Source organism: Drosophila persimilis, unplaced genomic scaffold (assembly GCF_003286085.1).
Source record: "Drosophila persimilis strain 14011-0111.01,24,50 unplaced genomic scaffold, DperRS2 tig00000191-arrow-pilon, whole genome shotgun sequence".
NCBI lineage: Eukaryota > Metazoa > Arthropoda > Insecta > Diptera > Drosophilidae > Drosophila > Drosophila persimilis.
The window spans coordinates 12,245,369-12,477,479 of NW_020825298.1; the positions used below are offsets into that span (position 1 = coordinate 12,245,369).

Consider the following 232,111-nt stretch of genomic DNA (forward strand, 5'->3'; position numbering starts at 1 on the left):
TGGTGGGTAGTCAAGCCAGGTGGGTCCCTCAAGCCGAGTACCTCCTCCTCTTACCCAGAATTCAATGCAATGCAAAAAAAAAGATGCTATTTCTTATCGAGGTAATTTTCAATGGATTATATTAAATTCAGATAGTTTTGAGGGATACAAAGAGCTGGACCTAAACTGGAAATTCTTAGGTCGGACATACTTATAAGGACAATTTCGAATTGAAAGTATTACATGGGCTCAAAGGTGAGGGATTTAAAGGATATCGTTTAGAGTGTCCCAAGTGCTAATCATCAGACAATATTAAGTTCTTTTTGTTCTATGAAATAGGGACATTCATTGTCCTTACACCAATCAGCACTTTCGGATGAGCGAAATATTCAATATTTGGCTCGTACTTGAATGCCAAGGGAAGAATCGAAGTGGATGCATCAAATACTCCGTTATCGGGATGAAGTTATTGCTCAGCAGAACCTGAATTCCTAACTCCTAATTCCAATCCATTATTACCATTGTTTTCAATAGTATTCCCTCCAATTAGTTACCAATTCTTTTCATTCAACCTCTTCCCACTCTTCTGCTAATGTCACAAGTCCAACAATAACACAAAACCCAAAATACTTCCGTCTGTTGCACAGAAACTCCAGTCTCGATACTCCACATACTCCACAACTGCAACCCGTTTCCTTCAACGTCGCCATAATAAATTTCAACTTGTCTACACCTATTTTTACAAACATTTAAAAATTATTACACAGTCTTTTTCATTATGCCTCGTCTCTGCAACCCGGACATACCACCAGATCCGATCCGATCCACAGAAGACCCCATGATGCCATGAACCAATGGCTTGCCCATTGCCCATTGCCCGTTCCGGGGCCTGATGACCTTAAATTAAATGTGCAGCACATGAATTATGTAAGCTGTTTAATAAAGTGATTCCATTTGCATGCAAGAGCCCCGCACGCATACGCAGCGGGTAGTCTTCAGCCCCCCATTCCCCAGTTGCCCAGTTCCCAGTCCCGATTTAGAGCTGGAGCTGGAGCTGGAGATGCACCCCAACCCAACTTCAACAACTTACTCAGCAAGAAGTGGGCCCCGGAGCGGAGTTGGAAGATAGAGGATGGAGCTTCATCTTTAAGCAACAGCATGGAGGTGGACCTGGGTCTGGATCTGGAGTTGGAGTTTGAGTTGGAGAGTCACTGAGCTGGACTTCGCGCAGCGCGCGCTGATTGTCGCTTAATAAAAATGGTTATTGTGTTTTACTTTTTCTTTATTTTTTCCCCCGTCTTTGCTGCGCCTGAGAGGATCCTCCTCTGGAGATTGCCCAGTCGGCTATTTATGTGTGGCTTTTGTAAGAATTATTAATGTAAATCTTTCATAATTTTCATAAGATGTGCGCGTGCGCGTGCACGAGCGCGATGTCCAGGAAAGAGGAGACAAAGAGCAGGCATCCTTGTGTTTCGGAACTGCCTTTACAATGATTTATGATGCCATCTGGCAACGCTGTGTGGGCATCCTGTGCTTAAAGCTTCATCAGCAAAGCTCCGAAAGCTCGCTGGCGGGTTCATTCCGTGTTGGCTCCACCCACACACATCGCAGGGCGTTCATTTTGTCCGTAGTGGGAGCCTGGACCTGCGCAGTGGCTGGACCCACCAGAGGGTTGCGATGCATTCCGACATTCGCCGGGGCAAACAAAATGAAGTTCCCTTTCCAGGATGACGATGATGCTAAGAAAACAGAGCCCAGCAATGACTGACAGCAGCAAATCAAAGTCACAGAGCGAGTTCTGCCATATGGCCAAATGTTTCTTGTTTCTTCTCTTTTTTCTCTTTTTCTTCGAGGGGGCCTCCAATGAGAATGCATCCAACATCTGCAAATTCCTTATGCCTCTGCCGTGGTTCAGGTTCTGGCCAACTGTTGCTGCAACTTGTTGGGCTCTTTGCAGATGACGAATGCAGCGCCACATCAACGTCATAAAGCGGCACAACAATGCAGTGGCTGGACCTGGACCTGGACCCTGTCCCAGACCCAGCTCCAGCCCCAGCCCCAGCCCCGGGTGCTCATTCCAATCTCTCATCATCTCTTCTTAGGTGCCCCCCATTCCATGTGAAACTCTTCTTCTGGTTGGTTGGCAGCCACTAAAAAACCAAGATGGCCGCTTGAGCCAACGAGTGCTATGCACTTGAACTTTCATTTTGATGATGATGACGATGACCAGCGACGACGACGACGACGACCACTACTACGACTACGATGATGTGAATGAGCTGCTGGCTGGCTTGCCCCTGCCCCTGCCCCGGCAACGTACCATTGTCGTGCCACCGAAGGGGTGCAGAAAAGCTGTGATTTCAACGTTTAAAGTGATTTTGGCAGGAAGAGCACGACTGATGGTTGAACTTTTGAATGGGGAATAGATCGAAGGAGCTGGCAATGAATGAGCAAGTAAAGTCACGCTTAAATGGTTCGAATTTGAAGATCTGGAAACACGTATTCATTGCATTCGGAATGTGTTCACTGAAGAGAAGAGATGGTTTCAAATATTTAGAATGTTTATTCTAGAATATGTATTCAAAAATAAATAACGAACGATAACGAAAATGTGCGTGTGAGCATGTCGCAATTGCGTGGATCTCAATCAGAAGAGACACGAGATGAACGACAACTAAAACATGCAAATTTTATAACAATTTCCCAGTATTCACAATGTATATTGAAGAATATGTATTAAACATCAAGAGTCACGCTCTAAAGGGAACGTTAGCAATCAAAGGCAACCATTACTAATCCCTATGATTCGCTTTACTTGCTGTGCCTTATTTATAATATCCTTATTTAAGAAGTTACAGGATAGTAAATGCTCCAACCCTGGAAACTGCTCCTCCTCGCTGCCTTGTTTCTCGGGCTATGTGCGTGCTGCGGTTTGTAAACCACTTGAAACAATTTTTAATTGTAATTTGCGCAAAGCAACGCCTTCCTCCAACTCTCCAGCAGAACCCCTACCCCAAATCAGCCCGTTGACTGTTGCTAAAACTTGACATGACCGCCGCACAGAGACAGAGGCGGACTCCAAGGGGGACCGTGCCCAACCGTACACATAGATAGGAGATGGGCAGGGCAGGGCAGGTGGAATACAGAATACAAAATACAGACTTCGGAAGCAGCCTCAGCGCTTGCATAGTTCAGATGGGAACATTGCTGGGATGCCAGCCGCGGCTGCGACGATGCCTGATGGAAGGAATTTTCATAGAAAGGCGCTCCCGGTATGCAGACGCGCTAGCTAAGCGAACTTTGTGCACCACACCACCACACCACCCCATTCTCTGCCAGGGATGGGATGGGATGGGTTGGGATTTTGTAGGTGGGCCCTGGGATATCGAATGTTTAAATTTCGGGACGACAACGCAACGCAACGTGCAATTAAAATTGAAAAATTTTCCCACACATCTGCAGCCGAAAATTGTATGTCGTCCGGCGAGCCACCGCTCGAATGGAAGAGAGGCGAAGTATGAGGAGGATACAGTGAGGCCGTGGCCCTGCACTGATTTCTTTTTCATGTCAGAGCAATGCAAACTGTGTGCACTGATTGGAGGCCAGCGGAATTTTTCCCATACACACCGACCGACCGGTGTACGAAAGACTCCGGGACTCAGACCCAAAACCAAAACCGAAAATCGACAAACCCAAACCCTTTTTACCCAGTGCCACTTTGGCCCCTGGAATGCCTCGAGTTATGTTCGCTATGTCGCCGGACTTCGATAGGGGATTCGGCCAGGGGATGGGATGTGGCCGAAAGGTGAGTGGAGTAGCAGCAGAAGCTCCTCTCGAAATTACTTCGATTAATTTTCGCTTAATTTTTATTATTATTTCTTACTCCCCGAAAGATATTTCTTCGATGCGAAAATTTGTGTCGTTTTGTGAGATTTTTGTCAGGATTTATTAACGTTCCGTCGTTTCGCTTCGAGTTAATTAAACAACAACAAAAAATCAACAAAAATAACGAAAATCAAACGTAAATTAACTAAATTATGGGTCCGTCGGTGTAACCGTGGGCAACATCATTATAATGAATTTTTCATGAATTTTTCCTTTTAATGAGCGCAAATTGTTTTGAACTTTGGCGAGTGCACACCTGCGCCACGACAGAGAGGGAGAGATAGCGACAGAGATATCCAATCATTGGAAAATCTAGATACTGTTTTTGAGGGATTGGTTTTATTAGGGACTCTGTTTAAAGGCGGAGTAAAGGCTTAAAACAATGCAACCCTCAATTTCGTACTAATTGCGATTACAAGATAAGAATGGAAATGAATAAACAGGCTGAAAACCAGTCGAACTTTGGGTACTCTCTTGAAATATGGATGAAATAATCAAAAAATCCAAAGACACTTGTCGTTTAGATAGTTCCAGGCAAGAATTTCCAGGTTTTACTTCAAATTAATTGCATATGCCCATGAATAAATATATCACCATTAAATAGTAATTACATATTCTTGAACGCTGATGATAATACATGATAACTCATTACAATGACATTCAATCTCCTAAAGAACTCGTAAACAAAAATACCCTGCATATCAGTTCCCTTATGAAAATTCAATAACAAAAGCAACCCCTCGCTGACATTGGTATTCCATCAACACTTGCCCATGACCATGGCCGTGTCCCAAAAATATATCCATGTTAATATCTGTGAAATTGATCTGATTTTAATTTTAACATGATGCTTTCCGCAGGGTAACCCCTGGCACTTCCTACCCCTTTTCGTTCCGGAGGAATCCCTTTACAGTTCACTGAACATTTAACCAACAACAACAACAATCCTACCCTCTTTTAAGGGGTACCCGTACTCCCATACTCCCGTACTCCCGTACTCCCGTGTACTCGTGTACCCTTTCCCTGTCAGATGTCTGAGTCTGGTTGGTTAATCCTTTTGGTAATTTATGCGCTCTCCTCTTGCCCCCTGCCATCCTTAAAAAAACGAAGCGCTGCCACTTACCGAACTAATCATCATGCTGATTCGCCGCTCCTGCCCCAGATCTGGACGGACTCCTGGCTGCCGCCGCTGATCTCATCGCGTCACGTCACGTGTCCTCTCCGCTCATTGCCATCATTGTTCTGGCTGCTCTTGTTGTCGTCGTGGTTGTATTGTTTATTGTGACAATTCTTGTCAACGGTCCAAGGAAATGTCAACGGCACATTGATGGATGTTCCGCCAGACCTCAGACCCCGAACCAGAACCAGAACCAGTGCCCAGAGGCACAGCCAGGCAGTGGCAGAGGCAGTGGCACAGACTGTTAGCTGTAGCTGTGGATGAAGCCACCGCCAGGTGATGGTGATTCATGGCAACTGTATGCGGTAGATGAGATGGTCAAATGGTCGTTGTTTTTGTGGTTTTCTTTGTGGTTCGAGTGACTGAAAGTGGTAAAGGTAAAGAGTGGGGAGTGTGTGTGAGAGTTGCATTGCATCAAGCTGTTAACGGATAATTTTTAATGAGTTTAAACATTAACATTGTCCACAAGTAAGCCAAAAGGAATGCACACTATATTGGAGTACTTCAAGAGTTACCAAAACATGAAATTCAAGTGCCATCATTGAGTGATTTGACATTGCATTCATCTGAAATGTCATTGAGTCATTAAAGTCCGTACAATTATTGTATCTATATTTACATACATCAATTGCAAATATCAATCAATCAATCAGCGCATAGAACACTTTTCGAACCCGGCAATCGAATAGTTTGGGGATATATTAGTTTTGTGTAGGATTTGTATAGCAGCCAGAAGGAACCCCATAAAGTAAATATATGTATTCTGGATCAGCACCGGGTATAAAAGTCGAGCCGCGGCCCTTGCCGAGGCTCACAATTGATGTGGTCAAACTGATACAACTGAATAGATTGTATACCTAAAATATCTTTAAATACAGCTGCTTGTTTTAAATGCACAACATATTGCATTGCAACAGCCTCGAAGAACAGCTGGCAACAAGTGTGTGTTCGCGTAAATCCTTTGAAGTCTAACAAGTAGCAAAGGAAAAGTCAAAGAGGGTTAAGTTCACCCACACACACACACACAAAGCCAAATGGAAAATAAAAGAAAAACTGACAGCCTAAACGACCCATATTTTGAGATCCTTCTGGCATCTTCGTACCTCGTATCTCATACCCGGAACCCCCTGATGACACTGATGCTGCGACTGGTCCTAACTAAGGAAGCAGACGTGAATCAATTGCCCTAGCCTTTGTTTTTTTCCGCCTGCCTATATAGAAATTAGCATATTTCAAAGGCATACTCCCGCAAAAAATACCCCAACAACAAAGGAACGAAATTGCAATAATTGGAGTCCTTGAGAGGACAACAATGGGAAGAGAAAGAGTGAGACAGCTCGGAGGGGAAACGGAACGCCAGTGCACCAGTTTCACTTTTGTTGTGTTAACCCTTTGATGTTCACCAGAAGTGGCACTCGGTCGTATGTCCTTGCCACAAGAACAACAAAAACACGAACAGTGGCAACACCCCACATATCATGCAGCAGAGCTGCTTAATCAGTCTTTAAAGGGCACCGCAGACAGACACCAGGCAACAGGACAGGTGTCAAGCTCAAAGGTTAAATCTTTAATCAATGAAACGGAACATAAACATATCCTGTTCCTGATCCTGATCCTTTCCGCATAAGCATGACTATCCCAACGTGTTAATTGGACCAAACATGGAGGGTAATTCAACAGCAGGAAAGAAATGCTCTCGCATGCGATAAATGCAGAAGAATGAGCAGCCCTGCCTCAATATATCCGTGGGTATATGTACGTATAAAGGTGTGTCTATCCTTTGATGTCCTTGCACTTTGGCCAGCCAGTCGCTGAGCAGCCAGGAGACAAGCCAGGAGCCGGCCACAACCCGGCTAGGAATAACAATCACCCCAAACAAAGACACGCGCACGCATCCCCATCAACCATCACTCGTACCCCCCGTTCCATCATTCCCCGGTTCCGCAATTCCCAGCCGAAGCATGGACGATGCCGAGGACGAGGATAACGAGTACGACGACGAGGACGATGTCGATGCCGATAACAACGAAGCCTGCTTCTGTTTCAAATATTTCAAATTTAATTTGCATTTAGAGGCTGGATAGCTCGTCTCTCGTTTCATAGTCGCGCGACTCGTTTCCCGGACAGGACGTTCGTGTCCTGTGTCTTCCGTGCTAGGGAAATTGCATAAAACAAAAATCATTCAATAATTCCAAATTAAAATCTAATAAATTTGAACAAACTAAAAATTTTAATTAATTTAAATAAAAGAAAAAGAAAAAAATATATGATGCAATAAAAAATCGACGAAATATAATAAAATTAATTCGAATGGAGGAAATTTTAAAACGTTTGCAAAATGATAAATTTCTAGGTGCTGTGGACAAATTGTTTCTAATTTAATCTTTCAATGGAGTATTAAACAAAATAAATAAATTGGTTAATATATTCAAAATATATTTCAAGACTTCAATCATAACCAATAACGAGTTCTAGAAATTAAGTAAAAACATTATAACTAAAAAAAAAACGAGCTCTAAAATGTGGGCAACAAAAAAGAATTTCTAAAAATATTTCACTCAATAAAAGTAATGTTTTATTTATAGCAAATATAGACACATATAAAGGTTCAAATAATGAACATTCTCAAAAGTTTCTATTAATAAATCATCATTGAAATCATCACAAAATATAGCATACAAAAAAACTTAAATAATAACCCAAAATATTTCATAAAGCCAGTTTAAGGCAAAAGTTTGCCAAAGTCCACGAAAATTAAATATCAAAATTTATAAAGAATTCAAGTGAAGACTTGAACTTGTCTGAACTTTCAATTCCAAGTACCACCAAATTAAATTAATTTTTAGGTTTAATTTTTGACTTACTGATGGACAACCCCTCCAGCTAAATTCCAAAAACTAAAAAACCAATCAAATCAAAATAAAACCCGCCATTCGCGGGTCATGTGCCACACACCAAGAAATAACTTCTCTAACAAAAACCGCAACTCGAATCGACCTAAAGCAAACCACCCAGAAACAGAAGCGGATAAAAAAAGAAGTGGATGAGGGGCTATAAAACTATAAAGCAAAACCAACAAGAATCCAAAACTTGTATTACAGGCCAATCGGACAAGCCCAGTCTCCTCTCGTTACCCACGAGAAAACGATTGTAAATGAACAAAATAGAAAATAAACAAAAAAAAAAGAAAAATAACGAATGTAACGACAAAGATTACGAGAAAACGATTTTGCCAGCCGTCCAGTAGCCAGAGAGCGGAGCTCAAAGTTGAAAGCCAGAGCCAAAGGCAAAGGCAAGACCAAGCAGATCGGTGAATGGTCAGTCTCCAAAGGTCTATGGAGAAGTGCCAATTCACATGATCTGTTGAAAAAAGTGTGCTAAAAAAAAAATTAAATAAATTAAAAAAAGATTCATGAAACCCTCTAAAGAAGAATGTGTGTACTACTCGCCCATAGGGATATTTTGAAGCAAGTGAAAATAGTTTAAACTCTCAAACGATCGAAAACGCAGAAAACAAGAAAAAGTTTGATGAGACTTTTGATAAAATACATTTTCTGTAAATAACAAAATGATAAGTGAAAAATCCCTTAAACACAAAAAACAAAGAATTTTCAAATTAACTGATAATTCCAACTCTTTTTAATATTAATAAAAATTTAGTTTCCTACCGACTTCTCGCAGAAAATAAATGTCCAACAATTCCAAGCAAATAATTAAAATAAAAATGTAAAAACCCAATAGAAAAACGACATAAGGAAATTGTCAAGATAATTCAAATGTGCTCAACAAAATGTTTCCTGATGCCTGGCCTCAGCAAACGAATACATCAGCCGCCCCAACAGCAACCCGAAGAACGACAACAGCAACAGCAAAAACAGCAATTGAGAGCAGTGATAAATTGATTAACAAAAATGTTGTACAATTAAACATTTGGCTACAATTGTATGAAAATTTATGCAAATCAAAGCCGAGCGATGACTGTGTGGCAAGAAGCAACAATCAGAGGCCGCCACCACCACCAGAAGCAGCAGCAACAGCAGCAGCGACAAGAGCATCAAGAAGCAGGAAATACCAACAGCAGCAGCGGCAGCAGCACAAACACCATCGTGGTTGCCACACAACCCGCAACGCGTCATTGCAATTTGCATTTAATTGTTGTGATTATCTTGGCCTGCTGCACACGCTGGTAAGTACGAAGTATCTAGTATCTTGTAGATAGAGCAGCTCTCACCTAAGCCCGAATCCATCACAATTTACGAGTATGTAAAGCAAAGCTCCCGAGTGTAAATAGCCTGTCAACAAATTAACTTCAAGTCAAGCTCATTACCCTCATGTTATATCGTATGTTGCTGGAGCTGGTGCTGGCACTGGTGGTGGTGCTGCTGCTGGTGGTTTGGTTTGGTGGCGAGTTAATTAATTAAACGACAAGCTCCACCAACAGCAACAACAACAATCAGAGACTAGGGGTTAATGTTGCTGTTGCAGCGACAACAAATTAATCAATTGCTGAAGAGGCTGTCGCTGCGTCCGTCCGTAGGCTGAGGGCGAGAGAAACAGCTGTCAGTGTAAGGTGTTGGCATAATTAATATTGATCTAGTGATAGGTTTGGGAAATTAAGCTTACCTAATTGTACTTGATTAAAATGAGATTGTTGCGGTCATGGTGTCTGCGCCTTCACACATGATTCTCCGCTATGGGATGGGCAACAGTAGCAGAGTAAATGAGCAATTGTTTGGTATACAGCTCTTATAGGAACTGTAACAGTGTTTAAGCAAGCATTTACATCTCTAGAATCCATCACGAACAAAACATACACCATTAGAAATGAGGAGGATGGCCAATAATTGTGCAGGTATTAATATAAATACTTGCGAAATATCTCTACTAATTCTCATAATATACAAGAGCGACTATATAGATTTATTTGTTTAGGAATTAATTATCATAAATCTGCCCTAATCTATTACTTAGTGTCAACCAAATGCCTTTTGGAAATAGGTTTAAAGGCACTACTAATCGGTTTTCCAGAAACAAAATTAATTGAAACCTTGTAATCGCACATTCACGAGAAAGTAATCGCATACATTCGAATAAAATCGGTTGTAAAACTTACCATAAACATAACAAAAATGGCAACTTACGCGTTAGTCCGGACTCCCAGCAGCAAACGCCATTTTGGAACGCTCAAGCAGCGAACAATAAGATTGCCAAAGGCTCCCGTAGACTACTCAATCCGCAGTAGATGATTGGACTCTGGCTCTGGCTGTGGATCGTGTGCCCCCTCTGTACTTGCACTAGTATGGGGCCATGGGGGCCTACACACAATTGAGCTGATTTCAATTGCAGGGTGGTCCCTGGTACTCAAGTTTTATAATGCGCCTGGGCCGCTGTCAATCCGTGTCTCAGTCCTGGGCCTCAGCTCTATACTCAGTGCGCAGTCAGTCAGGCGAAGCGGAGCGGAGCAGGGCGATGTCTGTCGCTGGAGTCCGGACCGCCGCCTGCCTGCCTGCCTGCCTGACTGGTTGACTCGCCTAGTAGTTGCAGCTTGTTAATCTCGTTACTCGTGTTCTTCTTGTTGTTGCTGTTGTTGCATGGGGTTGTCAACATACTTTTTGCACTGCTTGTTGACAACGGCGCAGTGAACGTTGCAGCGCAGAGATGCAACGAAAGAACGTTGCAGCGCAGAGATGCAGTCAACTCGAGACAGTAAAAATGCACGCTGAAGCTGAAGTGCAGCCTGCAATTCGTTGGCATCGTCATCCACCTCCTTGTAGTTGCAACGTCATAATTGCAACGCATAATGAGGCGCAGACACACACACACACACACACAAAAAGCAGGGCAGCGCAGAGCACGAGTCAGGTGTTGGTGCACCGCAATTTGCCCGTTTGAAATGCAAATGAATTGTCAAGCTGCCACGCCTCTTGCCACCTCAGGCCACTGCAGTTGCAACTTAATTGGGTGCATGTGCATCCACACACAGCCGCATGCACCGGCTCATTCCACAGCCAGGATTTCACACGTTCAAGTGTCCTCCAGCCTCCATCCAACACGCTGCTGGCGTATGCGCAGCCCGAGCTGCTGCTACTTTCGCAGTCTCTTCAGCAACGAAAGAGCCATGTTCCTGCACAGCACACAGATTTATACACATTGTAGCACTAAAATATTAACAATAAGAAGTAATAATGCCCGTAATTAGAATGTAAACAAAGCGCGCGTTATCGATACACTGTGTGGGAGATATCAATAGTATATATCGCATAAGAAACATCGATAGGCTTGAGAGCCGATCGAATCGGCCCCCCTCTCCCGCACAAAAGCTAACCAATATTACACCATGCACTTTACCCTTGCCATTTTACCATATTTTGCCATGTTACACGTTTCATACAATTTATTGGGAAAAAAGCTTTTAAAAACGCGAACGATCATATTCGATTAATATCTAATAGCAAAGAAGTGTAATTTAAATTAAAAACAAATATTTGGAATAGAAAATCTTCATGCAGCTGCCTAATGAATCATTTGACTTTCGTTAGAAATACATTTTGTTGCTTAAAAAATGCGATAATTTTATTTAATTACTTTAAAGCTCTTTTTGGGGTGGGGAGGCATGGAGATGAAATATTTCGACTTTCAGCCTGCTGCCATGCCAGGTCACCCTGTTTAGTCGGATTGGATCAAAGACATTCCTAGCTGTTGCTGTGGTCGCCAGAAGCCCCTTCCCTGCTGCTCGCTCAACCCCTCTTCGAACGGACTGCTGAGGAATGTCTCCACAAAAGTTATCTACCCAGTCTGAAATGCTTCAATCTCTGTATCTGTCTGTATCTGCATCTTTCGCTGTGTGTGCGTGTGTGTGAATCTGTGTGTATTTGGGAAACATTGTTTTGCCTAAATGGGGCTTAGGTCTATGGCTATTGGCCATGTCTGTATATAGTTCGGTGAAGGCATAAACCGAAATAACAAAAATCCTTGATTTATGCATGGGCTACCGTTTGACAGACCAGACTCCGAAGTTCGAAGTCCGAGAGTGTAGAACCACAGACGAAAGAGTTAGGTCTACTCTGGCGGCGCCTATTAAAGCCTCAATCTTTTTATGGCATTTCAATAGAACTCGCGAGCGTGAGAAAGGACTGCAGCGGCAGCGGCAAAAGTTGTTCAAGTTATGAAAATCAAAATGAAATTTAAAGTTTGCCAATGCCGGCTTTTATCTTGGCCCCAACACTTTGGCCCTGATAACGTCTTTGGCGGGGAACAAGCTCAGCACAGATCGATAAATTTTATAAGCGAATCAATTGCATTGCTATCGCATCGCGTGAAATACGCAAACTCCAGACCGCTGGCTCACAGGATCTGTGGAACTCTGGGACTCTGGGAACTGGATTGTCGAATGGATGAAATGCATGACTCAGAGACGCTCTGGGTCTGACCGGCGGCTGGGTCGGCGGCTCGCTTCATTCACTTTGTGTTGCTGTGTTGCTTATCAGTTTTATTGAAGTCGGCAAATGGCATTGGCATTGGCATTGCCAATGGTAACTAAAAGCCATATGCTTTATAAAGCTGTTAACAAAATGTGCATCAGTTTAAATTCTTTATCGGGAGAGATGTCTGGCCGGTAGACGGGCGAATGCCAATGCCCAGCATTGCATACGAGTAGTATATTCGTATCTCAGAAACGTCAGCCAATTAAAATGCATTTTGCCTGTATTTCCTTTTTTTATCATCTCGTTTTTACCCTGTTGATATTTCTTTTACTCTTATAAATTGCAGTTTTGTTTGCTTGATTAGCAGATGATGATAATAGCATTGGCTGTGGAGAGAGGAAAGATAGGAGTGTGCAAATATATTGGAGAAATTGAAAGCAAGCCGTATATAAGCAGTGCAGCCTTAAAGCAGTTCAAAGTACTAAAGTGCCATAGCAAGCAGCTTGCAGTCATTGCAGTCATCTCCAAGGCTTACCCAAATTGCAAAAAATAAAAACAAAAAACTTTTTAGCGACAACATTTTCGTAAATTACAAATGAACCTGCTCTGCGAATCTTTGCCATCTGCTGGCCAGACAACGGCTGCAGCTACTCCCGCTCCCGGGCCGTGAATGGCATACAAATGATGCCCAATGCTGATGAGGATCTCTAAATCTTACTCTCCGGAGTCCGGACTGCTGGAGGACGTGTGTGAAAATGGCACGTTTCTACATTTGAGGCAGTGTTTCGGTCTTACATGCGACGTGCCACAATTAACCCCTGGTAGGAGTGTGGTGCGGGCAGGCGGACGAGGTAGTTTAGGCATTAAGAAAATACATACATTTACAAACGAAGAAGAAGGCAGACGCCATCGAGCATCACGTATACGCCCGGTATTCCTCCCCGACCAAAAAACAAAAAAAAAAGCTGCGTGTCGTAGATCAACGCGATGCGATGCGATGCAATGTGCGATGTGTGATGTGGCAATGGTCTGAGATCCCAGCCCAGTCATAGCCACAACCATAGTGACTGCCACAGACCCGATGAAGTTGTTCAACGTCAACTGGCACTCACTCAAACACAACACTCCACACCACACCACAAAAACCCGTATCTGTATCTCTGGCCCAAGATCTGAACACCTCAACTCAACCCAATCTGACCTTGAATGCCATGCCGCGCTCTTAAATGGGTTCAGACCCAGAGACCTGGGAATAAGTTCTTGGCAAACAGTACACCCCAACATCCCATCCCCTTGGTCTATTTCAGATCAAAGAACCTTAACCATTTTTGGAAACTTCTTCTCCACTGATGAGCCAGTGATTCATCGTCCAGCGATTTGACAAGATTTATGACAGCTTGCCAACAGTAACAGAAATTATATTTAGCTACTGTCTGTCTTTGTCTTTGGGTTCGGTTCGTGTTTCTCGATTAAATCTGCTTGCAAATAAAAGCAAATTTAATTTCAAATCTACAGAAACCAAAATGAAATAAAATTAAATTACTCTACTCTCGAGTATTGTGAGGTTTTTTCTTGTCTGCGGTTTATGTGCCAGAAACTCAAGGTTAATTACTGTTTCCGAAATTTCGTTGGTCTCAGTTTTTCGAGTTTAATTGCCAACTGCGGTGGCTGTAATTAAATTTTGATTGGAATTTAAATTCTCAGCGATTCCTTGGGCGATTTAAAGAGCTCAAAGTGTATCTAGAAAGGAAATGCTTGGGAGGCTAAAAGATATCTCATTATATCTAGAAAGAAAATTCTTTTGGCGATGAATTCCTGTGAGTCTGATAGAATTCTTACTCTTGAAAATATAATATCATTAAAGACTTAAACTCTTTTTGACATAACTTAATTTATATTGATCGATTGTGCTTGTAGGCTTTATGGCTTACCCGACGGTCGTGCCACCTGCCGTTCAGTGCCTGGTCTCACCAAGGATCAAGTGGAGCTCTGCTACAAGGCGAGTGATGTGACAGCAGCCGCACTCGAAGGACTCGATATGGCCATACGTGAATGTCAAATACAGGTACAGCAGATACAGATCTCGTCAAAATTCTCTGTAGCATACTTTCAAGATTCACTTAAGTAGAGTACCATTAAAATTCTCATATATTTTCCTTACAATCTCTCTCTTCCTCAACAGTTTCAATGGCATCGCTGGAACTGCTCATCGCTGAGCACAAAGAGCCGCAATCCGCATGCCTCCAATCTGCTGAAGAAAGGTAGGTTCCCAGGTTCAGGCTGCCCCGCCTACATTGGTACTAGTACAGTGGTACAGTGGTAGCCATGGCCACAAGCCATTAAGCTGACACTAAAATGTGCAGTAAGCGTGGCTCAGCTTTCACGCAAACAAAATCGCTTTATGGCCAAAGTCGACTCCGCCAACTGTCAACTGGTTTTGCGGTTGATTTTAGCCCAGAGTCGAGTGGAGGGTGGAGAGTGGAGGGTGGAGGACACATTGGCGGCCCACACGCAAACCGCCGCTAGGCAAAGAGTCTAATTAAAATTGCCCATAGCGGAGACGTTTGGTCAAGCAGACAATGTCCAAAGCTATTAACCGTCGCATTATTAGACACGACATGGCATAAAAGCCACAGCAGGAGCATCTATAGTTTCTAATGCCCCCCATCAGCGATACCGGACTAGATCAAATTTCTATGTTTTTCCAGTAGGAGTGTTGACTGCGACTGCAACGGCGACTGCAACTGGTACTGGTACTGGGACTGGGGTCCATCGTTTTGTCACAGCCCGGTGCATCTGAAACGGCGGCGATACGAACTTTGACTTTGATATCTTAATCTGTCCTCGAGGCATTGTGTTACAAGTGACTGGGCTGGCAACCTCTGAAGCCTTGAAGCCTTGATGCCTACGCGGCGTGTGCCTTATGACGGGTAGATCTCACACACTCACCAGTGTCGTGGCGACATCGTAGAGGCATCTACAAAGAGCTTGCCGCATTCTAAGCCTCTTTTGTTGGCCAAACAACAAGTAGCGGTAACTCTGATCACATGCGCCGATCCCTTGTTTTGTGTAAAGTTGCAAGATTTCTGCTTTTGCGCGCAACTTTTCTAACTGACTTCTGTTATGACTCATGCCAGAGTACTGTGCCGCTTGATATGACTAGCAAGGGGTACAGCTAAAGGTTTGTTATCCGGAATCTATCTGGAATTTGACCAGTTCTTCTGAAACTTAAACTGAAAGAAACATAATGCTTCACTTCATTTTTTTCTAAGGGAGAGAATCAAGCAAAGCTTCATAGAAATTCATATACAAAGTAAATAATAAACCCCAAACTGTATTATCAAAGCCTCTAAAACTTACAACAAATTCTAAGACTTAGTCCAGAACTTTATACCACTTCTATGGGAATGTTTTCCAGTCCGTAAGCAGAATGCTTCATTAGTTAAATTATGCATCATACGATTGCTGTAAAAATTCCACAAAAAAAAGAGGAGCAGAAGGAAAGGAAAACACAATGGAAATGCTCAAAATGGCGGCATTGCAATCCAGATGCAAACGATATACGAGTACGAGTGTATAGCCGACGTTGCTCAAGAGATTTCTCACAAATTTCAATGCGACATTCGGACAAGAGCAAACAGCAAACAGGAGCCTCGGAAGAGACTTCTGAAGTAAAAGGGAAAGGCTAGAGGACAGGCTCGGAACGGGAACGGGAACGGGTACGAGGACAAGCCGGTGCTCATCTCGTTTCGGTCTGGCAGTAAAGTCCGGCGTAATTTATTTGCATTCATCGTATAAATTATATTGTAAGCAAACCACTTCATTCAATTTCAATTTAAAAAATTGTTATCTCCGTTGACGGATGCTGCCGCAGCCGCTGACAACGTACAGGGGAACGAACGAGAGACAAACGAATGGGGGCTGGAAGACAGCCATGGGAGCGGATCGAATACGGATGCACAATCCCCAATCCCATTCGCAGTACCAGTCCCAGTCCCAGTCCCGGTCCCAACATTGTCATTGTCGTTGTTGGGCCAGGCCGGTGATGTGATTATGTTGGAGGCTCAGGAATCTTTTGCTTAGTGGTGCTTCATTTGTGGGCAAATACTTCCATTACAGCAAATTCTGTGCATATTATTTGCATTTGGGGCTGCTTGGGGCTGCTGTTGCCGTTGCCGTTGCCGCCGCCGCAATCTTGAGTGGGCCATCATGATCGGTCCAAATGCCAGACAGAATCGCGCAGGTTAAAGTTAACAACATTGCCACAAAACAATGCCAAACCATAAATCTCCAAATGCATGCCACACCAGCAGCACTTCCAAGTAACTCTCGACTAGCCTTCATCCAATATCGAATATGGTAAACCCAAGCTTATGTCACCGACATGTCTGAGGATCGTACGTCCCGTCTGTCCCACTGTCCAATGTCCAGTGTCCACTGTCTACTGTCCACTGTCCAGTGTCCAGTGTCCGTTTGTCAACCCGCCCGTTTCGTGCGTCCATTAAATAAGGAAGGAACTGCACATAACGAGAGTCAATATTGACAGGCAACAGCAACGCGTGCAACGACGACGACGACGACGACGAGGTACGACGGGAACGACTTATAAGGGCACAAAAGGCAGCCACAAAGTCAGGGATCGATGGACAGAGATCGGATCGGGCCAGCGATCGGTCGGTCGGGTCGGAGCAAACCAAGTGAAACGAAACAAATCAAGTCGCCGAGTCGCCAAGTCGAGTCGAGTCGCACAATGACTGACAATCGAAACGGCGCACGGACAGGTCAACTATTTTGCATACATATCTACTATAACTTATGGAACTCGTCGATCGTCGATCGTCGATCGTTGAGAGATCGTCGTTGCAGATCGCTGATCTTTTCTTTTTCGCTGCTGAGGCTGCTGCTGCTGCTGCTACCATGCATTATTGTCAATCAACTGAAGCTGGGGCCCCGGCACAAAAGTAGTAAAAGGATCGACGATCGACCTTTATCTTTGGGCTTCTCGCTCTCTCTCGATCTCCCTCTCTCTTTCGTTTTCCCTCTGCATGTGACAACAAGCGAGCGACGTATGTCGCAAACAATTACTTGGGATTGCAACACACGGGAGACAACGAGACATTGGAGACAGGGTACTCTGTAGACTGTAGACTTGAGCACAGAGACAGGTCGCCAAGCCAAGCCAAGCCAAGCCAGGCCAAGCCAAGCCACTCCATTCCAGTCCAGCGTCCAGTCAAGCCTCTCCTCGATCGGTTTGGGGGCCAATTTATGCGAGAGAAGAGAGACAGAGAGAGAGAGAGGGAGAGAGAGCCACAGACCCCAAGGCATTGTCAAATGTAACTGTTGGCAATGATGTGATTTGGATTTGCAAATGGCTCGACGAGGGGCAAGACAAAGCGTGCATAAATCAAGTCCGTGATCAGCGATCAGCGATCAGCAATCACAAGTTGGCTGAGATCCGCAGAGGAGAGATGAGAAGAGAAGAGTAGAGCTAAGGTGGGCTTTTGGAGAGGCTACTGTTTGCACTGATGCATTGATTGATGGCGTCTTAATCGTCAATCAAATGCGCGCTACACACACACACACAATTTCCCATTGCACTTGCACCTTCGATTGCAGTTTGGATCGATCGATGGATCGCTGGATCGATGGATCGCTGGATTCGTCTCCGGATGGGTATTGGTACGACAACTTGTCACAACATTGACATTTGCATTCGTGCGCATCCTGAGTGACGGACTGGCCGGCTTGACTGACTGATTGTTTGACAGCTGAGGAGCGGCGAAACAAGGAGAATGATGCAAGCCTGTCACATTGACATATGTACTGTCGCTCTCGTCGCTAGTGGCCGATCTGATCCCTGGTTTCTGTTTTCTGGTTTCTGATCTCGGATTGAATTGAGTTTGGTTTTATGCAAAGTGGCGCTGACAATTTGCATGTCAATCGCTTGACAAATGTTGCCAACTTTGGGGCCACTCATGGCCATGTCGGCCATGATTAACGTCAACTTTTTGACAGCCATTTGACAGCTGCTGTTGCTATTGCTGCATAAGGCATTTCAAATATCATATCTCCCTCCCTCTCTCTTGTGGGTGTGGCACACTGCACTGCCGTCCGATCATTAAAAAGATATTGTGTGGTGGTGTGATGGTGTGGCGGTGCTGTGGCCTGGTTGAACGCTTGTCCAGACCATGTCAAAGTCGAAATGCCGCTGAAATTCCCAGAGCGGCCACCGGAGCGCAGCACAGCGTTCGAATGTACTGCTTCGAAATGCAGCGTTAAAAATAACACCGCATAAATTGCAATAGTTCCCCCAATGATTCCCCAGGGGTAAAAGCACACCTCTACCAGCATCCTCTACCCATCTCAAGAAACATTTCTTTCCTTTTAGGCTACAGGGAGAGCGCGTTTGCCTTTGCCATTTCGGCTGCCGGGGTGGCACACAGCGTGGCGAGGGCCTGCAGTCAAGGCCGTTTGATGTCCTGCGGCTGTGATCCGACCATCAATAGGAAGACCCTCAACAAGAACCTCCGCCAGTCGCTGGACAAGGAGAAGAAGCAGTTCTTGCAGTACTTGGAAACCAATCAGATTCTAACGCCCGAGGAGGAGAAGAAGTACGAGCGCTCGAAGATCGCCAGCCGCTGGAAGTGGGGTGGTTGCTCCCACAACATGGATTTTGGTGTGGAGTACTCCAAGCTCTTCCTGGACTGTCGCGAGAAGGCAGGCGATATTCAGTCGAAGATCAATCTGCACAACAATCATGCGGGCAGAGTGGTGAGTGGCTGTCCGTCATCCAATTTCTGTTTCTCTAATAATTCTTCTTATGAACCGTATCTGCAGGCCGTTTCGAACAACATGGAATTCCGCTGCAAGTGCCATGGCATGTCCGGCAGCTGTCAGCTGAAGACCTGCTGGAAGTCCGCCCCCGACTTTCACGTCGTCGGCAAGGTCTTGAAGCATCAGTTCCGCAAGGCCATACTCGTGGATCAGTCGAATCTCGGCAACGGCGAACCCATTGTCGTCTTGAAGCGGGCCCGCAACAAAAAGTCAAATGGTGGCAGCAGTTCCGGCTCCTCATCCTCGGATATGGATGCCGTCGATGCGTCTGGCACGCTCGATGGCGGTGGTCTGGTGGGCGATCACGAGGCAAGGCGGCACGAGGATGGCTCGGAGCGTGGCACGCGCCAGCCGAACGCTGATAAAAATGCGGCGCGAATGGCACGCAAACTGGAGACATCGCTCTTCTACTATCAGCGCTCGCCCAACTTTTGTGAGCGCGATCTGGGCGCAGATATACAGGGTGAGTTTGTATGCCTACTTTATGTTTTGTTCACATTATACATTAATTCCCATGAGATTCCATATTAGAGAGTGGGAGTCGGGTCCCGCTTCCTTCGGTCAGTTAGAATCGGTTTTTATACTGTGCCAGATCCGAAAAATTCGGGTTTTCTTCTCGCTCACTCTGCTTTTTATTTTCTGGACGAGAGAACGAGAGAGAAACGAGGAATTTGCTTCGTACTGCGAAGCAGATATAGAAAGAGATCAAAAGTATTAAAGAGGCATGCGTATAACTATGATCTTGAGAATACTGTGGATTAATGCAGGGCTTTAATATGCATCTTCTGTTCTACTAATAGCCCTTTACCCGCACTCCCTGCATTGCTGCTGTACACCCCGGCATTACCTAATTGGTTAATTTGCAGTTTTCTTGTCGTGAAATTTGGTTCAACTAATTAAAAATGATTTATAGATACGACTCGAGCGATAAATTTGATTTGGCTCTAATAAATAAATCACAAATGCAAATTAACAGCAACCGCAGCAGCAGCAGCAGCAGCAAATGCAACAAAAAAGCAAAAACGATTTATAAACGGGCTACCAAAACATGCCACATAACTCAGCAACAACAAATGCTGCGACCCATGCGCACAGCAGCCCCAGCATCAGCTTCAGCTTCAGCTTTAGCTCCATCTCGGATCAACTCGGATCAGCGCTGATCTGTTGAGATCTGGCTCGGGTTTTGGGGCTCGGCACGGCACGTCCACATCGACATCTAACATCTAACTGCCACTTGCAATTTTTGTTGGCCATTTTTGCTGTTGACACATTTGCAAATTATCAAAGACCGAGCGAGATGTGGAGGCAGCACCGGGGGAACAGTTTAAAAGTGTTAATTACGACGCAAATTTATAATTAATCGTCGTCCGAGCTCTGGCTGTGGCTGTGGCTCTGGCTCCAGCCCATCGGGCGTTTTGATTCATGTGCCCCGTGTGCCACGTCGTGTCGTGTCTAGGCAAATGATGGCAATTAACGTTGGCAATTATCGTCCAACAATTATGATACTTTGTTTATAGGCCTTAGTTTAATAGTTTATTTATGGTTTTTTAATAGTCAGGCAACAGGCTGTCGGCGCAGCTGCCACTTAATCAAATCACAATGAAAGCTGTAACACCCATGTGATATCAACTTTTTCTTAATTAAAAACATATAGCATACCCAGATTTAAGTTCATTGTTTATTCAGGAAGAGTTCACTTCGAGGCAATGCGTTGCCAAGGTCTGCCCTGAACCCGTCCTGAACTCTCGCCGCACTTCAATTTACCTTCTAACGTGCTCTACTTTCATCCCATTCCAGGCACAGTGGGTCGCAAATGCAATCGGAATACGACAACCAGCGATGGGTGCGCCTCTCTCTGCTGTGGGCGTGGCCACAGTCAAATCATCGAGCGACGGGCCGAGCGCTGTCACTGTAAATTTCAATGGTGCTGTAGTGTGGAGTGCGAGGAATGCCACGTGGAGGAGTGGATTAGTATATGCAATTGAGAAGGAGATCGATCAGCTATCCCAGCGATCCCAGCGGTCAGCGAAGAGGCAGAGTAAGGGAATGCCTCCAGAGGGATCATCACACACATAAGAAAAGACTTTTCTTCAATCTAAACAAAAAACACTTAACACAAATCAGTATTAAACAATAAAAATATGTTATAGGGCCACCATAAAAAGCAGAAAACAGAAAACAAAAAACGATAATTGAAATGTGTAAATTCAATGATTAGTTTAGCAATCTCAAGACATATTGAAATATATATAAAATGATAAAATGAAATATAAATATATTTTGTAAATACAAATAATAAGATGCATAATTAGTCTGTCAATCAGCTGAGTTTCAATCGGTTTTCCATTCTACTTACATGCCTATCATTTTCACTCCCCAGGTTTTTCCTTTTTTCCCTTTTGTTTTGGTCTGCACGTGAATGTCGGCAATGCTAATTGAATTAGTCGACTAAATAGTTGCCCAAGGTGCTTTTGCCCACCACCGTACCGTGTTGGCTGTGGCTACTGCCCATTGATATTGAGGGGCTTCCTTCCTTGGGCTGGGAAGAGACCCCTAGTAAAAAACCAACGATTGCATTTGGCCAGCCTTTAGTTGGCTAACGGCAGCGGTACGTGCTGCATGCGTGCGGTCGGTTCGGAAATCAAATTGGAAACCATCATCAAAGTTCTGGAAACACTGGCAATATCAAAGGTCTGTCCTAAAGGATCAAGGATTATGTGATGAGTGTTGAAAAGTTGAAAAGTACTGAAAATGTTCTCTTAGGGAGAGTCGTTTGATGAAGTTAAACATTAACTAATTCCAAGTGAAGTGAAACGAAGAAGGACTCGATGAAAAAACTTTACAAAAACTCTTCAATTTTAATTCCTCTCTCATTTAAGGTCCTTCTCCTTTTAACAACATTTTTGGTGTCTTTTGGACACAGTTTTTGTAACTCCAATTAAACTGGAAGTCCTTAAGCCCAAACCATCAGATGTCCTTTCTCTACAGATACCTTCAAACCCATTAACAAACCCTTTTCCAACCCAGTTCATTCTTCAGTTCTTTCGCAACCAAACGAAGCCCTGCCAGTGCAGAAACGGAACCCCAAAACCTAATCTCTTTATGTACCTCCAAAGAATAAACCAATTAACACCCCCACAGAATACTTCTGCAACAATTTAAAGAACTGATAGGACGTTCAGGATGTATTTACCGTATTCGCAATTGCCGGATCCAACGGATAAGTTCGAGATCTATGAAGAAATAGCCCAGGGTGTCAATGCCAAAGTATTTCGGGCCAAGGAATTGGAGACCGATCGTCTGGTGGCATTAAAGATACAGCACTACGATGAAGAGCATCAGGTGTCCATCGAGGAGGAGTATCGTACTTTGCGAGACTATTGTGCCCACCCCAATCTCCCGGAGTTCTATGGCGTGTACAAGCTATCGAAGCCGAATGGTCCTGATGAGATTTGGTTCGTTTTGGAGGTAAGTCCGGCATAAGAAAACTGAACTAATCAAAACTCAAAAATCCCTACTAAATATGATCCTTACAGTACTGTGCTGGAGGAACAGCCGTAGATATGGTTAATAAGCTCCTCAAACTGGACCGTAGGATGAGAGAGGAGCACATCGCCTACATCATCCGGGAGACGTGTCGGGCAGCCATCGAGCTGAATCGCAATCATGTCCTGCATCGGGACATCCGTGGCGACAACATTTTGCTCACGAAAAATGGACGGGTGAAGCTCTGCGACTTCGGTCTGTCCCGTCAAGTGGATTCGACTTTGGGGAAGCGAGGCACCTGCATTGGTTCGCCGTGCTGGATGGCCCCCGAAGTGGTGGCTGCCATGGAGTCCCGCGAGCCCGATATCACCGTTCGGGCAGATGTCTGGGCCCTGGGTATCACCACCATTGAGTTGGCCGATGGAAAGCCCCCGTTTGCTGACATGCATCCCACTCGAGCCATGTTCCAGATCGTGCGGAATCCACCGCCGACACTGATGCGACCCACGAATTGGTCCCAGCAGATCAATGACTTTATTGCCGAGTGTCTGGAGAAGAGTGCCGAGAATCGCCCCATGATGGTCGAGATGGTAGAGCATCCATTCCTCACGGAGCTCATTGAGAACGAGCAGGAGATGCAGTCGGATCTTGCAGAGATGCTGGAGCTTTCGAGGGATGTGAAGAGCCTGTACAAGGAGCCGGAACTATTTGTGGATCGCGGCTATATCAAGCGCTTCGATGGGAAGCCGGAGCGCATGTATCCTGAAGATTTGGCAGCCCTGGAAAACCCCGTGGATGAGAGCATCATTGATTCGCTGCTAAATCGCATGATGACTGGTGAATCCTATAGTTTTATTGGAGATATCCTGCTGTCCCTGAATTCGAATGAGATCCAAAGCGAATTCCCTCCGGAGGTGAGTGCAAATCTCCTATATTTCACCTTCAAATTCTATGAATTCTGTGACCTCTGCAGTTCCATGCCAAATACCGATTCAAGTCTCGCTCGGAGAACCAACCCCATATCTTCTCCGTGGCCGATATTGCCTACCAGGATATGCTCCATCATCGCGAGCCCCAGCACATTGTCCTTTCTGGGGAGAGCTACTCGGGCAAGTCGACCAACGCCCGTCTGCTGATCAAGCATCTGTGCTATCTTGGGGCTGGCAATCGGGGTGCCACTGGGCGCGTGGAGACCTCCATTAAGGCCATCCTGATGATGGTCAATGCCGGCACTCCCGTCAACAATGACTCCACCCGCTGTGTCCTGCAGTATTGTCTGACTTTCGGCAAGACCGGAAAGATGAGTGGAGCGGTATTCAATATGTATATGCTGGAGAAGCTGCGAGTGGCCACGTGTGACGGCACCCAGCACAATTTCCACATTTTCTACTATTTCTATGACTTCATCAACCAGCAGAATCAGCTGAAGGACTACAATCTGAAAGCGGACCGCAACTATCGCTATCTGCGCGTGCCACCAGATGCTCCCCCAACCAAGATCAAGTATCGTCGCGACGATCCCGAGGGTAATGTGGAGCACTACCGTGAGTTTGAGAACATTCTCAGGGATCTGGACTTTAACCACAAGCAGCTGGAGACTGTGCGAAAGGTGCTGGCTGCCATCTTAAACATTGGAAACATTCGCTTCCGACAGTCCGGCAAGTACGCCGAAGTCGAGAACACGGATATAGTATCGCGTATTGCCGAGCTCTTGAGGGTGGATGAGAAGAAATTCATGTGGTCCTTAACAAACTTCATAATGGTCAAGGGAGGTGTGGCCGAAAGACGGCAGTACACCGCAGAGGAGGCTCGCGATGCACGCGATGCTGTGGCCAGCACCATCTACTCCCGATTTGTGGACTTTATTATCAACAGGATTAACATGAACATGTCGTTTCCAAGAGCTGTCTTGTAAGTCATACAGAACCCATAATTAACCCCCCAATACGAATAAAACTTGATCGAATCTCTTTCCCTAGTGGCGACACAAACGCCATCATTATCCATGATATGTTCGGCTTTGAGTGCTTCAATCGGAATGGCATGGAGCAGCTAATGATCAACACTCTGAACGAACAGATGCAATATCACTACAACCAACGCATTTTCATTAGCGAAATGCTCGAAATGGAGGCCGAGGATATAGACACCATTAACTTGAACTTCTACGATAACAAGACCGCTTTGGATAATCTGCTAACTAAGCCAGATGGTCTCTTCTACATCATTGATGATGCCTCACGCTCCTGCCAGGATCAGGACTTGATTATGGGTGAGTCCCCACGAGGTATTTCCATTACTTATATAAGCTCTGAATTCCTGAATAGATCGCGTTTCGGAGAAACACAGCCAGTTTGTGAAGAAGCACACTGCCACTGAGATATCCGTTGCTCATTATACGGGCCGCATCATCTATGATACTCGCTCCTTCACGGACATCAACCGCGACTTTGTCCCCCCGGAAATGATTGAGACGTTCCGCTCTTCGCTGGACGAGAGCATAATGCTCATGTTCACCAATCAACTGACGAAAGCTGGCAATCTGACAATGCCTTTTGAGGCTGTCCAGCATAAGGATGAAACTGAACGCAGGTCCTACGTGAGTCTTAAGCCCTGCAAACTTCAGTCCTTAAAGTCTATAAATCCCTCTCAATTAGGCCCTCAACACTTTGAGTGCTGGATGCATCTCCCAGGTGAACAATTTACGTACTCTGTCGGCCAATTTCCGCTTCACCTGCCTGACTCTGCTCAAAATGCTAAGCCAAAATGCCAGTCTCGGCGTGCACTTTGTCCGTTGCATACGAGCTGATTTGGAGTACAAGCCGCGTGCGTTCCACTCTGATGTGGTGCAGCAACAGATGAAGGCTCTGGGTGTCCTGGACACGGTCATTGCCCGGCAAAAGGGCTACAGCTCTCGACTGGGCTTCGATGAGTTCCTCAGACGGTGAGTAGAACCCTGAGTAGCTCTTCACTTACTTGATTCTATGATATATCCCTTTCAGCTATCAATTCCTAGCCTTTGACTTTGATGAGCCTGTGGAAATGACAAAAGAGAATTGTCGTCTCTTATTTTTACGTCTCAAGATGGAGGGTTGGGCCTTGGGCAAGTCCAAAGTCTTTTTGCGCTACTACAACGATGAGTTCTTAGCCAGGTAGGATCCTAACCTAAATCGTTATTCTGAGACATTGTTTAATCCTTGAAACGATCCTCAGAAATTACGAGCTTCAAGTGAAGAAAGTCATCAAAGTGCAGTCCATGATGCGGGCACTTTTAGCCCGAAAACGTGTCAAAGGTGGCAAGGTCTTTAAATGTAAGTTTTCGTCAAAAACTTCCTTGAAAACTTCCCTCTAAAACCTAATCATATCTCTCCCTTAAATAGTGGGCAAAAAGGGTCAGGAGCATTCCGATTTGGCAGCTGCCAAAATACAAAAAGGTAAAAAAACTCAAGTTGATAAACTTAAGGAATTCGATGAGGAGCATATCGACATAAGTGAGACGCCATCGGAGGCCGAGGAAATGTTCCTCGAGACGCGCATGGACGAGGCTCTGGCGGCAGTGCGAATATCAAAAATAGAGCAGGCATCGGCCGAAGAAGAGAATCCATAATAAGTACTACATATATACACGTACTCGTACTCGTACTCGTACCATTATATCACTATATTCGTATCGAAGTGTAGCACTCGATCAATAATACTACTACACATACTACTCGTACTACTACCAATAAAATCTCAAACTAAAAAGAAATAACAAAATTAATCAAGAATATACGTAGAAGTTCGAACTGGTGGTGGTAGATGGTGTTCGGTGGTCTCTCTACCGCAATACCTAAGCCGCTTAGTGGTGTCGTATGCTGCCACCCCATTCCGTGCCTGATGCAACCAATCGGCTTAAAGGTTTCTTTCTCCGAGACATAACACTTAGCAGCGACGCCGCGCCATGCCACGTAGAGATGAATTATAAGTGCTGCATAGAAAAGAAATGAAAATTTAATTAAATTAAGGTGACTTCTCCCTCTGACCCTCTTTTTGTTGCTGTTGTTGTTTAATGGGTTACTCTGTTTGTTCTGTGTATTCCTACAGCGTATCGCGGGTTCCGTGACCGGGTCCGTCTGCCGCCGCTGGTCAATGAGAAGACGGGCCAACGGAATGAGAACACCGCCGACTTTATTCGACCCTATGCCAAGAAATGGCGAGAGAAGTCCATCTTTCAGGTCCTGCTGCACTACAGAGCGGCCCGCTTCCAGGACTTTGTCAATCTCTCACAACAGGTAATGATCTGATTTACTTATTCCCCAACTACTGATCGATAGATTATCCTTGTTTATCCTTTTGCCTTTTAGGTACATATTTACAACCAACGGATGGTCGGTGGGCTGAACAAATGCACCCGGTCGGTGCCCTTCGAGCGCATTAATATGCGGGAGGTAAACTCCTCGCAGCTGGGACCCCTTCCTGTTCCGATGAAGAAGATGCCATTCCGCCTGGATCAGATACCCTTCTATGACACACAGTACATGGTGGATCCGGCCAATTCTATATCTCGTCAAACGTTTCCCAATCAGTTGCTGGTGCAAAATCTGGAAGATGATGAAGCCTGGGATAGTCCTCTACAGCGCAATCCTTCGATGACTTCGTGTGCCATGACCTACAATGCTTATAAGAAAGAACAGGCTTGCCAGACCAATTGGGATCGTATGGGCGAAAGCGATAATATATACAATCAGGGGTTCTTTAGAGATCCACAGCAGTTAAGAAGGTAAGATTCCGATATACATATGCCACGTACCACATCGTGTTATGTCCGTCTGTCCCTTGATTTAAAAATCATTTAAGCTTTTAATGACGGCATTTTAAGCACCTATGTGTTCTCGTTTTTTTAGAAACCAAGTGCAACAAAACATGAATGCTTACAACAATGCCTATAACAACTACAACAGCAGCAACAATCCCAACTGGGGCCGCTCAGGATCCCGTCGTAATTCCCTCAAGGGCTACGCGGCGCCACCGCCGCCGCCACCGATGCCTTCATCCAACAACTACTATCGAAATAATCCCAGTCAACAGCCTCAAAGGAACTATCAGCAACGCTCCTCGTATCCACCTTCAGATCCCATAAGAGAGCTCCAGAACATGGCACGCAACGACGGAGACGTAAGTGTGTCCCACACTTATATTATCTTTGACTTAAACTCCACGCATATGCACTTTGCAGAACTCCGAGGATCCTCCATTCAACTTCAAGGCCATGCTGCGCAAGACAAACTATCCAAGGGGCTCAGAGACCAGCACCTATGACTTTAACAATCGCCGGGGGTCGGACGCCGGGGATCAGCAGCACACATTCCAGGCACCCAAACTACGCTCCACTGGACGCCGCTTCGAAGATGAGGGGGGCTATAAAACCTCGGCGGGCAACTATGGGGCTGCCCGCAACTTTGGCCAGCAGCGGGCTCCTCCTTTGAACCAGAGCTCCTCCAGTGTGGGTCGCAGCTTTGAGAACAGCAATGCAAGGTCCTTCGAGCAGGCGGGCTCCTATGTTGAAGAGGAGATTGCACCAGGGGTGACCCTATCCGGATATGCGGTGGACATATAAACATAGTACTACTTCAAGAACCGGCTCCAAGTCCCACCAGATAGCAGACATGCAGACTTTACACATTGAGTGGAGTGCTCTCACAGTGGATTTCATGTAGAACTTAAATGTAACTTAAAACATAACTAAAACATAGTTTTCTTAACATTGTTAACTCCCAAGAGTATCCCTTGGCATGTGTCTTAATGGTTTAATCCGTTTACATTACCATGTTTGGTTTTGTTTCAAATCTCAGAAAATACCATTTTTGTCCATTTTGTCGAAAATATATTCTAGTTTGAAGGTTTTTAGCAATAAATTGAATTCAGCAAACACATTTGCATTTTATTGACGCAGGATAAAAGAATAATTCGACAAACTAACATTGCTTATGAATTTTTGTTGTAAATGATTTCGTATTCTCACTTTTAAGGTCTAAAACGCAACAACAATACTCTCAGTATTACATACATAAACTATATCCATTATACATTGTATATATAGCTAAACAAAACGTTTATAGGAATGGATTGAACAAATACTCTTTTGTTCGCAGGACTCTTTTGTTTTGTGTGATCGATTTTTGTTTTTTTTTTTTTTTTTTTGATAGGGGACATTCGATAATGCTAAAGTAAATTGAATTAAAAATTTTAACATCACACCCAAAACGGGTATGGTCTCATAAATTCTTGAACATGATAAAACCAAGCTTGGATTTGGTTAATTTTCAGATAATATCAATCATCCATACCGGGTTCACGTAGACCATCTGAATGCATTGTCTTGCCGGCAATTTCCAGCATAGCACGATCTTCCAGATTGCTATCTAAGATTGAGCGTTTCTGTAAAGGATTCACCATATATCAATCATTAATTCAGATAATATTTGAGTATTTCATATGACTAACCTGACCATCACCGCCTCCTTCTCCATCCTCGCCTTTGACGGGTAAATCGCCCACGGCCCATACCTCCATATTGCGTATTTTAAATTGCTTTCGTTTGCTTTAAATACAAGAGTATTTGGTGATTTATAGACACTCTCCTTTTTACGGTATATCCTTACCTCAACTGCACATAATCTCGATATGTGGAACAGCTTTCCACACTTTGTCCATCGCCAAACATGCAGTCAATCCACAGTCCCCAGAATTCGAACTGTCCACCCATTCCCTGCTCACGCAAAAAAACACAAAAAAAACCGGTAATTAGAAGGGCAATCAATCAATTATATATAGGCATGACTCACCAAGCCATTGGGCATTGTCTGCTGATTCAAATTCAGATACTGATAATGATCATTGTACCCAGTGGCCGAAAAGCACCGCATGGCGGGGCTTAATGTAAAAAGCAATGAGCTATCGTCGCCACAGAATTGTGGCTTCAGAGACCAAGATTGGGACGCATAGCCCCCAAAGATGTATTGATCCTCGTCTTCGATGAAAAACAACGTGGGTCCCTGGTCGACGATTTTCCCCAGCATGGTGGAAAAGCTCTCGCCATGGATTTTCGATGAGAATAGAAAACGCCATTTGTGGCGCAGCTCGCGGGTTAATTGAGCGTTAATGTACAAGACGTGCGGCAGTTCGATGATGGGGCGATACTGACTATGGGCAGGGGCATCTACAAATTGGGAGAATAATTAAAGTTAAAGAGATAACAGGAGGATTTTTCGTGTTGCCATACCACATAGCTCTGGGAGAATAGGAATTTCCACTTCCTTGATAATATGACGCTTGCTGCCGCCATGACGAGAATACAGTTGAACAAAAACCTCACGCCACATCAGCAGGAACTGCGGTGTGACATGCAGCCAACGTTCGAGTGCTTCACTATGCATACTATGCTCGAGCTCTTTGCCCATATTCCTCATCAGACCCTTCGCTAGAGAGCAAGCTGAACGCTCTGTGGTAAGGAAGCCCAGATCCTGCCAGTCCTTGATGCTGGAACCCTTTGCAGTGGTCTCCAAATGCACGTAGCTCTTTATAACCGAGTACAAATACTGAAAGAAGAATCAAGAGTTTACATAGTTCGAGCTCTATTGAGTTTCCAATTCAGTTCTTACCTGCTCCAATTGCTTGACATTGAAGGTGTCGGCTCCATTTCGTGCCAGTGAGCATAATAACATGTGCATTTTCTGATCCATGGTACCACGCTCCATGATGTAGTAGGGTTCGGCGAACTTTTTCAGCGGTATATTGACGGTTTGCTGGCCTGGCTTCGTCGGTATAAACAAAAACTGAGCCGTACTCTCGGCCAATGATCGTTCGATAGTCTGAGACCATGTTTCCTGTTTTCATAATAAACAATATTCATGAATAACCACTATAAACAAAGGAAGTGCGCATTGGGGATACTCTTTATAAACATAATTTTAGTGCTGCTGTCAGCACATTCTTTCAAGGTCTGAGAAACGCTGAGTCGCCAAGTGCTTGAGCTCTCGCAAGAGAAGGGCAATTTTTGATTCTGTTGGGGCCCACGAAATGGGTTAATATTGTTTATTTTTAATTCAATTTTCATGCCGCCCTAATTGGGGGACCCCTTCCATCAAAATCACGATTAGTTCGTGATTCGTTAGCAAGCAAATTCAACAAAGCAAAAAGCAAACACACAGCACCGAGCGTCAAGCGCTCAGCAAACAAATTAGACAAATTATGAGGCTCGTTCACGTTCGGTTTGATAGTAGTGGAATTATCAATTGAAAACTGCTGATAAGCACTAACCGCACACATTTTCCTTTGTCATGCAGCGGGGCAGGTGGTGCATCCTCATGACTCCGAGGCTCAAAAGAAGTGCACTCTGCTTGAAAACCTTGACCCTTTGACCGTGACCACAGCTGCAGCATGCAGTTCCGCATCTGCTTCGAATTTACATTGATTTTTTTGACCCCGGACACGTGTCACACGGCACACAAACACACATTGATCATATAGTATATCCTTCAACTTACAACAAGTCGGTCTGATGTCAGCCTCTCCAGGGCGCCGCCAGATGCATTCTTGTAAGCAGACTCCAGCATCCGCATCTCCTCGGAGGTGTACATATTGTCCGACTCCCGTTTACCGCTCGCATTACCCATGGCGAAGGCGATTCAATTTCCAAATTAACTCGTTTAGCAGCTGCTGCTATTTATTGCGTTGGCGATCGGGCGATTTTTAGAAAACGAAAACAAACGCTAGCAGTGTGACCGCGGATTTATCGTTAAAATATACCTTCAAACCATCAGAAATATACCAAAATATACCGTCTCATGTTCAGAATATACCGTCAAAATATACCAATGAAAAACATTTTTTTATTAATAAAAAAACGTAACAAAACCCTTTTTTCTTTATTTGAGATCGTTATTTTATTTTTTGCTTAGTCTTCATAATATTAAATAGTGTTTTCTTTTATATGAGATCTTAATAATGTAATACTATCGGTGGTGTGGAAACCCTACTTGTCATGCAGTGTGACCGTATAAAATATAAAATAAAAAGAATATCCCACCACAAAAAAGAGAGAAATCCCACCACACTTATCGGAACTAAAATTGCAGTGCTGCAATAAATTTGAATTTTATAGTTCAAGTTATGAAAAGTAAATTGCTATAGAAATGATCTCTTTTCTTAGAAAACCCAGTTTTATGGTCAACAACAAAATTTAAGTATTTATTCTTGTGATGCGAAGAGTAGATTCCGATACATTTTATAAATGTAAAAGAATCCTTAAACAAACACAATCAAACAGGTTTGATTGAGTGGCGCGGCTCGCACGAGTAGCCATGGGTATTTTCCAGAAGCTCCTTGGGATCCACATAAATTGTACCTTCCTTGCCCCTGGCAAAAGGTGTTTGTCCATTCGTTTGTAAGTAAAAGTTGCCTTGAATCCTGCAAAGCGATAAAAATAACAAAAATCAATGTTTTTTGTACTCCCTAGCAGCTCCATTATCTTCCGAGATTCTTACGATGTGGGACAGTGATGACCCATCACCACGGGGGGACAAGTTTCCACTGTTTTGTTTTGCTTGAAATCCGACCAGCTCCTACACGGCACGGCATCGAATCTTATCGGAAAGCGATCCGAGACGCTTTCGGCCCAGAACCACCAGCTACGCCGATGGCTAGACAGATCATTATCGCTGAGCATTTTGTAGTTCCGCTTGGGACAGCCGGGCTGTAGGCTATTGCCGCCATTGGGCCAGAAATCCGCCGTACCCGTGCTCGTAGGGGCGCCATAAAGCCAAGCATCTGTGTGTATCACATCCACGAATTCGGCATCATTGGAAGTTAAGTGTGCCCCCAAAGGATAGTACAATGGGAAGGCAGGATCCAGGGCGGAAATTCTAAAGTAAAACGGTTGAAATTTGTAAAAGATTTTTCATAGTTATATAAGTTACACTACCTTTTTATCTTTCGAACACCTTTGGTGCGTTTATATATCTCCCGACCGATATTTCCGGCTAGCTGTCCACCCATCGAGTGGCCGACTATATGCAATTTTTCAATATCCAATCCGTGGTCAAACATCTCTAGCAGGACCTTGGCCAGTTCGGGTGCCAGTTGTTTGGCATTCACCATGGCATCGAATATATAATTGCCATCGGCCAGCTCTCCCCAATCGAGGACAATCAGATTTGTGTCCTTGCGTTCCAGATATGCTTCGGCTATGACATGTATGCTCTCCACATCCGGATCTTCCAGATAGCCGTGCAAATAGAGTACGGTGTTCCTGCTCAAGTCCAAGTTCTCGTCCTCCAATAGACTCTTATGGTCTTTCAGATCATAGATATCGCTATCTGCCACCGTGGGTCTGTGGAATACAGACAGATAAAGCTATGCATGACATATTTATCGTATCCGTTACGTACCCGTAATAGAGTATAAACTTTGCCGTTGTCAGATCTGCCTTCGCGTTCTTGAGGCCACAGAGCAGCCCTGAAAACCAATTAATCGAAAGTTAAGCAAAGGAATTTTCCATTTTCCAAGACTCTCAGCAGAGCACTTACTGGATTTATTTTTAATGGCCTTGTGCATTGTGGTGTGGTGTGTCCATAAAATGATTGATTACGAAAGTACGTGTCCAAGTGGGTTATCCGGATATCCTCCGCTTCCAGGCAGTGATTAACCAAGACTGAAGTGGCGGCCACTCGAAATGTTGCCAAAGCTCTGCCGTGGCGTGGCCGAAACTAAACCGCATTCGAATTGATAACTCTAATTAAATTTGAATCGTTTGGATAAGATAAAACGGCGGCTAATACAGTTATACGACACACTGCCATTGTGATTCATTCCTTTGCCGAAACGAAACACACACCAGTGGAAGCAAAGTCCTGTCCTGTCCTGTCTGATAACTTTGCCTGTTCATGCATCATTCATGTGGACATTACCTATTTATATACCCCTGGCAGAGGGTATTAACTATAGAGTACTCATAAAAAAAATACATTGCCCACAATTGAATGACCAGATCTAAATCCCATAATTTTGCTGTAAACGATATTCAAAAGTATCTCAGATCTTAGCGCAAAAAATACTTTTAAAAAAATATAATATATTTTACCGACCTGGAACACAAAAAATGAGAAGATATAATGGCAGAAAAATCAGAGCTAATCTTGCACACACCTTCCGAGTGGAATAAGAGCACGACTCCATCGGATTCAATCATCCATATTATTTCATAAGAATTGTCTTAGCCAATCTTCAAATCTAATTAAATCAAGCCTTTCCTTTTCGATCTATCTCTTTCTAACGTACGCTTAAATTGCAGCTCTTTGAAGCGCAATACTGCTTTTGCATTCATTACAATTTGAATCGAGTAAACCGAATGCAAGAGATCGAAGTGCAACTTTGCACATGCGCCGTTTGAAATCGATCTCACAAGCGCCAAAGAAGACACGCTATGCTCGATCGTAATTCAGGGCTTGCTAACCCATTAATTTCCACATAATGTTGGGTTCACTGTCGGCCTAATGGCTTGGATTACCTTAACCCCGAGGAGGCAGGCGCAATGTGTATGAACAAACAATAATGCTTAAATATGCACACTCTTGGAAATTACAGCAATTCCACAACACACATTTCTACATAGTTTTATACAAATTTGTGTGTGTAGTTGTGTGACGAAATCAAAGCGCGGCACGGCCCTCCAGCGCTCGAGCCATTGTAATTTGAGTACCGGTCTTTTATTTTCGTTTTGTTGTAAATGCGGCTTTATAAATAAAGAGCCACTTCAATTTAGATTCACGCTTATCGGGGGGAAATTAGCCCATTGATAGTACTGATACGTATGGTAAGGGGAGGGGCAGCGTAGGGGGACAGAGCGGAGCGCCAAGCTCGTTCCATGAAACACGCCACTTTAGGCACAGGCCACAAAAGTGTAATATTAAAAGTACAGCAGTATAGCAGATTTTTGACATATTCGCGTAATTAATGTACGACGAGGCGGCGGACTACGGACACTTGTTGCGCCGTCGGTAGATGGTTGGGGGATCGGTTGAGTGCACGAAAAGCGGACGCGGAGATTGCGACAGTAGTAGGAAATTGATTATAATGACCAGCTGGTGGAGGTGTCTATGTATTTACTATATATGTAGGCAGTGGATTGGTTCCACCCGATTAGCAAAACCAATTTGCGTGTGTTTTCTGCCTATTTGACTTTCCGTTCCGGGTAATATTCCAAGTCTCAACGATTAGATTATCGATGCGAATGACACTTACGAAGGCACTCTGCGTGGTAAATTGCCAGTAAATATTTACAGACGCTATTCGTCTCTTCTCTTCGAATGGACGACTTTTGGACCGCGACGATGGCGAGAGCAGAGGGAGCGACCGAAACAGAAAAAGCGTCGAACCACGCCGTCGCAAAAGTTCGACTGATCTCTCGCCAAAACAAAACCTGAAAACAGACAAAAACTATCGCACAGGTACGACTATGATATCACTTTCAAAACTATCGATATCGGACGGGCGCTAATTGTTTTTGAATGGTTTCTTACGAGTGTGTGGTAGGATTCAATTAAAAGCTTTTAAAGCAGATACAAAGCATAGCTGCAGAGTTTTCTATCTAGTATACAACTTTTTAAGATCTGTCCATGCGGACTCTAAACGTCTTGAATTTTCATACTGTTTTACTACAATTTGTGTGTTTATTTTATTTTTTATTTTGCATTCAGATGCGCTCAAATGTTTCAACTCTACAATGCGTTTTAATAATGATCTTTATGCTTATGTGGTAAGGTTGTTTATCATATAATATAAGTATGTAATTAATTTTGTTTTCTGTGTTGCGATTTTTGTGGCTCTTCCTCCCATGCTGGCATTGACGGCTCCTCTCCGCTCTGCGATTATCCGACGATTCCTCCTCCTCCTCCATGAACTGCAAAACTCAAACTCAATTCGATTCGATTCGAACTTCTCTCCTCCATCGCCAGCCAGCATCTGCTGCAGGCGTTAAACACCTCCTCGCGGGGGATGGGGATCCACTACAAGTTTCCATTTTTAAGTGTGGTTGCTACATATAATATGTGTGTGTTTGTTGCCGGCGTTAAATACATACAGTTTAAAAATAGAATAAAAAAGATGCAAGAAGATTGATTACGCTGTAACCAAACGAAAATCAAAACAAAAGTACACAAAACAACACGACAGCCACGTGGATGAAATACCGGGAAAGAGACAAGAAAAACGCATATATGGTTCAACATTAGTGTTAAATTCATGAATTTTTGAAATTAAATTTTAATTTAGCAAACAATTTTACTCGTGTAATCTTGGGAAAAAACACGATGGTAGGGATGTTAAGAACGGCATCACTGGCATTGGCATTGGTAGACACATTTCTTGATTGTTTGGCTACTCATCCTCTAACATTCCAATTCAATTCTCGACTCGCGATCCTGGTTGATCAATGCTCCATCATCTCCTCCTCCTAAAATGCCACCATCGGTAGGGCCCGTCGTCAATGTCGCCGGGGCTTCCACAATAAGCTTCGAGTCCATGGCCGCTTCAATTTTAGCACCCATGCACGGCGGCACCGCCGTTCTAAACACATTCAATTCCATTTCTAATGACAATGGATAGCAGTTTTAGATAAAGCTTCAGACGGACAATGTTTTTCTTGATAGATGTACGAGTTTTGGATATTCGCCGGGAATTGAACGCCAGAGACCAATTTTTATATTGTTTTTTTTTTAAAACGCTCGAAACTTAGTCTCCAAATCGCTTGATATGATCTTGACTTGCATAGTTTTGGTTCATCTGATGGATAGTAGGCATAATTAGGAGGGAGGTTCTCATAAGGCAGCAGTTCAATCCTCAACGCTGTACACCCATTCTCTCACTACAGGACTCTCGGGGTGGGGCTTACCTGCTGCTATTCCGGCTATAGCCTGCGCAGCAAAATGCTTAACATCGACATCGGAATCCACATTTAGTTTGTCGAGTGTGGGCTTGACTTGGGCATCGATGACGCTGGCCTCCAGGAAGGGGGAAATCTTCTGCAATGTCTTGGCCACATTGAAGCGTACATTGGCCACCGGATCGGCGGCAAGCAACAGGACCGTGGGCAGCAACAGTTTGGTGGTGATATCCGTGCCGCAAACCTCAGCCAAAACATTCAGGCAGAACAAACAGGTCATTCCTTAAAGGAAAAATATTTAAGATATCTGTAGATTCCCACGGCTTCCCCCACACTCACTGTGCAAATAGTTCTTGTTGCGTGACATGACCAGGATCATGGGGATGATGGCCTGTTCGGCCCAGGGGGCACCGAACTGCTCCACAAGCTTCTTCATGTTGAGAGTGGCCGCCTCGCGAATGGCATAGACATGGTCGTTCAACCAGCCCATGCAGAGGCCGCGCAGCTTCTGATCGAAGAACTCCTGCCCCAATTGACCGGCCAGGGCGGGCATGTACTCAATGATAGCCAACCGAACGCGCCACTTGGAATCCTCGGCCAGCTCGACAATGGCGGGCAGAAGGGACTGCGATAGCTGCTGAATGCCGATGACATCGTTGACGCAGTCCAGGTTCGAGATGATATTGAGACGCACTTCGGGGCACTCGTCCTTGAGCTGGATTAGGAAAAGGGGCAGCAGCTGTTCGACGGTCTGATAGGCGCCCAGCATTGGACTCAAACCCATAATGACCGAGGCCAGAGCCGACTTGACATGTGGATTCGGATCGGAGACCAAATCGCGGACATACGGTAAGATGGAGCTCAAGATGATTTGAACCTGATTGGCCTTGTCCAGATTGGCGCAAAAGTCCTTGACTTTGGTGGCCACGGCAGCGCGCACCTCGGCCTCGGCATCCTTAAGCAAGTACTGGAATGCCGAGACCAAATCCACGCGAGTGATTTCCGGTCCCACAGCCTTTTGCAAATCAACAAACTTCTCGGCCACCATATAGCGGACGCGCCACGACGAATCGTTGGAACACTGACGCAGTGTGGGAAGAACCAGCTATACAAATGCATTGGAGTTAATTCAGAAACCATTTCCAACTGTTGCCACTAATTCGACTTACGTGCTCGACATCATCCTGGGGCAGCAGCTGGGCAATACTAACGCAAGCCTCCACAGCCAGCAGACGAACAGAGTCCTGAAGGAGGGATGAGATGATAATGATCAATTTCTTCTACTATCTATAAATGTGTTGCAGACGCACCTGATCGTCCTGTGCCAATTGGACAAAGTTTGGTATCAAGTCAGACTTAAGATATTCCGTCTCCACGACTTTGGCAAATTCGCCCAGCTTGTTGGCCGCTGCACGCCGTACCATTGGGGTCTCATCCTGGCAGAGCTTACGGAAATTGGCACGCAGCTCCGCCTTGACAGGCTGTGTGACGCGTGGATAGCAGACCGAGAAGAGGCCGCAGGCGGAGGTGCGGGAGGTGAACCAGTCACCAGAGACGAGACGCTGCAGCGTTGGCACCACATGAATCTCCAGATCCTGGGCACTGTGCTCGGCCGCCACCGTGCGCAGAGATTCAACAGCCTTGTCTCGCACCACAGTCTCCTCGACAGTCGCCAAACTCTCGAGGGGTGGTATTAAATACATGGCAAATTCGGGACCGCCAACAAGGCCTATCAGCAGAAGTATTAATAGAACACAAATTGTTGGGTAAATTTGCCATTTGCTTACTTGTAAAGTTTCCCAGTTGGTCGGCCAGTGCCAAAAGAACCTCATCCTCATCGTATATGGTCTCGGTTAGGAACGGTATCAACTCGGAACGTGTGCGCTCTTCGCCCAAGGCCAAAGCAATGGTCGACAGCTTCTTTATGGAGTTGAGGCGCAGCTGCGAAAATCACGGGTTGGGTTGGGGGTGAAATAGGGGAATTTCATTTAGTTGCTCATTAAAAAAGTACACAAAAATACTCGGTGAAAATGCGAGCGACACGCACACATACACATGCAAGGGCACAAGGCACGGCATACACCCACACACATTTCTATGCATACAAATGACGCATTTTTTTGCACAAACACACACACACACGGTGAGCAGGACACAGCCATGCCTCTCCCTGTGGCTTTTTATTGGAACGCTAACTTAAGTTTGTGGATTTTCGAGACATGCAATAGTTTTTGCACACTGTTACTAACCTGCACATCCTCGTTTTTTAACTCGTCAATTAAAACCGCAATGGGATAAAGAGAATCGTCGACTGATTTGTCGCTTGCTGCCATTTTTTCTTCTCACACACACGCACTGAAAATCGGTTTTTCTATTCTGCAAGTAACCAACTTGATTTAGCTGCCTTGCCGCTAACAAAGTGCAATGTATTGGGTAATAAGTTAATTCCGCTAGCTTGTTGAGTTTGTATTCTCAATTTTCCACATATGTTACAAAATATTCTTCGATTAGAAAATGCGACGACGTTTGCTGCAAATTTTTTCTATAAGTGTGGCCGTCAGAAATATACGGTCTGACCCTCAGAAATATACCGTCCATTTTAAAAATATACCGCAAATATACTGATGAATTCAAATACTGATGAATATACGTATTCCCCGTTTTTTGATGTTCCGTCGAATATAACTAGCTAGATAGATCTTTCAGCACTGCCCACATAATTTTATCTGATTAATGAATACATTTTCTACTTGACTGGCTTATTTTAAATACTTGCTTTTATTGGAAATTGTCTAAAAAAAGGTTTTAGCGAAAAAGGTCACACAAATAAAACGTAACAAAAAATATATTTAGCAGTGAATTTATTCAAGCTTTAATTCTCTAAGAATGTTACAAACTCGGTTAATTTGAGCAACTGATCATCGTTCCTGCCAGTGGGCGGAGTTTCTTTGGCTTTGGGCAGCCAGATAACCTCATCGCCATCCTGTTCCCGAGTCCAATCTAAGGCCGCGACGGCATTTTTCAGCTCATCCTCAGTCATTTGAGCCATTTGTAGCAGATTGTTCTGGTAGATGGAAACATAGGCGCTGCCCGTGAGGGTGAAGAGCTCCTCCCTCTGTTTCACTGTACAAATATGCTGTTAAATTAACGCTTTTAACTCTCTTGCTTTCACTCCTTACCCAAGAGATCTTCCATTGTTGGCTTGACACACTCGGACCAATCGTATCTGATCTTTTGAAAGAATTCGGCAAAGTTGTTGTTCTGCAAGGCAAGATTTAGCTGATTTAAATGTAGCAATTCTTTGTCCTCCTTCAGTTTATCTGGTATACGCATCCACAATAATTTGGCATTGGCTCTAAAAAGAGATTGAATGTTGTTTATATTCGGCGTTAAACACTCATTTCACATACAGTTTGTTTTGGTAGAGATAAATTGCCATTAATTGCTGATAGACTTCTGCTCCCAGCTCGACTTGCTGTGGAAATGAATATATAGATAAAGTTACTAGTTTAATCATGTAATCTTTTGCAACTTACCTCCAATTCCTCATTTTCTAGCCGGTCTAGCAAATCGTTGTATTTGTTTGACTGCATTTTTATTATTTTCCTCGGATAAGTTATCGGAAATACTAGCCAGAGCAACTCTGCAAAGCTGTCAAAGTGCCTAAAGTCTCCACTTTCCAGGGTGACCGTTTTCGATCAAAAAATTTAATCGACGGTATATTCTCGGTATATTTTTTAATGAGACTGTATATTTTGGTATATTTCTAAAGGTCGGACGGTATATTTTATCGATAAATCCGCGGTCACACTGACTGTCCCTTTCTTTTCGGAAAAAAAACTCTATCAAGATGGGTCGTATGCACGCTCCTGGGTAAAATTTATAGTTTAAAATGCAGCTGTGTGAACAAATAGATTTGCAAAATGTGCCTGCCCACGGGGGGAATCCATTGATTATGTTAACTTTACAGTGCGGGCCCTGCTCTTAGCCTAAAATTGTTCACGAAGGCAAGCACATGGTGCAGACGTATTCACACACACACACACTGACAGCAGCCGCCTGAACTGAACATGAACTAACAAAATTATTTTCTTCGCAGCAAGGGTATTTCCCAATCAGCTCTGCCCTACAGACGCACAGTGCCATCTTGGCTGAAGCTGAATGCTGAGGATGTCAAGGATCAGATCAAGAAGCTCGGCAAGAAGGGTTTGACCCCATCGAAAATCGGTAATATGATTGTGTGTGTGTGTTTGTTGTTTGAGGTTATGTTAACGCCACTTTTGTATTGCTTCCAGGTATCATCTTGCGTGACTCCCATGGAGTTGCCCAGGTGCGATTCGTCAATGGAAACAAGATCCTGCGTATCATGAAGTCGGTGGGTCTGAAGCCCGACATTCCTGAGGATCTGTACCACATGATCAAGAAGGCCGTTGCCATCCGCAAGCATTTGGAGCGCAACCGTAAGGACAAGGACGGCAAGTTCCGTCTGATTCTGGTCGAGTCCAGAATCCACCGCTTGGCCCGCTACTACAAGACAAAGAGCGTTCTGCCACCTAACTGGAAATACGAATCGAGCACCGCCTCTGCCCTGGTTGCCTAAGTGTCCCCGATTCGCGCGTTAGTTGGTAATTTCTTTTTCAATTTTGTGGGAGCATACATTTTACCAATGTACAACCAATAAACCCAACATAAATAAACTGGAAATCAACTATTTTATAGAATACTAGAAGAAATGGAGAAGTTTTTGATAAAGCTGCCCAAAGGCGGGGGAGTTGAAGCTTTTAAAAGTTTACAGGAAAGCAGGATTGGTGGAATATATTGCACATGCGATATACATTTGCACACATTTTAATGTATGTATGTATGCATTTAATGAACATTGATTACACTTGTTGATTCCTCTCGTATGCAATCGGAATAAGTCGATTCGGTATTGTACATTCCCCCGCACACAAACACACTCGCAGAAAAGCTTATGTACATGGCGGCGCGCATGCATTAAAAGCGCTGATAGTCGCCAGCTGCTCGTCACTAGCGGCCCTTTTTTCAGCGCGGACGGTTCTGTTCTTCTGTTTATTTGGTTTTTTATATTTTTGCGTTGCCAACGCCGCACAACGACAGGCCAACGTTGGACAGGCCGTGTGTGTGTGCCGTGCCGTTCCGGCTCTACAAAATCTCTTGTTTCCCACGTTCCACGGGAGTAATTCGCCAGTTTTTGTTATTGTTAAATGTAAACAATATTTAAAACAAATGTACGTACACCGTTTAGCTAGCCTAGCGCATATTCATGCCAATTATTATAATTGTGTTGTGTTTAAAGATGATTTGGTAATTTGTGTACGTGAAAAATCCATGTGATTAGATAATTTACAGGCAAGCAAATGCGCAAACCTCATCGAATTGGCCTTTATCTGAAATGAATTTTAGTTTATTCTGCGATTAAGCGATTTTCGGCGTTATATGCTTTGTACATACATATGCTAATTTTTTCGTTCAGTTACAACGTGGTACGGTATGCTGTACGCACCCACACAGTTGTACTGAAGAAGAAACGGTAAAGGCATGCCTATTTTCGGTCAAATGAATGAAACAAACGACAGGGGAAAGGAAAGGAAAGGAGAGAGAGAAGCAACAAGGCGCAATGGCGCCCGCTTGCATGTCAATAACTGTTCCCTTCCAGAAAGTTGTGCGGGAAAGTTCCCGGGAAGGAAATTAATTAAATATCATCCTAATGACGCATCGTGATGAGGCCCTCGGCGACGACCCCCACATACATAAATAAGTAGATACATACATCATAAACAGTCGTCAAGACAACACGAATTCGATTCGCTTTCCTGATAAGTAAAACAAAAAAAGGCATGTTTGGATAAGTCAATTCGCGGTTGTTTTCAAGGGAAAAGGGGCGATGCCGATTACGAATTCATCCACTCACCAGAATTGGTTTTATATCTATACAATGACTGGTTGCGTGGTTTTCCTTTTAAAAATGCAAGTGTGGCTTATACCGATGCATCTTTTGACCCTGAATATTCATATTCGGAGCTTTTTGCAAACAGGGAATCGTTGCACACACCTTATACCTTATGATAACAAGATATCTTATACACACATTACATTACCATCTTGAAACCTTGACCTTAGCCTGAAATATATATATTTGTATTTATTTTAGAGTTCCTTTAGCTAGAAAAACAAAATGCAGTCGATTAAGACAGCAGATTTGCCGGAAAATCCGCGAGAGAGTTCCAATTTTGTATCAGCAGCATGCTTCTGGTAAGTAGAAACATTCCCCGGAATGTTAAGGATCAAATAGTATTAAATCCGTACATTTTCTTAGGTATACCATGCCCATATTTATCAAGGGGCGCAAGAACACGTTGGACACTACGGATCTGTATAGAGCCCTAAGAGAGCACAAGTCTGGTATGTTAAATAATATGATGAAATAGTACGCCACACCACATGATGGAATGGTTGGTGATGTTTAACATTTTAAATTATTTTCAAATTCCATTATCAACGATCCATATCGATTCGAGAACATATCAGTTTTACGGCTTAAGACAATGAGTTGTCGTCACATAAGATAGCAAATGGGGAAATTAGATATTCCTACTGTTCACTGTTTTGTTCGTCAGTTCCTAGATTATAAAATCTTGTCTACTCATGGTAACTGCCTTATAGTTTCGCCTCGTACTGTATGTAATCACGAGAACCAATCATTTGACGGATCGATGTACATAGTACATACATACATACATACATATGTTCGTTGACCGCGTAAATTGATGTGTGCTCTTTATTTTTTGTTGGTTTTAATTGTTCCGTGAGCTGTGCATTTTTTTTTTTCATTTTCTCAAATTGATAGCCGTGTCTGTCCTGGGGCATTGATTGTTTTCGTAATCCGAATAAATAGAGCCGATCCGTACCGTAGCCCCAATCAATTCCGTATCTTTGATTAATTTGCATTACTCTTTGCAGAGACCCTGGGCAACAAATTGTGCGCTTCCTGGGAACGAGAGCAGCTGCAGGGCGCCAAAAGGCGTCCCAATCTGCTCCGGGCACTGCTACGCGTCTTTGGCTGGTACTTTGGGCTGCTTGGACTGGTGCTGTTCATCCTGGAGCTGGGTCTGCGCACGCTGCAACCGCTTTTCCTGCTCAAACTTATATCATACTATTCTCATGGCTCGGAGTCGGAGTCGATCGAGGCGGCGTACTACTATGCGGGCGGTGTAATCCTGTGCAGTGCTTTCAATGTAATCATCATGCATCCGTATATGCTGGGCACCATGCACGTAGGTCAGTAATCAATGGTTTGACTCCTTAAAAATATAAATAATTCCGGTTTGAATCCCTTTTAGGTTTAAAAATGCGTGTGGGAATGTGCAGCATGATCTATCGCAAAGCCTTGCGGCTGAGTAAAACCGCACTGGGAGACACCACAGCTGGTCATGTGGTTAATCTGATGTCCAACGATGTGGGACGCCTGGATTTGGCAACCATATTTGTGCATTACTTGTGGGTGGGACCACTGGAGACGGTTTTTATAACATTTCTCATGTACCAGGAGGTGAGCAGAGACGGCGAGCGATAATCTTTTGACCTAGCATTTATTCACCTAATTTTTTGTCAGATTGGGATTGCCGCCGTGTTTGGTGTGGCCTTTATGCTGCTGTTCATCCCGCTGCAGGCCTATCTGGGCAAGAAGACCTCTGTGCTGCGTCTGCGAACCGCACTGCGGACGGACGAGCGGGTGCGGATGATGAATGAGATCATATCGGGTATACAGGTGATCAAGATGTATGCCTGGGAGCTGCCGTTCGAGACGATGGTGGCGTATGCCCGCAAAAAGGAGATCAATGCCATACGACACGTGTCCTACATACGCGGCATCCTGCTCTCGTTCATCATCTTCTTAACGCGCGTCTCCATATTCCTCAGTCTGGTGGGATACGTGCTGCTGGGCACATTCCTCACGCCCGAGATTGCCTTCCTGATCACCGCCTACTACAATATCCTGCGCACAACGATGACTGTTTTCTTTCCCCAAGGCATCTCCCAGATGGCCGAGACTCTGGTCTCCATCAAACGCGTGGAGAAATATATGCTGTCCGACGAGACGGACGTATCGGACAAGAGTGTGGATTGGCCGCTGGACACGCCGGGCAGCAATCAGGCGACTGTTCACGCTGAAACAGAGGAGGACCACGACGAAGTCGAGGATAAGCTATTACCCTCACCCCTGCCGATGCCCGTACCTGTGCCGCTGGGCAAGATCAATGAGAATGCCGTTCTATCCGAAGCGGGTATTATTATCAACGGGCTGAAGGCCAAGTGGGATGTCCACTCGCCCGACTACACTCTTAATGGCGTAAACCTGCGCGTCCAGCCAGGCACCATGTTGGGCATTGTGGGACGCACTGGCTCTGGCAAATCCAGTCTCATACAGGCGATACTCGGTGAACTGCGTTCCGAGTCGGGAGAGATCAAGGTGAATGGCTCAATGTCGTATGCTTCCCAGGAGCCGTGGCTCTTCTCCGGCACCGTGCGACAGAATATACTCTTTGGCCAGCCCATGGACCGGCGTCGCTACACGAAGGTGGTAAAGAAGTGCGCCCTGGAACGTGACTTTGAGCTGCTGCCGTTCAAAGACAAGACAATTGTAGGTGAACGCGGTGCCTCGCTGTCCGGCGGCCAGAAGGCGAGAATTAGTCTGGCGCGAGCCGTTTATCGAGAGACCTCCATATACCTGCTCGATGATCCCCTCAGCGCCGTCGACACCCATGTGGCCCGCCATCTCTTCGAGCAGTGTATGCGCGGCTATCTGAGAGAGCGCATAGTCATTTTGGCCACCCATCAGCTGCAGTTTCTGCAGCAAGCCGACCAGATCGTCATCATGGACAAGGGCCAGGTGAGCGCCGTGGGAACGTACGAGTCGTTGCGCGATTCCGGTGTGGACTTTGCCTCAATGCTGAACGAAGAGGCACGCGAAGAACAGACGGAGGAACGCTCGCGCTCTCGGTCTGGCAGTCAGGTCGATCATCGACGCAACAGCGAGATATCTCTCGTATCTGTAACCGATTCCGTGCTAGATGCCGGCGCAGATCAAATGGTCCAGCAGGAGCGGCAGACGGAGGGTCGCATAGGCTTGGGCCTGTACAATAAGTACTTCAAAGCTGGCGGCGGTTTCTTTGCCTTCTTCGTGATGATGGCTTTCTGTGTGTTCTCGCAGATCTTGGCATCGATGGGGGATTACTTTCTATCATATTGGTAAGGGGTCAAGTATGGGCTGTAGAGAACCGCATGAGTAATGTCCAACCATCTTTTTTATAGGGTCACCAAGAAAGGAAACGATGCTGTGCTTTCCAGCAATGCAAAGAATGATACAGTGAGCTCTTCTCCCATGCTAGAGAACCGTCTCTCCCACTGGCTGAATGAGCAGGGCTTGCCTGTGGACGCTGAAATGCTGGACACCTACATATTCACGCTGATTACGATTCTGACCATTGTCGTAACGGTGGCACGTTCATTTCTGTTCTTCAATCTGGCCATGAAGGCCTCCATAAGTCTGCACAATTCCATGTTTCACGGCATTAGCCGTGCTGCCATGTATTTCTTTAACACGAATCCGTCCGGACGCATTTTGAATCGTTTCTCCAAGGACATGGGCCAGGTGGATGAGATACTGCCCGCCGTCATGATGGATGTCATACAGATCTTTCTCGCACTGGCCGGCATTGTCATTGTCATAGCGATTGTCAATCCGCTGTTTCTCATACCCACGGTTGTGCTGGGAATTATTTTCTATCAATTGCGGACTTTCTATCTGAAAACCTCACGTGATGTCAAGCGCTTGGAGGCCATCAGTAAGTGCTAAACCATTTATTTTGGGGGTTTTCATTGTTTTTTCACACCTTTTTTGCTGCAGCTCGCTCGCCGGTGTACTCGCATTTGGCTGCCTCGCTGACGGGCCTCTCCACCATTCGTGCCTTTGGAGCACAGCGTGTGCTGGAAGCAGAGTTCGACAATTATCAGGATATGCACAGCTCCGCCTTCTACATGTTTATAAGCACATCGCGCGCCTTTGGCTACTGGCTGGACTGTTTCTGTGTTATTTATATAGCGATAATCACACTCAGTTTCTTTGTCTATCCGCCGGCCAATGGCGGCGATGTGGGTCTGGCCATTACACAGGTGCGCTCCGGACAATACCTTATCGCCCAAAGCCATGTCTTACTTATCTTACCAACTCTTTACAGGCCATGGGCATGACGGGAATGGTCCAGTGGGGCATGCGTCAGTCTGCCGAGCTGGAGAACACAATGACTGCCGTGGAGCGAGTGGTTGAATACGAGGACATTGAGCCAGAGGGAGAACTGGAAGCATCCACGCCGGAGAAGAAACCACCCAAGTCATGGCCCGCTGAGGGAAAGATTATGTTCGACGAGCTGAGCTTGCGCTATGTACCAGATCCCAAGGCAGAGTACGTGCTCAAGTCGCTGAATTTCGTTATCCAACCGCGTGAAAAGGTTGGAATCGTGGGACGCACGGGAGCGGGCAAGTCCTCCCTGATCAATGCCCTGTTTCGATTGTCCTACAACGATGGATCCATACTGATTGATAAGCGGGACACGAATGCGATGGGATTGCACGATCTGCGCAGCAAGATATCAATCATTCCACAGGAACCGGTGCTATTCTCAGGAACAATGCGCTACAATTTGGATCCTTTCGATGAGTACAAAGATGAGAAACTGTGGCGCTCCTTGGAGGAGGTGAAGCTTAAGGAAGTTGTGGCCGATCTGCCCAGTGGACTGCAGAGCAAAATAACCGAAGGTGGCACAAACTTCAGCGTGGGTCAGCGTCAGTTGGTGTGCCTGGCCCGTGCCATTCTGCGCGAGAATCGCATTCTGGTAATGGACGAGGCCACGGCCAATGTGGATCCCCAGACGGATGGTCTCATCCAGACTACCATTCGCAACAAGTTCAAGGACTGCACTGTCCTGACGATTGCCCATCGGCTTCACACTATCATGGACTCGGACAAGGTGCTGGTCATGGATGCCGGCAGAGTGGTGGAGTTTGGTGCGCCATACGAGCTGTTGACAGTCGCAGATACCAAGGTGTTCCACGGCATGGTCAAGCAGACGGGTCAGGCCACATACGATGGCCTACTGAAGGTCGCACAAAAGGTAAGCCCATGTTATATTTACTCGGTAAATAACTGAATTTACATTCAACATTTATTTGTTCAGGCCTTTGAAGACGCCCAGAAGCAAAGTCGGCGTCTGCCCTCTTGAGACTCGGCGAATACATAACAAAGAAAACTAGGAATTGTCAAGGAATTGAGCCGAGGTGCTAGTAACCCAATCCGTCGTCGGCATTATATATGTAGCTTAAATGTAGTTTTAATGTTTTTGAATCTGTGAGTTTTTTGTATGAATGTTTCGTATTTTGTGTGAATTAATATATGTATGTATGTATGTATATATGTATGGATGGATATGGATCTATCCACTTTATTGAGCCCGAAGTTATAGATCAATTCTTCGAGTTGCTTTGGAATCTGTTGCTATATTTAATATTTGTATTTATTTAAATGTATATAAGTGCAAAGAATAAGTGCCTTCATAAAGAAATAAAGTTTATACATTATATACCCGAATGTGATTTAGTTTTGATTTAAAGTAGAAGCACCTTAAAAAATATATAAAATGTTTGTATTTACGTTTGATAGCACTTACCGTAGCTTTATCAATTTATATTGTTTACTTTTCAAAAGCCACTCAATCAGCCTTTAATTTGATTGTGTATTGATGTTATCGATTGGCTGGATGGGACTTTTGAAATGGTTAAATCTTTTGGCGCCGCGTCATAAAAGTCCACCCCAAAGAGCACACTATACAAATAAGATACTAAAAATGCCGAAAAAACATTCATACTCTTGCACTAAAAATGCCCCCACACAAACACACATGTAGAAGCACATAGATATGATCGTATGACACTACACTTAACTATCACTCTTATCTGAAGGACAGAAAAAGACTGATACATAAATCTAAATTACGCTTTATTATTATCCCGGCTATTTCAAGAGTAGATCGAATAAAAATCTACATATATATATCTCCCTCGCGTTGAACGCTTTTTTCGCGTATGTAGTGTCATACGGCCATAATCCAAATGGCGAGCAGCTGATTTCAGCTTATATTGATTTTTTTGTTTTGGTAGCTTTTGGTGCGGCGGAGCGACATGAACGAACAGAATGATTGGAAAAGCGGGGCGTCGTGGTTGGCTTAAGTGCTCGGTTTTTTGATTTCAACTTGTTGAATGGAAAGTTTTTTGGGTGTTTAATTTGATATCACGTGGCCGCGCTTGAATAAATATATATTTCAACAACATTATCCTAACATCCTAATGCTGGAACTGTAGAGAGCGCTGCAACGGTATCAGCGACAGCTACAGCATAGCCTGTGATGAAATTCTCCCTTTTTGTGTGGTGATGAAATAGCATCTCGCCGGAAGTGATTCCCAAGCATATTTTTGTGTTAAAATAGTTAAAAAAAGCATGCAGGCCAACAAATTGCCAACTAATCCCCGCGAGTCGGCAGGTATTTTGTCCTCGCTAATGTTCTGGTATGCACAGGTTTTTCAGTTACCGTTAAGAATGAAATTATATATATGTGTGTGTGTTTATCTGTACGCGCACTGTATATGTTATCACATATGGGAATATGTGATAAAAAATACGTTTAAATTACAACAGAAGCGAAGCTGAAAAACAGACACCTGAGAAGACAACCAGCTCTTATCGATACGATATTGTTCGTAGCATATTTTTGTAATTATTCTCGATTGCGAAATAGATTTACATAAGATTCTCTCCGTTTCAGCTATGCCCTCCCCATACTGTTCAAGGGGCGGAAAAAGACCCTGCAGCCAACGGATCTGTACAATCCACTCGAAGAGCATAAAGCAGAAAGCCTGGGCGATCGCTTCTTTCGAGCCTGGGAGGATGAAGTGGAGGCATGTCGCCGCAAGGACTCGCGCAGGGAGCCCAGTGTCCTGCGGGTCGTTTTCCGCGTCTTTCGCTGGGAACTCTTGCGTTCTGCCGTGATGCTTGGCGCTCTAGAGCTGGGAACAAGGTGAGTGGACTTCACAGTTTATTTGATGGGAAATAATTATTTTAATTGCCTCGTTCCTCTAGGGCCACTGTTCCTCTGATCCTGGCTGGACTTATATCCGAGTTTAGCAAGCATGGCGAAGGCAGCAGCTTAGCCGCACAGCTCTATGCTGTCGCTTTGATCCTATGTGTGCTGTCCTGCGTGCTCCTCACGCATCCCTATATGATGGGCATGATGGTAAGATACTATAAAACGAATCCGAATGCATACTTTCATTAACTCGAGTAATTAACATTTCAGCATCTGGCCATGAAGATGAGGGTGGCCGTCAGTTGTGCCATCTACCGTAAAGCTCTCCGCCTTAGCCGCACTGCCATGGGCGATACCACCATCGGTCAGGTGGTCAATCTGTTGTCCAACGATCTGAATCGCTTCGATCGCGCGCTCATCCATTTGCACTTCCTGTGGCTGGCTCCGGTGGAGCTGATGATTGCCGCCTACTTTCTGTATCAGCAAATCGGACCGGCCTCCTTCTTGGGCATTGGCATCCTGGTTCTCTACTTGCCCCTGCAAACGTATCTGAGCAAAATCACCTCCATGCTGCGCATGCAGACCGCCCTGCGGACGGACCAGCGTGTTCGAATGATGAATGAGATCATTTCGGGGATACAGGTGATCAAGATGTACACCTGGGAGCGGCCGTTCGGCAGGCTTATCGAACAGTTGCGCCGCAGCGAGATGAGCTCCATTCGTCAGGTGAATTTGCTACGTGGCGTTCTGCTGTCCTTTGAGATCACCCTGGGACGCATTGCCATCTTTGTCAGCCTCATGGGGTTTGTCCTTATGGGAGGTGAACTCACAGCGGAGCGAGCCTTCTGTGTGACGGCCTTCTACAACATTCTGCGGCGGACAGTGGCCAAGTTCTTCCCCTCTGGAATGTCACAGTTTTCCGAACTATTGGTCTCGCTGCGCCGCATCAAGGCCTTTATGCTGCGCGACGAGCCCGATGTGGATCATATGCCGTATCAAGCGGAAGAAGAACCCGCCGAAAGCCAACATTTGCTGACAGAGAAGGAGCAGAAATCAGATCAAATCGCAGATGGATATAAGCCCGATGTTCTAGTGGATATCAAGGATTTAAGAGCACGCTGGAGTCCAGAGCCCCATGAGCCAGTCCTGGACAACATCAACATGACACTGAGACGCCGGCAATTGGTGGCCGTCATAGGACCAGTGGGTGCTGGCAAATCCAGCCTAATCCAAGCCATTCTAGGAGAACTGTCTCCCGAAGCGGGAGGTGTCCATGTGCATGGCAGATTCTCTTATGCCTCCCAAGAGCCGTGGCTTTTCAACGCGTCCGTGCGGGACAATATTCTGTTCGGTTTGCCCATGGATAAGCAACGCTACCGCACGGTTGTGAAGAAGTGCGCCCTGGAGCGAGACCTGGAGCTGCTGCATGGCGATGGAACTATTGTGGGCGAGCGTGGAGCATCGCTGTCGGGTGGCCAGAGGGCGAGGATCAGCCTGGCCAGGGCTGTGTATCGCCAGGCGGATGTATACCTGCTGGACGATCCCCTCAGCGCTGTGGACACCCATGTGGGTCGGCATCTGTTCGATGAATGCATGCGGGGATTCCTGCGCCAAAAACTAGTAATTCTGGTCACCCATCAGCTGCAGTTCCTGGAGCAGGCCGATCTGATTGTGATCATGGACAAAGGAAAAATCACGGCCATCGGTAGCTATGCGGAAATGCTACAGAGTGGCCAGGATTTTGCTCAACTCTTGGCAGAGAGCACCCAAAATGAGGAGAGCGGAGCTGGCGATGTTGAGGAGAACAATAAGTCACTCTCCCGCCAGAGCAGCACTCAAAGCACGGGCAGTGCCTCCTCCCAGGATTCGTTGGTGCCACAGGAAAAGGAGAAACCGAAGCCGAGTTCGGTGCAGGTGCAGGAGTCGCGAAGTGGTGGCACGATCGGCCTGGCAATGTACAAGAAATATTTTGCAGCGGGCTGCGGGCTGATAACGTTTGCCCTGCTGGTGGTCCTGTGCGCTGGCACACAACTCCTTGCCTCTGGCGGGGATTACTTTCTGTCCTATTGGTGAGCAATGGAATATATGATCAAAGCAAACTTTAATAAGTACAATTATTCTTCTTACAGGGTAAAGAACAATGCCACGTCTTCTTCTTCGTTGGACATTTACTACTTTGCTGCCATCAACGTTTCGCTGGTGATTTTTGCTATGCTGCGCACGCTGCTGTTCTTCAGCATGACCATGCACTCGTCCACAGAGCTCCACAACACCATGTTCCGGGGTGTGTCGCGAACGGCATTGTATTTCTTTCACACAAATCCCTCCGGAAGGATCCTCAACCGGTTCGCCATGGACCTTGGGCAGGTGGATGAGATATTGCCCGCCGTGATGCTGGACTGCATTCAGATATTTCTAACGCTGACGGGCATCATCTGTGTTCTGTGCCTCACCAATCCCTGGTACCTAGTCAACACCATCGCCATGGTGCTGGCTTTCTACTATTGGCGGGAGTTCTACCTCAAGACGTCGCGAGATGTGAAGCGCCTCGAGGCGGTGGCACGCTCGCCCATGTACTCGCACTTTAGTGCCACGCTCAACGGCCTGCCCACGATCCGGGCCTTGGGCGCCCAAAGGACACTGATTCGGGAATACGACAACTATCAGGATCTGCACAGCTCCGGCTACTACACGTTCATCTCGACCAGTCGTGCCTTTGGCTACTACTTGGATCTGTTCTGCGTGGCCTATGTGGTTTCGGTGATTCTCAATAGTTTCTTCAATCCGCCAGTCGGCAATCCCGGCCAGATTGGCCTGGCCATCACCCAGGCCTTGGGCATGACGGGAATGGTTCAGTGGGGCATGCGACAGTCGGCCGAGCTGGAAAATTCAATGACATCGGTGGAGCGTGTCCTCGAGTATAAGAATTTGGACGCAGAAGGCGATTTCTCATCGACAAATGACAAACAGCCTCCTAAGAGTTGGCCAGAAGAGGGTCAAGTGGTGGCCAAGGATTTGAGTCTGAGATATGCGCCCGATCCCGAAACGGACACCGTGCTCAAGTCTCTGAATTTTGTCATCAAACCGCGCGAAAAGGTGGGCATCGTCGGACGCACGGGAGCGGGAAAGTCCTCCCTGATCAATGCCCTGTTCCGACTGTCCTACAACGACGGATCCATTCTGATCGATAAGCGAAACACGAAGGAGATGGGTTTGCACGATCTGCGCAGCAAGATCTCAATCATTCCACAGGAACCGGTGCTATTCTCAGGAACAATGCGCTACAATTTGGATCCCTTTGAGCAGTACCCGGATGATAAGCTGTGGCAGGCCTTGGAAGAGGTATGATTTGGAATTACTCTCATAATATTTGAAGGAGACACTCATGCTTTCATCTTTTTTCAGGTGCATCTCAAAGAGGAAATCTCCGAGCTGCCCACGGGCTTACAGAGTAGCATCTCCGAAGGGGGAACAAACTTCAGCGTGGGTCAGCGTCAGTTGGTGTGCCTGGCCCGTGCCATTCTGCGCGAGAATCGCATTCTGGTGATGGACGAGGCCACGGCCAATGTGGATCCCCAGACGGATGGCCTCATCCAGACCACCATTCGCAACAAGTTCAAGGACTGCACTGTCCTGACGATAGCCCATCGCCTGAACACAATTATGGACTCGGACAAGGTTATGGTTCTGGATGCTGGCAGAGTTGTGGAGTTCGGATCCCCCTACGAGCTCTTGACCGAGTCCGAGAGTAAAGTGTTCCATGGCATGGTTATGCAGACGGGAAAATCCAGTTTCGAGCATTTACTTAAGGTGGCACAGGATGTAAGTACTACTAAATATTCATTTATAAGAAAGTGTTCATTTTTACATCATTTCAGGCCCAGAAAAGCATCGTCTAACATCCGCAGTCGAATACCTCTACAAAACTATAGCAGATACGTGCTAACATGACAATATTTGTGTTCTATATGGAAACAGTTACTTAAGTGTTACATAGTGTACTTAAACGTTTAAAAAGAAATTAAAGAACAAATATAATTTTCGACCAGCTGTAGTTTGGATCCAACTTTGCTGAAATCACATAGTATGGTGAACTTCATTTTATTTTCAGTTTTTTACAATTATTTAAATGGATTTTATTTGTTGCTTTTTTTAAATTGGTTTTCAAAAATATTTACCGCTTTTACAGCACTGAAAAGTGCGAACAATACCAAATTTGGTATATTTTGAACAGCTGATTTCTTGCACAGATTGGCAGTCCTCATGTCACTTATTTCTGGCGCCAATTTCATTTGCCAAAAGTTGGCAGCCACTGCATATTATTTACCGTTCCTTTTGCTTATTTTTAAGTCGGCTTTGTTCTAATAATTGTGCTAATAATGAGTGTTTTTAGTTTAATACTCGGTTAGGAATAGTGTTCCGAGCGTGCGCGATGTGCGGGTTGTTAGAAGGGCATGCTGAATGGATATTCTGGCTTAAAAAAAAGCCGCCAACAAGAGTTGGACAAAAGGCGCCATTTATGCTGATCACGTTTCAGTGTGAATTTACGATGGAAAAACACCTGAAATCATTGGGTAAGTAATATATATATAAGTAATATATAAATATGGGCACACATGCCACAAACATTTTGACTAAAGTTAGGAATTTCTAACAGTTGAGGGTCCTCCGGCGCCGCTGTGCCAGATCCGTGGTCTCACCGCATGGCATGGCGTTCCTCCGTGTTAACCTTTTACGACGAATTATTGAATAAATAGTTCTGCACACCGAAAGGGGTTCACTACAGCAAATGAATTATACAACATGCAAGCCCGGACCCGGACCCAGACCCGCACGTGACACCCAACGACCCACAGTCATAAAGTTATATTTTTGTTGTTGTTGCCGTCCTGAGCTCATCATCGGCTTGGTGGCGTGCGTGCGCACTCGACTCGACCCGTCGTCGCCGCTGCCGTTGCCGCCGAGACAATCTGTGGCCTAGCCGGGCTTATAAATGATGCACACAGCGGCACTGGAGTGGGCGTGGGGCGGCCACGGCTGTGTGGGTGTGGGCCGTGTGCTCTGCGGTGGTGGTGGCGCAGACGTAACTCTTAAGTTCGAGACTTCAACGCTTCGATTGTCGGGCTGTAATTCAACGCCATTTACGTGACCCCCAACCTTCGCAGCCGCCGTCGACAGTCGTCGTCTGTGCTGGCTGCCGCCGCCAGGCAACGCAGCATGCTGCCAGAAATGATTGCTCTGCAGCATGGGGAGTGGCGCCTCGTCTCGTCACGGCTCGCCCCCTCCTTCCTTTTCCTCGATGCGTTTTTGGGGTTGTGCAGGCAATGCCGTGCCGCGTGCTGTGACGCCGGATAAGGTCCAACCTTTGACAAGGACTCCAGCGAATGGCTTCTGCAAGGCTTGCATAATGTGTCCATGCCTATAGCCGTAGTCAAGGGGTTGAGCGGGACTCCCTGCAACGCTAGTCAAATGGAGTGGCAACTTCCTCATGGACTCGGAAATCTAAGAGTTAATTGGACAACTGATTGGATTAATAATCAACTGCGATTCTGGGATTGTGGTGATTGAAACAGATTCAAATTCAATATGTTCTTAGGGATCGTTTTATAACATCTAGGCAGGCTTTGATAAAAATGCCTCAGATAAGTCCCCATACAAATTTTACTGAAACTAACAAAATTTTCCAATGGCTTAAAGATTTGGTTTTCCTATTCAAAAGATCAACAAATTCAGAAAAAAATCTCGCTCTGACTACCATCGCCATGTCAGACGTTGAGACGACGTTCGATCGCCTGTTGAAACTGCCGGGCGTCATGGGGGCTATACTGGTCAATGGCGAAGGCGAAGCCGTTCGCACATCCATGGATTCTACGTCTAGCAGCATATTTGCCGGAAAAATGCGACCGATGGTGAAGATGGCACGGGCGCTAGTGCACGAGGTCGAACCTACGGATGAGCTTACGTATCTGCGTATGCGAACCCTCAAGAGTGAGATTCTGGTGGCCGCTGAGAACGAGCACATGATCATACTCGTACAGGATACGAATATTTTGGATGAGGCGCGTAGGAATAGCTCATCGTCGTCCAAGAAGAGTGAATGAATTCTGTATGCAATGTGACCATCTTTCCGCCACTCCTCTCCACGCAGCCCCTCCAGCTCCCCCCAGCTCCAGCTCCCCCTCCCACTCCATCCATCAGGTGGAAGAACTAAAAAATAACAAAATGAACAAAAAGTGCGCAGTGCACGTCATGTGGGCAGCATAAACAAAATGGCATAAACAAGCTGCGCCAGCGGGGGGTGGGGGTATGAAGAGTCTTTGCACGAACTCCCGCTTCCCTCTTCCCTTCCCCGCCGCCGCAAATCCCAAGCACAGAGCAATACAACAAAAGTAAAATTGTGAGAGCAGAGAAAAAGAAAGCACGCAAAAATAAAATTCACATCCAGGCGAGGCAAATTGTATTTGCTTTTTTTTTTCGTTCATCGGAGTCGTAGTCGGCGGCGGCGGTGGCGGCGTCGTCCTCGTCCTCGTTGCCTCCTTTGGCCTGTGTCCTGTGGCCCCCCACCCTCCCCCCTTGCCGCGTTCGTTCCAATTGCTGGCAACAACCGGCTGCCGTCACGCCATCAAGCATTCATGCCAGCAACAACAACAGCAGCACAAAACCGAGGGCCAGGAGCAGGGCAGCCTGTCGCCTGCACACTCGCACACACCCACACATACGCACGCACACCGAGGCAAAAGCTTTACACGCCTCCGCACGCGTCACACGAAAGCACGAAACCAATTTAAGCACCCACATTCTCTCACCCAATTAGTCGCACACAGCACAGCAGCAGCAGCAGGAGCAGGAGCAGGAGCAGCACATCGTCCCCTGCTCCCAGCCCGCTTCATCGTGCGCTTCGCCTGTCGCTGTCCCCATCCCCTGTTTTCGTCCCACGCACACACACATACACTCTGTGGGGCTTGTTGTCCTCCTCCGCCGAGTCGTTATCCTCGCGTGCGCACGCTGCATACTTTCTGGCAGGGACACGCTGCTGGATGCGATGTCTATATTGGGCTTTGGGGCAAAATATGTCCTCTTTAAATCCTTAAATATTTATTTCTTCTTTTTTTTAAAGCAAACCCTTTCACCGATCGTTTACCAAGTCATCCCCAAACTAGTTTACAATACTTTGAAACCTGTTAGAAAATACAGCCATGTTTAGTTTTAGAACATGATCTAGATTGAGAACACACTTAATCCTCGTGCCGTTTTGCAACACTCTTTCAAAGCCCTAATCGAATGGATCCGTCTTCAGTTTTAGAACATGATCTAGGTATCATTTAGTCCACACTTCAACCGAAGAATTACTTGTTGTTGTCATTGTGCCATCATCAACGCCATAAGTAGCAGTCAGCAGTTGCCTCCGTCAGCGCCAGTAAGTTGTCGAAGAGATGGTGGGATGGGGGCCAGGATACAGTGGCACTGGCAGAGTGGGTGGAGAGTTTGTGCGCAGCCACAAAAACACCAACAACAAAGGGATGGGGTGTCTGTGTGTGTACGTATGTACGGGTGTTGGTGTACGGATGGGGACGACCAACAAGCGACACGATAATCTCGCACGTCGCATTTTTAGTTGCCGCTGCCGTTGCCGTTGCCGCACCCACCGCACTGCCGGCTCAGCCAGCACGAGTCCTGGAGTCTGGCTCTGGCAGAAAGCCAAATGTGGCAAGTGGCTGCTCCTGCTCAGTTGTGTGCCGCCACGGGGGGAGAGAGTGGGGCACGGGACCGAGTTTCCTGGAGTGGGTCCGTGTGGTTGGGTGTGAGATTTTGTGTCTGCGCGGGGCGAGCGACCGACAAATGCTTTCGAATTGCCATGACAATCAAACCGCTTACAAGTACAGTGGGATAATATGCTAGGATCTTCGCCATTTTCTCACCCAATAATGTATGATCACATTTTCCAACACTGTTTTGGCCTGCATTACAATACAATCAGTGGTTTATAAGATTTACTTTTAGCTAAAATTTCGATTATTTCCTATTCCAGGATAAAGAGCAATCATGAGTGTTGTAGCATACTTGTTGGGGTATTTTTCGTATTTCTCTTCCAGCTGATTAAGGGACCAGAGCACGTTCTGTGCCCCACAACGCCACGCTTCAGTTTCAGTGTGCGCGCCTTTTTCATGCCGTTTCGCCGCAGGCTCTCGTCTTGAGTGGTGCGGTGGTGACGGTACGGATGTGTGTGTCCCGCGCTCGCGCTCGGTCTGGGTCTGTTTATTATCGCCAGCACCCATCAACGACCTCAACTCAACTCGCACCCGCCGGTGCCAGCCACCCTCCCCACCCCCCCCCTGCAACGCGGGTGCAGAACTTTGTCGTTGTCGCCGCCACCGCCACCCCCGTCGCTCCCGTCGCTCCCGTCACCCCCGTCGCCGTCGTGTTGTCAGGCGAATTCCGTTGCCGCCAACGATGACGATGACAAATAAAAAACTTTGGCACGGCACGGAAGCATGCTGGCGGCATTCGCATAACGATGTCGGTGACTGCGACGATGACTCCTTCTCGGCGGAGGCCTGGAGAGGTCCTCCAACTCCTCCTGCCCCACATCCACCCAATCGCTGCCCATGCTCAAATCCTACTTATAGCCGTAGCCCAAGCCCCGGGACCAGAGCCCCAGACTGGCGCACTTTTGAAGTTTGAGCTAAGTGACATGCTGTTTATTGTTGAGAGTGTTAAAATGTGCGCCCTGAATCTACACGGTGGCGTTGTGTGAGTATGTGTGTGAGCTTCTATGCGGAGCAAGAAATTATAATGCCAAGCTTGAACACCGCACGCGCAGGCCGCAACGCCTTAGCCCGAGGTGCACAGGACAAAAAAAATACCTACTAGATAGATATTTGAATTCGAGGCTTGTGGCAGCTATGTACATAGTATATAGATAATAGGATTAAAGGACAGGTACTGATTGGGAGAGGAAGATCGCGAAGAGAGCAAAACAGGCAGATATGCTCTCTCGCAGAGTCTATCAAGCTAGCCCAAGCTTTTTTTCTCATTACCAAAACTACTCCTGTTAAATTCGAATTCGAATTACACCAAAGAGAAGAAAAGAGATGCAGGTCGATAGCGAGTTTTTCTTTTAGTGTATCTTTTCACTAAAGGTTCTGCATGTTACGGTTCACGTTCTCGCCGCCATGCCGCCATGCCGCCAAATATACAAACAGACAAGCGACGACGGAATAGGAATGGCTGCTGGTACGACTAGTAGCTATGTAATCCATGAATGTGCCACAGCACAGCACAGCACAGCAGAGCAGAGCACGGCACAGCGCCAAAGTTGCCTGGCGGTTGTGGCAGAAGATGGCAATGGCGATGGCGATGGCTGCCGTCCATTTGTCCGTGGCACGTACTTTAGAAATTCCATGCAGATGTGCGCCGCACGCCGAGACGTGTGTTTTGATTTTCAGGCAAAAAAGGACGATGGCAAATAGCATGGTGCAGGGGAGAAGGAGGCAGAGGGAGGGAGAGGGCGTGGAGAGCAGCCAAGGCAAAGCTCAACGAACGACTGAGCGCGAACCCCAAAGAAAAACAAGCAGCAGGAGGGATTGGGTTGGGGATGGGGATGCGGTTGAAATTGTTGATGGTTGGAGCTGGAGGAATAAGGCTTTGGCTCTGGGACTGCCACTGGCACTGGCACTGGCACTGGCAACGCACGAAAGAGCAGCCAAGCGAGCAAGCCGTGAAAAAAGTGTCGACAAAAACAGCAAAGGCAACCGGCAACAGGACGACGACTCGCAGAGGATGAGTGGAAGGCCCAAAGGAAAACAGCAGCTGCACTTGTTGGTGTGAGTAACGAGCGATGCGGACGCGCCTTTTCTCCTCTGCTTTGTTGTGTGTGTGTGTGTGTGTGGATGGATGTAGTGGGGTTGTGGGGAAGGAGAGTGGAGTGGAGTGGATTGGTGAGTGGGAGGGGTGACCCAACACTAACGGAATAATTGCAGGCAACTCTCCGACAACACATACACATGCACACACACTCAACGGAAGCCAGACGAACAGGCGGCACCGGCTGATTTCGCACACTCTCACACCCGCACAACGCACACACCCGCACACACAGACAGACAGCCAGCCAGAGGTCGGGTGGCGGGGCGAAGGGTCGAGATGGAGCTTACTCCTTATTGTTGTGGCTGTGGGTGTGCGGATGGATGTGGGGATAGATGGTAGAGGTGGGAGTGTGAGTGGAACAGCAGCAGTTGCTCTCCATTTCCATGGTGTTTGGCGAGTGTCGTCTGAAGCGTGGATGTTGCTCTAGTAGTACACCCTGCTATTGGTCAATGTGTGGGGTATATTGTATCTCCGATAAAACGATTTCAATCTAAATCAATTTGTTAAAAGCGGAAGAAATTACCCAAATGCTGACTAAACTCCAATAAAGAGAGGAAAATACAGTTAAAACTGTTCGAATTTTAAATTCGAATTTTCGAAGAATGTGAACTGTTTCGATCGTGTACCTCTGATCGATAAAGCGATATTTCGACCATTTCCAACACTTTCGTGTTTGAATTCAAATTTGAATTTGAAAAGTTTTAGCCTAAGGATTTCAGTAGGTATTCCTATAGCCCAAAGACAACCCAATCCGCTTGTTGTTGTTGCCGTATTTAGGCATTCCATGACTGTGCTGTGGCTGCTTCTGGTTGCCTTGAAGCATTGGCATGGCATGGCATGGCATAGTATGGCTTTTTAGCCGCAATGCCGCTGCAGTGGTGTGAGTGTGAGTGTGAGTATGAGTATGAGTGGTGTGGTGTGGTGCTCCACGTCCGCCCATTCATCCGTTACGTGCGACCGTCTGCTGGTTGTGTCGCCCCTTGGCATGCCCTGATCCCTGCTGCCCGTTACGGACGCTTCCTCCCGTGGCTGGTTACATGAGAAAACTTTGAAACTGGAGACATGATAACGGGATCGGAATGGTGAGACGCAGCACACAAAACAGTTGGACGTTGGACAGCATGGGACGGACATGGACACGGAACACGGACAAGGGACACTGGACACCGACATGGACATGGACACGGGACACGGACATTGGCGACCGACTGGCCCCGGCCTGCAGCAGCCAGCCCCAACGAGTGGCGGTGGCAATGTCTGATTGTTAGTTGGATTTGGACTTGGCTTGGGGTTGGAGGTGGCTTGAACCCCAAGAGCTCGAGGGACGGAAAGCAGAAGCAAGGAGCAGCAGTCGCTGAGCAGTTGCCACTTGCCAGCTATAGAAAATTGTCATAGGAATCATCATCGGCTTCGTTAGATGTGGATGTGGCCTCAGTGGTAATTGTGGGACATTTTGTTGCCAAAGTGGTGGAGCAATGTGGTTGCTGTTGTTGGCGCTACGGGTGAAGTGTGGCGGAAATGATGGTGGTGGCAGGAAGATGGTGTCTGTGTGCTGTGCGCTGTGTGCTATGTGCTATGTGAGTGCGCCACACGGCCATGACTGGCTCTGATTGCCGCCGCCGCCGCCGCCGACACTGCCACCACCACCTCAACGCAGATAAACGTTGAAAGCCTCGTCTCGTCCCTTGCTTTGGCAGGTGGCTTATAAAGGCTAGGTCGTGTTGGGGGAGTGAAGGAGTCCGTGCGTAACTTTTTATGCCAGTCCCTTGGTAGTATCCCATCCCCCAAGCTGTCTGTCGTCTGGCCGCCTGACTGTCACAGGTGCCGCTGTGTGTGCGGGGGGACTGAAAGTGGAGCTGAGCAAGGGCCTGGCACTGACGCTGGAGGAGGATGGGCGGCTGCTCGGTTGGTTGGGTATCCGTAATAGCTAAAGAATTACACACTCACACCAAATTGGCTGAGGCAGGAAACGCAGTCGTTGCTTCATTAAGCAGAATATTTCAAGGGAACTCTCGGGCCGGCCCCCTTAGGCCATCGGCACCAGCAAAAATCTGTTAAAGAGAGCCACTGATTGTGACCAGAACACGGAATACAAACATACTCGTACACCAGGCACTCCAAGTATCATGTGGGGTTGAAAATCCAATTGAAATTTCAATTTGATGGGGGTTCTACTTCAGTTAAATGGTTTTTGGATTCATCAAGGGTTAGGAGGATCATTTCCGTGACCTAAAGCAAGGTCTTTGAATTCTAAAGCTAGGACATTTCATAGTTGAATTTGAATTCAAACACGAAAGTGCTGGAAATGCATGAAATATTAGCGATCGAATCGGTTTTTATTCTTCGAAAATTCGAATTTGAAAGCTCAAAACCCTTTTGCATTGTCAACACTGTTTTAAGCGGTCAACGGAGGGAGAATGAAGCTTTTTTAATCGAAAAGGTGTTTCTAGATGTGTTTTTTTGAGGACTGTGTTCAAGCCATCTCCGTTTCTTACAGTATTAAATGAAATCGCAACATGCAAATTGGCAATCAGCCTTCCTGGATTTATATATGTATATCTCACTTGAAATTATAGGAATTTTTCTGCTCGATAAATCCATTTCCTCGCTCTACCACCTCTCACGGAGACATCCTACATGCAGGACCTCCCAATATGGGCCCGCTGCTATAGCAACGATCTTTTCGCCAGGATAATTGGCCTTCCTTCTCTTTGAAGTTATTGTTGTTTTCTTACTTTTCTTTTTCTTTCTCTCTTTTTTGTGCTGCATTTCATTGACGTTTGCGCCACTGTGCCCCAGCATTGTGTGTTGTGCTTGTGTGCGCATGTATTTAAGTGGCGTCACGGACAGACAGCTGAACGTACACTTGGATTGCCCCCCTCCCCCCTCTTGTCCTCGGCCATCGGAGGATGGGGTGTGGATGTGTTTGCTAACGTATTACTTGCCACGCTCCCACATCGAGGAGTAGCTCCAGGGGTAATGACAGTACTTGGGGCAGGAGCACAAGGCAGCAGCACCAGCAGGAGCTTAACTTTCTAACACGCCACCAATTAATGGGCACAAGAAGGGGGACCAGCAGCCGAGGGGCAGGGCATCCAGGGCAGGGCGCCTTCGAATGTTTGCGGATTTGTGTTTGAACTTGAAGTCAACAACTTAAAGAAGATGCCACGCCCTGTTCCCCCGTGTCCCCGTGCCCCCGCCACATCGTCAAAAGAGAGAGGAGACAACTTTCTCAACTCTCGGCGATTATCTAGCAATTAGCGTAGAAGGCGTCGTCTGCCTGCCTGTCGCTCGCCTTGCCTCCATCGCCTCGCCAACGCCATCGTGGAAGGTTTTTTCGGTAGCTATTTTGCTGGAAATTGTAAATGTGGCAAATCAATATGGATAAGCGGGCGGTAGAATCAAGAGAGGGGCCACTGAGTGGCAGAACAATCGGGGGAACGCGTGGCAGAGAGGGGCGGTGGAGTGGGATAGAGTGGCAGAGAGGGCGGTGGAATCGAGGGACCTAGGTGGCAGAGCGAGGTGCCAGAGCGAAACCATAAAATATTTCTGACGCTCGTCAATCGTAGCTTTTTTTTTTTTTTGCTGGTTTCCAACGTCTACCAAAGCTATACAAATCTACAAATATACAAAGCCTGAATCTGAAATATATACATATACAGATATCTAGATGGATAGGTAGAGACATTCAAAGACAGATGTACAGTAGATGATGCCCTGAGGGACAGGTTGCTGAAGAAGAGCAATCGCTTGCACGATTAAATAGCCATGAAGTATATGGATGAAGTACTCTTTTTGTGGACCGTTTCCTTGAGCAGATCAATCGATTCCTTGTTCTCTTCCAAGGGAAGATTCTTAAGGACCTCAAACTTGAGAGTTTTCCCAACTTTAAATATATGTGGCTTTATCAGCCACATTGTCCTCCAGCCAATCCTTTATCTGTGCCACATTTGATTAGCATATACGCTACTCATTAGTTCACTCTTTGGATGGAGACTTCTCCCGTATCAGGGCTGTCCGCCCCAGGGCAACTTTCACTGTATATAATCCCAGACACATACAGCAGACAGCGCCCCCAAAAGCAGACCGCAAACAGCCTTGATGACTGACGAACCGACGCCCTGGGGCCCGAACCTGAATCGAACACCACCGTGGACCCACCCCCACCTTCCCCATGAGTAGAGGTCCCCAAACGGCAAACGGGTCTCGCTTTGCCCCGGTGCGTAGGCAACGGCAGCAGCATTTTGAGCGTCAAAGTCGGTCGGTCGGTCGGTCTGTTGCGTGGCAGGTCACGCTTGTTTGGCAGCAGACGGCAGGCAGCAGGCCTCAAAGCGGTGATGGGTGATGATGTGGCACGTGTGACGGGCGGGCAGGGGTAGGTGGCAGACAACGACTTTAGTCGACTGTGGGTCCAAAGCTTCTGCGAGGGAAAATGCACTGAGGAAAAGGGTGCCTTTAAATAATAAATTCCGATTTTTCATCTCTTGACAAACAACCGAAAATCCATCTTTTCGCTATTCAAAACCTGATTATAATTTCTTTCCTCCTAACATTTTCCTCAAAATACTTCTGAACTTTGAACCTTTTTCTTTCAGTGTGATCCTGCTGCTCGTTTCATCATTTTTTTGGCCGCCAGCACGCGTGCTTTTTGCGTCAAATTTAATGCGGCAAAAGTTGTGTGCAAAATGTGGCTGAATGGCAGAATGACGGGGGCGGGGGGAGTGGAGGCTAGAGGGGTCATCTGTAGGTGGGTTTGACATGTGGCAGCCGGCGGCGGCAGCAGCAGCAGCGGCAAAGGCAAAGGCAAGTCATTGACGCGCAAAAGGGCGCCATGGCAAAACACGGCTCGGATCCGACAACGACCCAGGCAGGGCCTCGGATCAGGCGCAGCATTTAAAACACACACACACCCACATACACTGACGACCCTCACACATAGGAGGCAAACTTTTGCCACTTGTCGGCAGTGCAAAAAATAAAAATAAAAAGTAGAAATAACCTCTGTGGAACCTTTTTTTTTAAGTTTAATTTTGTTGCCTTCAAGTTTTATAACAGAATTTTCTGCTGCAGGATGGGGCAGCATTGTTGTATTTTCGGGTAGCAGAATGGACGTGTGTGGGACGTGGGTGTTGGTTAACGTCATTAGGGATTAGGCTCGGGTCGAATGTTTGGTCACTCTATTCCTTTTTTTGTTTTTTTTTTTGGTGCATGACACTTTCCATGCAGAAATTTGATTGGAAAAAAAACGTTGCCTACATTTGCGCGCCGCTGTGCTGAGTTCCATTGTTGTTTCGTTGACAAGGCACACACCTCCTCCCACGCACACACATGGCTCACTCCTGGCGCTGTCGCCCGCCCACTGCCAATCCCAAAAAATGCCCAAAACGAACAAGCGACACGCGTCGTCCTGGCCATGGCCTGTCCCTGTGCCAGTCCGCAGTCCCCTGGTCCGTAGTCCGTATTCCGTAGTCCGCAGTCCCACGCCCTTACCCTTGCTGCAACCCGGCCTTTCCCCCATCCACACGGAGAAAATGTCGACGACAGACGTCGCTGCCAAGCCAACATTAGCATTGAAGTGCAAACGACGCCCACACACACACAGACATTTGCCCGCACCCCGCCGCCACCCCGCACACACTGGAGACTAGAGGATTGGAAGGCAGCCAAAGCGCTGCTCGAGGCTGCCGGGGGGAATGACGGGCAGGGGGGACAGCTGCCACGCCATGCCGCAGTTGGAGCACTCACGCAAATTTCAATTTTTTTCACACCACTGCTCCGCTTCTGTTTGCGTTTGCCGTCTGCCTCTGCCATATTGCGGCCATGCCAGTGCACACCCGACAAAAGGGCTCGAAGAAGGGTTAAAATTTGAAACTGAAAGAAAGAACTGACTAGTAAGGGCATTCCAAAGATTTACCTATATCTTCTTTCACAAATTTATTCATCGATATTCTCACCTCTTGATTCACGCTTCTATAGCATTCACCCTCATTCTTCTACTGATTCATCCTTCTGTAGATTCAATCATTTATTGTAAATCTTCTTAGTGGTTTATTCTTTGCTTCAGCCTGTGATCCACTCATTCTTTCTGATCATAGTCCATCATAGTCATCCCTTGCTTTGCTCTCCACTGCCTTTTTCTGCTGATAGTTCATCCTTCTAATGGTCTTCAATCTCCTGGTAGTTCACTCTTCCGATAGCTCTTCCATAGCTTAATTTCTCTAAGTATCAGTATTATCTATCTTTCCGCTTTCTTTCCTTTTGTGAGGTGCGCCAAGCCGTCATGCTGTCGGTCTTCGAAGCACGCGCCAGCACACACAGACACACCCGCACTCATACACACACCAACAGTCATGCACACTCGAGCACACACCGATACACCAGAACACACAAATACACCGACACAGGCACTGGAGCTCCATGGAGCTCTGCTCTGGCGTATTGTACGTGCTCTTACACCGCACAGTGTGGCGCACTTCCTTTTGATTTAGTCATTTTTCTCTCTTTAGCCGACAGAACCAGCAGCAGCATAAGCAGAAAGAACGCAAGGAGCAAGAGGAGCAAGGGGAGCAGAAGGAGCAGGAGCAGCAGGTCGTGTCATGGCCCCACCCGTGTGGCACCCGTGGCACCCTCTACACCGCAACGCACCGCACCGCACCGCACACAGCACTTCTTCTCCCCTCTCTGCCGCCACTTGACAAACTGCCTTTCTCGTGCCGCACTCGCCCCTTTGTTCCCGTCCTGTCCTGTCCGTGCCGTGCCGTGCCATGCCTCGTCCTCGCTCTGCCTCTGCCTCTGCCTTTGCCTTTGCCTCTGGTCCTGTCCTGCCTGTCCTGTCCGACCGTCCTGCTTCCGTTGCCATTGCGGCAGTGAGCGCACTTCCGAAGCTTTTCCTGTGGGTGTTTTTCCTCCCCTTTTTGTTCCGTGTGTGTGGGGTTTTTCCCTCAGTTTGATTTTCATTTCTGTTTTGCCACCAATACCTTTTTGCCAGTCTCTCCAGGATCTCCGGGCTTTTTCCATACCTTTGACTCTGCATTCCGGACTCTGACTGGTCCTTCATCCTTTGGCTATTGTGTGTGTGCCTGGCCATCAGGTGGGCTCGCCATCGATTGCGAGGATTGCAGGGTATTTACCACAGTCCACACTTTCCTGAGCTCTGGCCAAAAGGTTGCATGTTGCCGGCTGTTACAGGGCTACTGCCACTGCCACTGCCAGTGCTACTGCCTCCTCTTCTCTGGCCTGGGGGGTGGGGGGTGGCATGGCATACAGTGTGGACTGCTCTGGAGTGGCAGCCAGTGGGGCCTGTCAAGTCGACCAGAAACATTGGCAGCATTGTTGGTGTTGGTGTTTGGGTTCGGGTTCGGGGGCTTAGCAGAACCGTAGCCATAGCCATAGCCATAGCCCAGGCCAGAGATGTGTGGCAGAAGCAGTAGCAGTAGCAGTCGCAGGCGGTGTGGCAGGAGACTGCAGACCCAGTCAGAGTCATGGACGTGGCAGAGCTTTTAGCGCCGACAACAACGAGGACGGCGACGATGACGGTCATGACGATGATGGCGCTGGCGGCCTGGCCTGCCTGGCCTGCCTTCTGCCCCGGCCTCGATCTCGGGTCTCGGTGTGGCTATAAACGATTTATGTGTGTGCCAGCACCACATGACTGCCCCCAACCCATGCCGCATGCCACACAGGCTACAGGCCACCCCCCTGTGACCCCCGTCCGCATTCAAGTCATCGTTCAGTTCAGTAATTTGGCTGACGGCGACGGCAGCTGGCAAACGCGCTGGCTGGCTGGCAACATGCGCCAAGTGGATTGGGGGTGCTCCGACTCCTACTCTCTTCCTGCCTCCTGCCTCCTACCTCCTGCCACATGCCACATGCCACGTGCAACTGTGGGTGAATGCGTAGCTCTCTGTGTTTCTGTCTGTGTGTGCGCTCGACTATGATTACACCTGGCTAAGCCGCATAAAAAAAGAGCCAACGACCCAAGCGGCTCGCACTTACGCGGATCCGTGTGACCATCATTGGAGGCGGAGGAGGAGGCTCCGATTCCCCAGTCCCCAATCCCCAATGCCCAATGCCCGGTCCCTAACGAAAGGCTGTGCACTCGGACACATGGTGTGTGGATGCTAATTGCTCATTACGCCTCGAAGAATTCGCAGACGAGGTTCTCGCACCGTTGGTAGAGGAGGTGGCTGTTCCATGAGGGGTTTGCTATTTATTTAAATATGCCTGTGGCCAAAAATAGAGTGGGTAAAGTCTCTAATAGATGCTTTAACGAGACATCTCTGGGAGCCCATAAAATGAATATATGATTTGCATTCTCTATCGAGAAGACATGATTAGTAGATCTCTTTGGTTCTTTCTGTCGATATGTCCCCTTGTTCAGTGGGAATAAGTGTCTGAAAGTCCCAGGTAATCTCCCGCATATCACAAAAACAATGCTTATCGGCGAGACTCGAGTCGAGCATCAATGTATCTCCTCAAGCACACGACATGTATGTTGTTTCTACTTTCTCGAGGGCCTACTTCCGGTTTCGAATCTCGGCGTAGCAGTTTTCGCCTGTGCGTCTGCCTGTCGTCCGTTATCAAGGAATAAATCTCTGGGCAATGGGACCCATAGAAGCCATAAACTCAATGCTACTTTCGTGTGGTTTATCTGGATAAGAAAATGAAGGAATTCAGCAGCTCTTCCTTTGGTTTGGTTATCTGCAGACACCATTTGAAGGACCCCCCTGTGGGTACAATATGTTACCCCATGAACATTCTCGTATGGGCATATGCGGGCTGTCACCTCTGCCCAAGTGATAGATGTTACGGCTTAGTCTTTTGGCTTATCCTTGCCACCGTCTGATGCATTATGCTTTATACAAATTCGATTGGCTTTGGACTGAGATTTGCTTGGGATTTGAATAATTCCCCCGCAAACGGCAGAGCCACTGCAGCAGTAGCAGCACCACCAGCACCAGCACCAGCAGCGGGAATAGCAAATGGAAAGTTTGCATAGCATACAGTTTTGGGGGCACTTGTTGTCGGAACGCGTTGCGCACCTTGTTAAGCTTCGTCTGATGTGTGCGGCACGGCACCATCCACTGCAATTTGTTGCCATCAACCTTGTTACCCCACCGCACCCCTCCTGCCATCGGTGCTTTCCTGCCAACGTATTTATCTAATAGTCCCTGCCACTGCCACTGCCCTGCCCTACCCGCTGTGTCACAGTTGTCTTCGTCTGGCTGCTGCCCCCACATCCCATCCGGTTCTCCTATGGCCATGGCACCTCCATCCGGTCCTGCACGCGTCTCCTGCTCCAGCTCCAGCTCCTGCCCCACAGCCAGTTCTGTCGCCTGCTGCCTGGCTTATTATTTGCCACGACTGCTGCTGCTGGCTGCGGCGCAGAAGTTTCGCCTCGTTGGTGTTATGATTTCGATGCGGGCAGCCGAATGGCAAAGTCAGCGACTCCCCGCCACCCATAGCAGCCCATCAGCCACCCCCTGCTACCCCCCACTGACCCTGGCGACCCCGCAACATTCAGAGGTTCTGCTGCGTCGCCACCCGCAGGCCACAACTAAGACTAACCCGACTGCTGACAGAGCGCTGTGACGCAGTGTCCACCCAATGAACAAAATTCTCGAGGGGAAAGTTGAATTCTGGTGTAAATATAATGGGTAGAAGGTGTGAATAAAACTCTGATTTTAGAGGTCCTAGATCGATTGTGCCCAAAAGTTCGATCGTTTCCTGATCCGAACTTGAAGTCCCCGCAACCTTTTCTTCGTAAATCCATTCTTAGTGCGATCCTCCACATTAAGAAAGTGCAAGTTTCTAGGAATATTCCTCTCGGCAAAGCCTCAATAATCTATCACACTTGCCACTCCTTGCTCCCAACTGATCGTATTTCCTCCGACAACCGACGCCTGCCAGAGGCATAAGCGAAAGAATCCAAAGGCAAAATTCAACCCGCAGCTGGTGATCGCTTTTGGGACCGAGAAACCAATAACAAAATACCCACCAGTTGTGGCCTGAGCTCACACGTTAAGACCCAAGAATCGGCCCACCCTAGAGCTAGATCTAAAGATCCACCTACATATGTTTATCCCACCAGAGATCCATTACATTCCACTCCTAGATTCTGCGACTCCCCCTTCAAAATGTCTGCTTGGATGCTTCCTATTTGCGCCTAAACGAATTGATTTGTATGCCTGTGTGTGGGGGGTATCTGTGTGTGGGCTGGGTATCTGTGTGAGAGTGTCTGTATCTGCATCTGTGTGTGTCTGTGTGAACTTTTGTGTGCGCGCTAAAGCCAGACATGGTCACGCCGTCCGTCTGTCCGGCGTGGCGGCACGTCGGCCTGTCGCTTGCGCTGCCTGACATTTGCCGCAGCCAACGCCCGCCCACTGGCAACATGCCTCTGCTGCTGCCACTGCTGCTGCTGCGTCGTTAAGCTCTGTGTCCCCCTGTCTGTGTGTCCCCGTGTGTGTGTCTGTGTGTTGTGTGGCAACCATTACCACAACCACCATTAACGTGGCAGGCAGCAGGCAGGCAGGCAGGCAGGCGGGCGGGCAGGCAGCCAGTCGTTGCTGTTGCTATTGCTTTTATTGTCGGTTGACTCCATTCTGCTTTGGTTGCTGCGCCACACGATGACGGCTGGCAAACTTTGTGCCTCGTGGCCGACGGCTCGTGCCACTGCCACTGCCACTGCTACCACACCGAGTAGCAAGCAGCAGAACCAGCAGCAGCACCATTCAGTCGGGAAATTTTGCACAAACGGAGCGCACGCGACAGCGGAAAGAGCCAACCGGCGGCAAACAGTTGAAAAACGTTGAAAAATTCGCAGCTACGCTTTGGCTTTGCTTTTACCGTCAGTTAGCCGTGAACCGTCGACCCATACGGACGTCGTCTGCTTCCTTTGGCATACGGAAATTCCTCTGAAGAAATCACAAGCGGAACGGAACCCCAAAAGACGTAACATTTCTGTCTGTGGCGTGCAATCCGACGAGAAATAATCTTGAAAATTTCCAAGGAAAAACGGATTTTACTGAAAGGAAAATTTATAGTGAAAACCTCTCTGAAAACTAATCTCTGGCGCAAAGAAGAATTCATGTGAATTCCGTAAAAATGAGAAAATGACAGCAAAACGTGATAAGGATTATTCGAAAAATAAATCGGCAACTGGTAAACACACACTTTTAAAGGATCTTTAGAGCAAAGGAAGACTTTGAAAGCGGATTTTAAAATAATAATACTTAAAAAAATAGAAAAGAAACCCTTATAAAAAAGTTTAAACGCTTCAAGATCCCTCTCTTCAATAACTTATTTTATGGATATTTTATTTAAAGTAAACGATTATCCTTTAATCACGGATAAACGTTTTAGTTCAAGGCCTCTTATCTAAGAATATTCAATCAGCTTATCATTATTTTAAAAACATCGGAAAATATAGCCAATATTCAGCTTTATTCTACAATAAATTCACATTTAGTTGTTCCAAAGATATGCAATCCATTTGCCAAATAATTCATCCAAGGGAAAATACAGTGCGTTTCACAGAAATAAACACCTGTAGACGCCTTAACACCTGGAGCTTCCTGGCTTATGTTTGAAGAGCTGATTCTGTTTTTCGATTTTCCGTTTTGATGCCAAAAAATAGCTGCAGAATATTGGGATAATCTGAAGTTTTGCATATATTTTGGTTTGCAAAATGTGATTGGATTATATTAGGTATACGTTAACTATTTATCAAGATTTTCAATGGGTATCTTCGTAGTTCTCGGCTAAACTAAAAAGAAAATGAAGTCCTGGACTTATACCCCTAGAAAGAAGAAAGAGATTTAATGAAAATTCAAATTTCAAAACTATTTTCAATCTCTTTTCAATGACCATTGAACAGGGAACAGACTCTTAATATCCCCAAAGGTCTGATAGTCTCGTCCAATTGAAGTTTACAAAGTTTATACTTCCCTATTTTAAAGTGGATCTATTCCATTAAAAATTCTTTAGAGAACGATCCTTAAAGAAATGAGAAATGGTAGAGCCGTATTAGCACTATTATGCACTCCGTTTCGGGGGTCGTTCTCCAGATTAAACGGCCTTCACCAAGAAAAAGGATTAATACAAATTTAATTTCCGATATGTTCAAAGTATGTTTGTCCTGGTCTATGTCATGGCTAGAGCTCCCCACCTAATCATTGGCTTTCGTTTTCTTTTTGTTTTCTAGGCATCGGATTCACCGCCGCCGGCTCGACCGCCAATGGCAGCGGCATAAAGTCCATTGGGCTGGTGAGCTCCACGCAGAATGTAACCTCCTCGCAGGACATCAGCAAGCGTACAAATAAACCACTCATGGAGAAGCGACGAAGGGCGCGAATCAACCAGAGCCTGGCCATCCTGAAGGCCCTCATTCTCGAGTCCACAAAGAGTCAGAGTGCGAAGAACGGCGAGGGCCAGGCCAAGCACACGAAGCTGGAGAAGGCGGACATCCTAGAGCTGACAGTGCGACACTTCCAGAGGCATCGCAACCTCGATGATCCTTGTGAGTGTTTCGGCATGATGCCATTCACTCATGTAACACGTAGCTTATTGAATGAATTTTCTATCCCTGCAGCTGTCAACAAGTATCGAGCGGGATATACGGACTGTGCTCGAGAGGTGGCTCGTTATTTGGCCACGCCAGAGCCCCCGCCAATGGGCAGCATGCCAACGTTGGGGGAGCCAGGTTCCAAGGCGCGCTTGCTGCGGCACCTGGATCAGTGCATAGCGGAGATCGATGTGGAAATTTGTCCCCATTCGACGGCCAATTTTGTGGAGAGTCCGAGCAGCAGCAGCTGCTTCGATCTGAACAACTCGAAGAAATCGCAGCCGGACGAGCATTCGCTGGACTACAGCAGCCAGGACTCGAATCCCCTCGACTACAGCAAGGGCCTAAAGCTGGGGGCCGATCAGCGACTCATGCAGGCCACGACGCCAGCGCCACAGGACGAGAACAACAATCGTGGCCAGCAGATTCCACAGATTCCCCCACAGATCCAATCGCAGGTGGACCCTGGAGTAGCGACCAGCAGCGTCGTCTCGGAGCTGAGCTACGAAGACGATCGTAGTAAAGTATGTGCCAATGTCCTCGAGCAGTACAAGCAGCAGCTGAAGCAGGCCCAGCAGATCCAGCAGCCCGACAGCGCCAACGGTGTGCTCGTCCTCCCTCCCCACTACGTGCAACTGGCGGCGGCTCTGGGCCTCAGTGCCCAGCCCCTGGTCGATCCGATTGCCACGCGCACGGACTTTGAGCGCCTGATCGAGCTGCAGCGTGTCCAGCCGCATTTGGCGGGCAAACTGAGTCCCAACTTTCCCGGCGGACTGGAGGCGGCTCATGTGGCTGCTGCCGCTGCGGCTGCGTATGCCAACAGCATGGCAGTGGCCGCTTCCGCGGGAGCCACCGTCTCGGCCATGACAGTCGCGGCAGAACGGCCCGCCTCAGTGGCCGCTTCGGTTAGCTCTGGAGTCTCCGTGTCGGAGCTTAAGTCGATGCCTGCAACGCAGCAGTCATCGCCGCGATCAGAGAGTGGCATCGGCTCCAATGAGAACGAGGCATTGGAGGCCAGTCCGCGGCCGCAGACGAGCAGTGCAGCGCGCCAGGCGCTGAGGCAGCGTCAGGAGGAGGAGTACCACTATATGGCGCAAGCTGGAGCAGCCGGACAGCCCGGTCCTGGCCAGGATGAGAGCATGTGGCGGCCATGGTGAATGGAAGATGAAGCTAGATTTTATGTACCAAGTATGTATGTAGACTGCACAAGTTTGTTGCTTATATGGTGATGGTAAATGGTGTCGCCGGCAACCGGCGGACCGCCCCCCAAACGCAAAAAGAATGGATGGCTGGATCAGAAACCTATTGTTATAACTGCTCGTCTATGAAACTCCTTTTCTGAATTGCATTTTTTACGTGTGCCAATGCCCAAGGAAGAGATTCTTTGGATAGATTTATATGGATCGAGAGAACATGGAGAGCCGACCATATGATTTACCTATGAATATGTATGTTTTTTGCCCTGAACTATGCGTTAAATGTATTTAATTCTATACTAAAACTAAGATATTTACAAAAACAATGATGGTGGTTTTTTGAATTATTTTCATTTCAATTTCGACTATGATCGTTGATCGTTCCAAGGACGGCACTGCCAGATCGAAGTCTTGCAGAACTTTTTTGGCGGTTGATTCAAAACACGTCGTTTGCTTAATTTGGATAATTGTCTTTCTTTGTAACTTTATTAACGTATTTCCTACAAAAATACTATACGATCAGATCAGATCCATGCGGATATCGAATAAATACTTGCGTTATATATATATATTATTTATATAAATGTTCAAACAAACCCCTGGCGATGAAATATGTCCTTAACTTAATCCAACCGAATCGAATGCTCGTGCTAGAATTCATGCAGCCCCCTACTTCGATTTCATTGCACTCAGTGACTTGCGCGGCGCCGACTGTCGCTGGCGTGCCAGAAATGTCTGTCCCGAGCCCATTAATATTGCCAATTTAGAATCAACAGCATCGCGCTGGGCATTGACACCCAATCGGTAGAAGGCCGAGGTCATCAATTGCTCTTCCATAACGCTCATTTTTGGCTTTGGCTCCTCCTCAACGACATCGAAATACTTCTCCAAGGCACTTGCATCGATTGCTGCAAATTAAATGAATGTTTTAATGCATTTTCTTAGGTATTTTTGAGGCTATAAATACCACTGGCTATACGCGGATCGAAGCTCTTGATAACCTCCTTGGCCTTTTCCAAACATTTTCGGTATTTCGCATCGTACGCCATTACTTCCTGCTCGCGAGCAGTCAGATTAGTTTCCAGCTGCGTGACCTTGCATTGCAGCGAGGAGCTCTGCGTCACCGACTCCTCCAATTGAAGGGCTGCAAGAAAGTTTAAACTAAAGTTGATTCCCTGTTTATTAAGTACTTCTAGAAGTCTCACTCTTTTGTTCATTGAGCTCCATCAGCTGTTTGATTTGCTTGCCAAATTCGCTTCTGCAATCCAAAGAAATGTTTGTTTCACATATTTAATGGCATATTGAATGTTTAGTTACTCTTTCAGTATGGGATCGTCGCTCTGGGAGGCATGGGACAGGGAGAGTATGCGCTCATTGGCCGTCTTTAGCTGCTCGCGTAGATTCTCGCAGCGTTTGTTGGCATCATCCAGAAGTTGCTGCATTGCAAAATAATGAAATGTATAGAGAAAGCGTTACAGGATCTTCTAAAACTCACCGCCAAAGCCGTTTGACCGCCCTGCCCTTCGCGCAAAGCTTTGTTTTCCGCCTCGAGGCGCTGCATCTTCTCCACTGTGGCTGGGGGTTGCAGCTCCCGGGAAACTGTGGTGCCAGTGAGGCCCGAATTGGAAGACAGATGCCCGCACTTGAGCTCGTCGACGGTCTCGCGAAGATTGTCACGTTCTTTTAGCAAGCTATCTTTGGCCCGCTGCAGGGCCAGATTCTTGCCCTCCAGATTCTTGTTGTCAAACTCCAACTTCACATTCTTGCTGCTCTCGCTGTCCAGCTTTGTGTGCAGATCCTGGATCTCCTTCTTGAACAGCTCTATCTGCCCCTTGGTGTTGGCATATCGCTTGGCATCCTCCTCGAACTGGGCGTTCTGCTGCACATAGTCCGCGCTGCGCTCCTCTAGGATTTTCACCTGCTTTTTCAAGTCATTGTAGTCCTCCAGCTTCTTTTTGTACGTGTCCAGCTGTCCTTCGCAAATCTTCAGCTTGTCATTCGATTCCCGCAGCACGTCTACTTCATCCTTGAGAGTTGTCACCTCAGCAGTGCTTTTCTGTGGAAAATAGAATTACACCAAACTCAAGTTTTACTTAAATTTACTGATCCCTACCAAAAGTTCATCTATCCGCATTTGCATGTGCAACAGGTCGGTCTCCTGCTGCTGGGCCTTCAGCTTTAAATCCTCGCGAGCACCCTCCGACTGCAAGAGCTCTTCTTTAAGCAGATCGAGCTGTCGCCGCAGCTCGTTGTAGCGCACAGAGCCCGTTTGCACGGGCCCCAACGAAACACCATCATCGCCAATGACTGTGGAGCTGTGCTCCAGACGCGCAAACTCCTTCTGAACCCTCTGCAGTTCCTGCTGTAGGTTTGTCTTCTCGTCGATCAGCAGCAGCATTTTCTTCTCGGTTTCGAAACATTTCTGGGCCATGGCATCGCGCTCTTCTTGCAGGACCTTGCCATCCAGCATTCCACTGATGGAACTGCGCGAAAGTGACGTGACGATACCTCCCTCCGCGGCATTTCGAGAGGACTCCAGCTCCTGGAGTGCTCTCATGATATTCGCCTGTAGCTCCTCTTCCAAGCACATGATCTCGGTTATGTACGATTGCTTTTTGGCACAGTTGACCGCACAGCCCAAGACCAGCTGGAGCAAACGCTCCAGCTCGACCAGGTCGCATTTCTCGGCAATGCGCTGCACATCGGGCTTCACAAAGTCGCTGAGGGTGTAGTTAAGGACCTCGCTGTAGTAGTCGTAGAGCGATTGTGTGACTTTCTTTAGATTACTCATACGCAAACGCCAGTTGATGCCCACGGCACTGGCTTTGATTTTCGCCAGCCACGAGTCTGTGAAAGATTCGGGGGCGAATTGATTCAGCGCCTGGGCCACGGCTACACCGTCTGCCAGTGATTCAGCATCTGCGTGGGGTGCATTCAAATTGAGGGTTTTAAACCACTCGAGCAGGCTGTAATACATTTCGTTCTTTGCAGCGGACATATTACGTGTCTGAAATCGACGTCCAACGGAACAAAACAAACGAAAATAAATATAGAAAATTTCACAAAAACCACAGCTGTTGCAGTGAAAACAAAACAGAAATAGAGATGTACTAACCCTATCGATAGCTTTTACGCCCCTATCGATGCAGCTAGTTGTCAATCGTATGCGATAGTTGTAGATATCGATTTATACGATATTTAAATTTATTCAAATTAAACTATTTTATTCATTGTTAATATTAAAGTCAATAGCCATAGCCGAGCGTCCACTGTCCAATGCCTTCTCCATGCATTCCTCCGCCCATTTGAGCCTTTCGTCTTGCTGTTTTATCTTGTCCAGCGGTGTCCAACTTAAATCAAATTCGAGTCTATAGCTACCTTTGTACGTCTGGTCTACCGAATGATTCCATTCCTGAAAATGTATCACTGGTATGGTTAAATCTGCTGTACATGCATTGTGGATTGGCAGACTTACTTCCGGCGAGAGCATGCTGAAATACGTTTGACCTGATGCCCTTTGATAAAGATGATAGATTTGTCCAGGTTTTTTGGTAAAGTTGCAAGCGGCATTGTGCAGGTCACGGCTCACATTGGACTCTTTCAATATTTCCATGGCCTGTGCTTGCAGCATCTTGATCTAGGATTACAATTTATATAATTCATATTCATTTGAGTTGGAAAACAATCTTACTTGATCCATTATTACTCCAAGTTTGTGACAAGTGGTGTGTTTGAGTTGCTTGTCCGCATTCTGGATTTGTTGAGCCAAAGCAATGATGTCCTCCTGGTCATGCATAGAAACTCGCAAGGGATCTAAAAGAGACTGTGGATTTCTCTCCACCAGTTGTGCTGAAAGAAATGTGAAATGCTTGAACATTTTATTGTTCACTGTTCATTGCTTTATTTACCCTTTTTAACGGCTGTGGTGTATGTCAACTGATCCATTGTGGTAGCCCTTTTCATCACCCGCTCGAGCAAATGAATAGGAATATAATTAAATGACTTAATTTAGTGTTTGCTTTGGCCAAAATTTACACAAACATTGAACATGTGTTTGCGATTGTTGTGTGGGGCATTGACGTACTGGCGTGGGCTTTCGATACCAAGGATGCATATCGAATACATCGATAGACGCCAGTAATTTGCACTGCCATCTTTAGGCCAGACCTAAAAAAAGAAGAAGAAAGCCAAATTTTAGTTGTAGTAGCTAGCAAAATTGTAAATTTTTTTGGAAATATAAACTAAATTGAAGTGTTTGGTTTACAGTGAACGGCGGACTAGTGCGATGCTGGTGTGTGCTAATACTCAAAAGAGCATCAAGTGAAAGAGACAGTAAACGAGAATGCCTTAAACTGTGGGCCGTAGCAACGGTTTCAAGTGAGGAAACATTAGGGAAACATTAAATGCCAATTAAAAAAGCGCACGCGCGCATAAAAATGCAACATTAGAGCCAAGACGAAAACTTGAGCCTTAAATTAAGCGGAAACAGCTGGGGGAAAAGTGATTATACGTGACACAGTGTCTAGAAATTGCATTCGGTAAGCAATTGGCCCCCAAAATAATAATCTTTTTTCATGGTATATACATATATACTGTATATACTTTTTGTGTGCGTCCGTGCGTGTGTGTGTGTGTTCGTAAACAACATGCGGGTCAATTATATATTTGCTTTTTGTATTATCCCAAAGTGCTGAGTGTCCCATTCACTTATTATTATCATTCAGAGAGAGAGACCACAAGAAATATACACTCGTATATACATACATATGTACAAATGTATCCCCTCCATATGTCTTATCGCCATGCGTCATATGCCCGTCCGTCCGAAAACTCCCGCACCATGATGTGGTGTTAGTTCCATACACAATGATGGTCATGAGACCTTCTAATTCCATATCCGTTGAACAGTCAGTCGGTCCATCCCATCCATTTGCAATATGCAACCGATTGGATGGCATTGCATTGCAGTTTCCTCAGGTACTACCATGTACATTTCCATATACAGAATATACAGAATATGTGCTTTGCTGTGCTGTGCTGGTTGTGTTGTGCCTTTTAGTCATGCGCTGACTTTGTACCAGTTATCTGACCCAAATATTAACCAGGTCCCCATCCAAAGAGAACTCTCAACTCCCATCCAGCACCTCGGCCACCGAAATCTAATGTCAAATGTCATATCTGGGTGTATTCTCCTTCTTGCAGTAGCCGCACAAACCGAATCGAAGTATTTCCGAATAACGAAACGCAGCAGACAGCCCCGCCAGAAGAAATTATATAAAATTTTAATTAGGAAACGAGCCATGCGAGCCTCCATTCCGCCCGGCATACGTGTAGTTCGCGGACCCAATTGGATATGGTCGAATCAAGGTAAGAATATGGAATATGGAGAAAATATGGAATGGAGAATTTGTATATCCTAAAAAACTCTGACGCTCTGGCGCCCTGTGTATCGTACATGGGAGCACACGGGGACGGTACGGTGTACGGTGTGGCATGATGCCTTGCGTTGCGTTTCGTTGCTCAGGGCGTTGTTGTGTGTAAAAAGAGGACGCGCCTCTCTATTTATAGCAACACTCAATGCGCCAGCGAAATTCTTTTCGCTTACCAATTGCTTTTTGCTTTCCCTCGCTTCATTCTATATATACCTATGGTAGATATAGATATGTACATATACATATATGTATTTTCGGTAATATACATATGTATACAGATATGGCAGTGAAATTCATTCGCTGGAAATAAGATTACATTATTCCGTAGTTATTAATTCAATTAATGCTTTTAACCATTCATATCTGTTGTACTTTTTGTTGTGTGAACAATTATCACATACTCGTACATGAATGTGTTTCAGTGGTGCTATATTCGTTTTGAATACCCTTCAATTACGGGGGCGATTAGTTGAAGAGGTCTGAAATATGTAAGTAGGATAGAGCTTTTATAGAGTGTTAATTATAGGCCAAAGAATAATACTTTGGGACAAGAGGAATATTTATAGATTAGAAGGTATAAAACTGCTCTGAAACAGGTCTTTTGCAACGTCTTCTTATAGAATAAGAGTCTTAAAGTGTTATGCAAATCATGTATATAGGCACAAGGTAGTCATAACTGTAGCTATTCCATTTACTATTCATAATAATAAATATATCACATAAACAGGACTTAAATGTACTAGTTCAAAAATGATCCACAACTTAAGGAAATCTCCTATATTCTATCTAATCATCAAGAGAAACTCAATATAAGAATGGCTATAGGGCCACTTATTTACTTCATTCCTGGGTTTTCCATTTTCTCTGTATATTTCTGGACTTCTCTGTCCTTGAGGGAGCTCTTTTATGATCGACCACACAGAAAATATGGAAAAAAGCGTTAAAAAACGTTTAGAGACAACTTGCGAAAAGTTTTCTTTGGGATTGAGAATTGGAAATGTTCTCAAAGTGTCTGCTTCGCGAAGAAAGTCGCTTCGGGTTTAGAAAAAGCATTGTAAGAAGTGCTATATAGATTGTTCCAATTGTACTTCCATACAATTTTCTTGTCCCTTTGGTAGGACTTTAATCTGCCATTGTCAATTCCTATCTTTAACTGCAAGAGAAATATGCCTTCCTCTAGAAATTCTCGTGACTAATAGTTCTATAGAGCGTATAGTGGGCTCCCATTTGCAGCTGCAGCTGCACATCTGTGGAGTTTCTACCCATAAATACTTACAATATATGCACATTCGTCGGAACCGTCCGTATAAACAGATTAGGTCATGGTATGTGTCTTTCGGCTCCGTCTTTCCCTGAAAAAGCCAAATACTGCCGTGCCGCCTGCGGGCATAAACGTCTGGCGGCTGTCATGTCAGACGGCGGCATCGGAGCCGCGCAAGGGCGCGTGCCATTTTGTCTCCAACATTTTTGTGGAGTGTTTATTTATAGAAGCGGACGGGGGGATCGTGTGCAACAGCTCCAGGGGCTGCACTGTGGCAGGCAGGCAGGCAGAGACACGAGTGTTTGGAGAGTTTTATTTTTGGGGCATATACAAATCCGCTTCTGAGGCGGCCCCCAATCCTGCTGCTTGCCATGTCACCCTCTCTAGACCCAAGACAGGACTAGAAGCGTGTCTGTCTGTTTGTGTGTGTATATAATTATAAGAGGCAGCTGCTGCTGCTGTTGCTGTTTCATTTTGAGTGCATAGCCGAATCGGGGGATTGGAGCTCCCCAGAGTCAATGATTAAATGTATTTATAGCGTGTTGTTTATAGAGGGGAAGCATAGAAGCCTCAAGGGGAGGAAGTCTTGCCACCGGATGCGCCACAGAACGTTCTTTATATCCCGGAAGGGAGGGAGGAAGCCAGAACCAAAACCTCTACTCTCTAACAAATCGTGTTCTCCCTGCACTCTCTCTCTCATTGCTTTTCATTGCTTGCGCAACAGACGACGGAGAAGGTCACGTTGGGACCGTTTGCGAAATTGGCCGTTGCGGATCCTCACATTCACCAGAGAACACCGTTGTCGTCAACTGGGATTCGGGACATCGCACCAACTACCGTGTGGGCTATCAGAGTCAATACGATTTGATAATTGTGGATAACGCTCAAGTTGGTAAGTGTGCCTCCATCCCTCAGATATCATCAGAAATCATTATGAATATGGCATTCCTGGCAGGCGTTCGTCATTCAAACGTCGTCTGCGATGGCTGCTCGAAGGCCGGCATAGCGGGCATTGTCTTCAAGTGTGCGCAGTGTGCCAATTATCATCTGTGTGCCTTTTGCTACGCCGAGGATCTGCACGATCTGGAGCATCCCTTTATCAGATATACCACGCCCAATTCCCTGGGCGTACGTGTGCCAACGCGCAAGGGGTCGAAGCGCATTCAATTGCGTGGAATTTTCGTTGGCTCGAAGGTTGTGCGCGGCCCGGACTGGGAGTGGAACGACCAGGACGGCGGCGAGGGCAGGACGGGTCGTGTTATGGAAATCCGTGGCTGGGACAACGAATCCTGTCGCAGTGTAGCCAACGTTTCGTGGGTAACGGGCTCAACGAACGTCTATCGTCTGGGGCACAAGGGCAACGTCGACCTCAAGTACATATCGGCCACTGGCGGCGGCCACTACTACAAGGATCACATGCCAGTGCTGGGCCAGCCGGAGGAGCAGCAACCGGTGGCGCCGATGGTGAAGCCAAGCTTCTCTGTGGGCGATCGGGTCAAGGTTTGCCTGGAGGTAGATGCCCTCATGAAACTACAGCAGGGCCACGGCGGTTGGAATCCGCGAATGGTCGAGCATCTGGCCAAGCTGGGAACAGTCCATAGGATCACCGATAAAGGAGATATACGGTAAGAAGTACAGCTTTGTTCCTCTGAGAGGATTCTTGTTATGATTTATTCTTCTGACAGGGTGCAATATGAAAACTGTCCCAATCGATGGACCTTCCATCCCGCTGCACTCGTAAAAGTTGTCTCCTTTCGTGTGGGGGATCTGGTGACCATCATCAACGATGCCAACAAGGTCCAACAGCTGCAGAAAGGTCATGGCGAATGGATTGATATTATGCGATATGTAAGCGGAGGCCAGGAGATTCGTAATCCGTAGATTTCCAATAAGAATTGTCTCTTTGTTTCCCTTTTCAGGCTTTAGGTAAAATCTGCAAAGTGGTGAAAGTCTACTCGGATGGGGATCTGCGCATTCAGCAGCTGGATGATGGCTTCAGCTCCTGGAGTGCTCTCATGATATTCGCCTGTAGCTCCTCTTCCAAGCACATGATCTCGGTTATGTACGATTGCTTTTTGGCACAGTTGACCGCACAGCCCAAGACCAGCTGGAGCAAACGCTCCAGCTCGACCAGGTCGCATTTCTCGGCAATGCGCTGCACATCGGGCTTCACAAAGTCGCTGAGGGTGTAGTTAAGGACCTCGCTGTAGTAGTCGTAGAGCGATTGTGTGACTTTCTTTAGATTACTCATACGCAAACGCCAGTTGATGCCCACGGCACTGGCTTTGATTTTCGCCAGCCACGAGTCTGTGAAAGATTCGGGGGCGAATTGATTCAGCGCCTGGGCCACGGCTACACCGTCTGCCAGTGATTCAGCATCTGCGTGGGGTGCATTCAAATTGAGGGTTTTAAACCACTCGAGCAGGCTGTAATACATTTCGTTCTTTGCAGCGGACATATTACGTGTCTGAAATCGACGTCCAACGGAACAAAACAAACGAAAATAAATATAGAAAATTTCACAAAAACCACAGCTGTTGCAGTGAAAACAAAACAGAAATAGAGATGTACTAACCCTATCGATAGCTTTTACGCCCCTATCGATGCAGCTAGTTGTCAATCGTATGCGATAGTTGTAGATATCGATTTATACGATATTTAAATTTATTCAAATTAAACTATTTTATTCATTGTTAATATTAAAGTCAATAGCCATAGCCGAGCGTCCACTGTCCAATGCCTTCTCCATGCATTCCTCCGCCCATTTGAGCCTTTCGTCTTGCTGTTTTATCTTGTCCAGCGGTGTCCAACTTAAATCAAATTCGAGTCTATAGCTACCTTTGTACGTCTGGTCTACCGAATGATTCCATTCCTGAAAATGTATCACTGGTATGGTTAAATCTGCTGTACATGCATTGTGGATTGGCAGACTTACTTCCGGCGAGAGCATGCTGAAATACGTTTGACCTGATGCCCTTTGATAAAGATGATAGATTTGTCCAGGTTTTTTGGTAAAGTTGCAAGCGGCATTGTGCAGGTCACGGCTCACATTGGACTCTTTCAATATTTCCATGGCCTGTGCTTGCAGCATCTTGATCTAGGATTACAATTTATATAATTCATATTCATTTGAGTTGGAAAACAATCTTACTTGATCCATTATTACTCCAAGTTTGTGACAAGTGGTGTGTTTGAGTTGCTTGTCCGCATTCTGGATTTGTTGAGCCAAAGCAATGATGTCCTCCTGGTCATGCATAGAAACTCGCAAGGGATCTAAAAGAGACTGTGGATTTCTCTCCACCAGTTGTGCTGAAAGAAATGTGAAATGCTTGAACATTTTATTGTTCACTGTTCATTGCTTTATTTACCCTTTTTAACGGCTGTGGTGTATGTCAACTGATCCATTGTGGTAGCCCTTTTCATCACCCGCTCGAGCAAATGAATAGGAATATAATTAAATGACTTAATTTAGTGTTTGCTTTGGCCAAAATTTACACAAACATTGAACATGTGTTTGCGATTGTTGTGTGGGGCATTGACGTACTGGCGTGGGCTTTCGATACCAAGGATGCATATCGAATACATCGATAGACGCCAGTAATTTGCACTGCCATCTTTAGGCCAGACCTAAAAAAAGAAGAAGAAAGCCAAATTTTAGTTGTAGTAGCTAGCAAAATTGTAAATTTTTTTGGAAATATAAACTAAATTGAAGTGTTTGGTTTACAGTGAACGGCGGACTAGTGCGATGCTGGTGTGTGCTAATACTCAAAAGAGCATCAAGTGAAAGAGACAGTAAACGAGAATGCCTTAAACTGTGGGCCGTAGCAACGGTTTCAAGTGAGGAAACATTAGGGAAACATTAAATGCCAATTAAAAAAGCGCACGCGCGCATAAAAATGCAACATTAGAGCCAAGACGAAAACTTGAGCCTTAAATTAAGCGGAAACAGCTGGGGGAAAAGTGATTATACGTGACACAGTGTCTAGAAATTGCATTCGGTAAGCAATTGGCCCCCAAAATAATAATCTTTTTTCATGGTATATACATATATACTGTATATACTTTTTGTGTGCGTCCGTGCGTGTGTGTGTGTGTTCGTAAACAACATGCGGGTCAATTATATATTTGCTTTTTGTATTATCCCAAAGTGCTGAGTGTCCCATTCACTTATTATTATCATTCAGAGAGAGAGACCACAAGAAATATACACTCGTATATACATACATATGTACAAATGTATCCCCTCCATATGTCTTATCGCCATGCGTCATATGCCCGTCCGTCCGAAAACTCCCGCACCATGATGTGGTGTTAGTTCCATACACAATGATGGTCATGAGACCTTCTAATTCCATATCCGTTGAACAGTCAGTCGGTCCATCCCATCCATTTGCAATATGCAACCGATTGGATGGCATTGCATTGCAGTTTCCTCAGGTACTACCATGTACATTTCCATATACAGAATATACAGAATATGTGCTTTGCTGTGCTGTGCTGGTTGTGTTGTGCCTTTTAGTCATGCGCTGACTTTGTACCAGTTATCTGACCCAAATATTAACCAGGTCCCCATCCAAAGAGAACTCTCAACTCCCATCCAGCACCTCGGCCACCGAAATCTAATGTCAAATGTCATATCTGGGTGTATTCTCCTTCTTGCAGTAGCCGCACAAACCGAATCGAAGTATTTCCGAATAACGAAACGCAGCAGACAGCCCCGCCAGAAGAAATTATATAAAATTTTAATTAGGAAACGAGCCATGCGAGCCTCCATTCCGCCCGGCATACGTGTAGTTCGCGGACCCAATTGGATATGGTCGAATCAAGGTAAGAATATGGAATATGGAGAAAATATGGAATGGAGAATTTGTATATCCTAAAAAACTCTGACGCTCTGGCGCCCTGTGTATCGTACATGGGAGCACACGGGGACGGTACGGTGTACGGTGTGGCATGATGCCTTGCGTTGCGTTTCGTTGCTCAGGGCGTTGTTGTGTGTAAAAAGAGGACGCGCCTCTCTATTTATAGCAACACTCAATGCGCCAGCGAAATTCTTTTCGCTTACCAATTGCTTTTTGCTTTCCCTCGCTTCATTCTATATATACCTATGGTAGATATAGATATGTACATATACATATATGTATTTTCGGTAATATACATATGTATACAGATATGGCAGTGAAATTCATTCGCTGGAAATAAGATTACATTATTCCGTAGTTATTAATTCAATTAATGCTTTTAACCATTCATATCTGTTGTACTTTTTGTTGTGTGAACAATTATCACATACTCGTACATGAATGTGTTTCAGTGGTGCTATATTCGTTTTGAATACCCTTCAATTACGGGGGCGATTAGTTGAAGAGGTCTGAAATATGTAAGTAGGATAGAGCTTTTATAGAGTGTTAATTATAGGCCAAAGAATAATACTTTGGGACAAGAGGAATATTTATAGATTAGAAGGTATAAAACTGCTCTGAAACAGGTCTTTTGCAACGTCTTCTTATAGAATAAGAGTCTTAAAGTGTTATGCAAATCATGTATATAGGCACAAGGTAGTCATAACTGTAGCTATTCCATTTACTATTCATAATAATAAATATATCACATAAACAGGACTTAAATGTACTAGTTCAAAAATGATCCACAACTTAAGGAAATCTCCTATATTCTATCTAATCATCAAGAGAAACTCAATATAAGAATGGCTATAGGGCCACTTATTTACTTCATTCCTGGGTTTTCCATTTTCTCTGTATATTTCTGGACTTCTCTGTCCTTGAGGGAGCTCTTTTATGATCGACCACACAGAAAATATGGAAAAAAGCGTTAAAAAACGTTTAGAGACAACTTGCGAAAAGTTTTCTTTGGGATTGAGAATTGGAAATGTTCTCAAAGTGTCTGCTTCGCGAAGAAAGTCGCTTCGGGTTTAGAAAAAGCATTGTAAGAAGTGCTATATAGATTGTTCCAATTGTACTTCCATACAATTTTCTTGTCCCTTTGGTAGGACTTTAATCTGCCATTGTCAATTCCTATCTTTAACTGCAAGAGAAATATGCCTTCCTCTAGAAATTCTCGTGACTAATAGTTCTATAGAGCGTATAGTGGGCTCCCATTTGCAGCTGCAGCTGCACATCTGTGGAGTTTCTACCCATAAATACTTACAATATATGCACATTCGTCGGAACCGTCCGTATAAACAGATTAGGTCATGGTATGTGTCTTTCGGCTCCGTCTTTCCCTGAAAAAGCCAAATACTGCCGTGCCGCCTGCGGGCATAAACGTCTGGCGGCTGTCATGTCAGACGGCGGCATCGGAGCCGCGCAAGGGCGCGTGCCATTTTGTCTCCAACATTTTTGTGGAGTGTTTATTTATAGAAGCGGACGGGGGGATCGTGTGCAACAGCTCCAGGGGCTGCACTGTGGCAGGCAGGCAGGCAGAGACACGAGTGTTTGGAGAGTTTTATTTTTGGGGCATATACAAATCCGCTTCTGAGGCGGCCCCCAATCCTGCTGCTTGCCATGTCACCCTCTCTAGACCCAAGACAGGACTAGAAGCGTGTCTGTCTGTTTGTGTGTGTATATAATTATAAGAGGCAGCTGCTGCTGTTGCTGTTTCATTTTGAGTGCATAACCGAATCGGGGGATTGGAGCTCCCCAGAGTCAATGATTAAATGTATTTATAGCGTGTTGTTTATAGAGGGGAAGCATAGAAGCCTCAAGGGGAGGAAGTCTTGCCACCGGATGCGCCACAGAACGTTCTTTATATCCCGGAAGGGAGGGAGGAAGCCAGAACCAAAACCTCTACTCTCTAACAAATCGTGTTCTCCCTGCACTCTCTCTCTCATTGCTTTTCATTGCTTGCGCAACAGACGACGGAGAAGGTCACGTTGGGACCGTTTGCGAAATTGGCCGTTGCGGATCCTCACATTCACCAGAGAACACCGTTGTCGTCAACTGGGATTCGGGACATCGCACCAACTACCGTGTGGGCTATCAGAGTCAATACGATTTGATAATTGTGGATAACGCTCAAGTTGGTAAGTGTGCCTCCATCCCTCAGATATCATCAGAAATCATTATGAATATGGCATTCCTGGCAGGCGTTCGTCATTCAAACGTCGTCTGCGATGGCTGCTCGAAGGCCGGCATAGCGGGCATTGTCTTCAAGTGTGCGCAGTGTGCCAATTATCATCTGTGTGCCTTTTGCTACGCCGAGGATCTGCACGATCTGGAGCATCCCTTTATCAGATATACCACGCCCAATTCCCTGGGCGTACGTGTGCCAACGCGCAAGGGGTCGAAGCGCATTCAATTGCGTGGAATTTTCGTTGGCTCGAAGGTTGTGCGCGGCCCGGACTGGGAGTGGAACGACCAGGACGGCGGCGAGGGCAGGACGGGTCGTGTTATGGAAATCCGTGGCTGGGACAACGAATCCTGTCGCAGTGTAGCCAACGTTTCGTGGGTAACGGGCTCAACGAACGTCTATCGTCTGGGGCACAAGGGCAACGTCGACCTCAAGTACATATCGGCCACTGGCGGCGGCCACTACTACAAGGATCACATGCCAGTGCTGGGCCAGCCGGAGGAGCAGCAACCGGTGGCGCCGATGGTGAAGCCAAGCTTCTCTGTGGGCGATCGGGTCAAGGTTTGCCTGGAGGTAGATGCCCTCATGAAACTACAGCAGGGCCACGGCGGTTGGAATCCGCGAATGGTCGAGCATCTGGCCAAGCTGGGAACAGTCCATAGGATCACCGATAAAGGAGATATACGGTAAGAAGTACAGCTTTGTTCCTCTGAGAGGATTCTTGTTATGATTTATTCTTCTGACAGGGTGCAATATGAAAACTGTCCCAATCGATGGACCTTCCATCCCGCTGCACTCGTAAAAGTTGTCTCCTTTCGTGTGGGGGATCTGGTGACCATCATCAACGATGCCAACAAGGTCCAACAGCTGCAGAAAGGTCATGGCGAATGGATTGATATTATGCGATATGTAAGCGGAGGCCAGGAGATTCGTAATCCGTAGATTTCCAATAAGAATTGTCTCTTTGTTTCCCTTTTCAGGCTTTAGGTAAAATCTGCAAAGTGGTGAAAGTCTACTCGGATGGGGATCTGCGCATTCAGCAGCTGGATGATGGCTTCGAGTGGACCCTGAATCCCAAATGTGTCAAACTGGAGCGTTCGCCTTTGGCCACGGCTGCAGAACGCTCCAACAGCATGATGGATCTGAGCCATCGGCGTGCCGATCATGTAATGACACCCCTCTCCGGCCTCTCGGGCAGCTCTGTGGCGGATAAACTAGTGCGCGAAGCGGCCCAGGGGCATCTAGAATTTGTGCGCCAATATCTGGACATGAATCCCACCCAAGTGGATGTCATGAGCGGGGGCAAGGCGTGCATACAGGTGGCCTCTCATCAGGGCTACGTCGAGCTGGTCAGCTACCTCATCTCCAAAGGCGCCAATGTGAATGCGGTGGACAAGGAGGGCGACTCGGCGCTCCATTATGCCGCCTTTGGCAATCAGCCGGCCACAATGCGTGTCCTGCTGCAGCACGGGGCCGAAGTAAATTTCCTTAACTCGAGCCACTGCTCTGCGCTGCACATTTGTGCGCACAAGAAGACGCCACACTGTGTGCGAGAGCTGCTGCAGCACCAGGCCAATGTGAACATTCAGGACTCGTACGGCGATACGGCACTGCACGATGCCATCGGCAAAGAGAACACCGAGGTGGTGGAGCTGCTGTGCAACGCCCCAAATCTGGATTTTACGGTGAAGAACAATCGCGGCTTTAATGTGCTGCACCATGCGGCGCTCAAGGGGAATGTGGTGGCCGCACGGCGTATACTGCAGCTCTCTCGGCAGTTGGTGAATGTGCGAAAGGACGATGGATTCGCAGCCCTGCATTTAGCCGCCCTCAATGGACATGCACAGGTAGTCGAGACGCTCGTCACGGAGGGCCAGGCCGAGCTGGACATCAGCAACAATCGACGTCAGACGCCGTTCTTGCTGGCCGTCTCGCAGGGTCATGCCGGCGTGATCGAGCGCCTCGTGCGGCTATCATGTGATGTGAATGCCAAGGACGAGGACGGGGACAATGCCATGCATGTGTGCGTGATCAAAAAGTCCAATCTGCAGTCGGCAGCTGAACCGAATCCCGAGGAGGCGCCCGAGATACACAAATTCTACATGAGTCTCGTGCAGACGAGTGTGCGCGCAGAGGATCGTCTGATGTACAGCATACTCATCTATCTGTCGCGGGCCGGGTGCCGCGTGGAGCTGAACAATGCCAATGCCAGCATATTCGAGTGGATCACCGACCGCAACATCAGGCAGATGATCTTTGGACAGCAGCAGCCAGAGGCGGAATCCTCGAGTGCCGCAGCCTTGCTGCGCTTGCAGGCCCTCGATATGTCTGAAGACGAAATGCCAACGGGAGGTGGATCTGGGGCCGCGGAAACAAACGGAGCGGCGCCCGTTCCTCCGCCACCTCAACGCCAACATCTAGATGTAATGCCAAAGCCCAACGATATGGCCGGAGCAACGCCGTCGCCATCAGTAGCCGTAGCAACAGCAACACCATCTGCATCACCGGGAGTCAAGAAACTAAATTCGGATACCCCTCCATTGACGGCACCCCCAAATGTTTCGCCACAGGTTGCGCCTCGCAAGAAGGCACCCAAGCCGCCAGCTACCTCAAGCAGCAGCACAGCCACAGCCAATGCCACAGGAGAGAAGCCATTTGTGGCCGGGGCTGTGGCTGCCGCCCTGCCAGGTCCGGCTCCTAGTCCGGCCATGGTCGCGGGTCCACTGGAGTGCATCGTGTGCAATGAGATCCTTTCCCTGGTGCGCTTCGAGCCGTGCCAACATCAAATCGCCTGCGAGGAGTGCGGCATACGCATGAAGAAATGTCTAAAATGTGGTGTGCTCATAGAACGCCGTGTGACCTCCAACGGGCGGGTAGTCCCCCTGCAACCGTCCACATCATCGCCCAGTGATCCGGCCCGTCAGCCATCGGGGGATCTCCTGCGGTACTTGGAGAACAAAGTGCAGGAGTTCGAGGAATCGCACTATTGTGGCATTTGCATGGAGCGCAAAAGGGATGTCGCCTTTTTGTGCGGCCATGGGGCTTGCTCCCACTGCGCCGAGACGTTGCGCACGTGTCACATGTGCCGCAAAACGATACTCAAGAAGATCAATCTGTACTGAGGCGTGTCCAGCTGGAGCAGCAGGAGCATGAGCAATTCGCAACCAAAGTGGCTTGTAAATAAATACACATACATAGAGAGCATTTAAAATTATACTTAGTGTACGGCCCCCGATTTAAGTACATGCGGATATGCAGGCAATGGTAGGCCTTTATTTGCAGTAATGCTACGTGTGTAACTCAAAGTTATTATTTATTGAACTCCGACCGAATTTTAATCGTTCTTATTTTGTAACGGATTATCTAATGGCATCGTATACATAAAATATTATGCACCCTTCACGTGTCTAGTTATTAGCATCGTTTAACTATGTCTGGCAACGAAAAAACCAACTAAAAGCGAAAGATATTTAATAGTCATTAAATTGCAAAATATACAAATTAAAAACAAAAAACAGTTGAAACAAATCGTCGCGCTTTATATTCCAGTCGACAGGAGACACCAAATACTGTAGTGAATACTTTCTGCACTTGACCACTAACTATACATATATGTACATAAATACTTTATACAATACTGTATAATGTGTGCAATGTCACCCGAGTTAATGGGTGAATTGCATAAATTGCAATTGCATTTATAAAGGTATATATTAAAGAACCCAGGTATAGCAACTTCAATGCGCGGGTTTCTTTTTCCAGCTTCCCTGCACCATTTACTCCATTCATTTCCTTGTCGCTCACTTTCAAACAATTACAATTTGGCGCGCAGATTAACCAATCGGTGCTGAGGTAGCTGGTGCACTCCACTATTAGGAATTTTGAAGAATTTTAGCGTTGTTCAATTGAAAGATATCGTGCTCATTTAAGGAAAAAGGAAAGAATAGATCTCAAGAAGAATTTGCAAACAGTATTATTTTCCGCGGCTTAATTCAAGTTAAAATAGAGGGGGGTTAAGTGGGTTATATCTTTTTATATATTTTATCGATAAGTCCGATTTGCACTGATGCTCTCTCCTGTGACGAAAAAATGAGTCGTAATTTTGAATGGGCTATGCTATAAAAAGGGTATGGACAACAGGCAAAAACATCCAAGGCAAATTGCAAGATTCGTACGAACCTCACCTCGCTTGTGACCGATTTTGCCTTCACGGTATATTCGGCAAATTGGGTGCATTTTACCTTGCATGCGTTGCATTTTCTGAGCCGTGTTGCGTGCTGTCCATACCCTCTTTATCCTCTCATTACGTAGCAAATGTGTAGTTACCGTGTAGTTGCTATGTAATAAATTGAGCAAATGTAAACAGAAGAAAACACGTCACAACGAGAAAAAGTCCGACGCGTATATTTAAAATGGCCAAGCACTTGGCCGATTTCCAGAGCAGCAAGCTTCTATTTTACCAGAAGCTAGCACTAGGCGTTATACTCAGTGGCATTCTACTTTCCCTACCGTCATTATGCGGGGGCCAGGGAAACCCCAGTTTTAAATACTCGCGCGAAGCGAATGAAAATTTCGATGCGAAGAAGGCTCCGCCGGCAGTTCACCATCACGATCATGATGATGATGATCATCACCATCATCATCATCATCATCATGACGATCACCACGCTCATGATCATCACGATGAGCACCACGAGCATGGGCATCATCACCACGGGCATGAAGACGTCGACATCCACAGCAAAACGAAGCCGGCACTTGGTAAGCTCTCGCATTGTCTCTAATTATTTACATATGTGACTTTATATTATTCTCTATAGATATGAGCACCATATGGTTGCATTCAATTGGGTCCACGTTGCTTATCAGTGCCGCGCCTTTTGTATTGCTCTACATCATACCGCTTGATAACAGCGATGCCATGAAACCCCGTTTGAAAGTTCTACTGGCATTTGCATCCGGCGGCCTATTAGGCGATGCATTTCTGCACTTGATACCGCATGCAACGCATCCGCATAGTCACGGAGAGCACGACCACGGGCATGGTCACAGCCACGGCCACGGACACGACCATCATCATCTTGAAGGCGAGGCCCATGGACACAGTCACGACATGAGCGTTGGTCTGTGGGTTCTGGGCGGAATTATCGCCTTCCTTTCAGTGGAGAAACTTGTGCGCATACTGAAAGGTGGCGGCGGCGGCGGTGGACACGGGCACAGCCACGGTGCACCAAAGCCCAAACCCAAACCTGTTGCCGAGAAGAAAGCACCGATAAGAGAAGGCAGCGGAGATGGCGATAAACAAGGTAAATCATCGAAAGCCAAGGCAAAGAAACCAGAGCCCGAGCCAGAGCCGGAGGGCGAGGTGGAGATCTCAGGTTACTTGAATTTGGCGGCAGATTTTGCCCACAACTTCACCGATGGACTGGCAATTGGTGCTTCCTATTTGGCTGGCAACAGCATCGGCATAATCACAACCATCACCATTCTGCTGCACGAGGTGCCGCATGAGATTGGTGATTTTGCCATACTTATCAAGTCGGGATGCTCCCGCAGAAAGGCGATGATGCTGCAGCTCGTGACGGCGCTGGGAGCCGTGGCAGGCACAGCGTTGGCCCTGATTGGTGCCGGCAGCGGTGAGGATAACTCTGCTCCCTGGGTTTTACCCTTCACAGCCGGCGGATTCATTTACATCGCCACAGTAAGCGTGCTTCCAGAGCTGCTAGAGGAGTCGACCAAACTGAAGCAATCCTTGAAGGAGATCCTAGCCCTACTCACCGGCGTGGCGCTGATGATTGTTATAGCCAAGTTGGAATAGTTTCTTGGAACGTTACTTAAACATCCACATAATTTCAGAGATAGAGTTTTTTATTTGCATTCAAAAATTATGCTTTTCTACACGAACGGTTTAAATTAGTCAAAAAATACACTTTTACAGGAAAAAATCAACTTCATTTCCCTTTCGTCCCATTAATGGTTGCCTTGATCTCGTTGAGGCAATACTCGGCCTGCTCGATGGCATCGGGATTCTTGTGCTGTTGCCCCATTTTCCAAGCCAACTTGCAGGACTGCTCAGCCTGCTGCATCAGACCCTCACGTAGGTAAACCAGACCCAGATTAGCCAGCAGCACTCCCTCTTGACTGACGTCCTTCAGCTCTTTGGCCAGGGCCATGGCTTGCATTAGAGTTTCCTTCGCTTCTGTGTAGTTTTCAAGCTAAAATAATTAACTTGAGGTTATTGTACAAGTGAATGCCTTATGGAAGGAGGACAGGACTTACGTTCACATATGCCACACTGATGTTGTTCAAAATGGTCACCGAAGCATCGTTGACGGCGCCATACACATCGCAGAGGGTGTCGAAGGCTTCTTTAAAAAGGTTCTTGGCCTCTGTGTATTTTCCTTGCTTCATCAGCAGCTGGCCAAACCTGGAAAATACACATCGTTAGGGATACGGTTTGATGAGGAGGGTTCGGGGGTTACGAGCTTGGAAATCAATATGGAAACACCTTCAATACCAATTTTTTGTCAAGCCATACAGCTCTTGGATGTCCTTGTCTTCGGGCACCTTCTCAAGTAGCTTGGCCAGCTGCTGCAGGGTCCAGACAAAGCCTTGGTAGCTCTTCTCCAGATCGCCTTGCAACTGGGACATGTGCGCTATCTTGGAACTAATGTGCAGTATCTGAAAGCATTCAAACCAAGCGGTTTAATGTGGTTAGACCTCAGTACAGATAAGTGACGGACAAACCTTTGGGCTCTCTTCCGTGTGGCCATCAGCAAAGAGACGCTTCATCACATCCGTGAATATCTTCTCTGCCTTTTTGAACTGCTCGCGCTCCATGGCCAGGTTGGCCATTACATCGTACACATACGTAATGCCATCTTTGCTCTGCAAGTCTTGAGCCATCCGCAGTGCCAGGTGGAGCATCTGCTCCGCCTTGTCATACTGTTCCCGTTGTACGCATAGAATGGATCGCTTGATCTGGTTGATCAATTTCTCTTCAGGAGTCTCCTCCTTGTCATTATCGCTGTTTCCAAACAGATTGAAAGTGAAGGCTGCTGTAAAAGCCAAGGCCGTGCCTCTGTATGCATTCCCCGAGGCTGAACCGGTACCATGGTGCTGATGTCGACCCACATTAGGGCAGGGCGACGAGAATCCCGATTCTGACCGTTGCTGGTTGATGGTTCTTCGAAATTTTGACATCTGGCCATATTCCCTTGGACTTGGGCCTACCCGAAGTCTGGCCATTACTTGGGTTAATTTGGAAATATTCGTAACAATCATTTTAATAATATATTAACGCATTTTATGCCTAAAATCAAAGTTGGAAGTTTTGGGTTGCCGACTTATGAAATGCGCCCTAGTGCTGCAAAGTGTGGAAATACGCACCAAACTTAAATAGAGTTTAGTCAAGAAAAGACAAAGTTGACAATTACTATTAAAAGTATTCTTGCGAAATGCAGTTTTAAAAATAAATGGAAATAAATGCTGTGGAAAAGTGTATATTGCAACGACGCCGCATTTGATCGAATAATAATATCGAGAAATATAAAGAAAAAGATTAACCCATTGTTGACCAGGGGGGTAGTTTTATATCCCAATGAAAATGATAAGACTTGAAGAATAATAGTGCAGTTCAGGTGAATGATGTCGGGTTTTTTTAAAGTGTCGAGGCATGGATCTACAAGAAAAATTGACAATCAGTAGTATTTGCCGCCATTTGCCTCAAGTCGTTCAACTGTTTAAATAGAGGGGGGTTCAGTGGGCTAAGTTCGATTTCTTATCGATATACGAGATGCTAATATTTTTGCTGAGCAACCAAAATTTAAGCAAAAACAATCAAAACGATCGCCATAGCAGGAATACAATTGAAGTATTTAAAACAAGTCAGTCCAGTTGAAAATTGATTCATTAATCGAATAAAATTATGTGGGCAGGGCTGGGTGTTCTATCTAGCTAATAATATTCGACGGAATATCAAAAACGAGGAATATGTATGATAGAACTTGAATTCGCCCGTAAATTTACGGTATATTTTAAAAATGTGGCGGTATATTTCGGTATATTTCTGAGTTCGGACGGTATATTGTATCGGTCGGCGGTCACACTGAACCCTACATATTGATGGCGGATTGACGCTGGCAGGCAAAATTTTTCTCAAAGAAAAAAGGTGCATATCGCTAAATTTGGGAATTAAACGTTCATCAGTGCATTAAATATCAGACGTGTCGACATATAGAAGTTCACGCGCATTTTATTTCAGATTTTTTGCAGTGCTGTGAGCCGAGGGCGCTTTTTTACAGCTATGAGGCGGCGCAGCGAGCGAAAAAAATCTACATCGCCCGCACCGTTGCCGGCACGACGTAGTCGACGCTCCCGCAAAGTGTCCGAAAATGAAAGAAATGAGGAAGATAGCGTCGTAGTGCAAAAAGATGCTGAAAATCAGGAAACGCCACAGGCCGCCGCATCGCGCGAAGAAATCAATGAGGCTCAAGATCGCGAGCGTGCCTCCAGCGAGGAGCGTGCGGCATCGCCATCACCAGTGCGCAAGAGCCGCAGCAGCCGCACGACGCCTAAAAAGCGCGTGGAAAGTAAAAGCAGCGATAAAAAGGTGGAAACCATACCGGAGGAGGGAGAAAACGGCGCCGATTCGGATAAATGCGAATCGAGCAGAAACAACGTGGATGTGGTCAAACCCGATAAGAGCGAGAAGAGGACTCCTCCGGCTGCAGACAGCGTAGATGAGTCTAAGAGCGATGCTGCACCTGTAGCGGACCCGGAGCCGAAGGAGGAATCAGAACTTGAGGTCGAGAAGCCGCAACCAGAGCCAGGTAATGCCAAGAAGGACGTGAAGAACGATGACAAATCGGATGATAAAAAGCCAATTGAAGACGATGACGCTGACGACGACGGCAGGCAGAGCATTCACATTCAAGAGGTAAAAGTTCCTTCTCCTTCGATTAGCCTAACAGCAAGTAAGGAGGAGGAACATCTAAAAACATCCAGTGATGTATTAGACATTCAAACAGAGGACGTTGAAGAAAGGGATGATGAGGCCGCAGCCGAGGACACCCCAAAGTCGGAGCGCAGGGAGGAGAGAAAGAGGAAGCATAAGGAGCAGCTACCGGAGCGGAACCCCATCAAGACGAAGGACGAGCAAAAGGAGAATCGCAAAAAGTCAGTAGAAAAGCAGCCAGAACCAGCTCAGGACGAGGCCAATGATCTTCCGAAAAATAAGCACGAGACGTCAGTCACCGCGACACCACCCACTGCGCCAGCACCCACTGTTCTGCAGAGTCAGCGCTCAGTGCGCAAGCGCAAGTGGCTGACGAACAAAAAATCATCAGATCGCGCACCGCCCGTGCTGGCCATTTCGACGGATTCGCTGAAGAACATCATATCCGATGTGGTGCCAGTGCCGCTCAGCGATGTCCAGCTGGACTCGTCCTCGGAGGAGGAGGGTCTTGTCACTAGCGACCATGAATCGGACCGTTCTGTGTCTCCCGTGGCACCAGTACTGCGCAAGGAGCGTGAATGCGACGAGAGTGGCACGGTCACTGTCGTCACTGCCACTGACAACAGTGTTGCCGAGTCGAGTGCGACAAAGGAAACCGCCGCCGCAGGCGCTGGGCGAACCACACCGGCGCTCGCCACAGACATTGTGCAGGTGCATGTCGGCGGGGGGTTGAGTAAATCAACAGTTCCGTCTGCGAAACCCAATATAGTCCGCTCACCGAGTCCAGCCCGCAATCGTTCCAGTCACGTGCTCTACATAACCAATTTGGTGCGTCCCTTCACTGTGCTCCAGCTGAAGGGGCTGCTGGCACGGACGGGCAAGATAGTCGAAGATGGTTTCTGGATAGATCGCATCAAGTCCAAGTGCTTTGTTGCCTATTCCAATGAAGAGTTAGTATCCTATTACTAAATAAACATATCTCCTTTATATTCATATGATCCCTTCTTTACAGCGAGGCTATTGAAACACGCCACGCCCTGCATGGAGTACGCTGGCCAGTCTCGAATCCAAAGTGCTTGAATGTGGATTTCGGCAGTCGTACAGACATGGATCGTGCGATCCAATTGACAAAGGACGAGCCGCCACGTTATGGCCAGGAAAATACCAGAGATAATCAGCAATCAGGCAATGCTTGGTCTCGTTTGGAGGCGACTGATAAAAAGGTACAAGAATCTAATCTTAATTTTTTTCGTAACTAAAATCGAATCTAATCGTTATGCTCTGAGCAGCCTGCCCGCCCGGTACGGGAATGGGATGTGGGCAAAAAGGAGCCTAATGACCGCGAGAAAATCAGCAACGACAGACGTCGAGGGAGCAAGGAGCGTGCAGTGGATTCCCGATCGCGCGATGTTGAGCGACCTGGTCAGGATCGCAAGCGCTCCAAGGAAGGAGATGGTGTCAGAGGACGCGAACGTGATCGCAATGAACGCAATAACGATCGCAATACACACGGACGTAGCCGCTCTGGATCACCAAGTAAGCCTTCATCTGCTCTTTGTATTGCTTTGTGATTACAAAATCTATTTTATAACAGTGCCCAAGACAAAAAGAAAGGAGAACGAGCCACCAATTAGGCTATTGGATGATCTGTTTCGTAAAACTAAGATCACACCCTGCATCTACTGGCTGCCACTTACGCCGGAAGCGGTAAGCATTGCATTTCTACTCCTATAGGGGGTATGTAATACGTTTCTCTCCACACATAGATTGCAGAGAAGGAGGCATTCCGCCAGAAACGCATCGAGGAGCATAAGCTACGCATTAAGGAACGGGAGGAGCGCCAGAAGGAGCGTGACAAGGATCGTGACCACCGTCAACGTGACACGCGTCGCAATCGTTCAAACGAGCGACGCCATTCGCGGAGCCGCGAGAGGGAGCGACGACGTTACTAGGTGGCGAAGGAGGCGGCTGCTTCTTGAGATTGAACAAATAAACAATGAAATATATCTCAATAATTATCATCAACATGCACTCCACCACCAAACCAAGCAACCATCACCCACAACAACAAAAGTGAAAAATAGCAACTAAAAACAAACAAACTTCTATGTGGTCTCACATTACCCGCAAAATGTTCAATTTCTTCGAACGTTATCGCACGTTCCATTAAATATATTGACGTTCTTATTAAATATTCAACTTGAAGTTCAAATCGACTTCAAATTGAATGTTTTTGCCTACGTTTTCACAAAACTTAACTTGAAGATTTTCCACTTCTCTTCCACTTTTTTTCACCTCTCCATTCTATTTCTCTTTGTTGTTGTTCTATTTGCCCACATATATATTGACATATATATTTATATATATACATATATAACCTGATATGATTTCTTTCCTCAAATGTAGCAATTTTTACAGCGCCTAACGTCCATCACCTCACCTCCAAAAAATAAACTACACAGCCCTCAACATCCAACGTCAATAGAACGCGACAGCGGCAGCGGCATCAACACAAGGATATTCGTCTGTATCGTCGGAATCTAAAAAAAAATATATACTAAATGAGCAAAAAAATTAATTATTAAACAAATGTAAAATTAATATTTCTTGAAATTTTAATGAACTTAGAAATACAATTTAATAACAGACGGCAAGCTTGTGACCATGCCAATAAAAGAAAGTGTTTTTAAATCTTAAAGAGACAGTTGAGGCTTCCTGATTGTGTTGAATCTGTATGGCTTCGCCGGCGAGGTCTATCTGTTCAAGGACTTTGGCTTCCACTTCTGCGCCTTGCAGCTGGTCGTCTTGAGCATCGTAAGTGAGTATGAAATGTCACGTCAACCGGAGTTTGGCCATAGGTATACCCTATTACGTTAATATAATATGAAGAAACTGTTTTTCCAAGCTGTTTTAAAGGTAATTAATAAATGAATTATATCAGATTGTTATGTTTTAGACATATTACTGCATATGATTAGGGTCTTGTATTAGGGCAGCAGCACGCCCACGACACCACTGCCATGGTGTTATTTCGTTAATATATGAAGAAACCTCAAAAATTCAACTGAGGCGATAGTTCCGTTGTGGCGCCACTTGGTGTCGCTTAGCCAAGACATCAACCAAACAAAACTGTACAATACCAAATACCGTTTTTCCAGGGCTGCAACATCCAGCTATAGAAAAAACATTTTATTTAATTATAATTAATTCAATTTAAAAAGCTTTTAACATTAAGTTATATTTTGTAAAAAGCACTCTTGTTTTCGGATTAATTTATATTTATTTCCTTTAAGGTCTCAACGACTAGCGGCGACAACCCCGCAGTCATCAATACTGATATCTTATCTTTATTGTTTTCAGATCCACTAAGCGACGACCGACCAAGTGGCTGAGTAATTGTTACAGGGAACGACGCACTTTAGAATCACAACCAAATGGAAAAACCATCCTCGTCCACTATGCAGGGGCTCTATGCGGAGCTGGCTTCCGGTTCGTATACTTCATCTCAAGGTAGTATGCCACATTTAACAGGATATTCCTTGGGCGTGTCTTTGCAGCAAAGGCACGAAGTCTCCAACTGGAGGAGGAGAATGTTCTACTGCGCCATCGCCTCAATCGAATGTCCTCAGACCACCAGACAAACGCAGCCGTGGACGTGCAGGCCAGGATCGTCGCATTTCAGATGGAGGAGGAGCGCGATCAGCTGGTCGAGACAGTGCAGCAGCACAAGAAGAAGTACAATAAACTGCACGATGCCTACCTGGAGAAGGTGAAGCGCTGCAAGGCACTCGAGGAAATGTTCAAGCGGCAGAAGACTCTCACGGGTCTGGTAATGAAGTCGGCCGTGGATCAGCGTCACACAGAACAGCGAATGATGAAAGAGAAGCGGATGTCGGCACAGAACGAGCGCAATGAGGTCGAGCAGCTGAAGGCTCAGGTGGAGAAGCTCCAAAGAGCTCTAGATGAGTCCTATGACATCATCGACGAAATGGACTTTGAGCTGGACAGCGTAGGATTCCCACAGGTCCCATAACGAAATTGAATTTCTAATCATTTAATTCCCTTACAGGTGGACTTGCTGGAGACGCAGAACCAAACCTTGCGCGAGGAGGTGACTGCCTTGAAGGCGATGCTAGGAGCAGCAGATGGCGCAGTCTCTGCCTCCGCTCCCATCGAAGATGATGATCCTCCGCCCAAGTATCAGCCGGAGGATCCGACTGGCCGACACGAGTGTCGCAACTATCGACAGCATGTGGTCTCCTCCTGCTGTGAGTCCTGTTTGGGGGATGATGATGCCGACGCCGAGACCATGGAACGAGCAGCTCTGACCAATAGCGTAAGTGGAAACACCCGTTCTAAGGATCTTTTCACAAGTAGTTTAATAATCCCCGAACCCAGCTTATCAAAACTGTCGAGACGGAGAGCAACAGTCTCCGACGGGAGCTGCTCAGATCTCGTTGCCAGCTGAAAGTCCGCGCCAAGCTGGAGAAGGAGAGAGATGAAGACACTGAAGAATAGCAGGGGGACGATTCATCATCCGACAAACAAGACCAATCGAAAGATGACAACCCATGACCACAACAACTGATATGATAAACTACACAGTGAAAACCAGGGGACGGGTCGGCCCACAACTGGCAGATCGGAGACCGAAGACCAAAGACCGACCCCACAAAGTGCAAGTCTAACCCAGATTCGGAGCAAGTTACGCCTAACAAGTGCACATACCAGAGATTGCTTTTAAGGTTCGACAAACACGATCTGCAGCTAGACACCCAATCCACATACACATCCAAAAACTTGGAGATAAGAGTAACCTGAATTTTGGCAAAAGGAAACCCGTCTGTCCAATGGCGATTAATTAAAATATTTGTTAATGGCATCCAACGTGTTGTGTGTCCCAATCAGTTGGTCGTTCAACTGATCCAAAGGATCCCGCCTGTCCTGTAATCCATGAAGGTTCCACACCACACCGCCACTAACATCGCCCCCAACCCGCTCTCCAATCAAACAAACATGACAATTATTTTTTATGACTTAATGCAGTCTCGCATAGTCGCAGGCCTCGTTGCCCAATGTCTGGTCTGTCTTTGAGTTGCAAATTATTGACAAAATAAATTAATCTGCACATTTGTTGGACCGACTAGCGGACCTGGTCGCGCACTAACTAACGCACCGACACCTCTAATATTACGTCTCCCCCTCCGGGACGGGCATATTGGTTCTGTGGCCAGCTCTTGGCTACATGTCCATGTAGATCACTCGCTGGGTCGCTGTGGGACGGTCCAAGCTCTGCACTTTGCATACTTCATGTTTAATTATAATTTTTTCGGGGCTTACTTAATGAGCGCGCTCCACTTGGAGGCGCGTGCCACACCAACCATTTGGGTGGATTGCCACATCGGAGTTGCAGTCGGACTGGATGGAGTGCTGGTGTAATGAGCGGAGTATAAAACCACCCGAGGACTCGGTAGATTAATTACTTCGATTCCGATCTCCGTCGCGTGCATTACATTACCCCAGAGTTCTCAGAACCCGACTGACCAAAAACCAAATGATGGGAAAAGTGAGTTGCGCTCCGAACGGAGATTTCCTTGGATTGGGGCCCAACTAATGCGTGTCCTTTCGTTCTAGGTGAGCTTTCTGTTCTGTCTGGGCCTGGCACTGACTTTGAGCAGCGCCCTTGAACTGCAGCCGGAGCCGGACTACGGACCAGTGGCCTACGAGTTCCATTGGTCAGTCAACGATCCGCACACCGGGGACATCAAGAGTCAGAAAGAGGTGCGCAAGGACGACAAGGTCGAGGGCGTCTACGAGCTGATCGATTCCGATGGTTACCGTCGCATCGTCCAGTACAAGGCGGACGATCACAACGGCTTCGAGGCGATTGTCCACCGGGAGCCCACCGACATCAAGATCCCCCTGCCCGAGCCATCCAAAAAGCTGATCGCCGCCAAGCTCGTGGCGGCACCACTCGTGCACTACGCCGCCCCCAAGGCCCTCATCAAACAAGAGCTGTCGCCAGGTAACTATGTCTCTGTTTCCGGACCCACAGCTCAGTACAAGTACTGAAGGCCCCGACTGACCACCTCACCATTAGCACCTCTCCATGAGCCATGAGCGCCATAAGAAAAGCAATCTCCACTGCACACGTCATAATTAAATTATATATACGCCATAATCCTGTACCCTAGTACATACTCGTACATACATACATACAGCAGTCTACATATAAAGATGCATCACATTCATTCTGTTCGCCAGAAGAACACAAAAATGCTCGACTTGTTCTCGATGATTAACAGAGAAGAGACAGCCAGTTGGGAATGGGAAATTAGAAGTTTAGAAGAATTAAGTATTCTACGAGTATTAGGCTTGGATTTAGTCGAGGGGGAACTTCGCTTCTCAGTGTGGAGCACCCACAGTGAGTGATGTCTCATAAGCAGATATCACGATGTGTCACGGCTTGCTTTGGTTTGGGTTTGGTTTGGCTCTGGCTTTGGGGCATGATAAGCAGAAACTAATGCAATCGCTGGCAGACGAGACACGGCCCCATGACGCCTCTAATCTCACGTACCTGCCCCCAGTTGTAGGCGTCCAATTACAGTCGTCGAAGACTCTGCTAACGGCTAACGGTCTTGCCAAAGATCAATGGAGCATCAGTGCGAAAATGGTCAACCACCTGCCGACACGACTTCTTCTGATCACACTGCTGATGGCTCTCGGCTCCTGCCACGGCACGCAGGCTTCAGATGAGGCAGATGCCAAATGGATGGCTCCGCTCAAACAGTACGGATGGAGTGCCAGCCAGCTGAAAAACAGAGTGGAGCACGGCGACTTTACCACCTTCGAGCTGGGCACACCCAACTACCAGATACTCAATCCGGAGGATGAGCCCGAGTACATCACGGCGGATCAGCCCCACTACCAGGAGATGCTGCGACGGCTGACCAGCGCCCAGAGCGGTACGGACACCATCGATGTGGCTGTGGCTGGCGGCCCTCGAATCCCCCAACCTACGCCCAATCCTCCAATATACGCACAAGCGCGATTTAAGGACCATTTGAATGTTCCGTCGCCGCGTAAGCTCCAGGCCGGAATCAGAATCAGTCACTGGGAGAAGTTAAAGAAGAAGCGCAGCTTCTATGATGGAGAGGAAGACGAGGATGCTGTGGAGGCCGAGCCATTGGATGAACAGAGTTTGCATCCGAAAATACAGGTCTATGCCGGGGCCAGACCTTTCCAAAATCGTGTGACGAATCTGAGTTGAAGTTCCCTCTGTGACCCATTCAGTCTTTCTCTCATATTTATTCTTTATTTTGTTTTAAGATCTAAAATGATACGCGTTTAAATGAATAAATTACAGTCTGAATTCGTAGTTATATTTGCAATCATTAGGAATGTATACGTATAGCTATGATAGTCTCCCTGAGTGATAGATAGATTTTCCATTGAAATAGTTCTTGAAAAATTGTAATCTAAAAAAAGTTTGCATTCTCTTAACCGACTCTTAAAGATCACTTTCATAGATGCCTCTTCAATGGAAAATATTTGATGATATTCAGAGCATTCCAGTTACGAGATAAAGTTGAAAGATTGCTTTGACTATCTATGTCCAAAAAGCAGCGAACGTGGCCTGACAAAGAGCCACGAAAATGTGCCCTAAAGTTGATAAGATTTTCGACCACTGAAGATGATACTAGTACCCGTATCAAGTGAGGCCGAAAATCCAGAAATTATAAATCCCCCAAACAGATGGCATCGATTCGGCAGAACCAAAAAAATGGTCAGCGAGTGCGGTATGTGTGGAGCCAAGTGGATGGATCGATGCGGATGGTAGATGGTAACAGGTGAGAGGCATTTCTTGGAGTGCTGAGACCTCTTGTTGCTATCGACGAGTGCGGGTAGAAATGCTTGAATGTGTATTACGGAAGCAGCGACCACTGGCGATTATAATGTCGATATGTGGACCGGTCCGGCAGCCCCCGCTGCCACCCAACGGTTCCGATCCGTCAAGCGTTTGGAACGTGATGCGATCAACGCTTCCGCGACCCATTTGCATGGCGTTGTAATAGTGGCTTCCAATGAAGAAGAAGCAGCTCAGGTCGCCGATCTAGTCTCGGCCAGCGAAGCGTATTTAAGAGCTATTCAGCAAATTGCATGAAAGAATTTCGCACGCGACCGACAAGCAGCCAACAAGTGCCAACCCAACACCGATCCGGGACCGAACGAAAGCAAGCGGGGGAGATAAATACTGCTGAAAGGTAAGAATTGAGTCCGATCAATTGGGAGCGCTCGAAGCGATCTGACCCATAAAGCGCCCTACCTTTCACAGTGCCCCATTTTCATTTTCATTTCCCTTTCCCATTTCCCTTTCAGATGTACGGACGCTGCAGTTTGCTGTTTGTGGTGCTGTTGTGCGCCTCGGGTCTGGCCCACGCCCACTTTCCGGAGTACTGTGCAGAGTGTGAGCAGGAGGTGTGGGAGCAGGTGCCATGCAGCCATGTGCCCACTACTGCACGCCCAACCACGGCGCGGCCAGATTCTGGATCGACAGCCAGACCTCCTACAACCACCACAACCGTCGCCAGCACCACCCAGGTCTCTTACCCGACCACAACTGGTACATCAGCGGAGGAGATTACCACCCAGCCCACGGCCTACAAGAAGTGCTACTGCGAGTGCAAGCTCGGCTGCAAGGAGTTCTGTCGCAAGGTGGCCACCTCCGGACCCAAACAGCAGCTCACCCAGATCTCATCCACCGGCGACTACGCGCCGGGGGGCCAGATAGAGTACACGCATGTGCATCAGCGCAAGTATTTCCCCAAGTACGGAGGAGGAGCAGGCTATGCAGGACTGGTGGGCCCAGTGGACGGTCCCAAGGCCTATAAGCCCTACCCTCTGGTCTACAGTGAACACGCTGCCGCCGCCTCCTCGCCAGCTGCCAACAACATTAATGCTCCCAATTACACCCTGGAGGAGCTGGCCCAGCTTCTGAGCACAGCCTATGGCGGCAAGAAGGAATATCCAGCCCCACCACCGCCCAGACCTCAGCCACGAGCTCAGCTGCAGCCAGCGCCTCCTTCTGTCTACTACTCTCCGGTGTACAAGCAGCAGTCCGCAGGCCCTTCCATTCCCCTTGTGAGTAGGGTTGAACCGACCCCTAAGCGTTACCCCAGTATCAAGGTATCAGCCGCAGCAGTGGCCTCTTCATCCGGAGTGGCTGTGGCCAAGGTTAAAACGCCCTATGAGGAGAAGATAGCCGTTGCCACACCGCCACCATCCAACATCTACGACAGAACCACATCCTATCCCATTGTCGAGGAGCACACGGCGTACGCTTTGCCACAAACTGAGTCGTATCCAATTGCCCCCAGCCAAACGGAGTCATATCCAAGCATTACCGAGGCGTATTCGAGGCAGACGGAGTCCTATCCCAGCCAAACCGAGTCGTATCCCAGCAGGTCAGAGGAGCACCCCCTGCAAGAGCCCGAACCTAACAAGCCGTCGTCATCCTTCGACCTGGCTATCGACAACTATCTCAAGGACTTTGGATATGGCAACCAAGGAAGGGGCTACGCGGACTACTAGGCTCTAGATAGATCTCGTTGTTGTTAGGTTTAAGGATACACGTCTATACATTTAGATAGTAGATATTAATGTTTTCCACTTGTTTATTTATTTGTACTAAGTTAAGTTATGATGAATAAAACTGTTGTAAAATCATCCTTGCTGTATCCTGTATCGGGGAAGCTATCCCGATTGTAAAAAGGCGTGGCACGTCCAGATCGGTTCACAAATGGAGGAGAAAACTAAATATTTTTTATTGGGGAAAATGTCCTTGATCCTTGATAAGGACTCCATAAAATCAGGGACATTTGTCCGATCACAGGAAGCCATCGCACGCATAGATCGACCCACAAATAGCCGAGAAAACAGAATATGTATGGATGGGGTTATTGGAGTCCTTACCGAAGGATCAAGGATATTTTTGTGATCACGTGGGCCATGGCACGGCCCAATCGGGCCAGAAATAAGGAAGAAAAGAAGATATATATGTCTGGAGAAAATGTCCTTGATCCTTGGTCCTTGATAAGGACTTTAAAAAATCAGGGACACTTTTCCGAGCACAGGAAGCCGTCGCACGCCCAAATCGGCCCACAAATAACGGACAAAACAAAACTGGTTTGTAATTTGTTATTTTTGAAAATGTAGTTCAAGAAATCGCCTATAGGGGCGCCACCGTACAAAAGAAAAAATCTCACGTCAAAAGGCCAAAATCTGGATGGGACACCAGGCGAACATAAATCAGCAGCAAGCAACTGTGGGAATTGCAAAAATATTTCGCAGCATACTTTAGGGGGCAACAAATTTTTTTAAAAAAAAATCATCGACCTTCTGCTGATTTCTGTTTGCCTGGTGTTTTGTACGGTGGCGCCCCTATAGGCGATTTCTTGAACTACATTTTCAAAAATAACAAATTACAAACCAGTTTTGTTTTGTCCGTTATTTGTGGGCCGATTTGGGCGTGCGACGGCTTCCTGTGCTCGGAAAAGTGTCCCTGATTTTTTAAAGTCCTTATCAAGGACCAAGGATCAAGGACATTTTCTCCAGACATATATATCTTCTTTTCTTCCTTATTTCTGGCCCGATTGGGCCGTGCCATGGCCCACGTGATCACAAAAATATCCTTGATCCTTCGGTAAGGACTCCAATAACCCCATCCATACATATTCTGTTTTCTCGGCTATTTGTGGGTCGATCTATGCGTGCGATGGCTTCCTGTGATCGGACAAATGTCCCTGATTTTATGGAGTCCTTATCAAGGATCAAGGACATTTTCCCCAATAAAAAATATTTAGTTTTCTCCTCCATTTGTGAACCGATCTGGACGTGCCACGCCTTTTTACAATCGGGATAGCTTCCCCGATACAGGATACAGCAAGGATGATTTTACAACAGTTTTATTCATCATAACTTAACTTAGTACAAATAAATAAACAAGTGGAAAACATTAATATCTACTATCTAAATGTATAGACGTGTATCCTTAAACCTAACAACAACGAGATCTATCTAGAGCCTAGTAGTCCGCGTAGCCCCTGCCTTGGTTGCCATAGCCAAAGTCCTTGAGAAAGTTGTCGATAGCAGGGTCGAAGGATGACGACGGCTTGTTAGGTTCGGGATATTGTATATCAGATCGTTTGGCCTCAAGGACAATAAGGATATTGCCGGTATAGATCGCTAAAACTCCGCCATTCCTGACAAATCTGGGCGTGCCACGCATTCTCGTGATTGGGAGAAAATCCTTGAGTTGATCGATTACTTACCAAGGATCAAGGATATTGTCCCCAATCATATATACTTACTTTTTACCTCCATTTCTTGTTCGATCTGGGCCACGCCTTCTCGCGAGAATATCCTCGACCGTTTGAAATACTTTAGCTTCGAGGGCAAAAAGGATATTGCCTTTCCGATTTGGACATTTCTGGATTCCCCTGATCGTTTACGATCCCTACATGTCCTGAGCGATGCCAATATCGTGAGGATTCAGACTTTCGACCGCCATCAAAATCTCGGCTAGGAGAATTTAATTTATGTGTTTTATTATAGTATTTCAAAAATGTCCTTCATTATCATGCTATCATTTTGATATATTTTCTTGATGTTGATAACTTTTAATAAGATTTAATCTTATGCGTTTTCCAGCTTTATCTTTGAGTATGCTTGCAAATCTGATAAACATAGATACATATATACATAAATAACTCGATTTGCTTGGTTGTTTCATTCAGTTTTGCATGCAAATATAATGCAATATAAATACTTGAATCAAGTTCGCATAGCCCTTGCACCGCGCGAGTCCTACTACATTTTCATTTCAAACTGTTTTTATTTTAAATTTTCACAAATCAGCCAACAATTTTCAGTTTCAAGTCTTTCAATTCGTAAGTTTTCTGCATGTCATGTCATGTCAGAAAATTTCCAATTTCTCTTTCCTTACATGTGAATGAAAAAGGGCCTTACAAAATATAGGACCAAAGTGAGTTACGTTATGATCGCTCTCCATTTACGAGTACAGTTCTTCTATCGACGCACATCAAATAGCTGAAGAAAGCAGAAAGTTTTACAGTTTACTATAATTGCACTTGAGAGTTTCATTTTCGATATAAATATAAATAGTAAATGGTAAGTGGTAAGTGATAAGTGGTAGAGTTATCAAATAAAAGATTACCGAATACACTTGCTAAGATGCGAATGTGCGGTTTTATTTCATTTCAATATTTTAATGCATAAAAATCTCTATAACAAATGAAAAAGTTCAAATAATAACGTTGAAAACATGTTCGTATATCATAAATTAAATGAAACTAAAAACGATATGTTCCAACACATTGAAATGAAAGTATGAAATTAAACATAAATTATGGAGAAGAAAATAAATATAGTTATACGATATTTTAAAATGTATATATACAGCTTCATTCGTCAACAATCTCAATCCGATGTTTTTAAACATATATATTTTATAGATTTTGTTTTGTTTGGATTTGTTTTCTTTACTATTCTGTTTACCTTACTTCTTTCAAAAATTTTCAACTGGTTAACCCAAAACAAAGCGCGAAAAGCGCCCTAGATTTTTGATTTCTTGGAGCTGCTGCTGCTGCTGCGGCTGCTGCTCGTGTTCTTGTTCTTGTTATTTTCGGTCCCATAAAATTTTGCTAATTATACAAATATAGGTGTCACATCGTTACGATTTGTAATATATAAATATGAGTACATACATATATTATTTGGTTGCCTTTTGTTTTGATTAAGTTTGCTGACTAATGTAGATTCAATTGCAAATAGGAAATAGTTTCTGCTTCTGTTTCTGTTTTCTTTTTTTGGTTTCTTTGCATTTGTCTAAGATTTGCTTTCGTATTACATATGTACGATATTATGTAGCCACAGTTCGAATACATCCATATATATGTACATATAAGAGTATTACGTGTGTTCGTTCTGCTCAAACATTGATTATGCTTCTGTGTTTTTGTTTCTTTCATTCTGCTTTACCATTACCTTTACCTTTAGCTTTACATTAAATGTGTAGAAAAATTCGTTAAATTGATTTGCATATAGTTATTTGATCTCGTACTACTGCTGCTGCTGCTGCTGCTGCTACCTCCTCTCCTATCTGGTTAGCCACAAATATAAATTGTTTAATTGGCTTGACAAATTAATCGAATGGCCGCACAGCCACCCGGTTCGGTTCAAGTATTTTACTAGTAGTTTACTACGATTTGTGCATTGCAGTTCTGCGCTAGTTAATTAGTTAATTATATTATTCTTTAGTTGGCTGCAGTCTAGAATTGTAATTCGATTTTGTGTGTTGGTTCTCTTCGCTTCTCTTCTCTTCTCTTTGTTACTCTCATATTATATATATGATAAACATACGAGTATTCGCGACGAGTGTGTGTAGTACGTTGGATACTTATTTTGGTTCATAATTTGTTACTGCAAATGCTAAAAAGTAATTAGCTTCGCCCCCACAAAAGTGTGGGGAGGAGTGGAGTACACAGAGCACACGAAACAGCGCGGGCTGCGCTCTTGCCCAACTGAGCATCTGAGTGACAGTGGCTCCAAAAACGCCGAGCCGTGCGGAGGCGAGTCGCAAGCACATCTGCTCCTGCCTCGTGTCGTCTTTCGTATCCTTCGGCGCTAGGTGAGCATGTAGACAAACAGTAGTGCCAACGCCGCATTGAAAAACAGTACAAGCAGCACCAGCTGCTGGCGCACAAACCAATCCTGGAAAGAAGAACAGACGAAATAGAATGCAGCCCACTATCAAGTGCTCGGGAACACTCACCTTAACCTGTGGACTGACCAGGTACAGCAAGGGATTCGCTTTGAGGCGCTCGTTGACTTCGATCTGTCGACGCACTGCCTCGCGGCGGGCCGAGCCCAGTGCAGATACCTCCTCGCGACTCATGGCCTCGGTGGCACGCGGCAGCTCCTGGAAGTCTGGCATGGACTTCTTTCGCTGCAGCGACACATTGATGGGCACCGTCTAAAAGAAATAAGCAAAATTCATGTATTCATATGTCGGACGCGGAATCAAGCAAAGAGAGATTCTCCACCTCGACTGGCGGCTCAACGATCCAGCTCTCGCTGGCACGACGCGCCAACAGAGCGGGCGAGAACATTAGGTCCTCCTCATCCTCCTCGGGATACCAGTCCATTGTGTGCTTTCGATTTCACAGTGTCAGCAAGAGTTCTACTTCTGCGGCTGCAGCCAGAGCGATGCTTGCATAACGTTGGAAAATTTGTGTAGTGTAGTCCCCCCTACAGGCGGTTCCAACATGTAAACGAGTTGGACATGGCGCTTCGGTATCGGTTTTACTTAGTACAGACAATGGTGACTCGGACGCGAACACGGACACGGACACGGACACGTAGACGGAGACGCAGAGAGTCGAGAGTCGCGATTCGTCAGCCAAAAATAGTCGGAACAGAACAACCCACGGCACGGTATGGCACGGCAATGAGCCAAAACAACAACAGATATTGCCGTCCTCTGCCTCCACTTCTGCTTTTTAAATTTTTATGTATTTATCTTGTTTTGAATGGGACACATATGTATATTTATATGGCTACTGCTACTGCTACTGCTGCTGATCCGAAGTGGCATTCAAAGTGGACCGGACCGCAATCGGAGGCGAAACCTCAATCTGCTGTGGCCGACGCGTCGTTTGCTACTAGCGCAGACATTTCGAAAACTGTCGACGGTCGCCAGTCGCTGGCAGGCTACAAATGAGCAGAGTGGCGACAGAGGACAGGCGACACTCTTGACGAATGCTTATTCTCACTGGCCTTTCCAATGGCCACTTGTGGAGTGTTCATCCGAGAGATTCAGCAAGATTCAGGCAGGAGAGCCGTAGAGCCGTAGAGCCGGAGAGCAGAGCACGGGACGTGCATTCCAATCTCTAGCCTCTAGCTGGCTGATCCGCCTGGCGTGCATTCGCACCCAACTAAAAATAGCCCAGAATGGGCACATGTTAGCCCCGCCGCCAGAGAGCTGGCCGAGAAATGTTTGAAAATGAATACAAGCCTTCGGGCTGCTCTGTGCCCCGTACTGGCACTCTCTTAGCCCCACTCGCACTCGCACTCGCACTCACACTCACGCACTCCAATGGGATGGGATGGGACACAGACATACCAAAGTAGATGCTAGCCGCCATACAAATAAAGTTCATCCCGCGGATTAACTGTGTTATGAAATATACGATATCTGTACATACTTATAGTACATATACATATAGTTCGATTCGATTCGGAAGGAGAAAGAACAATAAATAGATAGAGATGCTGCCACTCACCTTCATCTTCTTTCCGCCACCTTTGCCGCCCATGGCCATGCCCACCGGTGTGGCCGGCTTGGCTGGCAAGTAGAGGCTCTCCGTGCGCTTGGGCTGCAAGGGCGAGGGAATGATATCCTGTCCGAGCGTCCGCTGACGCAGCAGAACGTCCTCGAACGGCTGGTTGGGCGAGGAGAAGAGCGGCTCCGCCGTGTTGCTCTGGCTGGGCGCCCGTGCTGCAGCTCCCAGGCTGGGGGTGCCGGCACGCGACAGTCTGCCACCAGTTCCGGAGGGCAGAGATCCGTTGCCGGTCATGTTTGAGGTGCCGGCGGCTGCTCCCGGCACCGGGGTGGATCCTCGGAATACTGAGCCGGCACGCGGACGCCCGTCGGGTGTGGTGGTTCCGCCGTTGGTCAGCGTGGGGTCGGCGATTCCGGACCGATCGAGCGAGGTCTGGCGGGAGCCGGCAAAGGCGCCGCTCATGCGACTGGCGGCTCGCGCGTACCTGTCGATGGAGGAGTCGCGGCTGGGCGGTCGCTTGTAGTGGTCGAAATGGTCGATGGACGACTGCTGGCCCATCTGGCCCAGCATGGGCGGGCGTCCGCTCCTCTGCTGCTGCTGGGCGGCTGCCATGGCAGCGGCATTGGCAGCGACAGCCTCCTGCAGCTGTTGCTGCTGCATCTGCGAGGCGCGACGCAGCAGATTGGAGGCATTGTGGCTGGGCGAGGCATGCATCGCGGATTGTTGCTGATGGAGTTGCTGTTGCAGCTGCTGGAGTTGCTGGTTTTGTTGTAGGTGCTGCTGCTGCTGCTGCTGCGGCGACATGTTCGCAAGATTGGTGCCAGCCCCGAACGGAAGCTGCTGCACTTGAGCCTGTGTCTGCGTCTGTGTCTGGTTCTGGTTCAGGTTCATTTTGGCCTGGCCGGGCGGCTGCTGCTGCTGGAACTGATATGCAGGATTCATTTGTGGGTTGCTCTGTTGCTGTTGCTGCTGCTGCTGCTGGGTCTGGTGCTGCTGCTGGTGGTACATCTGATTGATGGCACTGATCACCTGGGCGTGGCTCGGCTGCGCCTGGCTGACCATTCCCGAGAGATCCGTCTGCGGCGAGACGGGCAGCTGCTGCGAGTACATCGACGACGGCACGGGGCACTCGGACTCCAGCTGCTGTTGCTGGGACATGCGCCGCTGCTGCTGCTGCATGTTCAGATACTGCTGCTGGCGCTGTGCTTGCGTGGCATAGGCATCCGATCCGCTGCTGCTCGCCGGCGAGAACTGTCCCGTCTGCTGTTGCTGTTGCTGCTGCAGCGTTGATCCCGCTCCCGATATCGCTCCCGATACCGCTCCCGATCCCGCTCCCATGCCCATTCCCGTTGTCGCAGTCGGTTTCATCCCAGCCTCGGTGGGGGCCGGCGGTGCGCCGCGGAAACGTTCCCGCTCGCGGTAGCGGAGCTTCTCGAAGCGCTCCAGCACCGAGGGCTTAAAGTCCGGGGCAAAGTCCCGGGCCATGCGCACGGCGTTCTCACAGTCGATTCTCGCCTGCTCTGCGGACGTGTCCGCGTTCTGGGCCTTGGATGCGGCGGTGGCCATGCGGGAGATGGCCATGTCGGATCGCTGCATCGCCATTTTGAGGGCGCGCTGGGCGGAGTTGACGGCGGCCGTGATGCGGTCGCGGAACTTGCGCGAGCGCGCCAGGAACAAATGCTTCTTCTTCTGGCTGGTGATCAGGATGTTGTTCTTGTACTTGCCCTCCTCGACGGTGCCGTCGCGGAAGGTGGTCACACCGTAGCCATGCTTCCGGTTGTTGTACCACTCGCCCTCGTACCTTAAAGCAGAAGGATTGGCATTCAGTGGAAAAGATTGTGGCTTATGAAGACTAGACTCACTTGAGGCCGTCGCTGCGCTCTGCCACGCCGTGACCACAGCGCTTGTCCTTCTTCCACTCGCCCATGTAGGTCTCCACGACAGTGGGGTCCAGCTGCTCGTCCTCCAAGGTGAAGCTGGCATTGGACTCCGTGTGCGTTGATCTAGATTCAAGGGGATTCGAATTCAATCAGTGGACACTCCGGATGGGCTCTCCGCTTTCCACTTACTTTTGCGTCAGGTTTGACTGCTCGGAGCCGGTGCTGATCCAGGAAGCCGAGGACATGGTGGAGCGTATGCTGCCGGACGCGATCGTGCCACGCTTCTCCAGATCTCCCGTGCTGCGCTGCTTGCGCATCTTGAGGCCCTGCAGAGAGTGGAGAGAAATCAGTTGAAGGCTCCTTCGAAGAGAAGAGAGATCCCAGATGAAGACCCACCATGAGGAATCCCTTCTTGGTCTTCTCCGTCAGACTGTTGCGGCGCACCGGCAGCTTGTCCGACTTGGCCGTCAGCACGAAGCCCCCGCGGATCTCCTCCGACTTCTCCGCGGCCATCTTGGCCGCATTCCCGTTCTCCCCGCTCCGCAGGGAGCTCAGCGAGGCGTGCAGGTTCTTGCGGCGGTGGTGCGAGGCCAGGCCGAAGGGAGCCGAGGTGCGGATGCCGTATCCATGGCGCTTCCCCTCCTGCCACTGTCCCTGGTACTTGCCTGCAATCAGAGCGAATGGTCGAATGAATACTCGTATGCATCAGTCACCTCTGAACTTCTGAATCACAATAAATTGATATGCAAACGATAAGTGCAGCCGCATTGTGTTCTATCCTATTCCCCTGCCCTGCTGCTCTTCCACAGGATGTCCCTAAGTGAAGTGTATTTCTATTAACGGCCCCCCACGTGCCTTCCGCCTGAAGGAGTCCCGTCCCGCCATTTACAGGCCTTTCCTTTGCCATTGCCATTGCCATTTCCTTTGCCTGCGGCAGTGGCAGTGGAGTGGGTTGATTGGGAAATGCTACTTAGCCCTCGACTAATGCTAATTAATAGAGTTATGCGCCATTCCGCTCATTCCCTTGGGCGTAAAGGTCGCATTTGCATATTGGGGAACCTTTCCAATTAGGGGGACGCGACACACTTTGGATGGACGGACATTCGGGGAGTGCAATGAGGCAGCCACCAATAGACGACGCCACTCGGCCAGGGCAGAGCCATGTGTTTTCCCCAACACGAATTTCCCCAGAAAAACCCCACTCACGGTGCAAAAATGTACAAATGGAAACCAACAAACGAAAAGCGGCAGGCAACAGAGCAAAATATCATTGAACCGCGGATGAGAAATAAAAATATGACGTCAGGGTGGGTCACTCTTCCTCCCCGTGTGGCACAAACACATACATACACACGGACACACGGACACTCGGACATTCGGACGCCTACAAATGATTACAGAAACGTCAAAAAGTAAAACAGAAGCAGAGGCAGAGCAGAAGCAAGCATTCATTTTTGCCGCGTTTTGAAACCGAGCCAAAAACCAAACGCAAAATGATCTCATGCACGTATTACGTATACGTATAACGTATACGCAACGCGCAGTGGGTGCCCGGTGCCCGATGCCCTCTTACCTCCATCGGCGTAGGTCTCGCAGCCGGAGCCATCCTGGTAGCCCTCGTTCCAGGTGCCCTCGTACTTGGCCGTCGACACGGTGCTCTCCCGGACGCCGTAGCGTCCCTTATGGCCGTCCTTCGACCACTCCCCGCGGTAGATCTGCCGCCCGATCTGCTCCACGCCCAGGCCATGGCGACGACCGTTCTGCCACTGGCCCTCGTAGTGGGATCCGCTGCAAGCACACAACAACCAAAGGTCAATCCCTGCACAAGGTTTTCTTTTCCGTTGGCAGTACTTACCTGGGCCAGATGTACGAGCCGGAGACCTCAAAGCCATAGTTCCAGGCTCCGGCATAGGCGCCCTGGTGCTTGGGTCCCGTGCAGACGCCGTGTCCGTGGGCCTTGCCCTCGTCCCAGCCGCCGCAGTAGGTGCCGCCATCCTCAAAGTCGAAGCGGCCGCCGCTTATCGCGGCACGCCTCCCGCCTTGGCCTGCAGCCTGGCCAGCAGAGGCGGCGGCATAGGCGGCCGCGTCGCCGCCATTCTGCTGCAGCTGCTGCTGCTGGAGCTGCTGCTGTTGGAGCTGTAGCTGGAGTTGTTGCTGCTGCGTGAGTTGGCCAGCCTGTTGCATGCTTCAAAGCTTCGTTCTCTCCCTTCCCGTTCCCGTTCGCGTTCCCTTGCCCGTTCCCGTGCGCTGTCTACAGGTTGCCTCCTCCTCCTCTACAGTTGAGTGTCGTTGTTGGCTTGAGCTTTTTATGCTTTCGTTTGCTGCTCATTGATTTTCCGCTCGATTGTTGCACTTCTCCTTCTCCTTGTTGTTGCTTCTGCCTCATCTGCATTTAGTGTGGCTGCTGTTGCTGTATCTCCTCTTAGCTCCTCTTAGCTTGGGTTTAGTGTTTAGTTTAGTTTAGTTTAGTGTTTGGTGTTTAGTTCGTTTCGCTTAGTTCGTTAGCTGCTCTGCTTAGTGCTTAAATGTTCTTAATTGTTGTAGTTGTAGTTGTAGTTGTAGTTGTATTTGTAGTTTAGTTAGGGGCTAAAACTATGTTCCGTAGTTGTTAAATTGTTGGGTTTTTTCACTGAAACGCGAAAGTTACAATTTGTCGGCTCTCTCCTGCCCTTCTTCTGCCGTTCTGCCTTCTCCTGTACTCCTGTTCTCTGTTCTCCTGTTCTCTGCTTGTCTTGGTCTTGGTCTTGGCTCTGCCTCGGATGCTACAGTTGCATGCCCCAAGAGTCTATCGATAATGGCGTCTGACAATTGTTGTGCTCTATGCTGATGTCGTAGGCCATTCTTGTCCTGTCACCAGAAAGAAGTCTGAGAGCGATCTGAAAAAAGGCGACAAAACGAGAGATTCATGAATGTTCTATAGAACTATAGATTATGCAATTTTAGTAAACAGCCGGCGAATGGAATACCAGAAGCATTTACGGAACCCTCCGGATCGGAGCCCTGTATTTGTATGCGAATCTTTTTGCATATTCCGAATGATTTATTGATTTCCATCTGTCGAAAGAACTGAGCGATTCCCTCCGATTGCCCCTTCCCAGCAGTTCCCCCTTTGTTCGAGTAGTGCCACGCACGTAACGGGATTTTTACGATCTGAGCGGGAGGATTGTTGAGGGTTGGCGGAGGAGGAGACAGCGGGAGACAGTGGGGAAATGGAAAATACCTTGGAGAAAGTCGAGGACGAGCGGATGATGTGATGCGGTGACGAAGCATAATGGATTCGATGTAATTGCATTCGATTTGATGCGATTGCAGTGTGCTCTTCTCAATGCGATTCATAGTTTTATTCTTTTCTCAGGCGCTGGCACTGGCACTGGCGCTGGCACTGGCCAAAACCAAATCTATCTGCCCCGCACACAGAGCACCCCCACACCTATCCACACATATATCTATCTATCGAGTATATACTGTAGGTGTGTGTCTGTGTGCACGAGCCACGTCAAATGCCACAGAATTCTCAATGGCAGGCGGCAGCCGCCGCCTCTCGAGTGGATTTTCTCTGTGCTCAGCTGTTCTCGGGGCAGGGCCAGCAGATGGATCGATGCCTGTTCGATTCAAATGTACGCCCGATAGCAGTAATAGAATATAACGAAGAGTGCATAGTAGAAGGCGAAGGCCACGCACAGTACCTGCAGGGTTCTCTTCATAGTCTCTCAGTTGCACTTGCACTTCTCCTGCATTCGATGCCCTGCTCCGATCAGGGACTGGAGGCCATGTGTGCTCTGCCTCTGGAGAGCGAGGAACCAGTGGAATTTTTCGAATGCTTTACGATGACGACGATGAGTAATCCCAGACTCTGCCCCGTAGTTGTATAATATAGATTTTATTATAAGTATTTTGCGCTCAAATTGTTTGTAGGATTATTTCGAATATTCTACCCCCCTCCCGCTGCCCCACGGAGCATGGAGTGGGGGAGAATATTTGTGTATTACTTCGACAAGTTTTTGGCTTTGCTTTTCTGGAATCGAATTCCGCTTCCTGCCGCCACACAACCCATCAAGTGACACACACATTCTCAATCGACAAATTCCCGAATACCCGAGGAGCCTGCTCCATGGAGAACGTGGAGCGGCAGGAGGTACAGGGGGAAAGCCCTGCCGGAAATGGTTTTATTTGTGAATGGAGGTTTGAAGATTGCTTCAGGTTATGCAAACAGTTCAGAGTTCAAATGCACTCACTCACAGGAAGCGGAGAACGGGAGACAGTGGGAGAGTGCTTTCTGGTCGGGGCATGCCCCCCATCATTCTGTTCGGACCCTGCCCCCCGGCCCTTGTTTACTTTAACCGTCTTGCAACATTGCGTATTCCGCAAACATTTTGCTTGGCCGCTTCTTTGGTTCTTCGGTTTGGATTTTTTCCTGCTTCTGCCTCTGGTTTCTGGTTTGCCTCTCGCTTTTTATTGTTCTTCTGCGGTCGCCGCCAAAACGATTTTGGTTTAGACGCGACGAGAGGCGAATTCTTCAGAGGCTTTGTTATTAATAGACAACATCCACACACCGAGCAACGAATCACCGTTTGCGGGGCATGGGACTGCTCGAGGGATTGCTAGTAGGATTGGCAGAGGCAGTGGCAGTGGCAGTGGCAGAACAAAGGAGTGTTGCTCCACTGTCCCGGCATCGCCAGACTCCAGACTGTGGGGGCAATGTTGTTTTGTTTAAACATTAATGATGATGAAAACAAACGCAACTACCGCTGCTCGTAGGAGCCACTGGCTCTGTCTCTGGCTGGGCTCCTCTCGGCTCTTGGGCAACGTTTGCCCCTTCTGTTGCTCTAAAAACATGGATATTCCAGCAACAGCCACAGCAACAGCAACAGGCGGAATATGGCCAAAAGCAATTGCTGTTGCCGAGCAGAGGGGCAGGTTGGTTGACCATAAATCGAAGCAGCAGCAATTATTATCTGGCAGACAAATGGAGCAATCAATCCAGTCCAATCCCATCCCATCCAATCCAATCCATTCGGAAGCAAGTGGCTGCCTGCCTGCCCAGGGCATTCTATTATCACTCTCGCTGCTCTCCTCCTCCTCCTCCTCCTCTGTGATAAAGAACATCATCCTACGTATGAGCATTTATTTATAAACAAGACAGCGGCCAGTGGCCAGTGGCCAGCAGCTAGTGGCTAGTGGCCAAAGGAGAGCGGACAACGGAGAGCGGTATGTATCATTGTTATTTTAAAAGATTTTCTTTCGAACAAAGAGAGGCGACGGCGTCGGCGTCGGCGTCAGCGTTGGCGGCACATACTCGTAAAATGGGATACAACTGAACCGAAAACTGAAAACTGAATTTCGCTCGACGAGCAACCGAAAATATTCGTAATATTCACTGTACGAGTGTACGAGTATTCAACTGTATTTTAGTGCTTGTCTCCGTCTCATTTTCTGTCTTTTGATTTTATTTTCTTTTTGGCAAATCTGTCCCCGCCCCTCCCGCTCTCTCTGCTTGCCTCAGATTTAGATGAACATTAAATAATAGTCCACTGACTGACTGACGTCGCACAGTGGGGTTGTCGATGCTGCTCTCCTCTGGCCTCCTCCGCCGATAGAACCCAAACAACAATCATCCCATCTGCCATCCTCCTGTGGCCTACTGCCTGTGACTGTCTGTGTGTGTGTGTGAGTGTGTGTTTGTTTGTTTTTTTTTGTTGGTTTCAGGCGTTTCACGCTTCAGTTTTTGGTTTCTTTAGAGATGGATCACTCTGTTTTTCGTTGCGGACTTGCCTGCACTTCAATCAATTCGCACTGCACTCTCACTCTCACTCTCTCTCTCTATCTCCTTCTCTCTTATAGACACACACACACACTCACACACATACACTGTAAAAAGAACACGCAGCGTTCAATTTTTGGTATTTTTAGCATATTTTTTCGTACAACTCGCACTATATTATAGTATACTCGTAGTATAGTATAGGAACGAAAGGAAAGGCAAGGAGAAGACGCTGCCAGAGGCGGAGAGGCTAAGACTGGGACTGGGACTGATACTGGTACTGGGACTGAGAGGCACTGTGGCAGTCAACAGCATTCGGATTCTCTAAATTGAAATTATTTATAGGTTCACATAAATTAAGTATTAACACCCGAAAAGCCAGACCAGACCAGACAGAAGACGCCACCGAGCACGACTACTGACTGTGGCAGTAGTTATTGTTGTATGCCTATGCCTTTGCCTGTGCCTTTGCCTCACTTTAGAGGCAGGAAGGAAGGTCTTTTACTTGACACGCCTTCCTCAGACCCGCTCAGATGCATCCCAGCCAAAAGAGACGGCAAGTAGCAAGTGGCAAGTGGCAGGGAGAGAGAGCAGAGCGAGAGAGAGAGCGACAGAGCGGAATGTGGCAAATGGAAAATGGCGAATGACAGCTTGACTCTTTGCCCCAATCGATCCGATGCACACAGCAGACACGCACACACACACACACCGATTGGATTCTTTATCCAATCTTAATTGGATTCATAATCTGATTATTATTCAGAGAGGATTACGCGTGGCACAGTGGATCGATCGGGCGGCATCCCGGTAATCCCTTGATTGCTTTCGAATTTATCGATTTTTTTCGATTGCAGTCATTCCGTTTATCAATGTGTTGTTTTATAACTTATTTAATGCCATGAAAATTAAATTTTCCACACATTCATACACGCACACACGCACACGCCCAACACATGCATAGATGTGGAGCAGAGAAGAGGAAACTCGGGCAAATTTGTTAAGAAAAAAATATGTGAGATTTGAAAATGTTGTATTGTCGAAGTATGTGTGTGTGCCACACCGCACAGCAGCACACACACACGGTAAAAATAGCTATAGAGAGGCACAAAGGCAGAAAGGCAGAAAGAAAAGCTGAAAATCCCGTGCCTTTCAAATGCTTCTAGTTCCAAACGGTTCTGCACATCGTCCGCTCCGCTGACAGCTGGCAGTGTACGGGGCAGTGGGCCGTAGTAGACTCGATTCGATTCGATCTCCGATCCGATCTAAACCGTCACGGGATGCGGATACCGATAACCGGTTACGGATACACGGATACGGGTAACGAGCGACAGTCGCTCGGCAGTGGTGCGCGTGGAACGACGACTCGTCGGTCGGGTGGCAGAGCGACACAGAGCGACAGAGCGAACGGAACGCACGAGCGGCGGGCGACGACTGGCTGCCGCTGGGGAATGCGATTTGCGGATCGAGATTGGGATCTCTCTCGATCTCGATTTCGATCTCGGGGAACGCGGCCACGCAGTAACGACGACACGGCAGCGCGGAGACGGATGCGACGGTACCACGGGGCGGATGGCTAATGGCTGATTGCTGGCAGGCAGTAGGCAGTAGGTTCGAGGCGCGTTGCGTTACGTTGCGTTGCGTATACGCCCAGTTAAACTAACTTTGCTCTGAGGACGGGCCAGTAGGTCGACGCGACATCCAAGCGACACGTCCAAACGCCAAACGCTTGCAAAGCGAAAAGAAATCCCCGCCGTGGTCCACGGGAGATTCAAGCCAATTTACTCTCGCCGAATGTTCATTTCAGGGATGTGTCTCGCTGAATTCATCCGAGAACGAGAACAGATCGAGAGAGAGCGACTGGAAAGCGACAGACGAGAGTGAGAGAGAGGAGAGACTACAAAATATGTCGCTTCTCTCTTTGCATCTTCAGTTCTTCTTCTAGCAAACAGCTGTTACATGCTGCCCCCACAGATGCGCAGATACAAAGATACACAGATACATCTATATGCTGTACACACAGATACATACACCCATCCATCTTTATGAGCAATATTTGGGCATAAATGAATCGCCTCAAAGAAATATGAATGAATGAATGAACGAACGATCATCGTTTGCCATGCATCCACCCATCGCCCCACCGCTCCTCCGCTTCTCTCTTTCTAGTGTATGGATTCCCTCTGTATTGGTATTCCGTAGTCCGTATATTCGCAATCTTGCTCGGGGCGCTGCTTTGTTTGCTTTTGGGGCCCAGGTAATTGGCTGAATGACAGGCGGCGGGTAATGGACGCTCGCTGGCTGCTGACTCATTCACCTGATGGACAACAGCACCCAATGCCCGATGCCCGATGCCCAATGCCCGATGCCTGACCCAGTCATTGGAGGCAGTTTACGCGTGGGCGGAGAACGGGGGCGAACGTTCATGGAAAAATTGTCTGTGGTGTTGGTGATAATTGACTGGAGAATGTCCCTCCCTCCCTGCCTCCCTACGATCGACATAGCAGGGATAATAGCAGGGCTAGCACTTTACAAGCTGCTCAGTGCACACCCCCTGTGTCCACTTAATAATGCAACGGTCCGTCAAATATGCTCCACTTTACAGGAAATGCAATTACCCCACATAAGCCCGGAGTCGCAGAAGGAGCATCGGGGAAACCCGCTGATGGGGAGGCCAGTGGCTCCCTCCGTATGGATCCCTCTGCCACTTTTGTGCCCTTCTGTACACATCACAGGCCATTAACCGGAGTACACACGCACCCAGGAGTAATCCAGAGTCCCGAGTGCCCAGGGAGAAGGAGGCAGGGAGCAAAGTGCTCCCAAGCAAACAGGCTATACAATACAATTTCCAAATTAAAAGACAAACAAGTAAATACAAAACGCGGGCAAACACACGGGCAGGCACGCATACCCTTCCGAAGGAGCCCTCCCACTCCTACCGGCGACTCGTTCGGTTTTTACGCCGGGAAATCCCAGGAAAAGTGAAAGGGGAAGAGTATTCCCCCATTTCTACCTTCCATTTCCATTCCTATTGTTTCATACACACGCAACGGGACGGGGGCCCACGCAATCGCGCCGCTCGCTTCTAGCCCGGTCAACACGCACTCGGCCACGAGTCGAGACATCGCCCATCGTCCCAGTTCTGTCCCTGTCCCATCGATGCTTTGGCGGCCCGGCCAATGCAGGCCGTGCACCACATTATTGTAGAATAGAAGACGTGCGGGTGGCACCATGGGGCACCCTGGGACACGACACCCGTCTCCCATCGGACATCCGTCGGTCAGAGTGTTGGGTGCTCGGTGCTCGGTGCTCGGGGTTCGGGCTCTATAATAAATACAAATAAATCTGCAGGCCTCTTTCTGACCGCAAAAACAATAAATACACAAGAAAGGCAATCTGATTCATTTGTCAAAAATGTTTGCTGTTTGCCATCACAGAGTACAGAGGAGTATCTTTTCCCTTTGCTGCCGGATTTGTGAATTTTAATGCTCTTTTAATTCGTTTTTGATTGCCTTTATGGTGGTCTTGTTTTTCCGAATTCCATTATTTACGATATCTTCTCCTTTGCGTGGACTTTTAATTTGTTTCCTTCTCGGAATTTTATGGAAGACAGCGCCTGATGTCCGATGTCCAGAGATCATCAGACGGGAGGAAGGCGGAAGTCGCCTCAGAAATACTACACCCATGAATCACTCATCCCCCTCCCACACCCCTTCTCCCGCATGCTTCATGCCTCATGCCCCATACAAAGTTTTGACAAACGACGGAAATCGAAACTCGGGAAACATTTCCTTGAGTCGAAAACAATCGACAGGCACTGTGCCTCCTCCGGTGGCAAATTGCTCGCACACTCTCGGACACAGATACGCAAATGATGCACACGCACAGCCCCACCCGCTCGACCGAGGGGGTCCCTTGATTGATGACCCCTTGATGATGGAATCGAGACGGAGACGGAGACGGAGGATCCTGTCGTTCTAATGGGTGGAATAATTATGATGCATTAGAGCGGAGGGGGAGCGCAGGAGATCAAATCGGGGCTCGAACAAACGTTGTTCTATGACACGTAATCATCTTTCATGGAAATGAAACCCCTGCCCCTCCCACAAAGCCCCTCCCCGTAATTACCGCACAATCGTGAAGTACTCCAATACCGATTCCACTCGAAATCGGGGCAAACTGCAGACACTTGCAGAGGAGGGGAGAGGAGGGGAGAGGACCTGCTGCCGCAGCAGCAACGACACGGGGCAACAAAACAGGCAAAGCTCTGAGAAATCCGATATATATAATGAAATATTCATGCACACACACACATGCGTCTCTCACTCCCTCTCTCCCTCTCTCTCTCGCCTTCTCTTTGTCTGTGAGTATTTTATTGTTGTTTCAAATACAAAAGGATTGAGAGCCCCATACACACACACACACACACACACGCACACGCATGTACATGTACATGTACATGCATTTACACTTACACTTATGCAAATAAAAGTTATGGGTGGCATGTGTGGAAGGGAGGAGGTGGCAGAGGGGGAGCATAATAAGAATAACGAGAACATCGAGCGACAACAACTTGAGGCAGCGTCAAGTGAGACCAAAGACCCCTCCACACACACACACACACAGGACACATACAGGACACACACAGGACACCAAGATGGATATTTAGTAGTGGGTTGGGGGTGGGAGAAGGCCATCATGCCACACGCCACACCCCACATGCCTCATCCTCTCGTCCGGATGGGTGCGATAAGCCCGAAAGCCGACAAAGACAATGCTCAAGCCAAAGCCAAGCGAAATCGACATCAGCATCGACGTTAAGTGTTTATGGGATAATACATGCATGTGGCATGTGGCATGTGGTGTGCGGCATGTAGAGTGCGTGTGTGCCACACGATTACAACAATAACAATAAAAGCCAAGGGGACAAAGGCAGCAGGCAGGCAGGAGGCAGGCAGACAGTCAGCCGGCAGTTAGGCCAACACTTTGGCACAGATACGCGCTCTCAAAGATACTTTTCGGCCGTGCATCTCATCGTCTGATCTCATCGGGAAGGGGTCGAGTGGCAGTGCTCTGGCTGCTGCTGCTGCTTCTGCTACTTGGCCTCCTGCTGCGCGGCGACACCGATTCCGTTCTCCGCAATCCCCAGTCGGAGGGCTCCAATCCAATCGAGGCCAGCGGCGGATGTGCAACGGGAGGCCATTGCTTCAATTTGTTTAAGCAGCAGAGGAGGAAATTGGGTTACTCCTGGGAGCTGTTACATAAGCCACGTTCTGCGTGTGTCGGCACAGAGGCCCATAAATCTAGGGGTAAGTATGCATGTTGTGCCACGTAGTGGCAAATGAATGGGAAACCGGGAACCGAACGAGTCACAGCGTGGAAAGTACGATGGCAATGCAACAGGAATTGGGGAGCAACTGTAGTGTCTCCCTCCCTTCCGGCCGTCTTCCTGCTGTCCACAAAATGTGCCATTTACTAACTAATGCCCACCCCCTCATCCGCCCTCCCCTTGCAACTGACACACACCAATCTCTGGACACTCTGGCAGCTCTAAGCCAACAAATCTCGCCCAGCGACCAAGCAAATGGAGGCAAACAGAACAGAGTAGATCGGGCATGAGACAGGGGACAGCACACAGGAGACAGGGCACAGGACACTGGACACAGGACACAGGACACAAGACGCAGTGCAGAAGAAGGAAGAACAAACAACAGCGCAACAGCTAGAACTAGAGCCCTGGAGCTGGAGCTGGAGCCAAAGGCAAACACAGCAAAACAGACAGCGAGACGCAGAGCGACAATCGGAAGGGGAGGGGAGGGGAGGGGGGCTGGACGGGGAGTTGCACATTCAATTTAAAATTTCCTGTGTTCCAAATGCAAGGACATGGGGGGGCAGGACATGCTTCTGCTTCTGCTGCTGACGAAGTGGAATGACAAACAGGAGGCGCGCTCAGAGGCGAAGGGCGGACTAGGCAAAGAGCACACGGGATATCCGTTTCCGCTCTGACAAGTGCCATCGCTCTGCTCTGCTCTGCTCCGCTCTGCTTCGGTCTCTTTCTTGTCTTCGAGTACTCCTTGGTGGCACATTCACATTCCGCCACAAGCTGCCACAAGCCGCACACAAAGTTGCAATGAAGCGCAGTTTGCGCCGTCTTCCGCTTCCCACACACACACATCCGCAGGCACTTTCGCACACAGTCACACAAACACATTCAGCGTTTAGCGGCCGCATGCAAAATTCAAATTGACATAAACACTGTCGGTCGACTGGGACACACACTGGGACAGAAGGGGACGAGAGGGGACACTGGGAGGAGGAGACGGGCGCTTCATTTGTGTGGCTTGTGTCCGGGTGTGTGACTGTTGCTGGCTATAAAAAGTGAACACCACTCATCCATCTACCCATCCACCCATCCATCCATCCATCCACCCATCTACTCATCCATCCGCTAGCCGCCATTCGCCGTGTGGTACGTGAGGTACCAACAACAGTAACAACACGGAAAATGACGAATTAGTGTGTGCGACGGCGGCGGGCACAGAGACACCAGCAAGGCAAGGCAAGGGCACACGCCACACGACACACGACTCGACACTCCACTCCATGCCACACCACAACACTCTCTCTCTCTCTCTCTCGCTCGCTCTCGCTCTCCTGCCACTCTCTGAATGTGACGCACAGGCTAGAAGTTAAGTTTGTTATTTCGATTTTTCCCTAATCCGATCAAGATGGGTCAAGGACAGACAGACAGCAGGGCTCTACTCACACGGATCCTCAGGGCTCCAAGGGCAGGTGGCTCTTCTCCGACTACTTCCTGGGGAAACTGGGGAAACTGGGAAAACTACTCGTCTGCAGAGGGCGGAACAGTGATGCAGTAGTTGTAGTTGTCTCCGAGAATTGTTCGAGAGTTTATTTTTAGAGCGAGAACTAGCATTAGCCGCCCCAAAGAGCAATTATCCGATCTGTTTGACTATTTATCTTTCCGCCTGGGCCTGCCCCGCGTTGCGTCGCCAGCTACTTGTGGATTCTTTGTCTTTGTCTCTGTTTCGGTCTGTTCTGTTCTGCTCTGTCATTCGCTCGATTTCAATCTCAATCTTGGTGCAATCAGTGCAATCCTCAGTCCAATTGCCACAATAATAATTGCCACAGATACGTACAAATATCTACATACTCGTGCAATATGTATCTGTGGATATAAGTATCTCGGTTCGCGTTCAGTCTCTGTTGTTTCGTCGATTCGATTGTTTATTTTATAGTTAAGATTTTAGTTATGCCCCGCTCCTCTCGATATTCTCCTTTTGCTCTTGCTGCGGACAGGTGGCAGGTGGCAGGGGGTTGGCTGGGGAGGTTAATTTTATGTGCGCCCGCTTTGAAAATATTTCTATTTTGTGCGATGCGCGCGCGTTCGTTTCGTTTTAGTTGTTGGTTCGTTTCACACTGAGCGGAAAATCATTGAACATTTTTCCTGCTCAGGCGAAAATGTTCTTCGGCGAAAGAATCGAGCAAGAAGAAAGCAGCCGCTGCCGCTGCCGCTGCTGCAGGCCCAATGGCGGGAGAGACTGCGAGAGGCGGAGAGAGGAAAGAGGCAGGCGCCCAACGGTCAGCAGTGGGAAGCTTTTGCCGTTGTTTGCCCCCGAAAGTTGCCAGACCACGTCACAGGGCCAACGTGGCGTATGCGTAACGCGGTTTATCCTTCTGCACCAATTCTTCGCCCCCATCCGCTCCATTTCGCTGACTTATCGCTATCTCTTTAATCCCCCATCAAACAACAGCAACAACAGGATTACCGATTGCAAAATCAGCCAAAAGCCAAAGAACGTAATCGGCCAGAACTTGGACGAAACTCGACTCCAGGAATCACGGCCCTGCCGCCAAATTCTTGGGACAACTTTGTCGTTGCGTGGCCAAGAAATTCCTTCAATTATCTCTGCCAGATGGCGGGAGTGGGGTTGTGGTTGGGGTTGGGGTTGAGACGAGCAATTTCAAACTTTTTAGCGTGCCACCACTCCCCCGCCCCCCTCGCCCGCCTGTATGTGTATATGCGAGAGTATTCTGGAAGTATCCTGAACCAGAAAATCCCAATCCCAATCAAACGAAACATAAGCCTGTTCCTCATATTTAACCTTCAGCGGAGGCTCAGTGGACCTTGAATTATAAATTAATTAGAGTCGGAAACGGGCAGTCGAGAGTCGGATGCGGGGAGACGGAGGTGGAGGTGAGGTGGAGGTGGAGGACACAGAGACGGATACGGGAGCAGCGAATGGTGAAACGACAATAAACCGTGTTCAAGGACTCCCCACTCACATGAACTGGCAGGAGGATACAATTGTGTGCGTGTGTGAGTGTTTTGTTTGAGTGTATCGTGTACGTGTGTGTGTGTGTGAGTGGCATCTACAGGTAGCCGCAGCACCGACACCCACAATCCTCGAGCCCTTGCCAGTTTTTGTTTCGATTTTCTAACGAAATCGAAACTCTACACACGCTAACATAGAGAGACAGAGAGAGAGAGAGCCACTCAGAGAGAGAGAGAGAGAGAGAAGGAGGGTTGCTGAAAACAGAGAAAGAGAGAGCGACGAAGAACAACAAAGAAAGAGAAAGAGAGGCACCTACTGCGCTTCAGAAAATGCATCCAACGGAGTCTGCATCCTCCTCTGGCATCCTTGATTCCTGCACTGCAAGCTGCCCCAGTCCCCTAGCTCCGGGTCCGAGTCCGCGTCCGCGTCAGAGTTTCGTTTTGCTTATTCAACTCCACTTTTCGCACGAGTACGAGTACGATCCTGTGTTCCATTTAAAAGTTTGTAGGCCCCGTTTTGGGTAAATAATTCATGGCAAATATTTTTAAGCGCACACACAGGGCATAGGACACAGGACAGAGGGCACACACACGCGCGCACGACGAGGAGGACTCGTTCACCAACACTACGGTAACCACTACGGTAACCAAAACAAGCCTCTAGCTGTACGGTGCACGGGCGGCTGCCTTCAAGGATAAACAACAACTCGTCTCGACTGTCCTGTGGCAACTGGCGACTGAGGCAAGCTTGTGCCAATATGGCAGTGTGGCAATGTGGCAATGTGGCAGCGCAGCGCTACTGCAGTTGGAAGCTCTCCGCTGTTGACCAAGTTTCCATCGGCTGTGGTTCGGCTTTGGGTTCGGACTCCGATTCGGGGCTGGACGCGCTGTGTGGCATGTGGCATGTAGGCCAAAACAGAAACGAGCCTCCTTTTTATCGAATTTTTGAGCGCAACGCATGACACAGCCAGCCCCCGAAAGCTCCCCTTGGAAAAGGGACGAGAGAGAGAAGAGAGAGAGAGAGGGCTGCCAGGCAGAGCGGAGCCGTGTGCTTGCGGTAAATTGCAGGGCAACAAAGTTGTAAACAAATCATTAAAGTGCCCGGAATGCCCACCCCATACCCCCAGCTGCAGGGTTGGTGGCAGAGTGACCTACTCGTGTGAGTGTGGTGTGCCCTGAGCTTTCCCAGAGCTTTCTTTGATTCAATTCCTAAAGATGGTAGTATAAATAATCGAAACGATTTGTGATACAGTTTACTCTGGAGGTAAAGTAAACGCACCTCTTTCAGATTATTAATCTTTTCTAGATATCAAAATAGATATCTTTGTTCTAATCAATATAAGGTCGACCGATCTTCATCGAGATTAATTCCCTGAGAAGCCGCTGAGCCGGAAGTTACAGTCGCCATCTGGCGGCAACGCTTTCCAATGTTCAAATTTCCACAATTTCAAATGTAAACAACAATTGGCTAGAAAACTTGCGAGAGAGAGGCAGAAACGTGCGAGAGAGAACAGCAAAGGAATAGGAGCTTTTTGTGCAACAACAAATGGTTTTTGTTTGCTAGCTTTTATTGTTGATTCTGAGAGCGAGCAGCAGCAGCAGCAGCAGCTGTATCTCTGTCTGTGTCTGTGCCTGAGTAAGCAACTGTCGCTGTTTCGGTTTCAATGTTCGCTGAGAGTTAGAGAGAGAAAACAAGGTGCACGCACACTGGGCCTGGTTCGCAGGTAAATGGCTAAAAATCCCACAATTCTGACAGGGATTAAGGGGTGATTGAAATACAGTAAACTCACCGGAAACAATGTGCGGATCAAATCCTCTCCGAGATCCCTCTCTTTGTCCATTCCGACACGACGTCGCTGTTCCACTGTGCAACAATTTTTGTTAGTCTTTGCTGTTTTTCACCTCCTCTCCTCCGCTCACCCTGTTGCTCTCCTGCCGCGCTGCCTTGCTGCCTTGCTGTCTCACTGTTTCTTTGCATTTTGTATCGCGCAGTTGCCGTTTCTCTGCCTTGGTCTGAGTGTGTGTGTGTGTGTGGGCCTCTCTCACTGTTTTTGTGTGCGTCTGTGTGCATTGTTTGTATTATTTGTTGTTCGTCAGCAACAAAAGCAACAATAAAAACAGTTGCCTGCTCCTCTGCGTGTGCAGTTGTGTTCGTGTATGTGTGTGTTGGTTCGTGTGGCAGTGTGTGTGCGACAGAGAGCAGGGTTTTTGTGCGTTGTTGTTCTCTGTTTGCTCGCCGCTCGTTGGACGTTGGTTTTGTTGTTGCCTCTGTGTGTTCTACGTTGCCGATAGATACTTTTCGCCCATGGCCCCGCCGCTCGCGTATCTGTGTGTTTTAGTCGCTTTTGGACGTGAAACATACGACATCGACACAACCGACTACTGCCACCGTTGCCGCCGTGGAGCAGCGCGCCCGAGCGCACAAATTTCAAACTCAACATTTTTGTACGTTACGTCAGTCGAATTGACTTGAATCCGTTCCCGTTCCCGTTCCCGCTGTTGTTTTTGCGGTCCGGTCGCATTCGCATTCGCGGGAGGAGCAACAAAATAGTTTTTGGCGCCGTTTTTTCTTGTGTCTGGCGCCATTCGAAAACTGATTTTGGAAAACGTTCTGCACATCAAGTCTCTGCAAAGAGACAACAACACCAAAAGGTATAACAAACGTTAGTAACATCCAAGTGAAATCTCCTTCTTCTCCAAGAAACTGTTTCAATGAGCATCATTCCCCCGATAAGCCATATTGTTGCTGCTCCCTGTCTATATCTACGTGTGTGTGTGTGTGTGGCTTCGTATATATGTATGTGTCTGTGTGTTTCTTTTGTTGCTCCCTCTGCTAGTGCTGCTACTGCTGCTCTTGTTGTTGCTGTTGTTCTATCTAACAAAAGTTATTGCTTGCTGTTGCTGTCACTGGGCCATGGAGCCAAGAAAGAGCGAGAGAGAGAGCGAGCGCGAGATGGAGAAGAGCTGTGAAGGGGACCGCCGGGGATTTCTGCAAGTTTTGTTAGCTTTAGAAATATGTATTTTTTGTGTGTGCGATATTATTCCGCTGTTGTTGTTTGCATTTCGATTTCTGTTTCGGTCTTCTTCTTGTTTTTTGTACGTTCTATAGCTGTAGCTGTACTTTTTCGAGGCACTGCCTGGGCTCTCCGCTTCCCGCTGCTTCTACTTTTGTTTTTGTTGTTAATATATAAACATTTCTCAGAGTTTACAAACACACACACACACACAAATGCTCGTGCACATGTATGTTTATGTTAAATATACGTAATAGTACAATAAATATTGCTAAAGCACTGTTAGTTTTCTGCTGTTTACGCTCTCCCCCCAATCCTCCAGCCATTCCCCACCCCCCTCCGACATTCTATCACCTCGCTGGTTAAACACATAACATTTCAAGCAACGACAAGAACAACAAGTAGAACCAAACACGCGCGCAACGTTCGCAATGATGATGATGATGTTCGTTGATAATAATTATGACGGCAAAACAACACAACAATACCCCACACCAATCGCACAGTGGAATGAAAGTGTTTCATATGGCAACACTTACCTCTGATTCAGCGCAGAGAGAACGTTTGCTTTTCACCCCACTGTACTGCTCTCATCACTTTCATTTTAATCAGCTCCATAGCCAAATCATCCCATTGTGCGCACGTTGTTTCTGGACTAAACTGGTGGTCGCGCTTAGGCGCCGCAAGGTGCTGAAAGTGGCGGGAAAACGGTTAGTCAATCACTCAGAGCGGGGGAGAGCGAGAAAGAGAGACAGAGAGTGAGAGAGAGAGGCGCTTAAAACCTCAGCCGAATGAGCGGGCTTTGATTAGAATCGAAACAGGTAGTCGCTCTCTGCGAATCACTTTCTGAGTGCATTGCGAATAACGATACGGCCAAGCAAATGGGAATCGTATTCGCACACAGCTGGGTGCAGCATTTGCTTAACATGTTTTTTCTTTACGGCATTACAACAGAAAATGTGTTTGCTGTTGTTGTTGTTTCTTCTTCTGCTGCTCCTGCTGCTGCTCTTATCAGTGAAACTGGCAAAGCTTTCAAGTCGACAGAGCTGGCAAAGCGGAAAGAACTTGGAGAAGCAATAACAAGAAGAATAATAATATTCATATGAAGAGTAAACAATGTTGCCAGCGCCGTCATCGTTGTTGTTCTCTCTCGCTGTTTTCCAGCATGCAAAAACAAAACTGTACTGAAAATACTAGCAACTACTAAAACAACAACAACAAAAGCAACACCAACCATAATGTTTTATTAAGTTTCACAAAAAAATACTTACTCATACATACACTCCCCGACACTTGAATATGACACACTAAAATGTACACTAAAATGATTTTTGAGAATTTATTCGATGTCCGGTCGCGACCACATCTAAAATAATAAATTTTGCAATGTGAATGTCGTATTCAAGTGTCGCATTTTTTGAGAACGGAAATTTGAGTTGTCAATTCAATTTTTTTCCTCAATCTACTTTATTGAATATTGCTATTATTTTTAATTTATGCTAAATTGAATCGAGATTTGAGGAAAATTCAAATTCAAATATTGGTGCCTAAAGTGTACATTTTAGTGTGTCGTATTCAAGTGTCGGGGAGTGTATGTACGTATGACAAGAAAGAAGGGCTAGCGTTGGTTGACGACGCATTTTATACCCTTCCCCTATTATTCACATGAGTAGAGTGTTAGACACGGAGAGACGGCTGGACATGGCCTGCTCAGGGAAACTTATGGCATATGGTACTGTAATGCTCTCTGAGAGGGTAGCAGCAGAAAGCTCTATCGCTTGAAAGCTGCTGAGACAGCAGCCACAGAGCAGATGAGGGTGAGGGAGAGGCAGCGCCCAGCAGCAGCAGGAGAGACGAAAACAACACAAACATATGACACGAACAAAACGAATCGAAACGACACGAAACGGAACGAGGCAAAAAGACGAGAATTCTCTCTCTTTGTTTGCCTTCGGTTGTTTGTTTGCCATTGGCTTAACGTACATTCCGTCTGCGAATATATATGTCTTATAGGATGTCTTCCCAGATGTCTAATATCTTTTCCCATTTTACATCTTTCCTGCACAGGATAGTATCCCACCAGAACATCGAATATGACAACCACAACGCGCAGCAGCAGCAGCACCAACAATAACAACAACAGCAGCAACCACAACGACAGCGAGGAGAGGGCACAGGAAGGAGCCTCTGTCTACAGCAGCCACAACGGTAATAGTCCAGCGAACATTGGATCCACGAATCGCGTCATGCAGGCGGACGAGGACTTTAACATAAGGTTCGTCAATCTGGTGCGCACCCACAAGTGCCTCTACGACAAGAAGGTGCCCGAGTACCGCAACAGGTGAGTGAGAGGAGGAGGTGGAGATCTCCCATATCCCACTGTGGAAAACACTGTAACGATCCTCTGATATTCTAGGGACAACCAGGAAAAGTCGTGGGTGCTGATCTCGAAGGAAACCCGTGAAAGTGGTGAGTGGCTAGCAAAAAAGCATCCGAGCTCTATGGAAACTAATTGGAAACACTCCCCTCTCCCTCCGCCAGTCATTCACTGCAAGGAGCGGTGGCGCAATCTGCGCGCCTGCCTCTCGCGCTACATCAAACAGCAGAGCGGATCGGAGCCACAGCACAAGCCCTACTACCTTACAGAGCATATGGCCTTCCTGCTGCCCTTCCTCAAGTCTACGCGCAATACGTTGGACGGCAACAGCAGCCTGGCCACGCTCTTCCATCTCTCCCAGCAGCAGCACCTGAGCCACCTGAACCAGCAACAGCCGCAGCGTCCCCATCATACGCTGCCCCTGACGCATCCCCACGAGGAGCACATGTACTGCTCGACCGCCAGCAATAATAACAACAACAACAATGGAGAGGTCATGGAGCTGAAGCACTCGATGTCGGAGAACGACGATGAGGAGACCATCGACGCCTTCGACCCCGCCGTTGCCAGCACCCTTAACCTGCAGCGGGGTGCCCCAGCCACGCCCACGAGTCATCATCAACCGCGCGGAAGTTCGCCCGCCCGGAGCGATACGGCTAGTGCTGACAGCATGCAGAATTTCATTCCGGACGTGCAGCTGGCGGAGTCGGGCCCAAACTTGATTTACAACGATGGAGGTCGCGGCACGCCGCCACCGCTGCACTACCACCCGCACTCGCTGCCACATCCGATGGACGGCCACCACCACCAACACCACAGCCACCAGCACCAGCACCAGTTCGAGCCGGGCAGCGCCAAGCGGATCAAGACGGAGTGCGAGGCCACCAGCACGATGCCGAACGGCGGGGCAAATTTCTATGGGGGACTGAGCGTCGCGGAGCTGGCAGACATGGAGTTCTTCCGCAGCATTCTGCCGGACATTGCGGCACTGACGCCGCAGCAGCGTCGCAAATTCAAGATCGGGATCCTGGAGCTCATCGACGATGTCGTGGCTCGCTATCCCGGACCGGAGCGCTACAACGGAGGAGGATGCGTGGTCAACGGCAGTGGCGGGAGCAGCACTAACGGCGGGGGATCCCTAAACAGCACGGCGGGCAGGCAGCAGCGCCGGAGCTCAGGGCGGGACTGGCGCAAGTAGAACGTCACTAGTCACTAACTAGATGTAGGCCAATTTGTTTAGTTAGTAGCTAATAATTGGACTGGAGTGGAGGAAGAGACGACCGCTCCAGTCCGCTCACTGTCCATGTGTTGTGTGCGCTCAATGAGTAAGGATTAGGATATAGGATATATGTAGTTCTAAGAAGGGGAAGCCGTGCCCCACCTGTATAGCCTCTGTATATAGCGTGTGTATATGCGGCAAGAACACGTCGTCGCATAGTACAGCATATACATATATATAGAGTTCTAGCATCGATGTACAAAGTGTTCCGTGTTGAGTCAGAGATAAAGTAACCACTGCTGTGTCAAATAAATCGTCAAATGTGAGTATGAAAAAAGTACACGATATTAATCTTTAATTGAAACTTCAACAATGGCCATGCCCTCGGGGCGACTGGGACTGAGAGTCCACATGCTACTCGTACAAGAAGTTCCTTGCGTAGGGAAATGCAAAAAGAAGCCCGCCATCCTCCTTTTTGGTGGCGGTGGCTCCCAATGTTAGCTAAAACCTAATCTAATTTTCGTTGGCCTTCGTGGGCCTGGGGCTGGGGGCTGGGTCGGGGATCGTTTACAACTTTGAGGAACCAGTCTTTGGGTAGAACTTCTTTGAAGTATCCTTGGCCATGTCGAGCAGGGTTTGGGCGGGCTTGAAGGGGGCTCCGTACAGGTCGGCGTACGACTGCATCTTGCCGACCAGCTTGCCGGCTCCGTACTGGTCCACCCAGCGGAAGGGACCGCCGGAGAATGGGGGGAAGCCCAGGCCAAAGACAGCGCCCACATCGCCCTCCAGCGGACTGTCAAGGATCTTCTCCTCCAGGCAGAGCACAGCCTCGTTGATGAAGCGTGAGACCATGCGCAGGGTCAGATCCTCGGGGGTGTTGGCGCCCTTCGAGACCAGCGTATACTTCTGCTTGATTATCTCCAGAGCATCGTTGTTCACTGGACGGCTGCCCTTCCGCTGGTCACCGTACAGGAAGATGCCCTTGCCCGATTTGCGGCCCAGGAAGCCGGCCAGCACCAGGTCTGACATCACCTCCAGATTGCCGCCAGAAATGCGATCGCCGAAGGCCTTGGCCAGATCCACGGCAATGTGGGAGCCCACATCGATGCCGACCTCGTCGGCCAACGTGGCAGCGCCCACCGGGAATCCGAACTTCTTCGTGTACTGGTCCAGATCCTTGGGGTCCACCCCCTCCTGCAGAAGTCTGAAAACGGGACGTGAGAGTTGTCTCAAGGAATCACACGGCAGACTAACCTTATGGCCTCCGACAGCATGGTGGCGAGGATGCGGGTGGTGTAGAAGCCGGGACCGTCGCCCACGGTGATGACAACCTTGCCCTGCTTGAGGCCAACGGCCACGGCCTGGGCCACGGTGTCCTTGGAGGTGCCCGGGTGCGTGATGATCTCAAGCAGCTGCATCTTGTCAACGGGCGAGAAATAGTGCATGCCCACAACCTTCTCGGGCCTGGAGCTGCCGGCGGCAATCTTGGTGATGGGAATGGCGCTGGTGTTGGTCGCGATCACGCAGTGGGCGGGCACGACGGCCTCCAGCTCCTTGATCACACGGTGCTTGATGTTGATGTCCTCGAAGACGGCCTCGATCACGATGTCGGCGTTCTTAAACTCGTTGTAGTCGAGGGTGGGACGCAGATTGGCCAGCGTCTGGTCACGATCCAGGGCAGAGATGCGCTTCCGCTTTACGGCCGTCTCCAGGCCTTTCTGCACTTGGCCAATGCCGCGTGCCAGGCCTGCATCGGTGGCATCCTTCATCACCACCTGGTAGCCCTTGTCGACGGACACCTGTACAATGCCAGCGCCCATTAGTCCAGCTCCCAGCACGCCGACAGTCTTAGCCTGACGCTCTGGCTTGCCAAAGCGGTTCTTCTTGCACTCGGTCTGGCCGCGGAAGAGGGAGATGAGACCTTTGGACTCCGGTGTGGCCGAGAGCTCGCCGAAGCCCTTGCGCTCCGCTTCGTAGCCTGCATCGGAACCCTTGTCCACGCCGGCACGAATCACATCGAGGATCTAATGAAGCGGATGAATCAACAGTTAGCCATGCGAAATAGGAAGATTAGGAAGATGTGTTTCACCTTCAGGGGAGCGGGATAGAGACCGTTTGAGGCTCTCATCACCTGCTTCCGGGCAGTGTCGAAGATCTTGTTCTTCACAAACTCCGTATCCATGACCAGGGATTGCAGTTTGTTGACCAGACCAGTCTTCTCGCGATTCACCTACACGCGGATTCGATTATACATATAATGAATTTCGACTGGATAAGGCCGGGCATATCTTACGCGAAGTTTACCGCTGGCCAAATCCTTGGCCACCTCCACAGCAGTCTTCTCCAGGTATTCCATGGTGTTCTGTTCGGCGGGCTGCAGGCCAGGACCAAGGGGATCCACCAGCAAATCGACGATGCCCAGGCGCTTGGCCCGGTCGGCGCGCACCTGCTTGCCCGTCAGCTCCATGTCCAGGGCAGTGGGCACCGACGTGAGCTTGGGCAGACGCACAGTGCCGCCGCCGCCGGGCAGGAGACCCAGCATCACCTCGGGCAGTCCCAGCTTGGTCTTGCTGTCCTTTGTGGCGATGCGGTAGTGGCAGGCGAGGGCTAGCTCCAGACCTCCGCCCAGGCACACACCGTTGATGGCGGCCACGATTGGCTTGCGGCTGCGTTCCATGCGGTCGAACATCAGCTGGGCGCCGTGCGAGATGAGTGTCGCCTCCTCCGCCGTCTGGCAGGCTTCGAGCATCCCAATATCAGCGCCAGCCACAAAGCATCCCGGTTTGCCGGAGATGAGGACGGCCGAGTTGACAGCAGGATTCGTCTCGAGGTCCTTGATCACACGCTCGAATTCGTCGCTTACTTCGCTGCCCAGGGAGTTGACCTTCACGTTGGGGGAGTCGAACCTGATGACCAGCACTCCATTGACCACCTTCGTGTGCAGATGCTTGTTGGCCCCCGCCGTGGCTACAGCCGGAGCGGGATTTGTGGACATTAGACGGAGGCGCTGGAGTTGGGACGCGGCGGGGAGGGCTGCAAAGGGGTGAACAGGGCAGAGAATCAAATCGCTGTTGGCAGATTATCGTCACACAGCTCTCATAAGAGGCCCCCGCAACAAGCAGACAGATACACACACACGCAAAATCAGCTACGTCAAGGGAGACCGAGTACAAAGTTCAAAGTCCAGTTATGCGGCTCATCTGCGGGGCAGCAGATCTCTCCTCTCCCCTCCCGTCCTGGTGGGTGTGTTTATCTCCAATTGGGGCTCCACTTCTTGCATTATTACACATTCATTCGATCTGGAAACGGTATTGCCTACCTCTGCTGCATCTATTCTGCAACAATTGCTGCCTCGAAATTTGGCCAACGGCACTCAGGATTCTCGTTGCCGACATTGCACAACCTCTTCTCGTATATTACTAGGATCGGAGCTCTTTCTCTCGATTGCTTCACTTTATGCTTAATTATTTCGAGGTGGCACTGCACTTTACACTTGCCCCGTTATTTAGAAAACTTATTTAACAAACTTGTTGCATATAGTCGAAAAGGCGCCACTATCGGTGGTTTGACAGCTGTGACCGCGGCTATCGCGGATTATCGTTGAAATATACCGTCCGACATTCACAAACATACCAAAATATATCGTCTAATTGGAAAAATATACCGTAAATATACCGACAAATTCACGTTCTTTTTTACATATTCCTCGTTTTTGATATTCCGTCGAATATTACTAGCTATATAGAACAAATATATAGAATACATTTTCTACAAGATTAGCTGTGTTTAAGCCAAAATGGTCAAGAAAATACAGTGGTAACGTAAGTGAGTATGGAATGGCTTGAAGGCCGAACCCGCGCTAAGTTTGAAAACTATCGAATGACACTCTGACAAAAGATCGTCGCCATGTAACATATAAATTTGTCATTGAACAAAAGCTGAAATGTATGTAGTTTGTAAACGACACCTATGACAATAGGTGGCTGCTATGGCTTTATCAAAGCTGTCTTGTATGACACTTGTTTATTTTATAATTATTTATTATTAGTTTTTCACAGCATTCAGCTTATGGTTATGGAGAGCAATAGATTGCGATCCCTCCTCGCATGGTCTCCACTTATCTAAGAAGATCCTACTTGAATGCTTTCAGTTGATATCCTTGCTGCTGCTGCTGCTGCTCTCATTGTTTGCAGGGACATTTTTCACGGTGACCCACCCCAACGACGATTACACCGAAAGTGCAATCAACAGACAGACAGATCAGACCGACCGACCGCACAATTTGCTGTGTTTGCGGGACACGCATGTCGCTCGCATTTTTCAGGTCGTTTACTCGGAGGCGAGGGCCAGGCCAGGCCAAGGAGTCATTGAAGCCGCATTAAACGCGCCTCATTTGTTGCGATGAGAGGCGTTGGGTGAGCGCTCGCTCCCTTTGTGTGACGTGTCCTTTGAAGTGGACACTCCTAAATAGGTTCGGATGAGATTTTGCCACATTGTCGGGTACGCTTTATTGTGGCAACACTCGGGGCAAGGCCTTTGACGTTGACGTTTTATGTGGCACATATTGCTCGTATAAAATAAATAGTTAATCGTTTTTCCCCACAACTGCAGCTGCGGCTCCTGCAGATCCTCTGATCTAATCTACCGATGAAGTGTGAAGAGTCACCCGAAAAGTCACACTCTTGAAGATCAACTGTCATTCGATTTCAATTTCAATTGCAATGCTGGTAGCAAAGCGATTGACGGACTGAAGGACCGATTGACTAACTGAAGGACCTCCGAAGACCTCAAACTATCAATCAGCGGGAGTGAGCCAATGCCAGCGGATAAAGAACGTTCATTGAACCAATATACTACAAATTCTGCCTACTCTTGCCTCCCCTTCAATCAGAGGTTAAAACATTCGAATAAAATTATGTATATTTAAAATTGAATTTCCAATTTCCCGATTTGCCATTTTCCACCAGCAATCAAGGGTCACGGGTCGCGACTCGCGACAAAAGGCTGAGCTCCTGTCAAGCGCCACTCCATTATTTAGATTTCTATTCTATGATTTTGTTTCTTTTTTTTTTAAACCGATTATAAATAATTAAAATTATAAAAAAAGGTCGATTGCCAGGCGATTGAAGAGGGTAGGGGAAGGGGTTGTGCTCTCGAGAGCTCAACCCTAATGGGGGTTTGAGAGCGACCATAAACAAAACGCCCATTACTCGTGGCTGTCATGTTTGGGAAAAAGCGTGTGCCACAGCTACTGTCGCTGCCACTGGCAGACTGGCGGACGCGTGCGACCTTCAAGGATATTCGCACACTCGCACTCGCACTCACAGATACCGAGCAGCATCGAGTGGAATGACTTTGTTTCAAATTGTATTTGCATATGAAGCGTATGGATAGCGTAATGAACCCTCCGACGAGGCCCTTTGCCAAATGAAAACATTTAAAATGTTTTGATTTCATTTATGGTAATTTCCAGCCATAAATCAGGAGAGACACAGAGAGCGTGTGCTTCCTGTCGAGGCAGCCTCCGTGTGCTCTCCTTTCTCCGCCTCCTCCTCCGTGGAGTGTTTGATTAGCCCTGAATGCTAATGAAGTCGGGGAGTCGTCGTCGTCGTCGTCGTCGTCGTCGCTGACTCTGACTCTGCCGTTGCACATTTCGTGTTATCCTGCAGAGGGGGGGAGGGGGATTGGGTGCAGGGGAAGGGCGCAAAGGTACGAGCGATGAGTATTATGCAAATTTATTGACGCTGATCCCATTGTCCGTCGGGTGTAATTCAATATGCGCGTGAATGAAGGAATGACTGACTGAATGAACCCATTGCCAAATTCCGACTTTTGCCAGGGTTGAGGTTTCACTCGCAAAAGGATTCGCAAACTCATTTCGAATGCAGGATTCGCGGATACGAGGATACGGATACGGTGCCAATTTGTTAATGCTGATTGTTGTTTCTGCACACTAATGGAGATCTCTCCTCTCTCTTCAGTTTGGGATTAGATGCGATTACATGCAAATATTAGCACTCTTCAGATGCAAAGGAAGTGGCAGAGGGGGAACCCAAACAAAGAGTTATCTGTCGATATATCTGCCTCTTTCTCTCCACAACATTCTGATCTACGATTTTTGATCATTCTCAGTGAGTTTTTAACCCAGAAAGTAAGCCTTGAAATCCATCGTCTGTCTTCGTTACATTCGGAGAACATCATTCTGTTACAAAACTATAGTTTGCACAAAAAACATCAAATGCATTAACGAACATTACAGAACTATGCACCGGAAAGTGGTCTTCTCGAGGACTCCGCCATGTCGTTGGATTCCGATGATGTCCGACGCCCCCCCAGGCGTGCAGGACTACATAGTTCAGTCATTTGGCTACAGGAGCAGGCACGAATCCAGCGCGAAGCTTCGACCTTTAAGGCGGCCCGCGAAAGAGAAGGCCGCAAGAGGGCACACCTCAAGAGGTTCGTCCACGATGTCTGCCGCGCGGCCAGGGACAGCCACAGGACAATGCAGGCCGTTCTCCGCGAGATCCTGCAAGATCTGCGCGACGTCATCAGCTACGTGATTGAGGAGTTGCGCAGAGCTCCTCGAGGTCTCTCAATGGAGGAGTTTGCGTCGAGGCTTCCACTGTTCCCCTTTCGGAATCCTCTGACGTACCAAAGTCTGCTGGGATTCCTCCTGTCCTCGGTCTCTGAAGCCATGAGGCAGAGGCCAATAGACATTGGGTCCGCTGGCGACGGAGAGCGCTTGGTCGTCAGCGTTGATCTTGTCGATGTGGATGTTCCGCCAGAGGCGTTGGATCCCGACGAAGCGGCTGGAATTCCGCAAGATGAATACAGGCGGATCAGATTCGTCTCTTTCGTGACACTGAGTCTGCGGGCTACCGTCCGCTTCAACCAGTCGATAGAGCGCGTATTCCGCAACCAATATACATATTACAGCTTCCTCTTTGCGAACATCCACAGGTTCGCGGAGGTGCCGCCGATCACACACCAATAGCAGGGCCAGCCGAACCGACACAGAATGATGTTCTAGAATAGTACGGATAACCGCAAAATACCAATAAATTCTCCGTTTAACTTTTCTTCAACCTAGCCAGTCAGTTGATCGATGGGGTTTCCTCAAAAATTGTTTTATTACTACGCAAAGGCTCATACGAGAGTAAAAATACAATAAATAGGTGGGCGATGTCGCTGGATAATCCTTAATGTCCTACGATAGTATTTACGGGTATATCTACGAGATACTTGTGCACGGAATGCAGATACTTAGAGATGCAGATACTTAGGCCTAAACTTTGGAGTAGCTCTGGGGGGAGGGGAGGAAACAAGTGACTAAGTGACTAAGAAAACATTCAATCTTCATAGAATAATAATAATAGAACCAACAAACAGAACCGAATGGTGGATAGAAATCAATTACAGACTAGAACAAGGACAACACTTGAGTGGGTGGGGGGTGGGTGATCCAGTGGGAGATGTATCCATGGATCCCCTAGCAATAGATGGGATCCGTTGGCGCTGCTCCCGCTCCTGCTGTGCTCGGATGGTACGCACTCGCGGCGTCCATCTGGATGTTCCACACGTTGTCCACTCCCGTGTTGCTGTAGTAGTAGTCCGCTGCTGCGTCCTGCTGCTGGTGCTGCTGCTGCTGTTGTTGCTGCTGGTGGTAGCTCGTCTGCTGGTAGGCGGCTGCCTCGTCGTAGAACACTCCCGCATCGTTCAGCGTCGACTCGAAGACACTGAAGATCTCGGAGCTGGTCGTGTAGAAGCTATCCTGGGCGGAGGGATTGTGGCCGCTGACTGCTCCTCCGCTGACATCCAGGGATCCAGATCCCAGTCCCGATCCCGATCCAGGCAGATTATACCCATTCAAGTAGCTGTAGTCCTCGGAGCTGTAGCCGCTGCTGCTCGTGAGGCTGGAGGTGTCGTCGCAGCTCTCGTACAGGGGCATGCCACACGGATAGCTGGCGGGCATCGCGGGCTCGTAGTTGACATTCATCGTCTCCTGGACGGAGGGAAGCTGCAACTGCACTTGATGCTGCTGCTGATGCTGGTGCTGGTGCTGCTGGAGGTTCTCCTGGTAGTAGCTGCCGGTGGAGCTGTGCGAGGAGAGCGGGGAGTGCAGCATGCTGTAGCCGTTGTACATCCCATTGTCGTAGGCGCCTGCTCCGGCCTCCTGCTTTCCTGCGTAGGTGGTGTACAGATCCCCTCCACACCACTGGCTGCCATTGCCCGCCGGATAGCCGCTCTGCTGGTCGAACTTCAAGCTGGGAATGGGAGTGGATGTGGACAGATAGGCGGCGGCGGTGGTGGCTGTGGCTCCCTGGAGCTCCTGACTGGGCGCCTGCGGCACCTCCATCCTCTTCCGCTTGCTGGCTGTCTCCTGGAGGAGCTGTGTCTTGGCCTGTCGCTTGCTGGGCCTCAGGCTGCAGAGCTTGTCGCTGAGGGCCGCATCCCGGGCCAGCATCACGGCCAGGCTGCGGACGCGTCTGCCGCCGGCGAGCAGGCGGCGCGCCTCCGTGGAGCCCTTGGCCTCGGGCCGCGGATGGTCGTGGGTGCCCTTCGCCTGGAAGTATATCCCGTTGCCGTCCCGCCGCCAGAAGTGCGTGACGGGGTAGCCGCAGTGGCCGCGGCAGGCCTGGATCTCCAGCCGTCCGTTGCAGTTTCTGCACAGCCCAAAAAAAAAGACGAAGCAGTTAGCGACTGGGATTCACAGTGGGGTGGGATTCTCCGATCCACGACTTACCTATTGGGGCACTGTTTGCCCTGCTGCTTGCGGCGCGCCTTGTCGCAGATGGCGGGCCGCAGGTGGACGCTGGCGCCGTTGGGGAGCTTGCACTTGGCGCTGCAGAGGAGCACCCCGAGGCAGCTCTTCTTCAGGATGTTCACGTTGTGGTTGTTGGTGTTGCGCATGGCCCAGCCGCTGGCGTGCTTCCGGGCCTCGTCGCTCTGGTGGCCGTAGATGAGGCGACAGTGGCCATTCGCCCAGTCGTTGAACTCGTCAAACTCCGCTACCGTCGGCATCTTTGAGTCATTGATGTCCCAGTCGATCTGGACACGGGATTTGGTGGCCGGAGGACTGGGCACTGGCACTGGCACGGGCACGGGCATGGACATAGGAATGGTCATTCCGTTCAACACCATTTTGCTGTGTTTTTAAGTTCTTTATTTTCTTTCACTTTTTCTATTTATTCTTCACTTTTATTCGCGTCTCAGCGATCACGAATCGAATCGAATCGAATCTCTCCTTCTCTTCACTTCTCTGCGGTTCTCTTTTCTGTAGAGCGGCGCGACGTGGACGTCCGTTCGCAACGACTGCGCAAGATTGACTGCTGGAACCTGGTCCGCGCACTGGAGTTAAGTTCCCTTTGGCCGAAGCAGCGAGGGCTCGGGTTGCATGCAGCATGTAGCAGGCACCAGGCAGCAGGCAGCAGGGTGGTTTCTTGTTTTGGCTTCTCTTCTGTGCAGCTCGTGTGCTGCCATTGGCTGCCCCTTCCAGTCGGCGCTCGTCAGTCGTTTATCCATTTCTATCCGCAATTATCCGACACACACATGCACGGGGACACATGGATACACACACTCGCGGAAAACTGGAATGATTATGTGGGTACTCGGAGTGCCTTTGATTGGGCGACGGTAGCCAGCAAGCAGCTGGCGATGGAGAATGGAGCTGAGGCTGTAGCTGGAGCTGGAGCAGGGGATTGGTTCTGGCCTGCTCTCGCACCTGCGGTGTGGTGTGGTGTGGTGTGCCCCATCCGCACGGAGTGCAGCAGCACGCGCTCGTTCCCTGGAAGCGTGCGCTCCACTGGATAATTTCACGATACCGAGTCCCCACTGCCCCCCACTGCTCCCCATTCTCCAGGCCGAAGCCAAAGCCAGAGTCAAAGCTAATTAAGTTTCAGTTCAACAAAAACACAAAACAGAAAAATAAAAAAGAGTTCAACAATGACTGGCGGGGTGTAGAGGGGGGAGGGCAGCTATTTGTATTGTTGGATGGGGCAGGGAGGGGAGGGTAGGGGGCCGTGCACCTGGCTACACAATGGATGGCAGGATGCCAGGATGACAGATGCCACAGCCAGAGGTTTGGGGCAATAGAGAGAGGGAGAGAAATGAGAGTTGGAGAATTGGAGGCACACCAAAATGGAGTTCTGGAGTCCTCGGTAGTCCTCGCGACTAACGGCACTACTTCTCACGATCTCCAACCAACGATAACGGTACAAAATTAAACGCTTGCAAAATACAAGCATAAAAAACGCACACAAAAAAAGAAAAGAAAAGGAAAAACCGAAACAGAAACAGCAATCACCGTATGGGGACGCTATCTCCAAGAGGAGATCGGTGGAAGATCGTAAAACACACAATTTAGCACGCAAAAAACCGAAAGGACTCGACAAGCCACCCCTAGGACTAGGACTCCCGGGATACGAGTGTGAATGAAGCCTTAAAGGAAGCAAGGAAGGAGTTGGCTGGCAGCGCACAAATTCCTTCAGCTACGATCTCGAGTCAAAGATAAAGCAAACAAACACAATCATTAAGCGACTGTCCCCGGAAGGGTAACTCCGTCACTAAGGAAACTCCGTAATTTTCACACTTCCGACAGCCGACAGCCATGCAATTATGACACGAACGACAACGAGAGAAGAATGAGCAGCCATCCCGCAGTGCGATGCGGCACTCTTTCTTGCAAGGAGATCCCCGAGGAGATCGGACGCCTCGTAGCACGCGATAGCGGCAGCAGCACCGAAAAGGATTACATCCTTGCCGATACGATGCCAAAAGGGTGCGCCCGAGGGGCGTTGACACGGAAGAAAGTCATGACGTTGCATAAATACTCGTATGAGATCTGAGAGCGAGCGGGAGAGGGAGGGCTCTACCTGGCCTTGGCCTATGCGGTGGGTGTGGCCCCTTAATGATGCCCGATAATTAACTGTTCTTCCGTTTCAATTACGAGATCACTTTCCAATCAAATTTATTTGACACTCTCCCCGCGGGGGCCACATCCACATTCCGCAGAGAGAACTCTTTTCCCCATTTCACTTTCACGCGCGATTGCTGTGGCCATAAAATCTAACCAAAATTTACGCATAAATGTCATCGTAAATTCAATGATTACTTACCCCATCATTCTGCAGCAGAGTATCTGCCGCGTCTGCGGTTTCGTGGGAAGGTTACGCCCATAGAACCAGGCTCTGGCTCTGGCTCTGGCACTGGTTTCTGGCTCTGGATCTAAAGCAATTTCGAAAACGGATTAGAGAGAGTGTCAGAGTGATGGGCATATGGTATTGAAGGGTCACAACTTGTGAGAGAATACTCTGGAAGACTTGTACTGCCGCTCAGAGATCTATCGACTCTAGTACCTCCATTGGAAACTGTCCTTCTGTGGCTTTCGTAATAAAAGATACCTACATATTTCACAATTCCTTAATAAGTGAATCGTTCTTACAGTTCATTGCATTATTAAGTGGCTTCCACCTCTCTCTCCCTCTCCCTCTCCACCTCTTATGACAATAGAAAGTTGCATGCTTTCACCAGCTTCCTCCCCGGAGAGGAAGCTTATCGGGTATTGCACATCTCGGACAACAATTCGCAGCTAATTAACTGGAACTTCCTGCATGTAATCGCTACAAGTCAGTTCTCTGTTGGCCGCAATTACAACCGCATATATGGAATCATTCGAAGGACTAACGAGGAGCGGACTGGCAGAGGCACAGGGAAATCCTTGATCCCAAAGCCATGGAGATCCCTACATTCCGATAAGGCCAATGAGCAGCGCAGGATCGGATCATAGCAGGATGGATGGTAAATGATTTAAAGCAAGAGCCTCATAATTTCTCATTGTTCATCGGTCGATCGTTGGACATTTCCACAAACTGATAAATGAAACAGAAAACAACATAAACGACACAAGAGAGAGAGTGAGAGAGAGAGAGAGAGACCCAAAGAGAGATCGAGTCAAAGCGATAATACGATTCACACTCCGCATGGGTCCCGTCCTCCGTCCGCCGTCCGACGACGTCCGAGGAGCGCCGCGAGTGGAGTGTCCTGCGGCGAGGGAGATCGTGGGCCCGCGATAGTGGAGTGGACCCGGAAAATGGGAAAATTGAAATGTTGCCAGCAGAATGGCGGGGGGAATAGCTCTCAACTCACTCGGACATTTGGGAACTCAATTCCCTGGACTGATCCCCGCACAGACAAGTGATCGTCCGCTAAGTAGCTCTGTGTCCCTCTCTCTCTCTCTAATCTGTCCAAACAAACGGAGGTCGGGGGTCAGGTTCTAGTCGCAGGTCAGGTGTGGGCTCTTCTTTTCGGACTCTCTTGTCTCTTGTCTCCTGTCTCTTGTTAACGTTAATGTTCATGTTAATGGGCTTACATCAACAAAATATTTATCTTCACACTGCATTGTCCATTGTCTAGGGTCCTTTCCATCCTTTGTGCGGTCGCCTGCTTACGAGAGTGAAGGATTACAAGCCACCAAGAAATATTTTCATATTTTTCCCACGTTTCCATCATTTTTTCGGCATTATATTTGCATTTGTTTTGTGTTTGTGGAAATTTGTGGAAATTATGGCATTGGCATTGGATTACATGAGATATTTAGAGAGTAATCTCCTCCCTCCTCCCACACTCCAGCGATAGATCCGTGAGATACCCGCATCGCATCGCATTCCATGCCACAGCAGCAGCAGCAGCAGATTGTTCCACAGCGCGTGGCATTTCGTGTGGCATTCTGGAACGCGATTCTGGAGTAATATTCCTCTTCCAAGAATCCTGACCCAAATAGATCTTGGATGTTCGCCCAATCAAGGCTCTGGCAAATGGAAAATGGATCGATCGATCGTTGGACATATTTTTCACACCGTAAAAAAGCGCAGATTATTCACACTTGCCACACGGATCCCGACAAAGCGATTCGTGCCACGCAATAAAATGTAATTAGTCGACTCTCGAGGAAACCAGGAATAAAAAAAAAACCCAAACTCAGGTACTTTGCAGCTTAAAAATACAAAAAAGAGAAAAAACAGACGACAATCCGACACGGCGACGACACTTTAGACCAAACAAAGACGCCCCTTGACAAAGGACACACGACGCACACCCCTCTTTGGTGCAACGAAAGGCATTCCACCCGATGCAGGGTCCCAGCGCGGTCCCGGTGTCCATCCACTGGAGAACGATCCTCGAAGATCTAATGCTGTTTATTCAAGCGCAAGGGCGCGGGACTTCGCTGAACAATTGAGAAGTTGAAAATTTTGCAATTTTAAAAAATCAAATGGCAACAAAAAGCGGCAAGAGCTGGTTCCTGTTCCCTGTTCCTGGTCGTGCGCCGCGTGTCGAATGCTGTCAATATTTCCGGTGTGTCTAATGACAAACGCATGTTTACACGAGTGCGAACACATCCGGAGGATTGCCTCTGATTGCGGAGGCTGGGGCGGGCGACCAGGAGAGCATTTCATGGCCATCAAAGGATTCACAGCCATCGCACCCGTCCACCACCCATCGAAGCGGCAATTAAATGGATTTGCTCAAGCGTTTGCCTTTATTTGATACGGCAATTTATAAATGATGGGCACGGCACGGCACTGCACTGCACCCTTGCCAGGATTGGGACGGGATGGGGTTGCCAGATGATGAACGATCCTTTAAAATCCTTCATTGAATTAACAGAAGAGCCACTGAATGTTTAATCGGCAGTTTAGAGTCCCAATAACATATCTCTCGGTCTAGTCATTCCATTGCTTCGCTTCTCTTCTCTTCTGGGAGTGGAGTGGAGTGGAGTGTCTGCCCCTCAAAAAGTTTATTCAACTGCATTTGAATGTCAATTAGCTTAAATTGTCTAGTTTTGACTTTTACCAGAGCACGAGCGAGAGAGAGAGAACTATTAACACGAACACCACACACAAAGTGCACCATAAACACCATTCCATTACCAATTAGAGGGGCAGCCAGGAGATGGAAATGGAAACGAAGATCCATAACATTAGAAGCAGCAGCAGCAGCGGTGGCAGTGGCAGTGGCAATGGCAGAGTGCATTCACCTCGTGTGGCATGCTGGCTTGCATTTGATTTGCATGGCCATGCAGCCAGTCGATGTATCTATATGATACGCCGCATTCTGGGACTGCTGAATGGCCGGCTTCCGGCTGGCATTGGGTTTTGGGATTGGGACTGGGACTGGGCCTTCGATTGAAGCGACACAGAAACTCCGTCGCACTCAATTTAATTTAATAAAATTTCATCTCTGCCTCAGGCTTTGGCTTTGGGTTGGGGTTTGGGTTTGAGTTTGGGTTCTACAACTATTTTCGGGGTGCCTCCTCCGACTCTGTGTAATTATTAATAATACAATATTTCCCTGCCACGACGATTGTTGTTGCTGTTTTGTGTGCACATAAAACGCAGTCATAAACAAAATGGCTGCAAACTTGTGTTTGTTCAGATACGAGGAGGCAGTGGCAGTGGCTGTGGCAGGCGGCACATAACTTCAATTAATCTCAATTAAGTGGCAAATACGAGTAGTATTCATCGGGAGACCAGTCCACGTCTAAGCTGATGGAAACATACATTTCATTCCGTTTCGGGGGTTCCCTTAGCCCTTTTTTATTTATTGAAATTTTTGGGGTAGACCTACCGCCAATTGAGGGAGGGTTCGCCCTGGGCCTTGGGCACATCAATTCTTATTGTAGAAGTAGGAGGGAGTGGGGAGGAGGGAGGAGGAGTTTTATGCATTTATTGGCATGTTAGAGCCATAAAATATGAACATTGTTAATACACTGTGGAGCTACCATTAACAGAAAGGGATCGTCGTAAATTCATTGATTGGATCACTCTCTACTCTCTGGATGGGAGATGGAACAAGGGGGAATGCACAGAGAACTCTTTATCGATCCTTAACCCTCGTCTTGTACAGCAAATAAGACATCGCACGCTCTCCTTACAATGCCACACAATGTCCTGAGAGAAGGAGGCACTCTGTAGGGTAAGAAATACTCTCAACGAAGAGTATTCTTATAGTAGCACTCTTGAAGGCTTTTGTGTTAGTTTTGTTTCACATTCGTGGCATTTGCTCACTTGAGCAGCGGAGGGAAGCGATCTTCACAAGCCGAGGAGAGGCCTCTCCTCTGCCGCTCCTCTGGAACTTCCATTTCCATATTGATTACAAGAAATATTTTGTATAAGGTCTCTCCTCCGAGTGGAGATTAGACCCGAACAAGGGATCGGATCGGGCACTTTTGTGCTCAAATTATCGCATTATATTTAGTACTTTCGGGGGTTCGGCGGTTCGGTGGTTCGGGGCTTCGGGGGCAAAGGGTGTGCAAAGCCTCGAGATATTGGTCTATTGTTCCGGCTATCATTTATGCAAAGTCCCACCCCCTTTCTGTCCCTTGAATTGCGATAATTTCCATCTTTAAATATTCATTACAAGACGAGGTCGAGGTCCCATGGGCTGCCTATCGCTTTGATTGATTACTCAAGTGGTTTATCGTGCGGCAAAGGCAGAGAGGCAGAGGCAGGCAATTGTTGCACGAGTTCTTGCTGTTGTTCTTGGGTTTCCTTCGGGCATTCAGGCATTGTTCTGCGAATAGGATTTGGAATTGGATTTGGGCTCAGCTCAGCTCAGCACGGGGCGTGGCGTGGTGTTTCTTTCACTTCATTCCTTCGTTCCTTCGTTCATTCAACGACAGAAAAACCCACAAGAAGGAGCCCGCCAGGCCTGCATATTGGTCACTTGAGAGACTGCGACTGTTTCTGATTCATTCATCTCGATTCAGTTGCCATTCGATTTCCATTTCCATTCCCGTGTGGATGTCAAATATGAAAATGTCTTTAAAATTTGCATGGCTGGGCATTCTATGGGTTTTCTAGTGGCAGAAGGACTGAAGCTGCAGCTGCAAGCCAAATTTGCCTCGCAATGTAATCGATCTCTTAATTTCCTTTTGTTTGTGGGGCGGGGGCCGACCTCCAAGGGCGTGACCTTAGAACTAAAGTAGCCGGAAAGGTCACAGAGGAGAAGAAGGCTAATACGGAAGGAATTGGGAGGATTCCTTTACTGTGGATCAGCTCTCCCCCAGAATCCAGTGCCAGAATCCCATCCCACAGCCCATTCCTGCCCCACTTGCAACAACAACATCTGGAAAGGGAATACTGATGATGCGTGAGAATATTTTGCATGTCTGCTGCAAGCTGTTGTTCGGCCCCGGCGACGTCATCAAGCCACAGGAAGCTTGAGGCGGCAGCCTGCCACACAAACAGCCGCACACAAAGAACCCTCAAGTGGCAGACACAGTTTGAGCTTCCATCCACAGCCACAGCCACAGTCACGGCCGTGGCCACGACGATGTCTGTCAAGAGGCCACTCATATATTTGCAACAACTCGAGTGGTCTCCGGTTGAGGATCGCCGTTCGGGGATCGGGAAAGGGGGGGCATGGCTGTCGTAGGGTGGTTCTGAAGCTTCTGCTTCTGCTTCTGCGGAGGCTTCTCTGCGGCTCCTGCGGTGCTGCGGTGTGCATATGAGCACTCAAGTGTCCGGAATACCGTGCAACAGCAGCAGCCACAGAGGCAGCAGCAGATTGTCGCAAATTGTTTCAATTTTCAACGTTTTCGGTCCCTGATTGAATTGAGGCTACTCCGCGATGTGTGAAAATGTTTTTCCTTGTGATCTCTGGGGGAATATATGAATATGAATATGAATCTGCGGTGGCATCAATACTCCAGCCATTTCCTGCTTTCGGCTGCCGCAATTAGAGCCCAAAAGCAGTGCCACAATTAAGAGAGAAAGAGACCATCATTGCCGCCGACTGGGGAGAAGGAGATCCCATAGATCCCAGAGTAATTACCACTCTCCGGAGAGCACAGTGTATCAATCAACGACGGCACTGAATGACTGAATGTGCCATCGTGGGTTCCGTTTTAATTGAATATTACAAGAGGGATGGCTGTACTCTGTGCATTAATAAGGAAATCAATTTAAATCTCAGTCCGCATGAGAAAAACTAAACTCTAAAAAATCTGCGGGCGTAGGATCTGCGATCCCCCCCTCCACCCGTCCTCTCGACCACGGATCCCTGCAAATCAGGGTGATGTGTGCCGTCTAACGGCTGCCAAACCCCTGCCACTGTCACATGCAACAACAGAACAGAACTCTCAAATCACTCGATGAATGGAATGAAGCAATAAGTTTCAATTGAGAATTGGAGTTCAGGCGGCAATTAAGGGCCTAAAGAGAGAGAGACAGAAAGAGAGGGAAAGAGAGTGCCTGAAGGTCAGGGAATGCGAATGAAAATACTCGTCGAATAAAGAGAGTTTTCCTAATCGATGAACTATTCTTAGACCACAAACGAAGGCTAATCTCGGTTCTAGTTCTAATCGATCCGATTTCGAATAAACTTATCTGTGAACAAACTCTTTTCTCTCCCTCCCTCTCGCTCTCCCGAAAGCAAAGGCAGAGGCCGTGCGAATCTTTCGGCAGTTCCGCGCTCGCAGATCTCCCATGCGGGTGTTTCGACATTTCCCACAGTGAAAACCGATTCGGAAAATGCCTTGCCCACTCCTACTCCACCTCCTACTCCTGCTGGCCATCGGGTCCTCCTTCGCCCAAGATCCGCCTGTGGTAGAGCTCTCCCTGGGGCGCGTTCAGGGCTCTACGATGCAGAGCTTCCAGGGAAAGACGATCTACGCCTTCCGCGGCATACCCTACGCCCAGCCCCCAGTGGGGCAGCTGCGCTTCGCCGCTCCCCAGGCAGCCACTGGCTGGGGGCAGGAGGAGGTCCTCAAGGCCACCTCTGATTCTCTCGTGTGCCCACAGCCCGGGATTTCGCTGCTGATGAGCGAGGACTGCCTCAAGGTGAATGTTTTCACGAGGAACCTGGACCCCGAGGAGGATCCTCTGCTGCTGCTGCCCGTGATCGTGTACATCCATGGGGGGGCCAATGTCCTGGGCAGCGGCCACAGCCTGTACGAGGCGGGGCCGCAGTATCTGCTGGACCACGAGGTGGTCTTCGTGGCCTTCAACTATCGCCTGGGGGCCCTGGGCTTCCTGCGCCCTCTGGGCAGCACTGTAACCGGGAACTTCGGATACTTGGACCAAGTGATGGCCCTGCAGTGGGTGCGGGACCACATCGCCCGCTTCGGGGGAGACCCGGAGAACGTCACGCTCTTCGGGATGAGTGCCGGATCCATGGCGGTGAGCCTCCACCTGGCATCGCCCCTCTCCCGCGGCCTCTTCCATCGGGCCATCCTCATGAGTGGCTCCGCCACGAATCACTTTGCCATCGACAATGTCTACTGGACGCAGAAACTGGCCCGAGAAGTCGGCTGTCCCATGTACGAGGCCGCGGATGTGGTCCAGTGTCTGCGCGACGTGGCCTGGACTCGGATCGTGGAGGTCTGCAAGGCCTGGGAGTCCTTCCAGTTCGTGAATATGAAGTGGAACTACGAGATCGATGGCCACTTCCTGCCCAGACATCCCACGGAGCTCCTGGCGGAGGGAAACTTCAGCCAAGTGCCGCTCCTCGTGAGTTTTACGGCCAACGAATTGGACTACACGGCAAATGGTGAGGGCATCCTTCTGTGTAGATCCCTTACTGACTTTCCCTTTTAGTTCATTTGGAGAACGATCCTCTGCTGCACGATCTTGGGTCCAGTTTCGAGGAGTACGCTCCCGAGTTGTTCCTCTACCAGCCCGACTCCTCCGTCAGTCGCCGCCTCAAGGACTTCTATCTGGGGAGCAACGTCTCGGAGATCTCCGCGCACAACATCGAGCGATTCGGAAGCATCTTCTCGGATGGCATCATTGGCCATGGCATCCACCGGTTGGTCCAGCTGGCCAGGCGCTTCACCCCCGTCTACTACATGCGAACGGATTACGTGGGAAAGCGCAGCCTCTCGGCTCCGACGGACGACCAGGAGCTGCCCCTGGGCGTGGGGCATGCGGACGATCTGCAGTACGTGATGCCCAGCCTCTGGTACGGCACCATCATGGCTGAGAATCACACGGATCTCTTCATGATGAAGCGTTTGACCAATTGGTTTGCGCACTTTGCACGGACAGGGTATGCGGGGGATATCCTCTATGAAAAAGAGCACCCTCTATCCTCATGCCTTCCTCTGTTGCAGCACACCTCTATCCCCCAAGGAGGAGCACGATTACTGGCCGCCCTGCAATGCCACCGACACGGCTATGCTCTACAACGATGTGGCCACAGAGGTGGGTCCGCCTGGCTATCCCGAACGATATGCCGTCTGGGACGAGCTCTTTCCCACGCCCGCCCTGGGCGGGGGCGTGGCCCGGAGGCAGCAGCAGCTAAACATCGTCGCCCTCGTGGCCATCGCCTGGGCCACTGGTGTGGCCTCCGGGCTGTGGCTCTTCGGCTCCGCGGCTCTCGATGGAAATTAATGTAGCAATTAGGTGTGGAAAAAGCTTATCAATAGGCCGTTTAGATTACGCTTAATGATGGTCTCTCTCGGTTCGGGTCGCCCCTCCACTCTCCTCCCTCCCCTGTTCGAGGGGGAGCATTGCAACTATTTACTTTGATTAATTAATCAACAAAGGCGTGAGATTTTCCGTGTTTCCAGCTCGACGAGTTCCGTGGCTCTGCCTTCCCTTGGGGCAATTAGTCTCCGCTTTTTCAGGGGGGGCAGGGGCAGGCGCAGGGGCAGGAGGCAGCAGCTTAAATACACATTAATTTGTCTTTAAATGTTTCTGGCTTTGGCTCCGAGGGGGGGTTGTGGGGCGAACTCTGACCTTTGTGAGCTTTGAATTAATGTAATTGTCAGGTTGGAGGAGGACACACACACATCCTCCCATCCTCCTGGCATCCTGGAGCAGATTACACACTGGGAAAGGACCCTGCTATTGACATTTACGATTTGCTCTTGCGTGAAACATCCCAAACAATGCGAATGCGAATGCGGATACAAAAGGATTATCAGCCAGGCCCTGCCTCGCCCACCCCCAACGGAGGGAGGGGGTTGAATGGGGGATACACGCTCATTACGAGGGGGAGTGGCGTGGAGCTTCGTCTGTGCTTTATTTCTGTTTAAAGCCCTACCAGATATCCATCAGAAAGAGACGAGACGAGACGAGACTCCACTCATTAGCAGGGACTCATCTCTGGGTCAAGTCGTAAATTTAGCCACAAAGGACACACCACACACGGGACACACACAGAGGATGACTCTTGGCGAAAGTTGGGCCAAAGAAAATATGGAAAATTAACTTGTTAGCTTGGGAAAACCCCAGGAAAAGCATCCAGACATCCAGGCATCCAGCAAAATGCGGCAAAGGGCAAACATGTGCCGCAAATTCCCTTTTGGGATGCCACACACCAAAAAAAAAAAAGAAGAAGTCAAAACTTGACAAAATGCATGACATGACATATGCCACATGACGGGGCACAAAGGAAGGAGACAGGAGGACAAAGGAAAAAATGGGCAAAACATTTGCACAAATTTTAATTAAATTTTCATTCAAAATGTACGCAAAATTGCATTCAAAATAATCAAGAGATCATCAGAGAGGGGAGGGGAAGAGGGCTAGCACCTTTCCACAAAATGTGGCAGCTGGAATTTCGAGGGAAAAAGAGTTGAAGAGTTGAAGGGCGAATGGAAATGGATATCCACAGCCCACAGATCGACAGACATCGAGTGGCTTTTGTGACTCAATTACAATAAGTCTATTAAAAGTTGTGTCTGTATCTGTATCTGTGTCTGCATCTGTATCTGTATCTGTGTCTGTGTCTGCGGCTTGTCTAGACAGCAGAACCCACAAAGAGAGATAGAGGGAGATCTGTGAGGATCAGAGCATACCACACCACACACACGGAACACGGAACCCGCCGATCAGTCAGTCACATTGTCTCCTCCGCTGCCTCTCCTGGCTGTCTAGGCAGAGGCTGGCCGGAGAGCAGCCAGCGCGTGCCCCTTTTGACTTCGGCTGTGCCCCTTCCTTTTGTGTGTGCGAGAGAGCGTCTAACACAACAGAGCCTGCCTCTCGAGCGTTGATCCTGGAGGAGGCTGAAGGATGGGCATGATGATGATGATGATGCGAAGGTGTTCCAGCTGCCGATCCGATCTACATGCTGCTGCGGCGTCTCGATTTCACTTTCGCTACGCCCCTCCCTGCATCACGGAGTGCGTTTCGATGGAAAACCTGGTTCCGAGTCCTTTGCTCTTTTTTTTTTGTGTTTTGTGACGCATCATCCATGGTCCTGGGCCTCGTCCTTCTCTTCGCTTCTCTCCTCTTTGGCTGCGGGTTTGATTACGTTTTTATTGAGTTCACAAAAGGAGTAAACATTTTGAAGTAGCGCCAAGGATTTTGAATGCTTTATAGGCTTGTCAGCCGTCCGTCCTCTGTCTGTTCCCATCTCCTGGGATCCCCTCCTCCTCCTCCTCCTGCTCCTTGTCTCTCTCTCTTTTCGTGTGTGTTTATGCGTTCTGTCAACATATCGGATTACGCCCCACGGCCCGACTGATGCGACCGATTCGAGGGGCTCATAATCGCTAATGACAATACAAATTGAGAGAGTGGCATGCCCCGTGTGCACGAAGGGGGGAGGATTCACAGCCCAAAGAGAGAGCAAAGAGCGGAGCAGGAGCGCTTTGTTATGCGTAATTTCTGGGAAGGAAGACCACGAACCGAGGGCCACTTTTGTCCGGCAGGATCCCAGGGAAAGAGTATTTTTATTTGGGTTTCAATTGAGGTTCGGATTGAGTTCCATTATCGCATTATCGTTCCCCAATCGATGATCGATGCGAGTTCGTGGAAACGAAAGGATCTGCCACTCGGACAGGCATCGTCGAGGGGACAGAGAGATTCTCCATCTTGGATCCCAAAAACAACTTCATTAATTTTCCCATTCCTTGCTTTTGGTGGCGCCTATCCCGTGGACACACAGACAGCAGCATCCCGAGGAGCAAAACAATCTCTGGGATACTTTTCCTTGATCAAATATTTGGACAAATGTAAATTGCTTTGATTAATGATTGCCCCGCACTTGCTGCATGCCTCACAAACCCCCTCCCCTCTGCGCCCTCCTTCAGGCTCAGCAAACATCAAAGCGACTGGGAAAAAGCGGTCCTTTCTCCGCTTTCTGTGTGTGTGTGTGTGTTTTTTATGGGTGAAAGTGTTCTCACATCAAAAGGCCACAGAATTAATTGTTTTCCACGTTTTAGTTGTTGTTTTCTGTCGTGCACTGATATGCCCATTCGATTACATATTCGATAAGCAAATGAACAATCCACATGTGTAAGTATTCCATTGTCTCTGGCTCTGTCTCTGGCTCTGACTGTCTATCGCAGGGCCACGCAGGCTACTCCTCCAAAGGGTTCCATTCTGGCTGTGGCTGTGTGTGGGTGGTCCGAGTGAGTGTGTCTTTTGTTGTCTCCTCTCACTCCTTCTGTCCTCGATGTCGCTTTGGTTTGAAGAATGACCCAAAGAACGAAAAGGGGAAGATGGGGACCCTGGAGATGCTGTCCCTTAAAGCCTACACCTAATTATGCACAAGAGACCACCCATCGGAATCCACAAGTCTCTCCGCCACAAACCAATAATCAACTGCAACACCCTCCGCCCACTATCCACTCCCCGCCCTGAGGAATAGATTGCCATCTGTTTTTGCACCCAATTCGATGGCCATAAAAAGCGCAGCCACCGAGAATTGGTTCGAACGAAACCGCCCCCCCCCCCTCCCCGGCTGGCATCATCATTACAAGCGCGTTAAGTGCCATGCCACACAGGAATCGGCACTCGTCCTTTGCAAATATTTGTTTGCAGTTTTCCGATATGCGACTCCTGCCACCGCCACTGGCAGTGCCACTGCCACCGCTTCTGCTGTTGTCAAATGTGATTATTAATGTGCTTTAAATAATGAAAATGAAACAACAAACATCGTCCATGGGCACCCTCAATGGCACCCTCAAACACCAAACGGAAATCAAATCAGTTTACCCCCTGGAACTGGGTCTGGGCCTGGGCCTGGAACCGAGAGGAAGGAAGCGTATGCTAGTTGTCACGAGAGAGAGGGTGTGAGACCCAGGACCCAGGCAGAGGACACAGAGGACAGGCAGAGGACCGACTGAAGGACCAACTAATGAGTGTAAACAACGGATGGATCTGTGTGGCAGTGGAAAAAATCCAATGCAAGAGTACGAGGCACTACGAGAGAGTACGAGAGTACAACAACAAACAGAAACTGCCACAAACTGTTTGATTTGTCGCTTAGGACTAATGAAACCAAACATTAGAGGAGAGAGCACCCCTCCCCTCCCTTCACTCCCCGTCCCTCCACTCCTCAGAGAGGCAAGACACAGCCTCGAGGAGGAGGAGAGGCCCGGTTCGGGGGATGGATTGTTGCAATTTCTGTTCTGTTTTTTTGTGGCTGTTGCAGGAATAGAAAGGGATGATGATGATGATGGGTTTCCCCCGTGCCGTAAGTTGATTACGTGGTTGACGTTGACACTGGAACTACGACAATATGAGGGCATAGAATGCTGCCCTCTGCCTCTGTCTCTGGCTCTGCCTCTGCTTCTGTGGCTGCCACTGCCACTGCTACTGGGGCATCTGTGTGGCAGCTGTAATTCGGTGAATTTCGCGTGAACTGCAGCAGCGTAACTCTTTCTGGTTCCACCTTTCGACGGCTGTCCACGGGGATCTACGTGCTCGCACTGGCTAATGCTCTGCGCCCCCCCTTCTGCCCCTTCGGGGGGCACCTGAGAGACCTGGTTAATGTACTAGCGCCACATCCCATGGTCAGTGGCAGGGGCGGGGGCAGGGGCAGAGGCATGCTCTTGGACAAACAGCAACTGGAACAGTTCGTATTCGGTGCCTCGGTGCCTCGGTGCTTCGTGGGAAACTCTCTCGAGTGGCATGCGGGTGTGTGGTGTGGTGTGTGGATGTTGTTCTTCTTCCTTCTTTGCTGCCACACTGCCACTCTGCCACTGCGTCGTACGACGCTGTTTCCCTGCCACAATTAATGAAATTGTATGAAGCGTATTCCTCGAGTGTGCGTTGATTAATGGAGTCTCCAAAGGGGAGCTCTGGGAAAGGGGAATGCTCTGCGCGGCCTGGCCCCAGGCTGGGATGCATGCCCCACGAAGGGATGGATGCTGCACTTGTTCTAATGGATCCTAGAGATATTTAGGGCTCGGGAGACAGGTACAGATGGCAGATGGATCCCCCATTATTGAGCAATTAGTTAAGCGATCAACTAAACTGTTGACAGTCGAAGAGGCGACTGAGCGACTGATCGACTGAGCGACTGATCGACTGATTGATCATCCATTAATCAATCAAGGCTGGGCTTTCGACTGTTCGAGTGCAACTTTCTTATACTTCAAATTTGTCATCAATCAGGTGTATCTTTAAGGTAGAGATACATTTGTATCGTTTGACCCACCAGTAGAATTTCTGACAGGAAAAACCTTAAAAAACGTATAAAAAACAAATAACTCGAGGGCTGTGGAATGCGAGGGCTTCTTTTTTGGCCAGAGAATGAATCTGCTGCTGCCTCAGCGTCAGAGTTTATCCGAAAGATACTCGAGAGTCGAGAGTGGAATCTCTCGGGTTTTCCATTAGAGAACACCCTCCTGCAGGGAGGCACAGGGGGAGGAGGGCGCCGTTGCATGTCAGTCAGTTAGTCAATAACCGTGCAACACGATCCATCATCCATGGCCAGTCGAAAGCTGCAGGAACAACAAGGATGCTGCGGATCGCTGATACAGGAGATACAGGGGATACAGGAGATGAAACTATTATTGAAACCCGATGCCGCGCGATGACAACAGACAAAACACACGGGGAGAGAGCGCTCCTGCTGCTCCTACTCCTCGTTGCTGCTTGACATCCTTTCCGCAGGAGGAGGCTGACAGACAGGACATCCCCTCCCCTCCCAGCCATTCCACAGCATGAGATGCGAGACGCAGCTTGCGATCGACTCGTGGCACGCGACACTCGTCGGCCCAAAGCTGCCACTTGAACGGTTTTCCAATATGCAGCGCCACAGGATCGAGGAAATTATTAAAAATGATTCCACCCTCCTGTTACCTCCCCCCTCCCCTCCCCCTCTCCATTTGCTAATGGTTTTCTCGCCAGCTTATCAGCATATTTCCATTTTCCATCTGATGGATCGCCCACGCGCCTCATGCCCCATGCGGCACGCTGCACGCAATTGTCTGTTAAATGCTTTTCACTCTCACTCTCTCTCTCTCTCTTTCGCTCTCTATGCTAATTGCTCGGTGGTCAGAAGTGGGTGATAATAGGGTATACGATGTACCATGGGGCATGACATGCACCATAAACTGGGATAATACCCGAGCAGCAGCACCACCAACACTTCTCTCCCCCTCTCTCTTTTAGATTTGGGGCACATGCCACCGCAATGCAGATTACTCCTGCCAGAGGAAGACTTTCCCCTGAGGAGTTCTAACCCACTTCCTAGAACATTTCCCACACCCACACCCACACCCATGCAGGTCCCTCCTTGCCGCTGCTGCTACGGCTGCCCCTCTTTTGTGCCCCTCTTTTCTGCTGAACTTCCACCCAATAAATACCTGGCATTGCTGCGACCCAAGTGACTCATAAATTGTGATGTGTGCAATGCACATTATCCATCGCAAACCGAGGAGTCGGAGTCGGAGTCGGAGTCAAGGAGTCTGTGTCTGCGTCTGCGTCTGTTTGTCCCTCCAGGCGGTGGAGACACTATTTCTCTGGCTGTTGCAAGTGTTGCGGCTTCGGCCTCAGCTGCGACTGCGACTGCGGCTGCTGTCGTTGTCGTTGTTGTTGTTATTTATGAGTTTTGTGATGTTTGTGCAAATTTTTCTATGTAAGAGCGACATCCGACGACCGAGAGGATGCAGTGGAGAAGAGATCGCCTTTGTTTTGCGCCTGAAACTTGCCTCCTCAAACGGTGCCTCTGGCATGGGGCATGGGTCTCTTGGGGCTTATCGCGCGTCAATTGCCAGACAACTTCATTGCTGCCACAGCCCCGGCGAGAAGAGCAGCGAAGAGATTCCTGCGCATTGATGTTGACAGCAGGAGTTCCAAGCACGCGTTGCATTGCACCCAACCACAGAAGGAGGTGCCACAGTCGCCGCAGAGGTTTGTGGTGCGATTGGGAGGACTCCTCAGAGTCAGAGCTGTAGCTGGAGCTACAGATGGAGCTGGAGCTGCAATCTAATTACATTTTGTGGCCAAGAGAGCTGCAGTGAAATTTCAACTGCTTTTTGAGCGATTTCCATCAGTCAATAAAAAGCAGCCAAAGCCAAAGCCAAAACCGAAAACCAACAAATGCCAAATGCCAGGCAAGACACTCGTGTGTGCGTCTCTGTGGCACAGCCAGGCACTCTGTTGTGTGCAGCACAGTTGCAGTCCCCAGGTCTCAGCATGAAATGCAGCCGTAGCCTGGGGCCTCGGGCCTCGGGACTCCTCCACGCCTCCATCTGATATCGAGGAGAGACCCTGGGGGCATAGACGTCGCCTGGTGGATCGCTCTCACAACTTTATTTGCGCTTCGATTCGCGGAAATGGAAATCGAAATCTACTGCAAGGCGATGCGACTCGATGCGAGGCGACTCTCTGGCCTCTTGTCCAAATATTTCGCTGGAAATTGGAATGCCAATTCCCAGTGAAACTCCGCCAGCCACCCCTCCCTCCCTGCCCTGCTCTACTTTTGCATCTAACAAATTATGGCAACATGCAACATTCAGTGCAACATATGCTCCCATTCGGAGGCCGCTGCTCTGCCGCTCTGCCGCGCTGCTGACAAGCGAAACAATTAAAGCCTAAAGTGGAAACGATCAAAAAGAGCAACCCCGACATACATCGGATCCATTTGGATCGCAGATACGGTATCTGTGGCAGTGGCCTGCAACAATTTGCATAAATTAATATATTAGGCAGTCCAACTTGCAACAACAGGCGGCACCCCCGCAGGATGCAATGATGCAACGATCCCATAGCGTGACTCATGATTGGATTGCCTTCCAATTGGAGGGATAGCTGGCTGGGTGGCGGTGGCGGTGGCAAGCGTCATATGTTGCAAGTATGCTAATGAGCAGCAGGACATCAGCCACGAGCCACGGGCCACGGGCTCGAGTTGGAAGCCTCTCCTCCTTTGACATAGTCATGCTCTGGAGCGTAACCAAAACTCGAAAACTCCGATAAGAAGAGCGGCAATAAAATTACAAATACAAAATAGTGGCAGCAACACAGATGTGTCGTGCGGTGGCACCAATCATCATCACAGAGGTGCTGTGTGTGTGTGTGTGTGTGTGTGGCATGTGCGGAGGTGGCCTCTGCACTGAGAGAAACTAATAGTCCGAGATACATGCAAAAGAATTCAAAAGAGACTGCCCGAAGACCCTGAGACTCGATAGCTCAAGTTTGGCTCTAATAAATCCAAAAACCACATACATGTCGTGTGCATGATTTGGCATATTGATGATCAATGCATATTGAAGGAAGAGGGACCGCACATAAGGCATAATTTCCGACTCCATATAGCATATATGCGCGTATTCGACATCTCCATCTGTCCAACAGAAGGAATTTTCAATAAAAAATTGCACCTCCTCTTAGAAATTATTTCCGTAAACTTGGAATCAGCCCCAAAGGATTACATATATGTTCCCAAACTTGATCCACAACTTTGCTGTAATTTCTCTCAGTGCAGGCAAGCACTGGCACGCGATCAACGACTACCGACAACCGACAACGAGAACCCATAATGCACGGCACGACACGTACTACGAGTGCGAGTCGTAGGGCTGTTATCTGGTGCCCTGTCGACTGTCGTATAATATATGCACCCACACAGACGATGACACACCCCACCCCCCCCCTAAAAACAGACCCTAAAAACCCATCGAATTGGAGGAAAACACAACAATAAATATGCCAATTGGCTTCGTCACTTCGTCACTTGGCAACTGAATGGAAAAGAGGATCAAGTCAAGCAACAGCAGCGGCAGTAAAACAAAGTCGAATGAAGGCCAAGTGGCGTATATTTCAAGTACAGTAGGGCCCAAAACATAGCCCCTTCCCACAGAGCTAGACGTCCTTCGTTTGGCGACGCCAATTCAAGGGAAAGAGACGCTTCCATATCTCGTAGCGCTCGGAGTTGAGATTCTCGTGGAGGACGAGCTCATCGCCAATGTCCAGATAGTAGCGCTTCTTGAAGCTGAAGGGACGCCAGCGGACGTCCCGCAGGGCAGCGTCCGTGGGTTTATTGGGATCCCTGGAAAGATGGAGATCCTTTGGTGGAAAAGAGACGCAAGAGGATCGGCCACTGCTATGGTTACCCCTTGTATGCGAAGGCCGAGAAAATCCTGACCATTATGTCCACCATTCGGAACTCGTCGTCATCCTCCGTGAACATGCGGCTGATCGATGGCTCCACAAACAGATACATGAGGTCGTCGTGGTGCACCACCCCGTAGGGGGCATCCTCCGGATAGTAGATGTGGCTTCTACCCCCCTGATACGCGAATCGGTAGCAGTACACCTTGGTGGACCTCGCAGCCAGATGCACGAACCGATGGATCCCGAACCCGGTGAGGGCATCCGAGTAGAGCGAGGAGAGGGCCGCCAGGGAGCGGTTGGCATCGATGGGCTCCTGCTGGAAGTAGTACTCCCGCAGCTCCTGGCTGATGTTCGCCGCCCGAGGATTGCTCTCGTTGAACATGAAGAATATGGGGGCCAGGGTCTCGAAGTTCGCGTTGAGAGTGCTCAGCAGGGAGGGACTCTGGAGGATAGCTGGGAATAGGAAGAATCTCTACAGTTTGAGGAGGAGATCTTCGAGGGACACTCACATAGGGCGGGACCCACAAACTCATCCTTGGTCATGCCCGTGATGATGGGCACCTTCATGAAGTCGTCGTTCTGGAAGCTCTGCACAGGACTCTCCACGAGGAAGCGCTCCTGCCCGAAGTCCGGCTCCACCACGGGCTTCCACAGAATCAGGGGATTGTTCCGCCCAAAGTCGAACATTTGCGGCAGGGTATTTGCGTACTCCAGATAGTGTTTCTGTCGGCGGGTAAAGGATAAGAAAGGACTAGATCCTGGTCCATTGGCTTACCCCTCGCATGCAGTCAATCATCTCCGTGGTGTTGTCCGTGTGGCAGCTGAGGAGCGTCGCCTGCCGCATGGCCACCTCCATCTGGTGCTCGGGCAGCGTCCACTGCCCCGTGGCGGCGCCACTCATCACGATCGCCCGGTGGAAGAGGCCCCGCGACATGGGCGAGACCATGTGCAGCGTCACAGCCATGGCTCCGGCCCCGTAGCCCAAGAGGGTGACCGCATTGGGGTCCCCTCCGAAGCGCGAGATGTGCAGCTTGATCCAGCGCAGCAGCTGCACCTGGTCCTTGAGACCCATGTTGCCGGTGGCCTCCTTGGTGCCAGTGGCCAGGAATCCCAGCGATCCCAGGCGGTAGTTGAACGTGACGAGGACGAGGCTGCGGTCCATGAAGTACTGGGGACCCGCGAAGTTCTTGCTCTGCCCCGAGAGGGAGTAGAAGCCGCCAGGGTGGATGAAGACGATCACCGGTCGCCGGACATTCAGCTGCGATTCGTTGGGCAGCTCCTTCGTGTACACGTTCAGCCGGAGGCAGTCCTCGCTCACGTCCTCGCTGACGAGTCCCGGCTGCGGGCACTTGGGTCCGTCGAAGGTGGCGTCGAAGACGTCGTACCACTGCTCCACGGGCTCTGGGGGTCGGAATCGGAGTCGTTCCACGGGCGCCTTGGCATAGGGTATCCCCCGGAAGGCAAAGAAGTTGCGCCCCGACTGGGAGGGCAGGATGGTGCCTCTGATCTTGCCCAGTGCCGTGGTGATGACCAGATCGGAGAGTTCTTTGTTCAATCCAATGGGATCGTCGGGGTCCGGTTCCTCCTCCTCCGGCTCGGAATCAATGGAATGGCTCCTTCCGCAGAGGAGCAGCAGCAGCAGCAGGTTGAATCCACAGAGACGCCACATTCTGACTGAAGGCTGGAGCCGCAGATCCCTGGCTTTTATAGGACTCCCCACTGGAGTGGAGTCTGGGGAATCGGGGATTATGTCACCATAAAGTGCTGGAAATTGATGCGATTCTGTCCGTGGAGTGACACTGGGCGTTGGCTTCCATGTTCTTGGCGATCATCTCTGCCCCCCGATCCTCCCTGGGAGAGAACGAGAACTCTTCCCATATCCAATTGCATGCAACATTCGCAGTAGTCCATAAATAACACGCGTCAGCAGCCACTTCCCACACACACCCATCTACAGTCGCGAGTTCCTGTAGCAGGGGCATGCCACATTGCTGCGCCTACGCAGGAGATACTCCTGGAGTGGCAGGAGGCGGGCGGCAGGCGGCAGGGGCAGACGCAGGAGGCAGAGTGATTCTTGCTCCAGTTTTGTTGCGCAACGTGAGAACTTGTTTGCGTGCTTGCGGCTTATTAGAGATTAGGTGTGGTGCCCCCAGCACTCGCCTCTCCCTCTCGAGGGCTAACCTTTGTGACCTCTTCCCATCAAGCACTAAACACCAGATACAGATACGGCGATACGGCGATACGGAGATACAAAGACACAAAGAAGATCCTTAAATGCCCGCTAATAGCGTTTAATGGCGAGCACAAAAGGTGCGCAAGTCATAAACTTTCGGGGCGAGGACACCACCAAGCAGCACACACCACACACCCCTCCACCACAGTCCGCTCTTTTGTGGCTGGTTCCTCGAGAGATCACCAGAGAGAAAGATCCCCTGAGAGCGAGCCGATGAAGTGTGTTAAGTGCTCCTTCCATTGTGTGTATTCCTTCCTCCTTCCTCTTCATTTGTTTCCTTTCTTTTCCTTTCCGTACCGCTCCTTCCATTCCTTCCTTCCTTTTCCTGTGAGTTCCGTGGCAGACAAAGGCGTGCTAATTGGATTTATATTGGTCGCTTCTCGTCTCTTCTCTCCAGCAGAAGGAAGGAAGGGTCGTCTCTGGTCGGTAGTTCCCAGTGTGAAAACGTTTTGTTTCCCAAAGTAATCCAATAAATATCCCCAGATATTCCTCCCTTTTTCTTTCGAAGGGTAAATCGTATAAATTGAATGATTGAAAGTGTATCTAAAACTTCTATTGCGATACATTATAGGGGAACTCTTAAAGAAGATCTAAACTCTCATTTTCTTTATGATTGTTCCTGCATTTGGGATTGCTGAAGTAGCAATCCCTATGCCAAACATATACATATAGTAGTTTAAGTTGCAACTTCAAACTGATGACTTCTTTAAGATGCAGTTGCAGTGGCAGCTCTTCAGCTGCATCTTCCTCTGTGGCCGGGGGACATCTTCTACGTCTCGCATCTCCTGTGCCTCTCCTGTGTTTGGTAATTCTGTGGTCGTCGTCTACTCGCATTACCAGGTAATTGTAGCATCAACGTGTGGCAAAGGTAAAGACCCGTGTACGAGCCCGGCAGGTGGCAGGCCCAAGAGACGCCTTCGAGTGACACGACGACGATCTCTTGCCATGCGCCACAGGATGTGTCTGTGTCTGTGTCTGGCCGAATCTTGTGTCTGTTGCAAGGTGTGAGATGCGGTGTTCGTTCGAGGTTCGGGGAGGTGTGAAGTGTGTGGTGTGGTGTGTGTGATTTGCCCTCGGGGCGACGCGACGTCCAAGCGAGTCTTGAGCTCTTGAGATCCCGTGGAGATTTTGTGGGATTTTCCTTATAAAAGTGTTTGGCATTTAATGTTCACTCACGATTTAATTAGTTGGCAAATGTTGACATATTGGGAACCCCATAGGAACCCGCCAAGAGTGCCGTTGTGTGGTCTTCTAGGATCGATCCTTGGAAAACACTGATAGCAATCGAAATGGAAAACACCGATAGCCATCTCTTTTGATGGACGTTTGTGGATCCTCTACTTCGATCCGTATCCCATATTTGGCACGACTGTCAAAGGAACATAATTTATATTCTGAAAATTAGCATCGAATGCGAATACCATCCCTCCCTGCCTCCCTCCCCTCCTCCCTCTCTCTCTCTCAGCATAAATGTCCTTTGACTAATGAAATGTTTACGCTCCTCAAAAAGATAGCTCCCCCCCGCCTTCCCCGTTGCATATTCGAGTGGTGGCCCTTTGGCCGGTGACGAGGTCGTTCTGGGCCAAATGATTCGAGTAATTTATGGCCCATGGCCCACAAAATCGTGGTGGCTTTCCCCCCACCTCCCCTTTCCTCTCTTTTGTTGTTTTTCGTTATTCGATTTGTTGTTTACCTTCGAGGGCCCAAAAGGGCGTACAAATTCCACATAAAAATGCCAATTTTCGCCATGGTTTTTCGGGTTTTTCGGGTTTTCTATTCCCAATTTTATTTCTATTATTTGCCCGGTGTTTCGTCCTGTTTTGGGTCCTTTGCTAATTTGAATTTCGATGATAGTACGCCCGCGATTCTGTTGCGGATTCGAGTTCCCGTTGTTAATTAGTGGGTTTGTTGTTTCGCGTGGTTTTTGTACGGTTTCACGGGGCACGCTGCCACCTTTTGGGCACGCGACAAAAAGATACAATATCGGGATATGCGGGAATCGGGGGAATCGCAATTTAATTGCATTTATTGATGCAAAGACAGAGAGAGCGGAAGAGAGATTTATGGATGCAAAGTCTGCGACTCTTTTGGCTCACTTCTTGGCTCAAACTTCTCCTCCTCCTCCTCTTCCGAATGGCACTTTAAATATCCATTAGACCAATGGATCTCGTCTGCTGCCAAAACAGCTGCTGCTGCTCCTGCCTTGTCCCGAAATATCAATCACTCTCCTCTCTCGCCTTCGATCTCTCCCATGGAATCAGGAATCAGCATATGCAAAAAATAAACAGCATCCGAAAGATGCGAGTACCACGGCAAAAACTGTCAAAGGCAATTGTCAGTGGCTTTGTTTGGACTGTTTCCATGGGGCGGGAATCACAGACAGACAGCCACACAGAACAGAACAACAGATCTCTGGAGTGAAGAGCAAAGTGATTGATCATATTAGGAGAGGGAGGGATCACCAATCTATCACTCTCGAGTGGGGAGTGCGGAGTGGGGAGGAGGAGGCTTCCCATCTCCGAATAAATGAACGTGGGAGTTTTTTCTGTTATTTGCAATGTTTGCACCTTTACCGAACGCGACTGTCGGCATTGAATGCGAGGCACGTGCTAGCCCTGGCTCGGGGCATGCACCAGGCATGTAAATCTTGCCTCCTCTAGCCTCATGCCTCATGCAGCAGCAGTGGCAGTGGCAGCAAAAGGAGCCAATAGGCCGTCCGCCAGCATAAGTTGTGTCCAAAGGAGCGCTGCGGCTGTGGCTGTTGCAGCTGTTGGGTTGGCGGCTTGCCGCAGTCTACCGTCTTCCGTCTGCTGCTTGCCACTTCCTCTGGCACTTCGTGGTCTGCTTGCAACCCGTGCCGTCTACGTGCCCTGCATCCATCCACAGAATCCCCAGCCAACCCATTGCCATGGCCATAATTTTGTTGGAACTAAATTAATTGTTGTTATTATTTACTTTGGTTCTTATTCACTCTTTTCTCCGTGGCCTCTCCTCTCCTTAGCACCTGTTCTCGGGTTTCCCTTCGCCTCTTCCCTGCTCATTGATATTCCGATTCCATCCTCCTCCGATGCCTCCGATGCCTCCGATTCCTCCGATTCCACTGTAGATCTGCGGATCTGTAATCCCCTCCGTTTTGATGGGCGGCTGATAAGTTAAGCTCTCATGAGAGAGCATAATCATAATCATAATCGTGATCGTAATTAACTTTAAACGGTTATGCCAACCATTCACTTATTGGCGTCTGCCTACCCCCTGCCCCGCTCTTGAGGCAGGTCCAGTCGTGCGTGCCACTGGATCTTGGATTGACTCTTGATTGTGTGTGCCCTGCCCTGCCCTGCCCTGCCACATGCGGGATGTGGGATGGGGGATGGGGGATTTCACTCGGTCTCAGACGACAATTGAAAGTGCTATTCGCGGATGAAAATGAAATCTGAAATCCAGTTTTAATTCTGGTTTATCCTCCAGATAGTTCTCGTTCTCTGTATCTTATCGTGATATCTGGGACACAGGAGCATTGGCTTTTGAATAAATTAATTGAGAAAGGACAAGGACACACCGTGGAGTATCTATAGACGAAAAACCTCCCAGGAGAGGGTCAACAGATAGCCCCCGAAGCGACGTCTAACTGCATCTGGAGGTAGGTGCCTCCATTCGATCGGTTGCAGCCTGCCTTCGATTATGAGGGCCTCTTTGGTGTCTCTGGAGTTCCTTGTCCCCAATCAAACTGCTCATGAAACCAAGGAACATTAGGTCGCTCGATTGGGGGCACCGCCCAGCTGCCACACCCCCATATCCATCCGCAAATTGAGTCTGCGGCTCCAAGTGGCTCTCATTCTGCAAACAATCGAAGGATGGATGGAAGGATGGCTCCGGGAGCTGCCTGCCACTGCCAGAAGGTGATTACGCTGCCAATTGCCGAATTTTCAACAGTCCATTTAGCTGATTAAAGAGTGTGGCAGCCACCACAGCGACACGGGGCCGACGATTTCGGGCAATTTCAGTGATGAAGAAATGGCAGGGTCTTTAAGCACCTTCGGTGCGAAAATTACAGTCCACGTTGCACATAATTTTGGCACCTTCTGCGCCTTCATTACAACACAACAACACGGCACATCACATCCTCTGGATGCACTCTTTTTTCGGGGCAGGAGTCTGCTTTGTTTTGTTTTGTTTTTTTGCGGCCCAAAGAAGTCATAAAATTAAATTTATGAGTCATAATTTGATGACTAAAAGTAATTCCCCCCGCGGGAAAATGGCTTTTCTTGGGGCTAGTGGGGGCCATCAGAGCATTCCACCCTTGTAATTGGGTTCTAATCGAACTCATTTATAAGACGAGCTGCAAGAAGAACGGGGCTCGGTCCTCCACCGAAAACGAGGGCCATTAGCATGCCCCTCCCTCCGCGATCGGCGATCCGCGATCCCCGATCCAAAGACATTTGTCAAAATTTCATATGGTTTTTTGTGGGTGATGCTCGATGTTGGGGAGTATCAATCATTCAATCAGTCAATAGACAAAATGTTAATCCACGAGGCCCTAGAGAGCTCTGCTTTGGATCTGCTTTGGGCTTTGGGTTTTGGGGTTTTCGTGGATCTATTAGTGGACCTCCCAGCGTGACGACCAATTAATTGCGTAAATGGAAAGAAGTGCCTTTTGCCTTTGGTGTTTTGGTTTTTTGGTGTTTTGGGTTTATGGTTTTGGGTGCCACATATCACACTTCCAGCCACAGATTGCAGAAAGAACGAATATCTTTGGCTCTCTTATAGGGGCCCGCTTTTCTCTCAGTGTAGCCTCCTAGCAAATTAGTTATTCACATACCTACCACTCGTATTTTTGAGGTCGAAAGCTCTGCGTCGAAATCCATTTCAGAGTACACCAATTCCAATTTTTATTGATTTTTACAGATCGATGATTAATCTCATGCGCCAAAAGGTGCCCCACAATGACAGGCCCTTCTTTGGGGTTTGGGGGCGGGGACGGGGAAGGGGGAAGGGGGGAGCACGCGCTCATTAGGCACTTCCCAGCGGGACTCATTCTCGGAGAGGTCTACGAATGGATGTGTCCATCGGTGTGGGGGGGCTGGCTGTTGCTCTTTACCTACATTAAACGAGACGCAATGATTATAAAATAATGTTGAGCAATTAAATGCGAAAATACCCCCCGCCCCTACCCCAAGGAGTGAGTGTTGCAGCTGCACCATGAACCGTGAACCCCCAGGTGAACCGCAGAGATACTCCCAGTCCCAGTCGAGCACATTTCAGCTGTAAAATTGTGAATAAGTATTTCTCTATCATTTCTGGCTCTTTCTCTGCGTCCTCCTCCTCGTCTCCTCTCTCGATGTTGTTGAAATATGTATTTGTCACCCGTATCATTTGCTGTGTTGCTGTGTTTGGAGGAGCGTTAAAGCGACAACAAACGGCAGAGAAACGGAGAGGTAGAGGGGTGCAGAGGTAGTGGGGGGTATTGGTAACACAGGGGGCTAGCAAATGGCCAACAGCAACAGCAGCCATTCATTTCAGCCATTTCCGCGCGCAGTTACACGGCGGCATGTACCCCTCCCCCTCCCCCGCTCTCCCTTTCACTCTTGAGGGCCCAATCCCGTATCTTCGAGTGCGTTCAGGGGCACTCACTCCCACTCCCTGCACTCCTTTTGCCACTGCCACACATTTTAATTACGGGTCACAGTCGATGAGCAGCAGCAGCAGCAACAGTTGCCACAGTTGCCACTGCCACTGGCCCCCGGTCTCGCTTTGCATTTCCTGTCAACGGAATTTCCCCCACTTTTCACTTGAACGACGCCGCCTGCCTATTGGCGGCTCCTCCATTTCTTTTTCCGTCAGGGGACTCTTTCCTCTGATGACACGGCTTCTGCCTCTGCCGTTGGTTAATTGTTCCCATTGTATCTGGTGTATCTCCGATGTATCTGTGGCTGTAGTTGTGCGTCTGTGTGTGCCACCAAGTGGACGCATAAATTGTGTGTGTTTTTATTGTTGTTGCCTGTGTTTTAACAGTGCCCCAAATGGCGAATGCGGGCGATGCGATCAGGTGAAAACACACACGGCCAGAGCATTAGCCCCCCCACCCCCCAGTCGCCGCACTTTTTCTTGGCCCTCAGGGGGATCTCTGGCCCTGATATTGTTGCCACTTTAAGCTAGGCTTAAAGCCACATTCATCCATTATGGAGTACATACTCAAGGGAGAGAAGAAACAATCTTTGTTCTAGAAATTTCAGTGGAAACGATTCAGTGGATTCAGAGTAGATATAGAGGAAGATACGTATGGTATATAGAGTACAGATTCGGAGACGTAATATCTTCATTTAGGATCCATTAAAACGTGTATCTTTCGATGATTTTTATTAAGAATCATAAATCATGAAAATACGAATGATTTACCAAACATTTCAGAGATGATTAAATCTATCCCCCCCTCTCTCTATTGCCCTTCTCCTGATTGCTCTCTCCCGGTCTCCATCCTTCGCCTGCGACGGCGGAACAATGGGCGCCTGATAAGCCTGATAAGGCTGTTGCACATGGAAGCCCCTCGCCCCTCCACTCCCAATAGGCAGAACTTTAAAAACTCTCAAAGACACACACACACACAAGCACAGAGAAAAGAGAAGTACTCCAGAGCGAGCGAGAGAGAGAGAGAGATGCAGTGTGTCTGCGTGTGCGTGTGCGTGTGCGCGTGTTTATCCGACCAATCAGAGGCGAGAAGTGCCGCTGCCGCTGCTGCTGCTGCTGCTGCCTGGAAGAAGCCGCTGCCTGGAAGGGAGCTCAGCTCTGGGCTCTGGGCTCTGAGTATCTGTAACTGACGGATACATTTCGGCACTCTGGGCAGCTGCGGCTCCTCTTCGCCCTGTTGGCTGTTCGTGGCCGTTGATTATGCGCCGACGTCGGCTGTCTGTGTGTGTGGAGAGTGGAGTTTTCGCCAAATTATGCGGGTGGTTCCGTCTTTCCATCCATCTGTCCACCCGCACCCCCTCTCTGTCCCCCTTTTGCCACTTGCTTTTTTGTTGGTTTTTGTAGGTGGAGCCAGAGACAGAGCCAGAGCCCAGTGCCAGAGCTCGCGCGTATCCATTCATTCCCTTGTTGACAAAACTTGGCATCGCTCGCACTCCGTGGCTCCGTGTATCTGTGGCTCCGTGTATCCGTGTATCTGTGTATCTTTAGCGCTGAAGTTTGCTTTTGTCTGCTGCCGCTGCTGGGCCGTGGCGCTGCTTTTGTTTTTGTCTCTTGCACGAGGAGGAGTATCTGCCAGATACACAGTACGCAGAGTATACAAAGCGCTCGCTCCTCTCACAGGTTGCCACACAGTGAAAGGTCGTCCGTTAGCATCCGCTACGCCTCTTGTCGTCGTCGTCGTCGTCGCGTGCGTTGAAATTCGTGAAATTAGCGACGGCTTACAGTGCGGTATCCGTGAGATACTACTCAGAGTATCTTCAGAGTCTATACTCGCCCTATTTTAATTGGATTACAATGATTATCCATCCATCGAGTGCTGTGGCAATAGTGAAGTGAACAAGATACAAGATACATCCGTTGGATACAATCCGCTATCAAAAGTATCTCTGCAACACTGGGATTACAGCAGCTGATCGTTCATTTGGATTCACTTGGAATATGGTTGTAATGTAAGTGAAAAAGTATCTTCCGGATGAACAAAGTACAGAAAAGATACACCAAAGTATCTCCTGAAGAAATCAAAGAGGGATATCCGATGGAATAGGTATCTTAGATAGAAGTATCTTCCACTAGAGTCTCCGAGTCTCCACTCTCTGTATCTGTATCTGTATCTGTACCTGCACCTATAGAGACATGTATCTGTAAAGTTTCCCCCAATTCGCGACCTTTTGACACACATCCATCTGCATTTTCCAATCCGTTGCATGCCTCCGATGAGGCATAGCTCTCCCACACCCCCAAAAGATGGTGCCACAAATCAAACGATCAATGAGAGCGTGGGGCAGGGGCAGCGGCAGGGGCCACAAAATGTAAATGATTTCCAACGCTTTATTATCACACGCTGTGGCCTGTGGCATGGAGGGGTGGGGGGGGCATGCCGTGTGCACCACAACTTAGTTAATGTGGCACTCCAATCGCGACCGATCCACAGAGATGCCGCCGCGGGAGGGAGACCACACACACACACACAGGTCGCCCCCTCCCTCCCCAAAGGCGGGGGCGCATAGCAAGAGGCAGGGGCCACGAGTGAAAGGGTCACCACATCTCTCGAACATAGGAGGAATATAGAGACATATTTTCTAGGTGACAAACTTATTATGAGATTCCCGAACCCCCCGCGAGTGGGACCCCGAGCCAGAGCCAGAACGAAGTGAGATGCAATCAACATCTGAGATAAGCGAGCGACTAACGAGCGCCCAAAGAGACACCCAAGAGACACCAAGTGTCAGGCAGTCAATTTACGGGCCCAAAACAAAGCGCTAAGAACACACCGATAGCCGACGCACAAGCGACTTGCCACACGACGAACGACGGAGCAGAACAGAAAAGAACAACAGGTTCATCGAGAGATCTTAGGAGGGGGACCACCAAGTGATTGAAACGACACGACCGACACGGGTATCGGAATCGGAATCAGAAACAGAATCAGAGCCAGTGTTAGGGCCAGAGTTATTAGCCAAGAGCCAAGAGCCAAGAGCGTTCTCATTCGTGCAACCTGCTGTGGCTTCCAAGTACACATAAAAACAAAAACGCTCGAGGGAGCGCGAGGCTGGGGCCTGAATCGAAACAAATTTATGGCTAATTGCAGACCGCGAGCCGCACTAAACGATCGGCCACACATTCTCCCTCCCACACAGGGCGCGTCGCCTCGCGAGATCTGCCCCTTCAATCAAGTCGATCAAGTCTCAATCTCCGAGTCTCGTGCCTGACTCAGCCGCCGGCGCTCCACGTTCCACGCTCCAAACTGGCGCTCATTCGGATTGGATTACAAGCCAAAGAACGGAGCTTGGAGACGGAGTTTGGGCCGGGGCCGGGGCTGGTGGCGGAGGCAACGGTAGATTTATGCGTTTCATGGGGCAGGCCGCATCGTAAATGCTGCAAGCATTTCATTTGATTGACAGACAGACTCCCCGCCAGAGCGGGCTTCACAGTTTAGGATGCAATTAAGATGGAAATTCCTTAAACGAGGCACTAAAACAAAGGGGAACATCCCCATCCCCATCCCCATTCCCACCAGAGTGGTGGTGGGGGATCTAAGTAGATCATCCGAGACTGAGGGATTACTCATCCAAACTGGATCTTCCCTTCACAGAAATGGCTACAGCTTCAAGTCGCAGCAAATCCTCAGCAATCAGCAGCACCCAGATCCCCAACAGCAGCAGCAACAGAATCTTTGCCTCTCTGCCGGAATGACGGTCAAGACAAAGCGGGACTGGGACATCAATGACGCCATCGTGCCGCATGTGGCAGACCTGGAGTTCGACGAGTTCAGCGAGTGGAGCGACGGGCATGTGCGGCACATCTACGCGCTGCACAACGAGGAGGCCAAGAAGCACATCTCCGGCTGGGCGATGCGCAACACCAACAACCACAACGTGAACATCCTCAAGAAGAGCTGCCTGGGGGTCCTGGTGTGCTCGCAGCACTGCGTCCTGCCCAACGGGTCGAGGATCAACCTGCGGCCCGCGATCTGCGACAAGGCGCGCCGCAAGCAGGAGGGCAAGCAGTGCCCCAACAAGAGCTGCCGGGGCGGCAGGCTGGAGATCAAGCCCTGCCGCGGCCACTGCGGCTACCCCGTGACCCACTTCTGGCGCCACTCGGGGAACGCCATCTTCTTCCAGGCCAAGGGCGTCCACGATCACCTGCGGCCAGACCCCAAGAACTCGAGTGTCTCGAAGCGAGCCTTCGGCAGGATTCCGCTCGGAGGGAAGGCCTCTGTGGGGACCGCGAATCCCAAGAAGTCCGTCATCGCCGGACTGGTGAAGCAAGTGAAGCAGCAGGTGAGTCCGAGCCACAGTCTCCTCCTCCTCCTCCGATCCTAAAACTGTTCCTTCCAGCAGAATCTCATGGGAAAGGGCATCAAGGGGCATCGTCCGGCGGTGGCCAGCAATCCCTTGAGCCATTCTGCCGCCTCTGCTCTGGACATTTATCCGTTCAATGGCTGCGGCAAGTGCCACACCACCTACAGCCACTGCACCTGCCACAGCTACCTGGAGGGGGGCCAATCCTCGAGCTACGCGAGCAACGGCGTGGCGGGGGGCTGGCCGCTGAACGGGGCGGAGGCCACGATGGGCAATCACTGCGAGAGCTCCGCGAATGTGTTCACGGTGAACCACCAGCACATCACCTACAACTATCCCACCATCTACCATGCCACGCCGGCGGCCGCCACTGCCCCCAGCAAGTCCCCGGGCCTCCCGTACGCCTGCATCTCGGAGCTGGCGGCAGCCTCCTACCAGCAGCAGCAGCAGCAATCCTCCAGCGGCGGCTACAGCAACGCCATGTGCCACCAGGGGCCAGCTGCCACGGGGTGTGGCATCCCCTACGAGTCGAGTCCCCAGTTGGCGACGCCGGAGCCCGAGTTCATCAACTACTCGCAGATCAAGCAGCACCTCGGGGGCAGCATCCAGGAGGAGCTTTGCAAGGGGGAGGGACAGGGGCAGGGGCAGGGGCAGCCAACCGTCAAGTATAACGCCACCGTGGAGACGCAGCCGCTGGCGTACGCGGAGGAGAACTACGACTACTACTACAGCAGCCATCGGGAGGCGAAGGGACTCGTCCAGGACTACGATCTGCAGCAGCACCATCCCCACGGGCATCCGCACCAGCAGCAGTTCCCCGGAGGCGTCTCCGCTGCCGCTGGACACTTCTACGAGAGCGCCAACGGCTACAACGGCGTCAGCTACTTCGATACGGGAACCACCGTGCCACCCGCCTCAGTGTCCGCCTCCACGGGGGCTGCATCGAATCCCGGCATCGATCCCGGCAGCGCTTCCGGCTATGGATCCTACTACGATCACTATTCCTCGTACGAACAGCAGATGGCACAGGCCCAGATCGCACAGCCGTCGATCGGGGTGATGCCCACAGTGGCAGTGGCGCCGCCGCCTCCGCCCCCACCGCCCACGCTCACGTACCATCACCATCATCATCACCATTTGCACCATTCAGCGGCGGCAGCTGCCACACATGCGGCCCATTGACAGATTTGTACTTAAAGGGAGGGAGGAATCACTCACTAGCTAGTAGCGTTTAGTTTAGTTTAGTGATAGTGATTAGTGGCGAAATCTTAATTTCCAAAAACGTATTTGTAGTGTTAAAGAATTGTTTTCTTTTAAAATAAATTATGAAATATGTGTTGATTCTCTGCGCAGTTTGAATTTCCGTTACAAGGAGCGCCCTCTGGAGAGTAGGGGCGTTAGCACCTCGTTAGCAGTTATACCATGCGGCTGAATGCACACAAAAGCGGAACAGCATGTTAGAAGAACCGCTGTTCAGGCAATGTTAAACACAGCACATGTTACGTTAACATGAAAGCTCTCGAAAAACTCAAAACTCATACATGAAACGCAAAAATGAGCTCTCTCGCTGCAACTCGAATCTGCTTTGAGCTTAAAGGTATGCTAACAGAGCACTGTTAACGAAGAAGTTCAAGAAATGGCCGCGGCTAGGGGCGCCAGCCAACAGCTTGCTAACAGCAAAGATTACATTTAACAGCGCTGGGCATTCGATTCGGCATCATTCATTCGAATTCCAACACCGAAACGAGCTTGCGTCGTGGCGAAGAGTGCTCTCTCTGCTCTGCTCCTCTGCTCCACTCCACTGCTGCTAATTAAGTAACTTTTTGTACATTTTCTACCGCCGGCTCCACCGCAACACAACACAACCTCCAACCTCCCGAGCTACATAATGGTTTACCAAGTGAAAGACAAGGTGAGTGAATCATCTGTGAATAAATCGTGAATAGTCTGGGGGCGACAAGTTCCGGCTTCAATTGAGTGCTGTGTGGAATATCCCCAATTAATAGCCTTCCTCCCCGTGCCATAGAAAACTAAGTGCAAATGGAAATGAAATTGGAATTGGAATTCCTCTTTCTTTTTATCCCTTTCTATTTCTTCGTTTCATTTCATTCTCCACGCTTTTGCCATACGTTCGCTTACGACGAATATAGTGGGGAAGAGGGGGCCGATGGAGGTGGCTGTGTCTGTGGCCCTCAAGCAGTGTTGTTGTCGCTTTGGCGGCCCCAACGAATGTCAGGGGGAAAGGGAGACACCAAACAGCGAAAACAATCAAGAAAGAAAGCCAAAAACCAGTATGAGAATAGCATAGAGAAGCAGAGAGAGAGAGAGAAACAGAGCGAAGAGAAGGTTATGATATCATCTCTCAAAGATGACCATTCCGTCTGTGGTCTGGCCAAAATGTCATGGGAACCCGGGCAGTGGAAAGACATAGGAAAGTGGAATTTAATGGTCTTTCATTCGGAATTATTATTGAGTAATCTCCTCCACAGATATAGTCCACATGAATATGTGAATGCGAGTGTATTCAGAGCATGAGCTAGCAATAAATCGCTATCGGGTCTCGGGGCCTAATTCTGAGGGTTACGAATACTACTGTGTACAGGGTGTACTGTTTTTTACGCGCCATTCAGCGACAGCAGCAGCGACAGCGACGGAGACGGAGATGGAGACGCAGAGCGTCCCCTCGGAACGGGGTGGAAACCGGTTGAATGATTGCCCTGCACATCTCATTGCCATTCCCCCTCCCCTGCCCCTCTCGTAAACACAAATGAAATACCAAATATTGCGTCAGAGAGTGAATATTTCGCGTTCTCCAGAGTACAGTGTGGATTTCCTCCACTCAAGTAAATATTTAATGCACAAGCACAAGCCACCTCCTAACCATTGACCCCCCCCAACCCCGTCCGTTGTTCCATTTGCGGTCTAACCATGTTCCTGCTTATCGGAAGAAACCACTTGCTGGAACATTCCTAAACACAATTTCGACATTATAATTGAATCCATTCAAAAGTGATTTGATCATGGAATGAATCATCTGTAGAATAGAGCTCATCTTTGGATGGATCTCTTACTCATCTTGGAACGCGTTTCCCAGAACGTGTTCCGTTTATGTTAATTCTCCACCGAAAGCCGGATTCCCATTCCACCACCCCCCCTGGGGAGTCATTCCCCACCTGCCGAAAGCTACAGGCCCCCCGACCCATGCCCACAGTAATTCCATTAGAGCCATTTCTTTGACTCTGTTTCTGCGATTACCATCGCACATACCAGCAAATTAATTAGAGGTCACCGCCGCGGAAAACGTGACAGAGGCGGGGCCCCAACAACCAACAACCAACACAAAACACCCAACAACCAACCTCTAATTTCATTGCATTCCACTCTTCTGTTCGTGTCGCTGGAGGGGTGCTCCCATTCATTTGGAATTTATAAGTGCATGCCCCACTCGTTTATTATTTAGAAACAATTCTTGTGGCATATTCATTGGGGTCTTGGCCAGAAAACATTTCAATCAAATGGAAAACTGTGCGCCGTGCCATGGGATACAGATCGGATGGAATATATAGAACAGCGGACTGGAAACTCATTAACATCTGATTAGCACCTATGGGAAAAGGCAGAGGAAGGGGACTGGCGAGTTTTGGGGTTGCCAGGCAACAGTTTGCGGCTTCAGCAGCGCCCTTATCGCGCACATGTCAGCGATAAGGAGAGGGAGTGCTGGGAGCTACGGTGGATCCACGGGGAACGAGAGACGGGGGGAAAAGTGGGTCAATCGGGGATGGAAAAGGCACACGCACACATGATAACCACTCCATCTCTCTCTCTCTGTATCCCTCCCCCAGGCCGACCTCGATGCCCAGCTGCAGCAGGCGGGAAGCAAGCTGGTGGTCCTGGACTTCTATGCCACCTGGTGCGGCCCCTGCAAGATGATCGCCCCCAAGCTGGCGGAGCTGGCCACGCAGTACGCCGACAACATTGTCATCCTCAAGGTGAGAATCCACTGCTTTGGAGAGCCCATACATATCTATCAATCTGTAACCGTATCTGTGTCTGTCTCTGCAGGTCGATGTCGATGAATCCGAGGATATTGCCATGGACTACAACATCTGCAGCATGCCCACGTTTGTGTTCATCAAGAACACCAACAAGGTGGAGGAGTTCGCTGGGGCCAATGCCCAGCGGCTGGAGGATGTCATCAAGGCCAACATCTAGGATGGATCCGGAATGGACCGCCACACCGCTACGAGTTCTACATAAAACATTTAGTTAATTATTCCATAAGTGCAGGGAGGATCGGGAGCGATCAGGATCAAGGAGTGTTGTTTGTTTGTTGTCCGCCAATCGATTTCCCCCCCCCCCCTCAAAGGGAGCTGCAGTGCAGCTACCGAAAGAGTGCAGCAATCAAATCAGTGAGATACTAGTGGCTTTTAATCGTTTAAACATTTGCTTAATTAACAATCAAAGAAAACACACACACACACACACACACACACACACTAAACGAATTGTAAACACATTTGTACCGCCCCACAGCCCGCAAGCGTAAAAAACTTTATAAGAAATAAATGTAACACCCGTTCTATCCGTTTGTAAATCATTCGCTTTCATTCAGTGGTTCCGTGGGATTCGGGGAAAGAAATACAGAATATTGCGAAATGGTAGCCAAGTCAAATATCAGTAAAAGGCCCAAAGAGCCTCGTAATCATCCAGACAATTGCAGCGATTAAATGTGTAGATTAGATAAGATACAATGTTTACGGATTGGCCATGGAGTCTACGAGTGTTTCGGGTTTCTCTGGCTAGACAGCTGCTGCTACCGTTTAAAGGGAAACATTTCAATCGCAAGATTTAGGGTTCCTTTCCTTTCGCTTTTGAAAAATACTTTCCCGCTTTACCCTTGAATTTCCAATTTGAAATTTAGCCAAGACATGAACCCAAAAGAGTGTCTGCTACTATCCAATACAACCCTGGGCCAGCTGTGGCGGTGGTTGAAAAGAGAGCCAAGGTACAAGCTTTATAAGGTAAGGTAAGGTAAACTTTTGCAAAGGTGTTCCACAGGTAAGGGACATACATTGCTAGCAACCAATGAACCACCTTTATGGAGCCCTAGCGGCACTTGTCAGAACCTAACCTAGTTATACCCTGCGCTCGCATGCACCTAGAAAGCATTCGAACAACAAAGGGTAGAGAGAGCGAGAGAGAGAGCAAAACAACAAAAGCAACACGGGAGAGAGAGCGAGCGAGCGAGGCAGCAGGCGGTGCAAAAGTTTATTCCGATTATTCAGATTTTTTGTCAAAGCTAGCGGCGGCGTCTTCGCGTGTTCGTTCGTCGATTCTGTGGCTCTGGCGAATATTTTGATTTGGTTTTTTATAGACCCACCGCTGCCGCCCTGTGCCCCCGCGTGTGTGACAGCCACAGAAACACAGAAACCCAGAAGAAGAAACAGAAATAACAATAACTGAAAAGAAGAGGAAAAGAGAGCAGAGCAGAGCAGAGCGGCCGCCAAATGTGTTTGGAATTTGCATAATTTTCGGGTCTTTCGTTCTGTTCTCGGAATTGTATAACAGAAGGGAGGAGAGAGGAGAGGAGAGAGGGAGGAGGACGGCTTCTAGTCCTCCCCTCCACCCCACAAATGGCAAACGCAGCCCCGCGCTGCCACCGTCGCCCTCTGCATCACAGTCGTCGTCTGCGTCGTCGTGGGGTCCGGGGATGCAGCAGCAGCAACGCCACTGCCAGCCCCAGATCTGCAGCAGCTGACGCCTGAAACCGCACCTGAATCTGAGCCCCATCCGCGGAGAACCGTGCCCCGAGCCGCATAATGCCAAGTGCCTATTACGCGGCACTCGACCAGCCACTGACATCGTCCGACGACGACGAGGAGGAGGACATCGAGAGGCATCAACAGCAGCACCGTCAGCGACAGCAGCGGCGCCCCAAGGGGGCCGCACCCCGTATACCGTTTCTGGCAACCCATTCCCTGCCACCCCCCATGGCCCTCCTTCGCGGCTCCAGTGGCGTCGTCGGGAGCAGGCGCCGCTGCCTGCGGACAGCAGGCCTCTTTGGGGGGGCCCTTATCTTCCTCATCGCCCTCTGCTACTTCACCCTCAACACGGACACGCGACTCGCCCTGGGACTGGGCGGCGGCGGCGCCACCGATGACTCCGATGAGGGAATCCACCTGGGTAAGCACTCCCAATCCCTCGGCCTGTCCCGCTTCCGGGAGTTGGCCAGACAACGCCAGACAATTCCCGCCTTCGATGGTCAAGACCTGCTCAAGTTCGCATCCAAAAACCGAAAAGATTCAAGTATTCGCAATCCATATAGATCATGTGAGTGAGTCCTTCCTTCTCCTCAGCCCTTCCCTTCCCTATTGCACGTTGCACCTGTCCCTCCCCTCCCCTCCCCTCCCCTACCAACCCACGATGGACTGGAAAGTGATTTACGAGAGAGAAAGAGACCCCACTTTCACTTTCGGTTTTTCCGTTTTTGTTTTGGCTTTGGGCCAACGAAACGAATCAAACTGACCGACACCCTGATACCCTACACGAGGCCGGGGCATATGGGTTTGGCTCCGAAAAGGGGCCACTACTTTTCCACCCCCCGCGCGTTTTTCGCCGCTTCGATGAGTTATGGGCCGCGGTTATTATCGCGTGTGGCTGGTCGATCCACTTCGCTTCGCTGTTTTCTGTTTGCTGTTTCTGTCGCTTCGGCTGTCAGTTTCTGGTTTCAGTTTCATGCTGCTGTTTGTTGTATTATTCATCCCCCCCCTTCCCCCCCTCGCGGTAATTGGTCTAATTTAATAGCATTGTCTTGCAGCGTCTCATACACTCCATTGACTGGCAGCACCCCACCCCTCCCCCCTTTTGTGTGCCTTCTTTGGCCTCTGTGTATTTTTATTGCACGCCGCGAAAGCCGCGCCGTGGACAAGGTCAAATATTCCATCTAACTGGGGCTTTCCACTTCACACGGCCCTCCCCGAATGACACGAGAGGGTATATCGACTAGGGGGAGAGGAATGCGACAGACAGCTATGGATCTATGGGGGGCATAGCCACGTATTCATGTGGGGGGCAAGTCTTTGCAGATCTATTGGGAATCCCAATCTTTCGGGCAGGGCATTCCCGTCTTCTGATATCCCCCTCCTTGCTGGCCTTCTGTCGGCTATCCGTAATTTATTACCCAATTTCGCACGGGCTTTCTTCGCTGTTCCGGGAATGGTAGCCACGGTTGCATGCCCCAATGTCCATTTTGGGGGGGTGCGGGGAGACACTATATCGATTGATTTCCTTGGCGAAAGAAAGCTTCAATTAAGGGGCCCCCTTCTTCCCCCTTTCGTTACACAACTCGCCCCACCCATGACACATGGGCTTTTCGGATTCGTAATCGTGTAGACACAAAATCCCATATCTGAATGGCATACCACACGAATGCGACTCCGACTGCGACTGCGACTACGACTCAGTTTTAATCAGTTTTGTTGAGTTCTGAATGGCACACCCCTTCTTTAATTGCACTTTTCCCATCCCCCCCATTCCCCCCTTTCCACCAGCCGGCGCCGCCTTTCGAGTAGAAGCGCCTGAAAACGAGTCCAGAGTTCGGATTCGCTTTAATTTCCATGAGAAAACAACAACAAACAGTACAAAAGTACTCAAGAGGGGGGAGGGGGGAGGTGGGAGGTGGGAGGTGTTACCACTTGTTGCCCCCAAAATCTGTGCTCTTATTGTGGGGATCATCTGTTTGTTTCGTTCCGCCTCGAGTCGAGTCGATTTCAATTTCAATTTCTTTCAATTGCGCGTGTCGAGACGATGCCCCTCCCCCTCCCCCTCCCCCTCCCCCACTCTCTTCGTGTGTGTGTGTATATTTTCGGAAACACACAACAGTGCAACTCAAATTGCCATCAAAATGTCTAAGCAAATGTTAACAATTTGTAAATTTCCGCCTCTCCAGTGAATGGCATGAATGCCATGAATCACATTCATGAATCGAGAGATTAAGGAGACGCATTCATGAATGAACTCGCTACAGGCCCCGCAGAAACATTCAGCTATCGAATGTTCCGTCTCCAGCTATGACTCATAGATCTTCCAAATGGTGCCCCGATGTCTGGGTACAAGATTTCGTATCGCTGCCTAGACTCTGCTTCTTCAAGGAGCTCTGGGGACAGATATGGCTCTACTTCTGGGCCTTGGATCGTAGTATCTCCAGCCTTTCGTTATTGAATCTACAAAAAAGTCCCGCAGGGAGGGTCCCAAGCCGCCAGTCACCAATCACGAATCAATCATATGCTTGGGGAATTCAGAATGAGTCTCCTAATCAATCCCCCGATTGCCCCATCGAGACTACGGGTCTGCCGTCCGGGGCTTCTATGCACTTGACTCTTATTTACGTTCGTATTCATAATCGTATTCACAGGCGTATAAACAGGCATCATTAAAATGGGGTACGTGCGTGGAGGTGCCTCCCTCCGTACATATCTACGGTTTGCTGTTACTTCCCTTCTCATTGTTAAGTGTTTGGTTTATCAGCCGCCGCAGAGGGGGAGGGGGGAGGTGGGGGCAAACATACGCACATGTGACGGGGCGGGGGGACAGCCCCACCATAAACAGTTTTTACGACTCTGATGATGATGATGGCAGAGGCAGACCCTGTGATATCGGCAAACAAACAAACAAACGAGCGGCCGCCCGGCCGGAGGGGCTGAATGTGTCCATTGTTCGATTCCACCTGGAATAATCATCATTCGCGTGCTCTCCCCCCAACCCCCAACCCCCCCCCTTGGGTGGGTCTCTATTTTCGTGGCGTCAATATTTAATAACTTATTAGTGCATTCGCCCTGGGGCTGGGAATACGAGAGAGGGAGAGGGTTCCCCCTTTTGTTATCCGGAGCATTATGTGTTGCATATCGTTTTATCGTTAGTTGGGGAGTATTCCATTCCGCTCTCGAATTCCATTAACGGGAACCGCAGTTGCAATTACACTTGCACATGTTTTCCGGTCTACCGAGACGCCTCACGCATTGGAAGATCTCTGGATAACAACTCCATTATTCCATGGCGTATAATTAGCCCGTGACTGGGATTCCATCTCCTCCCCCCGGGGGTGACTGGGAATGCTTACGTGATGCCACACGAGGGATCGTGGGGGTCAATGGAGGTGCTCACCCCTCGGCAAATAGTTGAATAATTACAAATACTGATTCATTCCCCCGCTCTCTGCTCTCCGCTCTCTGCTCCCACAGATGGCATCCTCTCGCGGGCCCTCAACGAGTCGCTGCATCTGTGCAGCGAGGGCCACCTGGATCAGCGGCTGTACGTGCAGGACAAGCCGGTGGCCCAGTACGGACACCTGCCCATCATTTACTTCGTGACGCCCACGTATCCGCGGCGGGAGCAGATCCCGGAGCTGACGCGCCTCGCCCACACCCTGCTGCACGTGCCGCGCCTGCATTGGCTGGTGGCCAACGATCAGGAGGGATGCAACACGTTCATGGATGGGATGCTCAAGAGATTCGGTAATTGCATCTGTCCTTCTGTGCAGAGGAGTGCATCAGTCTAATCGTCCCTCTCCAGGCATCCCCTACACCCATCTGGCGAGTCCGATGCCCAGCAATTTCCGCAAGGTGAAGCCTGCCCCGCGGGGCGTGGCCAATCGGAGGGCCGCCCTGCAGTGGCTGCGGCAGCGGAACCTCACGGACGGCGTCCTCTACTTCGGGGACGATGACAACACCTACGACCTGGGGCTCTTCTCCGAGATCCGGCAGACGCAGCGCGTGTCCATGTTCCCCGTGGGATTCATCGCGGACTACGGCGTCAGCGGTCCGGTGGTGCGGAAGGTGCGTCTTGTCCTCCTCCCTCCCCTTGTCCTTCTCTAATCCTCCTCCCTCCCTCCGTTTCAGGGCAAGGTGGTGGCCTTCCTGGACTCGTGGCTCGCGGGCAGACGCTGGCCCGTGGACATGGCCGGCTTCGCGGTGAATCTCGAGTACATGGCCCAGTTCCCGAACGTCAATATGCCGTACAAGCCGGGCTTCGAGGAGGACCGCTTCCTGCGGAGCATCGGCCTGCGGCTCGACCTGATCGAGCCGCGTGGCAGCAACTGCTCGCAGATCCTGGTGTGGCACACGCAAACGAAGAGCAAGAAGGCGGCGGTGGTGCGGCTGGAGAGCGAGTATCTCGACGGGCGCTCCAATCTGGGGGCGCTCTTTCGTTCGCTGAAGATCATGGGCGTGGCCAGTGCCTCGGACACGGAGGGTACGTGTGCGCCCCTTGGAGGGATCCCCCCTGCTTTGGAGCTTTTACTGATGCACTTCCTTCCCCTTCCGCAGGTCCCAAGGCGCTGATCAGCAAGAATGGCAAGGCCTCGGATCACGCGACGATCCTGAGCTGAGGATCCCCTTCCCCCCACAGCATCCTACGTACGAATGGTACTCATTATTCAGAGGCAAACGAAGCTCGAATGAAGGAGATGCTGCCGGTGCTGATGCTCCTCCAAGGATCTCTCTCTCGAGATCTTCCTCCCCCTCCCCCGATTGTTAATTAGTGTTGTAGATACTCTCTCTGTCTCTCTCTCTCTCGTCTGTGTGTGTGTGCTCTCTCTCTCCCCCTTTCTCAAGTGATAATCAAATAAGAATGAAAGACAGGCAGGATCGTCCTCCTCTCTCTCTCTCGTTTCTCTCTTAAGTTAGTCGCATGCTAGTGCATGTATTAGCGCTTTAGTTAGTGGCTTCTCGTAGGTTGTATCCCCCCACGAAAAAGATCTGCCACACATATCAAAGAAGAAGAGTTCGTTCATCTCCCTGTCATCCGATCGAATCATTCATACATCGTGCGGAGAAGGCCCTGGGGTCTACTCCAAGAGTCGGATCCTATATAGAATATAGAATATAGAATATATAAGCATACCCTGTAAGCCCGCACCCCTCGTGGCTGAGGGGGGATGGGGCAAACCCCAAACACAATAAATGCTACGTTTTTGTATGGCTTTCTCCAACAAGCAATTTGCGCTTTTTTCCTCCCATCCGCCGCTCCAAGAGCCAAAGTAAAAGGTAAGTGGAATATGAATCGCAAATGGAAAATGGCAGCATCTGCCTCCGCTTTCATTGTCTCCCTCTCTCTGTGTGTGTGGCAAGTGCCAACAGTGTGGCATAAAACAGCAAACAATACTTTTCAATTAACTTTCAGCTCAACCCTTAACCGTATCCGCCATCAGCCATCAGCATTTCTTTGCTCATCCGCATCGCTCTTCTCCTCTTTGGAGGAGTTCTTCTTCCTGCCTTCAGGAAGCCCCCCAACAGACCCCCAAAAAGCATTCATTTCATGCCGCACTAAGAAAAAGTTGCAGCATTCCCGCCTCGTCGTATATCTTCTAGATTTCGGAGTTGAATAGAGGAAGCGTCGAAGCAGTGAATACCCTGTAGAAGGCACAGAAGGGAGTATCCAAAGGGGGTCTTTAGGTGGGAAAACATCCTGCTGCTGGTGTCCTCCTTGATTGTGCCTCGGTTCTCGCTTCCAAGACACCGCCAGACAGCAGGAGGTAGCAGACAGCAGGAGGCAGGCAGCTCTTCTTTCTGTGGCACAGCGGCAGCAGGAGCCCCAGTGAATGGCACGAACGTGTTGCATATGCATCTTCTTCAATGTGAAGTTATGAGGCAAGAAGTTTCTGTGGAGCAGCGGCAGGATCCCACAGGACCTGCTACGTGTGAATGGAGGAGTACAGCAGGGGCGTGCAGCAATTGGGGGCAGATAAATAGTCGCTCGTACGCTCCGCTGCAACTCTTTGCTTCCTGCAAATTTGTTTGGCTGGAAAATTGCTTTAAAGTGCGGCAGAGGCGGGCAGTGGGGCAGGGCAGGGCAGGTCTTTCATTAATACTCGAGTGGCAGGCATATAGAAGGTGGGCTCCGCTCTCGCCTAAACGAGAATCGGGAATCGCTCTGTCAAAGGACTCGTCTCGTTCCTCTTCCTTTCAAAGGAGAGAGGAGAGAGGCAAAGCCAGGACCAGGACTCAGCCACGGGAATGGCCAGCGCGCGCATTAGGCCATTAAAGCTAATTATACGGCGCCCCCCACAGCCCCCCTGCCACACCGCCACTCTGCCACTCGTCCCCTGCCCCAGGACATGCCCCATTCAATGCTCTAGCACTAGAGCCTGCCTCTTCTGGATGGCTGCCACACGCCTTATTAAACGCAGTCCCTGCTGTTGTGGCTGTTGCCGTAATGCGGGTGCCACTGTGCCACAGCAGACAACTTGATGATGAGGTCGGGATTGATGTTGCAAATGAAGTCGTTGGCATTGCCCCTCCCCCCCTCTTCCCCTCCCTGAGCTCTGATTTTGCGCCCACTTGAACAGTAAATGGGAAAACCGCAAAGCCCTGGATGCGGACACCATTCGATGCGCGAGGATTGCATGCCACTCGGTGCGGCAGCATAGGAAATGCAATACGGAAGAGCAGCAGTGCCCTGCGATCCCTGGAAGTACTCTTTTTGTTTATTCATGGAATCGGGAGGTCGGGGAATCGAGGAATCGTGGCATCTCGTCGCGAGGCTATCGATGGAATCGGCGAATGCGGTAGCCATAGCCAGCATTCCGCACTGCATCCGCCGCATCTTCCTCCCCGTTGCCGTTGCCGTCGTTGTTGTTGCCGTTGAGGGGTCGCAATCCACGTCGTCTAAGAACCATCCGAGGAGCCATCACTTGTCCCAGAATCATGCGGGGATGCCCAAAGTAGCGGACGGGGCGGCGGTAACCGACGCCAGAACCCGGACGGCGTCGGCAGGACCTTCGAGGGGGATGGGGACCGGGACGGGGACGACGGCGACGGAGATGGGGATGGCGGCGAGGGGCCCTGCCGTCCCTGGCTGCCTCGTATGCTCGGAGAGTCCAGTCCAGCTGGTTGGCCTCCTCGAGCGCCTGGTTTATCCAGTCAAGCTCCCAGTCTGAGGTCTCCTCCTCGACGTCGGGTCTCCCGCCACGAGCACCAGTCGCGCGTGCCACCACCAGCCGGTGGGGAGAGCCGCGGCGGCGTTCACCAGAGCGTCGACGGGGCGGCTGGCGGCGAGGAGGCGGTGGCTGGCGCCCGGCCCTGGCCTCCCTGACTGCGTTGGTGGAGTTCATTGCCCCTTGGAGAATTTGGTTTATCCGTTCATGGACCCAAACGGGGTCCCCAGCCCCAGCCTCTGCGTCCCCTTCCCCGCCGACGGGAGCTGCGTTGTGGGCGTCCATTGCCGCCTGGAGCACTTGCAGCCACTGTTCGAGGAGCCAATCGGAGTTCGGGTGTGCGACAGTTGCCGCTTCGAGCAGTTCGTTTAGCCGCACATTAACCCAATCGACGTTCAATTCGGCTGCCTCTGCCACAGCCACTGCCACTGCCGCTGGCCCTGCCCCTGCCTGTGCCTCTGCCTGTGGCCCCTCCTCTGCATCAGCGTCTGGTGGATCTGGTCCCTCTTGTCCCTCTGTTGCACTTGCACTTGGTGGCACTTGCACCAGCGTTTCGCTGGAGAACTGCTGGAGGTGCCGTTCAACCCATCTGGCCTCCTCCTCCTCCCGATCGTCCACCTCCGGCGGATCGACTGACGTAGAAACGTCCGACATTGTGTCTCTGTCTTCTTCCATCCTTCCTTCCTTCCTTCCTTCTTTGGCTTACGATTAGTATTTTTCGATTTATTTCAAAAATTACGAATTTTGTACGAATTTTGTTCCGTTCGAGTCGGAACCCGTGTGTAGACTGAGATATTTCACTGAGAAATGGGAAGTGCGGGGAATCAAGGCGACTCAGGGGCTACTGGGATCGTTAGAAAATTACTCTAAACAAAAGTATCTTTTCTCTAGATGTCCATCTGTATCTGTATCTGCGAGTAGGGACTACGGGGAAAGGCAGGAAGTTCCATTTCTAGTACTCTTCGATTATAAATCGAATGTCAATTGCCACGCCCACACTCCTACACTCCTGTACGCCCCTGTATCCCCCTCCCCTGCCTTCATGTACGCCCCTGTATCCCCCTCCCCTGCCCTCCTTTACGACCCCATCCCCCATCCCTGCCCTCCTGTACGCCCCTGTATCCCCCTCCCTGCCCCCCCGTCCACCGCCCAGTAGCCTAACAAGTTAATTTCCACACAATATTTGCGGCTTGAGTGCGAACAAACAAATTGCGTGGCATTTCCGGTGGACTCCCAGTGGTGCCCCCTTCCTCCTCCCCCCGCCGCCGGAATGGAGTGGCGACAGCAACAGCAAAGAGACCAACAAATCAATTGGCTTACAACAGCGAAAGCAACAAGAACCACAGGAGCAGCGGGGGGCGCGAGGGGGGGCGGGGGTTGACCCTAAACAACCGCCAATCAATGCCACCGCCACACGGAACGGGAAGGGGGGTACAGGAAGGGGGCGGGGGCACACACACGGACACAAATTGAAAATTGACTATTGATTGAGCGTTGCCCCCCCCCCATTCGCGCGGGGCACGAACACTACTGGCACTGCCACACCCCTCGAATATCCTGCCCCCACCCCCTGCAGTATATCGCAACTACAGGAATACTAATGTGTAAATTATTATTACTAATACGACATGTGGTCGTCAATGGGTGAATGGATGATTGGAGGAATGGAAACGAGAGGAGAGGAGTGCGGGCAGAGCCTCGCCGAGTGCGAGGGCGGCTCCTAGAGAATGGATCCATTCAACACTCGGATGTTTCATCCCTCTTTTGGCATATTTGAAGAGGAGAACGCTTTGTGGCAGGAATATGTGGAATAATCTACTCCTCGAGAACAGCTGAATGGCAAAGGGACAGTCACACGTGAATGTGCAGGATGTGGCACGCTCCGAGGAGCACTCCAGCAAGGAATCATGGAATAACCTTTGGAGCAACCCGCTCGATGCTCGTTACTCGATTCTCGATTCCCCGATTCCCAATTAAATGCATTCCATGCACAGGCACTGGAACTGGCCGATTGGTGGCATACATTTGCATACCCCTGCATCAGAGTGTGTGTGTGTGTGTGTGGGGGGGGGGGGGGGGGGGGAGCAGCAGGGATCTCCTGTGCTCCAAAAACGTTAATGCAATAATAAATTTTATTTCTACACGCACACAGACACACACAGGCACACAGGACCCTGACACTTACACTCTTTTGGGGTAAATGCACTTATACATGGAACACTCACACACACACACACACACCGACACACACACTGACACACAGATACGTATAAAAACTAATTACACGCCACAATGATTACATTTTACAACGCCATCGAGCATTTTGTCGAGCAACAACTACACACAACGACAGACAGGCAACAGCAGGAGCAGCAGAAGCAGCAGCAGCAGCCGCAAGTGTTGCACAAACACAAGGAGAACAGGAATGGGGGGCTGGGGGAGGGAGAAGCCCGAAAAATGTAACCAGAATCACGAGAGAGCAGGGAAAGGAAAGGGTTTTTCCAGAGATAAAAAACAGAGGGGGGCAGGAGAGGACAGGAGAGGAGAGGAAGAACAAGCTACATGCCACATGCCACATGCCACATGCCCCATGGCATTTGGTAGTCGAGTGAGTTATAATAATAATAATAGTAAAAACTTTCCACTCAATGAATGACACCTTCGGGGGCGCCACACCCCCCCCCCCATCGGAGCCGATCCGTTGCACCTGGTGGGAGGGGGTGGCGGAGGCGGAGGGGGGTTTGCAGAAGTGTAAATTTATGCAGAAATTAAAACGCAAAAAGGAGGAATGGAGCCACTTGCCTCTGTCCTTGCCTCTGCCTCTGCCGCTGGAAAACCACACGCCAATTGCCGGCTCAGTGGGGGAGCCACTCCTGGGCTCCACTCGACTGCTCCGACGGATGCAAGTCCACTTTTTGGCGCAACCAAAATGCCTGTGGTTGCAGCCAACGGCAGTCAACAGCCAGCATGCCACATCATGCAGCATTCAGTCCGGTGTTCAGTGTTTTCCAGGCATATTTTAATCACCACAACAATATCGCATCAACGCTTCGGAGAGTACACCCCCACCCCCCCGGCCCCTTGGGAGGGCAGGACACCATCCTGCCACAAACAATTCATTCACCTTTCGGTCTCCGCTTTTTGCACTGCTCTTTTCTGTTCATCGCCCGTCGAAATGCGATTATTGTACACGACAGACGGACGGACGGAGGGACAGACAGACAGACGGACGGAGGGACGCTCCTCAAACATGGTTTGTTCTTTAATTATAACTGCGGGGCAGAGGCAGCAGCAGGACACCCCCGTCCAGGCGAAGCGGCGTTACATGCGTTCTCTGAAAAGAGGTGAAACGCACACAGTCCAGTGGCCGCCACTCCTGGCACTCCTCTTCTCTCCTCTGAATGCTCAACTTCCAGGCGGCAGGAGAGACAGACAGACGGCCGCCTCCACTTTTGGGTTTTATTGAAATTCATTGAGGCATTGGGGCATTGGGGCATTCAGGCTGGTGATGAAAGCAGCCCCCAAACAGGTGACATCCATTCAGCAGAAGCAGCCCAAGGATTGCCTTCCTCTGCATCTCTGTTGGGGCAGAGGCTACTTTCCCCACTATTTCCATGCGATGACCCTGCCACAACGATGCGCTGCCACTGATGCACACACATCGAAGGACACACAGAAGGACTCGAGTGCTCCAGGACAATGCCATTCCCATTGCCGTTGAGTAATGTGCGAAAATTGTATTATAAAATTAAAATGAAATGCCTTTACCCTCCCCCGCCTCTGTCTCCCTCCCTCCCTCTGTCCCCCTCTCTCTGTGCTGCAATTAAAGGCTGCCTGCCTCTCGTTTCCATTTGCATTTCCATTCCCATTTCCATGGGTGATGTTAACATCGTTTCCAGAACGAGGCAGAGGGGAGGGAGGGGACCCTCCCCCACCCCCCTTTTGACCATTGAAATATGGCGAAACACAAGACAAATTATTGGGGCTTCGTCGTGCGTTGAGGCACAAACAGGGGGCAAGGAGCCTGCCAATGGCAAGCGACTGGAAAAAATTAATGAATAAATGAGTGTACGAATTAATGAATAATGAATACACTCGTCTTTAGAGATGCATCTCTCATCTGCATCTCTCGCCGCAAATCGAACTGCAATTTTCATTATTTAAATGCTTTAAATGTTTAAAATTAATCTCATTTTCAGAGGCACGAGGCACGAGGCAGGGGCAGTGGCAGGGGCAGGGGCAGGGGCGGAGAGGCATATTGGCAGACTGGAATTATGTTTCAATAATCCCTATTCGTGGCTCTGGACACCGGCGATGTTTGCTCGTTTCATTATGCAACACTTTTGCATCGCATTTCACAAACAAAATCACCCCCCGCCCCCCTTGCCACATGCCGCCTGCCGCCTGCCACATAATGCAGTTAAAACATATTCGCGGCAGCATAACCGATGGATGGATGCGAGAGATTATGCATTAATGAGGGTCCGGGGCATGCCACAGAATGGGAATATTCCGCAAAATTAAAAAGGATCATCATTCCACTTCCATTGCCATTGCCATTCCCATTCCCATTCATTTCAGGAGGCAGTAGTCGGGCGGGAGGCACGATCCGGGATGCCGGGATGCGGGCCGCGGGATGCCGGATTGGGCGGCGGCAAGTTTTTAATTTCCGGGCTGTTGGTTGGTTGGGGGGAGGGGGAGGGGGCGGGCTCCGTCCTCCTGTCAGGCAACAGAACCAGAACTTTTTAATATTTAACAAAACATCAATTCACTGCCAAAAGGCAAACCGGAAATAAACAAATACAAATACGTATTCCAATCCAGCCCTCCCCCTTCTGCCACCAAACATGGCGCACAGATATATCATCCTCTGCCTTAGATATCCCCCCTCTACGCAGAGGCTTCCCTCTCTCCCCATCTCTCTGCGTGACAATCGAAGCGCTGTGCCCCTGCCCCTGCCCCAAACCGAAAAAAAAGGAAAGAATAATATTATCTCTGGAGGGAGCGAAAGGGGGCGAGGGGTGGGGAGAAAGAGCGGAAGAGTCTGCTCCGACTATTTGGAAACACGGAATAAAACGGAACAAGCCGGTGGCATGTGTGGCATGCAGCAGTTACGAAGACTTAACGGTTCCTGCCGAAACTCTCGGCATCTAATAAATCGCATAAATCGCGTGGAATCGTTTGGAACAATGCTGCATGCCCCCCAGAGTAGAGTGTTGCACCAGGCACCAGGCACCGCTTGTTGCAGCCACTTTTATGATTATTTTTCATTATCAAAGCAAACGCTTTTCGCTCTCTCTCTCTCCCCCTCTCTATCTCTTTCTCGCTCTCTTTGGAGATGGTTAATGCGAAAACAATGCATGCCGCATGTCTCTCTGTCCCCTCTGGTGGTGTAGTGTTGCATGCCACCACCCCCCCGCCCCCTCCCGACACAAACATAAACGGCAAATTGTTGAAGCTTGTTTCCTGCCTTTTTCCGCTGGGAATTTCCATGCGAGTGGGAGGGGGGGGGGGGGGGGGGAGGGGGTACAAAAAAGGGAAAATTAATAAAAAGAAAAATTCAAATTTCTAGCAGGGTCCTCCAGTGGCCCTCTCCTCCCTCCCTTCCACCGCGGCCGACATCCTCGTCTGCGCTGCGATAACATGTCGTATACGCAATACACACGTGTGGCACGAGTGGCACGTATGGCAGCAGGGAGCAACAGGGGTTTGTTTTAATTAGTCGAGGGATTAACTGCAACTGCCCCAAATTGAAAATAGTTGCAGCTGCTGTGGCAAGTAGATAATTTCCTTCCTCTCTCCCCCCGTCGCTCTCTCTCCCTTTCTCTATTTGTCCCTCATCAAATATGCAACACAAATGTGGCACAAATGCGGCCATAATTCATCGCTTGATTAGCCATCGACGCCCCGCCCCGCCCCGGTCCAAGGGGTGTCCTGCCTCATTGTCATGTGCGGAATGTGTCTCCTATTCGGGCGCCACTTGCCCCTTCTGTCTTGGCCAGAAGTGACCCTAATGGCTGGATGGCTTCTGGCCGGTTCTTGGGCTCCAGAAGATGGTTTCCTATTTATGGCCCACGTCTGAGGCGGTGGCCCAAATGGGAGCCGGGCCCTGTCTTTCGGGGAGGAGGCACTAGCCAGAGAAGCGGCAGCAGCCCAATATCAATTTCATCTGTGGCGTATTTGCCATTCTGCCCCATTTGCCCCATCAGCATCGTGTGAGCGGCTTATTGGCACACACTGTGTGTGCCACATGTCGCACTCTCCCTCTCCCTCACTCTCTGCGGGGGGGTGCACTTATTTGAATAACCTTGCCCCCCTCCCACTGTAACTACAAAACGTTTCCTCAATAATTTTCCCAGCGGCTGTTTAACGAAAGTTTTCCCCATTCGATGCAAGCGGAAACGAGCGGAAACTTGTCTTCGCGGCCCCAAAGGATCCTGCGGTGGAGGGAAGCAGAGTCCTGATTTCATTTCCGCCCTCCCATCCCTCCGACAGGCTAGCTGCCTCATTGCGTCGCTCAGTCGCTCTCTGTGTGGCGTTAACCGTGTTGCAGGCAGCAAAGGGGACTCCCAACCTCCTCCCATCCCGCCACCCCGCCATTTCCAGCCATGAGTCCGACTACTCCGCTGCGATAATTAGCAACCTCCACCACTCCACTCTATGGGGGGGTGCATGTGGCAGGGGGCAGGGGGCACCACTCTTTAATTGAAACGTCAAAACAAGAGAGAACTTTTCGTGGGGCAGGCATAACAATATATGCCCCCACCCCTGCTGCACCGTGCCACACCATTCATTAAACAACTTTCCAGGGGGCAAGGCGCAACACGTTCTCCGTTTCTCGAAAGAGAGTTCTCCGGCGGAGAGTCGCAAACTTTTGCGATTGTCAAAAAACTATAAGAAAAGGCAAACGCAAAACCGCAAAAAAAGTTCTACATTTTCTCAAATTTTCTGGCTTTGCATTTCACTACACCCCCCGCCCCTCGCCCCCTGCCCCCTGGTGCTGTTGCCCCTTGGAAAATCAAAACATGGCTAAAACTACGAAAAAGTAAGGAAAAGGAAAAGAGGGAACCTCATCAGCAGGAAGGGAAGGAAAGGCAGGAAAATCAAACGGAAACTCTGCTTCAGAGTCCAATGAAAAGTTTGACATTTGATGCCACCACAGAATGGGGGGCACGAGGGGCACTTACAGCAGTGGCAGATTGCAAATTAAAACAATGTCTGCCGCTGCCACACAACATTCGGGATCGTCCGCTGATTAAAGTTCTCCTCCTTTTTGGGGCAGCGGGGGGAAGGGGGTTAGGGGGTGCCATCGCCAGTAAATCTTTCATCCATCTTGCCCCACAACCCCCCTTCGTCCACCCCCCACACAGCTGCTGCTGCAGAGGCAATTTGTCCTCGTCTGTCCTTTGCTTCGGCTTTGCCCTCGCATCCCCCACATCCTCCACATCCTCGTGGCTCCGCTTCCACACACTTGTCATCCTATTTATGAGTTTATTATTTTTCCCGCTTCTCTATTATTTAGCCATGCCACCCCCCCCCCCCCCCCCATCCACCTACCCCTTGGGAAACCCTGTGGGAAAACTGCTGCGGAAAATCCTTTCGCTTGGCGCTTAAAAACTTTCTTTCATTCGCAAGTGATGCAATTTTTCACAACTTTTTTGTGCAACATTTTTTCACATCCACCAGCAGCAGCACCCTCGTCCCTGCTATCCCTGGCAGCCCTCTCTCCTCTCTCCCCCCGCATGCGTTTATGGTCATGTTATTTATTTAGTGGCAAGTCCTCTTCTTACACACAGAGAGAGAGAGAGCAACAAAGCTTCGTCTCTCCACCACTAGAAGGAGACCAAGGGGGGGAGACCAAGAGGTGGAGAGAAAGGGTCTCCTGAGTCGGTTATGACGAGCAGAGATCCTCGATCTGGATCGTTTACTAGAAGGTTTACCCCCGATCCTGAGGAGGGTGGGAGTGGCCTCCGGTTGGAGGACTCTCGACTTCTGCCACATAAAGGGTATTCCCTCTTCGATTTTGTCAGTGGCGAAGAGTCTTTCATTATGACAGCAGCAGGACGAAGGACTCTCCCTCCCTCCTTCCTCCTGCGTCCCTCTGGGGGCTGCAGTTTCAGCCACAAAATGAGAAATTTTCGTTCTAAGAGTTGGAAAATTATGAGGAAAAATTGTTTTTGTAAATACAAAATATTCTAATTTCAAATTTTGATTGAAAATTGCAAAGATTTGAAGTTGGATTGCATTTCTGTTTCTGTTTCTGTTGCAACAGCAATAATTTCCCAGAGAGAGAGAGAGGGAAAACACACATTGGAAAATGCAAATTTGGGAAATGGGAAATGGGAGAGGGGAGGAGACAGAGGAGAGGGAGGAGAGGGAGGGCGAGCACATTCGATGCGTGCATTTTTAGTGGAAAACTTTAACCTTCGATTGCGATTGCTGCCATGTTTTTCGGGTGAGGGGCATGTGGCAGGGGGCAGGGGGAAGGGGGCCGAAAAGTTTCAGGAAATGGTGCAAGAAATGTTGTTATTTATCATTCATGCGGCATGCGGCATGCAACCGCAGCAAGCAGGCAAAGCGACTCCTCCACTTCGCACAAATCTCTTCTAGCACAAAACTCAACTTTCGAAGCACTCGAGGCGGTGCCCCTCTCCCTCCTCCTCCGCCCACTCCTTCGTCGAGAGCTCTGGTGTTTTTTGGTTGCAAGTTGCAAGTTGTTACAACAAGACACTGCCCCTTAAGACACTTAGTGGGCCAAGAGATTTCTCCCCCGTTTCTCCCTCTGTTCAAGTATTTACCACTCATATGCATAAAATGTGCAACAGACAGCACCAGGGGCAAGAGGGGGCAGGGGGCAAGGGGGCAGGAGGCAGGAGTCAAGAGGCAGGAAGCAGCAGCAGCAGCAGCAAAGTGCTCCAGCATTTATTTTATTGACTCACAAACGAAACTAAAGGAAACGAAAGGAAGAGGAATGCGAAAATGCGACTCCGATGCCCATGGGGCAGAGATGCACAGACACAGCAAAGCTACAGATACAGATACAGATGCAGATACACCTGCTCTGCCTCAACACCTGGCAGAAGGAGTTCCTATTCCTTCTACTCCCAGGACGGCCATTCAAGGGATTCCTCTACCCTCTACCCAGTCCAACTCGGAAAACTCTCAATTTGCATACAAAAATAAACGATAAATGGTTCAAAAGTTCCATCTCCAAGGAGGGAAAGCAAGGGGGAGGGTGTTTGGGGCAGAGAGTGCACTGCACGGTAGAGGGGGGGAGTGGCCGCATTTCGGACAACAATTTTGCATTAATATTGTGTCCGATGCCCACGCACCAAAAGGAAGAAAACTCTCATAATATTCTTCACATTTCGTTTCATTGGAAAATTAAATTCCTGGCGTATTTTTTTGGGTTTTTTTTTTTTGGTCTGGGGCACAACAAAAAATAATAAGAAAACGGACCGCAGAATCAGCAGCAGAAGGCGCGACCCACGAAAACAAGAAGAACAACAGCTGCCACAAAAGGTCTGCCCCCCACGCCCCCCAGCCCCTGTTCTTGGGAGGCATCCTCCGAAAGATGGGCGGCTTTTCCACTTTCACTTTTCAGCATGAGACAAGCATTCATCCGTTCACTCGAAAGAGGAACCAGGAGGAGGGGCACAGAGGGAGAGAGATCGGGGAAATCTTATCAGAGGAAACTCCAGGCAGCTCTATCTATGGCTGCCGCTGCCACTTGTTATCTCCGTCTCCGTCGGGTCCTCCCACTATCGCCCTTTGCAATCAATCAACCGCTCATCCCCCCCCTTGGAGGTACTCCCCCTTCCCTTTTGCAGTTCGAGATTCGACATTTCGGTTGTTGATTTTACTATAAAATAAATACATGTAACCCAGCAGCAGGGAGCCGCCAGGAGGGGGGGGCGGCCTGCAGAGGCAAGACACAGAATAGAATAAAATATAAAATATAAAGTCCACACACACCACAGGCGAGTACTGATAAGGAAAACATCAAGTACTAGCAGAAACAGCAGCCACGACAGAGAGAGGGAGGGACGGAGGGAGGGACGGAGGGAGGGAGGGAGGGAGAGACGGAGACAGCATGAAATCGAAATCAAATCAAAACAAAAAGCGAAATGGAAGCCCATAGAGCAACGAAGCAGGGAATACCCTGTAGCTAGTGACAGGGGGAAATCCTTGGAAATATGTGGCATGTGTCCAGTATCCTGGGGGATGCCATGCGATGCCCCCCCACGGTGCGAGGCCTGTCCCACGCACTGATAGCCAGAAAGCCAGACAGAAGGAGACCCATTAGGAAGGAGGACAGGACACAAGCAGCGGCCAGCTCTGATTGTGTCCCCACATGCGATGCGATGCGATGCGATGCGATGCGTGTATTTATACGCGCGACAATTTCATTCATGCCCCTGCCACAGACAGCGGACATCGACAGCTTCTAGGTCCAACGACAGGCCAAAGCCATAGCTTCAGATTCCGATTCCAGCGCCGATTCACAGATTCATTCAATACGCATTTTGTAAGCCGAGAAGATGTTCGGTTCTGTTCTGTTCCGTTCTGTTCTGTTCTGCCAGCAGCCAGGGCGCTATCTGCTATCTGCTGGCTCTGCCCCAGCCCCTCCACCCTCCAGAGGGGGGTGCACTGTGTGTCTGTGTGTGTGTGCTGTGTCGATAGTCGGCTCTGAGCACGAGAGCCCAAGCCTGGAAACGAATGAAATAAACGAACGAGGAGCAGCAGCGGCAGCGGCAGCGGCAGCGGCAGCACTGCCAGTGGCAGCATCAGTAGCGGCAGCAGAAACGGCAGCAGATTTCCTCCTCATTCGTGTTTGCCGCTTCGTGGGCAACGGACGCATCCTCGAGAGTTTTTTTTTGGACTTCCAGAGGAATCGGAAATCGGAAATCGAAAATCGGAATCCGAATTCGGAAAAAGGCTTTTTGGCGGCTGCTCGTTTGAAACGGAAGTAAGGATACAATCGTGTTTCGATCCCGTTGCGCCGACGCAACGACCGACAACAGTCCCCTTTACCCCCTCCCTGTGTGTGCTTAACGTACCGGAAGTGAACTTGCAACTCATTAACGTGCGGCTCTGTTTTCTGTGCCCCAAAGTGCATTGAAATGTGACAAAATGTGTGCGGAAAATTCAGAGCTTTGCCCAAAGACCCAAAGACCCTGCTTAAGCGGAAAACGTGTGAAAAGTGAAGGCAAAGTGAAGCAAATATATGGAAAATAACCTCAAACTAGTGTAAAGCCACATGTCCGCCGTTCGAACTGAACCCTGAACCTCATACGTGTTTCGTGGATCCGTAGATCCGTTGATTCGGAATCGGATTCAGTGGCTGGTTGGCTGGCGATAGATAAGCCGATCCGATCGGTTCAAGAGTTCAATACAAATATTCATTCAACTGATGATACAGCAGCCCAGAGCCCAGAGCCCAAAGCCTAGCAAAAGCAGCAGTTCTGTTCAGTTTTTATAAATAAATAAAGTGTGTGTGAAACATGATAAGCGACGGATGATGGAAGATCGGGAGAGAGTACTCTCTGGAAAGAGTTCCAGAGCTCTCTCTGGCACTACGAATAAGCTCTCCAATAAAAAATAAAAGAGAAATAATCCACAATCTGTAGTACAATTTTATAAAATAATAATAATTGTAGCAGAAACGTGCGAAACGTATTGAATGCTCTTGATAAGAGCTCCCCCCATACCTCCCCTATCATCGCTTCCCTTCGATCTTGAATTTCAATCCGCTACAAAGTTGATCGAACTGTGGATCCGGGGATCTTGGATCTCTATCAGCTTTGATTTCCGCAGATAAGTGAAGCATGAGATCACTTTTCCACCATTAAACCATATATGTATTTATTCTAGTTTTTAAGACTTCAATAAAATCAGAGTATTAAATCTCATCTGTACGAATCATTTCCAAGAAACGACTGATTTGAATATTCAGCTCATGAATGAACTGAGCTCTGAACTGCAGTACTCTGGGGATTATTCAATGATTATTCGATGATTGCATTCAATTTTTTTGGTATAAAAATGGGATCGTTGAGGGGCATTCATGGGTCCAATGCGGGAGGTATTCTTCAAAATGTTTACGAGTTTCTTCCAAATGTTTATAAAAGTATATATTTTACGAGCAAAGGCCGCAACTCCCGATTTATATCCGATACTCAGTCGTTACGGCTCACCTCCGCTAAAATGATGAAATGGCAGAGCGCTCTGAGCTCCCATAGTCTCTGAGATCTAGTCGCTCATCGGGAGGGACGAACAGACAGGCGGACAGACAGACATGGCTATATCGACTCGGCTGTAGATGCTGATCCAGAAAATATATACTTTAAGGGATCGTAAACGCTTTTTCGGCGCGTTATCCCCAAATCTAATAGGCGCCTCTGACCTTCGAGTATCGGGTTTGAAAATAGTGACTCAAAACAGAACTTACCCCAAATATTAGCAGTATATTTCACACATTTCCATTTGCATTTCCAATCCTTTGGCGCACATTCTGTTTTGTGTTTTCCTTTCCGTATAAATTCTGTCTCGTTTTGCGGGGCATTTTCCGCTCTTGGATTTTCATTTCACTCGCGAACGCGAAACACTTAACACACAGAGAGAGAGAGAGAGAGAGAGAGACACAAAGTGACAGTCCGACGAGACACACACACATCCAAAAGGTGGGGGATTAAACCTCTCCTCTCAGGGGGCACACACTCCCCGCTCTCCTCCCCGCTGTTGGGTGTTGGCTGTCAGCGGGGACTGCGCCAGAGGGGGGTGCAGGAGCGGCACTCCTTTGTAGCAGCCGGGTTTTCGTTTAATTTCCTCAAGCGATCTGTCCGCTAGAGTGTCGTCGTCGTCGTCGTCGTCGTCGTCGTCGTCCACTTGTTGGCCAGCACGCACTTAACCCGCCCTGAGCCCCAAAAATGTCAGACTCAGCCATGTGGCGCATGTGGCTGGTGGCAGGTGGCATGTGGCATGTGGCGACATGGTTTCCACTCCTCGTGCCCATCAATCTGCCTTAACCCTTAGCCCCAGAAGGGAGCCCAGCCATAAGGGAGGAGACACGTCTGTGCCTCCTTAAGGTGCATGGATGCATGTGCTACGCTTCCCTTAGGTCCTTCCTCCTTCTTCCTTCCCGGGGCCTCCAGACACCGGACAAAGCGCCTGGGATTAGGGCTGTGGAGCATGTCCAGGATGAGGGGGAGACATCTCTCCTGCAAGAGAGTAGAAATAATCTGGTTAGAAACGAGAGTCCAAATACTTATTTAAGGCTTCATTATGGATGAACCACATAAATCGCCACCCCCTTCCCACCTCTCTCTCTGCTTGAAGAGGCGCTTAAGTGGGGCACAGCAACACGTGCAACAGCAGCAGCAGCACTCCCCCTCCTCATCCTCGTAGAAAAGGAGTTGGAGAACAAATCCCGGAAACCCCGTTAAAGCCTCCCGCTTAAACAGATGGCAGAAAGGAGAGTAGTTTCCTTTCACCTTTTCCTCCGCCTCCGCCTCCGCCTGTGCCTCTGCCTCTGCCCCTTCCTCTTGGTCTGCTGGTCTCATAATATTTTTAATTACAAAGCCATAAAAATTAAACGAGCCAAAAGTGCGGCGACGACTGCGACTAAGAACTAAGTAGCCGCCCAACGACAGGAGCCGCCACAACAGCAGGAAAAACAGCAGGAAAACGGGGATAAAAAAAAGGGAGCAGGGTGGGCCGGAGTGGGGCGGCGTCTGTGGAAATGGCTACGATTTAAGCCACATAAAACCAACAAACAGCCAGACAGCCCGACAGCCAGACAAACTGCTGCCAACTGCCCCGCCCTGTGCCTTCCGCCCGAGGTGGCAGACTCCTGGAAGCAGGGCAGGGCGACTGCTTGGGCAACACCTTCATACGAGATCCGAGTTCCGAGACACCAGGCAGTGGGTCTCCTCCATCCTTCCTTCCTGCCTCCTTTCAGCTACGGCTCTGCAGTTGACTGCAAGTCTTTGCCTTCCAAATGGCACAGGGGATATTTTTTTGTTCCATGCTTAAATGCATATTTGCATAATAGTTCTTCCTCCATGGATGGGAACGGGAATGGGGATGGGGCAAGAACTGGCATCAAAATCTAAGTGAGAGCATTGCCAAATTATGCAAATGTCTGCCTGCTGCCAGTTGCAGTTGCTGTACAACGGTGCGTATGCGTATTGATTTGAGGAGCACTTTGGAAAACGGAATCCCAGGAGTCCTACGAGTCCTACAGGGGATGTGATTGCAATTGGGAGGGCTATCGAGAGGCGGTCACCCCCCTAATCGTGTGTGTCTCTTCCAAGTGGATCATTCGAGTAGAACAGCTCCTCAATCCTCTATTGAAAAACAATGGAGATTCATCCTTTAAATTTCCCATATTTAAGCCACTGCCTTCCAGGCCAGACCTTTCATTCGGATTCCAGTTTTCCATTTATAGAAGTTTCCCAGGCTTTTCCCTAGGTCGTTTATCCTTTCATCCCGCTTTTCCGCACTTCTCCTCAGCTTTCGTTCGCTTTACAGCTGAAAAATCACAGAGAGGCTCCCCCCCTCTCTGGCTCTCGCTTTAGGCCCATTTTAATCTCGTTTATTAGCCATTTTTCAAGTGATACACATAATTTTCAATTTTCCAATTTCTCACCCAACACACGAGCGATTTTCACCTGTGTTTCCCGCCTGTGCCGCCCCTCTCCGCTCGTTTCACCTTTCACCTTTGTCTTTATTGAACCTGGGCAAAAAATGCATTGCATATTGCATGCACGTCGATCCAGGAGGAGCAGGAGGGGGAGTGGGACCCTGGACCCAGGCAATGGACAAACATGGCGCCCCATTTAACGGCGGAGGCCATTAGGGGGCCCATTCGTGGGGGTGGGGAGTGGGGAGGGGGTGGTGCAAAAAACACAAAATGGGAACAAAGCCAACAATAACAAGGAGGAGCCTATCCGTAGGAACAGGCGCCTGATGCGAGGATGCCAGGATGCCAGGAGGAGGATGGAATGCAGAATGGCAGCAGCAGCAGCAGCTCCAAAAAAATAAAAAACGAATATCCCTCTGGAAAAACTAATAGAAGTCGCAGGCGGACGAAGGAGGAAGGACGAAGGACGAAGGAGCTTATTGCCGCTTGCGCTCCCATTTTCCCGTTGCCCCTGGCAGTAGCACCAGCAGGACAATCCTCGTAGAGGATGTAGGAACAAACTGCTCTCCCTTTATGCAATGACTGCGTGCTTCCTCCATTCCGACTGATGATGGGGCTCTTCCGAGTGCTCCTGCTGCTGCTGCTGCATCAGGACGAAACGCACTCTTCAAAAATGATCGAATAAACGCAATGCAATCGTCCTTGCAGAGGATGTGCTACTCCTCCATTCTTTCAGAGCCAGCGCCAGCGCCAGTGCCAGCTCCATCTCCAGGACCCAGACGCCACCTCCAGCTCCTTCCACGTTGATGTTTCCTCCTCCTTCGTTGCATATGGAACTTCTTTGCGTACTTTGTTATTAGATTTGCATGCCATGCAGGAGCGAAGGACTAGGGACGAGACGACGATGTTGACGTTGCAAAGTGTTTCCGCCTTGCAATTCATGTGGAACATATGTATGGGCGGTGTGCGGCAGGGAGGAAGTGCGGCGGGGAGAAAGTGCGGCACGCATGACCCCATCCAGGAAGGTGAAACTGCCCTGCCCCGCCCCACACCGCCACGCTTCCTCCCGCCATCCACTAACAAGTTGTTGCAACAAACGTAATTGCATTTACGTTGGAATTTATGTTAGTGAAAATTTCTACGCTTTTTATTACTTTTTGTTGAACGTTCAGTTCCGTGGAGGAGATCACAAACGGACGCCAGGGGTCAGGAGGGAGCATAAAATATCAGGTTCAAAATCAATTTGCATCCGCCTTGCCTTTCCCTGCCGCCGGATCAAAGCACTTTATGTGAGAGTATTCTTGGACAATAATTGGATCTCACATTTCGATTTCCCTGCAGTTTTCCTGAAGTTTGTAAGTTCGTTTTCACGTTTCCACACAACCGCATCACTGCTGCAGAGTATTCCCTGGTCGGCGCTTTACAAGCAATTCACTTTTTTAGCTGTTCTTATACGCTATCTCCCTCTCCCTCTCTCTCGCTAACAATCTGCTAAAGTTCTTTACACTCTCTCACCCGCTCTCTTACTCACACGCTCTCTCATTTCCCCTTCCCCTTCCACCTCTTCAGCGAAACTCAACTTTAACTTCACCTTCGCTTGAAAATTGCATTTTTACAAAAATGCTTGCCTTCGAGAGGGAGTGTGAGCGAGATAGAGCATGTGTAGATGTGGGAGAGCAGAGAGAGAGTGAGAGAGCGGGACAGGCGTGCAGGAGAAATATGAAAACAAATGGCGCCGTAGTTTTCTGGCTTTGGGCAAGTAACCGTAAGTTTTGTTTGTTCGGTTATGCCAATGGGTAAGGGGAAAGGGGAAAGGGAAGGGGTGAGTACACTAGCGGCGGGGCAGAGGGTCTCAATTTATGGGCACTCGGGGCTGTCCTGGTTTTTTTTTTTGCTATTATTTTTGGCATTGTTTTTATTGGGATTAACCCAAAGTGCATCATCGGGAATCATCATCATCAAAGAGCAGAGCCAGTCCCCTCGTCCAATCCCAATCCCAATCCGAAAAACCACTTCCATTTCCATTATGATTATTCCTCTAAATCTTTCGAAATTATGTATCCATGCATACCCTGTGTCTATTCCACGTCCAATTTTTGTCCAGGCCCCCGCGCGGATGTTAAGCCGCTTATCGGCTTTGTCCGCTCCGGCAGCGACGTCGGCAGCGGCAGAATCAGAAGCACCACCAGTGGGATGGGATGACCCGCGGGGCATCTCGGTTCGCCCCCGCTGACAAGAAGATAATGCAATAGCATCCTCTTGCCACTGATAGTATGCTGCAGCAGTATCTCGACTCCACTGTGTCTGTGGCAGCCATGCGGTGCCTTTTTCTGTCTTGCTTTTATTCCCAGCTTTGAGGTTAGAGGGAGGCGGCTAAGCCGCTAAATTAAGCAGCGATCTTGGTTGCAGATAACTTCATAATTATTTCCAGTCACATTTAATACCGAAAAGCGAAAAACACGCGCGAATTACCAAGGGCAGTCAACTGCAACCGAAATGGAGTGCACATTGCCGTAGGTCAAGTCGTGTCTGGTTTAATCCACCGGCATCGGGGTTAGCGCGCACTCAATTCTAGCTTTTAATGATGTTACACCATTTACTGATCTTGGCTGCACTTGTATTTGCGAATATTTTCACTCCCGACGCGAATATTCCATTAAAAAACCGCAAATCAACTTCACGTAAAAAGAGCAAAACAAACAAGATCGATATGTTGGTTCAGAGGAACCAGTTCTTCTGCAGCTTTCTTCGCCCCGAAATCGATACAGGGAACTGCTTCCGATATCCAGTTCATTTGGCTTAGTTCCACTGCAGTCCCCCATTTTCTGGTTCTTTATCCCCGGTTCCTAGTTACCACGTGAACGCTTCTGTTGGAGCAAGAAAAACTGGCAAATCCAAGCGATAAAACATATAGGAAACTGCAATTTGGCCAGATTGGCGTCAGCTGCGTGATTTGCAGTCATTATTTACCCTCGCAGCAGCGAAGGAAAGCAATCGCAATTCAATCTGTGACAGCCACACACAAGCATTCCGACAGCCAGCAGCATCAGGAAGCAGGCGCCGGGTGGAGCGAGGCAGCAACGTCAATGGATGGAAATGGACGAATTGATGTACACGACGGCCCCAGCCCCCTCCCGTTCCCCCTGAGTAGGGGGCAAGGCGTGTGGGTCGAAGTGCAAAAAAGTGTTAAGTGCTCTCACTGTTTCTTGCAGCAATCATTGTCAGCAAACACCCCGAACCGCAATCAGACCTCAGGCCCAAACCGCAGCAGCGGCAACAGCAGAAGGAAGCTCCGGAAAAGGGCGTAAAGGAGACGCATCCGAAGGAGGTGCAGGAGTAGTGTGAGATCTGGGGATTTATATGCGACTGCAAAGTGCAGGAAATGCAGAAAGCCAGAAAAAAGAACACTTTCTGTTGGTTTTTTGTGCATCCCCCATCCCCCATCCCCCTCGCCTGATGCTCGATAGCTGCTTTAAAATCAAATGCAAATGCAAACAACAGTTGGCATCAATCGAGCTGTCGGAGTCGCGCACGCCTCTTCACCCACTTTATTGCTGGAATTAATGATGGAGGTTGGGATGGCATGGGACGGACCGCCCGAGTGCTTCTTCTTGGGTCCCTGGTCCCTGGTTTTGTGTGTGTTTTATGTGGAATCAAGTGGAAATTCAATTGATTTGCTTTGGCTTTGCATTTGGCTTTCAGAAAGCGATGGAGCGATGGAGCGACGGAGCCAGGGGCCAGGGGATGTGTTATAATAATGGACGGATGACTCCTCCACTTTCTGGATGGCTTCAAAGGAAAACAACAGCAGAAACCACACCACACCACAGCAATGGTGCCACCCGCACTCCTGGCAAATGCACAAAACCTAAAACCCACTTGAGCGAGAAATCATTTTGCAAATATTACAGAAGTAACGCCAGGCTCCTCCTTCATCAGTAGTTTCTGCTGGTGTCAGCTTGTCAAACGAATGGATAATGGAAATGTTTTCAGGCGACCTACGGCCATCGTTACTGCCTTTGTCTAATCAAATGCAAGATTATATTCTATTAAAGGCCGCTACATTTCCAAGCCACACACTAAAGATGTTCTGCATTTCGTTTCGTTGCAGGAGAGAGGGTGAATCCCTTCGGCCAGAGAAGCGTTCGATCGTCAAGGAGAAGTCGCCCAGACATGGGCGCACTGTATAGACTGGCGGCAGGCCTGGGGCTGCTGCTGCTCATTGCCGCGCACTGCCAGGCAGCGAGAAAGAGTAAGTAAAAGAACGATGCGCTATTAGATAATCATGAATAAATTTTTGTTATAGATCCCCTAAAGGATCCCCGTATCTGCGGAAGACCGCAGTGCGAGATCGAGAATCCCAAGTTCAGCTACGGCGAGAAGCTGTACAAGTACGAGTACACGGTGTCGCTGCGCACAGAGTTCGCCGGATCGGGGGACAACAGCTCGGATCTGGTGCTGAAGACCAATCTGGACATATTCTTCCCGAAGCCCTGCGAGGGTTACTTGCGCATCAACGATGCCAAGCTCTACGACCGCCTGGAGGATGTGGACAACGAACCTGAGAAGCCAAAGGAGCCGTCCTACGACTACTACGATAGTCTGACCAGCGCCGAGAACGTGGATGAGCAGCAGACGGGAGACTTTGACAACCTGCATCCCCAGAGCGTAAGCTTGGCCATTGATCTCAGCAAGAACCTGCTGCGCTTCGCCTTCCACGACGGCCTCATCGGCGAGGTGTGCCCCCAGGAGCAGGAGACCCCCTGGGTCCTCAACATCAAGAAGGGCATTCTCTCAGCCTTCCAGAACACGATGATGCGCTTCGATGTGGACTTCAACACCACAGAGACGGACGTCTCCGGCGAATGCCAGGTGCAGTACGCCCTCGAGGCCACGGACAATGTCTATGTGACGATACGCAAGACCAAGGACATTGCCAGCTGCAGGCAACGCTATGCCACGCACTCGGTGCTCCAGACGACGCCCTACACCTTCCGCGACGACAAGACCATTTGGCCCATCCTCAACTCCCAGAGTTATTGCAATGTGAGTGCCAAATAGATTCTCATTTGACTTGGGGATGCATTTCGATCTTTCTCCTTGCAGTTGACGGTGGACCAGAGAATGTACCGCGAGATTAGCTGCGTAGAGACGCATCTGTTGGTGCCCTTCTCCAACGCCAGCTCGGGGGCCTTGACCACCAGCCGGAGCCGACTGCTGCTGAAGGAGGAGGAGAACTACAGCGCCGGGGAGTTCCTGGAGCAGAGTAAGTGTTCGGCAAAAGCAAATATCCCTCGGCTCATGGCTTATCTCTCCCCAAAACAGATCCCGAGCTCGTGGATCGTCGTGCCACTCTGGTGTTTGATCACACGCCTGCGGTGAAGCCCAGTCATGACGAAATCAAGGCCGCCCGTGAGCAGCTGGTGGAGATGTGCGCCTTGGGCTTCCCCAACATTCAGCGCGAGTTCATTGACATCTTCTCGAGCTTCCTGCACACCTGCAAGAGCCTCGACTACAAGACGCTCTCCGTTCTGCTGCAGCGCTCGGCCGGCACCTGCGACCAAGGAAGAAACCACGTTTTGGAATCCCTCCCGTACATCGGCAGCACCGCCTCCTATCAGGTGATGCGCGACCAGATTGTGGGCGAGAAGCTGCCCAAGCAGATGGCCCACAGCTGGATGACATCGCTGTCGTTCATAACACGCCCCGACGAGCAGACGCTCGAGACTTTCTACACGATTCTTGAGTACGCGAAGCACCGACTGGACCCGGAGTACACTCTGGGCGCCACTGCGGTGGTGCACAGCTACTGCAAGCACCACGAGGCCTGCGAGGAGAGCCTGCGTGTGCAGCAGATCATCAACCTCCTCGAGACGGAGTTCCTCAGCAGATTCCAAATGTACAAGGGCGAGCGGAAGCATCGCGAGCGCCTGGTGGTGCTGCTCAAGGGCCTTGGGAACATTGGCGTCATCTCTGCGGCCTTCGCGGAGCAGGTCCAGGAGATCATCCGGGACGATGCGGTGCCCGTGGACCTTCGGCTGCAGGGGATACTCGCCTTCAGGCGCGTCGACTGCTTGAAGTATCGGGGATACTTCCTCGATCGCTACGCGAATTACACGCTCAATTCGGAGCTGAGGATCTACAGCTACCTGCAGGCCATGCGCTGTCCGGACTACATCTCCGTGGGCAGCATCAAGGCGATCCTCGATCACGAGCAGATCAACCAGGTGGGCTCCTTCGTGTGGTCCCATCTCACGAACCTCGCCAAATCGAATTCCCCCGTGAGGATTGAGGCCCAGGGTCTGCTGCTGAACGACGAGCTCTCGGAGAGATTCAAGCTGGACATCCGCAAGTTCTCGCGCAACTACGAGCACAGTCTCTTCTTCGACGAGTACAACTTCGGGACCACCACCGATGCCAACCTGATCTTCGGCACCGACTCCTACCTGCCGCGCATCGCCAGCGTCAACTTCACGGCGGATCTTTTCGGGCAGTCCGTGAACTTCTTCGAGTTCAGTGCGCGGGCGGAGGGCTTGGAGGAGCTGGTGGCGGGCGCATTCGGACCGAAGGGTCCCTTCAACGGGGAGCTGCTGCGCAAGAAGCTCTCCTTCCTGAACCGCTGGCTGGGCAACGAGAGCGCCGAGGAGGAGGACACCATCGAGAATCTGTTGAGTCTGGACAGCCTCCGCCTCAAGCGGAAGGCCCAGCTGGCAGCAGCCGCAGCAGGAGGCGCGGGAACGGAGGAGGAAGATGAGGACTACGACTACGAGGAGGCGCTGAGCGGATCCAAAAGGCAGAAGCGCGATGCGGGAGCTGCCGCATCCGCATCCGCCAGGAAAGACTCGATCGATCGGAACGTGGATAAACTCGGCTACAAACTGAAGTACGACTACAGCAACCCGCGGGCGCAGTTCGGCCTCCGGGTCTTTGGCAACGATCTGCGCTACTACAACGTCGAGTCCATGATGGAGGTGATGGCCCTGGCCGCGCAGTTCAATCCGTTCGAGCAGGCCAACCGCGTGCTCTCCGGCAAGGAGTTCACCTACACAAAGTCGCGGGTCTTCCTCGACGCCTCCTACACGGTGCCCCTGGCAGTGGGTCTCCCCTTGGCCATCCACGCGTTTGGCGCCTCCTCCGTGGACCTGCGCGTCTCTGGGAGCTTGGATCAGATGGAGCCCCCCACCGACTGGCACTTTGATGTCCAGGGCAGGTTCAAGCCCTCCGTTTCGGTGGATATCATCTCCACGATGCAGACGGACATGTTCTGGGGGGAGTCGGGGATCAAGGTGAAGAGCAACCTGTACTCCAACTCGGAGCTGGAGGCCAGCCTCAAGGTGCGGGGCCGCAACCTCGTGTCCTTCTCCTTCAACCTGCCGCAGGACAAGAACGAGATCTTCAGCGTCCGCTCGGAGCTGCTGGTGATGAAGCGCGACCAGGAGCTGCCCCAGGCGGGCATCCCCAAGCGCAGCTCCAACTCCACCTGCACCTGGCCGGTGCTCGATAGCGCGCTGGGTCTGCAGATGTGCTCCCACTACAGTGTCGCGGATCTGAGCAACGCCACGAGCGCGTATCCCAGTCTCCTGCTCGCGGGCCCTCTGAATCTCAGCCTGATCCTCAAGAAGTCCGATCTGAGCTCCAAGAAGTACGTCTTCGAGTACAGGTGGGACCAGCAGGAGATCGACAACTTCTCGCTGGTCTTCACGACCCCCGGATCGAAGGTGCCGCGCGTTCTCGTGGCGAATGTGACGAGTGTGCCGCACGCCTTCAATGCCTCGGTGGCGTTTGTCAACGGCAGGAACCGCGTGTCCGCTGGCTGCAGCTACGACGGGGACCCCGACTACCGACGACTAGATCTGTACTTGGACACCAATGGGAATCGTTCGCTGGACCTGGGAATGGAGCTGCGCCGCCAGCAGGACTTTACCGCATGGATCTACAAGCCACGGATGCTGCTGGCCATCAATGGGGTGAACATCACGGGACTGGTGGGATCCATCAAGATCAACGAGAAGAACGGCATCCGGCAGCACGACGTGGACCTCTCTTTCGAGACGAAGAAACTCCAAGCCGTCGTTCGGGGAAACATTGTCCAGAGCGAGGTGACAACCTCCACGAACATGACCATCAAATACAGGGTATGTTCCAACTCAACTCCCTTCCAGCTCTATCCTTTAATGGCCTTCATTCCCCTGGTATTCCCCTTCGCAGTTCCAGGCAAACACCATCGAAACAATCAACTTTGCGGGTCGTCTGATGAACAACGGGGACAGGGCCAAGACCGAGTATCGGGGCAACATGAAGCTGCGCACCTCCGCCTATCCGAAGCTCAATTTCGCCTCGAATGCCACTTGGCTGAGCCTGCAGGGGCACACTGAGGGCATGATCACGTACAACAATGCTCCGGACTATGTGAATCCGAATTACACGAGCCTCCTGCGGCTGATCTTTGCCCGCTCCCAGTCGGAGGATCTTCTCTGGGAGGGGTCGCGCACACGAGCCAGCGTCGAACTGAAGCTCCCTCGATCGAAGATCGATTATAGGATTATGGTCAAGTAGGTAGAGAGGGTTCGGCGGTCAGGATTAGCTTCTAAATGCTCTTTTTTAGACACGAGGAACGCAGCAAAAATGGCACGGAACATAACGTAATCGTAGGACTCAAGTACGCTCCGGAGAAGGAGGTCACTGGGCTCTTCTCCGTCCATCTTCCAAGGAGAAACCTCTTCGCCATCGATGCCTACATGAATGTGACGGTGCCCGAGTTCAACTCGTGCACAGCCAGCCTCAAAGTCAACGAAAAAGCCCCCAAGGAGTACATGGTATGGTGTCTCTTACTGTCGCTGCCGCTCCGCCTCAAACTAATTCCTGGTTCTGCTCTGTAGATCTTCATCAATGGCTCATGGTTCACGGGACACTCCATTGCCCTCAAGGGCAACTACAAGGATCGCAGCTCGCGGGTCCAGGCCCTGCACCATCTCAAGCTGATTGTCGAGAGTCCCTCGTTCGAGGCGACCTCCCTGAACATCGTCTACCGGCGGAACCAGCTGCTGATCTTCTACGACCTGCAGGCGAAGTACGGCAAGGATCCCTACGGGCTGACAGTGCAGTACGCCGCGAATGCGCACAACCGCAACTCGAATGCCGAGGTGCGCTTCAAAATCAAGGAGCGGGACTACTGGATCAACGCGAAGCTGCTGTCCGAGCAGCCGAAACTCCTGCAACTGGAGCTGCACATCGACAAGTAAGTGGAGAACCAGCAAAAAGAAGGTATCATTAAAATATCAAACAATCCTTTGCCTAGGATCCGCGATATTCACATCAAAGTGGGTCTCCTGAATGTGGAGAAGCGCAAGGAACTCTCTCTGGAGCTCAAGTGGGATGCTAATCGGGATCCCAGCCAGCGGCTGGGCCTCCTTGTGGAGTACAACAATCCGGGGACCAAGCACTACGATGGCAACATGATGGTCACCTATCCTGAGCGCACCATCAACTGCGGCTTCAACACCTTCACGGGGGGCCCCAAATACTACGGGAAGGCGCATGCCTCGTGGTCGATCACCGAAGTGATCGAATTCGAGTACGATGCGGGCATCCTGCCGGGACAGACGCTCCACAATTGGCTGCATGCGGAGCTGAGGACACCATTCGAGGGCTGGCGCACCAATAGCTTGCGGGCGGGCGTCTACAACCTCCAGAACCTGATCCTCGTGAACTCCACGCTCTTCTGGGCCGACGATCAGAAGTTGGAGCTGGGCTACAAGAGCGACTACGAGATCAGCGAGCAGCTCGTGTCCTTCGACGTTCGCTTCGGCATCAACAGCACCATCAAGGACATACCCACGCTCAACGTGAAGGTCATCCACTGGCAGGACCCGCACAAGGTGGACACCGATCTGTACCTGCGCTACAGCCAGAACGAGACGTTCAGCACCTACGGCATGAACTCCAACTGGGAGATATCTCGGACACAGCGCCACCACAACGTCTCGGGGAGGGTCCATCTCGTGAGTCCCTTCGTGGGCTACCAGAAGGGCGGTCTCGTGGCCAAGTTCTCGCTCAACGACCAGCGCGTGGTGAGCGGCGCAGCGTCCCTGAACTTTGACGTCCGAGAGTTTACCCTCACGATGGATGGCTACGTGAAGAAGTTCACGGACAACATGCTGACCATCAACATAACGACGCCCCTGGAGAAATTCCGCACCATCAACGGGCGGTTCGGATTGAACGAAAAGAAACGCCACGCCGTGGCCGAGGTTCGTGCCCCCACAGCGGCCTTGGGAGTGGAGGCCTTGGCGGACATCAAGAGTCTGCTCACCTTCGATGTGAAGCTGAGCGTCGCCACGCCCATCGAGAGCTTCCAGCAAGCGGCCGTTGTGGCGCAGATGAATCCCGAGCGCGTGGACATGCGGGGCTTGTGGAATAACGCGACGCTCGGCTTCACGGGCGTCTGGCACATGAACAACCTGACGGACTTTGAGTACTCGTACCTGGTGTTCACACCCCTGGCGGGCTTTGAGGAGAACGGCTTCATTGCCCAGCTCCTGAAGCGCGAGACTTTCGTCTTCCAGCTGCACGGAAAACTCTCCAGCTACCGACTGGGCGTGAAGATCCGGGGAGAGCCCAAGTCGGAGCTGATCAACCAGCTGGGCAGCCACAAGATGCAGCTGGAGATGCTCTACGACGAGGATTTCCAGCCGCTGAACGCGGACATGGACTACAAACCGGACGCGGATGAGGAGTACTTCTCGTATTTCACGTCCTTTGAGGTGGACTCCCTGGCCTGGCCCACCGTTGTGGGCACTGTGGACATACAGGAGATCATTGACTTTTATCTGATTGTGGGGCACGTGCAGCTGCCGCAAGGGCGCCTGGAGTTCAAGGATCGCCTTCACTATCCGGACTACCTGAATGTCCACAATCTGCTCACCGTACAGACGCCCTTTGCCGCCGCCAGGGATGTCAAGTCCATTGTGGAGTACCACATCGACCTGAACTTCAATTCCTTCTACGAACGCATAAAATTCAGAGTAAACGATGTCCAGAACCACATCCAGGAACTGGGATTCGAGGTGAACTACACAAAGGTGCAGGACAACGTGAAGCCCAAGGCCCACCATGTCCAGCTGAAGCTGACGACGCCCTACGAGCTGCTCCAGGAGATCGACATACGCGGACGCCTGGAAGTGGACGACAATGCGTACAAGGGGAACATCACTTCGGTCACAGCGCACACACATCTGTCTCTGGCGGCCTCTGTGGAGGTATGCACCACATATACTGTATCCCATGTATCCCCCTCTAATCATTCTCCTCCTCTTTGCATCCTTGCAGAACGAGGACAGCTTCCTGGAGACTGCTGTGGGAATACTCCTCGAGACAGACGTCATTCCGTACTACGCCTGCCAAGCGTACTTCAAGAAGGACTTCTCGGCCGTGGACAACTCGATCGACATTCGCTTTGAGGTCACCGACAACGGCACCATCAATAAGCTGCACATCGAGACGGACTGGCACACGGATCCGCAGTACTTTGTGAACGCCAATGGCAGGATCCGCACCACAATGCTGCCCCTGCAGCAGGCCTCCACCTCGGTGCTGGCCACCAAGGGGGCCAGTCCGCAGCTCAGCTTCGACCTGCAGTTCCAGAGCAGGGACGGCCAGAGCGTGGCCTACGGGACGCGGGCCAACAAGAAGAAGGATGTCTTCAACATCGAGGTGTGGACACCGCTGAAGAACTACCGCAACATCTCGATGCACGGGACGTTTGTGAGGAGCCCGCGTGATGCCCAGCGATACGACGTCTCAGGATTTCTGTACAGGAACATGGCCACCTATGGCATCACTGGAGCCGTGCGCATGGGCGACGGCCTGCCCATCGATGCCACGCTGCGCGTGCAGCCCAAGGCGGGGGGCAGGGACGGGGTCATAGAGGTGAACATCAACGAGGCGGGGCCCAAGAAGATCCGCTTCTCGTTCAGCGCCATCGAGGACGGCAAGATGTGCCAGATATCGGGCGGGTACAGCGTCAGCGACGACGGCATGGACTTCTCGGTGCTGGTGGAGAGCACGGAGCCGGAGATAGCGCGCATCAACTTCTACGGGACCCTGAAGCCCTCCACCGAGCGGGGGGCTATGGTGGCGGACGTGAATCTGGAGACGCCGTGGAAGCAGCTGGGCATCGAGTCGGTGCACCTGCACTCGGACGTGGGCGTCCACTCGGACAGGGGGAAGATCGTGGGCGAGTACCAGATCGGGCCGTACATCGGCCGCGGCAGCTGCCTGTGGTCGTGGGTCCTCGCGGAGAACCTGCAGCTGGTGCTCGAAAGCTACTTGGAGCGGCCGAGTGCCCAGCCCCGGAAGGTGCACGCCAGCGCCAGGTACCTGAATCCCGGCAAGACGTTCCAGCAGCTGCAGACGGGGGGCCGCCTGAGCGTCGACTCCAAGTGGAACCTCGACGTGAACGGCAGCCTGCGCTACGCCTCCGTCGACGACTTTGAGTTCGGAATTCTCACGCAGCTGCCCCTCCCAGTGGGGGATCGGCATCAGATCAGCGCCTGCTACAGGGGGAACGTCATTAGCCAGCAGTTTATCGATCCCCATCTGTTCCTGGAGGTCTCCTACGAGGCAGTAGAGGCCCAGAAGCAGCTTCTCTCTCGCCTCTCCTACCGCAACGAGACGAGCAACCTGCAGGGCCTGGCCCACGTGGAGTGGGGAGCGGTGAAGAGCCCCTCTGTGGTGGAGGGAGACTTCCAGCTGCTGCAAAAGCAGGGCGTCCGGCGGGAGTTCTACGCGAAGGTCATCACGCCCAAGTTCAAGGAGGAGCACACGGTCGCCTTGACCGGACACTACGACCAGAAGGACAGGGAGTACCACAATCTGGTGTGTGCCCTGGACTATCCCGCGAGTCGCCGCATCAGTGACCTGGACGTGTCCTTTAGTTCCCTCACAAATATGCACGGAACCCTCAACAGCACGACGCCCTTCCTGAATGTCACTTGGTTCAAGACGGACTTTGAATTCACGACCAAAAGGTGAGGGATTCCCTTTTCCCGAAATGGCATTATAATCCTCATTTGTTCTCCCTCTTCCAGTGGTAAAAGCTATCGCTATTGCCGCTGCTTCTGGCCACAGGACAGCGCCTACTTCAAGCTGCAGAGCACCTACAACAGCTCGGCGGACAACAGCAACCACAATCTCAATGGCAACGTGGAGCTGGAGGTGCCCCTGACTACGCGCCATCGAGCGGACATTGCCTACGGCCTGCAGAAGCGTCAAAACACCGATTCGGGCAACGTAAAGGTCGTCTACAACGATCAGCAGGTGCTCGACGGCAAGTACAAGCGGAACGAGCAGAAGAAGAGCCCCCTCTACAAGGAGACCACAGACATCACCCTGGAGAACGATGTGAAGCCCCTGGGCATCCACTACGTCAACACGCGGGACACCAGCGACCCCCTGGGGGTGCGCGACATCAAGCACATCGAAGTCTATGAACTGCGGAACGCCAAGAACTTCAATCTCACGGGAGAGCTGCACACGCGCATCATGATCAACGGACAGGACTTCAAGGTGGTGGCCATTCATCCGAATCGAGCGGTGGTTCTGTACACAAAATACGAGGAAGTCAGCCCCGAGGTCGTCAGGCAACGCACGAAGCTGGAGCTGTCGGAGACGGCGTGGATCGGCTACAATCTGGAGCTGGGCAACTTCACGACGGTACGGAAATTCATCATTATATACTATATACGTTGATTCATGTATTCATTATGCTTCTTGAAGGTCGGCAACGAATCCCAGAGCTTCGCCTTGGACATCTTCTACCCGAAGAGGAACCTCACGACCGCCGGCCAGTACTACATCACGGACAACCACTTCAACTCGGATCTGTCGTTGCAGTGGGGCGGCGGGGATATCTACCAGCAGCCCAAGACGATTCGCAGCAATCTCCATTGGACGGCAGAGCCGCTGCATCGCGGCGATCGCGACCATCGTACGTTCGGGCTGTCCGTGGCTCATCCCTACCTCGAGAAGGACATCAACTGCCGGGCCACATACTACCGCGGAGCGCAGGATCTGCTGCGCACTCACCTCACCATCGACTACTCGGAGCAGCCCGAACAGCTGATCGTTCTGGGAGCCCAGCTGCGCGATCTCTACAGCCAGCTGGGGCACACGAACTACACGTTCAAGATCTACGGCAAGCACCAGGCCTCGGAGTTGGACGTGCAACTGAACGGCACTCTGGCGGCACGCACTTCCTACTACAAAACGGAGTCCACGGCCCACTACAAGCGCGACATCTTCCCCGCGAGATACGGCAAGTTCTTGGCCCTCCTGGATCTGAACAAGCGGGAGCTGGAGTACGAGCGCCAGTCGCCGTTCCATGCCGTGCGCCTGCATCTGCTGCCGACGTGGCAGTATCCCGTTTACGGACTGAATGCCACCATTTGGGACACGCCGGACACAAACCACACGGGCTATGTGTTCGTGGATCTGGCGGAGCGGTACGCCCGCATGGACTTCAACCTCACGGAGGATGCCAGCCAGAACCTGCAGATGGTAGGCTACATTCCAGACTCGCGCAGCGGCTACCTGGACATCTGGCGGAACTACGACGAGATCAGGGTGATCGACGTCAGCTCCTACCTGAAGATGAACCACTCGCGCCTCATCACGGGCCGCTTCCACTGGCGTCCCAGCATCCGCGGGGAGCTGCGGGAGAAGATCAATTCCGTGGGCAACTCCGTCTACAGCTCCTTCTCGGAGGGGATTGATTTCTGGATCAAGTCCATCTACACGGAGACAGTGGAGTCGGTGGGCGTGGTGTGGGCCACGGCCCGGGAGTACAACAAGGAGTTCATCGAGGACATTGGCCAGTTGAGCGTCCTGGAGGAGGATCTGAACGATCTGAGGCTGTTCATGAACAAGTCGTACGAGGCCAACGACTTCTACATCAAGCACGTGGTGAACTTCACGCTGACGATCCTCGACGAGCTGGCCATCAGGGACCACATCGAGTCGCTGCCGAAGATCTTCACGGAGCTGTGGCAGGCGATGGGCGATTCCGGCAAGGCGCTGCGCAACAGCATCGTGTGGCTGATCGAGACGATCAAGGCGACGTACAACAATCTATTGGAGGCCGTCAGCAGGTTCTTCCACGGCGAGAGCCTCGCCTACGTGTCCACGCTGATGGAGAAGGGCATCGAGAAGTACGACAAGTTCGTGAAGGAGCTGCACATCAAGTTCATCAAGTACATCGAGAACCTGTGGCACAAGACCTGGACCCTCGCGGAGAACCACTGGAAGAACGTCCTGAAGCGCTTCGAGCCGCACATGTTCAAGATGATCAGCTTCATCGAAACGACAGCCTGGGACCTCAGCAAGGAGGTCTTCGACTTCATCTACAAGCGAACGAACGAGCTGGCGGAGTCCCCGTACTTCAACAAGGTGTCCAGCTTCACGGCGGATGCGGAGCGCCTCTACAGGGACTTCAAGGCCAACGACGCCATCACCAATATCAAAAAGTACTCGACTCTCGCGTGGAATTTCGTCAAGGAGAAGTACTTTAAGCTCGTGCCCTTTGGGGCGGAGCTGAACGAGGTGCTGACCGAGATCTGGCAGGAGCTCAAGGAGCTGGAGAAGATCGAGCAGGTGCAGATCGTGGTGCAAAAGTACAACGAGATTGTGGCCAAGATCGATTGGGTGGCCGATGAGCTGCAGTTCGAGCATCGCCTCCACCAGGTGTACGGTCTCCTGCGGAACAAATTCAGGAACTACGCGATGAATGCCTTGGAGACGGCGGACATGTATCGCGAGGCCAAGACCAAGTTCGTGTTCGACCCCGAGGTGGGCATCATCGATCTGGAGCAGAAGCTGCCCATGTCGTGGCACGCCTTCAACGAGACGCCCAAGTTCGAGGAGATACCCGAGTACCAGATGCTCTCCAAGGTCCAGAGCTTCTTCTCCGAAACGAACTCCTCGATTGTCATGAAGCTCTACAACATGCGGGCGCATTTGGATCCCAAGACCTGGCTTCCACCCTACTATTGTGAGTTCTTTGCTTCGTGTTCCCCTTGAATGCTTCCTGTAATGCTCTTCTCTTCTTTAGCTCGCGCCTTGCTCATCGATTCGAGGCACTACATGACCTTCGACCAGCGCTATGTGGGCCTCAATCTGGACTTTGATGGAAGCGCGAACCCGCAGTGCAGCTATCTGCTGGCCCACGACTTCTTCAAGCGGAATTTCACCCTGCTGCTGGAGCCATCGTCCCAATCCCAAGGACTCACGCGAAAGCTGAGCTTCATCGCCAATGGACAGTTGATTGAAATCGATCTGGGAACGGATGTAGGTGACAGTAGCCTCATTTCTACACCAGACATTCACCCTTTCCTCCTCTGTCCGCAGCACATAAGTGTCAATGGCAATCCGCAACCCATTCTCCCTCTTAAATTGGGCGCCGTGAACATCTATCGGGAGCTGGATGTCCTCTCCATCACCTCGGACACGCAGTTCAGCCTCCACTGCAACGTGCAGTTCGATCTCTGCTGGTTCGAGGTCAGCGGCTGGTACTTTGCCAAGACCGCCGGCCTTCTAGGGACGCTGAACAACGAGCCCTACGACGAGTACACCATGTCCAATGGTGTGATTGCCAACGAGACCCAGGCGCAGGCATTCACCGACTCCTGGAGCGTGCAGCAGTGCCGCCAGACACAGGCGTCCATCCGACCGGCCATCACCAAGGAAGTGAGCGAGACGTGCAGCAGCTTCTTCCGCACGGGCATCCTGTCCACCTGCAGCGCTGTCCTCGATCCTACGCCCTTCTACGAGATGTGCCTGGATCTGGGCATGAAATCGGCGCCCATTCGCACCGGACATCCGGCTGTGAAGGGAGCCTGTGCCGCGGCCCTGGCGTACATAGAGGCCTGCACGGCCCTGAAGGTGCCCATGCGAGTGCCCTCGCAGTGTGTCTTGTAAGCGATTCTGCTATCTGCCATCGAGAGGTGTGGTTCCTTGACTCTGTTTCTGTTCCCTGTTTTCCTTTAGCTGCCAATTGGCGAATGGCTCGTATGTGCCCGAGGGCACCTTCATGGAGCTGACAGGCGCGGACATCCCGCACAGCAGCGATGTGGTGTTCATTGTTGAGGCCAAGGACTGCAATGCCAATCTGAATGTGTCCAAGAACATCATGACTGTCGTCGGCAGCATCGAGGAGCAGCTGCAGGTCGCCGGGCTGACCAACAATCGGTGTGTAGCCCCTGGAGAGCGCTTCAATCCGCAATTTTTTATCGAGTCGACAATCTTTTCAGGTATTCTGTGGTCGCATTTGGTGGAGCGGCGCCCTACGACCGGGCACGCAGCATCATTTACGAGCACAACGAGTTCACGTCGAGGCCGGAGCAACTATCGGACTACTTTGGCCACATCAACACCGGAAACGGGAGCAGCAGCGACATCCTGATGGCCATTTCCACGGCAGCCAAATTGAACTTCCGCCCAGGTGTTTCGAAGACATTCATCCTGCTCTCCTGCAGCCGGTGCGCCGCGAAGGACATGCGCTTCGACTACACCTCCATCCTGCAGTACATGCTGGAGGAGGGCATCAATCTGCACATCCTGGCCGACACGGAATTCGACTTTGAGCGCAGCCGCAAGCTGCGCCACTTCTTCGGCATGGACCGCGACCTCGTCTACTCGAAGCGCTTCCCCGAGGGCGACGGCGAGACCCGCAAGCAGGTGCACATCCCCAAGAGCAACCTGGGCATCTGCACGCCCCTGGCCCTCGAGACCGAGGGCTCGGTGTTCAGTGCCCGCAAGCTGCAGCCGGAGCGCAAGTATCCCATCAAGCGGTTCGCCACCATCTTCGCGAAACGTGTGGCTCTCAGTGCCAGGCCCATCCAGGCGCAGACCTGCGAGTGCTCTGCCCACAACACAGGCGTCTCCTACGTGGCCTGCTCCCCCAGAGCCCTGCCCGAGGAGAAGGGCAGGCTGGATGATTATGTGAGTACTCTCTGAGAAGATTCCCTCGAAGACTCTAATTGGTTTGCTTTTCTTTTCCCAAAGGATGACTTCAACGACTGGGAATGGGACGACGAGCTGGACGCAGAGGCCCCCTAGAGGAAGCCCTAGAGGAAGTTCTCCTAGTTCTTAGCCATCCACAATTTAGTTAGAGAGTTTTGCCCAGTTATGGCACTTTTCCATGGCATAACGGGCGGACATTTTTTGTAAAAATAAATCATACTTGAAAGCCATTTGCTGTTGCCACTTGCTAACCAGTTTTCATTTCGGCTGGGCGTCCACTCTTGGGATGCTGATTAAAAGTTGTCTGACGGGAAAATGCCTGGTCTGGTCTGCAGTGGAGCGTTCACTTTTCCAGCTGCCACAGACACAGTGGCCACTGCCACTGCAACTGCCACTGCCACGGCTGACGGAAGCAATCGGAGCAGGAGTACGTGCAACAACCTTAACCCTAAAGACTGGACATTCACTTGATATCCACTTGGACCACTTGATACCCGCTTGAACTCAATCTTGTTTCGATGTTGATATAACATTTCCCCGGGAAATGGCCATGGAAAATGCGGCACAATGGAAATTATGCGAGCGAAATGGTAATGGCAATGCAATACTTTCTATTTCGATGTTACATCAGGGCCTGGGCGCGATCCCATTGCAAATCTTTCACTTTTGGGCGGCCTTGGCTGTGGCTTTTGCTTTCGGAGGCTATAAAAGCCAGCGGATAGATGGCAACCATTCGCATTGGTCGATCGAGTTCCAGCCGCACAGCACACACTCAAGGACACACAGGACACCATGTGGAGGATAGTGAGTCCAGCCCAGAGCTAGAACCGAAGCCATTTTCAGACCTATACCTTCCGCAGATACTCGTACTGATTTGCGGGATACAGATGATCTGCGCCTCGGAGCACAGCGACGAGGGATGGTCAGGAGGGGATGGGGGCTCCCACTACGGTGGAAGCGGCGCCAGCGGCAGTGGCAGTGGGAGTAGCGGAGGAGGCGGTGAGGGACACTACCAGCACCATCATACACCCACCACATATTCGGAGATCTCCAAGCACGTGCCCGTGCATGTGATAGAGAAGATTCCACTGCCCATTCCCCATCCGGTGGCCGTGCAAGTGCCCAATGTGATCCGCTTGCAGATCCCCGAGCCTTATGCCGTCCACGTGCCCGTCCAGCAGGAGATCCAAGTGCCAGTCTACAAGATAGTCCCAGAGATAACCGAACGGAAGATACCCTACACGGTGGAGAGGCCCTATCCCGTCGAAGTGGAGAAGCCCTATCCCGTGGAGGTGATCAAGCAGATCAGGATTCCGGTGCCGAAGCCCTATCCCGTTCCTATAACCATTTACAAGCATGTCCTTCAGAAGGAGCATGGCTGGTAGTGCACACTAAGGATAGTATAGGATAGGATGTGCAGACTCATTTCTTGTCAACCAGTATGGGCATTTGTATACCCTATTTCGTGGATATTATATAAAGATACTGTTTTCCAACCTACTTTCAAACGTAATTTGTAAAGACCTTGTCTTAGATGGCATTTTGACTGCTAATTGCAAAATATCGTTAAAATTTCTTTAAAACAGAGACTGAATAGTTTCTGCATTAATTAGAGCCTAGGATGACAAACACTTTCTCAATTCTATAACATCCATTTCGCAGGGTATGTATTAGCAACATTTGTGTATGGAATGCGCAACATTTGTGTATGGAATGCGCAACATTTGTGTATAGAATGAGACTAATTGTTGTCAATCGGGCCATTACCGATTACTTTGTTCCTTGGCGCTCTCAAAAGTCCTGTTACATGTCGTGTAGAATGTACAGCTACATGTAGGATACATGTATCCTAGGAAAGAGCTTTCGTCGAAGCTAAGCCAGAAACCACTCCCAAGAGAAAGCTCTCCCTACCTGTCTGTCTCTCTTCTGCAAATACATAATGGCCGTACACAAAGTGCGTATACACACACACACACACACGCCCATTACACACACACATATATAGGATGTATGTATATAGGATTTTTCCTCCCAAGTTCGTTAAACTTTTGCGCATAGAGGAGATTGCCGCGTTCTGTTCTGTGGGGCAGGCTTTACCTCAAACCGATGACGTGCGCACACTCCGCCCCCGCACCCAGCACCGCCCACCTACCACCTGGACTCCTTGCGTTTGCTATATTTGATATCCTTTCTGTCCTTGACGGAAACGGAACGCTGCATGGGGTGCAAAAGATTCCGCGATTGTCAAAGCAATCAATGATTTCCATTTGTTGCGCACTCCATACGCAACACTCCAGCCCCCGCCCTTGCGGGGGCGTGTGAGTGTGGAGGGGGCATTGCCCCATCTGTCCATCATTCAGTCATCCAATCAGTTAGTCAATCAACCGCAGCACCAGCTGCCATAAATTATTTATGCACAACTTGTAGCGCCCAAGTGCGCAGAATGTATCCAAAGGATATGCGATGCGACTGACTCCCACTAATGCGACACATACGCGTACGAGGAGTACGACGATGTGTTTTTCTCTACGTGTTGTGAAACTTTAATTTTCCCTCTGTGTGGAAAATAGTTATCCTCCCCCCCACCCCCTTCCCCACCCGCCCATTGTTCTATTCAAATCTCTTAGTCTTCTCTAAAAACTTCGCCTCGGGGAGGAGCTAAAGCCTCTTTTGAATGCATGCAAAATGAATGGAGACTTCCTTCCCGAATGTACGATTACGAATATATTATTCTGGGTACAAAGTCAGGCCACAAGTTTGTCCTAATTAGATTTTTGGGGCCCCACCCATGACGAAGGAGTGCACTGCCTCTCCTCTGGCCTTTCAGTAGAAGTTTCTCCTGGTCAGGGGGCGGGGAGTTCCCTTAAATTAATTCCCTCATTGTATATTGAATATTAGCTTCGAATGGAATCAGTTTAAAGCGTCGCCTAATGGCCGCAAATGCAATTGATGATGAATTCCCATCGGTTGCCCTGATGTCGCGATGTCAATCGATGACCTACCATGCAATCATTTGGAAAATTTTGTAATTTCACTGGCAGTTGGAAGAGCATCAGCTATCAGCCGATAATTGTCATGCGTGTAAGTGGGAGGTAGGTGGGGTGTCCTGCGGTTTTAAAGGTCATTAAGCCAGGACACAGGACATGAAGTGTGTGTGCCTGCATATCCAGAGAGCGATTGACAAGCGTTGGGCGGGGCAGGGGCAGGGGCAGGCACCAGAGGCACCAGAGGACTGGGGGTAATTAATATGCTAATAGCCTTGGGAAAGGACATCCTCCGATAGATTTCCATTCAACAATTATCCTTTGAGAGAGAGAGCAGCTCCATCAATAATTACGGTTCATTATCCTTAGATGGAAATTGCATTTAGCGAGTTCTCTCTCTCTGCCTCTGCCACTGTCTCTATTTCTATCCCCCCAAAAAGGATTTACATTCAATAGATGATGCCATGCGGCAATTGAATACATCTGTGGCCTAAGCCAAGCCATCGATTGGGGGCACATGCCGCGTACCCCTTACCTCGTACGAGTAAAATGCAAATTAAATTGTCGGAACATTTGGTATTACTCCTACAGCAGCAGCAGCAGGAGCCAAAGCTCTTCTCTGCCTGCAAGTCTGGCCCAAACAAATTTACAATCCTAAGCTCATGCGAGGATACACAGAGGATATCCAGATACAGAGGATACATACAGTGCTCTACGTGTATGTGTGTGTGCCCGGAATTCGGGATTTCTGGTCTCTGGATTCTCTCGAGCGAGGGAAAAACTTTTGCCGAAGCAGCGAGAATTGCGATTCGTGGAATTAATTTAAGTTAATTGATTTTTCTGCCAGGAGCGAAGCCTTTGCACGTGCAAGACGTTTTCCCTTGGCCAGCAATCGAAGAGGAAACGGAAGTGGAGGCCGAAGGCGCAGACGGAGACGGAGACGGAGGCAAGGACGAGGCTGGGAGCGTGAATGAGGGCGGAAATTGACAACTGCCTCGAGTGTTGACTGCTGTAAGGGAAATACATTTCCATTCACACTCTTCCAAGCGCCCCATAGAGATGTCACTGATGTGTCGGGATGCCTGACAGGTGGATGGGCGGATGTCTGGCCTGGGCTGGGCAGGGGTGGGGTCCTTGATGGACTTCCTGGGCAGAGTGGAGGAGATAGGAGATGCTCCCTCCTCTCATTTCATCTGCGGATAAAAATATACCATCTCTGACACAGCGGGTGCCCTGCCCTGTCCTGTCCTGCCCTGCCCTGCATGGACTCCATGTCCTGTCCATAATCGATGACTAAAACTAGCAGCAGAGCTGCAGCTAAAGCTAAGGCTAAAGCTAAGGCTATGGTATTATTAACGCCGGATTAATCAATTGCCCAGCGATTCGAGAGTTTTCCTCCACATCCACGTTGTATATTTTTATTTTTAAGCATTTCAAAGGCTACACACAGCGAAACAGAGCGAAACAGTGTGCTCCTTCTGATCTGTTCCGTCTCTTGTCTCCTGTCCCCTGTTGTCTAATGAAGTGTAAAGTGGTGTGAATGCATGGGAGACCCAGCCTTTGATGGAGCCCATTCTCTGCCAGGGAAAAATCCCCAGTGAAAAATCCCTCTGGCAAAATTATTGATTGGCGTCTAAACGTGTGTGTATATCTGTGTATCTGTGTGTTTGTGTTTAGGTGTGTGTCTGTGTGTGTGTAGGTATAGATACAAGCACTTGTCCCCCGTGCGCTGTTGGGCACAATTTACCTCTTATCCCTCCCTAATGTTATAATTAGTTTGCCCTGCAGCCGATGCCTCATCCGTGTCCGTGTCCGTGTCCATGTCCGTGTTGCATGTTTGCGTTTCCCTTTCTTCGGGAGAAACCTCTCGCTTCTCTTGGGGCCCTCTTCTGCTATAAATAGCCGCCATTGAAGCACCACCAGGGGCCCACCAAGAATAAACATTAAAAATTGTATACAAAAATATAAATCAATGGCGAAACACAAAGCCAAAGCCAAAGCCGAAGCCGAAGCATCATCCGCCTCCTTCTCATGCCCATCCGCGTCCCTCTCCTTCTCTCTATCTGTATTTCAGAATAATGACAAATCCCCAGCAGAGGGTAAAAGTGAATGGAGGAGCCACACTAAAGTCATAAAAGTCGCGTGGACCAAATTAGGAAGAGCTCTGCTCTGCTCTTCTCTCCTCTCTGTTTGTGAAGGGAAAAGAAGACGAAAGGGAAGGGAAGCCCCTACATCTCCGCATCCTACGTAGTATTTTATGTGCACAACAATTTTAAATGACTTTGAGGAGACGACCCAGGAGGACACACGGACAGAAGGACAGAGGGACAGAGGGATACACACACGGATACACACACAGTGCGGATACACAGGAGCGGCATCCGAAAGTAACAGATAAGATTAGACGCCCGAGCCAGTGACAACAGGCGATGGGATGAGACGCGACGAGACGCGTGGCGGCGGCAGTCATCGTCAAGATGGCGCTCCTCCACGCCCCCTATTGAGTATGCGCTCTCGCTCCTACACTCGAAGAAAGGGTCCCGTCACATCGCCAGAGATTTCTCCCAGTGTGGGCCATAAGCGAGTCAAGGTTAAGCTCCAAAATCGCTCGAAACGAAACGAAACGAAACGAGCCTCAGACCCAGACTCAGGCCATCAAAGGCAAAAGTATTTTCACTTCTTTTTCTTACATTTTCCTCCTTTGGTTTTTCCTTTTTTGCTGCTTTCCCGCTTGCTGCTGCTGCTGATGCTGATGCTTTTGTTTTGTTTCGGATGTTGCTGCTGCGCGTGGCAGGGAAAACAGCTGGCTGGCTCGTAATGATTACGAGAGTTTTATGAGCGTTCGTTCTTGCTGCTGCAGGCCCCTACCCCCAAAAGGCTCTCCTGCCCTACCTGGCTACCCCCCGCAGCACTCTATCATTCGCACATCGTTGGCCAAAGTTCGGAAGCGTTTATTGGAACGCCTCCTGTGCACCTCTTTCCACACCTCCCTCCCTCCCTCCCTCCCTCCCTCCCTCCCTCCTCTGCTCCTCCTCCTTGGAGATGGAATAAAGTTAAGCGATTATGGTTCGCTGCCTAGAAGTAGGCAACGATTTTTTTCACTGCCGGTAATAGGAAACAGGAAAAGTGGGAAAAGAGTGTCGGGTAGGGGGTAGTGGGGGAGGGGGTGTTAGCAAAGTCTGGGGATATTAAGAAAAATATATGATCCCCATAAAAAGTAATGCAAAAATCTAAAATAAAACGTTTAAGATTCAGTTTGAAAATCCCCACAAAAGTTAAGAGCACCGAAAGCACTTTTTTTGGTGTGAAAAATTCATTTGTTTTCTTGGAGGTAGAAAGAAGTCCCGAAGAAAACCCGCCTTTCCCCTCCCATCCCTGGGATTCGCATTTGGTTCATTTCTGTGAGGGTTTATTCCCTATATATAGAATCTCTCTCTCACTCTCTCGCTCTGACTGTCGGCGTCAAAAAAACAAATTCACTTTCACTTTGATTTATGGGAGAAACCCGTGTTTATGGTGATGGTGTCGCAGAAGGTTTACTTTCATATTCTGTCATTCTGTCCCCGTAATTCTGGCGCCACCTTGCTGTTGTCTATTATCAAAATTGTGTCTTATATGTATCCCCCCCCCTCCTGCCACCCTCTCTCACAATCTCTCTTTCCTTCCGTGCAGAACTTTTCCACAGCATTTGGGTTGCGTGCAAAAATAGCCCCAAAAATAATAATATAAAAATCTAAATGAGAAAATGTTTGTGCAGAAGGCGCATAAATCAAAAAAGAAAAGCACAAACACTGTCCCACACAGAAACATATATAAGTATGTATGTATGTATGTTGCATGTAGTTGATGGCTTTGCATTTGGCAAACTATTTAAATATTATGCCAAAATGAAGGGCACTTCCTACCGCACTTCAGCCCAAGGTCCTTCCTTCGGTTCGGTTCGAAGTGCGTTGTTATCGTTCGGATATTTGCATAGGGCATACGAATGCTCATATATACTCGCAGATCCCTGCCGAAGTGTTCGGTGTGATGAGAAGGCATTAAAATACAACCTTGAGAATGCCAGACACGTATATTCCTATACCCCTGCTCCACTCTGTACTCTCAGAGCCTCATAATGACAGTCCTCCCTCGCTCTCCCTCGCTCCCGCTGTTTTCCTGTCTCTTTCCCTGTCTCTGTGGTTGGAGAGTGGCTTTAAATCTTGGATGTTAAGGTTTTTGCGGTTTACGTGATGGGTGTCTCGGTCTCAACCCTTCAGAGCCCTGGAAAGTGCCTTCAATTTAACGTTTGAGCGGCTTTTCATTAGTTGGGATTGTTGGGATTAGTTGATCAATGTTCCGTGTCGGAGAAGCATACCCTGTCTAAGGTTGGGGCATGCCCCTAACCTGCCATTCTTCGCCTCTGTAACTGTGCCTGTGCCCCAGTTTGTGGCTAATCAATCTTCATGAAAGAGCACAAAACTGTTGGTTGTCTTTAAATATCTAGCGCGTGGGGCTGTTCTCCTCCTCCTCCTCCTGCTGCTGCTGCTGCTGTGTCCTTCGGACCAGTTGCCAGAGCTACTTTTTGGTGGTACTTCACCTTCATGCCAGCCTCTCTGGCTCTGCCTCTGCCTCTGTGTGCCTCCTCCTTCTGTGGCAACTATCAGTGTTGAGTGAAAATCGCTGATGCGTGGTGGAGCGACGGTTGGAGAGGAGGCGCCCCCAAGCGAGCAGGGAAAATACATTTTCCCACTGAAGCAGCAGCAGCAGCAGAGAAAGCAGAAGAGAAAGCAGCTTAAAGGTTGTGTTCGTGACCTTTGCCAGGCGTTTTATGGTTGTGTCTCCAACGTTCAACGTTCCAGTGCCGCCTGCGATTGCTTTGCCTTGCTGATTTGGCAGCCTCACACTTGCCACTTGCCACACCCGACCCGAAAAGGGGGAGGAGACTCCTGCTAGTTGGTTGAAAACTCGTGGCATGCCGTGAAACGTGCCATAGCTCTCAGAGACGACACCCGCTGCTCTTGCCACGCACATTTTATGCTTTTCTTTCTATATAAAGGGGCGAGAGAGTGCTGCCGTGCCCCAAGCAGCCACTGCCACTCTGCCTGCACATTGCGTATACGCAACGTTGTCGCAGTGGCAAATTTTTGCCACAATTCCTTTGCACCAGCAGCAGCACCATTTGACCTTTAGTTTATTTGTGATTTTATTCTGGTTTTTATTTCCTGCTGCAATCTGCAGGCCAATAAATAATACTCGTGTTCCGCAAAACTTTCTTCCCTTGGCCAAACTTTTGCACGGCATTTCTCTTTCAAAATTGCTTTTCGGGCTTAAATTTATCGGAAATTTCAGCTAAAATTCCAATTAAGGGACACACATTCTCTGCAGAGGCATCGAGACCACAAATTGCATTTCCTAATTGATGTCTGGGATGTCTGTCCCCGGAGGAGTGCCAGAGTGCGATGTGAAGGCTGATTGATTCCGAACTGCAGACAGGGCTGCAGGGAAGACATCCTGTTATGTTCGGCTGCGGCTGCATTCCTTTGTTCTGCGAGCATTTGCTGGGTGTCACCTCAGCGATGGAGCTGCCTGGCCACACATGATTGCCTCAGAGGGCCTTTGCCTCATTGCTGGGCCTCATTTGGCTGGGGCCCAAGTGAGGCGCCTCTTGGGCCGTTAATGGTCTCTCTAGGCACTGCCTCGTTTTATGGCTGCCACGCGGCGGGGGTTCTGCGGCTCGTAATTGATATTAAGACAAAACGAGCCTAATGGGATCCCCCCCGCCCTCCACCCCCACACACAGACAAACAAACAAACAAAAGCCGTAGAAAGTGGATTTATTTTTAGCCACAGAAACTTTTTCGGGGCTCATAAGTTTTTACGATCTCGTGAAATTACAGAATATGAAAATGAATGGAGATTGGAGTCGGATAGAGAGCTCGGCCATTAATAATCCTGTGAATATGGAATCCTGTGGGACCCTCCATAGATTGTGGAGGGTTCGGCGTAAATCAATCCCAGGGATCGATGGGAAGGGGAATGGGATCTCCCGAAAGAAAAGCCAAAACGAGACTTCATAATTCACAGAAAATCAATTTGCGGGGAACAAAACTGTGCCGTCCATCGAATAAATCACATAGAGAAAAGGAAGGGTTACATAAACGGCAGCCTCTGGAAAGGCTTGCCAAAACTGAGAGAAAAATCAAGGGAAAAGAGTGGGAAAACTTTGCAAATAAATGGAATTATTTCCAGGGGCCTTGACAGTGGCTGCACGCGAGCAGAAATGATCAACTGCAGCCGGCAGGCGGCAGCCAGCAACCAGCAGCCGGATGATGGCCCAAGGTAAATCCAGCAAGGAAGTCGAAGCCAACAGACACTGCAGCCAGCCAAAGCGGATGTATCACCATTGCACCATGCGAATGCAGGAGGCGTGCGGCATGCAGCATGCGGCACGAAGGTAGTGCCAGTGGTAGTGCTGCGGCCACGAGCTGAACGCCTGAGCCGATTGGAGCCACCAGTCAGACAGAGAGACAGGACAGAACAGGACAGGCAGACATCCCCTTGGATGGTGGCTGTCAGGAGGGAGAGGCAGAGGCAGAGGGAGGTGGAGGCTGCCATGACGTTGCACTACCAACTGCGGTCTGTGCGTCAGCCTTTAAGCCTTTTTAGTGACTGCTGGTCTGAGCCGATAAAACGCTTGAATGCTGCCAATCCCCCATACCCAATGCCATTCTCTGCCACATGGCACACTCAAGGGTTAAAGTTTGGGGCAATTTATGCGCAATGGACACACGCTAATGAAGCAAACCGAAAAGGGTGTGTGGGGCCTGGCTAGAGCCTCCTCTGGCCGCCGCCGGCGGGTTCCTAATCCTTGACACGTGTTGCCCAAATACACACACAAACAGAGGGGCAGAGAACGAGACAGACAGAGAGAGAGAGAGAGGGAGAAAGAGAGGGACATTTGAAATGCGTTCCCACAATTATGGAAATGTTGTAAATAAAGAGAGAAACGGAGACAAGCCGAAGAGCGAATGCTCTTGCCATGGAATAACCTTGAATTTAAAGCTCTTTTCCTTCGATTGGGACCCACAAACATCCTTAAATATAGTGAATGTGTTCCTTCGTTAGGGCACTGGAAAAGGACATCCATAATGGCCATCATCCTGATGGTTTAGGCCGCTTTCAGCGCGAAGGGAATGCAGACAGAACGGAAAAATGGTCAACAGAACGAAGCGAGAGAGGCAAAAGAAAAAACAGACCCCAGAGAGTGGCCACGAGAGGGGGGGAGGGGGAAATCCCCTCTCCTGCATAGGCAGAACTCATCAGGTTTTGTGGTCAAAAATAAATAAAACAAAAGACGAAAGCAAAACGTAACGAAAGAAATGACAAATGAAAGACAAAAGAATATTTAGAAGAGAGAAAAAAAGGTTTCTGTTTGCTGTGATTCGAGAGAGAGGGGGAGAGAGAGAGGGAGGGAGATGCAAATGTGCAAAAGGATTTCCAAATGAATTTTAAAGCCATGTCCAATAATCCCCCATCTGCCATTGACAGTGGACAATCGACAATCAAATGGTGCCATCCTCCCCGCCCCCGCCCCCACCCTACCCCTCCCCTGACCAAGCTGTTGCAATCACCGAATTGGCCAGTCAAATTGTCTCAATCTTCGTCCTCCATCTCTGACCGTGTCCCTGTGCTGCCATGGTCTCTGTCCATGGCCAGCTGTGGCCTTATATATCTTGGCCATGATTGCATTTCAATATGTTTTGCCGGACATTCCAAGGGAAAGCCACACAGAAAAAGAGCGCCATGCAATGCAATGGAACGCGCATGGTTTGGATGTTTGGCATTTGCCAAAATCCCCTCTCCCCACCCGAAGGGGGGTGGGGTGGGGGAGGGGAAGTTCAAGGACAATTATAGAAATGGAGACTCCCACATCCTGCGCTTCAGTTTTTTCCTGCTACTTTTCCATTCAAGCTGCGGCCGTGACGTTTTATCAGCAGAAAAAAGCGCTCTAATGCGTCGCAGCCCGAAAGTAGGCAACGGATGCCAATGGGAATCGCTCTAGTGCGTCGCAGCCCCAAAAGTAGGCAACGCAAAAGAAAAGGGGAATGGGTACGGGAATGGGAATCCATTCAGGGGCTAAAAATAAAAGCCAAAGGAGGAAGGGAAGGAGAGGGATGGCAATGGGGAAGGGGAAGGGAAGGAAATGAATGACGCATATTACATTGAAACCGTTCTCTAAATGGCCAAAATGAGGCTGCGCGGGCACGGGGCACGGGGCAGGGAACGGGAACACAAGCCAACTCGTTTGCTGCGGAAATGCAGCTGCCAGAAAATAAAGATGGAGGAAAATCCTAGTGCAAGAGAGAGAGAGAGAGAACGGGAGAGAAATGGGCTGCTAATTGCGTGCTCAAAGGAGGGGCAGGAGGGCATCCTTTCAGTGAGGGGATGGGTATTACCCCCCTGCCCCAAAACAGAAAAAAAGAAAATAAAACCCTGACCAGAAGCGGCACTCTTTGCCGTCGTTCTGCTAAAGGGAAAATTCAATGGAAGAGAAAGACCACAAAGTGCTGAAAAGCAATGTAGAACACAGATGTAGATACAAGTGGAATGAATGAGGCGTCCACACAACGAGTACGAGTATCTAGTATCTGTAGGTACATTAAGAATATATACTTGCAACAGAAATGGCAGAGCCAGGACCAGAAGCAGAAGCAGGCCTTTTAAGATACGAACCAACAAGGCCACGGCCAAGCGGCCAACAAATATCCAACAGATGAAAAAACAACTTTAAACGATGCTTTCATGCCACTAAACATCGAATGCATCTAGTATTTCAGCAAGGGATGCATTTTATTCAAGTTCTGTAGCTTAAAATTAAGAAACTGCGGCAGACGATATGTAGATCCCCCGAAATGTGA

The 232,111-nt window shown here is 49.3% G+C and overlaps 34 protein-coding genes across 45 annotated transcripts; 22 read left to right on the forward strand and 12 right to left on the reverse strand.

Annotated features, from left to right (window-relative positions):
* Positions 1-9,015: 9,015 nt before the first annotated feature.
* LOC6589313 (protein Wnt-10b) lies at positions 9,016-21,459 on the forward strand. The gene is made up of 6 exons (XM_026988895.1): positions 9,016-9,227; positions 14,383-14,530; positions 14,648-14,726; positions 18,854-19,236; positions 19,303-19,762; positions 21,097-21,459. Exons 1-6 carry the CDS (start codon positions 9,016-9,018, stop codon positions 21,282-21,284), a joined length of 1,470 nt encoding a protein of 489 aa, XP_026844696.1. The 3' UTR covers positions 21,285-21,459.
* Positions 21,460-21,907: 448 nt separating this feature from the next.
* LOC6589075 (neither inactivation nor afterpotential protein C) lies at positions 21,908-28,384 on the forward strand. Its single transcript, XM_026988213.1, has 14 exons — positions 21,908-21,990; positions 22,441-22,767; positions 22,836-23,699; positions 23,759-24,696; positions 24,765-25,057; positions 25,113-25,384; positions 25,443-25,729; positions 25,788-25,937; positions 25,999-26,096; positions 26,166-26,219; positions 26,872-27,059; positions 27,132-27,547; positions 27,672-27,942; positions 28,004-28,384. Exons 2-14 carry the CDS (start codon positions 22,483-22,485, stop codon positions 28,382-28,384), a joined length of 4,497 nt encoding a protein of 1,498 aa, XP_026844014.1. The 5' UTR covers positions 21,908-21,990; positions 22,441-22,482.
* A 298-nt stretch (positions 28,385-28,682) lies between these two features.
* LOC6589074 (TLD domain-containing protein 1) lies at positions 28,683-31,507 on the reverse strand. The gene is made up of 7 exons (XM_002014487.2): positions 31,314-31,507; positions 30,429-30,653; positions 30,050-30,365; positions 29,613-29,986; positions 29,430-29,536; positions 29,272-29,368; positions 28,683-29,205 (listed from the first exon to the last, which is right to left on the reverse strand). Exons 1-7 carry the CDS (start codon positions 31,440-31,442, stop codon positions 29,101-29,103), a joined length of 1,353 nt encoding a protein of 450 aa, XP_002014523.1. The 5' UTR covers positions 31,443-31,507; the 3' UTR covers positions 28,683-29,100.
* Positions 31,508-31,987: 480 nt separating this feature from the next.
* On the reverse strand, positions 31,988-35,189 carry LOC6589073 (inactive pancreatic lipase-related protein 1). The gene is made up of 6 exons (XM_002014486.2): positions 35,068-35,189; positions 33,354-33,533; positions 33,216-33,282; positions 32,750-33,157; positions 32,313-32,690; positions 31,988-32,235 (listed from the first exon to the last, which is right to left on the reverse strand). Exons 2-6 carry the CDS (start codon positions 33,379-33,381, stop codon positions 32,088-32,090), a joined length of 1,029 nt encoding a protein of 342 aa, XP_002014522.1. The 5' UTR covers positions 33,382-33,533; positions 35,068-35,189; the 3' UTR covers positions 31,988-32,087.
* A 292-nt stretch (positions 35,190-35,481) lies between these two features.
* On the reverse strand, positions 35,482-39,156 carry LOC6589072 (serine/threonine-protein phosphatase PP2A 65 kDa regulatory subunit). 6 transcript variants are annotated; one of them, XM_026989153.1, is made up of 8 exons: positions 38,956-39,156; positions 38,494-38,647; positions 38,017-38,435; positions 37,876-37,950; positions 37,046-37,811; positions 36,716-36,988; positions 36,218-36,412; positions 35,482-35,860 (listed from the first exon to the last, which is right to left on the reverse strand). In XM_026989153.1, the coding sequence occupies exons 1-8, from the start codon at positions 39,037-39,039 to the stop codon at positions 35,832-35,834; spliced, it is 1,995 nt and encodes a 664-aa protein (XP_026844954.1). In that variant the 5' UTR covers positions 39,040-39,156; the 3' UTR covers positions 35,482-35,831. The 6 variants fall into 6 exon arrangements, with proteins under 6 accessions (XP_026844954.1, XP_026844958.1, XP_026844956.1 ...); XM_026989157.1 differs by lacking the exon at positions 36,218-36,412 and adding an exon at positions 35,906-35,948 and having other exon boundaries at positions 35,482-35,831; positions 38,956-39,152; XM_026989155.1 differs by lacking the exon at positions 36,218-36,412 and having other exon boundaries at positions 38,956-39,152.
* Positions 39,157-39,550: 394 nt separating this feature from the next.
* Positions 39,551-40,325, reverse strand: LOC6589071 (COP9 signalosome complex subunit 8). The gene is made up of 4 exons (XM_002014484.2): positions 40,243-40,325; positions 40,117-40,181; positions 39,886-40,061; positions 39,551-39,829 (listed from the first exon to the last, which is right to left on the reverse strand). The coding sequence occupies exons 1-4, from the start codon at positions 40,297-40,299 to the stop codon at positions 39,579-39,581; spliced, it is 549 nt and encodes a 182-aa protein (XP_002014520.1). The 5' UTR covers positions 40,300-40,325; the 3' UTR covers positions 39,551-39,578.
* Positions 40,326-40,524: 199 nt separating this feature from the next.
* On the forward strand, positions 40,525-41,429 carry LOC6589658 (40S ribosomal protein S13). Its single transcript, XM_002014483.2, has 3 exons — positions 40,525-40,579; positions 40,806-40,933; positions 41,002-41,429. The coding sequence occupies exons 1-3, from the start codon at positions 40,557-40,559 to the stop codon at positions 41,304-41,306; spliced, it is 456 nt and encodes a 151-aa protein (XP_002014519.1). The 5' UTR covers positions 40,525-40,556; the 3' UTR covers positions 41,307-41,429.
* A 350-nt stretch (positions 41,430-41,779) lies between these two features.
* On the forward strand, positions 41,780-48,374 carry LOC6589657 (probable multidrug resistance-associated protein lethal(2)03659). The gene is made up of 10 exons (XM_002014482.2): positions 41,780-41,958; positions 42,882-42,982; positions 43,047-43,132; positions 43,691-44,008; positions 44,071-44,279; positions 44,343-45,979; positions 46,043-46,575; positions 46,638-46,903; positions 46,969-47,901; positions 47,965-48,374. Exons 2-10 carry the CDS (start codon positions 42,906-42,908, stop codon positions 48,007-48,009), a joined length of 4,104 nt encoding a protein of 1,367 aa, XP_002014518.1. The 5' UTR covers positions 41,780-41,958; positions 42,882-42,905; the 3' UTR covers positions 48,010-48,374.
* Positions 48,375-49,280: 906 nt separating this feature from the next.
* Positions 49,281-53,911, forward strand: LOC6589656 (probable multidrug resistance-associated protein lethal(2)03659). The gene is made up of 7 exons (XM_026988844.1): positions 49,281-49,348; positions 49,606-49,857; positions 49,920-50,073; positions 50,137-51,935; positions 51,996-53,208; positions 53,272-53,688; positions 53,745-53,911. The coding sequence occupies exons 1-7, from the start codon at positions 49,281-49,283 to the stop codon at positions 53,763-53,765; spliced, it is 3,924 nt and encodes a 1,307-aa protein (XP_026844645.1). The 3' UTR covers positions 53,766-53,911.
* Positions 53,912-54,862: 951 nt separating this feature from the next.
* Positions 54,863-56,026, forward strand: LOC6604646 (dynein light chain roadblock-type 2). The gene is made up of 2 exons (XM_026988304.1): positions 54,863-54,992; positions 55,564-56,026. The coding sequence occupies exons 1-2, from the start codon at positions 54,863-54,865 to the stop codon at positions 55,965-55,967; spliced, it is 534 nt and encodes a 177-aa protein (XP_026844105.1). The 3' UTR covers positions 55,968-56,026.
* Positions 56,027-70,489: 14,463 nt separating this feature from the next.
* Positions 70,490-73,810, forward strand: LOC6589655. The gene is made up of 3 exons (XM_002014480.2): positions 70,490-70,893; positions 71,936-72,250; positions 72,323-73,810. Exons 1-3 carry the CDS (start codon positions 70,845-70,847, stop codon positions 73,450-73,452), a joined length of 1,494 nt encoding a protein of 497 aa, XP_002014516.1. The 5' UTR covers positions 70,490-70,844; the 3' UTR covers positions 73,453-73,810.
* Positions 73,811-73,945: 135 nt separating this feature from the next.
* On the reverse strand, positions 73,946-76,631 carry LOC6589654 (protein hook). The gene is made up of 6 exons (XM_026988564.1): positions 75,605-76,631; positions 74,987-75,547; positions 74,809-74,927; positions 74,697-74,749; positions 74,459-74,635; positions 73,946-74,399 (listed from the first exon to the last, which is right to left on the reverse strand). The coding sequence occupies exons 1-6, from the start codon at positions 76,487-76,489 to the stop codon at positions 74,161-74,163; spliced, it is 2,034 nt and encodes a 677-aa protein (XP_026844365.1). The 5' UTR covers positions 76,490-76,631; the 3' UTR covers positions 73,946-74,160.
* A 42-nt stretch (positions 76,632-76,673) lies between these two features.
* Positions 76,674-77,596, reverse strand: LOC6589653 (uncharacterized protein C1orf50 homolog). The gene is made up of 4 exons (XM_002014478.2): positions 77,400-77,596; positions 77,183-77,340; positions 76,967-77,128; positions 76,674-76,903 (listed from the first exon to the last, which is right to left on the reverse strand). Exons 1-4 carry the CDS (start codon positions 77,452-77,454, stop codon positions 76,715-76,717), a joined length of 564 nt encoding a protein of 187 aa, XP_002014514.2. The 5' UTR covers positions 77,455-77,596; the 3' UTR covers positions 76,674-76,714.
* A 119-nt stretch (positions 77,597-77,715) lies between these two features.
* On the forward strand, positions 77,716-82,715 carry LOC113565701 (E3 ubiquitin-protein ligase MIB2-like). The gene is made up of 6 exons (XM_026988565.1): positions 77,716-78,029; positions 78,694-78,858; positions 80,909-81,076; positions 81,140-81,809; positions 81,870-82,032; positions 82,104-82,715. The coding sequence occupies exons 2-6, from the start codon at positions 78,792-78,794 to the stop codon at positions 82,374-82,376; spliced, it is 1,341 nt and encodes a 446-aa protein (XP_026844366.1). The 5' UTR covers positions 77,716-78,029; positions 78,694-78,791; the 3' UTR covers positions 82,377-82,715.
* A 111-nt stretch (positions 82,716-82,826) lies between these two features.
* LOC113565702 (uncharacterized protein C1orf50 homolog) lies at positions 82,827-83,750 on the reverse strand. Its single transcript, XM_026988566.1, has 4 exons — positions 83,553-83,750; positions 83,336-83,493; positions 83,120-83,281; positions 82,827-83,056 (listed from the first exon to the last, which is right to left on the reverse strand). The coding sequence occupies exons 1-4, from the start codon at positions 83,605-83,607 to the stop codon at positions 82,868-82,870; spliced, it is 564 nt and encodes a 187-aa protein (XP_026844367.1). The 5' UTR covers positions 83,608-83,750; the 3' UTR covers positions 82,827-82,867.
* A 116-nt stretch (positions 83,751-83,866) lies between these two features.
* LOC6589555 (E3 ubiquitin-protein ligase MIB2) lies at positions 83,867-90,605 on the forward strand. The gene is made up of 6 exons (XM_002014477.2): positions 83,867-84,182; positions 84,847-85,011; positions 87,059-87,226; positions 87,290-87,959; positions 88,020-88,182; positions 88,254-90,605. Exons 2-6 carry the CDS (start codon positions 84,945-84,947, stop codon positions 90,393-90,395), a joined length of 3,210 nt encoding a protein of 1,069 aa, XP_002014513.1. The 5' UTR covers positions 83,867-84,182; positions 84,847-84,944; the 3' UTR covers positions 90,396-90,605.
* A 1,053-nt stretch (positions 90,606-91,658) lies between these two features.
* Positions 91,659-93,222, forward strand: LOC6589554 (protein catecholamines up). Its single transcript, XM_002014476.2, has 2 exons — positions 91,659-92,034; positions 92,094-93,222. The coding sequence occupies exons 1-2, from the start codon at positions 91,686-91,688 to the stop codon at positions 93,089-93,091; spliced, it is 1,347 nt and encodes a 448-aa protein (XP_002014512.1). The 5' UTR covers positions 91,659-91,685; the 3' UTR covers positions 93,092-93,222.
* Positions 93,124-94,580, reverse strand: LOC6589553 (tetratricopeptide repeat protein 19 homolog, mitochondrial). Its single transcript, XM_002014475.2, has 4 exons — positions 94,021-94,580; positions 93,791-93,954; positions 93,553-93,700; positions 93,124-93,488 (listed from the first exon to the last, which is right to left on the reverse strand). The coding sequence occupies exons 1-4, from the start codon at positions 94,555-94,557 to the stop codon at positions 93,225-93,227; spliced, it is 1,113 nt and encodes a 370-aa protein (XP_002014511.1). The 5' UTR covers positions 94,558-94,580; the 3' UTR covers positions 93,124-93,224.
* Positions 94,581-95,525: 945 nt separating this feature from the next.
* Positions 95,526-98,487, forward strand: LOC6589552 (apoptotic chromatin condensation inducer in the nucleus). Its single transcript, XM_026988106.1, has 5 exons — positions 95,526-97,179; positions 97,242-97,452; positions 97,519-97,765; positions 97,824-97,936; positions 97,996-98,487. Exons 1-5 carry the CDS (start codon positions 95,579-95,581, stop codon positions 98,179-98,181), a joined length of 2,358 nt encoding a protein of 785 aa, XP_026843907.1. The 5' UTR covers positions 95,526-95,578; the 3' UTR covers positions 98,182-98,487.
* A 1,141-nt stretch (positions 98,488-99,628) lies between these two features.
* LOC6589551 (daple-like protein) lies at positions 99,629-101,111 on the forward strand. Its single transcript, XM_002014473.2, has 4 exons — positions 99,629-99,718; positions 99,787-100,238; positions 100,299-100,565; positions 100,628-101,111. Exons 1-4 carry the CDS (start codon positions 99,664-99,666, stop codon positions 100,745-100,747), a joined length of 894 nt encoding a protein of 297 aa, XP_002014509.1. The 5' UTR covers positions 99,629-99,663; the 3' UTR covers positions 100,748-101,111.
* A 346-nt stretch (positions 101,112-101,457) lies between these two features.
* Positions 101,458-103,843, forward strand: LOC6589550 (cuticle protein 7). 2 transcript variants are annotated; one of them, XM_026988109.1, is made up of 3 exons: positions 101,458-101,795; positions 101,864-102,254; positions 103,746-103,843. In XM_026988109.1, exons 1-3 carry the CDS (start codon positions 101,784-101,786, stop codon positions 103,832-103,834), a joined length of 492 nt encoding a protein of 163 aa, XP_026843910.1. In that variant the 5' UTR covers positions 101,458-101,783; the 3' UTR covers positions 103,835-103,843. The 2 variants fall into 2 exon arrangements, with proteins under 2 accessions (XP_026843910.1, XP_002014508.1); XM_002014472.2 differs by lacking the exon at positions 103,746-103,843 and having other exon boundaries at positions 101,864-102,465.
* LOC113565621 lies at positions 102,506-103,607 on the forward strand. The gene has a single exon (XM_026988108.1). It carries the CDS (start codon positions 102,684-102,686, stop codon positions 103,497-103,499), a length of 816 nt encoding a protein of 271 aa, XP_026843909.1. The 5' UTR covers positions 102,506-102,683; the 3' UTR covers positions 103,500-103,607.
* A 34-nt stretch (positions 103,844-103,877) lies between the features above and the next one.
* LOC6589549 (leucine-rich repeat extensin-like protein 1) lies at positions 103,878-105,955 on the forward strand. Its single transcript, XM_026988107.1, has 2 exons — positions 103,878-104,493; positions 104,609-105,955. Exon 2 carries the CDS (start codon positions 104,609-104,611, stop codon positions 105,818-105,820), a length of 1,212 nt encoding a protein of 403 aa, XP_026843908.1. The 5' UTR covers positions 103,878-104,493; the 3' UTR covers positions 105,821-105,955.
* Positions 105,956-108,468: 2,513 nt separating this feature from the next.
* Positions 108,469-129,372, reverse strand: LOC6589539 (junctophilin-1). 4 transcript variants are annotated; one of them, XM_026988086.1, is made up of 9 exons: positions 129,313-129,372; positions 115,327-116,347; positions 115,045-115,259; positions 113,868-114,136; positions 113,661-113,797; positions 113,454-113,594; positions 111,592-113,392; positions 110,082-110,282; positions 108,469-110,020 (listed from the first exon to the last, which is right to left on the reverse strand). In XM_026988086.1, exons 2-9 carry the CDS (start codon positions 115,653-115,655, stop codon positions 109,934-109,936), a joined length of 3,180 nt encoding a protein of 1,059 aa, XP_026843887.1. In that variant the 5' UTR covers positions 115,656-116,347; positions 129,313-129,372; the 3' UTR covers positions 108,469-109,933. The 4 variants fall into 4 exon arrangements, with proteins under 4 accessions (XP_026843887.1, XP_026843888.1, XP_026843886.1 ...); XM_026988087.1 differs by lacking the exon at positions 129,313-129,372 and adding an exon at positions 127,840-128,029; XM_026988085.1 differs by lacking the exon at positions 129,313-129,372 and adding an exon at positions 125,996-126,644.
* A 69-nt stretch (positions 129,373-129,441) lies between these two features.
* LOC6589538 (putative uncharacterized protein DDB_G0282499) lies at positions 129,442-134,472 on the forward strand. Of its 2 annotated transcripts, none has more exons than XM_026988089.1 (4): positions 129,442-130,174; positions 132,604-132,877; positions 132,953-133,005; positions 133,078-134,472. In XM_026988089.1, exons 2-4 carry the CDS (start codon positions 132,630-132,632, stop codon positions 134,109-134,111), a joined length of 1,335 nt encoding a protein of 444 aa, XP_026843890.1. In that variant the 5' UTR covers positions 129,442-130,174; positions 132,604-132,629; the 3' UTR covers positions 134,112-134,472. The 2 variants fall into 2 exon arrangements, with proteins under 2 accessions (XP_026843890.1, XP_002014504.1); XM_002014468.2 differs by having other exon boundaries at positions 132,609-132,877.
* On the reverse strand, positions 134,460-137,666 carry LOC6589537 (trifunctional enzyme subunit alpha, mitochondrial). Its single transcript, XM_002014467.2, has 5 exons — positions 137,452-137,666; positions 136,426-137,165; positions 136,222-136,362; positions 135,387-136,156; positions 134,460-135,336 (listed from the first exon to the last, which is right to left on the reverse strand). The coding sequence occupies exons 1-5, from the start codon at positions 137,525-137,527 to the stop codon at positions 134,700-134,702; spliced, it is 2,364 nt and encodes a 787-aa protein (XP_002014503.1). The 5' UTR covers positions 137,528-137,666; the 3' UTR covers positions 134,460-134,699.
* A 3,955-nt stretch (positions 137,667-141,621) lies between these two features.
* LOC6589535 (transcription factor glial cells missing) lies at positions 141,622-143,273 on the reverse strand. The gene is made up of 2 exons (XM_002014465.1): positions 142,876-143,273; positions 141,622-142,795 (listed from the first exon to the last, which is right to left on the reverse strand). Exons 1-2 carry the CDS (start codon positions 143,271-143,273, stop codon positions 141,622-141,624), a joined length of 1,572 nt encoding a protein of 523 aa, XP_002014501.1.
* Positions 143,274-151,639: 8,366 nt separating this feature from the next.
* Positions 151,640-153,780, forward strand: LOC6589534 (esterase E4). The gene is made up of 3 exons (XM_002014464.2): positions 151,640-152,678; positions 152,726-153,176; positions 153,241-153,780. Exons 1-3 carry the CDS (start codon positions 151,661-151,663, stop codon positions 153,518-153,520), a joined length of 1,749 nt encoding a protein of 582 aa, XP_002014500.1. The 5' UTR covers positions 151,640-151,660; the 3' UTR covers positions 153,521-153,780.
* Positions 153,781-162,169: 8,389 nt separating this feature from the next.
* Positions 162,170-164,090, reverse strand: LOC6589237 (venom carboxylesterase-6). The gene is made up of 4 exons (XM_026989078.1): positions 163,197-164,090; positions 162,931-163,144; positions 162,421-162,874; positions 162,170-162,356 (listed from the first exon to the last, which is right to left on the reverse strand). The coding sequence occupies exons 1-4, from the start codon at positions 164,088-164,090 to the stop codon at positions 162,170-162,172; spliced, it is 1,749 nt and encodes a 582-aa protein (XP_026844879.1).
* An 8,184-nt stretch (positions 164,091-172,274) lies between these two features.
* LOC6589236 (transcription factor glial cells missing 2) lies at positions 172,275-175,819 on the forward strand. The gene is made up of 3 exons (XM_002014462.1): positions 172,275-172,285; positions 173,929-174,616; positions 174,674-175,819. The coding sequence occupies exons 1-3, from the start codon at positions 172,275-172,277 to the stop codon at positions 175,817-175,819; spliced, it is 1,845 nt and encodes a 614-aa protein (XP_002014498.1).
* Positions 175,820-176,434: 615 nt separating this feature from the next.
* On the forward strand, positions 176,435-178,849 carry LOC6589235 (thioredoxin-2). The gene is made up of 3 exons (XM_026989081.1): positions 176,435-176,549; positions 178,480-178,626; positions 178,700-178,849. Exons 1-3 carry the CDS (start codon positions 176,526-176,528, stop codon positions 178,847-178,849), a joined length of 321 nt encoding a protein of 106 aa, XP_026844882.1. The 5' UTR covers positions 176,435-176,525.
* A 1,052-nt stretch (positions 178,850-179,901) lies between these two features.
* LOC6589233 (galactosylgalactosylxylosylprotein 3-beta-glucuronosyltransferase S) lies at positions 179,902-185,631 on the forward strand. 2 transcript variants are annotated; one of them, XM_026989079.1, is made up of 5 exons: positions 179,902-180,967; positions 183,877-184,149; positions 184,208-184,470; positions 184,534-184,885; positions 184,960-185,631. In XM_026989079.1, the coding sequence occupies exons 1-5, from the start codon at positions 180,457-180,459 to the stop codon at positions 185,019-185,021; spliced, it is 1,461 nt and encodes a 486-aa protein (XP_026844880.1). In that variant the 5' UTR covers positions 179,902-180,456; the 3' UTR covers positions 185,022-185,631. The 2 variants fall into 2 exon arrangements, with proteins under 2 accessions (XP_026844880.1, XP_026844881.1); XM_026989080.1 differs by having other exon boundaries at positions 179,907-180,820.
* Positions 185,632-198,443: 12,812 nt separating this feature from the next.
* On the forward strand, positions 198,444-220,457 carry LOC6589232. The gene is made up of 17 exons (XM_002014458.2): positions 198,444-198,537; positions 206,324-206,464; positions 206,519-207,258; positions 207,319-207,478; positions 207,538-210,347; positions 210,421-210,764; positions 210,818-211,028; positions 211,092-211,450; positions 211,511-213,470; positions 213,541-215,240; positions 215,301-215,925; positions 215,989-218,257; positions 218,318-218,553; positions 218,614-219,179; positions 219,253-219,453; positions 219,516-220,206; positions 220,270-220,457. The coding sequence occupies exons 2-17, from the start codon at positions 206,386-206,388 to the stop codon at positions 220,321-220,323; spliced, it is 13,005 nt and encodes a 4,334-aa protein (XP_002014494.2). The 5' UTR covers positions 198,444-198,537; positions 206,324-206,385; the 3' UTR covers positions 220,324-220,457.
* A 562-nt stretch (positions 220,458-221,019) lies between these two features.
* LOC6589888 lies at positions 221,020-221,612 on the forward strand. The gene is made up of 2 exons (XM_026988305.1): positions 221,020-221,031; positions 221,088-221,612. Exons 1-2 carry the CDS (start codon positions 221,020-221,022, stop codon positions 221,610-221,612), a joined length of 537 nt encoding a protein of 178 aa, XP_026844106.1.
* Positions 221,613-232,111: the final 10,499 nt, after the last annotated feature.

What these genes read in the sequence shown, in the direction of transcription:
- LOC113565702 (XM_026988566.1), bottom strand. Translation starts at nt 83,607, where the DNA reads ATGAAAAGGGCTACCACAATGGATCAGTTGACATACACCACAGCCGTT. An exon ending in CACCACAGCCGTTAAAAAGG is followed by an intron (nt 83,494 to 83,552) that starts GTAAATAAAGCA and finishes CATTTCTTTCAG; the next exon opens with CACAACTGGTGGAGAGAAAT. An exon ending in TTGGAGTAATAATGGATCAA is followed by an intron (nt 83,282 to 83,335) that starts GTAAGATTGTTT and finishes TTGTAATCCTAG; the next exon opens with ATCAAGATGCTGCAAGCACA.
- LOC113565621 (XM_026988108.1), top strand. Translation starts at nt 102,684, where the DNA reads ATGTGTCACGGCTTGCTTTGGTTTGGGTTTGGTTTGGCTCTGGCTTTG.
- LOC6589232 (XM_002014458.2), top strand. Translation starts at nt 206,386, where the DNA reads ATGGGCGCACTGTATAGACTGGCGGCAGGCCTGGGGCTGCTGCTGCTC. An exon ending in GATTATAGGATTATGGTCAA is followed by an intron (nt 210,765 to 210,817) that starts GTAGGTAGAGAG and finishes GCTCTTTTTTAG; the next exon opens with ACACGAGGAACGCAGCAAAA. An exon ending in CTGGCTTCCACCCTACTATT is followed by an intron (nt 218,258 to 218,317) that starts GTGAGTTCTTTG and finishes TCTCTTCTTTAG; the next exon opens with CTCGCGCCTTGCTCATCGAT.
- LOC6589552 (XM_026988106.1), top strand. Translation starts at nt 95,579, where the DNA reads ATGAGGCGGCGCAGCGAGCGAAAAAAATCTACATCGCCCGCACCGTTG. An exon ending in GTTGCCTATTCCAATGAAGA is followed by an intron (nt 97,180 to 97,241) that starts GTTAGTATCCTA and finishes CCTTCTTTACAG; the next exon opens with CGAGGCTATTGAAACACGCC. An exon ending in TGGAGGCGACTGATAAAAAG is followed by an intron (nt 97,453 to 97,518) that starts GTACAAGAATCT and finishes TGCTCTGAGCAG; the next exon opens with CCTGCCCGCCCGGTACGGGA.
- LOC6589553 (XM_002014475.2), bottom strand. Translation starts at nt 94,557, where the DNA reads ATGATTGTTACGAATATTTCCAAATTAACCCAAGTAATGGCCAGACTT. An exon ending in ACACGGAAGAGAGCCCAAAG is followed by an intron (nt 93,955 to 94,020) that starts GTTTGTCCGTCA and finishes GAATGCTTTCAG; the next exon opens with ATACTGCACATTAGTTCCAA. An exon ending in TCAGTGTGGCATATGTGAAC is followed by an intron (nt 93,489 to 93,552) that starts GTAAGTCCTGTC and finishes TAATTATTTTAG; the next exon opens with CTTGAAAACTACACAGAAGC.
- LOC6589554 (XM_002014476.2), top strand. Translation starts at nt 91,686, where the DNA reads ATGGCCAAGCACTTGGCCGATTTCCAGAGCAGCAAGCTTCTATTTTAC. An exon ending in CAAAACGAAGCCGGCACTTG is followed by an intron (nt 92,035 to 92,093) that starts GTAAGCTCTCGC and finishes TATTCTCTATAG; the next exon opens with ATATGAGCACCATATGGTTG.
- LOC6604646 (XM_026988304.1), top strand. Translation starts at nt 54,863, where the DNA reads ATGCACACAGCGGCACTGGAGTGGGCGTGGGGCGGCCACGGCTGTGTG. An exon ending in AACGCTTCGATTGTCGGGCT is followed by an intron (nt 54,993 to 55,563) that starts GTAATTCAACGC and finishes AATGGCTTAAAG; the next exon opens with ATTTGGTTTTCCTATTCAAA.
- LOC6589654 (XM_026988564.1), bottom strand. Translation starts at nt 76,489, where the DNA reads ATGTCCGCTGCAAAGAACGAAATGTATTACAGCCTGCTCGAGTGGTTT. An exon ending in TGCGGATAGATGAACTTTTG is followed by an intron (nt 75,548 to 75,604) that starts GTAGGGATCAGT and finishes TATTTTCCACAG; the next exon opens with AAAAGCACTGCTGAGGTGAC. An exon ending in GGAGCTCAATGAACAAAAGA is followed by an intron (nt 74,636 to 74,696) that starts GTGAGACTTCTA and finishes ACTTTCTTGCAG; the next exon opens with CCCTTCAATTGGAGGAGTCG.
- LOC6589233 (XM_026989079.1), top strand. Translation starts at nt 180,457, where the DNA reads ATGCCAAGTGCCTATTACGCGGCACTCGACCAGCCACTGACATCGTCC. An exon ending in GCGGTCCGGTGGTGCGGAAG is followed by an intron (nt 184,471 to 184,533) that starts GTGCGTCTTGTC and finishes CCTCCGTTTCAG; the next exon opens with GGCAAGGTGGTGGCCTTCCT. An exon ending in CAGTGCCTCGGACACGGAGG is followed by an intron (nt 184,886 to 184,959) that starts GTACGTGTGCGC and finishes CCCCTTCCGCAG; the next exon opens with GTCCCAAGGCGCTGATCAGC.
- LOC6589072 (XM_026989153.1), bottom strand. Translation starts at nt 39,039, where the DNA reads ATGGCAGCAAGCGACAAATCAGTCGACGATTCTCTTTATCCCATTGCG. An exon ending in CCCAGGATGATGTCGAGCAC is followed by an intron (nt 37,812 to 37,875) that starts GTAAGTCGAATT and finishes GCATTTGTATAG; the next exon opens with CTGGTTCTTCCCACACTGCG. An exon ending in GTCGAGAATTGAATTGGAAT is followed by an intron (nt 35,861 to 36,217) that starts GTTAGAGGATGA and finishes TATTATATGTAG; the next exon opens with CAACCACACTTAAAAATGGA.
- LOC6589550 (XM_026988109.1), top strand. An exon ending in CAAACAAGAGCTGTCGCCAG is followed by an intron (nt 102,255 to 103,745) that starts GTAACTATGTCT and finishes CGACTCTTAAAG; the next exon opens with ATCACTTTCATAGATGCCTC.
- LOC6589237 (XM_026989078.1), bottom strand. Translation starts at nt 164,090, where the DNA reads ATGTGGCGTCTCTGTGGATTCAACCTGCTGCTGCTGCTGCTCCTCTGC. An exon ending in GTTTGTGGGTCCCGCCCTAT is followed by an intron (nt 162,875 to 162,930) that starts GTGAGTGTCCCT and finishes TCCTATTCCCAG; the next exon opens with CTATCCTCCAGAGTCCCTCC. An exon ending in TCGGCCTTCGCATACAAGGG is followed by an intron (nt 162,357 to 162,420) that starts GTAACCATAGCA and finishes CCATCTTTCCAG; the next exon opens with GGATCCCAATAAACCCACGG.
- LOC6589555 (XM_002014477.2), top strand. Translation starts at nt 84,945, where the DNA reads ATGCGAGCCTCCATTCCGCCCGGCATACGTGTAGTTCGCGGACCCAAT. An exon ending in TTGGATATGGTCGAATCAAG is followed by an intron (nt 85,012 to 87,058) that starts GTAAGAATATGG and finishes CTTGCGCAACAG; the next exon opens with ACGACGGAGAAGGTCACGTT. An exon ending in GGATTGATATTATGCGATAT is followed by an intron (nt 88,183 to 88,253) that starts GTAAGCGGAGGC and finishes TTCCCTTTTCAG; the next exon opens with GCTTTAGGTAAAATCTGCAA.
- LOC6589538 (XM_026988089.1), top strand. Translation starts at nt 132,630, where the DNA reads ATGACAACCACAACGCGCAGCAGCAGCAGCACCAACAATAACAACAAC. An exon ending in GTGCCCGAGTACCGCAACAG is followed by an intron (nt 132,878 to 132,952) that starts GTGAGTGAGAGG and finishes CTGATATTCTAG; the next exon opens with GGACAACCAGGAAAAGTCGT. An exon ending in GAAGGAAACCCGTGAAAGTG is followed by an intron (nt 133,006 to 133,077) that starts GTGAGTGGCTAG and finishes TCCCTCCGCCAG; the next exon opens with TCATTCACTGCAAGGAGCGG.
- LOC6589656 (XM_026988844.1), top strand. Translation starts at nt 49,281, where the DNA reads ATGCAGGCCAACAAATTGCCAACTAATCCCCGCGAGTCGGCAGGTATT. An exon ending in GCTCTAGAGCTGGGAACAAG is followed by an intron (nt 49,858 to 49,919) that starts GTGAGTGGACTT and finishes TCGTTCCTCTAG; the next exon opens with GGCCACTGTTCCTCTGATCC. An exon ending in CCTATATGATGGGCATGATG is followed by an intron (nt 50,074 to 50,136) that starts GTAAGATACTAT and finishes TTAACATTTCAG; the next exon opens with CATCTGGCCATGAAGATGAG.
- LOC6589535 (XM_002014465.1), bottom strand. Translation starts at nt 143,273, where the DNA reads ATGGTGTTGAACGGAATGACCATTCCTATGTCCATGCCCGTGCCCGTG. An exon ending in GGCAAACAGTGCCCCAATAG is followed by an intron (nt 142,796 to 142,875) that starts GTAAGTCGTGGA and finishes TGGGCTGTGCAG; the next exon opens with AAACTGCAACGGACGGCTGG.
- LOC6589539 (XM_026988086.1), bottom strand. Translation starts at nt 115,655, where the DNA reads ATGCAACAGGCTGGCCAACTCACGCAGCAGCAACAACTCCAGCTACAG. An exon ending in GGCTCGTACATCTGGCCCAG is followed by an intron (nt 115,260 to 115,326) that starts GTAAGTACTGCC and finishes GTGTGCTTGCAG; the next exon opens with CGGATCCCACTACGAGGGCC. An exon ending in GAGCGCAGCGACGGCCTCAA is followed by an intron (nt 113,393 to 113,453) that starts GTGAGTCTAGTC and finishes TTCTGCTTTAAG; the next exon opens with GTACGAGGGCGAGTGGTACA.
- LOC6589534 (XM_002014464.2), top strand. Translation starts at nt 151,661, where the DNA reads ATGCCTTGCCCACTCCTACTCCACCTCCTACTCCTGCTGGCCATCGGG. An exon ending in ATTGGACTACACGGCAAATG is followed by an intron (nt 152,679 to 152,725) that starts GTGAGGGCATCC and finishes TTTCCCTTTTAG; the next exon opens with TTCATTTGGAGAACGATCCT. An exon ending in GCGCACTTTGCACGGACAGG is followed by an intron (nt 153,177 to 153,240) that starts GTATGCGGGGGA and finishes CCTCTGTTGCAG; the next exon opens with CACACCTCTATCCCCCAAGG.
- LOC6589655 (XM_002014480.2), top strand. Translation starts at nt 70,845, where the DNA reads ATGACAGCAAAACGTGATAAGGATTATTCGAAAAATAAATCGGCAACT. An exon ending in GAAAAATAAATCGGCAACTG is followed by an intron (nt 70,894 to 71,935) that starts GTAAACACACAC and finishes TTTGTTTTCTAG; the next exon opens with GCATCGGATTCACCGCCGCC. An exon ending in TCGCAACCTCGATGATCCTT is followed by an intron (nt 72,251 to 72,322) that starts GTGAGTGTTTCG and finishes CTATCCCTGCAG; the next exon opens with CTGTCAACAAGTATCGAGCG.
- LOC6589074 (XM_002014487.2), bottom strand. Translation starts at nt 31,442, where the DNA reads ATGGGTAATGCGAGCGGTAAACGGGAGTCGGACAATATGTACACCTCC. An exon ending in TATTCTCCCAGAGCTATGTG is followed by an intron (nt 29,987 to 30,049) that starts GTATGGCAACAC and finishes CCCAATTTGTAG; the next exon opens with ATGCCCCTGCCCATAGTCAG. An exon ending in AGACAATGCCCAATGGCTTG is followed by an intron (nt 29,537 to 29,612) that starts GTGAGTCATGCC and finishes TTGCGTGAGCAG; the next exon opens with GGAATGGGTGGACAGTTCGA.
- LOC6589551 (XM_002014473.2), top strand. Translation starts at nt 99,664, where the DNA reads ATGGAAAAACCATCCTCGTCCACTATGCAGGGGCTCTATGCGGAGCTG. An exon ending in CTATGCGGAGCTGGCTTCCG is followed by an intron (nt 99,719 to 99,786) that starts GTTCGTATACTT and finishes GTGTCTTTGCAG; the next exon opens with CAAAGGCACGAAGTCTCCAA. An exon ending in TGGACTTTGAGCTGGACAGC is followed by an intron (nt 100,239 to 100,298) that starts GTAGGATTCCCA and finishes ATTCCCTTACAG; the next exon opens with GTGGACTTGCTGGAGACGCA.
- LOC6589071 (XM_002014484.2), bottom strand. Translation starts at nt 40,299, where the DNA reads ATGCAGTCAAACAAATACAACGATTTGCTAGACCGGCTAGAAAATGAG. An exon ending in TAGAAAATGAGGAATTGGAG is followed by an intron (nt 40,182 to 40,242) that starts GTAAGTTGCAAA and finishes TCATTTCCACAG; the next exon opens with CAAGTCGAGCTGGGAGCAGA. An exon ending in TATCTCTACCAAAACAAACT is followed by an intron (nt 40,062 to 40,116) that starts GTATGTGAAATG and finishes ATCTCTTTTTAG; the next exon opens with AGCCAATGCCAAATTATTGT.
- LOC6589653 (XM_002014478.2), bottom strand. Translation starts at nt 77,454, where the DNA reads ATGAAAAGGGCTACCACAATGGATCAGTTGACATACACCACAGCCGTT. An exon ending in TTGGAGTAATAATGGATCAA is followed by an intron (nt 77,129 to 77,182) that starts GTAAGATTGTTT and finishes TTGTAATCCTAG; the next exon opens with ATCAAGATGCTGCAAGCACA. An exon ending in TCAGCATGCTCTCGCCGGAA is followed by an intron (nt 76,904 to 76,966) that starts GTAAGTCTGCCA and finishes ATACATTTTCAG; the next exon opens with GAATGGAATCATTCGGTAGA.
- LOC6589537 (XM_002014467.2), bottom strand. Translation starts at nt 137,527, where the DNA reads ATGTCGGCAACGAGAATCCTGAGTGCCGTTGGCCAAATTTCGAGGCAG. An exon ending in TGGCCAGCGGTAAACTTCGC is followed by an intron (nt 136,363 to 136,425) that starts GTAAGATATGCC and finishes ATCCGCGTGTAG; the next exon opens with GTGAATCGCGAGAAGACTGG. An exon ending in ATGCTGTCGGAGGCCATAAG is followed by an intron (nt 135,337 to 135,386) that starts GTTAGTCTGCCG and finishes TCCCGTTTTCAG; the next exon opens with ACTTCTGCAGGAGGGGGTGG.
- LOC6589073 (XM_002014486.2), bottom strand. Translation starts at nt 33,381, where the DNA reads ATGCACAAGGCCATTAAAAATAAATCCA. An exon ending in GGCCATTAAAAATAAATCCA is followed by an intron (nt 33,283 to 33,353) that starts GTAAGTGCTCTG and finishes ATTGGTTTTCAG; the next exon opens with GGCTGCTCTGTGGCCTCAAG. An exon ending in GGTGTTCGAAAGATAAAAAG is followed by an intron (nt 32,691 to 32,749) that starts GTAGTGTAACTT and finishes GTTTTACTTTAG; the next exon opens with AATTTCCGCCCTGGATCCTG.
- LOC6589549 (XM_026988107.1), top strand. Translation starts at nt 104,609, where the DNA reads ATGTACGGACGCTGCAGTTTGCTGTTTGTGGTGCTGTTGTGCGCCTCG.
- LOC6589658 (XM_002014483.2), top strand. Translation starts at nt 40,557, where the DNA reads ATGGGTCGTATGCACGCTCCTGG. An exon ending in GGTCGTATGCACGCTCCTGG is followed by an intron (nt 40,580 to 40,805) that starts GTAAAATTTATA and finishes TTTTCTTCGCAG; the next exon opens with CAAGGGTATTTCCCAATCAG. An exon ending in TTTGACCCCATCGAAAATCG is followed by an intron (nt 40,934 to 41,001) that starts GTAATATGATTG and finishes TATTGCTTCCAG; the next exon opens with GTATCATCTTGCGTGACTCC.
- LOC113565701 (XM_026988565.1), top strand. Translation starts at nt 78,792, where the DNA reads ATGCGAGCCTCCATTCCGCCCGGCATACGTGTAGTTCGCGGACCCAAT. An exon ending in TGTGGATAACGCTCAAGTTG is followed by an intron (nt 81,077 to 81,139) that starts GTAAGTGTGCCT and finishes CATTCCTGGCAG; the next exon opens with GCGTTCGTCATTCAAACGTC. An exon ending in GGATTGATATTATGCGATAT is followed by an intron (nt 82,033 to 82,103) that starts GTAAGCGGAGGC and finishes TTCCCTTTTCAG; the next exon opens with GCTTTAGGTAAAATCTGCAA.
- LOC6589235 (XM_026989081.1), top strand. Translation starts at nt 176,526, where the DNA reads ATGGTTTACCAAGTGAAAGACAAG. An exon ending in TTTACCAAGTGAAAGACAAG is followed by an intron (nt 176,550 to 178,479) that starts GTGAGTGAATCA and finishes TCCCTCCCCCAG; the next exon opens with GCCGACCTCGATGCCCAGCT. An exon ending in ACAACATTGTCATCCTCAAG is followed by an intron (nt 178,627 to 178,699) that starts GTGAGAATCCAC and finishes CTGTCTCTGCAG; the next exon opens with GTCGATGTCGATGAATCCGA.
- LOC6589075 (XM_026988213.1), top strand. Translation starts at nt 22,483, where the DNA reads ATGTATTTACCGTATTCGCAATTGCCGGATCCAACGGATAAGTTCGAG. An exon ending in AAAGCGAATTCCCTCCGGAG is followed by an intron (nt 23,700 to 23,758) that starts GTGAGTGCAAAT and finishes TGACCTCTGCAG; the next exon opens with TTCCATGCCAAATACCGATT. An exon ending in GATCCACAGCAGTTAAGAAG is followed by an intron (nt 27,548 to 27,671) that starts GTAAGATTCCGA and finishes TCGTTTTTTTAG; the next exon opens with AAACCAAGTGCAACAAAACA.
- LOC6589313 (XM_026988895.1), top strand. Translation starts at nt 9,016, where the DNA reads ATGACTGTGTGGCAAGAAGCAACAATCAGAGGCCGCCACCACCACCAG. An exon ending in TTGGCCTGCTGCACACGCTG is followed by an intron (nt 9,228 to 14,382) that starts GTAAGTACGAAG and finishes TTGTGCTTGTAG; the next exon opens with GCTTTATGGCTTACCCGACG. An exon ending in ACAATCATGCGGGCAGAGTG is followed by an intron (nt 19,237 to 19,302) that starts GTGAGTGGCTGT and finishes CCGTATCTGCAG; the next exon opens with GCCGTTTCGAACAACATGGA.
- LOC6589657 (XM_002014482.2), top strand. Translation starts at nt 42,906, where the DNA reads ATGCAGTCGATTAAGACAGCAGATTTGCCGGAAAATCCGCGAGAGAGT. An exon ending in CAAGCGCTTGGAGGCCATCA is followed by an intron (nt 46,576 to 46,637) that starts GTAAGTGCTAAA and finishes TTTTTGCTGCAG; the next exon opens with CTCGCTCGCCGGTGTACTCG. An exon ending in TGGGTCTGGCCATTACACAG is followed by an intron (nt 46,904 to 46,968) that starts GTGCGCTCCGGA and finishes AACTCTTTACAG; the next exon opens with GCCATGGGCATGACGGGAAT.
- LOC6589236 (XM_002014462.1), top strand. An exon ending in TGAAGCAAGTGAAGCAGCAG is followed by an intron (nt 174,617 to 174,673) that starts GTGAGTCCGAGC and finishes TGTTCCTTCCAG; the next exon opens with CAGAATCTCATGGGAAAGGG.